The 243793-nt window shown below is 37.0% G+C and overlaps 9 protein-coding genes across 11 annotated transcripts; 6 read left to right on the plus strand and 3 right to left on the minus strand.

Annotated features, from left to right (window-relative positions):
• The first annotated feature begins 27711 nt into the window (after positions 1–27711).
• Positions 27712–28639, plus strand: LOC113061930 (CD209 antigen-like protein E). Its single transcript, XM_026231443.1, has 4 exons — positions 27712–27724; positions 27865–28022; positions 28130–28242; positions 28464–28639. The coding sequence occupies exons 1-4, from the start codon at positions 27712–27714 to the stop codon at positions 28627–28629; spliced, it is 450 nt and encodes a 149-aa protein (XP_026087228.1). The 3' UTR covers positions 28630–28639.
• A 4362-nt stretch (positions 28640–33001) lies between these two features.
• On the plus strand, positions 33002–42189 carry LOC113061978 (CD209 antigen-like protein E). Its single transcript, XM_026231478.1, has 6 exons — positions 33002–33106; positions 41144–41191; positions 41321–41392; positions 41564–41635; positions 41784–41932; positions 42041–42189. The coding sequence occupies exons 3-6, from the start codon at positions 41323–41325 to the stop codon at positions 42155–42157; spliced, it is 408 nt and encodes a 135-aa protein (XP_026087263.1). The 5' UTR covers positions 33002–33106; positions 41144–41191; positions 41321–41322; the 3' UTR covers positions 42158–42189.
• Positions 42190–46262: 4073 nt separating this feature from the next.
• LOC113061931 (C-type lectin domain family 6 member A-like) lies at positions 46263–66855 on the plus strand. Its single transcript, XM_026231444.1, has 10 exons — positions 46263–46299; positions 47002–47109; positions 49489–49617; positions 62595–62642; positions 62721–62789; positions 62943–62975; positions 63102–63256; positions 65191–65230; positions 66518–66587; positions 66651–66855. Exons 1-10 carry the CDS (start codon positions 46263–46265, stop codon positions 66823–66825), a joined length of 864 nt encoding a protein of 287 aa, XP_026087229.1. The 3' UTR covers positions 66826–66855.
• Positions 66856–67384: 529 nt separating this feature from the next.
• Positions 67385–84572, minus strand: LOC113062185 (casein kinase II subunit alpha-like). Its single transcript, XM_026231832.1, has 14 exons — positions 84465–84572; positions 78399–78469; positions 76266–76396; positions 74533–74644; positions 71201–71302; positions 71039–71089; positions 70885–70944; positions 70257–70340; positions 69894–70004; positions 69608–69709; positions 69239–69339; positions 68997–69145; positions 68170–68259; positions 67385–67762 (listed from the first exon to the last, which is right to left on the minus strand). The coding sequence occupies exons 3-14, from the start codon at positions 76364–76366 to the stop codon at positions 67644–67646; spliced, it is 1182 nt and encodes a 393-aa protein (XP_026087617.1). The 5' UTR covers positions 76367–76396; positions 78399–78469; positions 84465–84572; the 3' UTR covers positions 67385–67643.
• A 21940-nt stretch (positions 84573–106512) lies between these two features.
• On the plus strand, positions 106513–117267 carry LOC113062186 (protein starmaker-like). Of its 2 annotated transcripts, none has more exons than XM_026231833.1 (24): positions 106513–106572; positions 107273–107334; positions 107628–107645; positions 108127–108156; positions 108257–108292; positions 109058–109090; positions 109201–109236; positions 110507–110542; positions 110627–110671; positions 110981–111067; positions 111159–111197; positions 111268–111312; positions 111718–111756; positions 112071–112142; positions 112644–112706; positions 112844–113560; positions 113639–113683; positions 114184–114231; positions 114408–114449; positions 114541–114591; positions 114801–114851; positions 115145–115198; positions 115295–115366; positions 116490–117267. In XM_026231833.1, the coding sequence occupies exons 1-23, from the start codon at positions 106562–106564 to the stop codon at positions 115333–115335; spliced, it is 1701 nt and encodes a 566-aa protein (XP_026087618.1). In that variant the 5' UTR covers positions 106513–106561; the 3' UTR covers positions 115336–115366; positions 116490–117267. The 2 variants fall into 2 exon arrangements, with proteins under 2 accessions (XP_026087618.1, XP_026087619.1); XM_026231834.1 differs by having other exon boundaries at positions 112853–113560.
• Positions 117268–122643: 5376 nt separating this feature from the next.
• Positions 122644–138568, plus strand: LOC113061932 (uncharacterized PE-PGRS family protein PE_PGRS54-like). The gene is made up of 39 exons (XM_026231445.1): positions 122644–122904; positions 123565–123632; positions 123745–123813; positions 124239–124271; positions 125414–125455; positions 125773–125814; positions 125981–126019; positions 126226–126264; positions 126873–126923; positions 127007–127057; positions 128359–128413; positions 128526–128563; positions 128740–128886; positions 129446–129493; positions 129599–129637; positions 129723–129746; positions 129834–129881; positions 129989–130033; positions 130154–130198; positions 130886–130930; positions 131009–131056; positions 131132–131167; positions 131509–131568; positions 131959–132021; positions 132118–132165; positions 132281–132340; positions 132893–132937; positions 133061–133105; positions 133328–133375; positions 134249–134302; positions 134617–134661; positions 134777–134827; positions 134906–134950; positions 135041–135073; positions 135241–135285; positions 135578–135631; positions 137164–137199; positions 137449–137493; positions 138108–138568. The coding sequence occupies exons 1-39, from the start codon at positions 122795–122797 to the stop codon at positions 138140–138142; spliced, it is 1974 nt and encodes a 657-aa protein (XP_026087230.1). The 5' UTR covers positions 122644–122794; the 3' UTR covers positions 138143–138568.
• A 304-nt stretch (positions 138569–138872) lies between these two features.
• On the minus strand, positions 138873–160112 carry LOC113062187 (heat shock factor protein 1-like). Of its 2 annotated transcripts, XM_026231835.1 has the most exons (14): positions 159987–160112; positions 159390–159498; positions 158682–158818; positions 155364–155488; positions 150278–150353; positions 149429–149490; positions 149159–149246; positions 148932–149065; positions 147806–148036; positions 145509–145586; positions 144720–144825; positions 144466–144513; positions 143940–144006; positions 138873–140737 (listed from the first exon to the last, which is right to left on the minus strand). In XM_026231835.1, exons 1-14 carry the CDS (start codon positions 160110–160112, stop codon positions 140541–140543), a joined length of 1584 nt encoding a protein of 527 aa, XP_026087620.1. In that variant the 3' UTR covers positions 138873–140540. The 2 variants fall into 2 exon arrangements, with proteins under 2 accessions (XP_026087620.1, XP_026087622.1); XM_026231837.1 differs by lacking the exon at positions 145509–145586 and having other exon boundaries at positions 140541–140737.
• Positions 160113–160756: 644 nt separating this feature from the next.
• LOC113062188 (ribosome biogenesis protein bop1-like) lies at positions 160757–235852 on the plus strand. The gene is made up of 16 exons (XM_026231838.1): positions 160757–160842; positions 161439–161693; positions 173045–173194; positions 215155–215309; positions 215390–215507; positions 216475–216576; positions 216987–217199; positions 218283–218444; positions 219265–219345; positions 219800–219869; positions 228926–229058; positions 229689–229869; positions 230349–230640; positions 232044–232128; positions 232300–232407; positions 235029–235852. The coding sequence occupies exons 1-16, from the start codon at positions 160765–160767 to the stop codon at positions 235180–235182; spliced, it is 2337 nt and encodes a 778-aa protein (XP_026087623.1). The 5' UTR covers positions 160757–160764; the 3' UTR covers positions 235183–235852.
• LOC113062189 (basic helix-loop-helix transcription factor scleraxis-like) lies at positions 193509–199668 on the minus strand. Its single transcript, XM_026231839.1, has 2 exons — positions 198537–199668; positions 193509–194134 (listed from the first exon to the last, which is right to left on the minus strand). Exons 1-2 carry the CDS (start codon positions 199101–199103, stop codon positions 194096–194098), a joined length of 606 nt encoding a protein of 201 aa, XP_026087624.1. The 5' UTR covers positions 199104–199668; the 3' UTR covers positions 193509–194095.
• Positions 235853–243793: the final 7941 nt, after the last annotated feature.

Genomic DNA, 243793 nt, shown 5'->3' on the forward strand with positions numbered 1-243793 from the left:
TGAGGTGTGCTCTGATTGGCCAGCTATCCTGTGCATTGTGATTGGATAAATACATCAAGCATGTGAAAGAAATATTACACCCTTATCATACTGTGATGGTGTCTCCCAGCGCAATGAGACAAAAATAAAACCCATTACAAATGAGGTATTTGTTGCATCCAGTGGGAAGATAATTACTGATTATAATGACATATAATGTCTTTTTACGTGTTGTGTATCATGCCTCGTAAATATAAAACCATGTCTGCATTTGTGATTGGAGAAATAACAAATGTTACTCTACACTGCTCAAAACTCACATTGTTAAAAAACTAACTTACAGGCTGTGAGTCAGAAGCGCCAGACTGTCTTTGCAAAGTTGGAACTGCCCCACTTTATAGAAACATCCTTTGTGCAACCTGTCCTCCAACCAATACGCTTGTATAGGTCGTTTGTCCAAATCCCTGAAATAAGACCCAGCAGAGCGTATACTACAATTGCGCCCCTATAGGTAAAAGGTCGTTTTCATATTAATGTTTTGTACTCTTGTATTTGCCCTCTGGTTTGCGTTTCGTGTAGCTCAGTTAGTAGATTATTGGGTTATACCTTGATATGTAATCATGCTATCATGGGTTCGATCCCAGGGAACAGACGTGCGCGAAAATGTATATGCTCAAAAATCATAATTTAGCATGATTTCTGTGAGGGTTAGGTTTAGGGGTGGGGTTAGGTGTGGTCATTCAAACGAATAAGCCACCTACAGTAGTAAAATATGTAGGAAATACTGTGAGATCGGTGTAAAACGCCCACACATTGCATTTAAATAAACTTGCGTTTTGATTGGTAATGACGTTATACTTCAATTCATGACGACAGACGCAACTCGATACTGTCATTATTTTTACTCCCACTAGAGGGCGCTTAACTTTAAAACGTAAATATAGGTCGTAATAAATGCTTGCACAAACGACCTATATGGTCGTTTTTTGTTGGAGGACAGGCTGCTTTGTGTATAGACACATTGCAGGCTACTCTACAGGTACAGACTACTCTACAGAACAGTCCTCTATAAACTGTGCTGCATACATCTGAATATTTGGGTTGAACTGTTCTGGAACAGTGTTGTAAATAAAACTCAACCACTGATTTCTAGTTATGTCCTCTTTTGGAAGGTCAAACATAGTAATTCCACTTTCACAACGAAACACACAGCATCACAGATGGTGGACTTAAGTGAGGAATGGCTGGCAAATTCGCTGATCTGTGCTATGCCAATTTCCTCAGCGACTAGCACAGATCAGCACATGTTGAAGTGGATATCGTCCTCTTTTGGAAGGACAAACAAAGTAATTTAGCTTTCACAACAAAACACACAGCGGCTCCACAACATGGCAGTGACAACAATACTACTGCAAGAATAAAAGCCACACCTTCTTTCTTTTAATGAACATCTGTGTGGCGTTATGTAAATCTTGCCACATTGTGATGTAAACATGTGGGGGGCATGTTTAAACAAGGTGTTTTAGGAGGGCGTGGACAAGTCTTGACTTTAATAAAGAAAATCTCTTTGGGTTTGAGACTTTAGTTTTTGCAACTTTAGGGATCTTATCTATGCACGAACAGCTTGTAACACTCCAAAGAGAAGTAATTAAGTTAATTCTAATTAAGTAATTCTAATTAAGTGATAAATAGCAGTTGCATGTACCAAATATCTCTACTACTCATCGTTGCACCAATAAAACATAAAAAAATAGTTTTCTTAAAATTATATATAATAGGGCTGGGTATCGATTCAGATGTTCAAGATCGATTCGATTTCGATTCACAAGCTCTCAAATCGATTCGATTTCGATTCTCGATTTGATTTCGATTTTCGATTCAATTTTCTATTAGAGCTGTAATCGGGCCTTAAAAGTTAAGCCCGAGATGTCCCGAGCCCGACACGTACATTTTGATTGACAGCTTTTTAAAAGCCCGAACCCATTCACAACCCGACATTATTCAAATGACTGCAGCACACAGCTCTTTTACCTTTTGTCAGGAATGAGTCATTTATAGGCTACATGGTTTAACATAATTTATACATGACTAACGTAATAGGCCACTTGGAAATTTGAACAAAGAAATAAAATAAGTCCTCTTTAACATAGTAACATCTCAGCACTCTATAAATAGCCCGGTATAGGCTTGTTTAGCATATAAATAGGCCAACGCACCAATAAAAACAAGTCTTTCTTAAAAAATTTAATTAAGATAAATTCTAAATTAAGATGGGTATTTGGGTATTCTCGCGCTAATCGAAACACATTACATGACCGCTCATTTACCTCACAAGCCCATTTACCTCCATAGCGGGCTCACAGACGCGGAAAGTATAAGAGGCTTTAAGATGCAGTCTGTAAGATGCGAACGGGAGCATGACCTGATGCGCAACATTGCAGAAAATGTGCGTTCACAAATGTAGCCTATGTTGATCCAAATATGGAAAGCACTTTCGAATTTAATAATATGAGGTTCTCTCCAGAGATGTTTTGCCACATTTCTTTCAATTAAGGATGATTGCTGCAAAGTATATGGTGTTTCCATTTGCTTTAACTTCTTCAAGTGAGTTGCAAAAGTTTTGTGTGTGTGTGTTCAGCATATGGTGAGCCGCATTTGAATTCGTGACGGAACCACTGCTTTAAACTGAATGAATGAATGAATGACAGGTTCGTTGATATCGCACAAGGCATATAAGAGGGTGACATCTAGTGGAGAAGATTTGTAATCAGATTAACGCTAATCTTACGTTCAATGTCTGCGGAAATAAATATGGAAAAAAATCGATTCATGGCCTTTGAGAATCGATTTTGAATCGACAACATTTAAAAAAACGATTAATCGAAAAATATATTTTTTTACCCAGCCCTAATATATAATATCTAAATTGTTATATTAATATTTGACTTACATGGAAAGATTTCCATGACCTCCCTTGAGATCTCGGCAAAAAGTCTCACAATATTTTTTCCCAGAAAATTATGCATGATGGGATATTCTATACGGTGCCTGTAAGGTGACTTGTTCGGTTTAAGTAGTTTTGTCGTGGCGAAGAAATAATAACTTGTGGGAACATGATAGTATGTCGTGGCCACGAGATATTAATTTGTGGGAACATCATATTAACTCGTGGGAACGTCATATTATGTTGTGGCCTCGAGATCATTTTGTCGAGGCAAAGACATCCTTATGTCATGGCCTCGAGATGCTATGTTGAGGGAACGACATGTTTTTTTTCGTGGCCACGAGTTTAATGGGTAAACAAACCTGCGTGACCATAGCAACCCAGGATTATCAGAGATGGAATCATTAATATTTTATTTTGAATTAAGAAATTATTATATTAACCATATGCTTTGGCTACCAGGCTGTTTTACATGTGATCGTCAGTATCCAAATGAAGTTTATCATAAATAAATATTACATAAAGTGCATAATAAAATATAAAAACTTTTTTTTTATCCATCCTACAGTCTTGTAAGTCCATTAACTGATAGTCTTTCCCACGTAATATGCATTATTATAATTACATAATAATACATTATTATTATTATTAGCCTATTATTATTGGTTATATTTTTTATTTCGTTTATATTCATTTTTTTGCTTCAATTTCGATCTCTTTACTTAACATTCCGAATACTTTTGTAAATATCGAGCTTTGCGTTAGTTCAGTCAGGTCATGTTAGTCATGCTTGCATCAGCTGACAGTCAGCTGTTCCTGACGTGTACCAATCCAGTCTTGACACCTATCACCTGCGGTCTATTTAAATTCCCATTATTCAGTATCTCTCCATCGCATTGCTGCTTGCAATTAACTCCCTCCTCCAACCCCAACTCCACCAACTGAACCTGTAATCTGATCTAACTTGTTCTTTCTTTACAGTGTCTTCATTGGAACCAGTCTCTATGACATTTTGTTTACAACTCATGTAATTGTGAATTGTAATTATGTATGCTTATAATGGTTCTGTTCTGTACCCCAGGGGGGGTTGTCTTGCTGCTCTCCCCGCTCTGTCCAAGCATGGCTGCATGGACAGGCGTGTGGAGTGTTTCCCAGAACATAACCATACCGCCAACACTAACTGTATGCAATTATAATTGTCATTAAAGGGGGGGTGAAATGCTATTTCATGCATACTGAGTTTTTTACACTGTTAAAGAATTGGATTCCCATGCTAAACATGGATAAAGTTTCAAAAATTAAGTTGTACGTTTGAAGGAGTATTTTTGTTCCCAAAATACTCCTTCCGGTTTGTCACAAGTTTCGGAAAGTTTTTTTTCGAGTATGGCTCTTTGTGACGTTAGATGGAGCGGAATTTCCTTATATGGGTCCTAGGGCACTTCTGCCGGAAGAGCGCGCGCTCCCGTATAGCAGAGCACTGACTGAGAGCACAACAGACATTCACTGATCAGAGCGAGAGCGTCGCGAAAAGTCACAAAAGAAGTGTGTTTTTGGTTGCCAGGGCAAGACAACCCTGCACAGATTACCAAAAAAACAGCATTAAGGGACCAGTGGATGGAGTTTATTTTTACAGAGCATCAACGGAGTTGTGCAAGTGTTTGTGTTTGTTCCCTGCATTTCAAATATGCTTGTTTTACAAACAAGGCCCAGTTTGACGACGGATTTGCGTATCATTTATTTCTTAAGGATGATGCAATCCCAATGAAAAAGGGTCACAATCGTGTGTTGGAACCGCAGGCGGTGAGTAAAACTGCTTAAAATATCTCTGCCTCCTTGTTAGTGCATCCCCTCCCATGCTGGAGACCCGGGTTCGAGCCCCGCTCGGAGCGAGTCGTTGCTGCTGCTGCTCTCGTTCAGTTTCAGCCTCGGGATCTGATTCTGGATCATAAATAAACGGCTGAATCTGACTGTAAGCCATGGTTTGTTTTGGATGATGGTTTTTCCCTCACGGTAATGTCACAGTTTCCACATGCTCTCAACGCAAAAGCCTACTAGCGCTCGTGATTCTTTAGCTCCGCCCACACGTCACGCCTCCAGCCGGTCGTGTTTTTCCGGGAAAAATCGGTACAGACTATCTTTCTCTTATGAATATAATAAAACTAAAGACTTTTTGGAGTTATGAAGGATGCAGTACTACTCTATAGGTACTCAAGATTAACAGGATATTCAGTGAAAACGAGCATTTCACCCCCCCCCCCCCCTTTAAATATACTTGACGGAAGTGGTCCTGATTGAAAATAGCATACTGTAAATCCTCGACATTAACATAAAATGTCATAAATGCATTAAATGTAAATGCATAAATTTAATGTATAATGTAATGTATAAATAATATAATAATTTCTTAATTAAAAATAAAATATTAATGATTCCATCTCTGATAATCCTGGGTTGCTATGGTCACGCAGGTTTGTTTACGCATTAAACTCGTGGCCACGAGAAAAACATGTCGTTCCCTCAACATAGCATCTCGAGGCCACGACATAAGGATGTCGTTACCTCGACTAAAAGATCTCGTGGCCACAACATAATATGACATTCCCACAAGTTAATATGACATTCCCACAAATTAATATCAAGTGGCCACGAAATATTATCACGTTCCCACAAGTTATTATGTCGTGGCCACGACAAAGCTAAGTAAACCGAACAAGTCACCTTACAGGCACCATAATTCTAAGCCTCTGGAGCTCTCACGCTCTCAAGTGGCCAAGAACATCTGTTGCATGCTTGTCTTGCACACACACACACCCACACACACACTCACACACAGGGCCGGCGCTAGCCATTTGGGTGCCCTAAGCACCCCCCCCTCCCCTCCCCTCCCTGACTTGTATCTGTATCTGGGCTAGGTGCTGTTGCAGAGTCTGATCTTGTTGGTGGCTGGTGTTGTTGGCTACAACTGCTGGTTGATGGTTCTTCCTCCTGGCCTTGAGTTGCTCCTTGCATGTATTTTAGCATTGACCCTGCATTCAGAAATAAAAGACAAAATATTCAGGGATTCTACTGAAATGCATTTTTGATTGAACCATCAACCATCATACAAAAATATTGCACACATTAGTCTTTTATATAGGCCTCTGTGTCACTGAAACATTTAAAATTCAAAACTCTATTTTACCTTTAAAAACGGTCTGATGAGGCACAATATAATAATTCTGTACATAATTTGTAGGGCTGGGAAAAGATTAATCGCGATTAATCACATCCAAAATAACAGTTTGTCTACATGATATATGTTTGTGTACTGTGTATAATTATTTTGTATATATAATTTATATATACAAAATAATTATATTATTATAATAATTATATATAGTCACAAGTTCAGACTGAGGCAGATAGACATTGTATTGAAGCGAAGAAATTACAATAGGGAACGTTCTGCACTAATAGCTATATGCACACGTGACACATCTGTAACGTACTGGGAAAATTAGCTTTATTTGTCAATTCAAACGATTGGCCTTCCTTTCCTTCTCAAACAAACTGCATCTTTAACAGCCCAAGTTTCACAATTTCCCCGGACCCCGTTAAAATAAAAGACTCAACATGCAGGGCTAAAAGCCCCGGATCTTTTGCACTACTAGCGACGCGGACGCGCCGACGCTCCTGGACATGCATACTACACGCAAGGGCTACAAAACTAACATTTTTATTTAAAACATTGTCTTACCTGCAAGCGACGCGCGAGCATCATCCCGCTGTCTCTTCTTTTTTCCGCCTCTTGGTGCCTTTTCGAGGCCATGTCTGAGGTCGGTGTCTGCCAAATTTGATTGAGGCATAATCGAACAGACCACTGGGAGGTGGGGAAGGGGGGGCACCAGAGGGAGACTGGCACAGAGATTCACCTTTTTCTCGACTAATTTGGTCTAGGCCTATATTACTTTTGTATTGCTTTTGTATATTAACATGCTTTTAGAATTTTTTTATTTGTTATTTATACTAGTAGCCTATTGTGTGGATTTTTTCACGACCCAGATTTTTTGGTGCCCTACGCGCAGTGCGTGATGTGCGTGTGCGGAGCGCCGGCCCTGCTCACACACACACACATCAAATACTGAAGATTTCCTTTTATCTCTCAGCTCATCGAAAACAAAAGCATACTGAAGCAAACTGAGACAGTCTAAAGAACACTTTAGTAAAGAGAAGAAAATAATACAGAAAATAAAATAAAACTTGTGGTTGAAGTGGCACTCAGCGGACAAAAGCTGCAAATACACTTGTCAGATGCGGCAGAGCCTAGGTTGGTAGAAAGCACACTTTGGTTGGCAACCTACTTTAGATTTCCTGTTGTTTCTCAGTTCATTGAAAACTCAAGCTACTGAAGCAGTGAGATAGTCTAAAGAATACTTTAGTACAGTGAAGCAAACAATACAGAAAATCTAATTTCCTCCACACTCTCCACTTTTTCTAATTCTTTGATAATTGTAAAGATAAAATAACATCTTACACACTTTCTGAAAATCTTATTTTCATGTATTTTACACCAGAGGTCATAAATCAGACTTAGGCTGTTTTTCATGAGACATGGTTCTCTATTGATGCTTCACTTGCCCCTTCGTCAGATAAAAACACTATGGGAAAACAAATTTTCCTTAGATGACTGAAGCCTTTTCAATAACGCATTGTAACTGCACAGGTTTGTGCTGTGAAATAAAAACGAACCAATAGCTCCGCAGCAGAGTGGGGCCATCTGATTATATAAGAGGCTATTTCGGCATATTCTAAGATTTCTTCTCCTTCAACTATGATGACGTTCTTTGCTGAACTACGAGACTCGAAGCCTTTCGCCGTAGAATCACCTTCACAATAGATTCACAGTGAATCCCTATGCTCGGTTGATTCGCTACTTCTCCGCCACCTTCAGCGTCGTAGCAACAGGATCGCCTTTCTGGGCAGTCCCCACACAGAGAATACACATTCACTGAAATGGAATGCTCTCCTGTTTCTCCTCTCTCAGTGAGCCTTGGAGAGAGAAACACTGGAGTCAGGGAACTAAGCAACTGGGTCCTTCTGAGCGATCTCAAGCCAGTACTGAGCCCACATGCTCGCTCTCCCCAATGCACTTTGATATGGCACAAAAGGGTAATGAGCTGCACGCTAATTGAGACAGAGTGGTCACTGAGAGCATGAGTCTTGCTCTTCTCCACTCATGGACCGTCTTCAATGAAGCAGCCCAGCTCAATCAAATATGTCAGTTTGCAGGTTGTATTGTAATCTCACAATTCTAAAGAGTTCTGACAAACATGGGTTGTCCTTCCCTTTACCCGTATACAATTAAATCATTACGTATACAATCAAATTATTATTTTTCCTCTTTTCTCTCTCTCTCTCTCTTTCTGCCTCAGATTTAATTGGATTGAACATGCTCCCAATCTTGGTAGTTCGATAAACACATAATTTTTCACATAATTTACATTATTACAATACTTTTCTCGTAAAAACGAAATGTGTTGTGATTGGTTAGTATGGAATTACATTTGCTTCAATACAAATGAATGAAACTTTATAAAACTGAATGTAACTTTTTCAGAAACTATCAAAAATATGGCATTACAAAAGAAGAAAAACACTGAAAATATAAAAAAATTAACTCATTCGCACAAATTTAACAGTCTCTTCAAATATGTTTCATTCTTTGTTAATGTTTTTCAAAGATTCATTTTCGCTAATCGTGGATTCTGAATGCATTGCCATAGATTTCGCTTATGCTTTGCAGTTTTTCGTTTGGTGTTTTGCAAACTTCTCGTGGGGGCGGGCTTAGCAGTGATCTAAGCTTTTGATGGACAGGTGCTCTCCAACCAGGGAAGTACAGGGAAGTGATTTGTATTACTAAATATGTAAATAATATTTGACCTTTAATTGTCTCAGTCTGTAAAGATGAGCTTATCTTTACAGACTGAGACAATCGAAGGTCAAATATTATTGACCTATTTAGTAATACAAAGCTTTTTTCTTTTTCTTTTTTTATTAATGCAGAGAACAAAAACATAAAAAAGTATAAACATACATCACATAATATCAACCACACACACACACACACACACAAAAACAATAAATAATAAAATAGACCTTAACTCTTTTTGTCAAAAAAATAAAATAAAATAATAATAATAATAATTCATTGTGTGGTCACATTCATTGGTTTAAACGGAACTTTGTGATATCATGATGAATGAGTGACAGTTTTTAATAAATTTAAAGGGAGGACTCTTTCCATGCTGTATACAATAATATATCAATTTAAATGTGATTCTGCAACACAGCCTGATCCAAACGCAGAATGTAGGTAAGGAAATGGTTATTAATTATTTGTATTGGCTGCCTTGACAAGTTATGCATCTGCTTGCTTTTCTGTGTAAGTGTTTTTGTGAATGTATATGCTTCAATAACAAATAATTGTAACATTTTACAATAAGAGCCATTAGTTATTGTTAGTTAATGTATTAAAGTGCTAATTATTGTAAAGTATTACCCAAATAATGTATTTTGAAAGTTCACTTGAAACTAAGCACAAACCCCGGATTGCCAGCCAGTGGTAGCACTCAAAGGTACCGTGTTGTTGTCTATGGCCTCTGTTTATTTTCTGCCACTTCTAGCCTTTTGATGAATCCTGCCATGACAGGTTCTCTTAGTTTTTAGGAAAAGTCTTAAGTGAAAATTTCACCTTTTCCTGCATCAATCTGTCTCCATGACGACTCATGAGCAGAGAAAGCACATCAGCCACTTCCTCTTTGTCTGCAGTCATGTCTCTGGTTTCTCTCACCCTTGAGCAGACTACAGTCAGTTTGCTTTCGTTTTGGCTGGTTAGTCACATCTAAAACGTGAACACTCAGAAACTGCAAAAATCAAATTGAAACTTTGTTTCTGATGACAAAGGTGGGTGAGCATTCAGCTCTTCATCCAAAATCCAATTCTTAACCTTCTCTACAATTTATAAGTCTCATCTGAACAGCAGTTTCTCACTCTGTATTAATGATTTAACAAGCAGTTTCTTAGTAGAAAAAAAGCAAGCAATTGCTTCTTTGCAAAAATTCAGAAAACAGCAGTAAACTCACTAATTACTTTATATAGAATAATGTATATCGTGTAATAGTAAACAATTATTGGCCTTTCCTGTTTACTCGAAATATTACTGTGCAATGTCTGTTATATGTTTGACTTGGTCACCAGGTTTTGTTCTCATTCAGCACAATGTACAAGCACCATTTTAGTTAACATAAACCAAAATCATATAATCTCTGCAATGGATACATTTTTAATGCTGTATCCAAGGGATATGGGATGTAAATTATAGAAATTTTCAAATACACAGTATATTTAAACACATGCACTTAATATCTTGACAATATTTTTGACAATTTTGGCATCTCTTTATTTATCCATTAAAAAAATAATAAGTTAAAAAAATCTCAGGATAATCAATATTGAGCTATTGATCTTATAAAATTCTTCTAACATTTCTCAATCTTTAGTTGCAAACATGTTTATAATTTATTACCTTAAATACAAGTTCCTATGATTCAAATTTCAAATAATACTTTGAATTATTATTGACCCGGAGACTCAACTATTTTCTGCAATTCTCCAGCTGTGACCCTTGGAGAGTCTTTAGCCACTCAAACTGACCTCCTCACCATGCATTAGGACGATATAGACACACGTCCTCTTCCAGGCAGTTTCATAACATTTTCTGTTGGTTGGAAATTCTTAATTATTGCCCTGATGGTGGAAATGGGAATTCTCACTGCTCTAGCTCTTTTCTCAAAGCCACTTCACTAATTTGTGAAGCTCAATTATCTTTTGCTGCACATCATAAAAATATTCTTTGTTTTTTCTCATTGTGATGGATGATTAAGGGCATTTGGGCTTTGTTTTCCCCCCTATTGTGAAACAGGAGCCATTGGCTGGAAAATTTTACCCTGGAGTACTCAAAATGGTGAATATGAATGGGAATATACTTCAGAGTTATTTTACTCATAAGAATGTATAGGGGTGTCCTTAATTGTGACCAATGTTAATTAGAGAAAACATTTATTTCATAATGATAGTTTCACCCATTTTAAATTCTTATTATCCAGTGAAAGGTTAGATTTTTGTGAATTTTTTTAAAATAAAAGATCAAAAGGATTAACAATGCAGATTAATTTTCACAGCCTTCTTTGATCATATTTTCCAAGGGTGTCCATATTTTTGAGCACGACTGTATGGCAGAAATTGGGCAAATATAATTTCAGGAAAAGTTCTGCACAGAAACAGTACACTGATTCAAAGGTTCAGAAATTATTTTCTTTATATAATCAAATTTATAACCACAGGTAACTTCACTGAAGAGCAAGAAAGTGAGAGAGAAGTTTATCTCCCTAAACGGACTAAAGCTCTTCTGACTGTTTTTGCTGTCTTTCTGGTTTTTGCTCTTGGAGGTCTCTGTATTCTGGGGATACTGTGTGAGTATAACTGATATATTCATATTAAGATAGATACACAGTACCAAGAAAACGTATGTTAACCCATTGGAATTGGATGGGATTTATGTATTAATTGGTCATGAATTGTTATCTGATCTTCACCAAAGTCACTATAGACAAACAAAATATTCTTAAAGCTTCAACATAACACGACACATAAAAAAAAAAAAATAATAATAATAATAATAATAATAATAATGGTTATATAATATATATGTAATCTTTCATGTCTTTATTCCATGTCTTTACTTTATATATGTGTGCGTGTGTTGTTATCTTAAGCACATTGTGTTTGTCTATACTTTGTTGAAGATCAGTTTTTGACCCATTAAGACAGAAAACAACCATTTGGGTTCACATATTTTTCTTGACACTGTAGAAATATCAATGACATCACTGCTACTGTTATTGTCTTTAATCAGATGCCAATGTTTCAATGCAACTGTCTGCCCAGACAACTAACAACACAAGTGAGTATAATATTTTTATGCATCCAAGAAACATGTTTCATTTAGTGTGCAAAGAGAAAGGACTACAAGAGTGAATTTGTCTGCTTGCTTTTGTTTTCCATTTTCTTCATAACTTTTTCTGTACCAGTAATGTCAAGACAGATTGAGGAAATTACAGCCAATTACACCAGAGTTAGAGAACATCAACACATCAACAATAGTGAGTTATGTTAGGTTTGGACTAGGGATGCATGATATATCGTCCAGCGATATGAATGAACTAAAAATAGGAAAGTATGCTTTTAGTTTACTTTTTATGTACTCCTCATAAATATACTTAAAATGACATTTAAGTATACTAGACTTATACTTATAAAAATTCTAAATATATTTGAGCTTTTCCTATAATTAGTGTTTTCATTATTATATGGTAGAGGGCGCTAGTACACATCTCCTGCACAGAATTTCCAAAAAAAACACAGAAAGAAAAAAGAAATACCAGATACTAGGCGTTTCTCATTGTCTAGGATACTTCCTTGGCAGGACTGATCCTTCCAAGTCACTTCCTTCAGAGGCTAGGCAAGACTCCTCTTTCGCATTCGGAGAACATGTAAATGGAACAGGGTAGCAAGTGCACGTAATTTCGTCATTACGTCAGTGAAAAGGTCCGTTTGAATAACGCTGTGAATGGTATCATTAAATTACTTTGGACAACTTAACTAGTTATTTATAAAATAAATGCCGATGGCCCAATTGTTAAATGACAGGTCCGGTTCAGTTAACCATTTGTATTTGTATAATTTTCAATATCAATACGGTAGTAATTTGTACTGTCATTTAAACGTCAAACTTTACTTATATTTACTACAGTTATAACAAATGTTTGGTAACGTGAATAAAAACCGTTAACGCTCCGACTACGCTAACATTCAACATTTTTGAATTTTTGAACTAGATAGCAAAGCTTCGCGCATAGGATTGTGGGTGATTTGAGAGCGCGAAGAGCGCGAAGGATACACATATGCATACTTTCCTGTGTATGGGATATTCTTCGAACGAAGGACTCAATCATTGGTTGAAATTCCGAGGATCCTCGACATTGGAACAGTCCTTCGACAGATGTCGATGACGTAGCATCCTCGAAATACTGGCTTCCGAGGATCCTTCCTTGACATTGAGAAACACCTGATGGCTGCATTTGAAAACTTAGGCAAGTGACTTGCTGCCTCACTACCGTATCAGGCAATGACTTTGCAAGCAGCGTTTTTGCACGAAGCCACCTAATGACACTGATTTCGGACAGACTTCTGAGGCTGGTGAGAGCTTTGGTGATAACTAAGTGGATATTTAATTACTGCAATATTAATTTCTCGCTAGAAATGACATCAAAAGTGGAAAACTTTTATCAATAACAAACATTTTTACACAAACTGACCACTGCCCGCAACTTTCAGATGCCATATTTATTTTTTGGCTTAACTGTCATGGAATGGAATGCACAGGATTGTGGGATATCAAAGGCAGTGAAGGATACATCTATGCTGCCTTCAAAAATCGGCCAGATGAAGGCATCTCAAGAGACAGGAACTGAAGCTAACATTGAATTCTGACGTGCCTTGATGCCTTCCTATCTTGGAATGCGTCTTTAGAAGGCAGCATTTTTAAGTTTTCGGATGCAGCCACTAGCACATGTAATATGATCATCTGACATGAAACAGCATCAAAACTGTAACGTTATGGAATAAAATGTTGACCGATTGACATAGGTAATAATCGAATAAGTAATAATAACAGTCAAGCTTTGGGGTGTTGATGGTTTTTGTTGTTTTTGTTTACAAGCAGATACCCTGTTCTTTCTTTGGATGTTTTGTATGATCAGATATTCATACAACAAAATATATACTAATAAAAACCTAAATAGGGACATAGTAGTATACTTAAAGTATGATGTAAAGTTCATTTAAAGAAAACTTATTAGTATACTTGCAGTATAAAACTGCTAAACTAGTAGTTTAGTGAGACTATAAAGTGTACAAAGTATTTAATTGGTAAACTATCAGTAAACCTATAAGTTAATTTTTTTGTATAGTTGCAGTACAAACTACAAACATTGAGGTAAACTAGTTGTGTACTCAAAGTTGGCTACTGTTATTTTTATAGTATACTTAAAAATATACTTTTATATACTAGAAAGTGGGCCAATTTAGAAACAGTACACTTACAAGTATACTACTAGAACACTGATATTTTTATAATTGCTACATAAAGTATACTTAAAAATATACTTGAACTTTACAGAAGTATACTTAATAAAATAAACTTGTATACTACTTTTTGGTAAGGGTCGTGTTGAACAGGTTATTTTTGAAAGTTGGTGCATATAATTGATAAAGTGTTACTGAAGTGTTACAATTTTATTTAGGCTATAGGCTAAAACACTTTTAAAACATTTTCATTGAGGAGTAGCTAAGCTAATAGCCTTTTTAATTTTCCTAACAGTAACAGCGTTTCAGTTATGCGGTGATGTGCTATGTGTCACGTTAATGAACCTTCCTCCTTGTTTGGGTTAATTGATTATTCCCCACCTGTCTCCAGTTCTCTCATTACCTTCTGTGTGTTTAAATACCCGGTCTGTTCAGCTCTCCCTGGTCCGTGATTGTATTAACACTTCTGTCTATGTTAATGCTGTTATTTGTATTGTAGCCTAACCTATTGTTAGTAAACTCCTCTTTTGATCCCGATTCTCCTTGCAAATATTAATAATGACAGTACTGAATGATTTTGACAATATCTCTGTCTATAGTCCTTACATGCTGGACCTCTTTCAACACACGCCATTTTTTACATGCAAGTAATTTTGTCCAGTAATATGTTTTCATTATTTGTGCATTATTTTATTTATTCGTAAGGCTGCTTTATGTTTGATTTATGTTTAAGTGTTTAATGCCTTTTAATGATGAGACTTTTTTTTTGGTAATCAGGCTCTCAAAAATTATGGATTTACATTTGGATTAAATGTGGACTTAGATTTATTGCCCAACATATTGGTTATCGGCTTTCATATTTAAAGAATTATCGGTTATCAGTATTGGCCAAAATTTTCATATCGGTGCATCCCTAGTTCGGACTCATGCACCTACTAGGTTGAAGTGTACCAATTCTGAACCAGCTTTGATTCAGCTGATTTATTTTACACAAATACAAGTCAGTCTTTTGAACACATTTCTCCAACCACTTGTTTTCTTTTTCTTAATAACATTTCTGAACCAGTCATGGTGAGAAATACTGAGGAACTTACAGCCAACTACACCAGAGTTAGAGAACGACTGTCCATTTATGAAGGTGAGCTGTCTGCACTTCAGACCCATGAAAGATAAGGCAAAGAGTGAAACTAAATTTTCGGTGCATCCCTCATGCACCTACTAAGTTAAAGTACTAATTCTGAACCGTCTTTGATTAAGCTGATTTCTTTTACGCAAATACAAGTCTTTTGAACACATTTCTCCAACCACTTGTTTTCTTTTTCTTAATAACATTTCTGAACCAGTCAAAGTTAGAAATATTGAGGAACTTACAGCCAACTACACCAGAGTTAGAGAACAACTGTCCTTTTATGAAGGTGAGCTGTCTGCACTTCAGACCCATGAAAGATTAGGCAAAGAGTGAAACTTCTTTTTTTTACTAATTTCAAAAACATTATTTACTAATCAAATGATGCTCTTTATATGCTCTTTATTTCAGCATCAACAGCTGAGTTTTTGAACTGTGACGTGAGCTGGACAGCTTACAATGGAAAGTTGTACTTCTTCAGCTCTAATTATCTGGACTGGTCAAGCAGTCGTGCTTTCTGTGTTTCAAAAGGAGCTGATCTGGTCACCATAACCAGCCAAACAGAACAGGTGAGAAAATTTCAAATTGGATGTAAGTTAAATCAAAAAATTATATGTTTGTTCTGTTTAAATCACAGTATTCAGGAACAGCATTGCATGTGATGTTTTCTCCATTAGGTGTTTCTGGCTTCTAAAATTAAAGCATGGTACTGGATTGGTCTCAATGATCTGGAAACTGAAGGACACTGGGTTTGGGTGAATAACCAAAGTCTCAATGAAACTGGAGTACAGTAAGAACTCAGACTACAATTACTTCAGTTCATCAATGTAACAAAAAAAAAAACCTTTATTATTATCCACACATTCATCATTATTATACAACTGGAACATTTAAATCTTTGCATAATGGCATGTTTTTAACCAAAGATTATTTGTTTTTACCTTGGTCGCCTGTTTCTGATTTTTAAGGTTTTGGCACAAGAGAAAATCTGGAAAAAGTGAACCTGATAACTGGAACGTGGGGCTTACTGGAGAGGACTGTGCAATTGTGAAAAATGATACCAACTATTTAGACAGTTGGTTTGATGTTTCTTGCCATTCTGTGATGAAGTTTATCTGTGAAAAGAAATGTTAATTTACCTTCTTCAGTGGTGCTTATATTGATGAGATCTATTTTGTTTATGCACAGAAAAAAGGGCTTTTTTATTTGCTTACTCATTTCAGGATAAGAAATGTTGTTAACATTAAAACTAATTGGATTTAGTGATACTAAATATAAAAATAATAGTGTATTTCAAGTTTATACTATTACAGAAAGTATTAATATTAATGTATGATTGGCAATGTATACCATTCAGTTTGATTAGGTGTAATTATTTGAATGTGTTGAGCAGACAAACTTTAAGGATAGTATAAAGACATTTGTGTTTTATCCAAATGAATAACTGAACTGAATATATATTAACAATAATGTTTTTTTTTCCCAATATTTGCATTTTGCACTTCTTTTTTATTTTTATTTTTTGCCTGTTCAGTTACTTTGTAATTCTCTCTTTTCTACACAAGGGGTCACTAATGCAGTGTCGTCTACAGCTTTAATAATGATAAATTGACTGTACTCCGTAAGTCTCTTTAATGATAAATAAATGACTAAATGTAATTTAGTAATGTTATTATTATATAAGTCTGATATTGGTTTGATTGGGTGACACATCTGAAAGGGCTGAAAACAGGAAAAGCCTTGTAGAAGCAAACGTCTCAGTTGCATATGTAATGTCTAGGTTACGAATGTAACCCTCGTTTCCTGACCTCCTAGAGGCCAACAACCTGAAAACAACGAAGTACACAATTTTTGTATTGAAACTAATACTTTTGACTATTGGAGATTGAATAACCCTACAATTTTGGAATATACATGGATTAGTGCTTCAAACGGGAACAAACGGTCAATGTTAGATTACTGGCTAATCTCACATTCAATAAGTAATAATGTTCAGAAATGTGAGATTACTGCATCTCTGCTCACCGGCCACTGTTTAATAAGCTTATCCTTGTTAGTAACCAAACAACCACGCTCTTCTGGTAATATAACGGAAACTAAATAATAGACTTTTATCAAATATTTTTTTTGCAAATGACACTGTCTTCTTCCTTAGGGATAAATCTATGGTTAGCAATGCATTGCAAATAATTTCATTTTTTTTTTTTCAAAGCTTCAGGTCTTCGTTTAAATATAAAAAAGTGTGAACTACTTGCGTTATATGACTGTATAGATACAGAGTTAATGTCAATCCCTGTTAAAAAAAGAAGTTAAATATCTTGGAGTTAAGATGGTTAAAGATGAAAAACAAAGAGAGGAAATTAATATGAAAGAAAAACTTGATCAAATACAAGTATCCTGAAACCACTGGCTTAGTAGAGATCTTTCTATTTTTGGGCGTAACTTATTGTCCAAAGCTGAGGGTATATCCAAACTGATTTATCCATGTCAACTCTTTACTTTGCTCCAAAGAACGTGAGGAAAATTAACTCGATTATATATACATTTATTTAAGATTTAAAAAACAAATTTAATAATATTCAATGTTCTCTTAAAGAATATAAGAAAATCTGTAAATCTATCCCGGTGAATTTGACACAGCTGATAAAAAACACAATTCGTTTTTCTAATGTCCAAATCAAACTTCCAAATTTAATGATTGGAGAATTAAACATTACGGACAAAAAATGTGACAACAAATATTTAAATAAAGCTTTCAAAGGATATATATATATCATGATTATGATAGGAAGACAAAACTTAAAATATTAGATAATACAACAATTGCAGAAAAACATTGGAAATTTATAAAATGGCCAATTGCACCCAAAGTAAAAGAAATGCAATTTAAAATTCTTAATAACTACTATCCATCTGTGGAGACACAGAGGGGTAGATTTGTTTTTGAAGTTGACCCTTGCGAGTTTTGTCATGAAAACCCAGAACGAACTGAGCATTTATTCTTCCTTTGCTCAGTTAGTAGGAAGTTTTGGCAGGATGTCCAAAGATGGTTAAAAAATAAAATTAGCGAACTTGAACAATTTACAATAGAAGATATTCTTATTTATAATTCTAAACTGACAAGGGATCTTTCACTTTTGATTAACCTTATCATCATTATGGGTAAATACCACATTCACAAAAGTAAATGGAAAAAACAATTACCAAATTTAAACTGTTTTAAAAATGAATTTAGTATGTTATTATCCTCCTTGAACCTTGTAAAAAATTCTAAACAAACTAGAAAGCTGTAGAAGCTATTTGTTATCTGTGGGAGCCAGTATTCAAATACTTATTTCACTCAAAAATGCAAATCAATTTCTAACCGTTATATAATGTGTTTTTTCTGAATTTTTTTGGTCGATATTCTTTCTCTATCCGTTAAAATAAACCTATCATAAAAAACAGACCCTTCACTTCTTTGCAAGTGGGCAAATTTACAACATCAGCAGGGAATCAAATCAAATATTTCCCACTGCATATATACAGTATAATCCATCTGCCACCCTGCTCTCTAAGGTATCAACATCGGCTGTCAAAAATCAATGTGGGTCAACCACTACTGGTAATGATATTGATCAGCATTTGTGCAACCAGTTGACACAAAATAAGTATGATTACAAATTTTTTTTTCAAACAATCTGCAATGAAACCACAAGTGCTTGAATCTCAAGAAGAATAAACCAAATGAAACCACTCAGTGTTTCCTGCACTGTTGCTGCAGAAATTAATCGTTAACACGATTTGTGAAGTGCTTCCGGCTTGAGTTTGGCATGTAAACTGTATTTAATGAGATAAAAGATGTGTGAAATAATTTTCCCTTTAGGATGTCCTGATCTCTAAAATAAAACAGACACACTGGATTGGCCTTGGTGATTTGGACAATGAGGGACATTGGGTTTGGGTAAATAACCAAACTGGGGTACAGTAAGAAAAAAATAAACACCGTAGTTTTATTAACAGATGATTGTGAATGTATTAGCTGAAATTCAAAAAGAAAATAATTTAATGACTTTTAATGTGATGATTTAGCATTTTCACAACATGTAATGCAGCATGCTCTACAGCTTTACTGATTTCTTACTGATAGTATGATAAGTTGCTTGGATAAAAGAGTGGACTAAGGGATTTGATGTAAATGTTATTTTACAACCGTCTGATTTATTGGGCGACGTCTGAAGGGATGAAAACAGGAAAAATGAGTAAAGAGCAATGCAGCTGAAATAGATCTGTGCACAGATTCATGTTAGGTTATGCTATGCTAAAAATACATATATAAAATTCTACTTATTTTATCTTTTAGTTGAAAGCTGCATGTTACAAATAATAATAATAATATAATAATAAAATGAAAAAAAAATACACAAATCTGCTAAATGGTTTTAAATTATTTTGAATCTTTTGACCTTAAAAAAAAATCTATTTCACACCTTTAAAAAAAAACTAATTTGATGCTGAAGAAACATTGACTATACCATAATGATTTTTTGATTATTATTACAACTGCAAAATAATAATAATACATTTTAGGAGGTGGCATTAACTGCTTCAGCAAAATCTAAAATCTATATTTTATTATACATTCTTTACAAAGACTATCACATACCCAAACATGTAGTTTGCGATTCAGACTCATAACTTCCTGTCTGTATTAATAAGGGTGACACTTTATGTGACTTCCTTATTCTCAGCAATCTCAACCAGCACTAGTCTCATAGGGCACGTCTTTTGTCTGATTAGATAGTAGTTCTGTGCATGTCTCATGAAATGGATTCAATGTATGAAAATGCTTCAGGTGAAAAATACTCTCGATACAAAGGTAAGGATTAAATATTAGCACTATGCATTCATTTCTATTATAATGATTTAGGACTGGTTTTCTTACATTCATTCAACAAATACACATTTATTATACACTTTTGTCCAAAGCGACTTACATTGTATTCAAGTAATAGATTTGATATGTTCACACATTCCCTCAAACACTGTCAACACTGTCATTTAAATAAAAAAAGACAATAAGCATGTTGGGACCTGTTTTTATACAGTCTATGGTTGGGACATGTATATATATATTTATATGTACGAAATTAGGCAAATATAAATTCAGGAAAAGATCTGGACAAAAATAATACATTGATTCAAAGGCTCAGAAATTATTTCCTTTAAAGAGCCACACAGATGGGAAATAAAAAATTACCTGTTTTACAGTGTATGATGTAGCTGTCCATCAGTGTAAACAATGTGCAAAGTAATTAAACCAAAAAGTACACGATTTATAAAGTTATTGGCTTCTAAAGTAAGGAGTCGACTCTGAATCGCTGAAACGAGTCATTATAGATTTCAAATCCTTTGCCCATCTCTATGTACGTCACTAGGAACACTTTGCATAATAATCTCTGCCTACCGTGTTGGGAGAAACGGAACTCTGACCTGCCCCACCCCCCCACACAGACGCTCTGGTTGGTGTGATAGCATCATGTCGAGGAGACAGTGTGTTTTTAATTGTAAAGGCAAGTTTATTTTATTTTCACTGCCAAAGAATGAAGATCAGAAGAACCAATGGCTAAAATTCATTTTTACCACAATACCAGAGCAGTACAACAAATCCCTTTTGTTGTGTTCACAACATTTCACTGATGACTGCTTTTCTAATCTCGGTGAGTTCAAGGCGGGATTTTCAAAGCGTTAGGCCATAAAAGAGGGTTCATTACCAAGTTTACTTGGACCAACATGCATCTCCGAATCACAACCTGTAAGTATGATTATATAGTTATGTGTTTGTTTTTTCCCGAGCGTCTTATCAGTATGTGTGCTGTCTGCAGCCTTGTCTGCGCTGATCTTCATTTACAAACACGTCATTAAAATGAAGTGTAACTCCGTGAATACTCAACGAAGAGACATGAGAGAGATATCTATAGAAAGCTTGACATGTCTACTTTAAAACTAAACAAGTGCTGCCGAAAATATTCTGTGATAAAGTAATCCATATGAAAACAACGCGATGTCCGTTTTTCACGTCTCCCTTCATTATATCTAATGTGACCACGTCCGCGCGCTGAACGCGCTATTCAGATTCAAACTGAAGCACACGGCTTGAATACACCCACACAGAAGAAAAAGCAGCGAGTCTGTTCAAGTTTTTTATTTTACTGTTTGCTTCGCGATGAGAGGAATAAGACATAATTCACCCCAAAAAGATGCTAACGCATTGTTTACCGTGAAGTTGTGTGCGGAACAACCAATCAAAACTGACTATGTCAGTTGACCAATCAGAACACAGTATGCTATCGAAAGGTGGGGTTTAAGGAAATCGCACGACGGTAATTTTAAAATGATATTTTGACAAAATGACAATGTTTTTTAACCTTGGATGGATTTAAACCTGTTGTACAGGACTTATAAACAGTGATAGGAAGCTTAGAATTTTCATCTTACTGGCTCTTTAATCAAATTTATAACCACAGGTAACTTCACTGAAGAACAAAAAAGTGAGAGAGAAGTTTATCACCCTAAACGGACTAAAGTTCTTCTGACTGTTTTTGCTGTCAGTCTGGTTTTTGCTCTTGGAGGTCTCTGTATTCTGGGGATACTGTGTGAGTATAACTAATATATATATATATATATATATATATATCAATATAGATACAGATACAGATACACAGTACCGAGAAAGCCAACCATTTGGGTTCACATATTTTTCTTGACACTGTAGATATATCAGTGAAATTACTGCATCTGTTTTGCCTTTAATCAGATGCCAATGTTTCAATAAAACTGTCTGCCCAGAAAACTAACAACACAAGTGAATATAACATTTTTATGTATCCAAGAAACATGTTCCCTTTCAGTCGGTCACTCTCGACGCCACGTCGGTGACCGACGAATATGGGATATCGCTTCGATAGACCAATCTACTTCGAGTGTAAACTAAACGAGCCAATGCACATTGGCATGCAATTATTGCATCCAGCTGCCGCTGATCACTGCGTGAGTATAAGAGGCCAGCAGGTGCAATGCATACCCGCTTTTCGCTTCGGAGCCGAGCGTTAGTATCGCTCTGCTTAACTGTGTCTGCTCTGAACTACGAGTTCAGCGCGCTCTCGGAAGCTTCGTGTGTTGGCGAGACGGGGCTTCAGCGGCGGTCGTTCCTGTGTCGAGTGGATTGCACACTTCAGGCTGCACTACCCCTGTCGTGTTGCAAGCGGCCAATTCCCCTGTGCGCCTCAGCACTAAAAGAGCATTTCCTAAAGAGCAAATTTCTCTAAAAGAGCTTCACAGGTGCCTCTTTGTAAAGACGACGGATCGTCCTTATAAGGATGCCGTTTCACCCGTGTGTTTCTGGGTGCGGTCGTTACCTGGCAACGGGTGATGGTCACGATCATTGCCTCACATGTCTGGGCATCGAGCACGCTGAGGTGGCTTTCGTGGATGAGTCATGTTCTCACTGCGGGAATATTACCATCTCGGAGCTGCAAACCAGGCTCCGCTACCTTCAGGGGGGCGGAGTCCCGTGGCCGCGATCCACTTCGTGGATGGCATGCATGACGAGCTCACCAAGTCGTGGATGGCACCTTTTACTGCCAGAAACCAGCCACTGGGCTCCTCCTCCCTCACCACCCTCGAGGGCGGTGCAGCGAAGGGGTATTCAGGAGTTTGCTGGGTCGTACGATGTCCACATTAGTGGTCCAGGAGCGCCATCTGTGGCTGGGTCTGGCAGACATGAGGGACACCGACAAGGTCCGGTTTCTCAATGCCCCTGTGTCCCAGACCGACCTCTTCGGAGACGCAGTCGAGATTTTGGCCCAGCAAGTCTCGGCAGCCCAGAAGCAGACTGAGGCTATCCGACACATCCTGCCCCGGTGGGCAGCTGCTGCTATCTCTGCCCACCTGCCGGCTGTAGTGCCCCAGCCTGCTCGTCGCCGAGGGCAGCCCCCTGCATCCACCCCTGCATCCGCCCCTGCATCCGCCCCTGCTCACGCTTCGCATCTGCAGCAGCCTCCAAGTGGTGCCTTGGAGCTGGGCGCAGGCAGGCTGCCCCTCCCGTCCTAGCCCCCTTCAAACTTGCCGGTGAGCAGAAGAGAAAGAGGCCCTGGGACAGGTGACCCAGAGAGAGGTAGCTGCTATCTGGGGGATGGTGAAGGCACCTCTCCCTCCCCTGGTGGAGGGCCAGGTGGAGAATTTGGAAAGCGTCCGATGCCCCTGTCTTGCGGAAAGAGATCGCAGTCCTACTGGCGATGGCCCGCGATAGAGCCGGTCCCTCCAGCCGATATGAGGACGGGGCTTAACAGCCCGTAATTCATTGTACCCAAGAAAGGCGGTGGGTTACGACTGATCTTGGATCTGCGAGTTTTGAATCGGGCCCTCCATCGGCTCCATTTCAAAATGTTGACACAGAAACGCATTTTCAGGTGCGTCCGTCGCCAAGATTGGTTCGCATCAATCGACCTGAAGGATGTGTACTTTCATGTGTCCATACTTCCACGCCACAGACCTTTTCTGTGGTTTGCGTTTCGAAGGACTTCCATATCAGTACAAGGTCCTGCCCTTCCGGCTGTCCCGGTCTCCACGTGTCTTCATGGAAGTCACGGAGGCAGCTCTCATTCCTCTCAGAGAGCAGAGTGTTCGCATTGTCGACTACTTAGATGATTGGCTGATACTAGCACAGTCTTGAGATCAGTTGTGCGAGCAGAGGGATGTGGTGCTCCAGTACCTGAGCCTGTTGGGCTTTCAGGTCAGCTGGGAAAAGAGCAAACTCTCGCCGTTGCAGAGGATCTCTTTTCTCGGTATGGAGTTGGATTTGGTCGAACAGGCAGCACGCCTCACAGAGGAACGTGCGCGGTCGGTACTAGCCTGCTTGAATACGTTCAAGAGCAGGACAGCGGTCCCACTGAAACTCTTTCAGAGGCTCCTGGGGCATATGGCGGCCCCGGCGGCACTTACACCGAGGTCGGCGTGGAAGCGCGGCACTCACCGGGTCCAAGTTACACCGGCCTGTCGCCAAACCCTCACTCTGTGGTCATATCTTGCATTTCTCTTGGCAGGGGTGCCCCTAGAGCAGATCTCCAGGCATGCTGTGGTTTACACGGATGCCTCCACCACCGCCTGGGAGGCCACGTACAACGGGCATGCAGTCTCAGGGGTTTGGACGGGCCCGCAGCTGCAGTGGCACATCAATTGCCTAGAGTTGTTAGCAACACACCTTGCCTTGAACCGTCTCAAAGGTCTCTTATGAGGCAAGCCTGTGCTGGTCCGATTGGACAACACTGCGACTGTTGCGTACATCAACCACCAAGGTGGTCTGCGCTCTCGTCGCATCTCGCAACTCGCCCGCCACCTCCTCCTTTGGAGTCAGAAGGTTCTGAGGTCACTTTCGTGCCGTTCACATTCCAGGCCTGCTCAGTCGTACAGCCGACGAGCTGTCTCAAAAAACGCTCCCGGGAGAATGGCGACTCCATCCCCTGACGGTCCAGCTGATTTGGAGGCGGTTCAGAGCCGCTTAGGTAGACCTGTTTGCTGCTCCAGAGACCTCTCACTGCCAGGTTTTCTACTCCCTGACCGAGGGAACTCTCGGCACGGACGCACTGGCACACAGCTGGCCGCGGGACCTACGCAAGTATGCGTTTCCCCCAGTGAGCCTTCTCGCACAGACATTGTGCAAAGTCCGGGAGGACGAGGAGCAAGTCTTGCTAGTAGCGCCATATTGGCCTACTCGGACCTGGTTCCCCGAACTAGTGCTCCTCTCGACAGCCCCTCCTTGGCCGGTTCCTATGAGGAGGGATTTACTGACTCAGAGACGGGGCACCATTTGGCACCTGCGTCCAGACCTTTGGAAACTCCATGTTTGGTCCCTGGATGGGACGCGGAGGTTCTAGGTGACCTACCCCAAGAGGCAGTGAACACCATCACTTCGGCAAGAGCACCGTCTACGAGACACGCCTATGCCTTGAAGTGGAACCTGTTCATTGAGTGGTGTTCTTCTCGCCGAGAAGACCCCCGAAGATGCCCGATTGCGGTCGTGCTATCCTTTCTGCAGCAAGGGTTGGAGCGAAGGCTGTCTCCCTCCACCCTCAAAGTCCAGGTTGCCGCTATTGCTGCGTACCATGACCCCATGAATGGGAAGTCTTTGGGTAAGCATGACCTCATCATCAGGTTCCTTAGAGGGACCTGTCTCTAGTGCTTAAATCACTACAGCAGGGCTCATTCGTGCCTTTGCATTCAGTTGAGCTAAAGTTTCTTTCATTGAAAACTCTTCTCCTGCTTGCACTGGCCTCCATCAAGAGGTTAGGGGACCTGCATGCATTTTCGGTCGACGATTCGTGCCTAGAGTTCGGGCTGGCTGACTCCCAGGTAATCCTGAGGCCCCGGCCTGGCTACGTGCCCAAGGTTCCCACTACACCCTTCAAAGACCAAGTGGTGAACCTGCAAGCGCTGCCCCTGTAGGAGGCAGACCCAGCCCTGGCTTTGCTTTGTCCCGTCCGAGCATTAAGGTGCAACGTGGACCGGACGCAAAGCTTCAGGACCTCAGACCAGCTCTTTGTCTGTTACGGAGGCCGGCAGAAGGGGAATGCCGTCTCTAAGCAGAGGATGGCCCACTGGATTGTGGATGCCATAACCCTGGCTTATCAGGCTCAGGATGTGCCCTGCCCGTTCAGGTTGTGAGCTCACTCAACTAGAAGTGTTTCATCCTCCTGGGCGCTGACTCGTGGCGCCTCGCTGACAGATATTTGTAGAGCTGCGGGCTGGGCGACCCCTAACACGTTTGCTAGGTTCTATAGCCTTCGTGTAGAGCCGGTATCCTCCTGTGTTCTCACCTCTAATGGGTAGTGGCACTGAGAGGCCCCAGTTAGTGTCGGCTTGCGAAAACTGCTCCAGAGTGTCCGTACTGTAGAGCCTGTTGAGATCCTCCATCACCCCTAGGCAGCTGGACGGGCCGGAACGTCCGGCGCCAGGCCTTCATGATGAATCCGTGAGAACCATGGAAGGCTGGGTTCCATATTGAGGCCTAAGCGGTACTCGTATGTGTATAGTCCACGGTATAGCCTTAGAGCCCGTGTTTTCCTGGCAGACTTCTGCCTTCCCAAGAGGGTTTTAATCACCTCAAATTTCTCCTTATACTCCTAAACGGATGCTATATGTGTATTTGCCTCCGAGACCTCCTTTGGGAAGGATGGGGCTTCCGCAGCGTCCCGGCTCCAAGAGGACCGGGTACGTTTTCCCAGTGTTATCCAATCTCACCCAGTGAGGTAGTGCTTTGACAACGGTGAGTGGAGCTACTTGTTCTGAGCCCCGGCCTACACCTAATAGGGGCGCAGGCGGCTCGTACAGGGCACTGGAAGGGGCAGCACCCATGGCGCTTTGATAGGGATCCCATATTCATCGGTCACCGACGTGGCGTCGAGAGTGACTGACTGAAAGGGAACGTCTCGGTTACGTTTGGTAACCCTCGTTCCCTGAAGGAGGGAACGGAGACGCCACGTCCCGTCGCCATGGTTGCTGTACCGCCGCTGAGCTGCCGGGTTCCCGGCTCGGCTCCTCAGCGAAAAACTGGTATGCATTGAACTTGCTGCCCTCTTATACTCATGCAGTGATCAGCTGCAGCTGGATGCAATAATTGCATGCCAATGTGCATTGGCTCGTTTAGTTTACACTCTAAGTAGATTGGTCTATCGAAGCGATATCCCATATTCGTCGGTCACCGACGTGGCGTCTCCGTTCCGTCCTTCAGGGAACGAGGGTTACCATACGTAACTGAGACGTTTCATTTACAGTGTGTAAGGAGAAAGGAGTAAAAGAGTGGATTTGTCTGCTTGCTTTTGTTTTACATTTTCTTCATAACTGTTTCTATACCAGTAATGTCAAGACGGATTGAGGAAATTACAGCCAATTACACCAGAGTTAAAGAACATCTCCACATCAACAATAGTGAGTTATGTTAGGTTCAGACTCATGCACCTACTACTAGGAAAAAGTGTACCAACTCTTAACCAGCCTTGATTCAGCTAATTTCTTTTTGTTTAGCAAATACAAGTCAGTCTTTTGAACACATTTCTCTAACCACTTGTTTTCTTTTTCTTAATAACTTTCTCTGAACCAGTCATGGTGAGAAATATTGAGGAACTTACAGCCAACTACACCAGAGTTAGAGAACAACTGTCCATTTATGAAGGTGAGCTGTCTTCACTTCAGACCCATGAAAGATAAGGCAAAGAGTGAAACTTCATATCGGTGCATCCCTCATGCACCTACTAGGTTAAAGTACTAATTCTGAACCGGCTTTTATTCAGCTGATTTATTTTACGCAAATACAAGTCTTTTGAACACATTTCTCCAACCACTTGTTTTCTTTTTCTTAATAACATTTCTGAACCAGTCATAGTGAGAAATATTGAGGAACTTACAGCCAACTACACCAGAGTTAGAGAACGACTGTCCTTTTATGAAGGTGAGCTGTCTGCACTTCAGACCCATGAAATATTAGGCAAAGTATTTAAAATATTCTGCATATTAAACCAGTTATTTCCTTTTTTTTTTCATTTCCAACGCATCACAAACTAAACAAAGGATCATTTTTCTCTGCTTTTTATTTCAGCATCAACAGCTGAGTTTTTGAACTGTGACGTGAGCTGGACAGCTTACAATGGAAAGTTGTACTTCTTCAGCTCTAATTATATGGACTGGTCAAGGAGCCGTGCTTTCTGTGTTTCAAAAGGAGCTGATCTGGTCACCATAACCAGCCAAACAGAACAGGTGAGAAAATTACAAGTTTAATTAATGTATGTTAAATCAAATAATTATATGTGTGTCCTGATTAAATCACAGTATTCAGGAACAGCATGTGATGTTTTCTCCATTAGGAGTTTCTGGCTTCTAAAATTAAAGCATGGTACTGGATTGGTCTCAGTGATCTGGAAACTGAAGGACACTGGGTTTGGGTGAATAACCAAACTCTCAGTGAAACTGAAGTACAGTAAGAACTCAGACTACAATTACTTCAGTTCACCAATGTTAGAAATACATAAAAATCATGTCATTATTGTTCATCATTCATATTACTGGAACATTCAAATCTTTGCATAATGGCATTTTAAATAATGGCAGTTTTTTAAATAAGCTACATCATGTTTTTTTTTTGTTTTTTTTACTAAATATTATTGTTTTTACCCTAATCACCTGTTTCTGCTTTTGAAGGTTTTGGTACAAGAGAGAATCTGGAAAAAGTGAACCTGATAACTGGAAAGAAGAGGATCCTACTGGAGAAAACTGTGCAATTGTGAAAAATGATTTCAGCTATTTAGAAAATTGGTTTGATGTTTCTTGCAATTATGAAATTATGTTTATCTGTGAGAAGAAATAATAATTTACCTCCATCAGTAATGCTCAGAAAACAAGGCTTTTTTTTATTTATTTGCCAGCTTGATCTCACTGTAATTCATACATATTTTATGAGATGGCTAATTTGTACTAAATCATATATATTTTACGAGTTGCACAATTCGTATGAATTTGTACAAATGACCTATACCTAACCCTGCCCCTAAACCTACCCTTCACTGGGGTCTAGACAAATCATACAAAATCATACGAGTGAGGTAGCATGAATTCGTACGAATTAGCCACCTCATAAAATAGGTACGAAATTGGTCATGAGATAGCGTTGGATTTGCTTACTCATGTCAGAATAAAAATACATTCTTTTCTCCAGTGATTATTATTATCTATATTATGTAATTAGTATGAATTATTATACAGTTACAGACTGTAAATGCCAATACAAAAACATTTTATTTTGATGCCTCACACATCACTCATTTTACAGTCATCTGAAGTGCTTTAGTATCATATATAAAACTGCTGTGCACTCAAAGTATATGTTGGCCTAAATGTAAATGTATATATTTTTTAATTTCACATGTAAATTTGGATTACACAGTTTTACTAAACATTATGCATATTTGTCTGTCATACATAAATGAGACTTTCTTCACTCAATCATGACATAGTTTATTATCAAAGACTTGCATGTATTTGATTTTAATTAAATAATACTTTTCAAAACATATTCAAATAGCAAATCTGTTCATTGTGAATAAAATAAATAAATAAATAATTCATTCAGTTATAAAGTATGAACATGTTTAAAATATGGCTAGCTGTGAAACACGCAATGAAACAAATTGGATTTAGTGATAATAAAAATAAACATTATATTGTATTTAAAGTTTAATTTAATTAATAAATTAAATGATCTCTCTGTTCACTAAATGTCACTATGGCAGTTTAGTTTAACGTCTCTGCCATCCAGCTGTGGTATAATGAGTAAGTGAGCTGTGGCCTGGATCATTACAAAACAAATTTAGTGAGGTTTTGAGGTTTCAAGAACCAACAATTGAGCAAAATAGACTAATCAGATTATTAGCTTTGTTGACCAGTTCTACAGTTTCATAAAAAAGATCCAATTCAGAAGAATGAGTTGTTCAATACTGACAGTATGTCCAAAACACCTTTGAGTAGACGAAAAATCCTGGTCAATATTAAACTTGCTTATATTATATGATATATTGTCCCCCTATTTCTGAAGATATTTTTTGAAGAACAAGCTTTGAACAAAGAGAATATCTTTCATAACTGTAGTTCCCTTTCTGAGCTCTGAGTTTGAGGTTTTATAACTTCCTGCATGTTTCTACAGTATCTATTAGTACGGCTACAGATGCACACAAGTGCAGGGCTGCTAAATAGTGACAACAGCATCACACACGTCTGCATCAGTATGTATGTGCAATTAATCATACATAGCCTATTTTCATAAAGAAAAATTATATTTGTATAAATGTTGAAGGACATAAGTGTTTTTGAGTTGCTTATTGACAGTTAAATACTTATTAAAATGTTAACATTGTGCTTGTAAATACTGAGATTTAATCATCACATCTGATCTCTAAACACTATCAAGTTTAATCTGTTCCTCTGCTTCACATTTTTTACCCTGCTTGTTTATTAAATGTTTGTTACAATTGACTCTTATTACTGTACTAATATGTTTGCGGATTCTGTGCTTCATGTAAACACTCCAACCAACAATCAGGGTCGTGAAATGAATTCAAACTATGAAAATGTGGATTACTTGCCTTCAGCAACAGCTTCAGGCTGCAAATGCTCTCGGTACAGAGGTAAGATATTACTGACATGTTACAGAATGTTCTTTTGTTTTGTTTGCTTGTTTAAATGATACAGAGTTCAGAAAGATAAAGAACTGAACACTTTTCTGAGAGAAGAACAGATATCAAGATCATACTAGAAAGATTACTCCAGCAGAAAGACCTTTGTAAATTGTTTAATTCATTAAACCACAGTGCTATAATTTAAAGGACATAACATCAAATTAGTATTTCTTTCAATAAACACTCTAACTCTTTATCACATGACCAATATCAAGAATCCTTATTTTGTTTTTTTGTTTTAATTCTCCACAAATGCTGTGAGGTCTTTTAAAGAACACAAAGAACAACGGCTATAAATAAATTGTAAAATTTAAGAGAGAAGTTATGCAAAACTTATTTGAGGTATAACTGTGTATTGATAGGGACAGAGAGGTTGTATTGATGCAACAAATTAAAAAATAATTATATAAATATTTAAGACTAATATTTTGATAAACATTTTGAAGATATTTTGATGCTTTCATGTTAGCTACATTTTGTTTGACTGTTATAAAAACTTTGTTCAGTTTTAACAAACTTATTTTTCTGCATTTTTCTTTTCCAACGACTCGAGCACCTAATTTTGTTGTATATATCATAATAGTGATACTATTATCCATTTCTAGAAAATTTCAAAGAGTTCAATTAAATATTAATGTTTTATTTTGGTTGCATTTGTGAATTCGTTACTGATTCCAAATTACATGATAAATAATCACTTTTTGATTACTTTTCGATTAGTTTTGACCTACATAACTAGTTTATCTTCTAAAAAAAATATATATAAATATTGAGAAAATCGCCTTTAAATTTGTTTAACTGAAGGTCTTAGCAATGCGTATTGTTAATCAAAGATTAAGTGAAAAATCTATAAATTTGACCAATACGGTGTTTTTTATTTTATTATATATATATATATATATATATATATATATATATATATATATATATATATATATATATATATATATATATATGTATATATATATATATGTATATGTATATGTATATATATATATATATTTTTTTTTTTTTTTTTTTTTTTTTTTGACTATCACTAAAAATATACCCAAGCAACTTAAGACTGGTTAGTTGACACATATTAGGTAAAACAGATCCGGCTGATAAAAATAAATAAATAAATAACCTTTGGAATCCCTGCATTACATGTAAATAAGAAATAACATGTATTTTTGCGTTTTATTGTGACATAGTAATGAGTGATAATTAAAATCAATATTTATGTGTTCATCAATAGTTGTTACACTGTTGAAATGTTGAGAAAACACTTACATTAAAAAGATGTTTGTAAATCTAGTGATCAAATGCTGTGTTGCATCTGTGAGGTCTCCAGATGAGTGACTGGTCTTTGTGTGAATGTACACAAAACTGGAAAACTTTGTGAATGCATATAAGCTATTTTATATAGGCTATTTTAGAAAGGAATATTTAAAAGATGAAAAGGGGAATTAGAGAGAATCAATAAATTATGAATAACTTATTTCTATTGTGTGAATAATATGTAATCATGCAATCAATAAAAAAGGTAACTGTAGTCTGATTACGAGTATTATAAAATATAATTTAACTAAAAGTACTTCATTTTTGGAATCTGATTACGTAATCCAGTTTACATCTAATCAGTTACTACCCAGATCTGTATATATATATATATATATATATATATATACACACACACACACACACACACACACACCCCACACACACACACACACACCCAAACACACACACACGCGCGCGCACACACACACACACACACACCCAAACATACACACACACACACCCAAGCACACACACACACGCCCAAACACACACACACACACACACACACACCTGCAGGTAAGTCATAGAATAAATACCTAAATCTCTTTAACTAAGATTCTACTTTGTCTTATTCAATTATTCAACTAAACTGATAAAACCATTTTAAATAGATTAGTTGATTTAGTATTTTGTGTTAATGTCCCTTTACATGAGAGATTATTGCCTACTTAATCATTTTACATTTTGAGTTGTATCGATTTAACTGTTTATTTCAGTGAACTCAATGCTTGATGCATCCACATCCTTCACGTGCTAAACTTATATTTAAAATGATATTTATACGTAAAGGTATATAGTTCTTATATTGTTTTGAAGAAACATGCTTGCAAAAAGCATAATAAACCAAAATTAGCATTTGATTTCCTGTACAGTAGGCCTGAAGTGTTCATGTTCTCATGATGCTTTGATCAACAGATATGTTTCTCATGATGAGAAGTTGTCCCGCAGGTGCAGCTGTCAAAAGATCTTTATCTAAGTTGCTATTTGAGGTTTTTAGTCCGAAATCCAGTTATATAAATGCTAGCATTTTTGTTTTTAGATATTTTAAAAACACAATTTAGGCTGTATATATATATATATATATATATATATATATATATATACACACACACACACACACACATTTTTGATTTCCTTCATCTCATCAAATTTCTACCGCAGGTAACTCAAAGGAAGAGAAAGAAAGAGAGAGAGAGGTTTGTCCACCTAAACGGACTAAAGTTCTTCTGATTGTTTTTGCTGTCTGTCTGTTTTTTGCTCTTGGATGTCTCTGTATTCTGGGGATACTGTGTGAGTATAACTAATATTTATATCAATATAGATACAGATACACAGTACCGAGAAAGCCAAATCATTTGGGTTCACATATTTTTCTTGACACTGTAGAGTGGTTCCCAACCTTTTTCAGCTCGCGGCCCACACAACCAAACACATATGTTTGCGAGGCCCACTTCAAAAAAATTAACTGACCCCGCTATTGTTGGGTTAATAACTTAGTACTCAGAAGCTAGATTGTTAACTGTATTTATTGAATGAACTAGGGCTGTGCGATATGGACCAAAAAAAAAAAAAAACTATCGCGATTTCTTTGATCAATTTTGCGATTGTGACACACACCAATATGCTTTTACAGCCATAAATGCATTCAGGATTAATTCGAAACATATTTCCAAAAGAAAACCAATTAGAGCTTTATCAAAAAGTTGTAACGTCTCTAGAACAGACATAAGTCAAGATTATCACTATAGTAAAGATGTAACAAAATGTGGCAAAAAAAAAATGCGGTAGGGCTATACAGGGACTTTTTTTCCTTTTTTGCCATGCATTGTTTATAGAGCTCATTAATTGTAGCGGTGCCTCAGGTGTTTGCAGTATGTGTATGCGGTCAGCAGCGAGAGCCCATAAATACTGTATAACGCGAAAGCACATTAAAATAATGCACGAGCGCGAATCTCTCTGTTCGCACGCAGATTTCCTTTGCGCTGTCACAAAACCAGACGTACTTTCTCATATACACGCTGCTCTGTGCGGAGAGAGTGTGCGCACTTACAGTTTTTGCCCGTTGCTGGAACACTATAGACCCATGCTTAGACTAAAGTAACACAACTTGAAGCTTTTGTTACCATACCTCAAACACATGTACCCATACTTTAAACAAAAGCGCTGCTTTGCACTCTAGTTGCAATTCTGCAACACACTTACTCCTTTATGCAACACACTTGGTCCTACATACTACACTCTATTTCATACATAAGACACTTCGTTCAACTTCGCTTTTCGACATGCAAGGGGATATTTTCCCCGGTGCCTAGCGGGAGAAGACATTGCTTGCGATGTCGATGAGGCCAACAGACGGCGGGATCCATGAGCCCACGAATGCACAATTGCCATGATTTTCTGTGTTTACAGTATAGTGTTTTTTATATTACAGTTTTTGCCCGTTGCTTGAACACATTTTGCAAAACTTCGCTCATTGTGCCAAAACTCTACACACAAGTAAACATGACACAACACTGGGAAATATACCATTCACATCTGTGTCAAACTGAAACTCTCCTATCAAAACCTAAACTCTGCTATCAAAACATCTCTAGGTTACGTATGTAACCCTAGTTCCTCGAGGGAACGAGACGCTGCGTCAATGCGCTTTGGGGAATGCGCCCAGCGTGCGCGACTCTGAATATCGTGTGAAATCAGACCAATGGAAGAGCGTGACGTCACCGGCGGAGTGACGTAAGCGACCAGGAAGCTATAAAAGCAAGTGCAACGCAGCTGGCGTCAGCTTCTAGTACCAGCAAGCTCCGGCAGGGGTGCCGGGGGTATGGCTCCGAGACGCAGCGTCTCGTTCCCTCGAGGAACTAGGGTTACATACGTAACCTAGACACGTTCCTCTTCAGGAACTCGAGCTGCGTCAATGTGCTTTGGGGAACGAGTACCAAAGCCGCCAGACTACCAAACCCCTGCCTAGTGTGTATCCGAAGAGCACAGCTTAGGACAGGAGGACGGAAGCGCCTGGAGTGATTGGCATGTCTAGGCCATAGAATTTAACAAACGTAGAGGGCATGGACCACCCCGCAGCATTGCAGATGTCCAGCATGGATACACCTGCTAAGAAGGCCTTGGAGGCCGCCATACCTCGAGTAGAGTGAGCCTTGGCTCCCGACAGCGGGGGACGACCAGAGGACTCATAGGAAGCGTTGATAGCCTCGACTATCCAACGACTAATAGTCTGCTTAGAAGCAGGAGAACCCCTCTTGGGGGACCGTAGCATACAAGCAATTGGTCGGTCTTTCTCCACAGGGCAGCTGTGTGGACGTATGCGTCCAGCGCTCGAACTGGACACATACAATTTAGCTTCGCCTGGTCGGGCTCCCGAAAGGGAGGAAGACAGAAGGCCTGCAGCACTACAGGTTGTGGTGTAACAGAGGGAACCTTAGGAACATATCCCGCTCGAGGGTATATGAACGCTTTAGTCATGCCTGGTGCAAACTCAAGATAAATAGGGGCCAAAGAGAGGGCCTGAAGGTCTCCTACTCTCCGCAGGGAGGTGATAGCCAACAGAAAGGAGGTTTTAAGTGTGAGATGTCTGTCTGAGATATCTTGAATAGGTTCAAATGGGTGTTTGCACATTGCCTCTAACACCACAACCAAGTCCCACGGGGGAATACGGGACCGTACTGGAGGTTTCAGCCTCAGCGCACCGCGGAGGAAACGTGTAACTAGGGGGTGTCTTCCCAAAGACTGGCCATCGAGAAGGGCGTGGTAGGCCGCAATAGCTGCCACGTAGACCTTCAACGTGGAGTGGGTCAACCCTGCAGAGAGCCTAGCCTGTAGAAACTAGAGCCCTGCACGGGCCTCAAATCTAGGCCCGAGCCCGGCCCTGGCCCGAGACGCTCAGGCCCTAGCCCGACCCGTGTCCGACAGCTCATCAGAATTATCAGCCCGAGTCCGGCCCGAGCCCGTGTTTTTTATTTATTTATTTTATTACACAGCGGAAGCCTGCCCTATTTGCAGCAATTAAAAAAGGGGTAAGTTTTGTGTTATGTTTCTTTTCATTTCTTTATCAAGTTAGTTTAGAAAAATGTTTGAAGCATTTAAAAAATGACGATTAACGTTAAACAGCCGAGTTGAAAGCAAGTAGCCTAAAACATATTTAATCAATTAAGCCTCTCAAATTAACGCTAATACTTTACTTGGCTACAATAAAATCCATAGATATAAAGCATATCACACATACAGTTAGTTTAATAAATGTTTATTTATTAAACCACAGTGAGTAAAATAAAATAAAAAAATTTAAATACTGAGGCAGGCTCGCAACAGCGCTCGCAAACGAAATGAGAAAAAAGCCTACAATCTAAACATATTAAATTAATTAAAAACAAACTTGCAGGTTATCTTACCTCAAAAATGCACCACAGAACATGTCCATTCTTTTTTCCATTAGTTTCCAACAGTTAAACGAAAATAAAGTCCAGTCAAATGAAAAGTTAGAACAGTCTCTTACAGAGCATCGTGGAGAAAAAGAATAGGCTCCAGAGTGGAAGGTTTTAACCCGTCCTCCTTTCCTCTGTCACTCTTCCCGCTGCGCTGAAGCTGCTGGCGGGACACTAAACACAGAGCGAGCCAGTCTTGACAGTCGCGGTAGCAGGGTCTCGTGCTGTTTACACCATAGCAGCACATCTCGTCCATCACCTTCCATGTTGTGATTGAGGCGCATATATTGCTGTACATCATCGTCGTCATCCTCGTCCTGCTCCACAATGTTTTCAAACTCGGCCAGCGCTCTCTTCTTTGCTGCGTGGCCCACAGCAACAGGTGCAGTCGCAGAAATGCATGCTCGCCGCTACATGAATCATCATTTTATAATTATTAGTTGGCCAACTAGGCTATTATTAATACATTAATTTAGAGGCATGTAATAGCTACTACTACAATATAAGTGAAGTATAATCGTGGGTCGCGCTGACGGAAAAGCGTGCGTGCGTGAGACTGTCATGTCAGTATGTCAGTTTAATTATAACGGGTTGAATTATCAGATTATGAAAGTTATGAGGTTATGAAATGTCTTTATTTGTTTTTCTATCGTCGACGTCAACTTCTATTTTTTTATTTTTATTAATGTCTAAAAATATAAATAGAAGGATAACCCAAAAAGGCCCGAGGCCCGGTCCGCATGTGAGCTATAACGTGAAAATTGGCCCGAAGCCCGGCCCGAGGGGCATAAATAAGTCGGGGCCCGTCGAGCTCGGGCTGAAATGCAGGGCTTTAGTAGAAACTCCAGAACTGTACCAACCAGGCAGTTTGCTGGGTCTGGATTGGAGAAGGGTCTCAACAACCTCGGTTGAGAGACCGGCTGCTAACAGTTGTGCCCCCTCAGGGGCCACACCCACAGCTTCCACAACTCCGGGCGAGGGTGAATTATCGTACCCTGCGCCTGCGAGAGTAGGTCTGTCCTGATCTGTATCTCCCACGGAGAGCTGTCGCGAAGCGAGACTAGATCTGAGAACCATACTCGGCCCGGCCAGAACGGGGCTACTAACAACAGATGGACCCCGTCCCGGCGCAATCTCGCCAGAACTCCCGGGAGCAGAGCGATGGGGGAAATGCGTACAGACGAAGCCTCGGCCAGGTCTGTACCATAACGTCCAGTCCCAGAGGAGCTGGATGAACTAGAGAGAACCAAAGGGGGCATTGTGACGTCTCTTGAGATGCAAATAGGTCTACTTGAGCCCTGCCAAATACTCTCCATATCTGCTTCACTACTTCTGGGTGAAGTCTCCATTCCCCGGGCCTCGGCCCCTGCCTCAACAGTATGTCTGCTCCCATATTTTGTTTCCCAGGAATATATACTGCTCTTAATGAGAGGAGTTTGCTCTGGGACCACACCAGGATCTGGTGCGCCAGCTTGTACAAAGGGCGCGAACGCAGACCTCCCTGGTGGTTGATATAAGAGACCACCGATGTGTTGTCGGTGCACACCAACACATGGTGACCCCTTAGGTCTGGGAGGAAGTGCTTCAGTGCACGATAAACTGCTAGCATTTCTAGACAATTGATATGCCATGTTAGATGGCGATCACTCCACAAACCACGGGCAGGGTGGCCACTCATGACTGCACCCCAGCCGGTGAGGGATGCATCCGTCGCTAGTGTCACACGGCGACAAGGAGCTCCCAACACCGGGCCCTGTTTCAAGAACCAAGGTTTCTTCCATATGTCTAAGGCACGGAGGCAGCGCCGCATGACCTTGATAGTGCGAAGTAGATTGCCCCTCGGAGAAAATCCCTTGGTCTCGAGCCACCACTGTAGGGGTCTCATGTACAGCAGGCCAAGAGGTATCACGTTGGATGCAGCTGCCATCAGACCCAACAATCTCTGAAATTGTTTGACAGTAACTGACTGGCCTTCTTTGACTCTCTCGACTGAGATGCGAATCGACTTGATACGAGCAGGGGACAATCATACCTGCATTACGGTCAAATCCCATACTACGCCTAGGTAGGTGGTTCTCTGAACCGGAGAAAGCACACTCTTCTTGGCGTTCAGTCTCAAACCCAGCTCCCCCATATGTGCGAGGACGACATCTCGATGCCGAACTGCAACCTGCTCTGACTGAGCTAAGATCCACCAATCGTCGATATAGTTGAGAATGCGGATGCCCTGCATGCGCAGGGGGACCAGAGCCGCGTCTACACATTTTGTGAACGTGCGGGGTGAGAGTGCAAGGCCGAAGGGAAGTACTCGATATTGGTAAGCTTCGCCCCCGAAAGCAAACCTCAGAAACTTCCTGTGTTGTGGAAGGATGGATATGTGGAAATATGCATCTTTGAGATCTATTGTGACAAACCAGTCCTCGGAGCTACAACATGCTTGATTGTGAGCATTCTGAATTTTAGTCTCATAACTGAACGATTTAAGACCCTCAAGTCTATAATCGGACGCAACCCCCCATCCTTCTTTGGAACTATGAAATACCGGCTGTAAAATCCGGACTCCCTGTCTTGAAGAGGGACCACATAACCAGACCCTGCCTGAGGCCAACTATCGTCTGAACGACCCCGTTACTGGCTGCACGGAGCCGAACTGAATACGGTAGCCTTTTTCTACTGTGTGCAGGACCCATCGAGATACATTTGGCAGTAGTTTCCACGCTGCTAAATAATCTACTAAGGGAATCAGTCTCTCGAGACTGATCTCTGGTGTAAGAGGCCCCCGCAGGGACGGCGAGCATCTCAGCCCCGCTACGGGACCTGCTGCGCCCTGGAACACTTGCAGGGTTGGCAGACCGGCCCCCAGAGGGCGCTGAGGTGAGACGGGCACCGTGTACTGCGGTGTGTACCGCTCTACCCCAGCAGAGGCTGCCCTCTGAAACCCTGGGCTCTTGGCGTCAGGGTTTCTTGTCCGAGGACTTCTTAGCTTCGATAACTGCCCTGAGATCTTGTTTGGGCTTGGAAGTCCTCGGCCGAGAGCGTCGTCGAGACTCTCGTTCCCGACGCAGAGGAGCACGAGACGCGACGCTCTGTTTCTGGGCCTCGCGGTACGAGGAGCTAGGGTGCAGCTGGGGCATCTCCCGCCCAGATGCCCCAAGGGAGCGACGAGGGAGGAACTTATGGAACGCCGCCGCTTGTTTGCGGGCCTCGTGAAACCTGTCGACGACAGAATTGACTGCGTCGCCGAATAGGCCAGTCTCCTTTGTGGCGCGGAGGGAGAGATCAGCGGTCCTTCTTAGCTCTGATATATTGTGGGACTTGATCTCCTCTCCCTCATCTAGCTCCTTCAGCAGGTCGGCTTGGTACGCCTGTAACACCGCCATGGTGTGCAGACACACACCTGCCTGACCTGCAGCCGCATACCCTTTGCCCACCAAAGCAGATGTTGCTCTGAGTGGCTTTGAGGGCAATGCCGGGGCCTTTAGAGACGACGCCGCGCCAGGGGACAGATAGCTTGCGAGCGTCTGTTCCACCCGGGGCATCGCTCTATAACCGTGCTCTCCCATCCCCACTACGTTCCTATAGTAGTCTGACGAGGGGATGTAGAGGCGGGCCGAAAATGGACGTTTACACGAACTGGCGATCTCTTCGTGCAGGTCGGGAAAAAATGGCAGGCCCCAACTGGGAGGTGGCTGACTCGCGCGCAGGAAGCGTTCATCAAGCTTGCTTCTCTGCGGTTCAGTTGTTTTCTCGACGGGCCAATCGATGCTTAACTTGGCCACCACGCGAGTAACCACCTCCAAGAGCTCCTAATACTGCGGCGAGTGGGGTGGCGAATCCCTGTTGATCGACTCCACGTCAACCTCCTCGGAGGAAGAGAGGCGACCCCTCTCCCTGAGTGGAAGGAACCGCTGAGCATGCTTCCGACTCTAGGGATTGGGTGCCAGATCTGGCAGAAGTGGAAGGAGATAGGGACTGGCCCGTCTCCATTCCCTCCACCAGATCCACTTGCGAACCCCACGAGTGCAGCCACCGTTCTGCCTCAGCACAAGCGGGACCATCATTTGCTCTTTTGGTTGTTTGAAAATGTGCCTCCTGAAAATATGCCTTCTGAATAAACAGTGAAAATTAAAGACTACAGTGCTTTATATAAAGAAGACTAGTGTGTTCCCCCTGACCTGTATGAAGTGTATGCATATGATGCAAGTATGTGTCATTTTTTCATCAGTTACATTTTGACAAAGGAATGGTTTTGAAATTAGAGTTTAGGTTTTGATAGTAGAGCTTCAACTTGACACAGATGTGAATGGTATATTTCCCAGTGTTGTGTCATGTTTACTTGTGTGTAGAGTTTTGGCACAATGAGCGAAGTTTTGCAAAATGTGTTCAAGCAACGGGCAAAAACTGTAAAACGTGTCTCCTCTCACTTAAACTGCGTCCTGTGCACTCACAACTCTCTCTATGCTCATGTGTTAGATATTAACTATTTTCGCACGTTTTTATTTCTAGCCTTTTACCGCGTGCTCTGAACGCTCTGATCCGTCAACATGGGCTCGGAAAAAAGGCGCATAACATACAGTGTGTGAACCTGGAGTTAGGCATATGCCCAGTCTCTGTTCTGTTCTCGCGCTAGGAGCGCTGCATTCTGATTAGATCGGATGGCATACTGCGGGTGGTCAGGGCCGCGGAAAATCGTGCTATAAAGCGATTTAGAAATCGCGCACCCTCAAATCGTGATTTTATGACGATTTCTTTTAATCGCACAGCCCTAGAATGGACTGGAAATGAACAGAAAATAATTGGCGGGCCACCTGCAATACACAGGACCACAGGTTGAAAACCACTGCTGTAGATATATCAGTGGAATTACTGCTACTGTTTTGTCTTTTATCAGATGCCAATGTTTCAATAAAACTGTCTTCCCAGAAAACTAACAACACAAGTGAGTATAATATTTTTATGCATCGAAGAAACATGTTTCATTAACAGTGTGTAAAGAGAAAGGACTACAAGAGTGAATTTGTCTGTTTGCTTTTGTTTTCCATTTTCTTCACAACTGTTTCTGTACCAGTCATGTCAAGACGGATTGAGGAACTTACAGCCAATTACACCAGAGTTAAAGAACGTCTCCACATCAACAATAGTGAGTTATGTTAGGTTCAGACTCATGCATCTACTACTAGGACAAAGTGCACCAACTCCGAACCAGCCTTGATTCAACTAATTTCTTTTTGTTTAGCAAATACAAGTCAGTCTTTTGAACACATTTCTCTAACCACTTGTTTCCTTTTTCTTAATAACATTTCGGAACCAGTCATAGTGAGAAATACTGAGGAACTTACAGCCAACTACACCAGAGTTAGAGAACGACTGTGCATTTATGAAGGTGAGCTGTCTGCACTTCAGACCCATGAAAGATTAGGCAAAGTGTTTAAAATTTTCTGCATATTAAACCAGTTATTTCCCTTTTTTTCATTTCCAATGCATCACAAACTAAACAAAGGATCATTTTTATCTGCGTTTTATTTCAACAGCCGAGTCTTTGAACTGTGACATGAGCTGGAAAGCTTTCAATGGAAAGTTGTACTTCTTCAGCTCTACTAAAATGGACTGGTCAAGGAGCCGTGCTTTCTGTGTTTCAAAAGGAGCTGATCTGGTCACCATAACCAGCCAAACAGAACAGGTGAGAAAATTACAAGTTGGATGAACGTTAAATCAAATAATTATATGTTTGTCCTGTTTAAATCACAGTATTCAGGAACATAATTGCATGTGATGTTTTCTCCATTAGGAGTTTCTGGCTTCTAAAATTAAAGCATGGTACTGGATTGGTCTCAATGATCTGGAAACTGAAGGACACTGGGTTTGGGTGAATAACCAAACTCTCAGTGAAACTGGAGTACAGTAAGAACTCAGACTACAATTACTTCAGTTCATCAATGTTAGAAATACATAAAAAATCATGTCATTATTATCGTTCATCATTCATATACTGGAACATTCAAATCTTTGCATAATGGCATTATGGCAAGTTTTTTTTTAAATAAGCTACATCATGGTTTTTTACTAAATATTATTGTTTTTACTCTGATCGCCTGTTTCTGCTTTTGAAGGTTTTGGTACAAGAGAGAATCTGAGAAAAGTGAACCTGATAACTGGAAAGCAGAGGATCCTACTGGAGAAAACTGTGGAATTGTGAAACATTTTTTCACATATTTAGAAAATTGGTTTGATGTTTCTTGTAATTATGAGATAAGGTTTATCTGTGCGAAGAAATAATAATTTCCCTCCATCAGTGGTACTCAGAAAACAAGGCTTTTTTTTAATTTGCCAGCCTGATCTCACTGTAATTCATACATATTTTATGAGATGGCTAATTTGTGCTAAATCATATATATTTTACGAGGTGCACAGTTTCATATGAATTTGTACGAATGGCCTACACCTAACCCTGCCCCTAAACCTACCCTTCACTGGGGTCTAGACAAATCATACAAAATCATACGAGTGAGGTAGCATGAATTCGTACGAACTAGCCACCTCACAAAATACGTACGAAATTGGTCATGAGATAGCGTTGGATTTGCTTACTCATGTCAGAATAAAAATACATTCTTTTCTCCAGTGATTATTATTATCTATATTATGTAATTATTAATAATTATTATACATGCCTATACAAATGTATTTTATTTTGATGCCTCACACATCACTCATTTTACAGTCAACTGAAGTGCTTTAGTATCATATATAAAACTGCTGTGCACTCAAAATATATGTTGGCCTAAATGTAAATGTATATATTTTTTAATTTCACATGTCCATCCATTTGGATTACAGAGTTTTACTAAACATTATGCATATTTGTCAGTCATATATTATATTGTTACAGAAGGTACTAATATTTATTTATGTTTGATTGACGATGCATCCAATTCAGTGTGTTTATAAGTGTAATCTTTTGAATGTGTTGAGCAAATAAACTTTATGAATAGTAAAAAGACTTGTGTACTTTTATCTAAATGAATAACTGAACTGAAGATAATCTACAAATTTTGCATTAATATGTTTTTGTTGTTTGTTTTTATTTTACACTTTTTTCTCTGCATGTTCAGTTATTTTATAATTCTCTCGTTTTCTTCACAAGGGGTCACTAATGCAGTGTCCTCTACAGCTTCATTGATGATAACTTGATTGTGAAATTCCTAATCTGTAAGGCTCTTTACTGATAAATAAATGACTAAATGTAATCTAGTAATGTTATTTTATAACTCTCTGATATTTGTTTGATTGGGTGACACACCTGAGGGGGTGAAAACAGGAAAAGCCTTAAAGAAGAAAACTGAGACAAGTAAAGAACAATGTTGCAGAAATAGTTCTCTGTAGTTTTATATGTCATTATGTTACATTATGTCACAATTTATAGTTTTAAATCATAATTTATAGGTTTTAATGAAACAAAATTAGCAAATAAATCAACACATTTAAGCAAAATAAGCCAAATTAAATTATCTCGGTTCACTAAATGTCACTATGGCAGTTTAGTTTAACGTCTCTGCCATCCAGCTGTGGTATAATGAGTAAGTGAGCTGTGGCCTGGATCATTACAAAACAAATTCAGTGAGGTTTTGAGGTTTCAAGAACCAACAATTGAGCAAAATAGACTAATCAGATTATTAGCTTTGTTGACCAGTTCTACAGTTTCATAAAAAAGATCCAATTCAGAAGAATGAGTTGTTCAATACTGACAGTATGTCCAAAACACCTTTGAGTGGAGTGAATGTATGTATGGTTTCGGGGTCTTCCAGGTTTTCATCAGGGGTGTAACCCCGTGACAAGACATCAGCTTTGACGTTCTTGACCCCTGGTCAGTATAAAATGGAGAAATTGAAACAAGTGAAGAATAGAGCCCAACGGGCCTGTCTGGGGTTTAACCTCTTGGCCAAGCACAGGTATTCCAGGTTTTTTTATAATCCATTAGAACCAGGAAAGCGTGTTTGGCTCCCTCCAACCAATGCCTCCACTCCTCCAGCACTAGCTTGATAGCTAAAAGCTCCTGGTTGCCGATGTTGTAGTTGATCTCCGCTGGGTTGAGCTTGCGGGAAAAGAAGGCACATGGATGGAGGCGGCTGGGATTCCCCTGGTGCTGGGAAAGGACCGCTCCTACTCCGGTGGTAGAAGCGTCTACTTCCACAATGAAGGGTCTATCGGGATATGGATGGACTAGGCGAGGAGCGGTGGTAAAGGCCTCCTTTAAAGTGTGGAATGCCTCCGTGGCGGCTGGGATCCAGGACAGAGACTTGGATTTTTTGAGATGAAGACTGGTGAGTGGGTTGGTTATGGAGCTGTAACCTTGGATGAATCGATGGTAGAAGTTGGCAAAGTCGAGGAATCGCTGAAGTTCTTTGACTGTGGTTGGAGTGGGCCAGTTCTTGATGGTGTCCACCTTCCTCTTGTCCATCCGGATGCCACTGCTATCGATGTTGTATCCAAGGAACTGCACTGAGGGCTGATGGAAGGAGCACTTATGCTTTGAGGTATAGTTGGAAAGCCCTCAGGCATTGCAGGACCTCCGCAAAGTGGCGACGATGTTCCGCTAGGCTCCGGGAATAGATGAGGATATCATCAATGTAGAAGAGGACGAATTTGTGGAGGAACTCCCGGAGCACCTCATGGATGAAGTCCTGGAATATGGAGAAGGCGTTGACTAGACCATACAGCATGACAAGGTATTCATAATGGCTAGTAGGGGTGATAATGCTGTCTTCCACTCGTCCCCCTCATGTATCCGGATGAGGTTGTGTGTACTGCGGAGGTCCAACTTGGTGAAGACAGTGGCACCACTGAGATGTTCCAGGGCAGCAGGGACAAGAAGAAGGGGATAGAAGAACTTGACAGTGATATTGTTCAGTGAGTGGTAATCTATGAGAATCGAGGAGGGCGTAAACTGGAAGAGAGATGTCAGCGGCAGTAAGTGTCACTATAGTGGTGAGTGGTTTCATTTGATACTTTGAAGATGGAGATGATAGATGGGAACCACAATAGAGGCAGAGATTCTGGGTCAGCAGTCTTTGCCGTTCAGCAGCAGATAGTCTGTTTGAGTCGATGAGCATGGGTTCGCTGGCTGGTTCTGGGGACGTGCCAATCTCTGGACGGCAGAGGGGTGAGTTGGTGTACGACTGGCCCTGGTGCTCTTCGAGGCACGACTGCATACGAGTGGCAAAGCGGATGGATAGTTGAGTGAGGCATTCGAGCCCGATGGTGTCCTCGTATGCAGCGAGATGCAACCACACTCGAGGATCCAATCCCTGATGGTAAGTGGTCAGCAAGGCTTGTTCATTCCTTCCGCTAGTGGCTGCAAGAGTCCTGAACTTAAGAGCATACTCATTGACAGACATTTTTCCTTGTTTCAAATTATAAAGTTTCTCACCAATGGATGAATCCCAGGCGGGTCTGCCAAAAACTTCTCGGAAATGGTCAACGAAGCTAGAATAAGACTTGATGACAGAGTTATTTTGTGTCCAAATGGAATCGGCCAACTGAAGCACTTTACCTTGAAGTTGTGAAATCAGGAAGGCCACTTTTGATCGCTCTGTGGGGTACAAGTGCGGTTGCATCTCCAGGACCAGCGAGCATTGGAGTAAGAATCCGCTGCAATCCTCCGCCAAACCAGAGAAGGGCGCTGGCTTGGCCATGGGGCTGGTGTGCACGGCGGGTGAAGGAGTGGCAGTGTTATTACCGAAAGTGCTCGCAGGTGATGGGGATGCCTGAAGAGTAGTGAGGGTGAGGTCTGTGAGGCTCATGCTTGTGCCAGTCGGTCTTGGTCCGGTCTTCTGTTACGGTACACAGGGACAGGAGACTGTAATAACAGGAGAACACGGTTTATTTAGGCACAAGCAAAGGAGCAGGTAGTGAATGTGAGGATATGGTGCTGGATGCTGGTGAGTGGAGGGGATCCGAAGGTGAAGAACACAAGACGCTGGAGGTAGAGGACACACACGCACATGCACACGATGGAGACTGGAAGACGCTGGAGATCGCTGGAGAGTGGTAAGCAGAGTACAGGTTAGTCCTTAGAGTAAGCAGGTAGGTATTGACCTAATTGCGAACGAGGCAGGAAGGTATTGAGTGCGTGTGCGTGGTATTTATGGGAGTGGCTTGATTGCAGGTGGATGAGGAGCAGGTGGGAGTAATTAGAATTCCGGAGAGGGTGTGGGCTGTGATAGGTTGGTGTTGGAGCCTGGTGTGTCTGTTACACCTACATTTCTGAAGATATTTTCTGAAGAACAAACTTTAAACAAACAGAATATCTTTCATAACTGTAGTTCACTTTCTGAGCTCTGGGTTTGAGGTTTTATAACTTCCTGCATGTTTCTACAGTATTTATTAGTACTGCTACAGATGCACACAAGTGCAGGGCTGCTAAATAGTGACAACAGCATCACACACGTCTGCATCAGTATGTATGTGTAATTAATCATACATAGCCTATTTTCATAAAGAAAAATTATATTTGTATAAATGTTATAGGACATGAGTGTTTTCGAGTTGCATATTGCCTGTTAAATATTTATTAAAATGTTAACATTGAACTTGTAAATACTGAGATTTAATCATCACATTTTACTTCTAAACACTATCAAGTTTAATCTGTTCCTCTGCTTCACATTTTTATCCTGCTTGTTTATTAAATGTTTGTTACAATTGACTCTTATTACTGTACTAATATGTTTGCGGATTCTGTGCTTCTAGAAAACACTCCAACCAACAATCAGGGTCGTGAAATTAATTCATACTATGAAAATGTGGATTACTTGCCTTCAGCAACAGCTTCAGGCTGCAAATGCTCTCGGTACAGAGGTAAGATATTACTGACATGTTACAGAATGTTCTTTTGTTTTGTTTGCTTGTTTAAATGATACAGAGTTCAGAAAGATAAAGAACTGAACACTTTTCTGAGAGAAAAACAGATATCAAGATCATACTAGAAAGATTATTCCAGCAGAAAGACCTTTGTAAATTGTTTAATTCATTAAACCACAGTGCTATAATTTAAAGGACATAACATCAAATTAGTATTTCTTTCAATAAACACTATATAAACACAATAAACACTTCATTACTTGACCAATATCAAGAATCCTCATTTTGTTTTGTTTTTTAATTCTCCACAAATGCTTTGAGGTCTTTTAAAGAACACAAAGAACAATGGCTATAAATAAAATTTTAAAATTTAAGAGAGAAGTTATGCAAAACTTGTATAACTTGTATTGAGGTATAACTGTGTGTTGATAGGGACAGATAGGTTGTATTGATGCAACAAATAAAAAAATAATTATAGAAATATTTAAGACTGATATTTTGATACACATTTTGAAGATATTTTGATGCTTTCGTGTTAGCTACATTTTGTTTGACCGTTATAAAAATTTGTTCATCTTTAACGAACTTATTTTTCTGCATTTTTCTTTTTCGACGACTCGAGCACCTAATTTTGGATATATCATAAAAGGGATACTTATCCATTTCTAGAAATTTTCAAAGAGTTCAGTTAAATGTTAATGCTTGATTTTGGTTGCATTTGTGAATTCATTACTGATTCCAAATTACATGATATATAATCACTTTTCGATTACTTTTCCATTAGTTTTGACCTACATAACTAGTGTATCTTCTATCTTGTAAAAAATAAAAATGCAAAGAAACAGAAAATGGATTACATTTCTTGTTTTATTACATTATGTCAAGAGGCCCATGAAGGAACTGCAGGGTGTTCACAAGTTTAATGAAAAGCTAATAATCACATTATAAAAAATTTAAATAAATGTTTTAAAAAATAATAACAATATCAAATTAAAACACTTAATAAAAAAATAATACTGATAATGTGTTTACTCACATGTTGTGTGACCATTTACCAATGTCAGAGAAACATGAATATGCAAATGTGTTACTTATTTATTAACTTCTTATCATAAAATCTCAGGGGGGAATTCAAATAAATATATGGAACCATGAACCACAAAACCAATAAATAAGCTTCTCATTTATGCATGATTTGTTAGGATTAGACAATATTTGTCTGAGATACAACTATTTAAACATCTGGAATCTGAGAGTGCAAAAATTTTATCTAAATATTGAGAAAATCGCCTTTAAATTTGTCCAAATTCTTAGCAATGTATATTGCTAATCAAAAATTAAGTTTTGATATATTTACAGTAATATATATTTACTTAATATCCTAATGATTTTTAGCATAAAAATAAAAATCTATAATTTTGACCAATACAGTGTTTTTGTTTAGTTTTTTTTACTATCGCTAAAAATACCCAAGCAATTTAAGATTGGTTAGGTGACACAGACACATATTAGGTGAAAGAGATCCGGCTGATAAAAAAAAAAAAAAAAAACTTCGAATGCCTGCATTACATGCAAATAAAAATAACGTGAATATTTTATATTTTAATTACAAGTACTTCATTTTTGGAATCTGATTACATAATCCAGTTTACATCTACTCAGTTACTACCCAGCTCTCTCTATATGTGTGTGTGTGTGTGTGTGTTTATGTACACACACCCAAACACACACCTGCAGGTAAGTCATAGAATAAATAACTAAATCTCTTTAACTAGGATTCTACTTTGTCTTATTCAGTTATTAAACTAAACTGATAAAACCATTTTAAATAGAAAAGTTGATTTAGTATTTTGTGTTAATGTCCCTTAAAACATACACGAGAGAAGATGGCCTCCTTAATCATTTTACATTTTGAGCTGTATCCATTTAACGGTTTATTTCACTGAACTCAATGCCTGATGCATCCACATCCTTCACATGTTAAACTTATATTTAAAATTATATCCATACGTAAAAGTATATAGTTCTTATATTGTTTTGAAGAAACATACTTGCAAAAAGCATAATAAACCAAAATTAGCATTTGATTTCCTGTACAGTAGGCCTGAAGTGTTCATGTTCTCATGATGCTTTGATCAACAGATATGTTTCTCATGATGAGAAGTTGTCCCGCAGGTGCAGCTGTCAAAAGATCTTTATCTAAGTTGCTATTTGAGGTTTTCAGTCAGATATCCAGTTATATAAATGCTAGTTTTTGTCCTAGCATTTTAGGTTTTAGTTGTTTTATTTTAAAAAATACAATTTAGGCTGTATACATACACACACACACACACACATATATTTGATTTCCTTCATCTCATCAAATTTCTACCACAGCTAACTCCACTGAAGAGCAAGAAAGAGAGAGAGAGGTTTGTCCACCTAAACGGACTAAAGTTCTTCTGATTGTTTTTGCTGTCTGTCTGGTTTTTGCTCTTGGAGGTCTCTGTATTCTGGGGATACTGTGTGAGTATAACTCAGATTATATAATATATAGTGTGACATTATAGGACGCCCTTTGTAAAGCGGCTCACACTGAAAATAACAGCAACATTTTGTCACATTTAGCTTCAAACAATGTTTAAAAAACAGATTTTTTGACCGTCACTTTTTAGCACATTTACAACAATATTTGTCAACTTAGAGATATTTAAAATAGTTAAATATAAATATTAAATATTAAACCTAAATTTTAAATGTTAAATCTAAATGCTAAATCTAAATGTTAAATCTAAATCTAAATGTTAAATCTAAATGTTAAATCTAAATCTAAATGTTCAATCTAAATGTTAAATCTAAATCTAAATCTAAATGTTCAATCTAAATGTTTTGGTTGAAACTAAATATTTAGCTAATATGCAAAATTCAAAATTGACTGGACATGGATTATCGTGATAATGACTACCTAAAATAATAAACACGTTTGGAGAAACTGTATTTGAAGAGTAGGTGTGTCACTGTTATGAAAAGGTTTGCATGCTTAAATGCCAGCAAGAGCCTATGCTCTCGGCTAACGCCCATTGGTTGGACATTTTGAACGACAGTTGCGTCAATAGTTACCGTACCTGGTCAGGAACAGGCAGGGAAATAGGCTCTTGCGGCCGTTTAAGCATGCGAACATGACAGAGAGTGATGACATGATGAGTGATACAGTCTATGGTGAGGACATAACATTCAGTCAAAGTGAGACCCCTCGTGGCTGGCTATTATGGCTACAGGTCATCATAAGCCCCACACTTTTCATAAAAGTGACACTAGCCTACTCTTCAAATACAGTTTCTCCAAACATGTTTATTATTTTAGGTACCGTATTTTTCGGACTATAAGTCGCACCTGAGTATAAGTCGCATCAGTTCAAAAATACGTCATGATGAGGAAAAAAACATATATAAGTCGCATTTATTTAGACCCAACAACCAAGAGAAAACATTACCGTCTACAGCCGCGAGAGGGCGCTCTATGCTGCTTAGTTTGTAACTTGTTAAGTTGTCGAAATCTCAAAGAAAAAAGCGAGATGTCAAAACGATAAGTTGTTGGCAATAGAGCATCACAGTCCCGCCCACAGCTGGTGCCGGAAGTAAAAATTCAATGCAATTTCTGCATTGACATTTGGGGTATAAGCCATAAAAACCTAACCATATGGTAGACTTAAAACCAGCTACGGCTGTACTAAGCGATAGTATATGCTCATATAAACGCAAAAGGATCATGGGGCACTAACCTTGTTTTGATATAAATGCGATGTCTTGGCTAAGTACTTCATTACCCACAATCCTGAACAATCCCACAATCCCACAGTGATGCATCTGATTGGTGGAGCTCGTGTAACCATCTGGTTAAACCCCACGAAGGTCCGTGGAGACTGAAGATCGTTAATAAAAAATAAAATAAAATAAAATAAAAACCTGTGTTGCGTTTTTGCACGGTAGACTTATCAGTGCATTCATGATCTCCATGGCTGCCATGAGAGTATTGCAGGGAGGTTGGTAACGTTAGTAAGCATTATCGTCCACTTTAGCTAGGCTACTGTAGCCTTCATATGGTGTGAGCAGGGGCGTAGCACCAAATTTTGGGCCCTGGGTACAAACCATCTTGCTGGGCCCCCTTACCAAATACCATAGTGATACTAATGGGTGGGATATTTTGAAGGAAGTCGGTAACCAAACGACTGATGGACCCCATTGACTTCCATAGTAGGAAAAAAAATACTATGGAAGTCAATGAGGACCAGCAACTGTTTAATTGCCAACCTTCTTTAAATTATCTTCTTTTGTGTTTAGCAGGAGAAAGGAAACCATACATGTTTGGAACAACTTGAGGGAGAGTAAATGATGACAGAATTTTCATTTTTGGGTGAACTGCCCCTTTAAAGTTTAAATGTGTACAATAACAATGTACCCATTTTGCTTATTTCCTCTTAACGCTTAATTACTAATTACTAAGTGTTAAAACAGGCAATTCCGCTAAAAGCTCACCTTGTCTCACTGTCACATCCACCTCACTGTCACTGCTTTCACCTGGCCATGATGAGGGGCCTGCTGCTGCAGGGTCTGGAACTGAAATATATGGCTTCAAATGGTTGCTAAAATATCCTTTATTGTCATAATACCTTTTTTAAAGTGTAGGCTAAGTACAAGTTAATTGCTGATTAATTGTCGGTTTAAAATAAATGCAGACTATAGAATCACAGGGTACACTAACCACCAAACTAGACATTCAGTCTTTACGTTTTAAAATAAGTAATTTTCAATCATTAAGATGTGCATTAAACTGATAACAATCATGAGCGTGCGCGAGCTAATTTGCATAACAATGCGCTAAAATAGGCGCTAACGATCTGTGTTTTCGCGGGTGTAAGATTTTGACAATGGAGGGAAATATACAGTGTTTTCATGTAAACTTCTGACTCTGGGGAGAACTCCTCCAAGAGTAGATATTTATGTTAAAACAATGTCAATGCTCGATTATGCATTTGGAGCTCACCTTTCTTTTTTAAAAAAACTGAGTGAGCAACTGCTTGCCCTCATTTGCCTTTCTCTCTTTAATCTTCGTTTCTTTTCGTTTTTGAGCCCCTGATTTTCCTTTCTTAAGGAAAGACATGACTCTTCCCCTGTCTTCTTAGATCATATCACGGCTAACTCCGAATCCTGTTTTATTTTACTGTCTATGCTCCTGTCTCATTAACTGATTCACCGCTGGTCCGCAGCTGAAGCACCTGAACTGCGGGTCGTACCATTTACATTGATTCGAGAGGGGTGGTGGGGCCCTGCACAGAATGAAAATGACTTTGTTATACCAAACCAGTGCCTAACTACAAGTTTAGTTTTGCACAGGAGCTTTTTTATTTGTACATAAATGCTATACAAATGTTAGTGCATGTATATGTATGTATAGAAAACTGACTTTTAAGGGCCCCCCCCCTGCCTCGGGCCCTGGGTACTCGGTACCCTTTACCCCCCCAGTCCGACGCCCCTGGGTGTGAGTCATATCAAGCATTTTATAATGCCACTGTCAAAACAATATTTAGCTTAGGCATACCTTCTTGTGCATTTACTGAACATTTGTGTAATGGCAACGACATGTGTTGATGACTGAGCGGTGATTGCAGTCGGGGACAAAGCACTGCACCATGTTGCTGAAGTTATTGTTAACCACTTTCACACACGCACACAATATAAAATACATGATGATAAATATAAAAATCAATACACAATACCTATATAAAAACTGTTTATTTACACGATTAATACTGAAAGAACTGCTATTACTGCACATTTACTATATAAAATAAAATTCACTGGAGGAAAAAGTTCATGCGAGCGGCCGTCATCAGATTTGGAAGTCGCTCAAAAAGCTCGTTCGCTGTTGTGGCTCCAGTCGAATTCAATGAGGCGCGGTGGTTTATGGGATGAGTAGTTCCTTGCGCTAGAAATGAAAATATGTACACAGTCTTGTACCTTTGACTTTTTTGGGGATTTCTCTTATTTTTTTCACTCAAAATGATATGTTATATGCTTATGAGTTCAGCCGTAGCTGGTTATCCTCACACATGCTCTGAAACTCTTTAGATACGGATTTTTACGAAAGTCAATGGGAGAAATGAATGGGAAATTTACTTCCGGCACCAGAGCTCTCTCGGGCTGTGGGCGGGACTGTGATGCTCTATATCAGGGGTTCTCAACCTTTTGGAAGCTGGGCCCCCCCAAAGCTGGATCATTGCAGTTGCCTATTATCATTACTAGGCTGTTGATATATAATTATTACATGCTTTACTGTTGTTATTATTATTATTATCATCAGTAGGCCTGTTATCATTACTAGGCTTTTGCTATATAATTATATGAGGTTACATGCTTTATTGTTATTATTATTATTATTATTATTATTATTATTATCATCAGTAGGCCTATTATCATAACTAGGCTATTGCTATAATTGGGAATTGCTCCAGACCTCTGATATTATGCTTTATTATAATTATTACTAGGCCTAATAGTAGGCATCATCTGCATTTTTTACAGAAGCTTGCAGGTAGGTGATGTTAATGTGAGACCTGAGCCTGCTTTGCCTTGCAAAGATCCTCAATTATTGGCTCAATGTTTGATAAACATAGCCTCAAATCAACCTCAATTTGTGCACGATTGCGGTATTTCGTTTTGAGTGCAGTCATTTTTGAGAATCCTGCCTCACACAAATATGTCGACGCGAAAGGAAGGAGAATCTTCAAGGCAACGTCACAGAGTTGAGGGTATTCCTGCATCATTGCTGCCCAGAATGACGAAAGAGGGCAGGAGCTAAAGAGTTCCTTCAGTCTACTGTCACTCTTCAGCTCAATAAGCTGTTCCTGCATATCGATTGATAGCTCGTTTGCTGTGCACACAAACGGATCTCGAACCCACGCAAAAGAGCGATAATCCTCTTTAAAGTATGTCGCAAATTGTTTTCTCATTGCTGACAAGTGCAAGTAGCCCAGAGTGCAGTCTGGACGATGGGGCGGGGCGACACGTTGGGGCGGAGCGACACGTGTCGCCCCGCCCACCTCAGCGGTTATTGGTTTATGATTAAGATGAGCTTATTGGTGTACAGATGACTGACGATTTTACAGCTTATTGGTATAGATAATTATGACGCTGTTAGCAGGATTGGAATGCGGAAGTAGACACTCAGATGAATAAACTGTTAATATAAATTAAAAAGTGAATATAAATGTTGTGTTTTTGCATTTATTGTTGCATTTCCACAACATCCCGTATAAATACAAAGAGTTTTGGATTACAACTAACAGAATAGAAATAAATGGTCTACTCCCTCAGTGGCTGTAGACGCTACCTCGGCATTACTCGCTGGTTTGAAAATGACACGGCAATATAATGCGAAGTATGGTTATGTAGATAGTCATGGAGTACCTTGATTTATATATTCAAATTATATACACACACACACACACATTATATATATATATATATATATATATATATATATATATATATATATATATATATATATATATATACTGTATATATATATACTGTATATATATATACTGTATATGTATATATATATATGTATATATATACTGTATATATGTAACAAATTGTCACCAGTCTCTGAACGTCACCAATAATATTCTGAACATTCCCTTAGCCCCTACGAAAATTTACCATGGTTCTGCTACAATAACTATAGTTAAACTATGGTGTTTTTATAAATGCAGCACATGGTAATTAATATGCCAACAAATATTTTTACTACAATAAATCCATGGTTACTTTTTGCAAGGAAGGAACTATACAGGTTCTAAAGAACTTGCCCAAAAAACACTTGTTACTTTCTGTTATTTGTTTTCTGAACTGCAATACCGAAACCTCATTAATCCTCACAATCCTGTCACAACTAATTTAAGAATTCATTATGAGCAATGCATAGCAAATGATGTTACCATCAAATATGAGAAACCTTAAAGAACGATAGACTGATGTAAATGACTGAAACCTGTTGTCATGCACGTGTTTGCCATAGCTTTTTTATTAAAACATTATACACTGCAAAGTTTAACTTTAAATGACATCAATTAATACAAAACAACCAGCTGATCTCAGTTCATTCTCTATTTCCCTTCAATGAACTTAACACACAAATGTGTTTCAGTCCTTGGAACAAAATCCTGTGTAAAAAAAAGCCCAGAAGATCACCACGCCGGCCTCTTCCCTGTACCCTGGTGGGTTAAACTTGAAAAGGGCTCTGCACTGCAAGCTTTCCCTGATGCCGTACATCCGTCTGAACTCGTTCCGGTAGACAGGAGGACAATTCTTCCAGTTGGCCACAACTTAAAGTGTAAAGACAAAATACAGGAAAGATAATAATAATAAAAAAATAAAGTTTAACAGCCTTGTACTACAAAATTCAATTGGAGAATGAGCATTAAATGGGGAAATCTTACTGTCTAGCCAGGCAAAGTGTGCCGCATTCCGAAAAACTTTCCGGAGCACATCCCTAAACCATCTGCAAACCAGAGAAAGTGTCAAATATGCAGAGTCACCCACTGACAAAATAACTTCCCTGAGGATTTCCAGTGGAAGCTGTTGAATCAAAAACATACATAGGTTTATTTATACATGTATATAGAAGTTATTAAACATTATATAAACACTGAATACAGACAACCTTGCTTTAAAACTCTCATTAAAAACTCTATAGATTGTTGTCACAACTGCATACTCATTCTTTTATAATAACACTAATAAAATGTTAATATATACAGTACTGTGCAGAAGTATTAGGCCATGTTAGTATTTTCACTGAAAAAAATAGTTTTAAGCCAATTATTTATATCTTTTGCTGTAGTGTGTCAGTAGGATATATTATTTTACATTTCCACACATTCATTTTGCCATTAATTGTACTAATCCAGTGAGATATTTGTATATATTTGTATGCATGATCCACATGAAGATCTTTTACATTGAATATAAATATTTCTGTCTTATATGGAGAACAAAATCCACATTAGATCGCAAACAGAAGTTATTTAAAACACTCGCTGCTGTCTGAAAATGAATTAAGCTGAAATGTTTTTAAATGTCTTTGATGCTGATGTTAACTGATAGCTATATATGAAATAATCCACGGTGCTGACCAATATAGTACTTGTACATAATCCCAATTTCATATCTGAACAACTATGTAGCTGTAATAACTAAAATACCTCTGCATGTACACACATGTAATTATTAGTTCTTAATGAATGTATGTGCACAAATAACCTGCTTTGCTGGACTCTGCCTGAAGACAATGTCTTTTGAATGGTGAAGTTCCTCCCCTCAGTGGTTGAGCTCTAAAAGAACAAATGTCAAGAGGTAGGTATATTGCTAGATATAGTACAGAGTAATGTTTCATGTAGCAACATTCAAACAGCTACATACATTTGCGGAGTGAAGCTTTCCAGGAGAACAGAACACCACCACCTCCTGATCATGTCATCCTGAAAAATAATAATAATAATAATATACACACAATAATCATGCATGTCTGTTCAAATAACTTGACAAATGTAATCGCATACCTCTGTAAAATCAAACCTTAGAACTAAAGCCATGTACAAAGTGTACTGTTACAATCCACAAAGAACAATAAAATGAGCAATTTATTACAATTATTAATAATAATTATTCAAATTGAACTTACCATGGATAAATAAATGATCGAACATCGCATTTCATATTATATTTACACAACCACTTTTACTCACCTCATACAATCAACGTGGAATAGCGTTATTACTCTGCTGCTGCAGTTGCCACCATTCTGTTTCTTTCAACGCAAACTGCCCCCTGCTGGCTCGGAGCAAAATGTCAAAGGCGGGAAAAAAACAAATATGGGCGGGGCGACACGTGTCGCTCCGCCTCGAAGTGTCGCCCCGCCCCATCGTCCAGACTGCACTCTGGGGTTACTCGACAAGTGCTCAGATCTGATTGAAATAGGGAGGAGAAATCGTGTGACGTCGTGTGCAAGGAGCAAAATATGAGTTTCGCGGCCTTGCAAAGACAGGTGGAGGCCATTCAAGCGGTCAAATATATCGACCAAATAGGACAGAGACGCAAGCCACATAGTGTCATCCAGATGCTTCGCCAGATCTGATTTGATTTCTGTCAAAAACCACTTCACCTCCTCTCGCAGCTCATACAACCGCTGTAACACCGACCCCTGGAGAGCCAGCGAACTTCAGTGTGCAGAAATAGCTGTTCGTGCCCTGACCCCATCTCCTGGCAGAGGACGCCAAACAAGCGAGAGTTTAGCGGCCGTGATTTGATGAGATTTATCATTTTCACGGACTGGTTCAGCACGGAGTCAAAGAGAACTGGCAGTTTATTCGTTCATATATGAACGAATAAACTGTATAAACAAACGTATAAAACGTGAGGTCATATTTAGTTATATATATATATACGTTTTATACGTTTGCAGCCTCTGAAACCTCCGTCCGTCATAAAAATTAATTCAGATGTTTCGATTCTCTGCATTTTCCGCATCCGTAGCAAATATTTTGAGGGGTGTTTTTGACCATTGAGAGCCACCAAATGACGAATATGAAAAAACGAATACGACATTTTCGGACTCAGTCAGGGTGCAAGGACCTTAAACTTTTGAGGCTTGCGCAGCTTCTCGAGGAGAAATCAAACAAATGAGCGCAGTCTATGAGCGCAGCACACACAAGTAAACTAAATTGACATACTGCAGTTAAATTTCAAAATGTGGTGTTTTTATATTTCTAACATTTGAATACAGTTCAGCAACATACATCACACGACCTGACGACCAAGAGAGCTGACAATTGACCATCACTTAATTTACCATCACCTCGCGATTGAAAATGTGACACTGATATGACAGTTTAACAAACAAGTTAATAATATTAAGTCACTTACATTTTAGACGAAATATTGACTGTTTTGGTCTATTTTAGCAGCGAAAATAGATCCGATGAATCCAAACAAAGATCACAACATAGCGCATCTCACAGAAACATTCTCAATCATGTTTTGAACAAATCGTTTGAGTCAAAGATTCAATGACCCATTGACAAACATCTGTCTCATTCTGGATGAATCGGCCGTTTGAACGAATCGTTTAAAATGAACGACTCAATGACTCGCTTAATAAAACCGCATCACCTGCATTTGCGCTCACTATCGACAAACCAATCAAATTTGTTCAAAACTTTTTTTTTTAAATCAGTCCAAACACATTTTAATTTTTATTCAGGAGTTATGTATATACGAAACTATACATTTTATGACAGTAGTTTAGTGATAAAAAAAATCTTTTTTTTCCCCCCTCCTATCCTGTAGCCTACTCGCGCCCCCCCTGGAGAGTGTTGCGCCCCACCGGTTGAGAACCAGTGCTCTATATGACCACTTTCACAGAGGGCACAGAGTAGAATATTGATTTGTTTTTTTAAGGGAAGCAGGGATTTTAGGCAGGATTTGATGCATAAGGTGTGTGTAGATATTAATGTTAGGGAACAATGTTAGTGATGTGTACATTTAGTAGGAAAACATATTATCTGATCCACGCTCTGGAACAGAAAAGGGTGGTATTGCACCAATAAGCTGGATGCCAACCGCCGTTAAAGTGGAAAGAAGATGAATATGACAGCTTGCTGTGAGTTACAATGGTGAGAATATATTTTTTCACGAAATAATTATTTAAATTTAAGAGTACAAGTTATTTTCATACAGTGGTTTTGGAGTTAATAATCTGTAAGTCTAAGGTGTAAAGTCAGCAACATATAAGCATAAGGTGTAAAGACGCTATCCTCCGGTTTCACAGACAAGACTAATTGAGCCATGGCCTGATCCAGGCTTAATCTAAACCCTGTTTGTTACTTACATAATATAGCATATTTGTGATTGTGCTGTAAAAACACGTTTTATAATGAATAACTAACAGGGGAGCTACATTAAGTATACGACTCAAAAGTGGATTTACATAAACCATATATACATCTTAAAGACTATTACTAAATGTCTACCATCTGACAGGATAGTCTTTGATAAGTATTGCAGGTGAGCACATTTAACAGACATGAAACAGGCATCTGAGTTCACTCGTTGTCAACACTGCTTTAGATGAATGTAATCAAACAAATCTACATACAGTAACTAAACACAGGTTATCTATTTTATTTGTCCATTTGCAATATTGTTAATTTTAGGAACATTTGTGTTGGATAAAAAGCGAGTTACATCATTTACTACCTCAACATGCAGATGCAGTATATCACAGATAAATCAAAGAGGAGACTGACTCTTGTCTGGATGTTACAGGAACAGATTATGTTTATCTGCTGTAGAGTGACCAGAGTGACTAATGAAGGAATGCTGCCATCAAAGGATTTGTGTAAGTACGCTACAAAAATAAATGAAACATTTTAATTAGTGTATTTTCAAAGAGTTATAACAGCACTTTTCTTATTGTTGAATTCTGTGCATTTGCTGCAGATCTTTTGTGGTGGAGCAGGACCTGCAAGGAAAGGGGAAAAAAAGGAAATACCTGAAACAAAAGAATAAAATAATGATTTTTTTGTATACTGGGTGTGTGTATTTGTGTAGGTTATGAAAATGTCTCCAGACTGGTGTGTGCACTGAGGATGGAGAAGTCCACTGCAGCATCCGGAAATGGTCCAGAGATATGGATGAGATGCTCCATCACTCCAGCTCTCACCAGCTCTCACCAGGACCAGATGCTGCTATGCTCTCTTCCTCATCAGTGGCCCCAGAGCAGCGAGAGCATCTAGAGAAAGACCAAAAGACACTGAGGATTTGATTTTGGTAAAGTTTTTTTCTGCTGGTTTCTGTTTATACAATGAAGGCTGACTTTGAGAAGCTTCAAAAGCATCAACAAAAATTTGATGGAGCTTTTATCTGAAGTCATTGACAGTGCTCTTATTACAGGGGCCTACAATCCTCTGATCCACCTGGAGAAAAGAGCCGTGCTCACAGACATACTGGTGGTTTTGAAACAGTTCAGTGGTTTAGCCCACTACAAAAATAATAAATTAATGCATGTACTTGTAAACTCTGAGTAACCCTGACATCCCCGTTGAGAAGAGTGAGATTATGAAGCACAGCGCAGCAGCAGAATTGGCACAGCTGTGTTGAGATGATAGTAAGATGTGGTTCACCATCTGTAAATACATGATTGTTAGAACAGTAAGTTTGAATGAAGCTTTGTTTCATGTGTTGTTGACTTGTACATGTATGCATTTATTGTGATGCTAACATTTATACATTCTTTTAATCATTTAAACATGTTTCTTGTTGTCAGTAAATAAAATATAAATATTTTATCTATTTGTGTATTAATTGCTTGACTGAAAACTGATGCATTCACATCAACTGCATTAGTGTATATTCATGTATAGCTATGTCATAACAGAAAATACATTTTGTTCTTTTACTAAAATGTAATTTTAAGGAAAAAAAATGTATATAATTTTTGGTTGGCATTTATCATTATTATTTCATGTAAGTGTTGGGGTGGGCAAAGGATGCAATTCATTATGTGGTAATCTTCATTTTTGAGTAGTAATACTTACATTTTTAGAGTATAAAATCATCAGTCTTCTCCAAAGATGAGATCTCCGAGCAGCTAGCTGTTCAACATGTGCAGACATTGCAGAGTCGCTGAGAGAAACTGTACTGGACTGTTAAGTTAGTGATGCTGTGAAGTGGTAGTGCACCTGTACCTCTTTTTTTATTATTATTGCCAAACTTGTAACATAAAAGATCAGGGTAAGACGGTTGTATTTAACAATAACAATCATAACGCCACGAAACAGTAAATAAAAATTTAACGTGTTCATCATATGAGATCCTATACAATAAAAATATTCTAGAGATAACGATTTGGGGTTTTCTAATTCTATAAAAAAAAATCACATTAGTGTAATTAAAAATATAAAAACTTAAATTAACAGTATTGGCTATACTACAATCTTCATTATCAAAATACTTACAAATACACTCATTAAACCTGTGACTCATATCTTTTACGTTTTTACGCTCGTTTTAACTTTGTAGATTACATGATCAACATAGCGGATGATGATATCCAAATCGCATTAATGCTTCATACACAAATAAGCATTCAGGCTGTAGAGTATGTATTATTTTATCGCTCGTTAAATTAGTTCGTATTGAAATTAAGTGCCTAATTAAAGGCAATGCGGTTTCGAACGCAGCCCGACAAAATCTCGTTTTGACATCTCGTGTGGTTCTGTGTGATTTGGACAACTTCAAGTTACACCTCTTTCGTCAAGTTCCGCCCACTTCAAGTAAGGCCCCTGTCTTGCAGTCTGCAGACAGCAGGGGGGCAAGGTTTCATATTTTTTTTAAGCACCCCTGGGCGCTGCCATTGGCTAGCGGACCCCCACCTGCTGTTAGCATTCCATTGACTCCCATTCATTTTTGACTCAAAGACTCAATTTGTCCATTAATTATTTATAAAGAAACACGAAAATGTATAAAAGGCTCCATTACCTTGTATCTTATGTTATGGCCCACTAGAAGCAGTTTTTGTAAAAATAGGCTAACGATTGCGTCATAACCAGCGATTCTCTGTTGCACAGTAGAGAAATTACCGTATGGCTCGCAGGCAATCTTTTACTGTCTATGAGGCAATCGGGGGGACGTGGAGGCATAAAGTCAAGGGAGATAATTAATCAGAGTACTTACCAAAACTTGCACCTGTTCACGCTTGCCTTCTCTGCAATATTCAGTGGGTGATTCAGATTTCTCTTGGCACAGCGATTAGAAGACTTAAAATTGTCAGACAGGTTGCTAACGTGACATCTACGTCATCAAGCTCAGTTTGAGTCTGCGCAGTACGCTCGACCCCCAGGAAGTGTGTTCTTCTAATTGACTCTGTTGAATCCAATGGGGTCGCTGTGTCCATTTCTTTTACTGTCTAGGCTACAGGAGCATTGATTGATTGAATTTAGATTTAACATTTAGATTTAACATTTAGATTTATATTTAATATTTATATTTAACATTTAGATTTATATTTATATTTAACATTTAGATTTGACATTTAGATTTATATTTAACATTTATATTTGACATTTATATTTATATTTGACATTTAGATTTTATATTTATATTTATATTTAACATTTCGATTTATATTTAACATTTAGGTTTAACATTTAATATTTATATTTAACATTTAGATTTAACATTTAATATTTATATTTAACTATTTAAAATATCTCTAAGTTGACAAATATTGTTGTAAATGTGTCAAAAAATTCATACCGTTTTTTTTAACACTTTTTGAAGCTAAATGTGACAAAATGTTGCTGTTATTTTCAGCGTGAGCCTCTTTACAAACGGCGCCCCATATGACATCACTGTTACTGCTTATGTTCTGTTTTCAATCAGATGTCAGAGTTTCAGTGCAACAATCTGCCAAGAATACTAATGGCACAAGTGAGTAAAATATATTTGATGATTACTGAGTTACTTTGTCTTGTTGTTTTTTTTTTTTTTTCTTTGTTTCTGTACCAGTCATGGCAAGAGAGCTTGATAAACTTGCAGTCTATTACACCAGAGTTAGAGAACATCTCCATATTAATGATTGTGAGTTAAATTAGTTTAGATTTAGAGCACCGTGGTCTGAAGAATGGATCAATGGATTATCTCATCTTGATTGCGTTTCTTTTCTTCTTCTTTTTTGGCCTTGTCATGCAGATTACAAAGAAGAGTTCGATGCACTTCGCAACCAGCATAAGAAGACACTTGAAAAGCTGAACAGATTAAACCGTATGTTTTATGATCTGAGCCTTGTGCAATGTATAAAAGACCTATCCCACACAAGCAAAATCTCAGAAATAAAGACGTAGTGTGAAATTATGAATAATTAAATCATCCCTACCTCTTTTACAAAAGACAGTACAGGTTGTGCACTTTGTGCCGTCCACTGGATTCATTCTGGAGGAAAGTGTTACTACTTCTCTACAGTCAAGATGAACTGGACACAGAGTCGAGATCACTGTGTGACTCTAGGAGGACACCTGGTGATCATAAACAGCAAAACAGAGCAGGTGTGTTTACTAGTTAAACACTTGTTAAAGATCCCGTTTTACGCACTTTTTGAAGCTTTGATTGTGTTTACAGTGTGCAATATAACATGTGTTCATGTTTCGCGTGTAAAAAAAAAACACAGTATTTTTCACACAATTCACCTATCTGTATACCGCTGTTTTCACTATCATAAAAACAGGCTGATGTCTTCCTTGTTCTATGAAGTCCCTCCTTCAGAAATACGTAACGAGTTCTGATTGGGCCAGTGGTTCCTGTGTTGTGATTCGACAGCAGCTGAGCACGCGCTGCCCTCCTGGAAACGCGATTGGACTAGTTTTGGGGTAGTTTTGAGAAGCAAGTGGGCAGGAGCATGTGCTGGAGATGTACTTATAATCACAGGAGCGTTTTTACTGACGAGATGCGCATGAAACTTTTGCACAGCCCTAACATCTAGTTAACAAAGCTAAACAGCGTTGCCCTTTGTGTAATAAGTTACAGAAACTGTTAAACGCACCAACTTAAATAATAAAATACACTTACCGGTTGTGGTCCATAAACAACGCCTTCTCCAGACAAAGAGGGAACTGCTCCATCTTTCAAGAATAATCTTTGTGTGAATCCGGCATTAAACTGATTGAGACTGAGCAAGCTGTCCTCAGCAAAATGTGCTGAACATAGTTTTACATGTGGATTATAATTTTCTGGAACCGAGTTAAACATAAATTGTAACCATTAATCTCCAAGTACAGCATCCCTGGGAAGCCCAGACAGACACAAACGCAGCTCTTCCTTCTTCTCCGTCGGAGTGCAACAAGGCCACGCCCCCCTTTTTGTGAATTCATGTGGGTGGAGGTTGGTCAAAAAACTGTTTTAGTGACATCATTACTGCAGGAAGGTAAATTCTGTAGGTGAATTCTGTTAAATCAAATATCTCGCTTGGCATTGAACTTTGAGCTTTAGAATTTTACAGATATTATTTATACTCTAACAACAACATTACACACTAACTAAAGTTTAAAACATGGGATCATGAAGAAGGGGACCTTTAAGGCCTTCGGAGATCAGATTTCATATTCTGCAGTTAAATTTAGCTCACATTGAAACAAATCAAAATCATATTTTCTCAAAATTAAGCCATTTTAAAGTCCACTGATAACATCTGAGCAATCAAAGTGTTAAGTGTTTGATGGTCTCGGCCGATTGGGTAAAGGTTAGCATCTAATTCGACAACAAGCACAGCTTGATCACAGAGTAAATGGCAGGAGGGGAACAAATGCATCAAAAGTACTAAATTAGATGCATGATATCACCTTTAAAAAGTAATTTCAGCAGTTACATTTGAATGAAATTGTTCCCTAATGCAGTGGTTTTCGACCTGTGGGCCGATGGTATTACAGGTAGGCCGCCAATTACTATTAAAAGAAATAATGTTGTTCATATATGCAAAAATGTCTAAGTCATAACATAATGATATTTTATTTATAATAAATGATAAAAAATAAATATTAAACTGTAACTATGCTTTCACTATTCGAGCTCACTGATTGGTTTAAGAATAAACCACCTTATATCTTAGATATTTTTGCTGCATATGCTACAGAACAAACAGCAGTTGTGTCAAGCGGTGCCACCCCAAGTTATTTTCTGTTCCTTGCCAGTTCATTCAATAAAGACAATATAGCTTCTGAGTACGAAGTTATTAACCCAAAAACAGCAGGATCAGTTAATTTTTTTTCAGTGGGCCGCGTAAACATGTGTTTGGTTGTGTGGGCCGTGAGTTTAAAAAGGTTGGGAACCACTGGCCTTATGTTTACTAAGAAAAATAATAATTATTTAGAATAACATTCCTTGAAGAATCATTCTAAAATCAACAAATAGTCAAAAAAATTAGGTTGTGCATTGCTGTGCTGTTAGCCTTATGTGCATTATATCAGGATTTTTTTTTCTCCATCAGGATTTTGTCACCTCAAATGTTGAAGAGACTCACTGGATTGGTCTCAATTAGGGCTGTAGCTATCGAATATTTTAGTAATCGAGTATTCTACCCAGAATTCCATCGATTAATCGAGTAATCGGATAAAATGTGTTTTTGCTTAAAGTGCAATATTAATTATGCAGGAGAAAATGAGACTCCTGGGTCTCTTAAAATTAACAACTAACTATTTTTTAAATGCATAGAATGCAATGCATACATCAAAAATAAACATTTAACTATTACCCATTGTTTCTCTGTCTGTACTTGTACTGTGAACAATGACAATAAAGTTAACAGATTAATTAAGTGCTTTTAAGTGCCAATCGGTTGGGGTTTTAAATAAAGCAGTTTCTGAGACGCACATTAAACACAAAACATTAATTTAATTTATCTTTTAATTATTAAAAATTAAGCAAACTTAACTTTTTTGGTAAACAAAGGGGATTTATTATTAAAAATAAAACATGGAAGAAATGTGTGATTAAACCTTAAAAAAATAATGTTGGATTTTTTTATTTTTTGTAGTAGGCTATGTACATTGTGCTGAACAATAGTTTTTAACCGGACTTTTATTTTGACGGGTTGGCGTACCTTTACAGTTCTGTGTATCTGATGTGACGCTAGTTTTACTCTAATCAAACGGTCAAATGCTCATGAAGTGACTGTCAGAGCAGTTCTGGAGATGTTGTTCATGTGTCCACGTCCTTATTTAGTGAGACGCTGAAATCACCGGAGCGTCACGCTCGCTTCAGTGTGTTTAATGAATGAAGACGCGCTTCTGCTCCAATGAGACACGCAGAACATGCAGGATTCATATTTAAATAGACTGTTCCGGCTTAATATTTACAGATATAAGTCCATATCGTGATTTGATGTAAGTGCAATGACCTATTTTGATTAATTCATTAAAATTTGGCAAATTCCGCGCCAATCCGCGTTAAACTGTAAATTCCGTTTTTATGACTGGATTCCGCGATTCCCTCCGCGTTTTCGGCATCGCGGAATCATAGGGCCCTAGTTGTTGTATGCCAGCTCTATCTTGAAATGAACACACGCCACTACGTTCTCTTTACGTTTGCCCGCGCACTCAAATCAAAACACTGCTGACTCCTTGCAGTATGCGATTTTGGACGCAGCGCTCGTCTTCTTCCACTTTGTGGGTGACGTAAACGCGTTGTGTCACATTAAAAAATCATTGCGAAAGAACCTGAGAGATTTAAAATAAATTAAAACAGGCTTCGAGGCAGAGGAATTTGCCTCGATAATTTTTTGCAATCGAGTTACTCGAGGAATCGTTTTAGCCCTAGTCTCAATGATTTGGAAACTGAGGGTCACTGGGTTTGGGTGAATAACAAGCCAGTTAACAATTCAGTAAAGTAAGATCTTTTTATTGACAACAAATAATTTGCATTAAAATAAATGAAGGTTTTTTTCTGCAGATTCTGGATGAAACGTAAGAATGATATCAGTGAGTCGGATAACTGGACTAAAGTTCATCCAGACGGTGAAGATTGTGCTTGTCTGGGACATATAAATGGAGAGACAGATTTCTGGATGGATACTTACTGTTTTGAAGAGAAAAGATTTGTGTGTGAAGCTGCTGCAGCTGTTTAATTCATCACTCTTCAATAGATCTTTCTCGCATTAAAAAATATCTAATTTGCTCACGATTATTCAAAACCAACTTCATTAGAGCTTGAAGATACATTTTGAAGAATTAACTGTACTTAATACTTTTCCCCCCAATTTTCCTCATGTAACTGGATTACTATACAAGATAATCTTGGCTAAGTTCAGCAAATGCTTTGTATTAAATGTAAGACTTACTATTTTACATTATGATTTAAATTGCAAAAATGTGCAAAAACAAGTGTCCGCTTTTAACACTTGTTTTTTTTTTACATCCAGAGTATCCAAGTTGGGGGCATCTGCATTTTTGGTACATTTATTGAAATTAAATGTTTTTGTTGTTGCTAATTTACAATAAAATTACTTTGGAATCTAGTAATTTTTTAAAATTTACTTATTAGTATCTGCTAAATGCATGTAAATATGGTTCTTGTATCTTGATATTTGTCTATGAATTATAGCTGCAATACATTTTAAATTAAAATTGATTTCCCCAAACCTCTAAAATATCAACAACTGTTCAATTAACAAACGGAAGCCAATGTAGGGACATATAAAATAAATTTTATTATCCATTTTTCTGAATTTCTACACTGTAGTGGCTTCTATATAGACACCATCATCAGGAAAGACTGCTGGACACTGACGCAACATAACATCTGTCTGCTGTGTGTCCGAGCTTCAATATATAATTATTGTATGAAAAAAAGAAAAAAAAAGAAACTTAGTTTAGTCTCTCTTTCGTTCGTTTACACTCAACATAAAAATGTGGCCCATGGCAGAGAGAGCGTGAGGGAGTCTGTTCAGGGCTGGGCACCGGTGGCTGCAGGAACCTGTGTGGCTAGAGCACTGGGAGAGGAGATGACAGGAGAACCTGCCATGTTGGCCATCGGCTGGGACGAGGACATGGATGTGATGCCTCCTACAGGAAAACAGACACAATGGTTTGTCAGAATTAGTGAACTCAACTACCGTATTTTCCGGACTATAAGTCGCACTTTTTTCATAGTTTGGCTGGTCCTGCGACTTATAGTCAGGTGCGACTTATTTATCAAATTTAATTTGACACACACCAAGAGAAAAACATTACCTACAGCCGCGAGAGGACTGCTCAGTGTTCCTGTAGCATACACTTGATATCATAGAGCGCCCTCTCGCGGCTGTAGACGGTAATGTTTTCTCTTGGTTCTTGGTTCTAAATAAATGCGACTCATATGTTTTTTTCCTCGTCATGACGTATTTTTGGACTGATGCGACTTATACTCAGGTGCGACTTATAGTCTGAAAAATACGGTACATGAGAGTTCACTCAGAAAGCACATAACTGACCTGTGATCATACTGGACGTGCTGACTGGAGTGGAGCCAGTGGACAGTCCTGAAGTGGAGCCCATCCTCGCCTGCTCCTTCACAATGGGATCTGATACATGACGAAAAATTATGAAATTAATTATGTACAGTCATGAAGACTGAAAGATGGTGCACAACTAGGGCCTTATGAATTCTGCAAAATAGAAAATGCGAATCACGGATTAATAATTTATTTTTATTTTTTTAATTATTTTTTTTTACGAGCATTTCACTGTTTCATTTGATAAAAAATACCATCATATCATATAAACACAGAAACTTGAGTCTCAACAGAAACCTTTCAATATAAATTTCGGCCTACCTTACAGAAATTGTGACAAAAATGTAGTAATATATGTATTTTATGATAACAAATTTATTAAAACATGGAGATGTACAACAACTTCTTTGTTCTGCAGCACTTTATTTGCAAAATAATAAAAATAACTATATATTTTTTTATCTGATAAAAGATTCAGTTGTTAATGATTTTTGTTTTTTTTAATTTATAGAAAATTACAATTAAAGTTTAAAGTTCAATTATCATATTTAAGTTTCATGAAGTCACCTGATTAGACATTTTTTATTATTAAAAATTAATTCAAACATTTAAAAAAAAATGAATTTGGGAACAGATAAAGACAAACTATTTCATCAACTGTTGTGAAATTGTGCAAGTTTCCGGATTACAATTAATTCCACATGATTTTTAATTTAAAAAATGAAATTAAAATTAAAAAAACGGAATCTTGAAAAATTACAACAGGAAATTTGGAAAATATAAAATGCCAGAGAGCAGACACTCACAGAAATACGGGTGCTCCATGGCCTCACGCGCGGTGAGACGAGCTTGGTGATCGTAGCGCAACAGTTTGTCCAGGAAGTCCAGAGCTTCGGTACTGACCAGGTGCTGGTTCTCACTGTGCACAAACCGTTCCCACCTTTTCCGGGAATGTCTGGAGAAAGAAGAGGCCGAATGAAAGAGATAAAAATCGAATTGCAGTTAAAAAGTATTACATGCATACAAACAATTCCAAATCTCAGTGTACCTTCCCAAAATGTCATTGAACCGTGGGTCGAGCTCAATGTTGTACTTGTCGATGTAGTCGTACAGGTCCTCTGTGCCCAGAACTTTAGCAATCCGTACAAGCTGGAAAGAGGCAGAACTGGTTAAAAACAGCAGAGGGCAGCAGCCACCACTCGATAAAGATCAAACCAGCTGAACAGAGCACTGGAGTCATGATGGATTTTTGTAGGCCAACCCAGAAATTAGCATCATCCTGGTTCCCTCCACAAAAGCCCAATAAGAGACCAACAGATTCTGATCTTACACTCTGTGATTCAGCCACAAAATCGGTCACTATAAAACAGCATGGCCACAGTAAATATTTGAAAAGCCTAAAAGCAGCAGGTCTCACCTGATCATAGTTGTCATGTCCATGGAAAAAAGGCTCTTTCCGGAAGATCATACTCGCCAACATGCAGCCTAAGCTCCACATGTCTAAACTGTAGTCATACATCTGTGGGACAAAAGCAACGTGAGCTTCAAAAGAGCAGCAAACTTGCCAAAAACTAAACGTTTTAATGCTTCTGTATGTGCATTTTTATTCAACAGATGCTTGAGCAGATGCTTTTGATGCTCAAGCAACAAACCAAGCAAAAACTGTTTGTATCCCTGCAGCTAGTTTCCTGTGTCATTCTCACCTGATAGTCCACAAGCAGTTCAGGTCCTTTGAAATATCGAGACGCCACCCTGACGTTGTACTCCTGACTAGGGTGATAAAACTCTGCTAAGCCCCAGTCTATCAGACGCAGCTAAAACACAAACAGACAAGATTCAATGTCAATGTCAATTCAGTCAAGGGGGAAAAGTGATTTGTGTGATCAACATCAGTGCTGACGCAGAGAACATGCAATTTGTTGACTTTTAAATTTGATCTTAAATTTGATCTTGACGTCACAACATCAAACAATGCTTCTCTTTTACCACAGCAAACTCAGATTCTTGATTGGTGCATGGAAGCGAGCTCATCAATATTCATCATTACTCAAATGAATGGGCAGTACCTTTCTGTGTTCATGGTCGATCATTACGTTGTGTGGCTTCACATCTCTGTGCATAATTCCCATACTGTGGCAGTAATCCAGAGCCTGAGAGTGACGGAGAGAGACACTTAGAACTGGACAACATTGCAAATACCTGACTCAAATCTTAAATGTAAATAAAAAAATTATGTAGCCGATTAAATATTTCAATATTAAAACCATTTAGAATATTTTCTAGCACAGCAAGAAAAATTTATTTTCTACAGAATTCAATGGATCCATTTAAGAATGCATATTAAAATATTTGAGATTATTAATAGAATCTTTTAATATTATCTTGTAAATTACCCAAAAAGAACATGGTACGCTTATAAGTATACTGACTATAACAAATCAGAATTTCATGAACAATATAGCTGTTGAGTATTTGAAGCTGACTTATAGGTGAAGTGTGCAACATATGGGCAACTATTAGCACCAAAGAAAAACTCAGAAAGTGTGCCACTAAATAAGTTTGAGATTCCCTGTTGTTGGCTGATGAGAGGAGAGCTTGAAACGCATTTGAAAAATACAGGTAAAAATGGTATAAACAAACAAAAAAATAGGTACAGACTTGTGATACTTTAAGACGATATCAGAAGGAACTTACCTTTAGGATCTCATACATGTAGAACCGAATGTCGTAGTCTGATAGCGTTTGATACAATTGCTGCATGACAGAAGAGAGTGCTTGAGTTTTTTCTTGCGTGTTAGATTTAGTTGAGGTGGCAGAAATGATTTGGCAGGTCTGAGAAGTGATTTACCTTGAAATCTGTGTTGTTCACATGTTCAAAAACCAGAGCTGGGGTTCGAGACTTCAGGGAGAAACACAACAGACTTCAGTTAGAGACACATTTGAAACATACTCTACAAGTACATGCATGTAATGCCACATGCCAACATCATCTTCAAGAAAGCCAACTGACCACTGGATCCTTGACAATATCTAGAAGTGAGATGATGTTGGGGCCGCCTCTCAAATTTTCCAAAATTTTTATTTCCCGCTTGATTTTCTTCTTCTTTACTGGCTACATATGGATAAAAAGACAAAAACACAACACAAGACAACATATAACAGCATTTGCAACTTTAACTTGCAATCATTTGTTTAAATAAAGGTTTTCTATATTCTTTAGAATTTAACTTAATTTTAAAATATAGATTATAAATGTAAGAAATCTATGAAATTAAAATAAGACAATATTAAGAGAATATCTGAAATTATTCTATACATGCAAACATGCATACAGACCCGCAACACGTCATATAATTGATATGCCATACTGAAATAAACGGTCTTAAAAACACTGTTACAAAGCATTTGAAGTCATTGCTGGTTCTTTAAAATATATGAAGGATAAATGTGCGCAAGCCTAAATTGCTAGTTGATTCCTCTTTCACATCCCCTTAAAATTATGTCAAAAACCCCATCTTGACAATCATTCTGATAAATGGTCTTAACTGAATGAAAAACAGCTGAGAAAGAAACCAGATGTGTACCATTGTAATGGATCTGTGCATCGGGTCTCAAAGAGACAACCAGCCTATAAAAACCTGCAGCTGTCTGTATCATTGATACTAATTAAACAACAAAACACAGCTCTGACAAAGATTAATCTAGATTTAATTTATACAGTGAACACGATGCATTGTTATTTTACACTTTATTATATTTCTGTACCTGAATACTATTAGACATTATTTTGTTTGCATCTTTGTTATATTGTATTTATCTATGCTTGTAATTTAAAAAAATGTAGGTGAATATACAGTCTTTCTTTCTGTGGCAGTTTAAACCTTTGACAGAGAAGGTTGGTTGTTTGAATTTTTCAAATTCCTCAGAAAAGCGGCCTGTGTGTGCGCCCTTAAGTGGGGAAGATGAAAAAGTTGGAAAAAGCTGAAAAAAAGGGTAGAAGAAACACTGTACATTCACATAGGGCTGCATGATTAATTTAATACAATTGTCATGCGCATTTTGTTAGAAAAGCCGGTTCTGTGATCAGCAGTTAATCATCATCACATGCTTTCAGAGGGAGCAGCATTTACTACACAGAGTTAGGGCTGTCACTTTTAGTTCGAAAATCGATTGCACAATCGATCGGACCAACCAGAAAAAGTTTCGAAAATGAAAATAGGGAATCGATTTTAGACAAATATGTACGATATTAATTTTAAAAGAATTAAACAATTAAAAAATATAGATGTGACAAAACTCACAAACAAGCAGAAAAAGAAAATAAAGAATTCCGAAAGTGCAGTATGCGTTGCGAAAGCTAGACGGGCAATACCAGCAATTTTACGCCTATAAGACCCAGTGACGTCGAAAGCGACCTCTTATGCTGCGTTCACACCAAACGCGAATAGAGCATCTGGCTCGAATGATTTCAATGATAAGTCAATGTAAAGACGCGTTTACGCGAGTCTGGAGGTCTCGCGGCGCAGTAGAGGCGAATTCGCCTCAATCTCCTGCAACTAGATGCGCAAATGAGTTATGAAAAGGACCATTGCAAGCTGACAGCTTTTGTGATGGGAAATTAGCAGTAATACCCCCACCTTGCGCAGCTGTACCTGAGTGTCCCTGGGACATCAGTGCGGTCGAAGCACGTCTTCTCAACAGCTGGACATAGTGTCAATAAAAAAACGCTCTGTTCTGGACCCCGAAAATTTTGATTGACTTTTTTTCCTGTCCAATAAATTTGTAATGGCTGCCTAGTGCCGCCTAGCCTAAGTGTCGGTTACGTTCAATAAAAAAAAAAAAAAAACACACATTGCCTGTTTCTCAAGTCCATTTAAAGTTACATTTTTTGTACAGTTGTTTGAAATGGATTGAATCATTATTTAAAATAATCTTGGAGATTTTATTAATCGCCTAAATAATAAATGCAGCCGGGTTGAAGCCTGCAGTGATGTTTTTCTTCTGTTAAGGCAGCCGTCCCCTCTGCATATATATTTTTTTGAGAATGTTGCACTCCTGTTGCTGTTTGTTATTCTGCACGAAACTTCATGCCAATAAATAAGGAATATTGCTGACTTGTGCGTTTCCAGCGCTCTCTTTACGTTCCTCCGTTATTTGATGTTGAAAAAGGAAACGTCTTTTTTTTTTTGACATGGAAAATCGATTTTACAATCGATTCAATGAACACTTATGTCTTAAAAATTGAAAATGATTTTTTCACAAAAGTGACAGCCCTACACAGAGCCGTAGTTCACTGACAAGTTATGCTAAAAAAAAGGCTATTTTATTGTGCTATTGCGAAAGTGAACTACGGCTCTGTGTAGTAAATTCATTTGAAAGCATGTGAAAATACCACATTTAATAACATTTTTTACTCCAAACATCAGTCGAGTTTGAAATAAATCTTTCTATTAAATGATGTGGCTTCAAACACAAAATAAGGCATGCAACATATTCCATAGTATTAAGTACTAAGCAGTGAAAAAGGAATTGGATTATAAATATTCTTTATTTTAATGAAAATAATAATGATATTAACTCAGGTGAACCATATATTGTCACAATGGTGTGTTTTATTAGTCCCTCTGAATCAATAAAAGCAGCATTTTGGGGCTGTCATGAAAAGTGGGTTATGGGATTATACGTTTAGTTTTACACAAATAACCACTGATTGCATCAGCAAAAAAAGTTATCTTTTACGATAATGGGTTTGAAAAAGAACAGCTGTGAGAAATGACAAGCCAGACTTGAACTTGTCACAACTACTTCATCGCTCCATTCAGAGATATTAATGTAAACAAGCTCAATTTTGATTTTACGTTGTCTTGCAGTACAGATGAATTTGACGAGAAGACATCCAATCTGACTGCGTCTAGACTCAATCTTCCTTCAGTCTCCAGGCAGGGGAAGTTCATTGCACACAACTGGCTACCTTACAGGACAACGCTGCTAATCTTCAAAACTATTTATCACTTAGCTTTTAAAGAAGCTCTCAGCTCACAGGGTGTTATCGCTAGAATCTAGAGCTTTCTCTGGTTAACAGGAGGAGGGGGTGAGGAAAGAATTCGCCAGGCGCCCGTTCATCTGAACGCCAGCCAGCAGCTTCTGGTTTCGATCCCATCCGCTGCCTACCATAACATAAACAGGCTTATCTCGGCAGACGTTTTCGTCAATTTCTCTGAAAATGAGAAGCTGGAGAGGATTGTGGATTCCAAGGGTTTCCACCGTTCCACTGAACCCAATCTGACTTGACCAAGGGCTGGGCAATACACTGTTAAAGTCTGGAACAACAATGTTCCTCACCTTGAGTATTTTGACGACTACTTTCTCATTGTTTGTGATGTTGATGGCTTCAAACACCTCGCTGTACTTTCCTCGGCCTAGTTTCCGCACCAGCTGGTAGTCATCTTGATTCCTGTTGACAAGTCCGACAGCTGTTATTACAAGTGCAAATGAAACGCCAGTCCAGACAAATACAGACATCAGCACTGTAGCTCTGCAGAGAAGTATTTCACACTATGCTCTGTGATGCCTGCAAATAATCCTGGGACTCTAAATGAAAACTAACAAGATACCTAATATTTCATCATTAAAATAAAGCTTTCAAACTTAATGAATCAAATGCCATTAGTTTGCTATTACAGTTGTTTTTCTGAACAATAAGGCCCTCACGGCCCCTGTGATCTGTTCAATTCTGTCTAAGGATGCACCGATCGAGATTGGCCGATTGCTAATGCGCATCTCGTCAGTAAAGCCGGTTCTCTAATCAGCGGTAAATTCCATCAGGTGCGTGATTTCACAAAGAGCAGCTGTTACTACACGGAGCCATTGTTAACTGAGAAGATGCGCAAATAAACGCTGAAAATGAAGTGGATCTTGATCGGTGCACCCCTAATTCTGCCGCACTGAATTAAGATTGAAACTGGCCTAAACCTAATCGAGAACAGGCAATTCCAGGTTTTAGTTTCAATAGCCCATAGAAAAAGCTCTAAGAAATGATGGTCTCAGGGATATGTTATTTAGATGACCTACTGCTGAACATGATATGAATGTGTGTACATTAATAAATAAAAGTACTGATACAAGGCTCTGGACAATATTGTAAGGTATTGAGAGATATATTGTAATACTGGCACAATCATACCCCTTTTTGATCCTGCAATTTGTGAACCTGTTACACTGACTTATTCAACAGACTAAAAAGAACAAATCATTTACAAATCAGACATCAATATGGCTTGTGAGCAAACCTTAAAAAAGACATGAGCCTAACTAGAAAAATGCATACTTATGTTAAAAAATGCATACTTGTTAAAAAAGGCTGAGATTTTTTTAACGTCTATTTTAAGTCTCTTATGCTTAATTAAGACTACATTCATTTGATTGCAAATACAGTTAAAAAAAAGGAATATTGTGAAATAATATTACAATTTAAAATAAGTGTTTTCTCTTTGAAAATATTTTAAAATGAAATTTATTCCGGTGAGGCAAAGTTGAATTTTCAGCATCATTACTCCAGTCTTCAAACAATCATTCAGAAATCATTCTAATATGCAGATTTGCAGCTCAAGAAACATTTCTAATTATTATCATCATCATCATCACCAATTTTGAAATTTGCTTAATATTTTTGTGGATACATTTTCCTTCAGAACTCTCAGATGAATAGAAAGTTAAAGAGAACAGCATTTATTTGAAATAGAAATCTTTTGTAAGATTCTAAATGTCTTTACTGTCACTTCTAATCAGTTCAAAGCATTCCTGCAGAATAAAAGTAATAATCTCTTTAAAAACAAGTCCTGACCCCAAACTTCTGAAAAACAGCGTATATTCATCATAGAATGTTCCGGACTTCCTCAGTCCTGAAAACACATTTTAAATGTACACAGATATTTCCAGATTTTCTATGACTGTTAACCCTGTAATTTTTGCAACCATCCAGTCAACATTTATTTTTACATAAAAAAATAAAATAAAATACAAATCATAGCCTGCTGTCGTCATCAAATGCTGAAACAATTCATGTAATCCCTCACCCCCACTCTACGACGTGAGATTCATAGTCCCAGTACTCCCGCGGCCTCTGTGTGTTGACGTCTGGATAAACACGGGATCGACTCGTGGCTGGTCCGGACATGATCTGGACGTGTGGCTGCTCCTGTCAGGGCTGTGAACACACACAAAAAACAATCAATACAGGGACAGCACAATCAGGCCAATGTGCTTCCATAAAATTGACTGCAATAAAAGACTTGGGGCCTGTAATCGGTGGCCTCATTTGCACATAGACTTACTAAAGAATAAAAAAATTAAAAAAAATCTACCACTGGGATGTTTGGCTTTAAAGGTCCCCAGCCACGACACGGACCCCTGACTGTCTGAGAAATAGGATTAAAGTTTCTTAATCTTTGCCCAGATAGAGGAAAGTTTTCATCTAGATGCAAGCAGACCGAGGAAGACTTGACAATTGCAGTCCAAAAGGTATCAGCACTTTCTCCCACGGCTGAAAACACACAAGATGGCTTAAGGACACAATAGTGTTTTTCTTTGTGGCTTTTATATATATTTTAATTTGCTTAAGAGTTCTATACTCTACAGACAACATAGAATGCTAAACATAACTGGAAACGAGCTCCGGGTGGTTACTAGACCCATAACCCGTCTTGCTTTCAAAGTTGAATAATCCAATCAGAGTTATTTCCCACCCAACCCTGCTTCTTTTACACCAGCTGACCTACCTGATACAGAGTTTGTCAATGTATAGCAAAAATCACCAAGAAGACACCAGGGCTCTGCAAAAATGGTATGCGAGCTCTGAATTCATCTTATAACATTTGAAAACAGGAACCTCCTGATTTAATGAACCATTATGATACAGTACTGCAATCAGTGATGTAAAGGAGAATGGTCTGCAGTACCCAAGTGTGATTAGATTTCATCTATATCTGTTTGACTCTAATTTACTTTAACTGGTTGAAATTGAAATTAAGTCATCCTTATTCCGCCCAAATTCCATTGTGTTTGAGACCATTTAGACCAGAATCTGCTTAAAAACATTCGGTTCCCTCACATAAAAGTTGTGTTTTTTAAATTCATCCCCTTAAAAGCGTCAGCCTCTGCTGCTTCAATATGTGAGTATATGAACATAACCTCTAGCAGTCACTTCAACAGCATTTTACTGATTCTTTTGAGAAAAACTATCATCATATCATATGCAAATATAAACTTAAAGGTCTTCACAGAAACAAGTCAAAATAAAAGTTTGGTTTAACTTGAAGTAACTGTGCCAGAAATATATGATTTAATGTAATGATAGCTCTTCTTTTACTATTATTATTATTAAAATTATTAAAAGGAATATTTACCAGAAAAAAAAATTACCAAAATGTCTTTAGCAAAATAATGTAAATACACAGTAATTCTGAAAAACATTAAATATTAATGGATAAAAATAAAACATTTCATATGGCCCCAGCTTCACAACTACAGACTCAGAAGGACATCTCTGACAACTGCATCACTTTTCTTACTGTATTTTTTTTAAAGGTGCCACAAGAGTTGTTTTTAAGATCACACATTAAGGTAAAAATAATCAAACTTAAAAATGAAATGTCACGTTCCATCCATCTGATTTTTAGCATGTCTTATGTAAATCCTGCTCAAGTAATTCATCAGATAAAGGTCACATAAAACAATGAAATTATCAAATGAAGCCATCCTAATTATCCATGGTTTCTCCAGGACCAATTAATTAACTCACCAACTCGTCAGTTTTAAACATATGTAGTTTGGCACATCCCTTTGATGAATGCTCAAGTACTCACGCAGGGATGCTGGTACACAAATACAATGATGCTAAATGGATTTCATGGTAGTCTACCATCAGAAACAACGGATAATTTTGTTTTTCCAGATGGGATTTTGGTTTGATCACCATTCCAAAGATTCCTTCCTGCCTCTCCCAACAGCCACCTCAGAAGAACACTGAACCTGATATCACATGATTCACAAAGACTGTATTCACTAGCAGCCATTACTCGCATCTCAGACCAAAAATGACATGATCTAATCTACAGCTGGATGAGGTCCAAATATGTAGATGCATTTGAACTCCTCAATGTGTCAAATGAGGTTTCAAAGAATACAGTGGACATTTAACCCTGACTTACCTTAAATCGTACTTGTGGGCAGCCTTTGGAAATCTTGTGAAGATTTTACACAAGGGTGATGCTCCAAACACCTGGAAGGCATAGCAAAACAAATAACATTAAGGAGCGCCACTGACGTCAGTATCTGAGTTACACAAATGTTCATCTGTTGTGTGCAGCCAAACCTGGCCACTGGCAAACTCAAAGCAACATTTATGAACACACCAAGTGATGATGCAGTCAAAAACACAATCATAAACATTCATTAAGAAACATGCTTCCATTCTTAGCCTGTCAGATCCGTGTCAATCTTTATCACTAGTGCATAGACAAAATGTATACAAATGATCTCACCAGGACGTAACATGGTCATATCCAAAACTTTAAAATCAAATTTAAGACATTTTAAGACCTGCACAAATCAAATTAATACTGTATGTCCATATAGAACCCTTGCTGGATTTGATTTATGCACCAATTTATCAAAACACACAAATTAGAGGTCAACTGATAATGTTTCTTCACTAGAGCATTTAGCTTTACATCACTTGCTCACCATTTGATGCTCTGCAGTGAATGGGTGCCGTCAGAATAAGAGTCCAAAAAGCTAATCACACTAATCCACAAGTATTCCACACAACTCCAGTCTATCAATTAATATCTTATGAAATGAAAATCTCTGTGTTTATAATAAACAAATCCATCAAAACATTTTTAACATCAAACTGTCCCTTCAACCCTCTACACGCACCTAGGCAATATAATCGGCATTGGCTAGTAATTTTTTTAGTTTACTCGCCAGTCTAATATATAAAGATGTTCCGATACCCTTTTTCTCTTCCTGATACCGATTCCAATACCTGGGCTCAGGGTATCGGCCGACACCGAGTACCGATCCGATACCTGGGTGTGTATCTGTATATACAGCTGTATATACTACTAGCCCTGTGTAAATTGCTAGAATGCATGGTGAACTACTGTATTCATTACAGTATTTTTATTATCTGAGAATTTGACAGTATTATTTATTTTCTTCATCGAGAAAGAACTTCAAATGCAGCCAAAAATCTAACACTGCAAACTAAAAGGTATTTTAGTTTTACAATGTAACTGTATAAAAAACTGCAACAAATAAGTCTAAGAATATAAAAAATGATATATTAATCAGATAATCTCTTTACAACAAAAGTAAAAAACAAGCAACCGTCTAGGCATAATTATTATTATTAATAGAGACGTATTATTATTACTAGGTAGACACATAGCTAAATCTACTGTAGGCTCCAACAGTAGCTTAATATATTGTCAATTTACTCATGTTAAATCAAACATTTATTTTAATGGGCTGCCATGAAGATCTTTGAGTGTCTGTGTTTATGATATGACAGTTTTCTCAAATGAAACGGTAATTTCTCATGAAGTGACGTTTATGCGTTTGTGTCCTCATATAGTGACACACAGCAGAGACTACAAAACAGTGAGCTCCCACGCATCTGCGCCCGTCACCCACAGAGGTGACATACTCGGGAGTCGGTAACTACCTGGTACTACAGAGACATACTGCTAACCACTGATCAATAATATAGAAGCGGCTTCACTGTCTGTTGACAGTTTAGAACACGATGAGCGATCCAGTCATATATAGATCAGTGTTGCTAACGCTTCTTCATTTCTTCTTCACTGCTCTAAACATGGGTTGCTTGTGGCAACACAGCACAACTTCCTGTGTTTGCAATGCATTCTGAGCAGCGAAGAAGAACCATGCAGCGGTTAGGCAAAGCTAGCGGTCATAACTAGGTCTTGTTTAAGAAAATGGTATCAGATCGGTATATGGGTTCATGTACTCGCCGATGCCAGAACTTGTTGTGGTATCAGAGATATTTCTGATACTAGTATCGGAATTAGGGATGGGCGTTTTCCGCAAATATCACATTCTAATATTTGAGCTCACAAAAAACGAATATTCGAATATTCATTTATTTAAATTAAGTTTAATGAGACAGACGTTGTTTTTCAGCAACATTTATTGTTTCCGTCATTTTTAACAAGCTTACACACAATAAGCTTGAACATTACACATCGTGTTTTGTAGCTGAAAACCTTTAACAATGCGTGCAAACAAACAAAAGTACAGATTAAAAGCAACAACAAAAAAAGTGAACAAAGAAAAAAACGTAAAGCAGCCTGCAGCAATTAGCCTATTCTAGAACGTAGCCTACACTTAACTTTGAAACTTTTAAACTGTCAGCAAATCTTTTTTGCTTTTTTTTCTCTAGTGTTTTACATGTTCTTGTTAATAAATACGGGCATGTAAACATGATCGGGGGAAAGTCGGCTCCTTAGTCTGTTAACAATATCCGGCCGACTCACAAATAACGGTGTGCTAAGAGACTAAGTTTGTGAAGCGCTTCGTGTTTTTGTTTCACCACTGAATGGGATCCTCATCTGGTGGAATACATGGCTCCAGAAAGAACTGTTCCCACTCGTCTCGGCTGGACTCTCTGTAATCATCGCTGAAGAACTGGCTCAGTCTTTTCCAACGAGTGGGCATTGCATCTTCGTCGTTGGTGATGCACCACTCGCATCAAGGAAAATGTTCTGATAATGTTCAAAAGTGTTTTTTTTTCTTACTTCTCTCATGTTATCATCAAGAAACCTGAGATGTTTGTGCCGAGGGTCTAGGGCAGACGCGAGAAGAGGAGTTTTCACTGCATTCTCCAAGTTAGCGGTGTTTAGCCGTTGCTTGAGAGATGCCGCAACAATGTTCTTGAATTCGGTCACTTACTGTGATTCTCCACGGCATATTTGATGTACTGTAGAAAACTGCAGTCTTCTGCGTGCTCAAGTTCGTTATTTCCAATGTAGCGGTCAGCGCGCTCATAATGGAAGCGCCGCAGTCGCAATGCGCACGCGGTGCGACGCGCCCGTTTTTTTCCAGGCGCATTCCGCACCGCATCGAGTTAAAAACAACTCAACTTTTCAGGATGCCGCAAGCGCACCGCGGGTCATGTGACAAGAACTAAACATTCAGCTTCACCCTTTCCCGTAACAATGTTGAAAGCTCAGCCAAGATGAAGGAACAGCTGATCATAGCTGTATATGGATTGCCATTTTGAAATTAATTTAATAGCAGAGCTACTGAAAGCGATTTTTTGTGCTGCAAATCCATTTATCCTTTGCTGAAATTTCCCCATCTACATGAAGAGAGCGCGTCATTGTTGCTTAGCAATGGCAGACGCCTCAGGTGCGCTTATGCCCGAGCGCTTTGGAAAGAAGGAGAAAGCGGCACGACTAGCGTTTTTTTTTACGCGTTTTAGGCACGATATGTGAATGGCCCCTTATTCATTCATTAGTTCTTTTTGCTTGCATACATCTTCAAATATGCCGTGGAGAATCACAGAAAGTGACCAAATTAGGTTTTATTGTGAATTTTTTTTTCGAAATTCGAATATCATTTTTATTTATCGAATAATTAGAGCAGAACAAATATTCGAATGTTCGACTATCCGTGCACACCCCTAATCGGAATCGGAACAACTCTACTAATATATTATTTCACACACACACACTCCAATCAGCTTATCTTTGTAAAATGGCACAGCTTCTTAAATCTTAACTTCTTAGTCAATCAAGAATTATATAATGGTTTTAGGATAATTAAGCACAATTTAATGATATAACTTTAATGATTAGAACTAAAACTTGGTAACCATGTATGAATGCATATTTGTCATTTGACTGATGGTGATTCTTAAAATACTGTAAGACCATCTGGGTTTTTGTGTTCCTGAAAAAAAAAAAAATAGTAACATAATTATTATTAAGAGATAATAATACTAGTAGAAATTCTACTACCATACTAACAATATACAATGCACTATGGATTGTTAAGCTGCTGGGTTCATGAATATTAATCGTGTTGCCTGCATTTGGTCGAACTGATTTGCTAAAAATCAAAGCAGGGATGGTAATAGATCAGCGCCAGCCAATGAAATTGCCATTTGCGCATTAGCTCCGCCCACTACCGGAGAAACCGGCATATCTTCTGCTTGTTCTAAAAAGCTGAATAATTCCAAATGAACTCCATTATTGTGACAGGAGAATACAACAAAGAATATAGTTTACATGTAGCGCAGTGATTCACTTGCTCTCTATGCATGTGTGAGAATCAGCGTTATCTGCAAAGCGACGGCGAGTCATGTGGCTTCACACAGAGTTTACAGTGCGTCAAATACAGGTGTGCTGGGCGTCCATTGAGATGAATTGAAACAGTACAGATCGCTTGATGGAGAGCGAAACTCTGAAGCACTCAGTCAGTGTTCAGTGAGTGAAAAAATATATATGTGCAAAACATATAATATATAATATTATATAATATATATAATATAAGAGTTTATTAGCCAATGGCTAACAATAGACATAATTTAGTCGCATATGCGAGTGATTTACTCGCAATGTAGAAGCCCTTCTGTTCAAAACACGAGCCCATAAACCATAACAACGTTTCTTTGGTTCTCCTGTTGTCGTCTCACATCTAAATCCACAAACATGTTTGAATAGAACATTTCGGACTATTTTCGCTTGTAAACAGTACTTGATCTGTGTATATTTCTCTCCTGATTCGGATGAGAGGACTTCTTTGCCTTGAAGTAACTGTTTAAAGATAAAACATCTTGGCATTTGTTACTAACTACTTATTTTGGTTCACAACACATTAATTGATGGACAAGAGTTGCGTGGATTATTGGGATATTTTTAGCAGCTGTTTGGACTCCCTTTTTGACAGCACCCATTTACTGCTGAGGATCCATTGGTGAGCAAGTGATGTAAAGGCCAGGACACACCAATCTGAAGGTCGGCTGTTGGCCAGCATTGTGCCGTCTGCAAGCATCTGTAGGGCTAGTTTTTTTTTTTTTTTTTAAGCGCTCCACATGTTGGTGGAAGTTTGCCCAATTCAACAGGTTCACAAACATTTTGGGTGTCTGGTACACCTTTTGACCAATTATTTTCCATGCCAAGGACATTTTAGACAAGACTGCTTTCACAAAGACCAATTTCTAGCCTATGAAATATTTTAGAGCTGAAAAGAATTAGAAACACATACACTATTGAAACCTCAATGACTTTTTCATACCCTTAAATCACAATTTAGATTTTTCCAAGTATTCCATCACTGTTGGAAATGTCAGTGAATTTTCCTAATAACACAAGACAGTCTGAGTACCAAGAACACTTATTCTGCCAGGAAAAAGCCTCCCATTGACTACGGTCTATATTTTTGCCCACCGCAGACATGTTTCAAATGTGTCTACGATGCCTAATAACGCTGGTTAGATAGTTAGCTCACTAGGTTTTATAAATTATGTTTTAGGGTCAGAGCCTCCATTGATTAACCCATCAAACCAGTTCACCACCATCCAGAATTACACTACTGATATATAGATATATATATATATATATATATATATATATATATTTAAAAGGTTTTCCCACAATTAAACCTTTAACCTCATATACAGTAAATTAAAATAATTTTAAAATCCTACTATATTCATCATTGAGCTGAACACATCAATTGCAGCCTCTTCAAAATACACACAATATCCAAACAGCGTGTTAAATATTTTAAGCCTTTATGGAGGTTTCTGCGGATTTAGAATGGAATAAGAATATAGAAATAAGGACCAAACTCAGACATGGAGCTCAAACCTCCATTCAGATTAGGATGTTGTAGAGCATCAGTGAAGAGCTAAACTAACACCCGGTCTAAATTGTACACATTCGTAATCACTCAGCTAGTTTATTTTCTACACTTAAGCACATTCACGGCAACATCTGACCGTTAAACAAATAAAACACCATCAAATCATCGAGTTTATCTTACATATCATTAGCATATCATCACGTTAGCCACAGCAATGCTAATGTTCCATCATCTACAATAAACACATTTTCAAAGACACACGAGGGCATAACTCACAATAGCATACCCCCTTGCCTCCCTTAAAATGATTTAAGGATCATGTATATGTTAAAAGTTGGTGTTGAAAGACACAAAGTGTTAATATAAAGGGCGGTTTGTATTACCTCTCAGCTCTGTGTTAATATGGCGGCGGCGAAGTTAGCGCGAGGAGACGCGACGCTCTTCCAGGCCTGCAGGGGGCGCGCATTAGCGGCGCGCTCACAGACACTGGCTTCCGGTCAAAACGTTAGACGCTACGCCTCATTGGCCGCTTTGAACCGTTGCCGCGATACGTCAACGCGTCCGCCATGTTAGTGAGGGCAAGACTGCCTTAAAACAAATGAAAGTAAACGGGGGAGCTGCGGTTTTTACTGAATAAAAACACGATAACGTTCACATTTATCAACCGATTTCAGAGGTTTGTGATCTACGTGCAGTTAAAAAAAAACTTTGCCTCCAGTTATTTAGTTAGGTTTGGAAAATTATTAATTGAAAGCTCACATTTGTCTCACTTGTTGATTCCGTTGATTTTTTCGGTTTACAAATCTGTTAATTTAGTATAACTGTAACATATTCATGTAATGTAATTTGAATGTACCTTGGAGATTGAAAATGTTTCTTTTTTGAGACCCAGAACAATAAAACCCACACAAGAGGTGGGAGTTCAAAAGAGGAATCTTTATATTACCAAACTGCAGGGAGAGGAAGAGTAGATATAAGTCATGATCTGCAAGATTAACCACAATCTGAGGCATCGGAGCGAGTTCGCAAAACATTTGATTCAGATCGGGACTCCGAATCGCGTTTCACGAATCATTTGATCTGGGCTTCGGAGCGAGTTCGCAAAACATTTGATTCAGATCGGGACTCCTAAGCGCGTTTCGCGAATCATTTGATCTGGGCTTCGGAGCGAGTTCGCAAAACATTTGATTCAGATCGGGACTCCAAGCCATAGACAGTAAAAGAAATGGACACAGCGACCCCATTGGAACTCAATTGAGACAAGTGAAGCCCATTTTTAGCGTTTTTTAGCACTTCCGTTTCTGACGCGCAGACTCAAACGAAGCTTGACGACGTCAGCAACCTGTCTGACAGATGTACATCTTCTAGTAGCTGTGCGTGCAAACTGCCATCGTTAATCTTGCAGAGACGGCGAGCTTGAGCGGGGAGTTCTTTGTTGTGAGTGAGCAGGAGTAAGTATTCTGATTAATTATTTTGTATAGTATTTTAAAATGTAACGCCAGTAAGCCATATTAAGTTAATTGCCTGCGAGCTTCTCCTCCTGTCTGTACGGTAATGCGACAGAGAGCCGAGTGGTTATGACGCAATCGTTAGCCTATTTTTTACAAAAACTGTTTATACGGGGCCATAATGTAACATAGAAGGTAATGGAGCCCTTTATACATTGTGGTGTATCTTTAGAAATAAATAATGGACAAACAGAGTCTTTAAACGCCTCAGATGTAAAGTTATTCGCTGTCAAAGTGACGCCAAAATGAATGGGAGTCAATGGGAATGCTAACGCAAGTGAAGTTCTGCTACAAGATGGCAGCCCCCACCCGACTTCAACTTCCGGTCGAGTTCCTTGCCCCTTGCTCCAAGCGCCTTTCGCGAATCATTTGATCGGGGCTTCGGAGCCAGTTCGCAAAACATTTGATTCAGATCGGGACTCCGAATCTCGTTTCGCGAATCATTTGATCGGGGCTTCGGAGCGAGTTCGCAAAACATTTGATTCAGATCGGGACTCTGAAGCGCATTTCGCGAATCATTTGATCGGGGCTTCGGATGATTTTCAATTTTTGTTTTATTTTTGTAGCAATGGTCATCTTAACCTCTGTGCACTGTTCAGGGTATTTCAGGACCCCAAATTAAATTCTAATTCTAATACTGCATCATACAAGTGTTTATTTGAGTTGAATATTTCGATATTCATGTAAGGAAACAAAGCCATAATTTGAGTTTTTTTTTTACATTTATTCATTTAGCAAACGCTTTTATCCAAAGCGTCTTAAATGAGGATAAAAAGCCACACAACAAAAACAACAAAAAGAGCAACAAAAAGTTTATAAGCGAGAATAAACAAGATGCATGCAAAATGAAGGCAGATATTATCTGATATGTTAAGAAATAATATAAAATAAAAATGCTAAAAAAATTGCCAAAATATTTGACTCAAAAAGTCCAGATGATTCAAGCTGTTCGTGACTGTGAGTGTAACAGCAGCAGCATAGATTATTAACCGTAAATGAAAACATTTAAAACTCTGATTCCTCGATTTAAAAAAATAAATAAAAATGTAGCAAAACATTACATTCAGATGATATGTGAGTTCAGACTGTGTGTGTTGTTTTTTCTGGGGCTCGTGGGGCAGGCGTACTCTGGCTGTGACATCATCATCCTGGGGAGGGACTTTAAGAGGAGTCAGATCATCCCAGGAGCCAAACCCGGGAACATCCAGGTGGACACACACACACACACACACACACACACACACACACACACACACACACACACGGTTCTGGCGTCCAAACAACATCAAGGTCTTTATAAACTGTTACAGCACTTACTCAGAGTGACACATAAAAAAAAAAAGTTTAACTGTGTGCGTTTATTTTCCATATTTATTTTTTAAAATAAAATGTAAAAATTATATATTTTTTGTACGAGTTTCTGTCTTCTGCTGAATGCTATAAAGATGATGCTTTAAACACCAAACGGTTGATGGTACCCATTCACTTCCATAGTATTTCTTCCTCTATTATAGAAGTCAATGGGTGCCGTCAACTGTTCACACTCAAAAACCCATCTTCTTTAGTGTTCAGCAGAAAAAAAAAAAAACACTTGTTCAGGCTGAGGAAGAGTAAGCGATCGCAGGATTTGATTGTTTGATTCCTCTCACACAGACAATACAGTTATATGAGTGTTAATCTAAACTGTGTTTGAATATGAAGCACTTTTTGTGTGTGAAGACATTTGTGAATCAACCAATCAGCTGTCACTCGATTTCAGAGCGGCTAACTAGAATAAGATCACAGCTACTTTTATTTTCAGTATAAATATGGAGTTGAACACAAGGCTTGATGAAATACTACTGTGATAAAGATAAAGCATATTTATAATCATCGAGGCTCCTGCAGACGTATGTTTTAGGAAGATTGTCCAGGGTTTATTTTTTACTCTTTTCTTTTATCCGCCACCGTTCGACTCGGACACTAACACGAGAGATTTTAATTTGATGAAGGTCATGGTGTTCTTCTTCACCGCAGAGAATGATGCTCTACCTCTTGTTTTCCAAATATCTGAACATCCTTAAATCGAGAAGCATTTACTGAAATATAAAGGAGTTCATGTTTAAAACAAGAACAAATATCTGTCAGCGGCTAAGAAAAACAATAGTTTTCACCTTTGGCAGAATTTTTTTTCCCTGTTTTAAGAATTAACCAATAAAAATCTAAAAATGAATATATTGAGTAGATAATACAAATTTATATCTGAGGTTATTATGCATTTCCTGCAAATGTCTTGGTTTCACAAAGTTCATATATTAGCACTGGAATACAGAGTGTAATAATTTTTTCTTCCCCAGATTATTGATGATGTGAGGAAGCAGTGAGGAATCCGCTGTATAGTGATCATGCTCTCTGCCCTTTAACCTCTCAAATCTGAATATATACACCAATGAATCTAATTTTATATCCAGAATGAAGAGATCTGTAATATACTTGACTGTATGTAATGAGAAAATAAATTACTTAATGCAACATCCATTATTTCTTTGCTGGGTTTTAAGTTTTTTTTTATGAATGATTATGTCATCTTTTATTATAAACATGAGTGCAGTATTAGCATGTGAATCAACATTATTAGAAATGTCTGAATGAATCAGAATCAAACGATTAAGTGATTAATGCAGAGATTTTCTTCCTTAGTATTTCTGTCTTGTTTTCTGGTATAAATTAATGCTTTCAAACGATTAATCGCTTTAGATTATGAGCTGGGTCATTCTGTCGATTCATTCAGGGCTGCTCTGGGTTTAGTAAAAACACAACATTAGTCTAGGGAGGTATAGTCTTGTCTCTTGGAAATGCAGAGAACAGCTTTCCTCAGCTTTCCTTAAGGCTGTCCTTGTCCTGTTTGCAAATGGCTAAAAGGGAAGAAAAAAAGAATACATAGAATAAGTTTACAGTTTGTTCATTGTTTGTTCATGTTCGTTAATGAATTAACTAACATTAACTAAAGGACTAGTATTCTTAAGTGTTACCACTTAATCTTTGTAAATAAGTAACGGTAGTGAAATTAAAGAGAGAAGCTTTAGCTCCATGATTAATCTAGACAGTCAAAGTGCTCACTCTGTATATTGTGCTCATAACATCATTTAGTTTATTATATAGATGCAATATAAGTTAAAACGTAATAAGAAATCATTTAAACTTTGAATTCTTATAAAGTCTCAGCTTTCACTGCTAACTACGTTAGCGATATCGCTATCTATTTATTAATATTCTGACACTGGTGGTTAATTAAAATGTCAACATAATGTTAAAAATGACCAAAAAACATCGAGAAATAACAGCTGAGTCTTACCTGTGAAAGATAACACCCCGAGATCTGTTTTTTATTATCGTGTGACGGTTTGTAGGTGTCCATTCTGTCGATGAGTCAGGTACGTTTTCTTCTGTCCTCAGAGTTATGAGAGTTGCCCGCTCCAATATGGCGGCGACGTTGACATGCGGTCGAGTGGCCAATGAGGCGTCTATGTATTTATATGTCTATGACTGTGTCAGCCGTCAGCTCTGTGTATTTTTTTATTTCACGACAATACTACTACTACTAATAATATTATATATATAGCCTATATATAATTTTATTTCTAGTATATATTTCTATACCTATACTTCTATACTTTTATCTTTTATTTATTTATTTTTTTTCTTCTTGATTTCTATTTGCATTTGGAAAAAAAGTGCAGATAGGTCTATAATGCTAAAGTTTATTAAATTAATATTAATGGATTAATTCTCTGCACAGACCATACTTGATAATGTGCTCAGAATCAAATGCAAATTATAGCGAAGCTACTCGGTTCTGTGGTTGTTGATGATTTTCATAACTTTTCTTTCTTTTTCTAATTAAGAACGAACATACATTCATAGAGAGTATTACAGTACATGACACAGAAAGCCCCTGAAGCTTTGAAGCTAGGAAACTAACTTTTATGGTCAGTCCTTAAAGTTCAAAGTTATAAAACCTTTCAAACATTTTGGTCTCACCTGAGAATTTAGAGTAGCCTTTTATTGTGACCAGCCTAAGGCACACCTGTGCAATAATCATGCTGTCTAATCATTATCTTGATATGTCACACTTGTGAGGTCGATAGTTTATCTCGGCAAAGGAGAAGTGCTCACTAACACAGATTTAGACAGGTTCGTGAACAATATTTGAGAGAAATAGGCCTTTTGTGTACATAGATAAAGTCTTCGATCTCTGAGTTCAGCTCATGAAAAATGAGGGCAAAAACAAAAGTGTTGCGTTCATAATTTTGTTCAGTATATATATATATATATATATATATATATATATATATAGATATATATAGATATATATACAGTATATAGATAGATAGATAGATAGATAGATAGATAGATAGATATAATACAATCTGATTGATAATTTATATTAATAACCCCATTGACAGGAATGCTAGTTATATCAGATTGGCATGTTGCTTCAGCCAATCATAAATTTCATTAAGCATCATGCGACTTAATCAGGAATGTATGGTATTCAAAGAAGATCTTTTCTCTCTTTAAATTGTCTTTGTTGGCATCATCCTCTCCAGCTTTAATTAAAATGAATTGGGACAGAGCAGAACATTGGCAATATTAGCAGGCTACGAATGCCTCCCTGACAACTTAATGGATAACTGATGGGCTAATTCACCTGATGACAGCTAAATCATTTGCACATATTTAACAATTTGTAATCTGAGGTAATGGACACTTGGACTCAACAGGCAAGTGATGGAGAAATCTTAATTTATTCTTAACCAGTATTTGACTTCACCTGGATGAAAAAACATCAGCTCTTTAAATATGACAGCATGTCATAGTGTGCTTTCACAGTGTTATTCACTGTTTATTCATCATTCATCTCGTTTAGTCTATTATAACCTTAAAGCAAACTCAACATGTTGTTGCTTTAAATTTCACTGTTATATGATTTGATTTAGAAAATTGCTGAAATATTAATTAGGAAATCTCTGTAGTATAATAAATGAGAAGTGAAACGAGCTAAAATGCTGAGTAATTATCCACAGATTATTCTTCCCACTTCAAGCACATCAGACAGGTCTCATGTGATACTCTGTCTATATTAAAAAGCTATTCAATCTCATCAGCCTCTGAATAAATCCTGTCTGGTATGTGCTGGTTGAAGAGTGTCATTTTTCATGATGATGAAAAGCAATGGAAACTGCTTTGAAATTATGACAGTTCTTTACCAAGCTGGCAGAGAGTAAGAGCAGGGGAGACTGCTTACCAACCAAATACACAAACCCTGGGTTTAGCTTTCACGTTTTGATGATATAAAGATGCAAATGGTGATTCTAACAAGGTCACAATTTCAAATCATGTTTATGATGTTATATGTTCATAGGCTGTTAAAGATAAATGGCAACTTGTGTTGACATATTTCCATCTGAAACAGGAAGCAGGGGTGGGGAAATCTAAGTTTAATAGCCAATAGATTTATGTCAGAGCATCGGTGCCATTAGCAAGTACATAAAATGCAAAATAATATTACAATTTATTGAACAAGAAATACTAAATTTAAAACAAAGCAAAGATGAAGTGCATAGCTTTCTTTTTTAACGAAATATGTAATGTACATATGTATTAATTCAGTCATATATTTCTTTAAAGAGGAGATTTCTTGGTTCCAAACCATATTAATCTCTAAATGATGCACAGTTAGTTTCAATATGTAATACAATTTGTATATAATCTGATTGGTAGATAGTAACATAATAAATTTTTTGTATATTTGTGTATTTTTCTCAATTGCTGACTATAATGACATATACGGTCTTTTTACGTGTTGTGTTGTGTATCGTGTCGTGTAAACATAACACCATGTCTGCATTTGTGACTGGAGGAACGACAAACAACAAGTGTTACTCTACACTGCTCAAAACTTGCGTTTAAATCATTAGTATCAAATTATTAAAATATGAAAACATACTTACAGGCTTTGAGTCAGAAGTGCCAGACTGTCCTTCCAAAGTTGGAAATGCCCCACTTTATAGAAACAGACACAGGAATTCTAGACTCACAGGAAACAGTCCTCGTCCTCCACAAAATGTGCAGCACACATCTGAATATTTGGGTTGGACTGTTCTGGAACAGTGTTGGAACCACTGACTTCTAGTCGTGTCCTCTTTTGAAAGACCAAACAAAGTAGTTTCACTTTCACAACGAAACACACAGCGACTCCACGACATGGCAGCAGCGACAACAGAGAGAATAAAAGTTCCGCCTTTTTTCTTTGCATGAAAGTTTGGGGGCCTTTATCTTCCCACATCGTGACGCAGAGATGTGGGGTGTGTTAAAACGAGATGTTTTAGAGGGGAGTGGTTGACTCTTAACTTTGATAAAGAATATCTCTTTGGATTTGAGACTTTAGTCTTTGCAACTTTACAGATCTTCTTTATGCACCAAGAGCTTGTAACACTCCAAAGAAAAAGGAAACATTTTAATCGCATCATATGACCCCTTTAAGTTTTAATTAAAATGTTGAGTTTGTTGAAGGCTTTTCTCTGTAAATCATGACTCGTACCACAACAAACAGAGGTTTCTAAGCTCAAGCTGGTCCTGATAGTCTTGTAACCCGAGCTTGCTTGTGCTCCCTAATGTAAAGTTCTGTGGAGCGTTTCTTTCTTTCCGTCAAGCATGAGAGTACGTTCTGTATCCTACGATGCTAGCAATTTCCTTTCAGCCTCCATGTTTAAAAGGAAAATCCAGGGTCCTGTGCGCCCTTGGGCCTTTTTCACATACACATGTAAATCTGACCTTACCAGCTTTCAAAGACTTCCCTCACGAGTGTGTTTCTTGAAAAGACAGCTAAGCGGCCATAATGTGGCCTAGTGAGGGATCCTCAACGGTTAATTATCCATTTACGCTTTTAAAGAGAAAAATCCTTTTAGTGTGCACACAGAGGACTTCTTTGATAGTAGGCAATGCTGCTCCTAAATACCAGAGTGGAGGACATGTCAGATGTAACTCTATTACACAGGACCACTTTCTCCCATTATCAAAACTCTAACCCCTGTTCTGCTCCACAGCGGCCCGTTCCATTTTACCACAGGCACCCATAGAAATCCAGGAAAGGTAAAACCCAGATGGGTAGACTTCCTGTCTTGTGTCTCTAGCGATGGCCCATTCATTTCCATTGGCAGTAGTTCGGTCTGATAAAAGGAAAAAATAGCCAACAGATCGAATGAACACGGACGGATGAGTCTGTGATTGGGTCGTACAAGGGATTTAGTCTCAGCTGCGAGAGCTGGTGAAATCAGCCTTCCCCTCATTTTAAGGCTGGAGTACACAACTTTTGAACAGATTTGCCCCTGATTTGCTAGTTGACAGTCGAAGTTGATTGATTTAGCAGAGAACCATGTTGTGTATGATGCATTTGCATACGATTTTCGCATTTCATCCCCTAGTGAAAGTCACACAGAATGTCACATAATTTCTGATGTGACATGGAATAAAAGTATCTTTTCCATGTTAATCAGAGATTTGCATCCTAACCATCCAGAGATATTTGTGGAGGCCCGTTTATGCATGAGGATAAAAAACAAAAAATGTTAATTGCGACTTTTTTAATCATACAATTATCAGAAAAAAAGTCATTTCATTGTGACTTTCCATAAGACAACTGTAATTTTCTTTCTCACAATTCTGATATTTTTTCTCAGAATTGAATGTTTATATCAAGTGTTAGGGAGTAACTAGTAAAATGTAAATAAATGAAATAAAAGTAACTGTAATCTATAATTACTGAGAAAAATGGAAAAATACTTATGAAAAATGGAAAAATACTTATGAAAATGTTAATGATTGCAAAGGGGGTTACATCTGAATATTTATTGTATTAACATTTACTAATTCTTATTATAATTTTAAATCGAATCAAAGTGAAAAGAGGTACTAAATTCTGATTTTGAGGTGGTTGTACTTTAAAATAAATGTTATTAATATAATCTTAATTCAAGAGATGAAGGGTTTTGAAAGTCGGACAGTAATCGGTATTTAGTACTAGTGTAATGTTCACCCTGCCTGATAGAAATGTTAACAGTTGAAAACATTTGTTAGAAAATTAGAAAAGTAATCAAAAGTAATCAGTTAAATTACTTTCATTAATAAAGTAATAGTTACACTACTTATTATATTTTAAATAGGGTAATTTGTAATATGTAACCTATTACATTTCCAAAGTAACCTTCCCAGCACTGTTTATATATCACAATTATGACTTCTTTTCTAAGATTTGCAAGAAAAAAGTCTGAATTAAGATAAAAACGCAGAACTGTGAGATATAAAGTCAGAATTCTGAGAGATAAAGTCTGAATTCCAAGACATATACTAAATGCTGTGAAAAAAAAGAATTTTGAGATAAAGTGTGGCAATTATCTTTTTAATAAGCTTAAGATGCCTAGTGTTTTAAAAAAAAAATTCCATTTTTAAAAGTCATTTAAAGTATTCCAGCTTTAATAACATGTTATTGTTGCTATGCAATATTATTCAGTAATTATAATAGTTTTGGAAATTATCTCAAACTGACCCAAAAAAGTGGTGCCTTTGTTACATCATAGCTACATCTTGAATCTCAGCTTTTTCTATGTAACAGTTTAAAAAGTTAGCATGAATGCAATGCATATAATGTTTTAAAATCTGTTCCGATGTTAAAAGTCGTGTATGCCAGCTATAATAATGTGTGATCATTGCTATGAAATATCGTACAGTAACTAGAATAGTTTTGGAAACTGGAAATGATCCAAAAAAGCAGTTTTTGTCATCACGGAGTCCCTTTGTTACATCATACGCCTCCAATCCCGACTCTTTTTCCGAGTCTACACCTGACCTTGGCGTACATTTCCAACCTTTCACGGTAAATTCCCGACCTTTTGGTAACATTTCTGTAACTCACTGTATGACAGGTCATGCGTTTGGCCGGGGATGTTACCCGACACTGTCTTTCTCTCTCAGAATTGATCTTGAGGAAAGCTAGAGGGGGAAAAAAAGTGGAATTTCCTGAACACAGATCCCAGAGTCTTTCCCGCAGCAGTGAGCACTAATACCTCCATCAGCAGCAACCTTATCGCTGGCATCTTGACATCAAGAGGCCAAAAAAACAAGCGCCATTTCCCCAACACCAACCTTTTAAAGAGGAAAAATTCTATTTATGTCCTGCCAGCTCACTATTGATTTACAGAGCAATTAGGTTTGCATTTCTCTCCAAATACTGGCCTCAGTGACCCAGGGAATCCCCACCATTGAGCGCCTTTCACCACGACACGCTCGTTCGATCGCCAGGTCACGCCGGGCAATTATGATGACCTTGCTTCTGTGCTTTACCTGAAACCTCCACTTACACACCCTTTTAGTTTGTCTTGTTTTGGAGGAGAGGAACCTTTAAATTTTGCAGCAGATTTTCCCTTATGGAGAATCTTTTGGTGGGAATGTACACGGGGAGGAGACAAATGAATCCTTACATTAAGCCATGCAATTAATGTAATCCAAGATGAAGCTGTTTTTTCCATGTCCCCTCTTTCACAATAAGAGACCCTCCCCTCACACATTCTCAATAGCCTTTGAGGAGGTATAAAAGCCTTGGCGGCTGCTGTCCACACAGGACCAGTTCAAGTGCATTACTACATTGTGTACTGTACACCGCCGGACCCTGTCTCTGACCTCCAGCCATGCTGACCAGGTAAATCTCATAATGCAAACACATCCAGATCAGTTATTATATTTTCACAGCATTTGTTACCATTTTAATAATACTATAACGCAATGTGAAGGATAATTGTTTATGTACAGTACGTCAACACTGGAAAGACATGAAGCTTTAAAATGATACCACCAAATTGATTTAAATAATTAGTCATATTTATATAATTATAAATAATATTATATTTGAATATTTAAACTAATAATTGACTTTATTTTTATGACGAATAAATGAATTTTATATTTAATTAATAAAAAAAAACATCTTAGAGCTTTTTGTAATCACTACTGTACAGTTTATTTAATATTACTATATAGTAATATTATTAATATTGTTTTTTTTATATATATATATAAAAAAAGCATAACTCCAGAGATATTGATCATCATGATATTCTGTCAGTGGTTTTTAATGCTGTCATCTCTGGTCACTGCATTCTTGACTTCATTTTGCATGGATCATTAGACTTTTAAATCAAAATCTTTCACTATAAATATGATTGATGCGAAACTGTTCCTTGCCTGCTTGTTTATGAGGCAGATTTATTATGATTTGATTTTGTCACAGGAATATTCTCATCCTCTGCTCATTGGCACTGGTTCTGGTTAAAGCGGACCTTGAAGCAGGTAAATATTCTTATCCTGTAATATAAGAGAGTTAAGAAGTCACAAATATGATCTAAAATCTAACGTTATCATAACAGAGAATAATTACTTTAATTCAGAGTTTGTGTGTGAGTGTGGAGAGAGAGAGTGTGTTTTACGGTTTGTTATATGTGTGATAAATGAATTATTTACAAAACAAAAATGTAAAATGTAAAATGCATTTGACGGAACATTTCCTGGTTGCTTCCTTTCGTAGCTGAAGGAGGGTCCCAAGCCATGTTTGCTACAGGTAAATCTAAAATCAATAAAATTAAAACATGATGCAGAATGCAAATCAACCTTCAACTAAGAATCCTTCCAATAATCCACAGATCCGGATTCAACCTCAGATGAAGCTCCAACTGGTGAGATTTCCTTCTCTTTCTCTGTTTTGGAGTAAGAGTCTGTAGGATGTCAGCCGGACAGACTCTCACTGAAGTGTTTTGTGTTTTGATTGACAGAAAGCATGAACCTGCTCTCCCCCGACCTGCCCAATGGTGAGTGATCACTGCTTCTGACGAGAGATGCTTTCTTCTCAACTTTGTGCATGGAAGGATTTGATAGCTGACGTTCCTGATAAACAACAGAATGATTGCTAGTTTAAGAATAAACAATATGTGATGGGTTAAAACACATTTGACAAGTTGCCCTTAGGGATAAACTGAAGGTTGTCTAATAGAGCTTTTGATGCTTGACTCAAGATACAAGATCTTCAGAGCTCATTCAACTCTTTTCATGATAAACATCTTATTCTATGGTTCTTTAGGAGCCCATCTGTGCTTTAATGGACCCAGGAAAATCTATAATGAAACACCTAGATCTTGTTTAATATCCAAACATAACAAGTCATATATCAAGCAAGCTGCTGGATTTTCTAAAGCAATTCAAGTTAGACTTTACAAGTCTGCCATCTAGTGGAGTCTAAACCCACATACACATTTAAAATACGACCTTTTTTCTATTCAGATTTACCCAGAGGAAATTTACTCTCTGTTTAATCTCTGTACTGTCAAAATGAAATGAATAGATATTAAATGTATCTTTCTTATGACTACAGATGAGCTTGTGTATTACAACGGAGCAACCGCAGGTATAAAAAATAACTATTTACATTTAAAAAAAGTACTGATTCATCTTAACAATCAAAAATAATCATGAGCCTGTCAAATTGTCTAACAGATGCAAGCAGCAGCAGTGCTGAGGCAGGACATAGTGGTGAGTATCAGATCTATTCATAGAAAATATAGAAGATATTTATAGAATATATTTATAGGTCATATCATAGCTCAATAATTTAGACTAAAAAATTGATGTTTAATTTCTTTTCAGCACTTCAAGTAAATGATGTGCCCAAAACCGGTAGGTCATTTTTTTTTTTTTTTTTTTTACTTACAAAAAAAAAAACTTAAACATGAGATTCGTTCAATGACTCCTAAAATCCAAAAGTTTTCATGCATGTGTTCTTTTTCTTCTGTAGATGCTGCTAAATCCAGTATGGAAGAGCCTGATGGTATTTCTCATCATAAACACACACATGCAACCACTGAATGTAATCTTGTGATTTAAGAGTCTAAAGTTTCTGTCTCAATTGTTTCTCTGTGTTCAGAAGATGAAGCTCCAGACTCAGAGGAGGCGGCGGTGGCTGTGAAACCCACCCCGGTCCCGGTCCCTGTCCCAGTCCAGCGCGCAAACAAATCCCACAATGCATCAGCACGCAAGCGGAGCAAGCCCATCTCTGCCTCAAAAAAGAGATCAAGAAACCTCCGTCCCTGAGACGTGAACTGTGGAGAGAGAAACAGGGCAAAGGAGTAAAAAAAATGATATAGATGCTGTTTTCAGTGAACTTTTTTGTTTGTTTGTGTTTGTTTTGAGAATCTTGAACTAGATTTTATCCTCTGTGATGTACTGATCGGTTTGTTTGTGTTGCTGTGAATGATTATGACCTCTGTTAAAGGTCTGTTAATGTGAGCTACACGATGTGCTTGCCAAATATTCTTCCAAACTTTAGCCAGAGGCAATGCTGACGTGGACACTTTATAGGGTTGATTTTTTTTTTTTTTTTTAGATCAGACTAGAAATTAAACTTATTGTTATAAGATGAGATGAAAATTTATAGACTGGTCGTTTTTTGTTTTTTTTTCTAATTACTGAATAAATTTGAATCTATAATTGTCAGACTTGATGACAAACTGGTGCTGGCAACCTGATGACGTGCTCAGATGTGCCATTACTTTAGCGACTAGCAGACACAAAAGCCTTTGCTCTCCTCACAATGTCAGTGTTTGAATCAAAAGTGTTTCTCTCATTGTTTTCAGAAACTTTTTTATACATAAATATTTAACACTGTTGAATTTACAAATATAATAATCATTAACATGTTATCCTGACACATTTCTTTCTTTTTATTGTACCCCTAAATAAAGCTCTAAGCAATGAATATGCTAAATAGAAACATGTGTTTCTGTCATTATGCTATTGCGTTTGGTTAACACACACACACACACACACACACACACACACACACACACACACACACACACACACACATATATATATATATATATATATATATACAGTACAGACCAAAAGTTTGGACACACCTTCTCATTCAAAGAGTTCTTTATTTTCATGACTATGAAAATTGTAGATTCACACTGAAGGCATCAAAACTATGAATTAACACACGTGGAATTATATATGGAATTATATACATAACAAAAAAGTGTGAAACAACTGAAAATATGTCATATTGTAGGTTCTTCAAAGTAGCCACCTTTTGCTTTGATTACTGCTTTGCACACTCTTGGCATTCTCTTGATGAACTTCAAGAGGTAGTCACCTGAAATGATCTTCCAACAGTCTTGAAGGAGTTCCCCGAGAGATGCTTGGCACTTGTTGGCCCTTTTGCCTTCTGTCTGCGGTCCAGCTCACCCCTAAACCATCTGGATTGGGTTCAGGTCCGGTGACTGTGGAGGCCAGGTCATCTGGCGCAGCACCCCATCACTCTCCTTCTTGCTCAAACAGCCCTTGATGCCTTCAGTGTGACTCTACAATTTTCATAGTCATGAAAATAAAGAAAACTTTTGGTCTGTACTGTATGTGTGTGTGTGTGTGTGTATATATATATATATATATATATATATATATATATATATATATATATATATATATATATATATATATATATATATATATATATAATAGTGAATTAAATTAAATTAAAAACATTTTTTTAAATAATTAAAATTAGTAGAATAAAAATGTAAATATACATATGGAATGAATGAAAATTGAAAAAATGCATAATTCAACCAATTTTTAAAAGAGTCTAAAAAGTGTACTTAATTAACCTAATGAAAACAATAACATTTCAAAGTAAATGCATAAATGTAACCATAAAAAAGTTCTAAATTAAATAACTAAAATTAATATTATAAAAATAAAATAAAACTTTTTTAAGCAATTAAAATGAATTATTTTTAGAGGGAAAGTGGTGGAAAAATGATATGTTGTGTTACAGATCCTTTTATAAAACTTCCTTCATAATGATTTCTTTTGCTAAGAATGATGTATTTATAAGATGCTTTACGCAGCGTCATGTCCTGAAATCAACTTGAGGAGCTCAGTGAAAGCTGTAAAGGGACAATCAAGAGCTTTCCTATAAGCGTCTATAGGTTCCCTCTCAAACTCTATACCTTACGGTGTATGAATCCACTCTCTCTGCGGGACTCTTAAAGGTCGGGCCGTTCTCTCCCGCTGAAGCTGATACCTGTGTGGGCTTCTGGGCTTCTCCTGTGACGTCCACAGCGCCACACAGCTCTGTTCTCACATCTATACACAACCTTTCGCCTGTAAAAGGTCAAAAGGTTGTGACTGTAAGGGTTTTTGTAATCTCACACGTCACAGCAACAGGATACCTTCTAGAATATCAACACAAGCGCTCTCGTACACAGCACTGAAGACAGATTCCTCTTCTGGAAACTCTTGTGACTCCCATACAATTCTGTGTTGAGCTGTAGGTCAGGGACAAAAACTACACAATGATAGTCATACAGGCTTGGAATATTTGTACAACTAAGGTTATTTATCTTTGTTCATTTTTGAGTTTCATATAAATGTTATTTCATTTATTAAACATTATTATTTGTATCTATGCATTTGTGGCTATATTTTGTTTTATTCTTACTTTGTTAATTTATATAAAATGATTGATAATAAAATAATTAAAATTAATTAATAAAATAATTACATTTCATTTATTAAATATTGTCATTATATATATATATGTATTTATTTATTTCTGGATGGATGGATGGTGGGTATATTTTGTTATTTACTTATTATGTTCATTTCATTTATTAAAAATTAAAGAATAAATAACTCAAACTTCATATCACCTATATAACCAATTATTTAGAATTAACTGAAGTCATCTGTGATTATTTATAGTTTTTGTTAATATTTTGAATTTGATTTTTATTTTGATTTCACTTTAACTTTAGTTAAATGGTTTTACTTTTTTGTCATTTTTATTAGCTTTTTTAATGTCTATATTGTTTTTATTTGTTTTTAATTATTAATGTTAATCTATTTAATTTTAGTTATTTTAGTAGCAATTTCAAGTTAAACTTAATGAAAACTATATATTTTGCCTTGTAACTAGCCTTTTGTAACTAACTTTTTCAGTTAATGTTATTAGCTTTAGTTTTATTATAAATAATAACCCTGACCAACACATTAATCAACCAGTCTGCTATTTCTAATCAAACTTTAAATGATCCACTTTCAAAAGCTTGTTTCAAGTGCTGCTATTAGTTACTATCACAAAAACATCACTTGAACTCAGTGAACATGAAAAACAAGCTGTTAAGTGTTTTGGAGGGGACATTATCTCAGACATGCAGGAGGTTCATTTGGTGGCCGCAAACAAAGGCCTTCTGTTCAGCAGCGCCGTGAATCAGGTCTCCTCTGGTATCAGCTTCTGAGCTTTACTGGAACCACGAGCCGACTGGTACAAGCTATGAAAATACTTCAGCCTCTCTTTAGACGACTGACTTGAAATTGTGAGGAACGTGTCAGACTTGCTAAGTTCTTCATTTGGATGGAGAGCACGTTCACTACAGACTGCATCAGGTCAGATCGGTTCTCAAACTCACCGCTGCCTCCGTATGGCTATCTGAGGTACTACAGCAAAACAAAAACCCGGGAAAAAATCATGATGTAAAAAAAAAAAAAAAAATCATGTTGTGTTAAATTACATGTAAATTACTCAAATAAATGATGTGTTCCGACAAATTGCAAATATTTAAACCCTATTCATTTTTTATTTTAACTTTTTTTCTTTCTATTAATTAATTTTAATTTATTTGTATTTTGAGTAACTCATGACTAATTCATGAAAAAAGCATGATTCTGAATTTTTTAATGGGAAAAATAAGAATCCTAATGAGATCCTACTGAATAAATTTTACAGGATTTATTATTTCCTGATTCTTAGAGTCCTATTAAATTCACATAATATTGATACTGTGTAAAACTTGACACAATACATTTACATTTAGTCATTTAGCAGATGGTTTTATCCAAAGAGGACATTGGAAGCAATCAAAATCAACAAAAGAGCAATGATATACAAGTGCTATAACAAGTCTCAGTTAGCTTAAACACAGTACACGTAGCAAGGGCTTTTAAATAAAATAATAAATAAAAAGAAAGAAAACAGATAAAACAGAAAAAGAATAGAGCAAGCTAGTGATAGAGGTATTTTTTTACAAAATACAAAATATATATATAAAAAAATGAATACATCACAATATATTTAAATAAAAATAACAGCATAGTGTGCTTTAAATTGTTTGTAATGAATTATATTGGGAATCATAATAGTTCTTTTGACAGTTATATGTTCTAAAAGATCTTGTCTTTGATTTATGATGATAGAATTCTATAATTCCCACGCATAATTCCAAAATCTGGTAATAATTCCACTGGGACTCCTGGATTTTGAGTAGGGCAAACTGTTCTAAACATGGCTTATTTTACAGAAGCGTCTTGGATAACTTCTCCATCATGGGATAGAGACTGTGCCGTCGGCTCAATGGACGTCAGGGAGAGATGGATTTGTCTGAGAACTTTAGCACAAACAGCCTTTTTACTGAACAGAGCTGAGAGACATTCTTACATTTCAGATGCTGTTACCATTGACTCCCTCTCAAACGGATGAGTGGCTCGGGAAGACCTGAAAATCAGACACTGTACATATCTGAACATAACAGAAACCTTAAACCAACTCTGAATCAGAGAAAGAAATAAAACGTGCGTGAAGAGCTGTGCTGTTGTTTTATTAAGTGGTCTGACTCCGCATTTTCACCTGCTGGACAACAAAACAGGTGAAAAGAATGCAATAGACACACAATGAAGGAAGGCCTCGAGTTATACATGAACCAATACAGGACAAAAGCACCTAGCAACTATCAAAAAGACCTTAGCAACACCTTAGAATACTACAATATTCGATATAGGAAGCTCAATCATGAGCAATTATACAATTAACAAGTGTGATGTCAAACGTGATGTTCATGCATGATTATATAATATACCAATTATTATTTCAAAACAACAATATGTAATACAAGTATGCAAAAATTAAAAGATAAAAAAAACTATTATATTATTTTTTTTTAGTTTTTTGTATCATGTGTGTGTGTGTGTGTGTTATGTATATGACTAGTGTAAAACAAATAATTTAAAGCATTACTTTTGTGATTATTCAAATGCATTTATTTATTTGTTCATTTTTATTTTGCTTTATATTATTACTATTTGTATAATAATAATAATAAACAATTATTATTTATGTATGTATTTTTCAGTAGTTCTGTAAGGTTTTGGCAACAGTATATAGTTTGTGTTGTGTTATTTAATATATATTTAATATATATATTCTTAAATAATATGCATGAAATGTTGCTTTATAAATCAAATGTATGTGTTGATCTCAAATGTTTCTTAAGGAAATACTTCTTCAAAATGTGAAGGAATGTCTACAAACTAAGCAAGTAGCATCAGCTTCTAGTCGTCCTTGTCTTTGTTTGCGGAGTAAAAACAGCAGTGTTTAAAAGCTAGTGGTTGGATTTAGGTGACTGACACAGAATTTCAATGATCACCGGCCGCTGTCCACAGAAATGTCATCTAAATTTAAAGCTCACACAATGCCGTAGGATGTTACTGAGCCCTGCATGTTTAACTGACCTTCTGTACCCTGTGTTTTAAAAAAAACTGTGTTTCTTAGTGGAAGCTTCTGGAAAAAGTGACATAACTAAAACTGCTACGCCACCACTATACGATAAAGTCTCTCTTTATTATTCTCTCTTGTTAAACAAAAAGCACCAAACAAAAGACATCCTCAATATTCTTTAAATGAAAAAAAAAAAAAACAATGGCATTTATATATATATTTAATGCAAAAGTGGGGAACAGAAGTGGCAGGCAGGCACAGTCAGAGATGGTCACAATAGGCTCATTTGAGTTTTACAGGACCCTGTGAGAGAGTTTAACAGGTCAGCGGGTCATTTGCTTAGACGTGCTGATCTCACATTCGTCCTGGATCACTGGTCATGAGATCTTAACAAGATGGAGAGAGAGAGAGAGAGAGAGAGAGCAGATGGAAATGAGGACGAATGCAGGTCAATGATAGGAAAATCATGTTTAAATAAATAAAATTGTTAGATTATTTAATGCTTTTATCGAAATTGCCAGGGACTATCCACTGGAAGCAGCCTGAGTTAAAGTGCCTTAATCAAAGACATAATGGTTCAGAACTCCTCAGGTTTGAACCTACAACCTTTCAGTTCCCTGCGCAGATCAACAGAGAGGCCACAGCACCTGCATCACTAATACACCAACAGGATGGATGGATGGATGGAAGAGGGAAAGGAAGGAAGGGAGGAAGTATGGGCAGCAGATGAGGGAAGGATGGAAGGAATCCATTAAAAAGTGATGGAGAGTGAAAGGAAAGATAAATGAAAAAGAATGGAAATGGAAGGAAGAAAAATGAAAGGGGGAAGAAGGGAGGGGAACGAAATGAAGAAAGAACTATTAAGAAAGGAAGGGAAGGAGGACAGAAGACAGAGAAGAAAACATTAATGGAATAGGGAAGGGAGGAAGGAAAAAGAAAGAAAGGAGCAAAACAGAAGGAAGAAAAATTAAGAAAGGAAGGAAGAATGGAGAGAAACAGAAAGAAGAAAAAATAAGAAAGTACAACAAATGAAGGGATGAGGAAAGGAAGAGGGAGGAATGAAGGAAAATTAAAGAAGAAATGAAGGAAGGAAAAATAAAAAAGGTAAAATGGAAGGAAGAAAAATGAAGGATGGAAGGAAGGGGGGAAAACAGAAAAATTAAACTACACCAACTATTTTTAGTGAAAAGAAAAGTCAAGAAATGGCACACACGTGACGTGATTCTCACTACATGTTTCAGGGGAATGTCATCTTGAGATCTGATGGATTATCAGTTTCCCATGATACCTCAGGACTTTTTGTTGACTACATGGGTAAAAGTGCTCAAGTGTACACTTCAAATGGCTTTTTTTTTTTTTTACAAAGATACAAGTTTCCCAATTTAGCAAGTACTGATGTCATAACTACCCATCTGAAAGCTGTCCCGCTCTCACACTTTCTGAAGAATCTAAGCTTATCTCAAAAGAGCAGCAGGGAAACCCCAGGATCCTTTAGAAAGGCCACGAACATACAGAGGGACATTTAGCACCTGTGCAGCTCACTCATTTCCTCAACAAAACCCCATTTACATCCAGTACTAAAACTGAACTGATTATCCCGATCGTTTGCATATAAAAACATACCTAAAGCTGCTTTGATGCGTCAGTGGCTTGTTGAATGTGAATGGATGTGTGAAGAAAAAGACGAATGATTAACCTTTAACGGGAATATGTGCTTTACTTCTCAACAAGGATGTTTTTTAAGCTCAATAAATTTCTCAATGGAGAAACAAAGAGGCTTTGTGCGCAGAACAGTGGCTCTCGGCACAGCGGCCATCGTGGAGAAACTCAAGCTTTTCCAGGCCAAACCGAGCCACAAGTTTACTGACCGTTGTCTTTTTCTCAGGTTATTTCTGTTTCCAAAACCACATTAAGCCAGTTTACATTTTCATGACTATTCACCTCAATGGTTAAAGTATAAACTAAAAAGTAAATCAATTAAAAAAGGAATTCACATACATATATACAGTATATATATATATATATATATATATATATATATATATATATATGAATGAATGAAGAAATATAAAATACCACAAAAATAAGACTGCCTTACAGAATTGGCAAACAAATAAATAAAATGTATTGTAATTAAACATAACTGTAATTAAGATTACCTTACAGACTATGTAAGTAAATAAATAAATACACTGCATAGTAAATATATATTTTTTAATAATAGTTTCAATTAAGATTACCTTACTATGTAAATAAATAAATACACAAACTGCATAGTAAATTTAAAAAAAAAAACTATTCTTTATTAATAATTTAAATTAAGACTACCTTGCAGACTAAGCAATTAAGAAAAATAAAAAATAAAAAAATATATATGTAATTTAAATTAACATTACCTTACAGACTATACAAATAAATATATATATATATACAAATAAAAAAAAAAAATATATATATATATATATATATATATATATATATATATCACTAAATAATAATAATAATAATAATAGTAAACTGCACAATAAATGCATTTTTTTATAATTTAAGATTACTTTACAGACTATGTAATCAAACATAAAAATGCTTAGTACACAAATAGCACAGTTCACTAAATGAACAAATATATCACTAAACAAACAAATACTGAAATAACAACAACAACAAGAACCAATTAACCAAACAGGAACACAAGCCACATGGCTATGATTGTGTGTTGTTTATACGTTTTGTAACTCGCTAAATATTTTCACTAATTTAGTAACCAAGATGGGCTCTAGAAACCCCACTGCACACCCCGGCAGCTTCACAACAGCCCATCCTACCCTAAACATCCCTGACGTAACACCAGCAATCATTGTTCAAACACTAAGACATGCATTAAAGAAATCCAAATGTAATCGGATGCACCTCTTTTCCACTGTTTGCCTAACAGAACTGATCTTTCTGTGCCATATATAATAAATAAAGACACAAAAACCATGAGCGTGTCCTGCCCAGCAACCCTTTCCCAGAAGAACACCTCAGATCGACTAAATCAAACGTCCGGAGAGAATCACAAAGGAGCAGCGGGACCCATTGAGACAGAGACACAGATCTACTCTATTAAACAAAGACTGTTTGAAAACACAAATAATAGTAGGACGGCCTGACTTCATAACCCTCTTCTAATGAGAGGAAATTTGGAGGTTCTCATGTAACGCCTCTGTCTTTGGCTCCGCCCCCTCAGAGGCCAGGAAGCACAGAGGGTATAAAAGATCTGAGAGCGGCTCCACTCAGGCTTCAGACCTGCATCACCTGCACCAATCTCTCACTGCGTTTCAGTCCTATTGCAATGCTGTCCCGGTGAGTACAAGTCTCTCCTTTACTTTCATTCATCTGGCCTGCTTTAATCTTCTTGTGGTGCAATGTTTTACATTAATAAAACATGCATATGCTATATGAAGGAATCACAAGGAAATATGCAAACATGATGGATAATAACTGATATTGATGAAGGCTAACTCTGGAAAAAGTTAACCACTTTACATTTGTGCAATGTCTGTATCTAAATGAAAGTTTACCAGCTATTCGATGTGTGAAAAAAAGTTCTGAATAAATTAAAAGGACTGATTTTATCTATGATTTGAAATGACAGAAGATGTTTAATTGTGTGATAAAAAATGATGGCGTTACCCAACAGGAAACAGGAAATATTTGTGCATCAAGGATGGTCGTCATTTCTTATAATCAACTTTTTTTTTTCTTGCTATAAATATTTATAAAAATGTTGAATTATTTACTAATTTGTTTATAAAAATTGGAAATCCTTACAATAATTATATATATATAATATATATATATATATATATATAATAAATAATATATTATATATTTTATAATATATTAGTTTAAATGACAAATCAATAAGTAATAAACATTCCATAAAATTTACATATACATATATATATATAATAATTTTCAATATTTTTATATCATTATAAATTTAGAGATTTTTGTGTCTTTTTTTGTGAATTTTTTTTTTTTTTTTTTTGTCTCGTTATAGGACGCTGGTTGCTCCGTTGATCTTTGCATTAGTGGGTGTCTCGATTTCTGCACCAATAAAGGGTAAAGAAACTTACTCTGTATATCTGACTTCATTACATTTCACACATATAGCTTACATAAATACCAGATCACCCCGGATCCCTAAATTATCATCAGTGAAATGCACCAGCTCTCCTTTCTAAGTAACACGAAGCATTTAGTGCCTCACTATAATGAGACTGTAATCAGAGCCCTTCACCGAACACAAAAGAGTTCTGTTCACCTGTGCTGGGCCTCTATAGGAGATATAGGACTCTTACAGCTCAGTGCTCTCACACCACTAACTGACTGTCTTGTCTTTTGTTTTGATACAGATGGAACGGATAATGATGGTAAGAATGTGTCTTTTATACACATTAATATTAATAATGCAAACTATTACTTACTTATTGCCTCTGAATGCATGAGCTGTGTAAGAAGAATGAACTGCATTGCACGACTACAATTGTTCAAGAAAGTCATTATAGACAGAAAAATCCCTTTTAATCTCTTAAACAGAAAGGGGATGAAATTAGACTTACATTTCCTTAGAAAAAGGCCCCAGTAATCTCATATGTGTCTCCTTGAGAGTTTCAGAAGAGATTTCAGCAATGCCTGCAATTAAACATCAGAGATCTCAATATGAAGTCATTTCTCAACAGATTCTTTCAAATGATTGCTTTGCACATTGATTTTATAGCTCTATAAGCTCTATACATTCTCTGGGCAGGCAGAATAGTTATAAAGAGGACAAAAAGTATCTGGTTCTCAATGAATATTATCTGGTTTATGTGACTGATTGTGTTTTGTTCTGACTTCATGTTATAATCTCAGAGGCGGCTGCTGCCCTAAGGATACTCAGTGGTAAGGTGCAATGAATTTGAGCTATATTTCTGCCTAAATTAATTCACCATAGAAGGGTTTCCAGTTCATTTAAAAAACATGTTTTTCTCTCTTTTTTCAGCTCCTCCAACTTCTCTCCCTGGAAATGGAGACTCAGGTTGGTCTGGTTGATACAGGTCACATCTCACTGTAAAATGAGTTATTTAAACCGTGGAAAAAACTAATATAAGATAGACGTTAACTTGAATTTTAACATTAAGATCCAGACAAACAGCAGTGTTTGTTAATGTAAAGCAAAAAAAAAAAGAAACATTATAAAATCATTAAAAGAAATAAAGCAGATATAAAAAAAATACATTTTTTTTTTCAATTAAAAAAAAAACATTATATATTGGAAATAATAGAATAAAGTGCTAAAATGACTAAAACTGCAATAAAATCAAAGATAAACAAACAAAAAATATTTATAAGTAAAATAAAATGGATATGAACTTAATTTGAATGTCAAAATTTAGACAGATAATGTTGTCAGTGTTAATAAAAACTAATAAATATTATAATTAAATATTATTAAAAACTATGACAACTTTTTCATTAATTGTAATAAAGCTGAAAGAATATAAAATAACAGATATTAGATAAAAAAAACTAAAAATATTTTAATTAGACATTACCTTGGACACTAACTGAAATAGAATTTGAATTAGTGAAATTACTAAAACTGAAATAAATATAAGTATTAAAAACACTAATAAAAATTATAAAGGTGCATGAAAAGTGACTAAAAAGTATTAACTTAATTAAAACCTAAATGAAAACTTTAATTAGAAATGTTGCTATTTTTAAAGTTTTACTTTAAAGTTCAAAACAAAATGGCTAAAACTAAAATTAAAGTAACTTTGGAAAAATGTTTTTTAAACAGGAACTACAGAAGACTCAGCAGAGAAACAAGGAGGTAAGAAACACTTTCTAGATCCTCCAAAGGCAGTCTGAGCTGAACCCAAAACAGATAACGAACACAAAGTGACGTTATCACACTGTGCTAATAATTCTCTTTGATTTCAGTTCCCAGTGACTCATCTGACACCACTGAAAAACCAGGTCAGTTGGCATCAAGAGTCTAGATATACAGGACATAAAAGAAAGAAAGAAAGAAAGAAACCATGACCTGACCGCTGAAGCACAGCTTTGTGCCAACAGAAAGCACTGACTTCAAGATTACATATGAATGAGTGTGATGATAACACACTGATTAATGTTTAACTGCTGTGTGTTCAGCATCAGTGAACTAGAAGAACTGGCATTAGATTACAAATCAGGAGACAGTGAGTCAACAGGAAAAAAAAGATGAGTGGAAACAGGCTTTTGTTTAATCGTAATGATTAAACACAACTATTTCAAGTTAATGCTTAAAATTAAGTGAATTTACATTTAAAAGCTTGGTCACTCTGCTTTTTAAAGAATAAACTAAATTTGATAAATTCTTCATAAAATAAGACTTAATACCTCAAGTCATTTTATTCCAAGCATGAATGTTGAGGAATGTGTAAATATTTGTTCTGAAAACAGGGCAAAATAATGAGTTAGAATATAAATTTTTTGCAGCTCAAAGCTGTCTATAAGTGTCTATCTTTCCTGAATAATGTCATGATAACAAGACAGAAAGCACCAAATATTCATGAATGAATGAATGAATGAATGAATGATAATCAGTTAATTTATAAAAAGGATGGTGATCTTTGGTCTTTGTTGATATTGTAAACTAAGTGTACTAATACCATAACATTTTTGTGTTTAGTTATTATATGTAGCGACTTTTTATCTCACAATTCTTACTTTTTCACAATTGAGAGTTTATATCTCCCAATTCTAACTTTTTTTTTCTCAGAATTGTGTTTATTTCTTGCAATTGCAAATTATAATTTTTTTATATAATTAAAAATAAAAAGAATAAAGAATAAGTAAGGTAATTGCAATTTTTTATTTCACAATTGTGATTTCTTTCAATTACAAGTTTACATTTCGCAATTGACAACTCTGTTCTCAGGCTTCTGTTTTTTAACATTAAAATAAATAAATCAAACATGAATTAAAAATGAGGTAATTGCGACTTTTTAATTCACAATTAAGTCTTTTCTTTTAGCATTGCAAGTTTATCTGATATAAACTCAAAACAGCGAGAAAAAAAGTCATAATAGTGAAATAAGAAGTTGTGGAAAAGTTTCCATAGCTTAAACTTAAATGCTTACACATTAGCATGCATGTTAAGGAATGAAACTCATTTTATGATGACAACAATGACATAGACATGAAGAAATTAACTCTTCACTTGCATAATTTTCTTTACTACAAATGTTGTTTCTTTTTAAAGAGGTTGATGGTGCTCCTGACATATCCGACACAAACAGTAAGACTCATCTCATGGCTTTCACTTTTGTTTGAGATGTTTTAAGTGAAGTATTGCCCAAATTAACAGCTCAACCCATTTCAGGTGACAAAACACTGGATGAAGCCACCAGCGGCCCAGATTCGATAGGTACAACCTGTGCATCAGTTTCCTTAACACACAACAACAATGCAACAAGTTGTTTCATACAATTGTGAAAATGCATCCATCAATTATTTTAAAAAAGGCCTTAAACATGTTACTCTCCATGTGTGATTTCCCTATAACAACCAATATACTGACATGTATTTTTTGTAAAGACTACCTGATTAAAATAATAAAAACTATAAAAGACATGCATCCCATTCAAATATATAATTTCCTAAAAATAGCGGGAGTCAACTGCAAAAACATATATTTGTTATGCACTTATATTTTTGATTTTAATTTCTTTATCAGACACAACAGATACTGATAGTGACACTGAAAAAGACACAGACACTAATACAGACACAGACGCATCGCAGCAGAAGACAGGCGATTCAGGTGGGTGAAGGCCAAATATCTTTTTTCATAAGATACAGAATGCACGTGTGCAAAATATTTATAGTGAAGGACGTTCCTTTATCTACTGCAGATGAGAACAATGAGAAACCATCAGCAGAGGACAGCAAAGGTATGAGAGATCACATGTCAAATCAGATTGCCTCATTAAGTCAATTTAAATATGTCATATAATATTTCAGATGCAGATGATGTTGATACACATTCAAAAGAAGAGGAATCTACAGGTAAACAAACACACTTACTGAAAAAAGACACATTTGTGTGTGAATAGTAAAACGATTTTGTCATTATTTACCAGTGGTCTAAAAGTTAACTAAAATGACCAATTTTTATTGTTTTCTAAAAATATATGTTTAAATATTCTTGATAATTGAAATGAAGTTAAATAAAATATAAATAAATATTAGATGAAAATTTTAAATAAACATAAAACTGAAAAAAAAAAGCACATCACAAAGTAAATAAAGGCAGAAAAATAATTTCAGGGTCAACGCGTTCAATTAAAAAACAAGAATTTCTAAATTGAAACTCCCTCTTATATTCCCAAGTTTGTGTGTGTGAGTGTATGTGTGTGTGTGTGTGTGATACATTATGATGTACTGTCTCACTATTAAACCTCTGCTTCACAGACACGGATGAAAAGGCAGACACTGATTCAGATGGCTCAGGTAGAGATTTCTCATGCTTCAAAAGCAGAACATGTTCCTGTAGCAACATCCTAGTTGATTACTGAACAACAGTCATAACAACCAATCAGATTTGAGGGTTAATGTTCGGCTTGAGCGTGGGCCTTCAATCATTCTTATCAAGCCAGCGTTCCCCTCTGGTGGTAGTTAATGGTTAGGGTGAGGAGCAGGAACTCTGTTAACATTGTGGAACAGAAACATTGTTACAGCAACACGTCCTTCTTGGCACAGTCCTTTCTCACTGCAAAATGATATATTCTTCTGAAACAATGCTGGCATATGAATGTTTTTTTCAGATGGGGATTCTGCTAGTGTGGAAAAGAAAGATTCTGATGATGCACCTGATGATGCAAATAAATCCTCTAAAGGTATTTAAAATCACTGCAGAAAATATTTGAAATCAAACGGTGCCAAATCAGTATTGATTTAGCATTATTCATATACTTTTATAGTATTTAGTCATATGTTGAATTAGTTTTTATTTGTAGATTTTCTGCTTTTTTTATCAGAATTTTAGTAATTGTTATGGTTTTTAGAATTTATAATATATACACACACACACACACATATATATAAATATACATTTATATATATATATATATATATATATATATATATATATATATATATATATATATATATATATTTTTTTTTTTTTTTTTCTAGTATTTTACCTTAAACTTTTCTTAAAAAAAAAAAATAATAATAATTATATATATATATATATATATATATATATATATATATATATATATATATATATTTAAAAATATACATATTTTCTTTGAAATAATGATCCTGTCTGATTTAGCCTGTAGTTAGAGGTTAGTTTCGTTACTAATAACACTTGTGGTTTTGCTCTGATGAAGAAGACACAGATGATTCCTCTGACAAGGATTCTTCAGACACAGATGAGCAGCAAGACTCTGATGGTGAGCCTAAATTCTGTCTAATTTTTGCTCATAAAAAAAACATATCGCTTAGTCCTTTTTTGTCATTCTTTTATTAGTATTTATTTTGCTTGTAATTATAACGATTTATGTCAGTTAATGATATATAATAATGAAAGCTTCAGCAGATTCTGACAAAGACAAAACAGATGGCAACTTAGATGAAAAGAGTGGCGAGAAAGAGGAGAAAGATACCAGCGATGACTCCAGTAAAGACTCAGAAGACGAGGGTCGAGAAACCTCTGAGAAGCCAGACAAAAGCGACACAGACAGCGACTCAGACACTGATGAGGTGAAAGTTTCTGACGACTCCAAAGAACAGGATTCAGAATCGAAAGACACCGACAGCACGGAGAAGAAAGAGAAAGACCAGGACACCAGCAGCGATCAAGACACAGCAGATTCCCCCGATGCAGCAGACGCCAAGGACAGCGCTGAGGACAAAGACAAGGACAGCAGCGACACTAAAGACACTGAAGACGATGGAGACAGTGAGAAGGATGCCAAAGAGAAGGAGGACACCAATGAGACGGACAGCGATAGCGATGAGGGAAAAGATAAAGAGGACGAATCCAAACCTGACCAACAGGACAAGGAAGACACCACCTCAAAAGAAGATGCCACAGCCAGTCAGTCTGACGAAAGTCCCCTGGAGGAAATGACAGAAGACAAACAGGAAGACAAACCTGAGTCTGACAGCTCCAGTCTGGACTCAAAATCAGACTCGGACACTGACAGCAAAGATAAAGAGCAGGACAAAGAGAAGAACAGCACAGAGTCCACAGACACTGAAAGCTCTGACAGCAACACAGACAGCTCAGAAACAGGAGGGGAAGGTAAACATTCAAGCCTTCACGTTTTACATTAATTAAACCACAATATCTATCAACTGATTAATGTTTTTATGCCTCCAGAAACTGATGAAGACAATGAATCCAGCGTGGAAAAGGAGAAACAAGGTATTTACTGATAAATATGGAAGACCATAGACCTTCACATTTTGATGAAGTAATACTATGAGATATTAAGTTATTATTGCAGATATATATGGTATAGGGAACACATATTCAGCATTAACTAATAGTTTTCCCTGTACAAACACCAAAATTGCTGTTTATTAATGGTTAATAAGGTAGTTTTTAAGTTTAGGTATGGGGAAGAATTAAGAGAACTAAAATATGGCCATGCACAATAAGGCATTAATAAGTGCTTTATAAATATTAATCAACAGCCAACATGCTAGTAATGCTAATAAGCAACTAGTTAATAGTTGGTCCTTAAAATAAAGTGTTACTGTCATAATTACAAGACATGAAGTCATAAATGAAGATATAAAGTCACTGTGAATTAGAAAAATAAATAAACAAAGGGGGCTTCGGTAGATATAAATTCACAGGCAGTCTGCACTGTTATAGAAAAAAGCTGGGAATTTCTAATTTATGATTGTCTAAACCTACAGAGTCTCCTGACGGTGCATCAGTAGAGACAAATGAATCTGACTCCAGCGGTAAGACAAACCACATCATTTATATATTTTCATTTTATATATTGCCATATAAAATCATATTGTGAGATATAAAGTCAAAGTTTCAGATATAAAGTCCCAATTGTGAGATATAGTGTCACTAAAACGTGTTAAGACCAGATGAAATTGATGCAGTATTTTTCTTTATCTTCTTCTAGACGACCATGACAATCACTCAACAGATGTTACAACATCAAACGGTAAATATGAGCTCAGTTAAGTAAGAATGAAGACTTTGTCATGTAAAAAAAAGAGTAAATGCATCTTCTTTCAATTTCTTTCCGTCTCTAGAGGAACACACTGATGAAAACACTGATGCAGACAGCCATGACGCTGCAGACGGTACATTCATAGCACTTCATCTCGAGTTAACATCAGCTTTACTACTGCTTTTGAACACACCCTAAGTGTTTTATTTTTGGGACACAACTCACACCATTTGTGCTAAAGACATGAATGATTGTAAAAGTAGTTTGTTACCTGTTACTCTCTGATTGGAAATTGTGAATTGTAAGCTGCCACAATTCTTTCACATGCCTCTTTCTATCTAGATGACGACACTGATGCCCATGATGATGAAGTCAGGGTTGAAGACGGCACAGGTACGTCACTCACTCATTTGCCTCCTCACATCATATTGGTCTCAGATTTTTCTTCCAGAATTCCTTATGAGACACAAACTGAACAGATACAGTGATACAGTAAGAGTGTAGATCTGGCACTAGCAATGCGTGTCTGCCAAGTACAGACATGTACATCATTTTGTTTCAAATACATTTTATTTGATTTCACACTTAAAACTCTGACTTCTGATTTAAAAAAATAAATAAATGAACAATGATTACACTTGTCACATCCTATTTTTTTTATAATTGTTTTTTTTTTTTTTTAACAGAAGCTGCTTCTAAAACCCCTGATGAACCAGATCATCTTGATGACACAACACAAGGTAATAAATGATTGTGCTTAAAATACTTACTTTTCAGGAAATGGGAGGTCAGAGGAGAATTTTATACATTCTAATATCTGTTCCTCACTTCTTCAGGATCAGATGATGGCAGCAAAACCCCTATGCCAAGCTCCTAGCGGCCAGGACTCTACAAAAACACTGTAACAGGTATCACATAATCACATATTAGAAGCTTTACATAGGCCTTCATTTATGTTTATAAAGACAACACATTTCACATTTCTATTCTTACAGTTGTCATAAAAGTGTCTGTCTCTTACCCTGTTGTCTCTGATTACTTAATCTGATGTCTTGAGTGACACTGTGAAAAGTAATCATACCTAGAACTTTGTTTTTTTTTGTATATTAATATATAGAAGGTGCACAGTGTCATTCACTTTAGTCAAACACTAAACACCATCATGTTAACACACATGAAACTGGAATAATACAATAAACAGTAATTTAACACTATTTTATGCAAGATAAAACTCTAATGTACACAACTGATAAGACAAAACTAAGAAGAAACAGTTATTTCAATGAAAAAAACCCCATAAAATATGAAGTTTCATGCAGGGAATTATTGGAATGACAATTTACAGTTTTTCCACTGTAAATTGTACAATTACTTTTTTTTTCACTTAAAAATATGTATAACTTTTTTACTGTAAAATTACATTAAATATAATTACAGTTATTCACCATATATAGTATGGAAACTTACTGATAACCAATTAACAGGTTTTTACTGTTGTATTTTACTGTTAAAATCACAATAATCTTTTACAGTGACCTATTTCTGTCTTAAAATGAGCAAAGTCTTTTTCAATGCCTCTTTATATTTGTGGATAAAGAAATTTAGATGCGAGTCATTTATACACATCAAACATTGTGCTCCATTATATTGCAAACTGGCTTAGTTCTGTGTTCCAAAATAAGGTGGATGACATACCCAACACAGACATTTGAAGTCACCTGTATCGCCCTCTGGAGTCTCGCGGTGTTACTGCCCCAATAACAACAACCTTCATGACGTCACTGATGTCCTAGCATAAAGTAGCCTATATTTAAAATTTGACTCAAGCATGTATGGTGCATTGGAAGTTCACCTATGATGCCTTAAAATGCCGTCTAGGTAGGCAGCACACTTGGTTTTGGAACAGAGCTATTGTTCAACAAAGAAAACAACAAAAGACAAAAAAAAACAAAAAAAAACTTTTAAGACATAATAACTGATATAACTGAATAACTGTTATATTCACTATATGATTTTTGTGTCTCACTGCAGATTTTTCCTGGAGAAACGTAAAAAGAACCACCCGAGACAGTCAAGATAACCAGAGTTTCACATCCCATTAAAACACATTGACATGTTCCTCTCGTCCTTTCTCTCTCTCTCTCATATGGTGAAGGTTCCTTTCTAAGGGTTCTGGGATGCAGATTAAATTATTTGGCTGTTCGCTGTACATTCCATTTGATAACTTTGTCCTAATTCTAGAACTTTTGTATCGTTTGATATATTAATTTTAATAGATGGAAATGCATGATGAACAGTGAGCTTCTTGAATTGTGTATCTCATGCACTTGTCTGTTTGCGTAGGGCCTAAATATATTTTGTTTTCGAGTGACACATTGAACTTAGAGAGTAGAACTAACAGAAGGAATTCTGAGAAAGCTACACGATTCGGGTCTGGAGAAAATGTTGATCCATCAAACCTGCAATGGTTCCATTGGTTTGTCCACATGATGTCCCCATCCTTGACACTGAAAGACTGCAGCTGCTGCAAGGAGAACCTTCCCTCTTGCTCTCAGATAAACGCCGGCCTGAAATGTCACAGAATTAGATATTTTCTGCCCACCCGATGATTTGAGACTGTACAGACAATTTTTGATAGAATCTCTGATGTCTATGTCTCTGTGGAGGAATACTAATAAACTAGCAATGTAAGAGCACAGATTGCTCTGAAAACTGTCAAAAAAATAATTTTGTATAGATTTACAAGAAGTCATTTTAATATGTACACAGGGAGCAAATCTAATAAAGACTGGGTTGTCAGAAAATTAAATGACCATGGAGTATTTTATTTATTTATTTTTATTTGTGTGTGTGTAAACTAAACTGCATCTAATTCTGGCTTTTTTTAATTCAATTACAACAATGTTCAACAACATAGTCACGAGATGATAATAATAAAAACAAAAAATAAAATAAAATAAGAGAACAAATAATTAAAATAAATAAAACTCAATCCCCTAAGGCCTAAGCAATCCAAATATACAAATTAACACACACACAAAAAAAACTAAATATTTTAGATATTTGTATCTTTATCTTAGTAATACATATTATTTTTATTTAATTTATTTTCAAAAATACTTTTCAAATACTTCTGTGTCAGTTTATTGTGCTGTTTAGTCCAGCTCTTTTTGGTTTATTTCAACTAAAAATAAACATAATTATATTTTTTTTTAATCATTAGCGAAAAAGAATGATTTATTAATTCATACAGATGGACCAGAACGACTTCATTGTAAAATATGAATGCGTTTCATCTGGCTAACTGGATAAATTTGTTTGAACTACCTTTAATATTTAGGTTTAGGTCACTAGGTTTTGTCTAGTTTGTATACATAAAGAATAAGTCTATATTATATTAATAAAGTTGCTCTCCTAGTATATAAAATATACATTAAAGTCTATATGTAAGTCTACATACAAGGCAGAAAGTGAAATAAATATAGTTTGTATAAAGTTTATATATGTAAAGAGTAAAATAAGATAATATTATAATATATTTTTTATTTATTGATTGATTTTGGATTTGATTAATAATAAATGTTTTATAAACTCAAATAAATATACAAATAAATGTGTGTATGCACGTATGTATAATATAAAATAATGTGTGGTTTTATTTGTAGGCCCTATATGTGTATACATTTCGTATTATCAAGCAATTCAGATAATTAAACAGGTAGGCCTAGTTTAGGCGGCTGCACACAGTTAAACATTATCAGATGCCCTTATGAATGGATCATTTTTCAGCGATTTTAGTCAGAGAAAGAAATCTTATCTAAGCTCTTATGTCTTAACTTTAAAAAAAATTTAACAACAGACTTCCTTGACCCTTACCCAGTGAAAGAGTTAAGTTTCCACGTGTGTCTCCACAGGGTCTTTGGAGCACAACACAATCTCGCATTACTCCTCGGTGGTCTAAACCTGGCCCTGGGGTGAACAAACGAGAGGATGAGGAGGAAGAGGAAGGTGTACCGTGGACAAAAGCCACTAAACAGCTCCGAACAAAGCGCTCACGGTCCGCCTGTCCAAGCGTGACTTACAGGTCTCTGTGTGCAAATGTTCCCGTCACCCCAAACTTACGGGAGGCCGATGAAACCAAAAGCTGGGTTTCAGATTGGAGACGGCAAGTGAAGCTTGACCCTCACAGTGCATTAGCTTCCCCCGCGGCCCACTTTCCCAACAGGCCGGAAGGGCGCGAGAAGAAATAAGAAATATTATACTTTAATTTAAAGCGTAAGAGGGTTTAAACAACAACTCGATCTAGAGGCTGATATCTGTGAGAAAAGACCTACCTTTCACTGACAAACAGCGACACACTCAGGTTTACACGTAATTTAAGACGCAGACGAATTACTGTTTGTTTAATATCCACAATTAACAACGAGATAAAACCCCTTCAAACTTCAAAACGACACATTCATAAGAGTGTCTGTTATCTGAAAACTCATTTATCAGCATCCATTGAGTGCCAATAAAGATTTCAACACTTTGTTTGGCTTTAGTGTGCGATAAGCTCTGTCCACACTTGCTTTTCTTTATTCAATTCATTTCTCTGTCAGTCATTCAAATAGTTTTGAGTTCTCAAAAGTTCTTAAAGGAACAGTTCACCAAAATTCTGTTATTGTTTATGGAACATGAAGATTTTTAAGTTGTTCCTTTGTGAACACCTGTTTGAGATTTTCCTTCCATAACATGTCTTCTTTCAGACAGGAGAAAGAAAGCATCCCAAATACACATTTAAGTGTTTATTACACTTTATCTGTGTCGGTAAGTTTCAATTAATTCACATCTTTCAAGAGTGCTTTAAAAACATCAAAAAAAGTTTCTCTCTCTCTCTCTTGCATTGAGCCAGAACTCTGAACGTTTGCAGTTTGTTTGTTCATATGGCATTTTGGCTGTGGACATTATTTTCTGATTTATGGAGTGATAAAAAAAAAAGATATCCAAAGGCGTATCCAAAAAACCTTTAACTCAACAAAATGGAGAATTTAAATCTGGATTTTATACAATTTCAGTTCTGGAAATTTATGCATATTTTAATTAGATGATGCCTCATTTGATTATACGTACATAACATTTTAGAAAATGTGTAATACAAAACAATAGTCTTAATACTGTGAGGCTTTCGCCTTAGAATTGTATGCAAGTACTGACAAATAGTAACATCAACTAGAAAAGTATATGAAATCATATCACTTTTTGCAAAGCAGTGATCATTCTGTGGTTGTTTAATATCGGTGGCGAACATTAATTTGAGACCGCAGGCAGGAAATGAGAACTAGTCTGACCCTCTGATCAAGTTTAATGTCCACCTGTCCACACTGTTCCTCTGTCCTGCTATACGACATATTAGATTTGGCCCACGGTGATTAATTACGGAATGGTTCAGGGACCCAAAACTCCAGAGCCACATAGTAATTTCAGACAGATTGGGTTTCTAAACAGAATGGCTCCTTCAGGATGATCAGAGGTGGCTCGTGACCACTGAGACAAAAACTCCTAACAGAGCTCTGGATGAAGCTGAAATCTGAGAATAGGACAGGAATCTGTATGAGAAAACGTGCAGTGTGTGTGTGTGTGTGTGTGTGTGTGTGTGTGCTGGACCACAATAGAACTCACCTCTTGCTTCCTACATGCTCTCCTGTGGGCCACTGTAGTCTCTGAGGATTTTTGTGTTTACTCATAGTTGTTACTGTTTTTTTGTTTGTTTGTTTGCTTGTTTGTTTGTTTTAATACTGAAATGTATTTTTTTAATATTTAATATTTTAAAACATGGAAAAAATTGCCAAAAATATGTATTTGTAAAATATTTAATATATTTGAAATATACTTGAAATATATATATTTTTTCTGCTTATTCTACATGCGCACACCCACACCCACACACACACACACACACACATTATAATTTAAAATCAAAATATAAAATAATAAAAATATAAAGTTTTGACAATATAATAATATTAAAAAAATATTACTTTTTTAAAAAAGTATTATACAATTTATATTTTATAATTAAACAATCATTTTTGTTTTGAAATATTATATAAATATAATATTAAATATTAAATAAAATAATAAATAACAAAATGACCATACATTGCCACAATATTTACACAATTTATTTAAAATAATTGTAAAATACATCAGTGTATATGACATGCATAACACTGACACAAATTTTCTTGCCTCTAAAGTATCTTTTGTCATTTTAAACAGAATATATTGTCATTTTGGGAAAATCGATTTCTGCCATATAGGATACTACTGTGGTGGTCTGTCCTTTTCCATATGGTCCGAGCGCAGTCTCCGTGCACGGCAGCCGCCCGCTGTACCGCCTGACCCCACCGGCCGAGCTGAACAGATCCAGGCCTGCCACTTCTAATCTCGTCACCCAAGGTTGGATCCAAGAGCGCTACGGTTTCAAGCACCTAACAGAGAGCTTTTGTTTGAGATCAGGCAGGCCTGCAGGAATGAGGGAAGCCACAGGACAAGAAACTGGCCAGCAGAAATATGACCACGTCTGCCAATAAGACCAGTTAATGTGTAATAATACAGCTTTTCAATATGTCTTGTCATTCCACACTGCTACTATACTGTGATAGACACTGTACCAGCAGGTGGACATTACTACACTCCTCTAGTGCTCAAGTACATGCAAAGCATTTTTGTGAACCACTGATTTAAGATATCTTTTAACAGTACATGAACCTAATATTTATCCATTAGCAGGAAAACAAAAGCTAACCATATAGTCACACCTTATATAAGCTAACATATTTTACATGTAGTGGATTCAGGGTTTAATAATAAAACACACAGCATCATTGTAACATAATAGTACATATCAATCAAAACACACACACATAGTTCACATTGCAACAAAGAAAGCTTGTTGAGCTCGAGAGCTCTTTATAGCTTTGCTATGACAAATGTCCAATTAGCTCATCATTCTGTGAGAGGTTTATCACAGAAATGCATTTCAAGGCCTGCTGGTGTTTGTTACGTTGTAAAATAGGCTTGATGGGAACTGGCACACGCTACAGGAATGCAATCTACTTGCGAGATTCAAGCTGTTCAGTTTCTTCTATGAGACAGAAGCATTAGCTTTTGCAACACATACAGATACCATAGCACTTGAATAGACCATGCTACTCCAATTTAAACAGGACATGTAATTCCTAATGTTGTTGGCTTTCTTTCCTGAAAGACCCGGCAACATTTATGGTCCTCATTTAATCAATATTAAAATGCATAAATAAATAAACGGGAAAAAAATAGTTTTTACTTACTTTATTTATTTATTTTTTATACATTTTGTACATTTTTGTATACCTATTTTTGCTATAGTCATGGTTTGGGAATATTGTACTTTAAGGTCCTTTTAGATTATATTTTAATATAAATTTAAAAATCTAAAAACAGTAAAAAAAAAAAACTATATATATATATATATATATTTTTTTTTTTACTAAATATATTAAAAAACGATCAAAACTTAAATTAAAAAAATTATTACTTTATACACTATCATGAATAAAGAATAAATAAATATTAATATAAATCCATTTTTTTATTTTAATAAAAAATATGATTATACATGTCCCAATATTTATACAAACTATATAAGGAAATAAATAAATTAATTAATTAATTAATGAAAAGGAAAAGAAAGAAAAAACCCAAACCAGACTGTACAAACTGTAGCATTTTAGGGGCAATTTATGAATTTTATCCTATTAATTCTGTTTAAGAAATTGAAATACATTTTGAAAATATGATTTATAAAGACAATCAAAGCAAGTACTTAATAAACTGCACCATTATTTGTTTTTGATAAGAGTCACAAAATAAGCTTGAAAGCCAGGTCATCTTGACCAGCCAGGTCATCATGTTTCCAAGGGTGATAAATGAGAAAACCTGTAACTTCCTGCATGTGTTCCTCTGGCTCGGGTCTCTGTGTGATGTTGTGCAGGCTGGCTGTGCCCTCCACTGGTTGAGCTGCCTTACTGATTCCACCGCCGCCTGCTGGGCCAAAGGGATGATGGGGCAAACCATGAATAAAGATGCTTTTCATCCCAATTTCTGGTATAACAGTGAATGTGTAGAAGATATTTATTGTCATTTGTGCATTCTGATGCTTGAAGACACTGCAGATCCGATCTGAATATAAATTATGAATCATAATTGTGTCAGTACTCACCTGTGGTTTGATTGGTGGGAGTCGTTTGAATGGCAGGGGCTGGGGTTAGAAGTCCTGCCCCTAACCAGTATGGGGGCTGGAAGGGTATAAAATGTATTTTGGTGGCCAGTCAAGCATAAGGAAGTCAAAAGCACGTTTGCTGGTCACTTTATGTCTGCTGCACAGTTTCCCACATAGACCTGTGCTAAAGATGCTGTCACGGTAAGTCAATGACGATTGATTTATAACAACCAATATCTGACATCAGGGGATCAACTTATAGCTAACTGATCAATAATTGATTAAGATATGTCAAGAAGGAGCAGTGATATTAAGGGGAGTTTTACGTTTATGCATATAGCCAAAAGCAGCTTGCACTGAATTCAAAGTATATGCATTCAATCTCGCATTCCTTGGGAATCAAACCCATGACTTTGGTGTTTCCTGTGTTTTTTAATAGATTTGATGCATATGACTTATATCTTGTTATAGTTTAAAGTCTGTGTTACTCTAATCATTTGATGCTGGGAATCTCGTTGATGAATGTGATATCATGGCCAATAACCGAATACTTTAAAACATACTCAAAGCGAAGTATTACTTTTATCCATTGCTTGAGTTTTTCAAAAGCCCAATTGATGAATTTACTTTGTATGAAAGCGATAACTACATGAAAAATAATATTAAAAGCATGCATTCCTGAAGAGAATTGTTGGGTTTAATGCACATTTTAAGCTGCTTTTGAGAAAATGCATGATCAATTGCTAATTTCTTGTCTAGTGGTAAGTGTGACATAACATTACACAGCATCTTATTGTGTTTTCTGTGTCGAATTTGCTTCGCATGTGCTTATTCTGGACTCTTATCATGTCGCTTTCACAGAAATCTTGTAATTGCTTCAGTGGCTGTTGTGCTTCTGGCGTCCACCCTATCAACGGCTCCTGTTGAAGGTACGAGCTCTTTTCCCAGAGGGATTATTTAATGACACACTCTTATGTTCAACATAAAGCGCCCACGCGTCTTTACCCACTCATTAAACTGCTGGATTATGTCTCGGGACAGATAAGGAGCCTGAGGAAAATGACTTTGAGGCTGAAGAGGGTGAAGAAGAACTGTCTGAGGAGGAAGAGGGTAGGGGATGAAGTTCTTTTAGACGTTACCTCCTGATGAGAGCCGATCGTACCATATCAAGAAGCTCATATTGTGTGCAGGTTGACATTAGATGTGATCCTGCAAAAGGACAATATGAGAAGTTAACACTATAATGTTCAGGTTAAACAGTTTTAAAGTAAATCTCTTTTAAACCTTTTTTAAAGTCCGTTTAGCTTCATAAACTCATTTTTTACCACTATAAATGCATTAATGTGAGTAAAAAAAAAAAAAGCAAACAAAAGAGCATTTCACGTAAAACATATCAGTGAATCGTAAACTCTTTGGGCTCATATTATTCTGATAACAGTCAGCAGATCTGCGAGGGATTCGGGACAGAAAGAGGAGAAGGGCTAAACAAAGGAGCGGTTGTTATAAACTGTATCGATTTTCCCTTTTCTTTACAGATGATGATGACTCCAAAGGTCAGCATATGAAGGGTGGGTGACAAGTTCACAACTTACCACCATTGTGCAAAACCTCAGTCATCTTTAACAATCACATAATAAATCATAATTTACTTCAAAAGTCAGTCTTTCTTCATGAGGCTGAGCTATTCAAAACATTTGGGGTTCTGCCATAATCAGAAATTACACTTACAAAACGTACTGTGGTATTAGTTTTTGTATACTGTGTTTTTTGGACATGGGACCATTGGTAATAGTTCGTTTTTTTAAGCTTTTATATTATGATTTTAAAGTATGGTAACTATTAAGTATCATAGTATTTTTGGACATGACACCATGGTAAAACCATGTTTTTTGGACAATATATTCTTTTAAGTACTTTGGAGTATCACATTAATACCATGATATCACTAACATAATATAATATAGAACTTCAATATACCATGGTATTGAAATTCATGTACCATAATATTTCATATTGATATAGTATTTTTAAAGTTCGTACAAGAGTCCATGGATTTCAGTCCTATAGTATATTTTTCAAAATACCACAGTATTGCTATCTGATACAACCATGGTACCACAGTACTTTTTTGTATGGTAATTATGATTTGCTAGCATTAAAAAATTTGGGGTCTGTCTCTTATGCTCACCAGAAATACAGTAAAAACTAGAAAAGGTATTACCAATTAAAAGTCACATGACTTCTTCATTACACTGAAGAAACATTTCTAATTTGAATACATTTTGAAAACAATGCTTAATATTTTTACTGCCACTTTTGATCAGTTTAATGCATAATTTCTGTCAAAAACAAAATTGAATGACCCCAAATTGTTCAGCAGAGTTAATCGATAAATTACGGTGTTAAAATCTAAAGACTGATGTTACTCTATATTTAACATGTAGCAAAGATAAACATTTAGTTCTAATGTGGCAGCGACATTGCAAAAACTAAACTAAAATCAGATCTAAAATGCACATAAAAGACAATAAAATCAGCTTAAAATGTATACAAATGCTTTATACAAGATGCAAAACCCCTTAAGCACATGTAAAAAGAGTGTTAGTCCTTCCAGAAGCCACCTGACTGGAAGAGATTGATTGACCTGTGAGAAAAGATCTCTGGGAATCTTAAGAATATGGTTTTTGTTCCTCTCCCTTTTTTCCCAAAGGGGCCGGATCGCAGCAGGCCACCGCAGCACCCAAAGGCTCGGGTAAGGTGAAGCTAATCCTCTTTAGAGCTGGAGTCAGAGAACACTGAACCTCTCAGCACTGGAAAATAGTTCACTGGGTGCACCCTACTCAGTGAGCGAAGTCAATCAGTAATTAATCTGGTTAGGGATCAGGTATGTGGGGATTTTAGCCAAAGTGGCCTGAACGGCATTGCTCGATTTATTAATAATTGTGGAAAGACAAAACATCAGGTGCACACATCCGTGTAAAACACAGGCCTGTAGCGCAGTGAGATTGCATGTTTGTTGGGCCAATGTTTCAGGACCTTGTTTAGACTGAAGGGCTATTTTTCTCAAAGGTATGACTCCTGGCAGCGCCATTGCGGGCGAATCCCCAAACGGTAAGGAAAGTCTACTCGATAACGCAAAAACAAGTTCTGTACGGAGTGCATTAGCTTCTCATGGCCTCTGGTGAAAGGTGAATTTGTTGAAAGCTCAATGGCCACTTTTCAGGCCTTTCTGAAGTCCAATACATCTTTTGACAAAACCTTTGCTCTTGTTTCCCAGGTCAGAAACTTAATGGCGGCACTCAAACTGGCCAAGTCTGTAAGTGTGAACCTGATCTATCAGGGGCAAAACTTTCACACAAATCGTACTTTAGAAAAGCAACACTGACTGACCTTGGGCAGGAAATGCACTACAGAGCAACAATTTACGCACATGGCCATAGCCGAACATCAGAAGGGCAAATCTAGATATATCTGCTCTTTCATGGCCAATCAAGAACTAAACTAGTGTTTTTGTCATTACAGCATCAGGCAGCACATCAACAGCTTCAAACGGAGCAAATGGTGACCAGCATTTCAATCAGAATTTATTCAAACAGCCCTGCATCTAACTAAATAATATGTTCAAAATAAGCTAATAAATAAATGTTTTTTTTTGTTTTTTTCTGTTGCTGCTTTTGTGTAACAAATCATCCACAGATCTGGGTCAATGTTTAACTCTTACCGTGTAATTAGACATAAAATAATGTCAAACATTTGAAAGTTGGCTGAGAATATAACAAATAGTACAACTATTATCAGCCTGGCTCAGAGAAAGACAGAAATCAAATCTTTGTGGCAGCTGATAACGCAGTAATACTAAATTTCCCAACCTTATGGTTGTATAATGCAAAAATGCTACACAGTGCACATCATATTTTGTGATAAAGTGACATGCTAGGGCAAAATAGGCACTATCTTTGGAATCAGCAACCTAAAATTAGTAAGAAACAAGAGTTGGATTTCATTCAGAAAGTATGATGCAAGGTGGTGAGTAATTAATAAAATGTTGTTATTTAATTAAACTACTAACTGCATGCTATTGGATTACTGGAGCATTTTTAAGATTGACAGCAACGTTTCATCATCGTACGAAGAATTTTCTCTCAGTAAAGTTTCTGTGTGGGTTACAGGAAGTAACGGTAGAGACGGGTTCTCTCAGCCATCTGGCTCAAGTTCTCATGGTACTCTACCTGTTCATCTGCTGTAAATATGCTCTTCTTTTAACAAGTTTACTGCCTAATCACTGAAATTATTTCACTTACAGATGCAAGTTATGGTGGACAAGATGGGTCCAAATCAGAGATAGTTCCTCCAGGTACCTGATCACTGAATCTGGAATAGAATAGAATGGAATAGAATAGAATAGAATAGAAAAAGGTACACATGTATATGGCGTGGCATAAATACTATATACGCTAAAAATACTACTAGGTTTATTATGTAGTACATGCAATACTAAAATTAAATAAAATAATTAAATGTTATATTAAATAATAATATAATATAATAATTTACATAAACAGCAAATCAAAAATTTGAGGTCAGTAATTATTTGAAAAAAGTCTGTTGTGAATACAAAGGCTGCATTTAATAAAAAAATACTGTAAAAACAGTATTACTGATATATATATATATATATATATATATATATATATATATATATATATATATATATATATATATAGTTGCAATTAACATTTTTCTATTTGAATGTAATTCATTACTGTGATGCTAAGTTTTCTATGTCACCATTCATTCTGCATTCATATCTTGGTGGAAAGTACGGTGGCCGAGAGAGCTCAACACGCTGCAACTTAAGAAAACACATGCAAACTGAAAAAACACCAGCAGATGAAGAAAACATCTGCATTAGTAACATGTGCATATAACAAAACGCGCTGCAAATCATCACAGAACATGCACATTAAGAAACAATTAATGAATCATTGCAAATTTATTTTCCTCAACCTTTTAAATTATATTTAGCTGAGGATATCAAAGTTAACCATCTTAAGAAACGTTTTACATTTAATCATGTAATTATTCAGCTTATTTAGGCTAATAATATCCAAAATATAAAGGAATCATGCAATCAGGGTGTAAAAAAAAAAAAAAAAAAATTCACCTTTCAGTTCACCAACAACCCCACTGACCAGTAGCCACTGCACAATAAGCAAATCCCAGCCTGGTCCGACATTTTTTGGGGTCTCCTTGAAACATTTCCTTTGTGGTCAGTGCTATTTGCAGCAGGATTTGCAGCGTTTCTTAATTTGCATGTGTTGTAATGATTTGCAACACTAGTGTTGTCAAATTGATGAAGATGTTTTTTTTTTTTATTTGCTGATGTTTTTTTCAAATTGCATGTTTTCTTAAGTTGCAGCGCATTGAGCTCTCTCGGCCACCGTAGGGAAGAGTTATAGATTTTTTTTCAGGATTTTCTGATGAATAGAAAGTACAGCATTTAGTTGGAACAGAGATCATTTGTAACCTTACAAATGTCTTTACTGCTACTTGCATCCTTGCTGCATGAAAGTATTAATTTCGTAAATAATAATAATAATAAACTGTTAAACAGTAGTGCATAAAATGAAGAATGCTAATGAAAATTGTTCTCAGGTGTAGGAGCTGGAGGAGCAGCTGCTACTGGAGGTTCAGGATCTAAAGTCCCTGGTAATGACATTTAGAAACACGATTGAAATATTGTCCGAAATATGATACTAAATATAAAATAAATAAAAAACTTGCAGCTCTAGAGAAACCCAATATGTTTAATGTGTTTCATCCACAGATGGGGGCGTCCATTCAGTGTCCATTTCTTTAGGTAAGAGTTGTTCTGTTTATGTTAAGGCAATCGCAGCTTATAATATGTGTCATGCACATAAAGTCTAAATATAGCCAAAGGCCTATTAATACTGTAATATTCTAATCTTGGTCATGCAAATATGGTGGTTCATCTTTTATTTACTTCACAAAGAGATATTTTCTTCAATCTCACAGTGCCATCGGGTCAAGGGCCATCAGACCATATAGCAGCAGGTCATGGGTCAACAATGTTATCCAGCCACACTTTTGACCGACCTGCAGCAGGACAGACATCGGAAAGTGTGGGTGTAGTTTCCTCTGAGGTGCAATCCCAGCCTACAGGTATTTCATTCAAAAACAGGGGAAATTTACTGAAAATGTACTGACCCTCAGGCCATCCAAGTTGTAAATGAGCTTCTTCATGAGAGAAAAGAAATTTACCATCAATTTCTCACCAATGGAACCTCGGGTGCCGACAGAGAGTCTTAACAATAAACATAAACATAAAAATAATTCACATGACTCTAGGCCATTATTGTAAAATTACATGTTTGTAAAAAAAAAAAAAACTAATCCATTGTTAACCAGTTTTTAACTTCAAATTAGACTGGAGTTGTGTGGATTATTGTGATGTTTTTATCATCTGTTTGGACTCTCATTCTGACGGCACCCATTCACTGCAGATGATCCACTGGTGAGCAAGTGATGTGATCTTATACATTTCTCCATTATTTTGATGAATGAACAAACTAATCTACATCTTGGATGTCCCAGTGGTGAGTAAATTCACAGCAAATGTTCATTTTTGGGTCAACTATTCCTTTAAAAATAAATGTACATGAATTAATTATATATAAAGGCTTCAAGTAAAAGTTGTACAATTATAATCCTCTTTGCATAGGATCAGAGGGATACGCTCCACATACAGATGGCTCACAGTATGAAAATGGTATGTGTATAACAGATCTCACTATTGCATCTCATGGGGCTGATTTCTTACTTCTTAAATGCTGTACACACTTATACATAAACAGATCTTATATTCTTTCATTAGGGGAAACCACTTACGATGGATCTCAAATCGAGTCTCCAGGTGATAAACATCAAAGCTTACCAAATGTTTTCTGTTAAATGATAATTGATGTCATAATTATGTATGTTTTATCTTGTACATTTAGAAATTCCCGAGATAGAATCTAATGGTGAGTCTTAATGCACAGCAAACAATACTGTGCATCATATTAATCAGAATGAGCGATTTAGTCATTTTAATCGGGTTCTTCTCACAGGTAATGGACACAAACAACTACTGAACGGAGGAGAAACAGGATTTACAGGTGATGAAACACTGAATACTTTGTTTTTAATTAACTGGCATTTCATACAGCATGAAAAAAGATTTTTTTTTTAAATCTCTGATTTTAACCTGATGTTTTTGATGCAGGCGTGGATCATTTCATGGAAGGCACATCTCAGATTCAAGAAGCAGGTGGAAAAACATGATTTAAAATCCGACCACGGAAGAACCATTCATTTCTGAGATAAAAATATACTTACATTGTTTTCAGTTCAGAAATTCTCGTCGTTGTTTGTTTCATGTGCGTTGCAGGTGGTTTTGATTCATTTGGCACAAGCTCTCACCTGGAAACGACAGGTAAACATCAGCTGAACTCTGAACGCCCTACAAAAGCAAAATACATTTAGTCAAGATTGAGTTATTGAGTCCAAAAACCAAAACTGTAATCAAAAGCACCAACACTACTGCTGAAAACTTTGGGGACCAGTAATATATAAATATTAACAACACCTTAAATTGATACCAGAAGCGACAGACATTTTTAATTTTACATTTCAAATAAAAAAAATTATTTTGATCATTCTATTTGTCACTGAATCCTTAAAAATGCATTAACTGTTTTCAATGTTTAAATGTTTCTTGAGCAGCAAATTAGTATATTAGAATGATCTCTGAAGGATCATGTGACACTGAAGACTGGAGAAATGATGCAAAAAAAAAAAAAAAAAATATATATATATATATATATATATATATATATATATATACAACTTTGCCATAATAGGAATATATTATATTCTAAAATTATTAAAATGAAAAAAAGTAATTCTAAATTGTAATCATATTTGAAAATATTATAGTTTTTACAGTATTTTCGATTTTTCAAAAACATTAAAACTATTTCAATCACCCCAACTTTAAAACCAAAGTGTAGAAATTCAACACCAAAGACATCTATACATGTTCTCTAAACAATAATGTGAGCGTCAGAACATACTGTGTATATTAGGAACTCAAACATATCACTGCAAAATGTAATTGCAGGCGTGATAGATCAGTCAAGCCATGACTTCCTTGTTGACTTAATGGGTGAGCATTTCTTCATTCTCATTAATTAATGGAAGGAATACAGAATGTAGAATGGACACAGACTGTCTCCCTCTACAGGTGGAATAGGAGAGAGCTTTGGTCCAGACACTCAAACAGACGGGCTAGGTACGCTTTTAGACCTCTTAGACACTCCTCCAGACGTTCCACCCACATGCCTAGTAACTGACGCTGTCTCAACAGATCACATGGGACTCGCATTTCAGGTGGATTCGGCAGGTGAGCGTCCAATTCAAGTCATCCATTTTTTTTTTACTTAAACAGAAAGGCTTGATGTTTATGGCTTTTGAGCTGCAGACACCAGAATTGCTTTCTGCTGATCTCATTGGCGTTGTAACAGACAGGAAAGCCCACACTAGTTAAGTTGACTTGATTTACTTTAATGCCCATGCTGTGAAATGGCTCCTTCCCTCATTCTGTCACACTCTAATTATGAGCCGCGCTGACTGAATAAACTGAATAAACCAGCCAGATTCTGTTCTCTGCCTAATAATTTATAGAAAGATGACTGGTGTGAATCAAAGCTGTCTTTTTTCTCTCTCACCGGTTCTTCTTTTCAGCTGCTGGCCTGAGTCCAGGGCACCCATCCAGTGGCGGTCCGGTTCTAGACGCTCCTCCAGGTAACGGCTGCTGGCTGCCTCTCTGTGCTCCTTTAGGTCCTGTAAATTTAGAGTGCTTTTACCTCAGTAGCCGTGGGATTATTCCAGCACACGTCTTACAAACCCTGTCAGACTTTCAGTCGTGACATTTGCTCCAAAGTTAGCAAAATGACAACTTTCAGAGACATTTTCAGTGTCACGAGAGGTCACTGGGGTTTCATGCATCTGTATGAACTACACAGATTGATCACTGAAGTCAAAACTCAACTCACTGAATGAGTGTAGAAGCTTTTAGATGGATAGATAGAGCAACTGATTGAATAAAAGAACGACATAACTATAGATAGATATTTCAATATGTCTAGAAACCAATCAATTTCATTGCTAATCGTCTCTTGTTCTGTATACCAGACTCTCCCGGACTGGATTACCTGTTTGTTGACAATGGGAACGGTGATTATACCCATTCAGTCAGTAAGTTAAGTATTAATCTGTTTCCTCGCATTAAATTAGGAATAGTATATTATGTTAATAGAGTCTTTCTAATAATATATTTTATAATATCTCCAGGCATTTCTGATAATGGAGCCCAATCAAAATCACCAGCTGATACAACAGGTAAACTGATGTTAAACAAAATGCTCACCAAAAGTCCCTCGTGGTTTGGTGGAAAGAGACTTGAAGCGCTGGAACTGAAAGTGTGTCAAATCTTAATTGGGACTGATATTTACAGATTCATCTGTGGTCTTTGACACAATGTCACATCCGGATCATTTCTTCACAGACTATTCAGGTAAGACAACTATTCTAGTAAAACTCTGCAATAAGAAATATTTCACACCCAACACCTACTGTATTCATAATGCTAAATTGTCTCCAAATCTGTTTACATTTTCAGCAAAAGTTTCTTTTTAGCGAACTGTTCCTTTAACTTTAGTTAATACAATAGCTAACTAACTAACTAACTAACTAACTAACAATAGGTAGTATATTTCTTACAGCATTTATTCATCTATTTAAATGTTAGTTAATAAAAATGCTATTGCTGGTTGTTTATTCAAAGTGCATTAACCTTGATTTTGAAAATGTTTAAGTGGATGACGAAAACAAAAATGTACAATATTTCTACAGCATTTATGTTAACGTTAGCTATAGTGTTAAAAAAAATTCATCAACTAACAACGAACAATACTTCTACAACATTATTAATAATTTAATTTTAATTTAACTAATGTTAACAAACGGTGCTTAATGGTAAAGTATCACCGCTTTTTTCAATTAAAAATTAATACCAAAACAAAACAACTGGAAGCATGATATTTCTCCATTGTGTTGTTGTTCTCAGATGGTTGGGTGGATAATAATGGTGCAGATTTACCCGAAACAAACGGTAAGCTCCAGTAAATAATAATTACCTTACTCTGCTGGAAAATCCAAATTAATCCAGCTGAAGGATATCTTTGCAGGGATTTCATCATACAGTATTGACACATAATTCATTACTGCATTACAGGAAATGGAAACGGTCGGCACAAACCTGTGGTAGACATACAGAAAGGTATGTTGAAATATAAAAACATATGAAACCTATAAACGAGAGCAAACTGCAGTGTGTGTCTGGATTTGTTCACAGGTGACCCTCAAGGCGTTCATCTCGACATCAGTATGTATTTAGCAATAAAACACACACAACTAATCAACACACTATCACAACGTTATATTACTGACAGACTACTATCCTGGAATCGATGTGAATATTCCCAAATGTCTTTCCAAACAGGCGGAACAGGCCATCAGGACGCTGCAACGGCGATGCATCACACAGCTGGTACTATATCACCCGCTTCTATGACATCACTGAAAGTCAATTGATTTGTTAGCCATAATTCAATTTTTATGCGTCTTCTCTTGGCTAGTCGGTCTCTAAAGGTGGGGTTGTGTGGGTTTACCAAATGCTTGTGCTCAATACGGAAAATATTTCTCATGGCAGGTTTAAAGCCATGAAATCAAATATCAGTTTTTTTTGGCTTTTAGTTCACATCACATCATTATGCTAGCGTGCTCCTGAAAGTTAACACAATTCACAAATATGCACATTTGATATGTCAAATTTTATTTAAATAGTTATAAATAATACTTATTGGCTATTAAAAAGGGGCGTGCTCTCTAATATGATCATACAAATGTCTCGATTCAACAGGAAATACATCAGATTACAAAATTGCTTGCCAGGTGACTCTATGGGGTCTATAACAGCCAATACTTTATAACAAACTAAATCCATAGACAAATGATTGCAATTATTAATTTGCTAATGAACAAAATAACACTTGACACCATAAACATTCATTTAGTGCTATTTCGCTTCAGACTATTAACATGCAAAAAACATTTAAGAGTTTATTATTCTTTATTTGCATTTCAAAACAAATTGTTAAAAGCCATTTTCTCATGCATTTATTAATTCAACTGGGATTTATGGTGATATCTATTCATCTAAAATCTAAGGTATCGGAGAAGACAAGCCCAGAATGCCTTGAGATGAGCACAACAAATAAACCTATCCAAAATGACTTGAAAGATACATAGGCCTACCTTTCCTTTGTTTCCATAAATACTGAAATGTATTTATAAAATGAAATTAATGCTTGTGCTTAAATATTAATCTATTTAACTCTATTTAACTTGCTGTTTTTTGCAGTTGGTGCACTTGATCTAAACGACCACACTCTCAGTCCCTACACAGACACCACTGGTAAGCAACCGTCTGGAACCCTGTTTCCGTCATGGATTTAAAAAAATAAATAAATAATGTTGTTAACTGTGGCTTTTTATCTCAGTTCACACTTTCTCACAATTCTGAGGGGAAAAGAGGTCCGAATTGCAAGATATAAACACAGAAATCTGATATCTTCTCAATTCTGAGTTTACATCTCACCATTCTGACATTTTTCTCCCAATTCTAAATTTAGATGTCGATTATTTTTTAACTATTTGTATGTAGAGCACTTTGAAATACCATTGTGTTTGAAATATGCTGTATGAATAAACTCGCTTGCCTTCTCAAAGGATTTGACGGTGTCATTGGTGCAGGAGCGCAGACAGATATGGCAGGTATTATCTTTGATGTTTACTAAACATATTTTATAAAATACACCGTGAATGAGAGTGAAAGCAGCATTGGTCTGTGTGCATGTACCTGTAATAACGGAGCTGATGTTGTGATCAGGTGCAGGAGGTGATCCAGCGACTGACGGACAGACTTTAACAGACATGACAGGTGAGTGCACCACATTATGCAAAGGAGTAATTCAAATAAATATGAAATATTTATTATATGCTGTTTCCTGTTATTCAGGGCAGGGACATTTAGCTGTGACAGATGGCATGCCAAATTACACGGGTAACCACATCTGCTCAGCACATGCAGACATGTGTCAGTCAATCACTCATGCGAGGGTTTTAATGTGAAGTGTGTGTTTCTGAAAAGCAGATTCTGTGCGTGCGACTGGGACTGGATTTACAGGTGAGTGACCTTTAGATTGTATTAATAAATCAGAATGAGCAAGGCACAGATAATATAAAGGTACTGTGTGTTAAGTAAATATGGGTATAAGTATGCAATAATGATCTGAACTAACAAACGGTATGATTTTTATTTTGCCATTTCAAATGTTCTTGTCAAACTTTCAGATGCCTCAGACACACATAGTAGCATGGTTCAGACAGACCTACCAGGTAAATTACGTTTGAAAACATCTGCCTCATCAGGTGGACTAACCATCCAGGTAAGCTGCCCTTATAAAAATGTACCATGGTAAACGTAGTTTCTGCAGAAAGAATGACAAAGATACTGAAAGTCTGTTTGAAGAAAATGTATATCATTTCACAGTACAATAACAGGGTATTTTGGTGGAAACTATGATTATCAAGGTCAATTTTTGCAAGGGTTTGCTTACAAAGCAGAAATTGTGTTAAACGTTTATTAAAAGTTACAAATGAAACAAACCTTTCTATAACTCAACTTCAGTCACAGGGGATCCATTCACAGGGGTTTCCTCACAGACAGATGCCATGGGCACAGGTGGGTGACACACACATGCATGGTTTGCACACACTATAAGGAAAAGATATATTCTCAAATTTGTACATTTTTATTTTTAACCCCTTAACTGTCATTCACATTTTTCAACATTGACTTTGTAGTGCACGATCCAAACTTAGATTTTTATAATTCATGAATGAAAATATTCTGTAACATGATATTGATGTACCATGTACATGGTAATGCAATGTCTGATTTTAAAATGGGTTTTAAAGGATGAATTTTGAGATTTTAAGTTTTCAGTCGATATTTAATTTCTGATGATTTCTAAAATGTGATAGAGAAAAAGGCAACAAAGAAGTCTTTCTTTTTAAACAAAAGGTCAAAACTCCAGTTATAATTTAGATTTTTGAGGGTGCACTCTTGTCATAAATTAATCGATTACTTTTCCTACCTAATTTTTTACAAACAAACATTGGTAAAGTATATATTTGGGAGTCTTAGACCTTTCCAACGATATATAGTTTGTCAAGAATAGATTAGATTTAATATATATATATATATATATATATATATAAAATTTGCAGATGTGTTAAATATATATATACATACACACACACACCAAGTTCTGAAACTCTAGTTGGTGTAGGTTGATGGTTGGTTCTAGTTGGTTCCGTAACTTAACTGATGATATTCTTAGCATTAAATGACTTGTCACAAGCTAATTGGTTCATGTTGCATACACAGCCAATGAGCTTGCTGCTTTCCATTTAAATAGCTGATTAACATTCACTTGAGCATTGCAGCACACTTTCAGAGTTCCTCTGAAACCCTCCACCTTCCCCAGCTCCACCTGTATAGATCTTCTTCAGGGTATTTTATATGATAATTGTGCAACAGCAGTACCTCTTAAATACTCACAGCACCATATTGGCTTATGTATAGGCAGTAACAAGTTCCTGTGCTTGCTTGCAACATTCAGCAGCAATAATCTACAAATACACTACAGTAATAACCAACAGCATTTCAGCAGCAGCAGCATAGCAGATCTTTTCCACCAAAACCTATTACATTAACATTGTAATAACCATTACCATGCTAAAATTTTCTGAGAGTTCTCATGATAGAAGTAAATATATATATTATGCTAAATGCATATACATATATATATATATACACACACACACACACACACACACACACACACATATATATATATATATATATATATATATATATATATATATATATATATACATATACATATATATATACATATACATATACATATACATATACATATATATATATATATATATATATATATATATATATATACACACACACATATATATATATATATATATATATATATATATATATACATATATATACATATACATATATATATATATGTGTGTGTGTGTGTGTGTGGTTGTGTGTATGTGTATGAAATGAATGAATTACACTTCATCTCTAAACCTGCTTTATCTGCAAAACTGTTCATCAAAGTAATGAACAGGTCAAATTCATCAAATCAGTTGTTAACCTGGTTTGTTTTCTTGTAACAGGCCAACCTGGTGCTACAGAACAAACACAGACAGCTGGTAAGCTTCATGAGAGTTCAGTCACATGATTTATGATTCATTCTGAGGATCTGTATCTTGCTTTCACCTCAAAGTTATGTCAAACCTGTCAAGCAAACGTATCGTTCATAAAACTGAATGAAAAAAAAAATCTAAAGTAGAAATTAAATAGTGAATACCTTGCGAAAAAATGTATGTCTATGTCTCCTGTGCTGATGAACAGATGCTCAACAGCTCTTCTCTTTTCTCTGTTTTGCTTGTTCTGTCCAGTATCAGCAGGTGAACAGTACCACACATCTGGTCAGGGTTTTGAAGGTGGGTCTGAAATTCTCCATGGAGACTATTCATGTTGAAAATTCTGTCAAATTCATATATTCAGCAGAAGCATCACAAAACAAATGGCCCAAATCATCTTGAAAATGTTAAGTTGTACCCACTCATCTTTAATAGAAACATATTATGTATCTTATTTTAAGACACACTAACCTTTAAAAGTTTCGGGACTGACACCAATGTTGGTAGCACTTTATTTTACAGTCCTTTTCCTCATGTACATACTATGCACTTATTATAGTAATTACAATAACTATGTAATAACTAGGTACTAACCCTGAACCTACCCCTAAACCTAACCCTAGCCCATGTAGTTACCTTGTGTTACCAGAACTTTCTCAGATAAATACACTGTAATTACACTATAAGTACATGTTAGTACACGTACTGTAAAATAAAGTGCAACCCCAATGTTTTAAAGAGTAGTGTATGTAAGGGCAGAAAGCACATAATATGAATACATTTCGGTTTCATGTTTCTCGAAAAATGCTTAGAGTTTGGCACCAGATTGAAAGCTTAAATCAAAACTTTGCTGCTAGCAAACGTCTGTCCTGCTAGTTTGGCCTCAATTATCTGATCTCTGCGCTTTTTGAAAGGTGCAGAAAATGTGGAACTGGAAGATACCTGCTGACTTCCACATGAAGCCGCGAGTGAGGTTTCTGCGTTACAGATTTCAGTGTACGGACCCGTACGCCTGGCAGAGGAACCGTGAACCCGCCCGCTAGACTTTAGCTCTCCTTTGTGTGCGTGTCCGTTTGTTTTATTTTTGACTATTTAAACATTCAGAGAATACTGTAACTTAATGTTTTATTGCGCCTGTTAATAAAAGTGCCCTGTAAGTATTTTATTCATTGGTACAACAAAAGAAAAGTCAAAGGAGTCAAATGGAGAGAAAAAAAAAATGGCTTTGTAAATTCAATGTTCGTTTTCCCCTATAAATGTAGCCACTGTATTTTCTAGCCTAGATGTTTAAGAAATATTCTTTACAAAAGTCACAATTTGTATATTGCTGAATGTATGTCATACGAAGATAATCTTTACATTAAATTGAACATCTATTTTGAACATCAAATTCAAATACTTGTCATTTTACCCGAGAAAGCGCATAACTTTGTGGAACCAGTTCAGGTATTTGGAAAAAGGCAAGTGGTCCAAGGTGTTTAAAGGACAAGTTCGCCGATTTTCAACCAATTTTGTATTGTCACAATGTAAACAATGCATATTCTTTTTTTAATGTCACCTAAAAAGACATCCCCCATCTACCGGCCTTGTGTGAAAACTACTATGAAAACCCGAATGGAAGCAAAAGCTTGGTTCAGCAGGTTAAAGCAAGGGAAATAAAAAGCCAAACTACTTCCAAATACTTTTAAAAACATTTTATTTGAAACATATCAATACACAAAGTGTTGTTCACATGCGTAATAAAATAATTTATGCCTAATATTAGTCTCTCTGGCTAGGAGTCATCCAATGACTAAAATGTGACTGAAAATGACTAGAACCATCAAATGGTGACATTCCTCCCCAAGTTCCTCTACTGCGCTGACCATCCAAAAATAAACATGCATTGAACGATAGAAGTCTATAGGGCAAAGCATGTGTAGAAGTTGCACCAAAAATCTTTATTTTATTTTTTTTTTGGTATCCAATTTACATGTGAATCTCACAAAAAGGTCCAGGTCGCATTTTACCCAAATCATGAGAAAAATATATATTTTAATTGTATATTATTTTACATTTTGCTAAAGGATAATGAAGCCGATTTTTAGGACCCTGGAAGTGTGAGGGAATCATCCACAAGTGGCCAAAAATGTGGCTTTTTGTTCTCTTTAAAAAAAAAATTTTTCCCCTAGATTTTGAGGTTAAATATGCCAACACTGTCTTAATAAGATTCACCTATTATATTTTCTAGTTCCTTTTGCTAAACAAAAAAAACAAGGGGAAAAAATGAACCAATGTGTTGCTGTCAAAGTTGGTTAAGAGTTGAATTATTGCACAAATTTTTCAATCAGATCATCCGATACACCTATTATCAATGCATAAATGACCTGCCTTATATTACACCTATTGTGTAATTCATCCCTGTTGAATGTGTTTTCAAAGTCTGAAATTAATTTGTTTCATCAAAACAAATGCACAGACTCTCTACTTATATATTCGAACATAAATCCTATATACAGCATCATTGGCTGTCCTGCTTGTTAGAACTTTAAACGGCAAAAGATTATTAATATTTGTACAAAAGATTTCATTAAAATCTCTAAATATGCACCTTTAACCCATACCCATACTCATCATAACTAACCAAAATCAGACATTATATGATGAGTAACAGCTACGGTTTTGAAGACAGTTAGTGGGATGCTGGACAGATTTACACAACATTGATTTTTGATGCTTGTTTCATGTCTGTCAGATTAAACCAACTGCATTTTCTGGCTATCGATATTTAACCACTGTACCATATACTGCAAAGAAAATCTTCTGGAAGATGACTACGTGGCATACTTATGAGACCTGGGTGTCGAATACAACAACCTGGTGGTTTTTATACATAATATAAACATAATTAGATACATGACAACCAAAAGAGCCGGAAAATGCATGAGGTTTTGCAGTGGTGACAGACTCCAAGACAATCAATTAGCATAGATCTAAAAGTATTGGTGCAAATCCAATCAAGCTAAATAAATGATAAGCACACAAAGCGTGGACGATAAATTTAGGATTCCATCTGTAGCATTACACTCTTAGTTTAAGGTTTTATAACTGCCACAACAAGGAAACTACTGAGCCAAGAAATAAAAGTTAATTTTGATGTTTCAACTCCATAATAGAGGGTTTTGAAGGAATACTGAATTCTTTGTACTGATTTTTTAGAGATTTTTCCCAGGTTCATTGTGAAGGGAATTACCAGAGTAAAAATCGAATGGCTAGCCCTGATGTCTTAAATGACCAAAAATAAAAAGCAGAGAATAACATTTTTAAAAACCCACACAGATATAAATCCCTTTAGAAAGCTGCTCTCTCTATGATAGTTTGGGGTCTTCAGGGACGGGGGACTGGAAGTTAAGAAGGGAGATGGTCGGGTCTTCAGCTGGTTCTGACCCGAAATACGAGTCGCCCTCGAGTTCCAGAAGGATGGGCAGGTCGCTGGAACTGGTTTCAGTGCTGACGGGATCCGGAAGAATCACGGGCTGAGACATGTACTGAACCAGCTGCTTGCCTGAAAACACCATTTGGTCAGATTAGTTGCATAAAAACTACACACCTTTAACACCCAAAAAATATCAAAAGACTGCAACTGCAAAAACGTTTATATTTTGTATTTTTTTACTTTTAACAGTAAAAGACTGTGAAAAATGGTTAGTAAAAAAAACTGTTCATTTGTTAACAGCATGTTTCCTTACTATATATGTTGAAAAACTTTAAAATACTGTCAGAGATTTTGGAATGAAAAATGACCTTCTTAATTACATCTTATGCTTCTTGTGGCAAACTAGTTAATCATGTGTCTCTTTTACTACCTGTATTATTATGGTGGTTAATATATTGTGCAGCTAAAAAAATAAAAGTTATACATTTTGATGGAATATAAATACTACTATTTTTTTTTTACAGTAAATTTAATTTCAATGTGTAAAACCTAAAGATGGCTGGCTGTTTTTGTTTGCTTGTTATGTGTTTAGTCTCCTTCTTCTATAAGTTTTACCAGAGACAAACTCCTTAACAATAACCAATACATCCCAAAAAATATTTTGCCTTTGATTATTCAGACGTGTTGGACATTCTATTCCGAGGTGCAGCGTTGCCGTTTAAGCTCTGAACCGTGCTCCCAAGCGTTCATCTTGCGAATGTCCATTCCCTTCTTAACAAAACGAATGGTTTTTAAAGCTGCAGCCACCAATATGGATGAGCTTCATATACCAGTGAGGATATGGGCATTGCTACCAGGTCATTCCTATCACTCAATGATAAACCAGAGTTAACTGGGGAAAAAAAATAACTACTTCATTGTGCCAAAGAGGATGCTTATAGAAGTGGGGACAAAGTCTTGTACAACAAGGCCAGAAACATACTAAAAAAGGAAATGAAGAGTGGCTAAAAAAGCTATACATGATTACCTAAAAACACAGTTTTCAACCAACGACCCAGTGTCAGTATGGCCTGGTCTGAGGAACAAGTACAAGACACCAGCCCCACAGTCTACAGAGAGTCAACAACTGGCTGATGATCTGAATGTATTCTACTGCTGGTTTGAAAAGCACAGTCTCACCCCCCCACCCACCCGCTCTGATCTGCACTTCACACATAAACCAACACCTTCTGCATCCCCCCTCCTCCCCTCTCTTGCTATTCAACCTGCATTTACGGTCTGTGTGGAAGAAAATAACAGAAGACTAGAGCCCCTTTCACACTGCGATTCCGGAAAATACACGGGTGATGTGTCCCGCCAAAAGTTGCCGGGTCGCCTAGATTTTACACGTGCGTTCACACACAACCCGTAAAGGGCCCGTAAAGACACGTGACATCAGGGTGTGACGTGCAATGTACGAGTCGAAAACGCTAGGCACGTTAACTGCCTAGCGTTTGATGAACATTCATATGTATGTTTCAAATGTAGCATGCAACTAATTTTACAGCTACATTATTGTTCCAGCCGCAAATAATCACAACAATGTATATACAATTACATATAAATCATCAGTTTGTTGTTTAACACACATGCACAAAGATATTTTTTCGTACAAGATGCAAGAAACATATGGCAAGAAATCTGTAGACTCGTCCATAACAACAAAAGACAATACTTTATTGAACCTTTTCTAATAAGTGTGCGCTGCAAACACAAGCATTTTTTGATGATCGTTTCTGTCCAGTCCACTCATTTTATCAGGTTTAACCACAGCTCTCATTGTTTTTTTTTTTTGTTTTTTTTTGCCTGACAGTGGCAGCAGATATGCGATCACATTTCTAATTTGAGGCTGTATTACGTCGATTCTGGCATCCAACATCACAACAAGATGATATTTTAAGCTCCTTACGTAGCCGAATCTGTGCTGGTTTGAATGGGCCATCTCCAGTTTCCCCTTTGTTTTGCTGCCTCCAGCTAGTGCTGTGATGGCGGCTGACCCTAGTTACCTGTGGTTGGCCTGGCCATGCATCACTCAGGAAACAACAGGCCAATCAGGAGAGAGGCTCATGAATATTAATCAGACCGGTCAAAATCGACCTGCTCTTAGCAGACCTCCTGAGAAATGAGCTGTACAAATATACTGATATGGTTTTTGGTACTTATATCGCAAATATATATATTCTTAAGGACATCAAAACCTACAATAAAATTCCAGAAAGGTGTACAATATGTGACCTTTAAAGAGCTGGCTGACTGGTGCAGTTATAATAACCTGGAGCTCAACACGCATTAAACAGTGGAGATGATAGTGGACTTCAGGAGAAACCCCCCTGCACTCCCCCCACTCACCATCTTGAACAGCACTGTGGCTGCAGTAGAGAAACTCTCCTGGGCACCATCATCTCTCCGGACCTGAATTGGGACACTCACATAGACTCCATTGAAATAAAGGCCCAGCAGAGGCTGTACTTCCTTCCCTAAATGAGGAAATACAACCTGCCACAGGATCTGCTGATAAAGTTCAAATCAGCCATCACTGAGTCCATCCTGCGTTCATCCATATTGGTCTAAATTTGCTCAGCTATCAAATCAGGCATCAAGAGACTACAACGGACAGTCAGGACTCCTTCGAAAAATACTGGTTTCCCACTGCCTAAACTCCAAAATCTTTACACATCCAGCGTGATAAAAAAAAAAGTGACCCCACACATCCAGCCCACCTTCTCTTTCAACTGTTGCCCTATGGTCAGCGCTACAGAGCATCAACCCCTAGAACAGCCAGGCACAAGAACAGTTTTCCTTCCTGCAGACTATATTCAGCATGAACAATTAAAACTTTTATCACTTTATACTGCCCATTATAACTGACACATTAATTACATAGAATCAGAAAATTGTACACTTGTAAATAACATATCACTACAATTATTAAAACAATTGTTTTTTTCTCTATATTTCTGTATTATATTGCATTATTAAATTTTCGGCTTTTCTTATATTAGTGTTTTATTTTATCCTTATGTGTAATTGCTATGGATGCCTGCACTATCATGTGTGTTTGCACTTTGTCTGCATTTTCTTCTGCACTGATAGGACAAATGCATTTTCTGTGTGTGTAAACATACTTGTCAATAAAGTCCTGACTTCTGAAATATTGCTGCCATATTTTTACAGTAAATTGGTGGCAACCATGTGTAGTTTCTTTCTATACATTTTTGGGTTTATTTATTTATTAACAGTGTATGTCTTTGCATTTTAAATCAAAATTTGTATTTTCAAGCACCCTAAATACCTGAATCTTCAGTGTCTGCATCCGATTCAGTTTCTTTCACAGGTTCAGGTGACAGAAGGTCCTGGATCTGTAAAGAGACCACAGATGTATGATGAACTAAGACTCAGATTTATGGAGTGCTTGCCACGACTGAAAAAAATGAAGATGTTAACCTTACTTCCCACACAACTGATGCTTTTACGCAAAGAGAAAGTAAACTACATGAACAGGTATTAACCCTAAAGCAATCTGCAGTTCAACCACCTTTACTTCTAGCGATCTGATAAACATCTCTCATTTGAAACTATGTCAAATATTTTCTGATATAAACAGATCAGACAGGTTTGAAGTCTTTGCATACTGTTCATTCTGTGAGCCGTGGATCTCATGAAGCCATTTAGACACTGAAATCACACTAGCAGTCTGCTTTCTTAGTGTTATCTCTGCGTTTTATATATTCTATATACAGAATTATAGCTGAAATAACTATATAAATAATTGTATAAATTACAAAAGAAAAAATCATTAATAAATGAATTAAACTTACACTAGCCAGGCTGTCCAGATCCACATCTACAGAAGACGATGTGAAAATCTGTGAATCACAACCATACATTATTCAACAGTACATTTTTTAAATGTTTAACTTTACAGCATTTATACATTCATGCATGCATGAAGTGCACACAAAAAATACAATTATTGACAACAATAAAATATAAATTTTAGTTTTTATTTAAAAAATAAAACAAATTTCACTTAGTTCTTGTATATGGTGTTGAAGACTGAAACAGTATTTACATCAAAGAAAGGCGAGGCGTCGAAGTTAATGGACTGAGCATTGAGGATCTGCTGAAGGTTGTCTAATCCAGAGTCAATGGTCTCTAGATGATCACTTAGTTCAGCCCTGTTTTAGAAAGAGAAAGCAAAGAAAATCCCCTCTCAAACACCACACACAAACCAGCCAGTTCCACTCTCCAAAAACCACTCTAATTTAATGATTACTTCTACAAAAGCAGCCAATAAAAATCTGCAATTTCACTTCAGCAATAACAGGAAGCATTTCCTATAAAACGGGAGAGAGGCCGGTCCCCAGAAAGATCAAAACTGTGATGATGTCACAGAGGCAGGCGGAGCTGCTGACCTCATCACATCAATATCCAATCAGAGGTAGGAGGGGAACAGGGGTCAAAGGGGGATTGGGTAAATGGAGGTTTCAATGAGAGCACAAAACAAGCGCTTAGTTTAAATGCTGTGCCACACTCCATACTTTCTTCCCGCTAGACATAATAAATTGTGCGATAATGGGGTTGCACTTGTCAAATTAAGCTCAAGAGCTCCCAAACACGCTATTTTCACTTTCTACAACCTCGAGCACACCTGAGTCCACCGATGACCAATAAGCATTCAGCGTTTCTCAGGTATACTGCGGCAGAAATTACTGAATGAGACTGGTCAACTACTGTTGTTTTTAAACGTGCTCTAGAAATAAATTTAACTTGACAAGACAAGCTAAGCGTGGTTAACGTCTATGTGATTAAGCACAGCGTCAGGCGTTCTGGGGACGGATCGGCCGACTGAAATGCTAACCCGGAATGAGGCCTGAGGTGTAGAGACGAGGTGGAGAAGCTGGAGAAAAGGCGAGAGATCTCACACATCTGAGGATAACTGAAAAGAAAGAAGCACAACATGGCACTGGAGACAGCAGGGGGTGCTACACACATCAACAGGCCTCTGCCACAGTCAAAAATCTTTCTGTTTTGGGTGGAACGGAAACTAGAGAAAATGTATAGATCATTCTGAATTGGGTTTTTATTGAAGTCCAGGTGTTTTGAAGCCACCAGACATTGCTGAATGGTTATAAAAGTTGGTGTTCTTGGACAAACCTCAATATATTTTCTTAAATATTTTTAAACAGTTTAATGTTAACGTACCAATCCGTAAAAATGAGCCACATACTACATATTAGTCCAATTAACAGTGTGATTTTGTGTATTCACGTCATAGGTTTCATTCATGTATGAAACAACAATCAAGTACACATTATCTTAAAGTTAAATTACTAAAAAAATAAAAGAGCCCCAAATGTAGCACCATAGGGGCCATGAGATGACTTGAATATGAAATAATGCATTGGCTCACATGAGTATCTGGAAAAGTATCAGTATTACTCACTATGCCAGTCTGCCAGTCTAAACAGAGCATCCAAATAGCACAATAAGTGCAGCTGAAAAATTAGTTCATACCATTGATTCTCCTGGGACATTTAATAAAAAAAAAAAAAGGACCTGCTCATTAGTTTTTAAACTTTTCTGGTTGATGTGGAAATGGATAGTTCACCTAGAAATGAAAATCCTGTCATTAAAAACTTACCCACATCATTTAGTACACATAATTGTTTTGTACAAAATTCAAAAAGAGCAGACAATGCTCTTTTCCACACAACTAAAGTGGATGGTGACCATAGCTTTCAAGCTTTAAAGGGGGTCATATGATGCGATTTCAATTTTTCCTTTCTCTTTGGAGTGTTACAAACTCTTGGGTGCATAAAGAAAATCTGTAAAGTTGTAGAGACTAAAGTCTCAAATCCAAAGAGGTATTCTTTATCAAAGTTAAGACTTTGACACGCCCCCCCTAAAACGGCTCATTCAAACACGCCCCCACGTCTATGTCACTATGTGGAAATATTTGTGTAATTCTTCCCAAATGTTCATGCAAACAAAAAAAGGCTTGGTTTCAGTAACACAGTTAGCATTGAAGCAGCCATGTCAGGGAGATGCTGTGTGTATCTAGGTGAAAGCAAAGCACTTTATTTGGCCTTCCGCTTGTCGGAAGGAGGGACTTTGCAGAAACTAATGTGTTTGAAGGAGGTGGGGCATAGAGGACCTACAATAATATAAAGTATTTGAAAAATAATGTGTTTTTTGAACATTAAAGCATTTCAAATCATTCTGTTACACCAAATACACAAATAATGTTCTTTAAAAAAAGCATCATATGAACCCAGACAACAGACAAAACGGTTATTTTAGAATCATTGATATTCTTGCATAGTTTTTAATCAATATTTTGAATCCGGTATTATTTTTATATTTTGTTTTCACATTAGTTTAGTAATTTTATTGTATTTATTGTATTTTATAAGATTTTATTTTATATATTTTTAGTACTTAAAGTTAACTTAAATGAGAAATGTTGCCTTGGCAACTAGCTGAATTTAAAAATTATATTTAATATTTTTTTATATTTAGTTTTAGTTAGTGAAAACATCTCTCAGACTAAACAAAAAAGCACCATACGGTGTCATAAGTAGTGTATTAAGTTCATTCTTTAGAAACCATATGATCATTTTGTGTGAGAACAGACCAAAGTTTAAAAAAATAATTTAGAAGAATGACAGAGAAACATCAGTATTATAGCTCAGCCCATGGCACGCCTCCAGGAGCTCGGCTTTTTCCAGAGAGAATCGGAAAGCAGTTTTTTCCTTTTATAAATATGATAAAACTAAAGACATTTTGGATATATGAAGGATGCAGTACTACTCTATAGGTATTCAAGATTAACACGCAATTAGGTGAAACTGTGTATGTTATGTAACCTTTAAATAAAAATTCTCACATGCATAATGAATGTGCCAATAAAAGCAGTCACCATCCACTTTCATTGTACTGAAATGAGCAGGATCGGTTTTGTGCTGTACAGAAAACAAATCAGTTAGCTAACGGTGACAGAACTTTTATTTTTGGATGAACCATTAGAGGATCACAGAAAGAAAGGGAACTATAGGAATAGTGTTACTCGTTAAGGGAAGACTTTGAACGTAAATGGAGCACAGAGCAGTAGGTTTGTTTGTCCTAAACGGATGTATATTTGTTGGTAAAACTCACTTGTCCAAGCAGGCCAAGCTCAGACACTTCTGGTCGTTGGGAGGCGGGGTCGGGGCGGTGACGGGCTCGCTCTCCTGGAGGATGGAGTTGATGAAGGTTATAGGGGAAAGGGGCGTGTCCACAGGTACACCTGATCCCACTTCCACTTCCACAGGACACACCTCCTCCTCCTCCTCAGGACTGTGGGCAGGGCTAGAGGGCTCCTCCTTCACGTGGACCAATGGACTTGTTCTGTGATAAAAAAAAAGAGGTGTCAAGACAGCTTCAAGACTTATAAACGTGTTAAATTATCTAAACCAACAACATATATTTTAGACACTAATACATCTAAGGTCCTAAAAGAAGTGCTTCAAGAAGTCATAGATCCCCTTCTGACTAAGTATGTGCCGGTATTCAGTAATGCAATAGATCAGGGTAATGAATATGCACGATATTGTTATTGTGGGCACTTGTAAATACTGTGAATAATTATATATTACAAATTATTCCGAATTTGGACTGCATTTTAAGAATACTATTCCCATCAACTGGTCAAAATACACAACTCTGCTGTATGCTGCTTGAAAGACGCGCTCTGATGTAAACAATCATGCATGAGAAGCACATGGGGGAACCTGTTTTTATACAGACTATGGGGGGAACACATGAGGTGCTGAATGAAAAAAAACAAAAAACATTCACTCTCTGACAGCAGATGGCGCTAAACTGCAGCCGTCACTCTGGAAACCCAATAAATAAAGCAGCTGTGCTACTTTCTAAAATATATTTAAACAGCCATCCAGATTTGTGTATTCACTATGGTGTTCATCATGGCGCAAATCTCTCTCTCTCTCTCTCTCTCTCTATATATATATATATATTACACATACAAACACGTGTATATATATATATATATATATATATATATATATATATATATATATATATATATATATATATATATATATATACACATACATATACACATACATACATACATATATACATATATACACACACACATTTAAATACACACACCCTGGAGATTTCAGGACTTTTAACTTTTGTTTTTATGACAAATCAGCACATTTCTCAAATACATTCTTTTGATTTGGTGGTGAAATGTGCCCCATTTTCTGAAACTTGCCTGTCTTCAATCCACTCCTCTGTGGCAACAGGGTTGGACTGCGCCAGTTCAGTGATATCAGAGATGATTGGCCCCGTCTTGACAAGCGATTCAGAATTGAAGACACCCGTTCCTGTGAAAGCTGTAGAGGAGGGCTACACACAGGAAAACATACTTTACACTTAACAAATCTGGAAATCACTGGAAAATTCAGCTCAGAATTTGAGATATAATCGTGCAGTACTCACAGAGAGAGCAGGAGATGACTCGAGCGAGTACTGCCGAGAGTATTTGGGCAGGGAGTGTGTGGAGCTGCCGTCATTCAACATCAGAGGCCTGTGAACAAACACAGAGAAAGAAAGAAAGAAAGAGAAAAAAATCCCCCATAAAATAAAGGGCACAACAGAAGAAGTAAAACGTTATAACGGACAACAATCACAGCTAACAACTTTTCACATACTGTACCACACTACAGTTAAATAGCAAGCTATCAATGTGGATAGATGAGATTGACTTGCATCTTTCGTTTCACTCCCAGGACTCTGTTGGATCGTGCCAGTGTGATCAAGAACTGAATGAGCTGTGGAAACAAAAGGTAAAATCAGTCAAGACAATCGAAGAATAACATCTTCTATTTACATTAAAAACTAACTAAAATATTGATGTAGGTTAGTATCTTTCTTCACAGAACAGATTTGGTGAAACTTAGCATTATGAGTGGATCCTCTGCAGTGAATGGGTGCCATCAGAATGAGAGTCCAAACAGCTGATAAAAACATCACAATAATCTACAAGTTATCCGCACCACTCCAGTCCTTTGTGAAGTGAAAAGCTTTGTGTTTATAAGAAACAAATTCTAAAAAAGCATTTTACCTTCAAACCATCACTGGCAAAAATCTATAACGATGCTTTCTGTAGTGAAAAAGTCAATCTCTTGTTGCCCTTTCACATCAAAATCCACCTACATATTTGTTCAGAACTGTTTTAAGCAGTTTTCTTTGTGCATATATCTCTCCTGATTCAGATGAGAAAACTTTTTCAATGATTTTATGGATAAAGGACTGTTACATGACTGGAGTGGTTCGGATTATTGAAATGTTTTTATCAGCTGTTTGGACTCTCATTCTGACGGCACCCATTCACTCCAGAGAATCCACTGGTGAAACAAAATGAACCAATTCACATCTGTCATGTTTTGGAAGTAAAATATGATGCTTCTGCCAGTTCATGTAGAATTGAAACTGATAAGGCTGTCTGTGAGGCTGGAATGGATGAACTTTCAACTGCAAAGTCTTTGTTGCAACACTTTTTTTTACCAACAAATGTATGCGTCACTCTGAAAGCAGGAGAAAGTTTACTGATTTCACCTTATTGACGACTTTCTGCTGTTGAACATGTTTCTGTCTCAAAGTGGCAACTTCCCTCCAGAGAGCCTCATTCTCACTGCGGAAGAGAGACAGAAAGATGAAAAATAAAGTTTCAGACAACGAGTTCTGTTAGAAAGTATCAGGACTGAACTCTGGGGCGGTTGTTTTATTCAGGGTGACTCAGTAAGGCCTGCTTCTCTTAAACTCTGCTCCCTTGACACTGATAAAAAGGGAAAAACCGCAAGAAAAAAAAAACAGAACATCACTGTTAGGGCTGCAACTACAGATTATTCTGAAAATCGATTAGTTGGCCGATTATTTTTCGATTAATCGGATTTAAACCCCTATGTTTTCCTCTGACTCGAAGCCTCTTTTAATTTATTTTAAATCTCACGTCAGGTTCTTTCGCAATGATTTTTTAATGTGACACAACGCGTTTACGTCACCCACAAAGCGGAAGACGACGAGCGCTGCGTCCAAAATCGCATACTGCAAGGAGTCAGCAGTGTTTTGATTTGAGGGTGCGGGCAAACGTAAAGAGAACGTAGTGGTGTGTGTCCATTGCAAGATAGAGCTGGCATACCACAACTAGGGCCCTATGATTTCCATGATGCAGAAAACGCGTGGAATCGTGGAATCCAGTCATAAAAACGGAATTTACAGTTTAACGCGGAATGGCACGGAAATTTGCCAAATTATGAATTAATTAATCAAAAATAGGTCATTGCACTTACAACAAATCCCAATATGGATGAATATCTGTAAATATTAAGCCGGAACAGTCTATTTAAATATAAATCCTGCATGTTCTGCGTGTCTCTATTAATGAATGGAGCAGAAGCGCGCCTCCGTTTATTAACACACACTGAAGTGCGCGTGATGCTTGTGGTGATTTCAGTGTCTGCTGTCTCACTAAATAAGGACGTGAACACATGAACAACATCTCCAGAACTACTCTGACAGTCACTTCATGAGCATTTGACCGTTTGATTGGAGTAAAACTAGCGTCACATCACATACACAGAACTGTAAAGGTACGTCAACCCGTCAAAGTCCGGTTTAGTTTAAAGACAAGTATTTGCCAGATATGTATTACTATTGTTCAGCAGAATGTACATAGCCTACTACAAAAAAAGGTTTAGGTTTTCCTGCAGGAAAAGTATGTCATAATCACTAAAATAATTATATTATAGCATTCGAAATAGCTTACTACTGTTACTAAAAAGCTTAAACATTGGAGGTCTAACCAATACAGAAAGCTTAAAAATTATTTTGGTAATTACCAATACTGTTAGTTAAGAGCAGCAGTGACACAAACCTTACAAAATTGGTTAAAAACATTTAATACATTTGTTAATCACTGTAGTCTATATAATGAATATAGTTTAAATCTCTAGATCAAAAATAAAACAATAGGGTAGTAAAGACGAATAAAATCACAGTAATGCTCTGCAGAAAAAAGCTCATTCTGTTTCTTTCAATATTTGTAGATGCATTTTGTCCATAGAAATGCGTTATTCAGTTCTGTAATTTGATGCGACCGGCTGCAGTTGTATGTACACTGTGGGCAGACAGACTAATCGATAATGAGAATCACTGTCGATGATTTTCATTATCGATAATAATCGATTTTATCAATTAGTTGTTGCAGTACAGGTTAAAGAACATTTGAAATCATGGACAAGAGTCCAAAAATGTTAAAAGTACTACACAAACAACTGCATGGTGCTTTCATAAGCACAGCTGCGTTGCCTGAAAGATCTGCTTAGGAAGCACAAAATATAGGAAACTTTAGTTTGGGGACCAATTCTCATGATTAAATGACTATTAGCTACAAATTTTGACTCTGTAATCTCCTAATTAGTTGCTCATTAATAATCAGTAGTTGTTAAAGGGGTCATGAAATGCATTTTTTTATTATTTGATAATGCTTCCATAGGTGCACTAATAATGTTAGTATGATCAACGACCAATTCGTATGTATTTTATGAGGTGGCTTATTTGTACGAATTCATATGACCTCACTCGTACGATTTTGTACTATTTGTCTAGACCCCAGTGACGGGGTAAGTTTAGGGCTGAGTTTAGGTGTAGGTCATTTCTACAAATTCATACAAATCGTGCAACTCATAAAATACACATGATTTAGCACAAATTGAGGTCGAACAAATCATATGAATAAGCCAACTCATAAAATATGTACGAATTGCCATGAGTTCGAACTGGACTTTTTCATCAAATGTGGTCATGAATGCAGTGATCAACTTGAGTTCTGTACACAAGAAGTAAAGAAGAAATTAAGAGTGAATAAGAGATTCATTGTGCCATGTAAGGTTGGGCCGATAAACATCACGATGTTGCGCCGGCATATTTGATTTCTCAGTTCATGACCCATTTAAGTTAAAAAAAAAAAAAAAAAAAAAAGTACATAATTATAAATAAATGAAAAACTAATTAAAAAAAAAATAATCTTTTCATTAGAGACCTATTTATTATCACCATCAGTCCATCAAAATATAACTTTATATGTAATAAGAATAATATGTAAGTTTTTTCTTAAAAAAAATAATGATATAATATAAATTAAACAATGCGTTGACCTCATTAAGTAAATGATCATTATTTTATATAAAAATGTAGATATAAAATCTACATGAACACACTATAAAAAGCAATTTTTTCATGTTTAACACTGTAAAACACTTTTTTTTTTAAACCCATAACTTAATAAAAAAAAAGAAAAAAAGAAAATGTACAAGCAATTTCGATGTCAAAATTATTTCCAAGTAACTCTAGGGTTTTTTTTTTCAGTGAAAAGTATCAGGAATACTTGACTTGAGTGACATCATGTGTGTCTAACATTCATCTCTCTGACTCCCTGTAGATCAAGTATAAGAGACAGAGATTATGAGAGGACTGCATTATAACCCAGCATTGCTCATCTGTAAAAGAGCAAAGTGCAGGAAGAAGCTTTTTAAGAGTCCCCTCCTCCGATCAAGTGCCCTTCCCCTGCTCACCCCTCAGCAGATGAGACGGGGGTTTATGGGACAGATGTGGATTCCTGTAAGCAGGGTGATCAGACCTCTCCCAAATCTCCATTCAGACTCAGAGATTCAAATCTATTTCAAAATCTCCTTCACACGCCAAAACAGACTTTCAAAAAACTAACTAAATTCTGAAATCAGTGAATTTGGTGTGAAAGGCAAGAAAATAATTTTTACAAACAAAATAGAATCACCAACAGTATATTTTACTGTCTGATGCTATTCCACACTGAACTTTAATTATAACTTGATTGATCAATAAATTAGCCATTATGAATTAGCATTATTCTATCATTTTTCTATATGTTGGCTGCATATCTATTAAAAATACACACCTTTGCTAATGTATTAAATGTGTTAAATACAAGACGGGGAAAACACAGAAATAAAATACAGATTTATTTTAAATAATAGAAAATATTATTTAATAAATAATAAGTAATTTCAATTGTATTTATAATTTAAATGTTATTTTAATATTTGGAAAATTATCTTAATTTCACATGTTAATACATTAACTACAGCACCCATTCTGAAAACACATTACATTCACGGACTTGAATTCAAACTTAAAACACACCTTAGGTGTCAGAATAATAGACTGACTGGTGTTAAATTATTTAAAAAAAGATATTTTTGGGGGGTGATTTCAGAAATCGGTCACATATTCAGAGGACTAAAAAAGTTATTGCAGGGGTGACACGTCCAAGCAGACATCTTTCATAATATTCTGCCGGTGTGTACCAAAGGACCACTGTTCGTTTTTTTTTGTGTGTGTGTGTGTTTATATTTTGGGGACAAATTTCTACCAAAAATTTTGCAAAACCTGACAAAATTGGAAAGTATAAAAATAAAGTTTTTTTGAAAATCTAAAGACGCAGAACGTTTTCTCTGAGGAGTAGGGTTGGGCTTGGGCTAAAAAATGTATAATTATCTGTATATAAAAACAATAGAAGTCTATGTAATGTCCTAAATTATATAGCTAGGTAAACATGTGTATGTGTGTGTGTGTGTCACAAACACATGACGAACCCTACAGACCCATCCAGCTGTGAGAGCGACAAGCTGAGAGCAGCTGCCGAACCACATCACACTGGTGAGAGGACAGCCGTCCGTTTTAGAGCCATGACTAGCAGGGGGTCACAAAGAGATTAACCCACATTCATGTCTTCAGCATTACACTGTAAACTGCTATTGATATCATATAAAAACAGATTTTTTTTAATATATATATATATATATATATATATATATATATATATATATATATATATATATATATAAAAAATAACTCACTGATGCTGAGACAACAATGATCTGAATTTGCACCTCAGTGTGTATAATTAAATAAATTAATAAAGGTGACTTGATAAATAAATAAATAAGATGCACTGACAGTTCTGAACTTACTATGGACGTCTATTGGACATAAGTACACAAATACAATGCAAAAAATATTATTTTATGTATTAAATACTCACACTTTTCCCAGTAGGTTTAGAGACTACACGAAAGCCAGTTTAGACACCAAACAGAAACTTTAGACTAAAACTAAAATTAAAATGTAAATAATTTTTAAAAAATTAACCGTTAATAGAAACTATTATAGTATTTCAATATTAAAATGACACAGATTTGAATTTGTAACCCATTTTGTAAAACAAATAATAATAAATAACATCCACTCACAGTTCTTACTACATACTTTGGAAGCCTATTGGCTAAACATACACAGATACAATGCAGAAAACACTTTTTTTATATATATATATATATATATATATATATATATATATATATATATATATATATATATATATATATATATATATATATATATAATTTTAACACATAAAACTGTTTTAATTCCATAAATAAGGACTAAATTCTTGGCAGGCAACAGGCCAACTATTACATCAGCTAAACTTTTCCCAGTAGGTTCAGTAACTATATGAAAGCCGGTTTAGACTAAATTAATCCAGAACCAGGAGATGAAATGGTAGACAAATGTTTTGGCCAAAACTAAATGAATTGTGACTTACTGTTTGAGGGTGCTGATTTTGGAGTCCATCGACTCCTGCTTGCCCTTCATGAACTGGACATCTGTGATCATTTTAGACATTTCTTCAGTGCTCAGCTTTAAGTCTTCGTGTTTAATATTTGACACCTGCAGATGGACACAATGAAAAAGTCAAGGATACGAACTGAGAAGTGTGTGTGATCGCATGATTGGGTGAGTCGAGTCTGTCGTGACCCATTTCTGAACCGCACGTAGTGGAAAGCACATGCTAACGGTTCGATTTCCACCCCGAGCTGGACATTTGGACAGAGCAGGAGAGGAAAGACTATAAATTGGAGGGTTGGAAAGTTCCATCAATGGAGCATCAGAGTGACGCCAGATTAAGTGCCCCACAACATCGGCCTCTAATCCACATGTCTCCAGCTGGCTTCCTCTCAGACCTGCTGATCATCACAATCTGGCACTGAGCCAACGTGAATAAGAGGGACACCGGGAATCAAAGTGGCCTGAGGAAACCTAGCAGAGCACATGGAAACCATCACAAACTCAAAAAAAACTTGATCTGGTTACCCATCACCAGAATGTGTGCACTGAGAAATCTGCACAATTTCTGAATGGAAATACATAATCATTAATTTATTACTAGAATTAATTTATATGCACAAAGACATTTATGCTCTACATTATGGCATGTTACATTATGCATTTACATATTATTTGCAGATTTCCATTTTATTTCTGACTGTTACACATTAGGGGTGTCGGTCGAATAAAATACACTGATTTATAATTAATCCAATGATTTCTGACCATTATTTAAATTATAATTTAAAAATTTAATTTATGCATTTAGCAGACGCTTTTATCCAGAGCGACTTAGTGCATTCAGGCTATACATTTTTACATATCATGTGTTCCCGGGGAATCGAACCCCCAACCTTGTGCTGGATAACGCAATGCTCTACCACTTGAGCTACAGGAACACTATTTAGACATAGTGTTGTCACGATACCAAAATTATTGTTTCGATACCGATACCTAGTCAAGAATTGCGATTTCGATACTTTTTCGATACTTTTCCTGAAAAGGGAAAATACACTCTCAAATATCATTGCTGTGCTTTATTTTAAAACCGGGACAACATTCTAATCATATAACACACTAATAAATGAACATATGAACAGCAGATATATTAAACATTTGAACAAAATATGAAATATAAAAATATAAAAATAAATTAGAGCAATGACATTCAAGGTAAAGAAAGAATAAATTTAGCAGAATTATCTCAGTTATCATAAGAAACATTAGAGTAATAAATTTATCTTGTCTCTGAACTTTGAATAAAAATATGAACAGCGATTATATTAAACAATGTTTCTGAACTCAGAAGATTAAATGTAAAAAGATAAATAATATCAATTTAAGCAATTTAATTCAAGGTTTTAAAAAAAGCAAATAAAATTTAGCAGCAATATCTCAGAAATTGCAACTTATTCTGTCAGTTGTGCAACCTTTTCTTTCAGAGGAGAAAACTCAGCCAGTGAGCTTTAATGAGCATCATCTTTATTGAGCATCATCTTTTTCTACCAGTCTTGGACCGACGGCCACAGTATCACTTGTGCTCGCACATGCAGCCTAGTGATGCGCGGGTCGGGTTTTTTTCCAACCCGCGGGTCCAGCTTTTATGAAATTATTTGGCCCGCCCCAGCCCGCAAATAAAGTAACATTTATTTTCTCATTTCTCGTTCACTGAAGTTCCTCCCTCCACAGCAGCGCGCAAGCTCGGCACTATTAGCAGTGCATGTGCAGCTCGTGAACAGCTCTGTGAACGGTTTCATCCTGTCAAAGAGTTACTCAAGATGTGACGGAGCATGTGCTTTGTTGAACGAGATCGAGAGATTTTCTCATTCGTGAACGAGTCGAATGAACTGATACATCTCGTTTATGAACGTAATGAATGAGTCTACAGGGTCTGTGAGCCAAGCATGTAAATCTCGATCAGCAATCAGCAGATACAAAGCGCAGTTATAGGTGCTGTGCAGATATGCTCGTTTTCATATTTAGCATACAGAACATAACTCCACGTTTAACCCCCGATTAATGTGAATATTATATATGAACTGTCTGACTAAACAATTAAAATGTTAATTATACAAGAAAACCTTTGTTCATCTGAACAACTTATTTAACCTATTTAATGCAATTATGCACACATTTTAGTAAAGCCAAATCAGTTTAGTAAAGCCACTAATGCAGCCATCTCGCTGTAGTGCTTTTTTGCTGCGTGTATAAGGAGAAAAACATCCATAGGGAGGTCCATAAGGAGGCACTGGAAGCGTGCGTTGCACACACCAACATGAAACGTGTCTTACAAATCTGGAACGCAGTCATTCTTTGAAGTATCGATACTAATAAATTTAGGAATCGTGAAGTTTTTTCATTTCCGAGAATCGCGATACCTTTGAAGTATCGTTGCACCGTGCAACACTATTTAGACAGCAGAATGAGACACAACAGCAAATGTAGTAAATGTTAAAAGAAAATATGTTGTAGGGCTGGGCGATATATCTAATGATATGATCATGCGCATCAAGTCAGTAAATCTGGTTCCGTGATTACCGCTACATAACCTGCTTTCAAATGGAGCGCCATTTAATAGACAGAGCTGTGGATCACTGACAAGCTATGCAATATCGCGTTCATTATCGCCTTTGATGAATACCCAATATGAACGCGATATCACGTAGCTTGTCAGTGATCTACGGCTCTGTCTATTAAATGCCGCTCCATTTGAAAGCAGGTGATGGCGATTTAGCGGTAATCCCCGAACCAGATCTACTGACTAGATGCACATGATCATATCAAAAATGCTAACAATATATCAGTAAAATCCTTCAAGTGTACATAAACAAAACAAAACAATATAAAGCCTTTCCTGCTAGTTACACCCCTACATTAGAAGCTACACATAATGCTGGAAAGCCTCTGCTTATTATGTTTTTCCCTGTGGGAGAATGTAACTCTGGCAAATGTTCATTTATAAGTGAAACACTGCAGGTTTCACAGCCAAACATGAATAGCAGGGTATCCCCAAAAACCCAGAACAATTCAGTCCACATTAGTGGTCTGACATCACGACTATGTCCTAAATGAACTTCAGCTTGACTGTATAGCTGCTCTGAATCGAAAAGCCTCTCTGAAACACCAACTAACTATAAAAACCTGGACCTCATTCAAACTCAAGGTCACTGCTGCAGATATCTCATAAACACTCAGTTCATATATTCTCAGATGTTCCAGCAAAGGCAGGCCATCAGGAAGATGAGTTTCTACCTACCGTTGTGACTTTCCTCTTGATATTCTCCAGCAGATTCTCCTGTCCGCGGATGAAATATGGATGCTGGAATTCTGTATCGTCTTTCTCTGGTTTTACCAGCCCACCCTGCTCAATGTGGACAACTTTCCGGAAGCCATCTAAGAGAAATATATTAACGTGTTATATATTCGGCTTCAAAGTTTTTTATACAGATAAAGAATAAAGCATCTAAAATAGGCACCTTAAATGAAGCTCTATAAATAAAATGTTCTATTATCATCAATTATAGACAATTTTAGATGAACATAATAAAATACTGCTTTTGAAGCTATAGAAATAATTAATGATTTTCATTCACATTTTTGCATTTTCCAACAAAAGACAAATCGAAATATTTTATAACCTAAACATTTATTCTAAACATACATGACATAAAAATAATTAATACGCATAACATCATAAATATTGCGCATAATCGATTCAAAATTTATTTACAAATGCACTTTAAGATACCATGGAGTGTAGTACACTTAAAAATATATATATATATACATTTACGATTAAAAAATACAGTTAAACATAAAATAGAAAAACTATTATATTAGAGAAAGAGAATAAATGATCTTAGCAAAGTGCTCAGAAAAAAACTAAATTGAGATTGATTGTAAACATCTTGTTGGGTGATCAATTAGGTTTATTACATAGCTGATAGAATTTTCTTATACTTACACATATTAAGCTGGCGAACAAAACTGGCCATGTTGTTGTGCTTAAAATATTTCGGCAGAACCTCTTTGGAAAACCTGCCCTGGTCAAACACATGGAAGCTGTTCCCGCTCTGCAAACACATCAGAAGTGATGAAAACAGGAGGTTTAGTGGACAAACACATCCACAACAGACAAGATGCCAAAAGATTCAAATCGGCTTCAGTTCATTCTGAAATTCGAACAGAGATTTAGCTTTTCCTGATGGTAAGATAAAATTAAAACCCAAGCACCAGCCAAACTCCTGATTTAGACAAGTGACGGATACTATTAATTCAATACTTCAGGTTACACTTTCTTATCAGTTTATTTTGTGCCACTGGTTCAAGTCTAATCTGATTTATGACGACTGAATCTAATAAGGCAAATCTGTTCAGGCCCCTTTATCCCAAATATCAACAGGCCCATTTCTAACACAAGGTAAAAACTACAGTAAATTCAGGTTTATGTGCAAATCAGAGGTTATTTTAGGACGTGCTGGTTCAGGCCTAGGCTAGAGCTGATCACAGATGAATCTAACTCTAATCCAGCTCTGAACCCTCGATCAGACTCTAAACTCACGGGACTCCAGCAGATCAGCGGGTCTGTGTCCGGATCCTCCACCAGCGTCCACAGTTTGGTCAGAAACGCAGGTACATTATTGCCCGAGACCACCATACCTCCGGGCCCCACGCTTTGATACTCCATCACGGATAGTTTAGTGATTGTTTCTGACGATATTTACACCTCTGTGATAAAGAGCAGAGGTAACGTTACACTCTCAAAGTGTAGCTGAACGAAAACAGAAACTAATCTGATTATCTTTCCCCCTCGGACTGTCCGGATCCCATTTAGAAAGCGATATATAATATGGAATGAATTTGAATAAGTGTTTTCGATAAATCAGAATTAGAGGAAATTTCCATTAAACCCGCACAGCGTAGAAACTGCGTAGAAACAAACAGCGCTTAGAAGAGTCGCGACCTGATGACGCCACCGCGACGCGTGTTTAAAGACATCCACTTTTTTAAGGAGCTTACACACTAAACACACAAATAAAAACACATACAATGTCAATCTTGTTTGTTTAAATGTGTTTAAAATAATTATTTTGAACACATAAAAGGTTTAAACGTGCACTCGGTTCAACGTTGAACTTTAACCTTTTGCCTCATACGCAGTTTTATTAAAACGCACTCAATTCGAAATTATAATATTTTTAGAAACGACATATTGTAAATAAATGGAGTTTTAATGATATTTGTAAAGAGTTTATATAAAAATAAATAAAACAATCAGAACGCGTCGCAGTTTGACCTTTGACGTCATCGATTCGAACCCACATGGTCGCAGTTTCAGCATGCGTCCATTGCACACCGGCACCATGAGTAAAGTAAAGAATAAGAAAAGAAATTTAGAGGAGAATGAAGAGGAACAGGTATGTTTTGATACTTTACTGATATAACGCTGTTTCGAAGCAGTTTATATATAACGCGTTATATAATAACACGCGTGTTTATGTAGCGCGAGGTTGACTTGAGGTGTTCTCACATGATGAGATTGAGATTAATAATACAAATGGATGTGTTTACATATATATTATTTATTGAATGAGTGTTAATAGACTGTCAGTAGACACTTTCACTTAACCTGGTTATTTGTCTACGATATTATTAGTCAAATGTTTGGAAACACATGGCCAGGTATATACTTTTATGTCATAAAAAACATGTAGGGGTCTCCAAACAAACCTAACTCTAACTCCAACCTCAATCAAACACACATGAACCAGCTTATCAAGGTCATACTAGGTATACTTCAAACTTCCAGGCAGGTGTGTTGAGGCAAGTAAAACTAAACTCTGCAGAACAGTGGCCCTCCAGGACTGAGTTTGGTGACCCCCGTAGTAGATATATATGAATTGTGTATGCAAAGCATTATGAAAGCAGAGTTTAAAGAATGTGTTTGTTTATCATGCAGTGATAAGTGTGTTGTGTTTGTTTTGATGTATTTGTGATGGTCTTTCTTTCTCAGCTGCCCATCTTTGATAAGGATGAGGGTAAAGATGGTCATCTAGATGATGGTGATGAAGATCAGGCTGATCTGTCAGACAGCGAAGAGAGCGTCTTCTCTGGGCTCGAAGAATCAGGCAGTGACAGTGATGACGAGGAGGAAGAAGATGATGAGGAGGAGGACGGTTCTGAAGAAAAGAGCTCAGATGTAGAGGAAGATAAAGCCGACAGTGATGGAGACGATCAGCCGTCAACCAAAAAAGTCATCGAACCTCAGGTGCTATGAACCTGCATGTTGACACTCTTTGGTCGAAATTTATACTGTAGAATTTAAAGATGCCTTTTAAAGAGCCAGTAAGATGAAAATTCTAAGCTTCCTATCACTGTTTATAAGTCCTGTACAACAGGTTTAAATCCATCCAAGGTTAAAAAAACATTGTCATTTTGTCAAAATATCATTTTAAAATTACCTCAATTCTCAGAGATCCCCAAATGGTTAGCGCGAAGCTGTTCAAAAGATTCAGTTTCCTCAAACTCCACCTTTGTTCCGCACACAACTTCATGGTAAACAATGTGTTAGCATCTTTTTTGGGGTGAATTATGTCTTATTCCTCTCATCGCGAAGAAAACAGTAAAATAAAAAACTTGAACAGTCTCGCTGCTTTTTTTTCTGTTGTAGGTGTATTCAAGCCGCGCGCTTCAGTTTGAATAGCGCGTTCAGCGCAGGGGCGTGGTCACATTAGATATAATGAAGGGAGACATGAAAAACGGACATCGCGTTGTTTTCATATGGATTACTTTATCACAGAATATCTGTTTTCGGCATTAAACCTATCAGGCTTTCTATAGATATATCGCTCATGTCTCTTCGTTGAGTATTCACGGAGTTACACTTCATTTTAATGACGTGTTTGTAAATGAAGATCAGCGCAGACAGCACACATACTGATAAGACGCTCGGGAGAAAACAAACACATAACTATATAATCATACTTAGAAGTTGTGATTCGGAGATGCTTGTTGGTCCAAATAAAGTTGGTAGTGAACCCTCTTTTATGGCCAAACGCTTTGAAAATCCCGCCTTGAACTCACCGAGATTAGAAAAGCAGTCATCAGTGAAATGGTGTGAACACAACAAATGGGATTTGTTGTACTGCTCTGGTATTGTGGTAAAAATGAATTTTAGCCTTTGGTTCTTCTGATCTTCATTCTTTGGCAGTGAAAATAAAACAAACTTGCCTTTACAATTAAAAACACACTGTCTCCTCGACATGATGCTATCACACCAACCAGAGCGTCTGTGTAGGAGGTGGGGCAGGTCAGAGCTTTGTTTCTCCCAAGACGGTAGGCGGAGATTATTATGCAAAGTGTTCCTAGTGACGTACATAGAGATTCAGAGTCGACTCTTTACTTCAGAAGCCAATAACTTTATAAATCGTGTACTTTTTGGTTTAATTACTTTGCACATTGTTTACACTGATGGACAGCTACATCATACACTGTAATACAAATTTTTTATTTCCCATCTGTATGGCTCTATAAGTGGTGAAATTTATATTGTTCAAGAGTGATGGGATAGATTTGTCACACAACTACGAGGCACATTTTGTAACTAAAGCAAAGTCTGAGGTGTGGAAAAGTTTTGACCATGTGCATAATGAGAATAATGAGCCAGTGGGTTATGTGAAATGCAAAAAAACATTGCGTTGATGCCGGATTGTGGAGAGAAGTTACGAAGCAAATTCCGCAGAGCCTTTATCTCAGTTTCGTTATTGCCAAATACCCATCTTAATTTAGAATTTATCTTAATTTAATTGGTTTAGAAAGACTCATTTTTATTGGCGTGTTGGCCTATTTATTGACTAAGTGTTTGCCTATGCCTATTTAGAGTGCTGAGATGTTATGATGTTACAGAGGATTTATTTTATTTCTTTGTTCCAACTTCCAAGTGGCCTATAGTCTACGTTAGTCATGAATAAATTATATAATTTTTTTTTAATAAATTACTCATTCTTGACAAAAGGCAAAAGAGCTGTGTGCGTGCGCACATTTGAATAATGTTGGGCTGTAAACGGGTTCGGGCTTTTAAAAAGCTGTCAATCAAAAGCCACGTTTCCACCGCAGGAACTTTACCCAGGAATTAGGGACTTTGGGCCGGTACTCTGTGTGTTTCCACCACAGGAACCTATGCCGCGTTTCCACCGAAATTACCCGGAACATTTTTACCAGGAACTTTTTTTCCCAGGAACTTTTTCCCCCCAGACCTGTTGCTTTCTGAATTCCACCGCGGTGTAAAGTACCGGGAAGATTAGGCAAATAGACTGGTGACGTAGGTCTGCGCGCGTCTCTCAATACAAAGTACCGCTGATTTTGGACGTGCATCCTCGGTAGTTAGTTCAGACTTTGTGCATTTGTCTCGGGATTGTGATGTCCGCGACGACGCAAGTCCGGTAAATCTATAAACAGCAGCATACTTGATAACTTCAGTCAGCTCGTCTTGGCTACTGAAATTTTCCTTACTGTATATTTACAATAAAACGAAATAGGATATCAAATACCACTGCCTCCTTTGGTTTTCATTTAAGCATAATAACAGCTGCAGAAATGTACTTAGTTCAGGGATATGTGTATATGCAGCCATTACAATGAAACGAAATATTATATAAATTTGCCTTTTTTTATTTTCATTTTAACATATAGATAAATTGAATAAAGACTAAAGAAAACCTGCTAGATTTACCCTGCAGCTGAATTATATTTTATGTTTAACCACTAAAGACACATCAGAGCCAGCGGCACATATCAGAAGGTCTAGCCGAAGTGAGGCTGCTCTCTGCGGATACATGAGGACTGAGCTCCCGCTGATCGAGTGGAGCTCACCGTCTGCGAGATCGGCGAAACACATTTTTAAACAGGCACTGTCTTTATAAATAGACCATAGATTTGAGTTTTAAACAACTACATTCTCGCCTGAAATACTTTTTAAAATTACATTTCATGACACAATAACAGTAATATTTGAAAATGATCCGAATAAGGGTGTTTGAACTCAACCAATACTGCGTGAACTCAGATCGCTTTGGCTATTGCAATTTTCCCCTCAGTATATTTACAATAAAACGAAATAGGATATAAAATACCACTGCCTCCTTTCGTTTTCATTTAAACATAATAACAGCTGCAGAAATTTACTTAGTTCAGGGATATGTGTAATGTCATATACAGCCATTGCAATGAAACGAAATATTATATAGACTTGCCTTTTTATTTTCATTTTAACATATAGATAAATTGAATACAGACCAAAGAAAACCTGTTAGATTTACCCCGCAGCTGAATTATATTTTATATTTAACCCATTAAGAGACATCAGAGCCAGCAGCACATATCAGAAGGTCTAGCCGAGGTGAGTCTGCTTCTGGTCAGATACATGAGGACTGAGCTCTCGCTGATCGAGTGGAGCTCACCGTCTCCGAGATCGGCAAAACACATTTTTAAATAGGCGCTGTCTTTATAAATAAACCACAGATTTGAGTTTTAAACAACTACATTCTCGCCTGAAATACTTTAAAAATTACATTTCATGACACAATAACAGTAATATTTTGAAAATGATCCGAATAAATGGTGGTAAAAATCACAATGCTGCGTGAACTCAACCAATCAGCATGTTTAGCGCCAAAGTCCCGCCCCCGAAAGTTCCTGAACTTTGAAAAAGTACCACCTCGCCAACAGGGACTTTCTGAGGGGCATTTTTTTACCCGGAACTTTATTTAGTTCCTGGTTCCTGCGGTGTAAACACACCAAGTACCAGGCCAAAGTCCCTAGTTCCTGGGTAAAGTTCCTGTGGTGGAAACGCGGCACTAGTAGTACTTTTTCAAAGTTCTGGAACTTTCGGGGGTGGGACTTGGGCAGCTAAACATGCTGATTGGTTGAGTTCACGCAGCATTGTGATTTCTACCACCATTTATTCGGATCATTTTCAAAATATTACTGTTATTGTGTCATGAAATGTAATTAAAAAAATTATTTCAGGCGAGAATGTAGTTGTTTAAATCTCAAATCTGTGGTTTATTTATAAACACAGTGCCTATTTAAAAATGTGTTTAGCTTATTTCGGAGACGATCAGCTCCACGCGATCAGCGGGGGATCAGTAATCATGTATCCGCTGAGAGCAGCCTCACCTCGGCTAGACCTTCTGGTATGTGCCGCTGGCTTTGATGTCTCTTTAGTGGTTAAACATAAAATATAATTCCTTTTGGGTAAATCTAACAGGTCATGTTTGGTCTGTATTCAATTTATCTATATGTTAAAATGAAAATAAAAAAGGCAAATTGATAAAATATTTCATTTCATTGTAATGGCTGTATATATACACATATCCCCGAACTAAGTACATTTCTGTAGCTGTTATTATGTTTAAATGAAAACGAAAGGAGGCAGTGGTATTTGGTATCATAATTAGTTTTATTGTAAATGTACAGTGAGGAAAATTACAGTAGCCAAGGCGAGCTGATTGATGTTATCAAGTACGCTGCTGTTTGCAGCGTACTTGATGCATTGTCGCGTACATCACACTCCCGAGTCGAATGCACAATTTAATGTTAATTTTAAAAGAATTAAACAATTAAAAAATATAGGTGTAACAAAACTCAAAAACAAGCAGAAAAAGAAAATAAAGAATTCCGAAAGTGCAGTATGCATTGCGAAAGCCAGACAGAAAATACCAGCAATTTTACGCACCTATAAGTCCCAGTGACCTCTTATTTTGCATTCACACCAAACGTGAATAGAGCATCTGGCGCAAATGATTTCAATGTTAATTCAATGTAAAGACGCGTTTACGCACCTCTGGAGGTCTCGCGGTACGGTACACACGAATTCGCCTGATTTGCGCATCTAGTTACAGGAGATTCTGAGTTATGAAAAAGGACCATTGCAAGCTGACAGCGACCGGCTGCCCCACCTTGCGCAGCTGTACCTGAGTGTCCCTGGGACATCAGTGCGGTCGGAGCACGTCTTCTCAACAGCTGGACATACAGTGAATAAAAAAAGCTCAGCTCTGGAAACCCGAAAATGTTGATCGACTTGTTTTCCTGTCCAATAAATTTGTAATGGCCATAGCCTTTTTGCGCATTTCATTATGCCTTCCTAGTGCCGCCTAGCCTAAGTGTTGGTTACGTTCAATAAAAAAAACACACATGGCCTGTTCTCAAGTACATTTAAAGTTTCATTTTTTGAACAGTTGTTTGAAATGGATTGAATCATTATTTAAGATAATCTTGGAGATTTTTGAATCGCCTAAATCATAAATGCAGCTGGGTTGAAGCCTGCAGTGATGTTTTTCTTCTGTTAAGGCAGCCGTCCCCTCTGCATATATATTTTTTTGAGAATGTTGCACTCCTGTTGCTGTTTGTTATTCTGCACGAAGCTTCATGCCAATAAATAAGAAATATTTCTCACTTGTGCGTTTCCAGCGCTCCCTTTACATTCATCCGTTATTTGACTTTGAAAAAGGAAACGTCTTTTTTTTTTTTTGACATAGAAAATCGATTTTACAATCGATTCAATGAACACTTATATCTTAAAAATCGAAAATGATTTTTTCACAAAAGTCCCTAGCGTACTTTGTAATGTGAAACCACGAAGACCTTCATCACCAGTCTATTTGCCTAATCTTCCCAGTACTTTAGACTGCGGTGGAAACGCGGAAAGCAACAGGTCTGGGGGGAAAAAAGTTCCTGGTACAAATGTTCTGGGTAATTTCGTTGGAAACGCGGCAAAAATGTACTTGTCGGGCTCGGGCCGAAATCTGTTAGGCTCTTTTAACTTTTAAGGCCCGATTACAGCTCTAGTTCAGAATAATCTGGTACATATAATTCACACATGAGACTTATAGACTATAAACATCTGTCTTATATGTATTCTTTAGCACATAGCTATACATTGATGCCATTAGAAAATTGATCACAGTTGGTGATATGCATGAAAGTTTGAGAGCCTCTGGTTTTCAGTGTTATATACTGTGCTTGTAGCTCATTGGCCTGTACAAATGTGATTTCCATTTGAACTCCATTTGTTATTGCCAAATGTATTGCATTTAGCTGACTCTGTCATATTGAGTGTCACATTTCCAGGCAGTGTTTTGGAATATACTGATTCCAAAGAGAATTTGGAAACTTCAGCCAGACGAATGTCTGCATGTCATCCCATTTTGTAACATCAAAGCAGCTTGCTTTTACTTAAAAGAACAACACTAGTATTTGCATTTATTATTTTAACAGATGATTTTATCTGGATATCTAAAGCAATTAATTGTAATGAGGCATTAGCATGAGAAGTGATACAAATATAACATTTCTGACATTTTCTGGGACAGGGATTCTCACCCTTTTTGACCCCATTGTCCAAGAAAACCACAATTAATTATTTGCAAATTGCATTTTCTGCACCGTGAAATATTTAAAAGAGTGATGAACAAATGAAGAATATTCATTATAAACATTTCAATTACTTTTCAAGGTTTGAAAATCACACTTTTAAAATTCACTCAAAGACATAAGCATAAACTAAACAAAAGAAAATTAAATAGATTATTTAGATTATTTTATTAATTTAGATTATTCAAAAGTTGATTTGTGAACATAATAAACTTACTGTAGTATGTGTATATATAGTTTAATTTATACTAAATATTTATTTCATATTAACTATTATTTATTACTTGTATATACATTTTTTATTTTATAGGATTATACAAATGTAAAAAAAAATTTTTTTATACTGTTTTATGAAACTTATTTTCAATCATTTATGCCATTTTGGCCCCCTTGAAAATAGTGTAAGCATAGAGAATAAAATATACATGTATATTTGAGAGAGAAAATTTAGGGAGTTTCAATACCATTCAAGTACTGAAGTGCTAATAGAAAAGACTTCTAAAATGTTTCTAAAAACATATTAAAAATATTGAACAAAAAACTGTTTGTTGGTTTGAAATGACGAAACAGTAGATATATGCCTCTGAAAATGAAGACCAAAAAATGTGGTGTAATTTTGTAAATGTCAAATGTTAGTAGACCTTGTGGGGAAAAAAGTGAAGACAGCTTTAAGAAAAGATCCTGTTGCATTTGAGCAGAGATGCTGACACTCGATTGATGTTTTATTATCTAATGCAGTGACATTCAGATGTTTTTAGTTGTGACCTAATTGTCCAAATACTTTTTGGCTACTACATCATTTCATTTCCACTTCAGTGCCATGAGTGAGAAAAGATGCTGTCTCTGGACTTCTCTCTAGCGTCCCCCAAAGGCAGATCACTGATAATGTGAGTGCCACTGGCTGCATCTCACCTTATCTGCTCCACCTGCTGCTGCTTCTGTATTAATGGATGTCTGAGGGAAGGAAGTCGATGGTCAAACCGTCATTCTGTGTGAGTCGATTTGTACTCGTATACAGAGAAACCAGTGATCTTTGTAAATGGCAGACATCACTGCAGTCAAATATTGCCTCACTCTCCTATAGAACAGAAACACATGAGTTTCACATTGTTTAATTGTATAAATAACACATTTTGCAGCTATGTATGCCTCAGTGTCAACATATTGCAACATAAGTTTTGTAAATTATTTTTACAGTTGCAGAGTTAAAAATCTCAGAATCTACAAAGTTATAAAATATTTCGAAATCTACCAACAGTCTTGTCAACAGCATTTTCTTTTCCTTTTTTTATTCATGTTTTGGTGAATTGGTAAATGTTAAGTGGGCTGCTGATAAGAACTGGCCTGATTTGTGTGCTAGTGTAGCATTAGGCGCTTTACATCAGAGCAGAATCGTATGAGCAGCACCTTCAGAGTGAGGCTCAGTCCGGGCCAAAGTGTTGCGCTCCCGCGGATGTGTCTGACTCACCGCGGGACACGATCAAATTCACAGATTTGAAATCTCTGTCTGGCCCTTACAGCGGAGACCGTGGGACGTATTGTTCCCGTCTCAACTTTATAATCCGCCCCCCTTAATTTCCCCCCTGTGCTCTTTTGTTGCGGGTCTTCTGAAAGCGACTGAGTGATGCACACCAGGCAGAAGTTAACGCGGCTGCTAGAGACGTTATGATTCCCAGGAGAAGTCCCGCCGCCCCTGCAGCAGTGCGTTTGATCCAGCGGCAGCCGCGCTCGCGCCGTGGTGAGTGGGTGGGAGATGACATCGGGACGGGGGCAGAAGAGACCGGAGGGGCTCGTCTTACCTTGAAACTTTCTCTCTCGCTATAACGCACGCCTACGCGTGACGCGCGCTCCAGACACGGCTGGTCCGCTTCCATCTCTACATGTGACTTGCTCCTCTGAGGTCTTGCGAGGGCCAGATGGAGGGTTGCGGATCCTGAGGTTTTTAATTGAGAGGCCATGGTCTTAATCAAGTATTAGCGTGAATGTTGATGAGTGGCGTCGGATTGCTCCATCCGCAGCTCACTCAATAACTCAACCGCAGTTCAGAGGAAACAAGCGGAATAATGAGCGACTTGAGGCTTTCGGAGCGGAACCGGGACGGTCCGCCAACAGACATTAAAAACACGTTATTGTGCAAACATACGTGGAGTGTGTGTGCGATTTAAAAAGTCGTGCTCCAAAAGCCTGTCAGTGCTTTCATTTCTTCTTCTAATTCGCATCTTGGAGACTCGAAAGCTCGTCGACGCGTTTGTTTGCAGCATCTTCAGTCCATGGCCAGACCTCGTGAAGAGCTCGTTTTTAATGTGAATCCACACCGCGTGAGCTCTTCTGTTCTGTCTGGTCAAATCATCTGTCAAATGACCATTTCTCTGCCCCCACATACTTCTTTTATAACCGGACTTTAACGAGTGTGTTCGGATCCTTGACTGTCTGGTTAGCTGTGAGATCGCATCCGAGAGCATTGGCAGATTAGACCTGGGTTATATAGCTAAATCATTTTCTAATTTGATCACTTCTTTTATCTCTTCTTGTAATAGTTCTGACATTTTATTTGTAGTTTATACTTGTTGTAAGATTCAGAATCTATTTTTATCACAGTTTAATTAAATCAAGACATGTAAGTGTTTTATATATATTTTTAATGTATATGCACCAACTCAGTACAAAAACATTTAGTTTAAGCATTGTAAATACCCTACTACACCTTTGTGAGAGCTTTTTTGTTTTTGTTCTCACCAGGCTGCATTTATTTGATCAAAAATACAATAAAAACTATAATATTGTGAAATTTTAAATAATTGTTTTCATTTTGAATATATTTAAAAATAATTTATTCCTGTGATGTTAAAGCTGAATTATCAGTAACCATTACTCACTTCAGTCAGTGTCATTTTAATACGCTCCATTGATGATCAAGAAACATTTATTATGATTATTAATTATAAACCATTATTTTTAGGGTTCTTTGAGAAGTTCATAACAGCATTTATTTGAAATAGAAATATATGTCTTTATTGTCGCCTTTGACCAATGTAATCCACACTTGCTTAATAAAAGTATGAATTTCATTCAAAAAACTTGCTAATGATAGTGGTTTATATATGCAATATAACAAAGTGATAAATGATAATAGTCTATATATTCTTACTATAACAGCCATATATGTATTAAAAAAAAATACCATAAACTGTTTTTGAGTTTTGCAAATTAATAATCAAATTGGATTCATAGATCAACAGACAGTTTGAATTGATTCACTTTTGTTTGTTAGAATTAGAGACACTTCACATATCTGTTTTAATGTTTATATACTTACAAATTACAAAGCAAGGAAGAATCATCTAGAATAATGAGAGAAACGTGACGAAGGTCCTCGTGATACTCACAATTTTGTATTTGGAAGCAAATGCTTTGTGAATGGATTTGATATGGCTGCTCATCCTAACAGGTCACGTCCTGATTTGGCCTGCGGTTTAATGACTCAGAGCAACCGGTGTCATACCCCCAACCCTTCTTTTCCAAAACTCTGTTTCAGCTTGTTTTTAGATCTTCAGCACTAGCGGAAAAATTGGCCGTCCCTCGGGCTGCACGAGGCACTCCGGAACACGGGGCTCGAGCGTCTTGATGTGGATTTAACTGGGCTTGAGGGAGGAAGTGTTTCACTTAGCTCTGCAGTCCAAGAGATAGCGGGACGTTAAGGAGCTGTAAATCAGTGCAGGTTGCTCACCTGCCCCATCTCGGGCTCGTGGGAGACGCGGCGGCTCAAAGCTGTTCTTCCTCTCGACCCTGTTAGGAGGTTTTCAGTCTGTTTGGCCTTGTCGTGACTGATGGGCTGTGGTAAATAACAGGCGGTACTGTGAGCTTTCATCCCCACTGTCCTGGCGTCTCGGGCAGGATGTGAGGTTCTGGTGACTGCTTCTCAACGGCACACGTGTAAATCACGCTGAAGAAGTCTGTGCGCGAACTGAGATAAACTGTATACCTGAAACATGTAGACTCTCATGCTGCCATAAAAAGACGGGGTCTGGAAAACTCTGTACTGAAGTATGTTTTTCTACAACAACATTAAAAACTGGGTGCATGTACTTGCGTGCTGAAAAATTGATTGAAAACGCAAATTGAAAACTGTTCACATTTAATTTTAGTTAATTTTGCAGGAATAAACTTTGATAAGACTTTATGCAAACGTTTTGCAGAGTTCAATTTTTTTTGAGTATGACTGTTATTATTATTATTAAGATAGTTTTAGTTCTTTGTGTACATTTTAGTCAAACTACATAAAAAAAGACAAATGTTGCTTTGGCAACTTGCTGAAATAAGCTTGTTTTTTCACATTTATTTCCGTTAGCATTTATTTTACTTCATGTAACAGATTTTTTTAAATGGTTTTAGTTAGCTATAATAAACCTGGTACATACTAGTTGCATACCATTACTATGCTAATAACAAGTACTTGTTAGATTACAATATGACTTTCATTAGTTTCATACAGTTATGCAAGGTATATACTAGTCACAGAACAATGTAAATAATGCAAATTGTAATTATTATGGTGTACTGCAAACTTTTTGTTTTTAATAATTCAAATTTTAAGTTTGTTTTTAATTCAAGTTTTTCTTGCGTAATTTTTGTTGTTAATATGTTAATGTAAATTAATGTAATTTGTATTTTATTAATCTGCATAAAGTACAACAAATACACCAATTTATAGATTAATTTTTAGATTTGAAACTGAGAACTGTTTTTCACATAAATGTGATTTTAATTGGTATTGAAAAAGCAAGCACAGTGACAAAAAAAAGCCTTGGTTGGACAAAATATTAAAATATATATATTTTTTGCGGTCATTTGTAATCTAAATTTGCATAATAACATTTTTATTGTGTTCAAATCTGCATGAAGTACAACAAATACTATTATTTAGTGTATAAATGCATGAATTTAGACAATTAACACTAATAAATAAGTATTTTTTTCACATTACAAATGTGAGTTTAACTGGTATGGGAAACAATTTAAGAAATATAAAAAAATTGGATTGGATTGAATATGGGATTCACTCAAAAAATCTTTTGAGGCTATATTTTTCTTAGAATGCATTTAATACAGTTTATAGAAAATATTTGTCCATGTTTGAATACATAATCTAAGATTTCGATCACAGCTAATGTTGTTTTTTTTCTACAGACCGATGGGCAACATTCAAAGGAAAAGAAGAAAAAGAAGAAACCTGCAGGAAAGGAGGGAGGAGAGGAAAGTGTTGCGTCTGACAGAGACAGCGGCCTCCAGATTTCCTCTCAGGTGGACGAGTATGAGCACGACACGTCTGATGAGGAGGTAAGAATCTGTTCATCATCCAGACCAGGACAAGCTCAACATCTCATAACTCGGAGTCCGATTTTGTTTGAAAGCTGTTTGTCCATGGATGGGAGGGATTTAAAGACAATACTGCCTTTTAAAATGTACTTTGGTAAATGTAGTTTTCCTCAAAATATCATAGTTACAATGCTACAGAAACTACAAAACTGTGCTTATGTGATATTGGCCACCACTGCCATAACACAGTTTCTTCCGTTGTTTGAAGGAGCAGGAAGAAAGTGTGACACCCTTTTGAAACAATTTTATCTATTTCTTTTTGACAAAGATTTTTGGATTTTAAAAATGGAATATTTAAGATTCTGCACTTTAAGTAAAAATGATTTCAAATTGTGCTGAAAAACATAATCATTATGTTTTGTTGATGTCTGCTCCAGTGGTGCTGTAATTAAATGTCAATGCAGGTGTTTCACTCAAATTTTCATGCAACTTCTAACATCACTTCAGTTTGATCACAAATCAGTTTGAAAAGAATAGTTCACTACTGGTCTCAGACTGTTGGATGTTCGACGTGTCTCTTCATTTCAGGTCACTGAAATATCCATGGAAATATTTTTTTGTGCTCAACTCTTATTTCCATTCAATTCCAGTTTCCAGTTGAGCGAGCCTGAATATCACCATTGTGTCCAGGTGTTGGCGCACCTGCATCTGTTACGATATGTCCTTTGCATGCCGTCCTCCTATCATTTGTTTCCAGATGGCCATTTGACTTTCAACTCTTTTGACTTTTATTTGGATGCATAACAAACGCATAATTTGACTACTTAAGGGAATTTTGGGCTCTTTATGAACAAACTGTGTGAAATACCATCTTCATTTCACAAAAAACTAAAATGGCAGGAATGCATAGTTTCACATTTAGTGCACTTTCTTAGTTTGAGTCAGTTTTATTCAGGTTGCTTAGGCTACGTTCACACTGCAGGCAAATGTGACCCAAATCAGATTTTTTTTGCTCACATGTGACTCAGATCCTTTTTTGTCATGACAGTATGAACAGCACAAACTGCATGGAATCTGATCTTTTCCATTCTGATTTGTGCCACTTCAATATGTGGCACCAAATCTGATCCATGTCAGATGTTTTGCGATTTGACCACAGTGTGAACGGTCATTTCGGATTTCATGCGGCTTTTACGTCACTGTAGTCTAGATCGACATTCGTCATAATTCTGAGCTGACGGGAGACACTTCAAAGATTTTACATATCCAAAGTTATCAAGACAGTAGCGAAAGGTAATCAGTGGAAGTATGATGTGTCAGAACTTGTGTGTACTACAGTGACAACTCTACAAACAAATCATGAGGGATCTGCAAACCCTGTTTGTATCGTTCTTTTGTACATCCTGGTCAGTTCAGAACCATGATCTCTTCACACTGGAAATATGATATTGGCCACAACAGCAATGTGAAAAGCTATAAAAAAGAATTGGAATTGAGCACTAAGGCTTGCAGTGTGAACGTAGCTTTAGTCTAGGTAATGACAGCTGAGGCTAAAGTCAGACTTTAGTGTACCTTTAGAGCAGTGGTTCCCAACCATGTTCCTGGAGGTCCCCCAATACTGCACATTTTGCATCTCTCCTTTGTCAGACACACCCAATTCAGATCTTGGAGTCTCTACTAATGAGCTGATAATCTGAATCAGGTGTATTTCATTAAGGGGACATGGAAAACGTGCAGTGTTGGGGGGCCTCCAGGAACATGGTTGGGAACCACTGCTTTAGAGGAATGGTTCACCCAAAAAGGACAAATTGTAAAAAATTTAGCCTTAGGCAATCCAAGATGTAGATTAGTTTGTTTCTTCATCAGAACAGATTTGGAAAAATTTAGCATTGCATCGCTTGATCATCAGTGGATCCTCTGCAGTGAATGGGTGCCGTCAGAATGAGTCCAAACAGCTGATAAAAACATCACACCCATTCACTGCAGATGATCCACTGATGATCAAGCGATGCAATGCTACATTTCTCCAAATCTGTTCTGATGAAGAAACAAACTAATCTACGTCTTGGATTGCTTTAGGGTGAGTCAATTTTTAACAGATTTTCATTTTTGGGTCAACTATTCCTTTCAAGGAGTAATAATGGAAATCCATTATTGATGTTTGTTGAATGACATGACACTTAATAACTTCTGAATGACAAGTAGACTAAAGATGATTTAAGTGAATCTTAATATAGCGGTGGCTTTTTCTGCTTCGTTTGCACAGACATGATTACTTCATTGTTCCGTAGAGGGTAATATGGTTAGTTGTGTAATGTTTCATGTAAAGGAAAAAGATTCTTGTCCTGTTCCTCAGGCTGGAAGTGTCTGAACCGCAGTACTTGATACTGTTCCCTTACCCCTGACAGACGTTACCACATTTCTGTAATGTCTCTGTTGGCTTTTTCGAGGGGAGGCCGTGATGCACTTCTGCAGTAAGGAGCTCTGTAACATCTCATATTTACTTGTAGGACCATTAAAGAATTCCTCCTCAGCTCTTTAATTTACATGCTCCATTGAACGCCGCTGAACCCTGGCACAATGCGGTCTGGATAATTTGCCAGGCCATGCAACCTAAACACAGCAGCCATCCAAAACTGTTCTTGGCAATCTGCTACCGACCAGGAATGTTTTGCAGAAGTGTTATTGTTCTTGGGTAGCTCCCCGATTTCAGAGTGACTTTTTAATACCCTTCGTAGTCATTCAGAACACATCAGGAACACTGACTACCATCATTTCGTTGGTAAAAAGGGTTATCGTAAAAGAGCAAGAAAAGGTGGATTGCTCATAGGAGTCGATTTCAGCAGTGATTTTCTATTGAACTCAATGAATTTGTTACAAAAGTGTGTTTGTTTTTTTTTAAATGAATTTAGAGATGTAACTTCTTGGAGAGAGTTTTGCTATGCTGTAATGTAGTTTTTACAGTTTTAAGTTTTCATATTTTAATGAAAGAGTCAAAATTTTGACATGCAATATTCATTTATTTTAGTCCAATTTATTCCATTAAGTTTAATTCACAATAATGTTCAAAATGACAAATGCAGTAATGTTAATTATGGTTTTATAGTTTTCATATTTTGATGTAAATGTCTTTAAAATTTAGTCAGTATTTTATGTTATGTATTCATTTTACTTATGTATTCATCTATTTTATTGCCTTAGACATTGAAAATAACAGTTCAGTATCAGCATATTTTGATGTAAATGTCCATTAAATTGTCAGTATTTTGTTCATTTTAGTCTTAACACATATTTTCTCTTGACTTTTTGTGATCAACAAAAATAGCATTTGCAAGATTACAAAATGTATGAAATAAAAAAAAAACATTATCACACTCTAACATTCTGTACGTTTAACCAAATATTTTAATGTTTTTTTATATAAAAACATTTAACAATAATTAAATATTAATTTATCTTTTTTTTTCTTGATTTGAAATTATACACTTTATACACATTCTAGCTAAAATAAATTGAATATTGCAGTGTTGCTCTATCATGATGTGCCAAAAAGTTTTTATTTTATTCACTCGCGTTGTATAAATTCCCATTGGATTATTAGCACACTAAAACATAAACATGCTGTTTGCACTGTAAAATATACTGTATAATGTGTGTGTGTGTGTGTGTGTGTGTGTGTGTGTGTGTGTGTGTGTGTGTGTGTGTGTGTGTGTGTGTGTGTGTGTGTGTGTGTGTGTGTGTGTGTGTGTGTGTATATATATATATATATATATATATATATATATATATATATATATATATATATATATATATATATATATATATATATATATATATATATAAATTTAAAGCTGGATGAATCAAACTAGTCAACCATATGAAACAATAGAAACTAGTCTTCAGTCTTCAACAGCCGATTAGACAACTATTCTAGCATCCTGGACCTTTTCCTTATCCCACTGGAATAGATAAAGTCCCACCTTACATTCACTATTGAATGTTAAATGCATTGCTAATAGTGTTTCCGGTCATCTACAGGTGGCTCCTCTCTTATAATCTGCTGTCGTTCAGTTGTCTCATAGGGAGATGAGAAGGTGTGAATCTCATTAGCTTGTCAGTCTTGTCTTTTACTTCTCGTGCCGTAGGCCTGATCTCTGCGGTGTTGTCAGACGTCTCTGCGTGCGCCGTGCAGATCTGCGGTGGTCTCGTGGACATTTGGCGTGTGCTAAATTAGCCCCCCTTGTCGGGAGACGGCAGATTGGGTTGCCTCTCTGTCCCTTCGCAGCTCTCAGCACAAGCGGTCTACAAATAAAACTCCAGACTTCTAAATCCCCTGTTTTTCATCCTCATGTCCCCCTTTGTAATAAAGGGCTATTTCCTGTTAGCCGAGTGAAGAGGGAATACACAAGAGTGCAGCGTCTGTCCGAGACAGAGCCGGCAGGAAGGGGCTTTTCCCCCGCAATGGCTTTTCCATGTGCTCTTCAAGATGAATGAAGACACATTGTGGAATTAAGGGGGAAAGGGGCTCTGGCTCCCGGCCGCAACTTCAGCTTCCTGCCGCCAAGCAGCTACTGCTCTCGAAGACTGAGACCTGCACAGTAGCCTCCAAAGATGTGTGTGTTTTTAGTGTTCAACAGGAGGTAAAGCGGGTACTTTTCTAAGAAATTTGTGATAAAACCAGATAGACCTACGTGGTGATGTCATTTAACCTAATGACATTTTATTTTTGGTGCTCATGGATGGACAAGAAGTGATATCGACACATGACCAGATTGATTCCAGTAGTATTTAGAAGCTTTAAGATTAGAGCTCAAACTTTATCGATCTATCTATCTATCATTCTGTCATTCTATCTATCTATCGTTCTATCTATCATTCTATGCGTCTAATAGTAAACCAAAATTAGTTATGTGAATATCCTTGAGTTTTGGTTCTTAAGTTTAATTTCAAGTTGCAGTTCTTCGCCCAGTTTTCCACTTTTTGAATTAGAAATTAAACCATTCTCAGTTCAATTCTGAATGATACGCAGTCCTGGTTTTAATGTTTTCATAGTGTTATTTTTACTTTTCAGAAAGTCATTTTGCTATCTGTCCATAGGGGGTGCAGTTTCTGCTATCTGCTTGGCAGTCACACGGCTAAAATCTTATTTCCAGTGTGCCGTTAAGCCATGGATGGGTGATTCTCTTTTGAGGTTTTTCAGAAGAGCTCTCTCTCTGGGCTCTAACGTAAAGCTCTAGTGACAGGTAGTGGATCGAGGTCAGGTCTGTTAATCACATCGACTGACTGATTCCAGATTCCGGTCCAGTGACCCACTGAGGAGCTGTCATAAGTGGAGGAAACTTAACATCCTTTGCAGACTTCGTAGAATCAGGCACGTTCCAAAACTTTTGCTGACCTCAGTGGTTGCATAGCAACTGACTGAGGTTTAAATTGGGAGGTTTTATTTAGAGCCAGATATTTGCATATGTGGTTGGGTTTATAATGCAAGAGTCTGGCTATAGCTAAAGGACATGGGTGAGCATTCGATGGATCTAGTTAGCGATTTCCTCCAGTCCCAAATGATGTCAGAGTAATTAAACTTTGAGGAGGTTTTGCAGTGTAGAGAGTTTCTTCAGGTGGTCAAATCTCACTCAGGAAGGTAAGGGCTGGCTTTGTCATTTCCGCCCAGAGATTTAAGAAAGATTTCGGCCCACGCCGTCTGAAGAAAAGAGCCCTGTTTGCTTTCCCATACAAAATAAAACAAACACAACCTGTAATACCGACTGGTCAGGTGTCCAGATTGCTCCAGAGTTAAGAGGTAACCCAGCCTTCCCCTCCGGGGATCTGTGCCACCCACTCCTTGGAAATATGAAATCTGTCAAAACCAAGCATATGTCTCGGGGTGATTTTATTTGTGTTGCTCTCTAAATTTTGGTAATCCCAAAGTTTAATTTCATGATTGGGCCATTTCCAAATGCCGGACTGATGAGTTCCAGATGGGATCTCAAATGATTGCGGTCAGTCTTACGGCAAGGAAAAAAGGCTTGAATTTTAGCAGTTCTGGCCTTTTAAAGGCTAATTTGGGGAAGGGACCCTAAAGCTGTGATATGTAACTGTTTTTTTGGGGGGGGGGTTTGACTCCAGGTTTACTGTGCTTATGTGTATTGGGGTGTACAATTTGGCCAAAATGATGCAATATGATGCATTTCCAAGTGCACATTAAGTTGACCCAAACTCAGGGAGGATGCAGAGATGGAGTTTGTGTGGAGCAACAAACCGAGACACCAAAAACACTGGTGCATCTTAAGCTGCTCATGTGTAAATGAACACAGTGCCATTCTTCACTCTGAAACACATAGTGCGTACATTTAATTAAAATGCAGCCTTTGTGATTTGAAAATCACACTGAAACACATTGCGATTTCAGTTTTATTTCAGTTAATCATGCAGACCTAGAAGAAACCCCATTTACCTCCCCCTTCATGACTAGGATTGGCAGCCTTTCTATGTCGCTACATGTAAAAGTTGCTGCAAAGCATTGATATGACCTAGTGTTCCTTAGCTGTCCACTTTTACCAGTGTTATTTTCTTTTCCTTTGTCTGTCCATTGGAAGCTCCCATTTTGATAGGCATTGAAAGGTTTCAAGACTCTCGGTGGAGGAGGAGATTTTTATTACCAGCCATCAATAGCACTTTCCCTTTGTCTCTGAATATCTGTTCCACTCAGCTTGAAAGTACATTTGGAGAGCAGTGACCATCTACAAAGCACCAAGATTGAAATGGTTGAAAAGGTCCTGGATACGCAAAGCTAATCAAAGCAGTCAACGTGCTTTTCCTGGACAACGTTTCTTTTAAAAAATTCAGCATCCCAAGCGGACGTCTGGGATGGTCCTGGCTCTCTGTTCAAGCAGCAAATTCACATCAATTTATGAAACGGGAACCGGGGGGTCGTATCCATTCACCCTTGGCAGCCCAGCACCAGTTGAGACCTGAACTCACCTCCACCTTTGACCCTAAGGGTTCTGCAGAGCGTTCAGCACCTCTCACTGCTCCTAAGTCACAGTCTGCTTGCCAAGTGAAATGATATCCCTGCTTGGTCAATATTCCATCATTCACTTTCTTTGCATTGTTACTAAACCAGCTTAAAAAAAATGAACCTGCATTGCAAAAAGACTACTTAACACTGAAATCCCTGGAAAAAAATGTTTCCATATGTTTTTGTTCAGTGTCATTTGAAACATCAGGCTTTTATGACTCATATAGCATGAATAGAATATGAAGAAGCATGGTATGAAGCTCATATTCTATTTGAATAGCTCTGTAGTTTCAAAACCTAATACAATGCAATGGTGATTGAGAGCGAAACAAATGAATGTTCCTCAAAAGCCTGATGTATGATACTAGATACTAGATGTAGATACTAGGGCTGCCCCTTTCTGAAAGATTTCTCTCATACACTCTGAACATCAGTCAGTCAAGCATTATAATATGATATTATGATAGTCAAGCATTATTTAATGGTAGAACTTTATTCATTAGAAATAAAACTTGGTAACCGTGTATGAATGCATATTTGTCATTTTAACTGAACTTTGGACTGGTGCTGGTGTTTAAGATAATTTGAGTCATTCAGTGTTTCTGTTAAAAAAAAAGGGAAATAACTACCATAATACTGATTAAATAATAATACTTAGACTAATAACAATATAAAACACGCTAAGGATTAATGAGCTGCTGGGTTCATGAATATTAATCACATTGCCTGCATTCACTGGAACTGATTTGCTGAAATCAAAAAAGGGACTTAATAGATGAGCGACAGCCAATGAGATTGCCTTTCGTGCATTAGTTCCACCTACTACCGGAGAAACCGTCATATCTTATGTTTGTTCTTAAAAGCTGGAGAGTTCTTAGCCTCCAACTCACACACCGGCTAGTAATAATCAATTAAGCCATTAGTCGACTAATTGTACATTTTATATTGTTATTATCAGCCGTTAACGAACCGTTAGTTACAGACACAGACCATTTTTCTTTCTGTAACTAAATGATTATTTATGACCATAAAAACATTTTAGTCTACTAAGCCTCTTCTCATCGATTAACATTTAGTCAACTATTAAGGGAGCAGCCCTATTAGACACTCACAATTTAACAAGATGTTTCTAAGAAATGGTATATGGATAATCAAGTAAATTTGTTGATTCTGTCCAGGAAGTGCTAGTATTGAAATATTTCAAACAATAAAACCATTATTGTTATGTTTACTTAGTAAAAACCAGTAAAGATCTCTCAGCAAAAAAAAACAAAAACAAGACACTTTCTTGATAAAAATAAAAGTATAAACTATCAATCAGACAAGGTGTGTAGTAGATTACTGAAAAACCTGTTGTGCTCAAAGTTTTGGTTATGTAGAGTTCCTTAAAAAATGTGTGTATCAAATATGATCCAGTAGGCTTTATACAGTTAAAATTAAATCCTAGAGGTTTCTAGCCACCATTTCCACCAAAACCGTAGACCTTTGACCCCTTCCAGTAACTGTACCTTGTTGGCCCGAGGTGTTTTCTTGCACCATAGTTGTATTGTGTTCTCGAGTTCTTGTTAAAAGCACCATCTACGCCTGTTCTTCATGTATTTTCTATGCTTCTCTTTGTCTTTCCCCCCAGCACGCCATTCGCTTGAGCGTTTCAGGGAAGAGAATGATTAATATGTTTTTTGCTTCGGCAGACACGGGCATGGATTTTTACGAAAGCGTCTGTGCTATTAAAACACAAAGAGCGGTTTTGTTCTCCCGGATCTGTTGGATCGAGCCGCTCTTTAGATTTATCAAATTAGACTCAAGTGAATGTGGGTGGTGTTCTGTTGCACATGCAGCAAGGTAAGGGGGGGGGGGAGGGGGGGGGGGTTTAAGGGCTGTATCCCATTGGGAGCCATTGGTCCCCACACAGACCTCACACCCACGCCGTACCTTCCAGATCAGAGTCAGGCCAATAATTCCTCCCTCTGGCAGGAGTCAAGCAAACGTGTAAGCTATTTGGAGCCGTAAACTGAACGAATGTATTCCTGTGTGTTTTTCAGAGGGGAGACGCGGCTAGAGCAGAGGATTGTGCAATATCTTAGGTTTTATCCTAGATATCCAATTCCCAATTTTCAAAAAATTTCATTAAGTTTCTTAAAAAAAAAAAAAAAAGACACAAAAATGTAAACCGAACTCATCAAATGAATGCTCGCAATTTAAAATGTTTAATTAAATCAATACATTTTTAACTGCATTTATTTGTTGTAATGCGTACCTGAATATTTTTTATATAGAACAGGAAGTGATAGGAATATTAAATAGAGCTAAATAAGTTTGTATACATGTGCTTATTACATGTTGTGATTAACTTTGTGTTTTTTCTTGAAGCTGCTAGTTTAATGTTATGTTTTTATCTTAGCAATAAAAAGCTAAACTTCAAGAAAATGAAGTTGTAAATAAGAGATCTTTTTTCAAAATTGACTTCAGAATTTACTTGCTGTTTCTGTAATTGTATGTGCAAATTTACTGACAGTTTATGAATGAAAAAACTACACCAAATTTAAGTCTAAAAAGCTGTTTTTATCAAAATGTTTGAGAAATTTTAGGCCCAAATCATGGCAGAGCAATAGTGCTGCAACGACGCATCAACGTCATCGATTACGTTGACTATAAAAATACGTCGACGTGCGTGAAATGCGTCGACGCATCACACTGTTTGTTTACATCTCGCGTAATGGAATACTGGGAATGGAGAAAGTTGCATTCTATCACAAAAACAGGGACCACTGTTATCAAAAGTATGGGAATACTTTAAACAGAGGACAAATAAAATGTTCCCTTTGCAAAACCGATATGGTGTACCACGGCAGCACAACTGCGATGCGCAAGCACCTCAGAGGAAAAAATCTTGGCGCTCTCCGGTGTTACGGTTTAACTGGTTACCGTGTGATCTGGTCACCAACTTCCTGGTTCAGGTCTGATATTCTTGCGCTTGCGGCATTCTGAAAAGTTGAGATGTTTTTAACTCGACGCATCCGTGTGCGCGTCGCGACCGCGTCGCTTCCATTATGACCGCGCTTATCGCGCGCCTACATTGGAAAGAACGAACTTGAGCGCTCAAAAGATGTGATATGTGAACGGCCCCTTAAAAGACAGCGCGCCGCAAGACAACAGTCACAAACCACCGAGCTACCCCGAATCAGCTCCAGATCTCTGGAAACCATACTAAACCATAGCAGAACCCTGACTACATTTTGTGGTTTGTGATGCTAAAGAACATTTCATGACGTCTCAGACAACTGTAAATTTATGGCTACTGTGGTTTAATTATAAACGCTATCATAAACTCATATTTACCATAGTAAAATAATTTTCTTTGCCTCTTTATTATTTTATACTGTAAAAACTTCAACCACATTGGTTGAAAATGAATAAAGGTTGAAATATTATATTAGAAGTTATCCAAAGGATTCATTAGCTAATTAAAAAAAGAACATTGGATTCATTATTTATTGTAATAAAAATAATCATTATATTAGTCGACTAATCGAAAAAATTATCGTTAGATTAGTCGACAGAAAAAATAATCATTAGTTGCAGCTCTACAGAGCAACCATTTGAGGAGAATTCATTGATACCAGTTAAATTAAATCTGTTCATCATATATCAAGTCTCTTCAGGAAATTTGAACTAAACTGCTCAATTCATCTGGATTTCATGAAAAATTATTTTAATTTGTGTTCTGAAGATGAACAAAAGTCTTGCAGGTTTAGAATGGCGTGAGGGTGAGGAAATGATGGCAATTTTCATCTTTGGGTGAACTATCCCTTTAAGGGCACAGTCTTATACATTGTACATTGTACACGTCTTTGTCATTTACTCAGTTTTTAACAGATTTTTTTTTTACTGCCACAGTGACACGAGAATGCCAGTTAAGTATTTGCAGATGCACCATTTGCGTAGAGTACACTACAGTGTTGTGAATTGTCAGAGAATAGACGAAAATGATATTGATCAGCAAACACTCAGCACTCATCCAGGCTTTTGTCCAGAGACCCTGGGATGGATTGAAAAGTCTTGGTTGTCGTCTAAGGATGAAGTGATTTTCAAACTCTTCCTGTCTGAGAACACAAAGGTCTTCTTTCAGCCCAGCGCACTCCGCTGAAATCAATAGGCTGATAAAATTGACAGATCGCCGGTAAATTATGCGGAATCTTGGCTTGACACACCATTGTCAGCAGGAAATCTCTTTTTAATAGTCTATTTAAGGAGAAGCGGGGATGTGTTTTTCTTAGTCAGGGGGGAATGTTGATCCAGAGGGCCGGGGGTGGGGGGACAGACGGGGAGGAGGTACTCTGGTAAATTGCGTGCTGGTCAGACAGAGCAAACGGGACCCCAGGCTGCGGTCCGTTGGACTCTTGCAGGTGTGTGGAGGTGGGGGGGGTAGGCGTTTTTTTTTTTTCATCGAGAGCAGCCAAAGAAGCCACCTGTCGTTCCACAGTTTTTAGGACTTCCTTTTCATCCGGTCTTCAGCACAACTCCCAGTTGGGCCAGCATGCATCCTGCCAGAAGGCCTGATTGAAACCAACTGCCAGCAGGGGCTGCCTCAGGAACACAAGGCGAGGACATGAGTGGAGATATGGAGAACGGCGTGCACTGGCTGTTTACCTCAAATACAGGAAGGAGATGATCCTCAAAATCCCACAACTCCCCCATCCTAAAACCTAGTTAGCTCCCTATTGTGTACTTCCTACACCCGGACAGCATCCTAAACGAAACATCGTAAGTGATTGATTTGGAGTGCTCAACGTAGGCAGAACCTTCTGTTACATACAAATAGTGATTCACACAAAAGAAATTGAATCAAAATATTTCTTTCTAAAGTTACTTTTCAGCCAGAATTCATGTGCAATGATTTAGCGATTAATCAATCAGCATTTCATGTAATTAAAACAAATTTAAAATAGCTTTACAGCCCTATATTTTATGTTCAGTTTGTGGAAAAAAGTTCAGTTAGAAGGTAACACCCAGCTTCATTTAGACGTTAGAAGCTCAGATATAGTTATAAGGCCTGAATTATATGGTTCATATGGAATCATACAGGAGAGAAGCCAATCAGTTTAGTTTGTGGCAAAACCTTTTACAGTGCTTAAATATGGTTTTGCCTTTTACTGCATATGGTAATTCATACAGGGTAGAACTGAAAAGAGTTTAATTACAAGATGAATCATTAAAATATTTCAAAATGCACCTGCATTGTTTTTGCATTTTGTGACTTCCAGTTGAAGAAAGTTTTCCAGTCATATATTTTGTGATCAAAGTTTTTGTTTACATAATATATGTATGTGTGCTGTGTATATAGTGTATATATAAATACATGCATGTATATATTTCATAAAAATAGGTTGTTTATATATAAAATATATTTATAAATACACACACATACATGCAAATGTTTCATAAAAAAAGGTTGTTTATATATTAAATACACTCACCTAAAGGATTATTAGGAACACCACACCAGTGGTGGACAGTAACGGAGTAGCTTTACTACGTTAATGTACTTAAGTACATTTTTCAAGTATCTGTACTTTACTGGAGTAGTTTTATTTTGGTTAACTTTTACTTCACTACATTCCAAAGCATAAGATCGTACTTTTAACTTCACTACATTTCATAAAACATATCGTTACTCCCTATAATATATCACATGCTCCGACACGCAGAAGCGGTCGCTGATTCATCATGAACGAACTGAGTCTTTTCAAAATAAACTTTTAAATTGGATCGCAAATCGCACCTAAAGATTCGTTTACGAACTAGAATTATCTGATTGCAGCTGTTCTGGAGATGACCACTCACTGATTCAAATGAACCGTTTAGTGCGAGTCTACAGAAGTAAGAACCGGGAGATCCTGTGAGCGCGCATGAGTCTGATGTTGCTAAAAGTAAGTTATTAATGTCGAAATTTAGGATTAATTATTGTAACTGAAAATCATATTTAGGTCAAAATTGTCAGTTGTTTGGGAACTAAATCTGCTGTAAAGAGTGATCTATTTAAGCCCACTGAAATGCTCAAGTGCAGATGATGCAGACACATCAATCAGCGTCTCTGTGTTTTAGGTAAATAATATATAAAATTGCAAACATCTATCTTTCAGTACTTTTTTACTTAAGTACATAAAAAATTGAGTACTTTTGTGCTTTCACTTAAGTAAAATTGAAAAAGGAGTACTTTTACTGGAGTAATATTTTACTATACGTATCTGTACTTTTACTCAAGTACTTGATTTGTGTACTTCGTCCACCACTGCACCACACTAATACGGTGTTTGAACCCCTTTCACTTTCAGAAATGCCTTAATTCTACGTGGCATTGATTCAACAAGGTGCTGAAAGTATTATTTAGAAATGTTGGCCCATATTGATAGGATACCATCTTGCAGTTGATTGAGATTGGTGGGAAGCACATCCAGGACACGAAGCTCCCGTTCCACCACATCCCAAAGATGCTCTATTGGGTTGAGATCTGGTGACTGTGGGGGCCATTTTAATACAGTGAAATCATTGTCATGTTCAAGAAACCAATTTGAAATGATTTGAGCTTTGTGACATGGTGCATTATCCTGCTGGAAGTAGCCATCAGAGGATGGTACATGGTGGTCATAAAGGAATGGACATGGTCAGAAACAATACTCAGGTAGGCCGTGGCATTTAAACGATGCCCAATTGGCACTAAGGGGCCTAAAGTGTGCCAAGAAAACATCCCCCACACCATTACACCACCACCTCCAGCATGCACAGTGGTAACAAGGCATGATGGATCCAGGTTCTCATTCGATTTACGCCAAATTCTGACTCTACCATCTGAATGTCTCAACAGAAATCGAGACTCATCAGACCAGGCAACATTTTTCCAGTCTTCAACTGTCCTATTTTGGTGAGCTTGTGCAAATTGTAGCCTCTTTTTCCTATTTGTAGTGGAGATGAGTGGTACCCGGTGGGGTATTCCGCTGTTGTAGCCCATCCACCTCAAGGTTGTGCGTGTTGTGGCTTCACAAATGCTTTGCTGCATACCTCGGTTGTAACCAGTGGTTATTTCAGTCAAAGTTGCTCTTCTATCAGCTTGAATCAGTTGGCCCATTTTCCTCTGACCTCTAGCATCAACAAGGCATTTTCGCCCACAGGGCTGCCGCATACTGGATGTTTTTCCCTTTTCACACCATTCTTTGTAAACCCTAGAAATGGTTGTGCGTGAAAACCCCAGTAACTGAGCAGATTGTGAAATACTCAGACCGGCCCGTCTGGCACCAACAACCATGCCACGCTCAAAATTGCTTAAATCACCTTTCTTTCCCATTCTGACATTCAGTTTGGAGTTCAGGAGATTGTCTCGACCAGGACCACACCCCAAAATGCATGGAAGAAACTGCCATGTGATTGGTTGATTAGATAATTGCATTAATGAGAAATTGAACAGGTGTTACTAATAATCCTTTAGGTGAATGTATATCTTTAATATAGTTTACATTTGTATAAATACAGATGTACATGTAAATATTTAACAATTATGTATATGTATACTTAATAAATATACACAGAACACATACGTATGCAAAAAAAAAAATATTTTGGTTGTGATTAATCACGATGAATCATTTGACAGCACTATTAGGGGCCGTTCACATATCACGTCTTTTGCGTGTGCAAGTTGGTTTTCAGTGTCACATCATCCTTCAGAAATCATTCTAAATCATTGTAAAACATTTGTAGTCATAATGTTTCCAAACTTTTGACAGTGTGTATTTTATTCATATCGATATGTGTAATCATAACTTTTAAAGCAAAAAAATCTTTTTTTTTTTCAGAAATTACAATTATATTTTTCCTTTGCAGATGAAAGTCACAGGTTTAAAATGACATGAGGTTTAGTAAATGATGTTTATTGATATGTTAAGAATGTTTAGAACGAACTGTCCCTTTAAATGGTGCTTAAAATGCTCCGTGTAGCACACTAGGCTTTGGAACAGAGCTTTTATCTCTTGTTTTAGCAGAAACATTTTTTCCACATTGTGTTAAAGGTGCTTGATGCATGTTTTTACACAATGAAGGAGGAAAACAACTTAAGGGAAAAAAGAAATATGGCCCATTACCACCTTGGCATTTAGCGTCTCTCTCAAATTTTAAAATGAAAATATGCTACTGCAACCATATAGGCAAATGGCTTTTCGTGACTTGTTGGACAGCAGAAGGAAAAAAATGCTCCCTGGGATGTTTTGGTTAATGATATAAAGGAAAAAGTCAAGCACTTTGCTCTCATGGACTTGATTCGATGGCTTTCTCTTCTGTTATACGACTAGACTCGTCATATAGAAAAGCTTCAGGGCCTCATTAGATATTTAATTTTCAATAAATAATGACTTTCTCTGAATGATGTACCGGATGCTCTGAGGCCAGGTGGGAAACCCATTTGAAATCTACGTTGCCAGAATGCAAACTTTCCACGTGTGTTCTCCAAGGTTAAAGCCCCATGTGTGAAGATCTGCAGATTATTTATCAGGGTGGTGTGGTGTTTTTTTTGCCATAGGTAATGAGCGCTTGACCTTTAGACAACCTTTTGTGGTTTTGCTGTTTTAGAAATGATAATGGGATTTATTTTTATGCCCTTTGGTTCTGTATAAGAAGTCGGAAATAAAAAATAGGGTCTAAACTACAGGTCTGTCAGGTGAGGCGATCTGTTCGTTCCAGCCAACTGCATGGCACTGTCTTCATTGGGTTAGGAGGATGGGATGGGACGGGACAGCAGTGCTCTGATGCTGAACAGATGAGAATCGGGACTGTGCAGCTGTCATCTGTTAGCCATCCTCCAGACGGTCCCGCGGGACCCGGGGGAGGATGGATTTTTACCCCCACGTCCAGCCTTCATGGAAAGAACTGCGTATGCTCTGGTCATTGGCCTGCTCTGTTTTGAAACCATTTAGGCCAGTAATGAGGGGGACAATGTGTTTTCAGGATTCGTTTGCGGTTGCTTCCAATTCGTAACTTGACATTGGTGAGTGTGGTGTAGAGTAGATATCTATGCTTATTTGAAGTGAATAGCATTATGAGTTTAACATCTCTTGTTTACTGTATAAAAGTGGCCCATTTCATAGTATTAAACTTGCAGTAATTAAATATCAGCATGATTAAAAGATAAAAATTACTAATATATATAGATGTATGAAATTATGCTTTTGTTTTATGGTTATAGGAAAAAAATCAATTTCAAGATTCTTTGGATACGGGGTTGTGCAGATGATTCAGACACTTCTTAGCAGATTAATCAACTGATATCTAATCATTTTAAGATTATTGTATTGGCTCATAATGGTGTCCATTCGGGAACAGAGTTGATTGTTCCCCTTGTGTCCTTTCCAAAATATACAGACTGTCTCGCCAATGAATAAACAGTTTTGGTTTTCAAGTTTTTTCCTCTGAATTGAGTAAATGTTGTAGAATGCTTTTTTTCTTTCTGCTTCACACTGTAATTCACATTTACTGCCATGTATATAACATTATTGATTATAACATTGATTTATGACATGTATTAATTTAATTGATCACATTTCATTTCTATTATATATATATATATATATATATATATATATATATATAATTGTTCAGGTTTTATATCTTTTCCATTTAGTCGTCCGTAGTGTTTTATTCTACAGTCTATGACATTTGGAGCTCTAGTAATAGAATTTTTTAAGTGCACCTTTATGGTTGGTTTTCTTTTTTCCTAGATCAGACATTATATTTGAATGCGTTGTCATTCCTGGATCTTCCTTTGTTATTGTTATTCTTCTGTATGAGTGTTGATGTCTGTAGTAGCTGGATGTGAGGTAACTGGGTTCATGTGTGTCGATATGGAGCTGTTCTGTGAGATATGAGGAGATGACAGAATGACAGACCGGGGTGAACAGGGGGGTAAGACTCAGCGGGATGCTGCCCTAATGCTTTGCTTTTTGTCTTGCGTACCTCCACAGCCCCATCAGTAAGGATCATGTACCGCTTCATTGACACCAGACTAGTTTGATTTACTTATAAACTAAAAGCAATCAATAATATAGTTGAAAACAATATGCTCTCAGCTCCCCAGTTAATGACAAACCAGAGTTTCTATGTCTTATTGCGACTTTTTGCCATTCTTGCATCATACATGGAGGTTAATTACATTTTTATTAATGAAATCCAGATGGGGCATTTAACAAAAGTAAAATAATTAGCTGTTTTTGCAGTGGTCGAATTGAAATATCACTGAAGCTCTTCTGTGTATATGCATTTTACTTTCTTAAGAAGCAGTTAAATGTTTGAGACATTAACTACGAGATTAATTGCAATTATTATGATATTAAGCTCATGTCAAAAGATTCAAATAAAGCTTTCTCTCTTGTTTTTTTGTTTTTTTTATTAGTTTAACAGAGTCTTGGTGTAGTTACCTGAGAGGAGAGATGAAGTGACTTTAGTTTGGCGAGCAGGTGTGGAGGTTGTTGAGGGTGATATGTGAGACGAGACGCAAAAGACCAAGACAAAATTTGTCCGAGCTGTCAGGGGTGGACACTTCCAGGACCGCTGCCAAAGGCTTTACCTGTGAATCCCATCTGTGGCACCACACGGAACAGCTGTCTGTCTGACAGGCCTCACTTCCTGTGTCGTCCACCTCCGTTCAGTCATCTGTTTCAGCTCTCACTTCCTCCTGTCCTCTGACTTGAGCAGCCATTGTAACAAGCATTGAAACTTCTTTGCTCTTTTTGTAAGTTAATGTTTAATGAAGGTAATGACTAGGATTTTACATATTTAAAGAGAGAGAGCTGAATGTATGTAGGTAGATTTAAAATAAGGCAAAACGATAAAAAATCCTAAATATTCCTTAGGTCAATTCACACCCTCAACCAGGATTCTCACTGTCTTTGTAAAATCTTATAATTCCATGGGCATTTTTATTATGAATATATATACAGTACAGACCAAAAGTTTGGAAACATTACTATTTTTTATGTTTTTTGAAAGAAGTTCCTTCTGCATCAAGCCTGCATTTATTTGATCAAAAATACAGAAAAAAAATTAATATTGTGATATGTTATTACAATTTAAAATAATTGTTTTTAAATGTATTCTACTTTAAATTATCATTTATTTCTGCGATGCAAAGCTGAATTTTTAGGATCATTATCAAATGATACTTTAGAAATTATTCTAATATGATGATTCATTATCAAACTTGGAAACAGTTCTGCTGCTTAATATTTTTTCAGAACATGTGATACTTTTTTAGGATACTTTGATGAATAAAAGAAAAAGAAAAAAAAAAAAAAAAAAGAAGCTATGTTTTTAAAATATAAATATTTTGTAATAACAATATACACTACTGGTCAGTAATTTGGGGTCAGTAATTTTCTTTTCTTTTTCTTTTTTTTTATAAAATCAATACTTTTATTCAGCAAGGATGTTAAATTGATAAAAAGTGATAGTAAAGAAAATATATTATTAGAATATATTTTTATTTTCAATAAATGCAGTTCTTTTTAACCTTTTATTCATCAAATATATTAGACAGCAGAACTGTTTCCAACACTCATAATAAATCAGAATATTATTATGATTCCTAAATGATCGTGTGATAGACTGGATGTTACATGTGACACTGAAGGCTGGAGTAATGATACTTGAGCTTTGCATTACAGGAATAAATTATTTTTTTTAAGTATATTCAAATAGAAATCTATTATTTTAAGTTGTAATAATATTTCACAATATTACTGTTTTTTCTGTATTTTTGATCAAATAAATGCAGGCTTGATGAGCAGAAGAAACTTCTTTCAAAAACTTCTTTCAAAAACATAAAAAATAGTAATGTTTCCAAACTTTTGGTCTGTCTATATGTATGTGTGTATGTATATATATATATATATATATATATATATATATATATATATATATATATATATATATATATATATATATATATATATATATATAAGCTCTAAAATCTTTTATATGGAGAAATTGTGAGCATTAGGCTGTCATCGTTAACGCATGTGATTAATTCTATGGTCCTTAACGCATTAAAATAATTTAACGCAATTAAAGTTTTGGCAGATATAGACTGCGGTCAAGTTAAGACAATTGCGGTGGCATATAGCATACAGTAAGCACGCTTGAGTCGGATATAATAACGCATGTATGAGTGTTAATCGCACATTGTATTTATGCACATGAACAGAAATTCCCATACATTTCCATTGTTTCCACTCACTTTCACAATTATGTTTTGATTTGTCATGTTTGTAACTGTGTTTAGTTATACGGAATGGATCCTTGTACTATAGTAGATATACTGTATGCAGTCAGCAGGCAGTTGGTTGAGTTATTTTTTTCCATCTCCATGCGGTCCTGTTCGGTATCGCAACTTGGCTTCTCTAAAATGTAAAAAAGCCATTTGCTGTTGCACTGTACACATACTAAAAAGTTCTGATAATATTTTTCTTTCATATGTGCTTATATGGGCTCCTTATATAATTTGGTCCTTTGGTGTCCTTTTGGAGTTTCTAAGTGTCCTTTTTTGTAAAGACATCTAAATTTATCTTGGAAAAAAAGCTTGCAGAAAATTTTTATATTTGAGAATCACCCTTCAGTCTTTTGGTTTGCTTTGCTTGATATAGCAAATGATGACAAAAAAACATTTGAAAAAGGTAAATGGTCTTAGCTTAATTTCATGAAGTGTGTGATTTATCGTGATTAATTAGAGGAAAAGGTTGTGATTAAAAAATTGACTCGATTGACAGCCCTATATATATATATATATATATATATATATATATATATATATATATATATATAATATACTTATCCAGTTCATCTAGAGTCCGAAATTTTTAGAATCAGTGCAATAGATCATAAACAGCTGTTCTTGCCAGTTTTAGTCGATAACATTGAATAAACCTGAAGTGTCTGAGTTTGGGAAATATAAGACTATGTAAGTGTCTCTAGATGTGTTTGCGTTTCTTAACCTAATTAAACACAGAAAGAGAATGTGAAATTAAATATTTAGGCTTCAAAAACTCGTGATGAGAGATGATCTACTGAGATGATAAAATGAAAGCATTGATCTTTATCTGGAGGGACTGTTTTTGTAGCTGTTTTGAGGTTTTGGCCAAATTACAGTAGAGCTGGATAACAAATATATCCAAATGTCTTTGTGACATGATATTGAGTCATACTAGAAATAAAATAAAAATAGGTTTTCACTCTTTGTTCAGTATTTTTTTCTTTTTAATTTAAAACAATGAAGAATATAAGTAATTTGCCATTTTATACACATACAGTGTACTGCATTTATTGAATTTATTGCATTTTCATAGTCAGGCTAAGTGTCTTTTGTGTTTTTATAAGAAAGAACATGCCACATGTCAGTTTGCATCTATTCATGTCTTCAGTGAGCACTGTCCCATGGTCCTCATTGATTTTGAAAATAGGAAGATGTTCCATCATTGTTTTGATTTGTAAAGCTGGGCTCCGTACGCTGTGTCTACTGGAGAAGTTATGTGATCATTTCCAGCCTTGTAAATGCAGTCCTCTTATTGAGATTCTTTGGCGAGAATAGCATTACCTAAACTCCCTGTGGTCGATGATAAGCATTTGGTTTAGCTTGGTGTAGTCTGTGGCGGGATGTTCAGCTCTTGAGTAATCAAGTCGCTGCAGTCTGGTCTTTTTCCAGTCATATGTGGTTTTTTTTTCCTCCAACAAAATGCTCCAGTCCAATGGCAATTTACAAATAATTAAATATGAATTGATATTTGCATATATACACCACAACATTGCATTTTGCAGTCATCAGCTTTTGTACATTGGTTGATGATATTTTGTAAATCCATTCTCGTCGTGGCTTAACTCCTCAAGGCTGATTTTCTCTCTCTGTCTTTGCTCTGAAATGAAAGAAAATAATTGGTTAGTTATGAATAATTTTTTAATAATTTTTTCAGTTTTTTTTGTTGTTCTTTTTAATATTTTTTTTTCTTTTTATTTATTTATTTACATTAATATATTATATTTATTCATGTTTAAAATTGTTTAATATCCATTTATTTTCACATAAATGCATTAAAATGTAGTTACATTTTTACATTGAAGTCTATTTGTTTAGGTAATTTTTACAAGTTTATTGATTTTCAGTTTTGAAGGAGTTTTTGACTCTTGATGATTCATGTTGCTGTTTGGCATTAATGCGCCTGCTGTTTTTCTCCTATCACCTTTCCATTTGCGGTAGCACACACACACCTGGCTGACATTTCCCAGTTTGCTTTGCTTAGAACAGGAGCAGATGGAATGCCATCGTTCCTGCGGCCCCCGTCTGATGTAGGAGGAGTTCCTAGTCAAAACACTCAACCTTGATGAAGTCAGACAGAATCCCATTTGAAAATAACCCTGACCCTCAACGTTTTCCTTTCTTCCCTTTTTTTTTTTTTTTCCCTCACTCCTATTTTTTTCTCCAGCCCCTCCTCTAAGTTCAGTGCCACTTTAAAGTCAGCAGCGCTCTTACTCCAGGGAACACTTATGGGCAAACTAATAGGATTTTGCCTACATTTGCTTTTCATATCCTGTCTAACTCACCGTAGAGAAATTATTATTGCTGGAGCTTACGTCCAAATGCCCAGATTGATCGTACGCTCCCCTTGGTCTGAAGTCCTTTTATAAACACATTATATCCAAGTACTTTGAGACAGGAAACAAATCACAGCAAATTCTCAAATATCTTTATATCAATAAATTAATGATCACCTCCTTTTCTTCCCCTTTCAAGCAGCTACGGTTCTCTTAACACAAATATTTGGCTTCACCTCAGGTTGACGTTTAACGTTGACAGCTTTCTAAAGATCACAACGAGACGATGTGTGTGCATGCATGGGTTTAGACGTGTAACTTTAGCCTCTGGTGGTGACAGGATGGGTAGATTATTAAAACCAGTCTTGTGTTTGAGCTAATCCCAATATATGAGTTTTGCACCCTTTTAATGCACCACATACACTCTTTTGATTGTTTTCATAGTGTTCAGGAGTATTTGCACAGACCATTTCGCCGCTGCCTTCAAGCGTAAATGCTAGTTTTCCTTCGTTTATGGTTATGAAGCGTACCGCCCCACCTGTGGTAAAGGATGACCCAATTCCAGCCCAACTTGAATTCATGTGGCTTCGCTTTCCAGAAGGTATGGAAGTATTCACATTTGGCGGTTTTATAAGATCCCACTTTTGGCCAAATCTTTCAGGACGAATTCGAATGAAATGGCAGTTTACGGAGGGAAAAATGTTGGCTCTTTAATGCGCGGTGCTAACACTTCAAATAATTTCATATTGTGTCAAATGTTCGGGCTCCCGTTAGAGAAAGTCTCTAAACTCTTCCATATGCTTGTAATGAGAGAAGTCTCGATAATTATGCAGAAAATATGACCTACGTTACATTTTATTCAGTTACCATCTGAGCAGATGCCATAAATGAAAGGAAGACATCGCATTTGCCTCAAATACTTTTTCTGAGTAATCCAGTCTGGTTATGCAATCTATCCAAACCTATGCCCTCACCTGCAAGAAACCAAACGTCCGCCACTAATGAATAGTGTGGTTTAGCCAGATGGACAGAGGAAGATGGTGTCAAAACACAAAAATAGGGGTAATTTCTCGCTCTGTCATTTGTGGTACATCCATGTGGATATAGTGATGTAGAAAATAGTAGTTACCGAGTGAGTGTGAGTGTGAATGTACAAACATCAAGAAGCAGTCCAAGATAAAAAAAAAATAATAATACATATAAACCCGCCAGATGCATCAGAAGCTGGAAAATGTTTAGGGTAAAATCAATCATTTTTATATAGACACAAATCTGTTTGAGTCTTGAATGTCTTAACAGGCAAAAGTAGCAGTTTTGTGCCGCTCGACTGTCTGCGTTTGATTTAAATGTCCATTTCGCTCTTTCGCTGGAGAATCTCGAAGCAGCTGTCTGTTTTGTGTCAGATTACAGACGCTTTGGCAAAAACCCGAACATTTGAATTCAGTTATACCTCCATGTCTTTCCCCCTGGTTTGTGTGTTCTTTATTTCGTCGTTCTCTTTCTTTAGAAACAATAAAGCTGCGCGTCTTGGCTGAGTGATATTTTCACGGCGTAATGAGCACTAAGTAGGGGTAAAAGAGAGGAGTGTGGTTTTGGAGCGCACAGACCCACTTCTGAAAGCGCTCTACAAAGGCTAGGCATGGTCTGTTTCAAATCTCTGCCTGCCACTGGAATCCCGAAGACATGGGCGTATTTCTCGATTGGGCTTATAAAGATCTATCATTTCGTTTAGTACGGATTAAGGTTACGGCCTGAAATGGGAGTGTTAGCCTTTGGCCTGTTGTTGTTTCTAGCTTTGTGGTTTCTGGGTTGTTTCTATGTGATTTTCAACAACAAACAGTTTAGCAAATAAAACCTTTAAGTTGCCAGTTATAAATTTGCATTATAAGGAGCTCTTGTTTATTGTACATTTGTTTCAGTCTTTTTGGTTTGTACAGTATTGAACATCTAGGAATTAGATTTAAATACTTAAAGATGCTTAATCAGTTGTTAATTTGTGCTTGACTGATATCTACAGAACAATAGTGGATGATGTCAAATTTATTAATATTTTGCCAATTTACCTGTCTGTGTACATGAATTGGACACACAGACTTGTTGACATTTCATTAAAGCAGTTATTTTGATGTAGAAAATGATTAAATAGCAGCCAATTAGATCTGTCTGGATTTTTAAACGTTTAATTAGTTTTTGGGATTTACAAGAAACTATGTTTTTGTATTTAGTGTTTTTCTTGCAAGATAAATCCATAAAAATCTTAATTTAATGGTCTTAATGCCCTCATCTTAAAGTGCAAAGACAGCTGTGTTACTTTCAGAAATCTCTGCAAATCGTGCTCTGAAAGATTTATGAAGGTCCGAGCAAGTTGCATGTCATGCTTGACAAGGATACTAATTGGGCAATGAGGAAGCGACTAAGAACAACACAGGATGTGAGAGTGAAACGCTGAGGTTGGTGCATAGCTACTTGGGGGAAAATACCCAACAGCAGATGTTCCCTAGATTCTCGTGGTCTGATATATAGATCATGGACCATTAGCATTTGCTTGTTTATGCCTCCTATTTGCTCATTTGTTATAAATGGCCCAAACTAGGTTAGTTGTAATTCACCCGTTTGGTGCAGAGTATACACGGCGGAATCAGATGCCATCTTTTATTGTTTATTTCCTTCGTTACAGACTTTAAAAGATCCAGAAAAAGAAAATGTAGCTCAACGGCTTCTGGAAGCACTTCAGGTTTTTGAGGATTAAACACACATTGCGGTTGTGAGATACCCTGACTAAAAATGCTCTTGTGTCATGGCGAAGTGTAATTGTCTTGAGTGTGTGTTATATTTCAACCTCAGACAGTTCTTCGCCACGCAAGTTTAAATTACAGTTTTCCCCTGTTTTTGGTTTGGTGTCATTGTATTCCTCACAGCCAAAGCGTGATTTATGGTTTTATTTTTAATGTGCTGCGGAGTTGGCTCCACGGGCCAAGGTCAGCACAGTCACGCTCGCCGGGGGAAGAGATGGATGATGTGTTTGTATATTACCTGACAGTCTCTTTGTTGATTGGATATTTTCCGTTGGGCTACATTTAATCCGATCTTTCACTGCATCTGTCTATGAGGTCATGGTAGCAGCGCACTCTGTAACAGAGATATCGCTCTTGATGGAAAAGGACATGTGGATGAAGTCATAATCTCGTGGAGGCTGAGAATTACGACGCAGATTCACTAAAAGGTGTAGTTGGCCGGTGTAGAAGACTGAATGAACACTGTCTGAAATCACTAGTTGATAGTTACTTAGAAAGCATGTACTAAATTATGCCTTATCAGCTTTCAGTTATCTCAAAAGTTTTGGCTGTGTCAGTTCTAGAAGTTAGGAATATGGTTTGTGTATATCAACTGCTTTGTTGTGGCTCGTATTACAGAAATGCTTTGTAGAAAGGAACAAACCTTTAAACTACTTGTTTGAACGGTACTCTACAAATAAACAAAGTTACTCTACAAGTTTACTTTGATAGAATTTAATGCAACCCAACTGTTTCCTGACTAACTTTGCCTCAAGTCATTGCCCTCAGTGACCTTACTAGCAGAGAATGATTCAGCCCTGCTTTTATCCCTCCCCGAGGTTCAGCCGTATTTCACACCTCTGTCTGTGTTTCTACAGCTTGTTTGTGGACTTGAACACGTCCAGATCATTGCACAATCTTAACAGAGAACACCTGCTTAAGTCTCACTCACCATTTTCCTCTGGTTGCTGAGGCAAAATGTGCAGATCTGTTTGGGCTGCGAGTTCTCCGAGTCCCGACTAGGCGAGCCATGGTGGTGGTAGTAGTTTGAGGTTGAAGGCCCTCCGCTGTGGCACGGCTGTCCATCCCCACAAGCTTCACCCACAAGGAGCACGTTTCCAAGGTGGGAGATGTAACTGGACGCCAACCGCAAGGTCTCGATCTTGGACAGCTTCCGGTCAGCAGGCTCTGTTGGGATGAGAGTCCTTAACGCGGTGAAGGCCGTGTTGACACTGTTGGTGCGATCCCGCTCCCGTGCGTTGGCTGCATTGCGTGGACGGCCCTCTGCCACTGGAGCCATTGTCCCGGTGGAGTTAGGTGATGTACTTATCAGCCGTCCTCCACCTACACCAGGTTTCCGCTTTCTTCCAACTTTAAGTTCGTATCCTGAGGCGTCCAAACGAAACGAGCGGTCATCGGAGCCCGAGCTCTCGCTGCCATTTTCGTCATCCTCTGACATCATCGAGATCTCGGAGTACAGGTATCGGCTGGGAGCCGGTCGCACCATCGCGAAAGACATCACTGAAACCTCCAAACCTCTCCACACAGATTTCAAATGTTGCTTGCAAGACTCTAGAGTTCGTAATGCATGGATCTCTGGTTCCGAAGCCAAGTCCTCCACTTGTTTGCTCTCTGGATAGTCCTCTAGTACAGTTGCACTCTGGTATTACATTGCCCTGCTACTAGGAATCATTTGAAATGAGTTTTTCCTTGAAGTCGAGAGTTGGAGAATTGATCATGAAGGGTTGAGTTTGTTGTTTGTCCTCACTCACATCACATATGAGCTGAAATCCACGTCTTGCTTCCTCAAACACACATGCACACTCCTCCTCCGGCTCTCTGTCCCTGTGCAGCGCTGGCTCTTCCCCTTGCGCAGAGACCCACGTGTGGTTTCACTGAGTGTTTCAGTATGGTTGTGCTTTATAGGTTGTGGGAGTGTCTGATATGATTCCCCCCTCCCTCTCTCACTCCCTCGCTCTCTCTCCCTCTGTCCATCCCTCTCTTTTACTGCTTATGCAAATACCCCAGCTGGCGGCTCAGGCAGGGAGCAAAGTGGTTCTATACAGCTTCAGCTTTTTAACTCCCAGTTAATAATGATCTTTCTTTTTTCTTCTTCTTCTTGCTTGTTCACTTTAGTGGTTTGAAATCATTCTTCCTTGCTTTCACACTAATCTCATTTTCCCTCTATTTGCTCACTTTTTTGCTTAAAGTTTATCTTTTCTTTCTTGATGTGAAGTAAAATCAATAAAATGTTATTGATTTTATTCTATCATTATTTGCCTGTTTTTCTTTCTTCCTTTTTATTGGTTTTAAATCGTTCTTGTTTCTAGTTCTTTTTCCTCCCTTTCTTCTGTCATTCCCTCCATCCTTCTGTTACATCCAGCTACTTTCATACTAAATTTACTTTTTCCATCTTTCATTCCTTACCTCCCTTCTTCCCTAATTTTAAGTCATTATATCTTGCTTTTTGCTCCTTTTTCTTTCTCCTTCATTCTTTCATTACTGTTTTTAAATCGGTATCAACTTTTCTTCCTTTTCTCCTCCCCTCAATTCTTATTTTACTCATTTTAAATCATTCTTTCTTAATTTTTTGCTCTTGTTCATATTCTTTTCCATCCTCCTTTTTTATCTCTTTTTCATTCATTGCTTTCTCCCATTCTTCCCTTACTTTAAAAAAAATCCTACTTTCTTACTTTCATTCTTGTCAACTTGTTAGCTTGAAATCTTTCCTTAGACACAATTTGCCCTTGTATCTTTATTTTCCTGCTCCCTCTTTTCCCATCCTTCATTTACTATTATACTGCATCCTAGAAGGACTCTCGTTTCAACTGGAGATCTGTAAAATTTGGGTAATTCTTTCACCCATTCTCCCCTCCTCCCACTGAACTCTGTAACCATCACCTCACCTCAGTGGGGGTTTTACAGAGTCCCATGTGTCAGAGTGAAACTTTCTCTGGGCCGGTCCTTTGCTGTGAGTCTGCACTCCCGTGGTTTTTCTTCCGCTCTGAGTCAGTGACTGTCCAGTAGCTTGATGAACTATGTTGTCCGTGAAGATTGTCTTACACTTTAGCGTATTGCTGTTTTGTCTGGCTGGACTGGTTTAGTCACGGGAGGGAAATAGCAACATAACATCATCCAGCAGGACCATAACTCAGATCATAGCACCTGTTCCTCTCTTAGTCATTACCACCAATCAGTTTATGATGAAATGAAGATAATCCCCCTGAGAAACAGATTTTGGTCATGTTTTGATTTTGCGAAAAGGATATATTGGATCTTTTTGAGAATAACTTTGAGGAAAGTTATATGGTCTTGTTTAGCTTAACTATGGAAGTTTGAAAAGGTTGTCTGAACTTATTATATGTTCTGTCGCGCTTTTGTAACTTTAGCCATAAGTCATTAAAAATATTGTTCCCAAAACATATCAATTTAACTTTACTATGCTTAAAGGTTTCGTTGAGAGAAAATTATACAAGAACAGCATGCTCGTTCTCCAAGTTCAGGACTTTTCTCATCCTAATATCTATCTAAAGAAAGAGGGAGAAGGTAAAAAACTAAATACGTTTCCATACGACGCAACCATTTGATGGATTATAAGTGTACTCCTTGATGTCATTATAATTTCAACGCCTATTTACCCTCTGGAAAATATGAAGATATGAATGGTGGATTGTCATTTTTCTCCCTTCATTTCCTCTAGATTCCATATTTTTGACATTAGCTCAAGACTAGTCTGGCAGCGTAACAATGTGGTTTTCGTACCATTACTTTGCGAATGATGGCTTGAGATGGAGATGATGAAAAAGACGTTTTGAGGACGTGGTAAATCCATATTAATGCCGTCTCATGTTTAGTCTCTTTGAACCGCAGCCTCATTAATAAGCGATGCGAGTTGAAGGCCAGACAGGATATCTGATTTCCGGCGTTTGCTCGAGGTCAAAACCGCAGGAGAGGAGGATCCTCTCAAACACTTACTTTGACTATTTTTTTTTTCTAATTTTTGGGACATTTTAATTTGTTATTTGTTGTTAATTGTAGTGATATTTTCACGCTAGACTATACAGTCTTTTCCTTTTTAAGGGGAATTTATTCATTAATTAGTTCCCTGAATGGTCATTTGAAACCCATCGTCTTGGAGAACAGGAACGTAACACTTAACTTCTTTTTAATTTTAAGATGAAAAACGTTCCCGGGTCTGTAGAGGCACGAAGACTTTGAGTTTTATGTTTTCATTAATGAAAATGGTTTTGTTAATGGCTGCTGCAAGTGAAGAGATTTATATTCTTTTGAGTGGGAGAGCATTCTTTAATTTTAATCTTGTAAAGGGAATTTGAACTGGTTTAACTAGCAGCAGTAAATCACTAGTTGAGTTTTTAACACCATTGTATTGAAATAATGTTTTCCGCATGTCGAAACATGTACTATTATCCTGTTCCGAATGGACTTTTCCTCCTTTTTTTCCTGGTTTTAGGGCAATTGGAATATAACCTTAAAGATGTCATTTTTCCTTCTTGAAACCGATTTTGAAGTTGAATGGCTTTACCAGTCACTAGTCAGACATATTCACTGCTCAGACTGAAAAGTATCAGTTGCACGTCTGCAAAGGTTGTCTTCATGAAGAGGTGAAAACTTCACTGTTTTGAAGTCTTTGATATTGTTGTATGCTTGCTTCTGATCCCATCATTAGATGAATCATTCTGATGAATCCTTCTTTTGAATTACTTCATTTAGTACGAACAGATTTGCATGGTATTTGTAAAGCACTTACCTAAGAAATTGGTTTTGGAGTCAAACTGTGAGGTGAGTGAAATATTGGAATTATAACACAATAAAACTATATGAAAATGTAGTGAATTGTGGCTCTTCTAAATGAATATATATGTTGGTGAGTTGAATCAGTAAGTATAATTTAAAATCAGCCTTCTAAATGAAAAGATTCACTAAAATCTTTTTTTTTTAAATTTAGATTCATATGTTGTAAAGCAGTTCCGATACATTCATATATCGATATGAGTTTTGTCTCCAAATTTTATATGAATATTTTAGATCCTTACAATATTGTTATTTATAACATTTAGGAGTCGATGGAATTGTTTTAAAATGTTTTAATAGAAGTCTCGTATGCTCACCAAGGCTGCATTTATTTGATTTGAAGCAGCAAAAACAGTAATAATGTAATATTACAAATCAAAAGAACTGTTTTCTGTTTGAGTATATTTGAAGATGCAATAGATTGCTATGATGGCAAAGCTGAATTTTCAGCATCATTAGCCGCATTTCCACTGTCGGGCCAGTGCGAGCCAGGGCTTAAAGCGGGCCGGGCGGGGCTCATAGCCCCGGGCCAGTAGCACCGAGGCCAGAATAGCGCAGGGTTTCCACAGTGGAGCTTGAAGCTCAGCTGCACGTCACTAAAACACGCCCTTTACACGCCTCTCAGAACAACGTCATGCAACCTCAAAATTTCACCAACAAAGAGAAGTTATCAGAAAACTAAGAAATAAGTCACTGGAACATGTGCGATCACAAAAACAAACTGATAAAAGCAGCCGTTTGTTTGCATGCTTTGTTATATATTCAAATTCAAAAGCATCTATGTTTTAACTATAGAATACATGATACATTGATCATATTGATTTAATTTATCAGGACTCAAAATTATTCACACATAAATACACTTATATCTATTTTATTTATTTATTTTTAACGCTCATGAAAATAGCCAGCTTGTTCATTCAAGTCTGTTTCTGTTTATTAGCCACAGTAGCCGTCACATTTAGAATGAATGATAATATCTCTATTTTTGTAAGCTCCCGAACAAAAAACATTATTATGCTATATTCTTTTATGATAGGCAACGTGAGAAAAACTCTCGAGACGAGGCTTGTGACAGAAAATATAAGTTACTTAATAAATACACGACTGTGATAGAGAATAAGGAGCTGACCTCTGATTTCTTCAAGTGGTCATATTTTACCATGTTTACTATGGTAACATGTTTAGCGTGCATATCTTTTTCATCGCTTATAAATATTTCTGCCTTGTTTAGTGTTTATAATCCACAGATCAAGTTATTTCAAACACTCGCTGCTGACTGAAAGAGAGTTTTGAGCTCGACTTATTTAAAAAAGTGTTTAATGCTGGTGTTAAAGCTATTATCTTTCTGAAATGATCCTCAGCGCAGACTCTCTATTTTTATAAAAGCTCCCGAACAAAAATCATTATTATATTTTGATGATATGCAACGTGGAGCTAAACTCTTGAAACCATACCACAGAAAAAATGTTACTTAATAAATACACAATTGTGATAGAGAATAAGAAGCTGACGTCTGATTTATCCAAGCGGTCATATTTACCATGTTTATATGGTAACGTTAATGTTTAGCGTGCATAGTCTTTTACATCGCTTATAAATATTTCTGCCTTGTTTAGTGATTATAATCCACATCGGATCAAGTTATTTCAAACACTTGCTGCTTACTAAGAGTGAGTTTTAAGCTCAACTTATTTTAAAACATCTTTAATGCTGGTGTTAAAGCTGTTATCTTTCTGAAATGATCCGCGCTGACGCTCTCTAGACACGGAGAAACTCCGCCTTTGTTCGTAACCCCTCCTCTAGCCCCAGCTGGCCCGCTTTGGCCCAAGGATTTCGTCGGGCCGAAAAACCCTGGCCGTTGGCCCCGAGGAAGCCCCGGCGAGGCACGATCAAGCCCCGGAAGTGACAGTGGAAACGCGACTGGCCCTGGCACGCACTAGCACGCCCGGTCCTAGCTCGATAGTGGAAACACGGCTATTGCTCCAGTCTTCAGTGTCACACGATCCTTCAGAAATCATTCTAATGTGCTGATTTCCTTCTCTAGAAAATTTTCTTCATAAAATGAAGCATGAAAACTGTTGACCTGAAAAATATGAAAACAATTGAGCTGCTCATTATTATTATTATTACTATTTTATGTAGAGATTTAAAATTTTTAAGATACTTTGATGCTTCGACACATCCTCGCTAAATGATTTATTTGAAAAAAAGCATAATGACCCTAAACTTTTGAGTGGTTGTGCATTTATATTTAACTATTCAGATTATTTAAGAAAAACAAAGCAAATCATATATATTTATTTTTTTGTTGTTGTTGTTTTTTTTAATACATTGTTTGGTGATGGTGAGGAAATTTTCCCACCCGTTAATCGATGTGTGACAACACCGATAATACCGGTATCACTGTGGGGGCGAGGGCATTCCCTCTTTTCCTTGCTTTCCTTCATTTTTAAATAGTTTGTAAAAGCATTGTGCGCATTTTAATTTTACTTTCGAATTAGTGGCAATTCGGTGTCAGTTGCTTTAATGCAACAACAGAATACAATGTCAAACTCACTTTAGCTCTAAAATTCTCTTTATTTAAACAGGAGATAAATACAAATAACACATTTCGGCCGAATCATCTGTTATTTGCATTTATCTAAATAAAGATAATTTATTAGAGTGCAGACCTTGAGTAACATTTAAAATCCAAAATATTGCCAAACAGGAGATTTTGCATTTAGTTTGAAAACTAAATCATCTGCCATCGTTTTGTCTGTGTCACCTCACTCTTCTTGTCAGTCAGCTCGACTCACTCTCCTCACTGGAGAAATGAAATCAAAGCCTAATGCATTGCGAAATATTGAATCATGACTTGTATTATATCATGAGGTTGTTTTGCAATACCTTCATTGCCTGTTTTTATTAAGTTAAAGTTGTGAAGTTGTGTACAAAAATAATGAGATGTTCTTTTTTTGTTATATTAGTAGATTTAGGGATTTGTTTTTTAAAAGGCACATTTGTGCTCAGCACCTGTTGGCAAGGTGTTTAGGCCTATATTTAGTAGAGAAGGAAGTGCATTTGTCGTTGTTGGCAATAAAGAAAGATGCTCTTTCAGTGAAGCATTTATGTCTCTTAGTGTCACAGTCATGACCACAATGACACAGTAATATTACTTTCCAGACCCCAGCTTTGACCTTTCAGTCATTAAAGCAAAAGCTCACTGCAGCAGTCCGTATATCCCGGGATGAGTCATTACAGGAACTGGGTCACAAGGTGACGACATTCATTAGGGTTGAGCGAGACCACAGCAGAGAAGGAATGTCTCGCAACCTCATAAAGATCGACCTCTGCGGTAACGAATGACAGCGCTTGTTATCTCACCATCGGACTGCTTAAAGCGGAGAAAAGGCATCCCATCTGACTACCATTAGCTCCCACTGACCTCCTCTGGGGCTCTGTGACACATAAACCAGCAGAAAATGCTTTCTGGCCTCCAATTCTCTCAGGCAGCAGGGTTTTGGATGTTTGGTTGAACACCTGAGGTGCATCGTACTGCGATCGGCCGCTCTGATCCTCTAAGCTTGTGGGTGGATTTGTCTGGATGGGTCCAAAAGATCCCCTGCATCGTTTTCAGATGAGCACAGACAGCTTAATCTCAGCCACATTTGTTCCAGCTCACACACATGCATGCAGGACTTGCTGAGATCACCGTGGTAATGACTTCAGTTAATTTATTCAAAGGAGAAGGCGGAGTCATATGAAGGGAACAAATAAAACCAATTAGACTGGCCGAGGTCTTTGTTCTCATTGCTCTTACTGTGACTTTTCCATTGTTAAAGTGCTCCTGTTTTTTTTATTTTTATTATGTGTTTTCTCTCGGGTACATTTACAGTGGTTAAAGCATATAAACTGGCTGAAACTACAGAGACTCTGAGTTGGTTTCTTCCATTGTAATATGAAGGCCAAATTTTTATTTGTTTGTTTATTTTTTTGTCATTTTATTTTGAGAGGTTTGGGTTATGAGGTTACTGTAGAAAAGCTTCTTCTGTCATGTTGATTGATTAGGGATTGTACCTAATTATTATTATTATTTTATTTATTTTTTTATTACGAATGACTGCATGTACTTAATCACTTTTCTGTCTTTATTTTCTCAGGTGTTTGCTTTTATTGACATTGTAATGTTTTTTTACAACTCAAAATGAAGTGAGCAGCAAATGTGAAAAGTGCTGCGTTTTGGAGAGCACTTTGGTTCCCGCTCAGTTTCTTATATTCCTTACCCTAGATGCTTGGGTTTGGGTATTATTCCATGATCATTTTCCAATTTAGATTTTTCCAGCAAGCTGTTAGCGGTGGATGTTAGCGGCATCCTAATGGCCTGCGCGCAGCTGCCACTCACCCACATTCGCGCGCACAGGGATGCGGTGCTGCAGATGCATGGCCCTGTTTGGATGGACCTCATGGAAAGTGTAGATTGTGGCAGCGTTCCACTGCGGAGTTTGAGTTTACTGGGATTATAAATGATCCCATTAGAGGGAAATGCAAACCTGCATTTGTGGGGAGGAGACGCAGGCTGCTCCGTCTGCAAATGGCTTGTCGCTCAGTGGCCCGTGCCGAGTGGGTAAGCCGTGGAACCGCTTCCATAAATCCCATCTTAAGCAGTTCTCCTGCCCGGTGCCCATCGAGAACCAGCGTCTCATCGTGTTAAACGCCTTCTTTCAAATCAGCACTGCTGCTGGAAAATATTCCGTGCCAGCATGAACTCATAAATCAAGTTACTTAATGCACCTTAGCACATTATTGAATTTGAAATGGCCACATTTTTAATTTCAAGATAGATTTTAGAAATTGCCCCTGGAGTACAGATTAATCAATGTTTTAAATTCAGTAGTTTTGAGAAGCTGAGTGATCGCTTCTTAAAGCAAACAGCAGAAATGTTCAGGTGTTTCACCACCGAGGCCCTGCTGATTCACAAATGAGAGCCAGATCTGTACATAATAACCATAAAATGCCTTTTGCAACATTTTTGTATTATTTAACCATGATTCAAATCTGAGTCTCCCACATGCTTATAAAAAGGGAACATCCCAGTGCCACCCATTAAGATGCACACTTTCCTTTCAGTAACAAAATAAACACACAGCCAAAATGTCAGTAGTGAGAAAACAGCAGTTAAGAAAACATCTGATCATAGCATTTAAGTTTTTAGCAATAAGTTTGCACATTTCACACTCAAGTTACATCAGGTCTTTATTCTACGTTTTAGATATTAAATATTTTGAGAACAAATCAAAATTATGAGAAAAAAGTTGTAGAATTAGAAAGCACCACTGCACTTTCCAGATACTATTAATAACTTAGTACTGATCCAGATAATCATGCAGTTTCTTCTGAAGTTTGTATGTGGCACTAAAATGTGGTATGTTGTGTGATGTGTTATGTTTGCTGTCAGGATACTTGGCCTAAACTCAGTTTCCTAATTCACCATGTATTTTCTATACAAATAATAACACTGATAATACAGAGTGCTACAATACTGATCCGGATAGTCATGCCTTTTCTTGTAATATTGGGATTCCCCTGCTCAAAGATTTTTACTTTCAGAGATTATTGAGCTTTTAATATCATTTTTTTTTTACATGGCACTAAAATGCTGTTGTGCAAGTCGTTTTGTTTGTTGTTGTTTTTTATACTTTTATTTTATCCATCTAACTGGTAACTTCCCAGACCCGCACAAAAGCCTCCGTTTTTTGGGATTGTGTCCGTCAGCGTTGGTGGTCAGTTAACTCTTAGTAAAAACAAGGGGCTCGTCGTCCCTCAGGACTTTCACTGCCATCCATCTGACAGACGTACAGGTGCTGTATCGCCCACCCATGCTCCCAATGCAGAGATCGACCTGGTCAACCAGACACATCCATAAACGTCTGAAGTATCAAACACACTTTCCTAATAGACTCTCTCTGCTTGTACAGGGACCAGGGACTCCGACCACAAGCCCTGCAGTCGATACACCACATCCGTAACCCTTCCTTCAGCTGTTTAAGGCATTATCAGAGCTTGGGTCTTATATCTCTGCTTTTAATAACCACCCCTTTTAAGGTGGCTGTTTGCTTTCACTAACTTTCATGGGAAAATTGGCCGCCACTCTGTCAGTTATTTCGAAGTCATTACTGTGCTGACAATGTGCTGTTTGTTTGGTATCTGTGGACAGGAACATCTTTGGATGTCGACATCACGATTAGACGCTCAGCGTGTCGGCCCGTATAAGCATCGCTTTAGATAAGTTGTATGAAAGCGAAGAAGTGGTTTGCAAAATACAGCAGATGGACTTTTTTTGATCTGTCTGCTCGTGGGCGGCAAAGTGTGCTGCTACAGACGGTCGTCCAGCGGGGTCTGACCGGAGCGCAATCGTTCTTACAAAACCTGCTGTGGAGGACACTCATGGTGTGCAAACGGAGCAAGACTGGCTGTACATGATCCGATCTTTACTTACTCGTGTATCGATTGATTTTTTTTTTTCTTCTATTCAGTCAGTTCATTTGTTTACTTATATTCTTCAATGTATTGTTTTATTCATTTGACTTCTTTTTCATTATTCATTTACTTTATTCATTAGTCCATTCATTTGATTAGTTTTATTTATTCACTCATATATTGTCATTTCTATTACTCTTTAATGCTATGAGTTTTATTTTTTATTTTCTTATACGTTTATTCATGCACTTTATTATTTAATCCATTTATGTATTTATTTTACCTATTCTTTTATTCATTATGTATTTTTATAATTTGCTTTTTAATTTATTTCATTCTTTTTTTATTCATTTATATTCTTTATTAATTTATTGGATTTTTTTTCATCTTATCAGCCGAGCCAAGTGTCTTATGTGTCTTATCAAATGAAAGAGTAAACCTTTAAGTGCAAGGGTTCAGAACCTCACACCTAAAAAGCTCACTGGTTCCCAATCACTGCTGTATATGACCTGGTACAGAACAAAAAATAGGGGGTGATAACTTGCAGTTTTCTGCCAGCCAGACTGGCCCCAAATAGTTGCGTGAAAGATGAGTCGCAGATGTTTCAGGGCAAATAGTGTGACAGTATTGCGATTGAAAGCAGACTCTTCTTTTTAACTCTTTTCTAGAATACGTGTATATATTTTTTCCCCTACGCTTCCAGGATTCGCTGCCTGAGCGGGAATGCTTCACTTCCAGGCATGCAGTTCCCTCTCCAAAAACAACTTCCATTCAGTACTCCCAAGTGACCGCACGCTGGTGGGATGCTTTGCACTCTGGCTTTGAGCACCAGAGCCAAACGAGAAAGCGGGAAGAAGAGTAGAGGAGAAGAAAAATGAATGAGTTGCTGAAGCTGCAGTAAGGCAATGATTCTGCACCTTCATCAAGCGGCTCTGTCTTCTGCCACAATGGATTACGGCTCATCCTGACTCACACACGCAAGCCCGACCTGAATCACTTTTACTGACACTGGGAGGATGCAGCTTTCTCTCATGAGCCCATTCTGCTCAACTTCAAACACCAATCGGCGTGTAGGCCTGACTCACTTTGGCAGCGTGGCCAACTAGTGACGTCACATTCTCAGCAAGGATATAATTTCCATTCTGTGGAAAGACACCCTGTCCTGTGTCATTATTACTGTGTGTTTTGCTCCTGTTAGAGGCTCCTGGCGATTTCTGTTTTGTGTCAGGAGGCAATTCTCTGCGGCTTGGAGCCAGCCGCTGGAAATGGGCATTTGAACGCTTTGATGAATTTGGTAGCATTAAGGCCGTCTGCTCTTTCCTTCTGTCTAGACGGCTTCAGGTTGTTGTCAGCATTTAAGAAAGTGACAGTGTCATTTTTTTTAGTTTGGGCACAAGTAGTGGTGCTTTCCCTCATGATGTAATGCCCTGTCTGACAGACATATAATGGGTTATTTTGGGAACCTGGTCAGATTGTAGCAGTAAAATTTAAAAGACATTCATATTTAGAAAGAAAAGTGTTTATTTGTGTTTTTTTTTCCTGTCCGTAATCTCCTGCTCATTTCCATTAATCCACTGCACATTTATGCACTGTCACACCTTCTACGACCACACGGATCTGTTTTGCCAAGTCTTGGAAAATATACCATCACTTGAAACCCATATCTGCTCTGGTTTACCCCACATTCTCTTTTATTCAAACAAACAGTACTTGCTGAATCATTTTGAATAGTGTTTGTTTTGCCATATTATTTTGATCTTGACCTCATTACGAAAGATGAAGTCACGACTTTCACAAATTCCATGCTGCAATTCCAAGGATTTTCCCGTAGCCAAGGAATTCCGCCACCATGAGGCAGAGGTCAACGGTGTCGAGGAGCGGAAAATGTGAGCCGTTCTCTTGAAAGACAGACCTGCAGATTTTCCTTCAGCTCTTCTGACAGCACCACCGACTTTATTTTTACCCACAGCTCTTATGGACATCACGGTGAGAACGGCCTCTTTTACTCTGTTATTACTGGGGTTTTTAAAGACTCCTGACCTGATTTGATGGATTAACCTGTCACGTATCTGCCACCGCGCATATTGATGGGCCAGTGCCACTTTGGCCTGTGAACCCGTGGAACCCAGCAGAGAGCCGCGTCCTTTCCAAAACGGGACCACCTGCCTGAGTCATCCGTTTAATGATCAGATGCATTCAATCATTCACTGCTGGAGCTCTCAGAATCCTGTTTCTGCATGCTGACTGACACCAAACTCACTGCTGCTCTGCCTTCTTAAAGGAATAGCTTGTGAAAATGTGCTGTCTCTTTAAACAGAACAAGAAAAAGCACTATAAATGTAACCCATATCACTCATGCAATATTTCAAGTCTTCTGCAGTGTTATCATAATAAACTAAAACAATCTGAATCTGATTACCGTATGTATATACTGAATATAATCTAAAACTGTAAAATATATATATATATATATATATATATATAGAGAGAGAGAGAGAGAGAGATAGATAGATAGACAGAGACAGACAGACAGACAGACAGACAGATAATAGTACCTTAAAGATATTACCATAATACTGGTCTTCAGCAAAAGTAGCAAAGCAATCAGTATGTTTTTCTTGGGAATCAACCCTAAGATCTGTTGCCAGCATTAGGCTGTAGTAGCAGAGCTGTTTCATTCAGTCAAACTTCAGTGTTCAGGTTTGCATCGTTTCTTTACAAAACATTGGTGCATTTCCACATTTTTAGTGATCTCTGGTTCCCAGCGAGATTGGTGGCTCTCAGTGTGGCCGAATTCTCCCCTTTACGAGTGTCCCTCATGAACATCTGGGGGGTCATGTTCACTCTGTGGTCTGTGAAATGTGTGAAAGCATGGGGCACCTTTTGTGAGATAGGGCCCGCTCTGTTTGATGTTGTCCTGTAAAGAATCCGTTTCATGGGTGAGGCATCCTACCAGAGACCTTGTAAAGCATAAAATATTACGTCATTACAATCTGCACTTCCTTTTTTTTTTTTTTTTTTTTTTTATAAGACCCTCCTTCTTGTATGCCATGTATGTATATAATGTGTATATATATAATATGCTAATATATACTACTTTTAATCAGCAAGTGTGTGTGTGTGTGTATATATGTGTGTATTTATTTATATATATATATATATATGAAGAGAGTTGTATATTTAGTATACTATAAAAAAAAAAGCATGCTTTTGAAATATTATTAGCCACACCTACTTGGGTAAATAAAAGGTGCAGTAAATGGCCCAAAATCCAAGGCTGGATTTAGTGTATGAATGCTAAAAGTGAAGTGTAAATGGAGTTTGAGGTGATGAATTAGGTTCGATGCATACTCTAAAGTATGTACTTCCCATCAGCAGTGAAGTATGTACTTTCAGTGCTTAGTTGAAGTATGTGAATTGAGATTCAGCCAGGTTTTTTTGTAAAGCTGATAAATGTCACGAAGATCGTCCTCTAAAGCTCTGCGCATATATTTCTGGATTGACAGTCAGATTTCTCAGGTGGTTTGTGAGGAGGGAATTTTTTCCACTTGTCTCCTGGAGTTTAATGATGTGGTGTGGAAATATCAGGCGTAGAGGTGTAGGCTGCCAGCAGCGAGGTTTCTGACCATCTTTCCTCGAAGCTTCTGTCAAAAACGCACACACGATCAGCAGTCAGTCTCCCATCTCGCCGTCCCCACCGCAGTCTGAACAGGAAGTTGATAAGAGCGTGCGGTAAGGGGCAGATCAACTGCATTCAGCGTTCTGGACTGACAGACACTTAATAAAAGCAGTGTTCAGCAGCTCAATTGAAAGCAGGTGAGCTATGCGTGTGATGTCCTACTGAGAAGAGCCGAGTTTGAGTGTGACCCTGTTGACCTTTCTAGCACCCTTTCTTCTGATCTTGCAATCTGTAGTATTCAAGACAACACTTTTATTGTGCACAATTCATATATCTAACCGAATGATTTGCAGCAAAAAAGCACCCATTATTTCCGGCATCGTGAGCGACAGCAACTGTTGCTCATTTGCATAAAGCTGAGCTCTTGAAGTTCAATGCAAATGACCAGTGATGTGATCGAGACGGTGTGAACGAGGTTTAGAGAAAATATTTTTCATCATGTTTAAACATTATGTCCATCAGAACTAAGACAATCTTGGCAGGGAAATTAATAATTTAATGATAAAAATGTATAAATTATTTTATCAATAATTATATCCCAGCCTAATATGTTGCAGTAAAATCAAGTCCCAATCTACATTTGTGATTTATATCTCTTTTATATTAATATACATTATTTTCTGCCAAATATTCTAATATGAAGATTAATTCCTGTTATATTTTATGCAAGCTGCCTTTCAAAAAATATTTTTTGACCAGTAGTGTTAAATACGATGTATTTTATAATATAACATTTTATGAAATTTGATTTAATATATTATGCTGCTTCTATGATATTAACATGATTTACATGATATTTTGTCACTAAAAAATGTATATTTTACTTTAGTTGAAAAATTAAATAGTCATCTGGTTGTGCAGTAGTTGGTTTCACCCTGTTTAAATGACCAAAATACTAGCACTTTTCTGAAAACTGTGTGAAGATCCAGTGATAATCTGTTACGCCTCCACACAGGAAGTATCAGATTTGCAAGACTTACTTTCCTTCTGTCGTGCTTTCGCCATCTTGAAACTGATTCCTTCAAGTTGGCATGGATGCCAGTCGCACCAGACAACACAAGCACTTCAGTCGGCCAGACATTACTGTTAATATGTCTCATAGACATTTAGATTACATTACAGTCAGATGTCTGTGAGGTGGTCGGCATCAGCCAATCAGACGTGAGCCTTTGAAGATGAGTGGCGTGTGGGCGTGGCCTCTGCAGCTGCTGTCGGCTGTGTGTGAAAGCGTGACAGCGCTGCCCACTCGGACCTAATTGGATATGGTAGGGGTGTTTTTATAGAAATCACTCACAGGTGTAGGTCCTGCTTTTAAAGTGGTGCTTGCAACCTCTGAGAACTTTCAGCTGTCTGCCGTTACCCGTGTGTGTTTGTGCGAGCGAGAGCGTGTGTGTGCATCTTTCCCAGACAAAGAAATCTCTATTTTCAGACCCAAGCTCTGTTTGGTTTATTAGCAGTCCTAACTGTTTAATGTTCTTGTGGCATACTGTAAAGTGGGCAGGTTAGTGAGCTTAAATAAAAGGCGTATGGTTCTCTACACCTGCAGAACTGAGGCCTTCCTGACGCACAGCTGTAACCTGACCGTGACTGCTAGTAAAAGAAGGTCGAGGGAATGACAACTGTTCAGTTTAGTAGGGCTGCGAATCAACTGATGGTACAATGGTTTATTGATAATGTGGTCGCAATATAATAAAGTAGTGGTTCTTATGTATGTTGTTATTCAAAACTGTTGTGTTATGATCTTCACACACTCACTTCTCATTCACCTGTATTAAACTTCACTGCTTTGCACAATGATTTTCAGAGCTTGTTCGGAGTTTTTCTGAGATTTTTACTAGTATTAAAGGTCAAAGTACGATATATAGGTCACTAATCATAACTGTATTTAACTATATTTTCCATTTTCTTTTATATAATACAAATTTATATATGACATTTAGTATTTTTTATACATGAAGTATTTGAAATATTATGTAATGTATTGAATATTATATTAGACGTGTGTGAGTGTGTGTGTTTGTGTGTAAATAAGCTATGTATTATGTTTAATATTTTATGTATCGTTTACAGTTCTGCACATTTTAGGTCACTGATATATGTCTTTACTTTTTTCAACCTCATACAATGTATATTTTATTAATACATTTTTCCAAATATTTTTATACATATTTGTGTGTGTGTATATATACAGTATATTATGTTATATAATTAATATAATGTTTTAGAATACATTTATAATGTTATATTTGATGTAATATTTAAATGATTTATTTGCTTGCATACGATTCTGCACTATTTCTAGGTCACTAATCATAAATATTTGTTCTGTATTTCAACTATTTTCCTAGTTTTAAAAGAAAAAAGGATTTTCAGTATGATCCTGTCAAATACTTTTAGTCTTGATGTTAAACTACCATTTGAATGTAAGAAGCTTGACAAAAAAATGTATCCATATGGGTATGACCAAGATCAACGCAAATTTAGCTTTCTTTTATACAAACCAGTCTTACTCTGCAGGTACTAGAGAAACTCAAAATATTCTGTGGTATTGAGCTGCTAAATCTACACTTGATGAGATTCCCTGTTAATCTTTATCACGTTCTCTGTCCGTTCACAGGATATCCGTAACACCGTCGGCAACATCCCTATGGAGTGGTACAAGGATTATCCCCACATCGGATATGATCTGGAGGGCAAGAAGATATTTAAACCAATCAGGAACAAAGATGAGCTGGATGAGTTTCTCGACAAGATGGAGAATCCCGATTACTGGTGAGGAGCATCTGGAACGTCCATTTAAACTCATTCAACCTCTGTAATTGTTTAGCACTCATCCTGTCTGTCATTACTAGGCGTACCGTCCAAGACAAGATGACGGGGGCTGATATCCGTCTGTCGGATGAGCAGGTGGACCTCGTGCACCGTCTGCAGCAGGGCAAGTTCGGTGACGTCAACTTCAACGAATACGAGGTATGCCGATCTGGTTTTCAGCTCTGTTGGTGTTGGATTCGACACAGATCCGACAGTAACAGAATTTGTCACCTCAACATCTGCAGTCTGGTCTGTGAAAACCTCTTTAAATAGACTTCTAGATAATAACCCCAGCGCACGATGAGGAAAAAATGAAGCTCGTCAAATTACTCCTCTCGTTTACGAAGCCGCACAAAGCCCAGCCTGAGTCGCGCTCGCCGCCGACTGATGAAGTAACGAAACATTAACATGAGCGCAATTAGCCATCTTAAGAAAAACACATCAGCATCGGCTGACCTACGCAGGAGGTAATGAGTCTGGATGGTGTCATCGCCACCGTTTAGCTGTTTCGATTTTGCAAGCAGCAGTGCTAATTGTCTCTCTTGGCAAAAACAGGAAGTGAGTAAGGCCACAGCTGGTCTGTCTGTGATCAGTTAGTCGACCTCAGACAGGCTTTAAAGTGAGTGAGTGTGAAAAAGCCACCTGTCATCTGACTGCGACTCATTGCATAAACGTTTAGGTTCTATATAATAGAAAATTACTGCACATACATGCATGCATGCATGCATATATATATGTATAGAAGAATACACAGCAATTTTATATCATAGAAACAAATGATAAATCTCTTTATAATAGAAAATTGCTCTGGGCATCTTTTATATGAATGTCAAAATAAAGGCTAAAATATTAAAGCAAACTTAAGACAATTATAATTTAATAATTATATGCGTTTATATATAAAAAATTATAATGTGTGTGTGTATATATAAGCATGCAAAACGTTACAGCTCATATAGGTTTAAACATTTCTCAAAAGTGCTATTCATTTACTAAGGTCTTTAAAGTGTAAAAAGTTCTTACCTCACCTTTAATAGTGTGTACAGTAATAACGAGATGTCATTGATTAAACTCTTACTCTGCATTTATGTTTTATTGTGTCTCTCTGTTTTACTTGTGTTTCTAGCCTGCGATCGACTTCTTCTCCAGTGAAGTGATGATTCACCCCGTCACCAACAGGCCTCAGGATAAACGCAGCTTTATTCCTTCACTTATCGAGAAAGAGAAGGCAAGTTTTTTGTGACACCTTACAATTTCTGTTTATGTTGAAAGCATATATTTACCGTGAATCAGGAAACGGCATGAGAATAGTCATGTTTCGTCTTCTAACTGCTCCCAGCTGGGCTGCGTTACAAATAATGATTCCCACATAGTTTTTCAAGTGGAAAGAGGTCTAAAACGGCGGCTTGATGGGCATCTGAAATTGGACGCTGAAAGGAATCAGACCTGCAAACGTTTTGGTAAAAAATAAGACATTCCAGCTGATTCCGGTCACTATATGCAATCCGGTTGATGCAGTGAACCAGTGACGTGTGCAGCGAGTTTTGAGTAATGATCGTACACATGTGCTCTCAATCATGACAATGATGTGTTACTGTGTGTGTTTGTACCCTCTCTGCATCTATCTCTGTCTGTTAGGTCGGGAAGTTGGTCCATGCCATAAAAATGGGTTGGATCAAGCCGCGCAGACCCAAGGAAACCACCCCACAGTACTATGACCTGTGGGCAAAGGAGGACCCCAACAGCATCCTGGGACGCCACAAAATGCACGTCCCAGCACCCAAGATGAAGCTTCCTGGTCACGAAGAGTCATACAACCCTCCTCCAGAATACCTGATGTCAGAGGAAGAGGTGCGTTTTTAAGGAAACGTTCATCTACATTTGTCAAATGTCATTATTTACTCACCCTTATGTCACACGTGATATCACTGCTTTAAAATAACAAAACAAAAAAACACCATTAAAGTCATCCAGTGCCATTAAGCCTGGTGCAACATGTCTAAAAGTGACAAAGTTTCAACTTTAAAAAAATATGCATTTTTATAATCAATAAATCTGATAATTATATCTTCAGTTAAATTAATTAAAAACATTAACAAGTGACTCAAATTAATATTATATATTCGGGTAACATAAGAAACTTATTTATATCCCTTATAGCATAGTATTTACATTTTATATACATATATATATATATATATATATATATAGTATAAAATACATATTTATATTTTAGAATTAATAATTATCGTTATCATTAATATTTATTAGTGTATTAAAATATTACATCTACACTGCCTTTCTATTTTGCTGTCTATAATCTGTTTGCTAAACATACACTTGCTTTATAAAGTCAAACAATTAACAGAGAATCACTCGCTTTCAGAGTCTTTATGCAAAACGGAAATGCATTAATTTATGCTGTTTGCATATTAAAAAAATATAACCGTCAAATGTAAATTATACACTGCAGAAAAACATCTTTGATGCACATTTAACAGCACACAAATAAAGATTATCGGTGAATACTGACTTAATATTTTGAATACGTCATGTGTACCGCTTTGTTGAGATTTGGTCACTATGATCTGGAAAAGAACAGCATGTGTGCTGAACTCATTGATGAGTTCTTGGCAACAGAACAGTAAATAAAGGCAGATTCATTTTGAGTGAACTCTTCCTTTCAAATGTCACTCACATCATTTCACACCTGTGCCTCCAGCTCCATTAGGCCTCTACAATTTGCCTATAAGTCATTTGCGTGTGCTTTACATGCCATAGTTAACTCTGTGGAAACACGTGCATCCCCTCTGCAAGTTAATCTTTATATGCAACCAAATTTTGACCCCAATTTTGCCTGCACCTGTTCTTTAGTCTGGCTTTGTCAGAGTTCTCATAACGTTTGCTCTTTGTTGTGTGTGTGTGTTTGTTCAGAGACTGGCATGGGAGCAGCAGGACCCCGAGGACAGGAAGTTGAGTTTCCTGCCACAGAAGTTCGCCTGCCTGCGGGCCGTTCCTGCGTACTCGCGCTTCATTCACGAAAGGTTCGAGCGATGCCTCGACCTGTACCTGTGTCCCCGGCAGCGCAAGATGAGGGTGAGATGCATATCCATCTGGTTCTGTACAAACAAACAGTACAGGCAGTACTCAGAAGATGAAGATGACTTTACTGTCACCAAACAGAATAACGAATTACAGAATGACCAAGAAAAGTCACAATTGTATATCTTCAGTGTGTGTGTGTGTGTGTGTGTGTGTGTGTATGTATGCATGTATGCGTGTGTGTGTGTGTGTGTGTGTGTGTGTATGCTTGTATGTGTCTGGATTTAGTTGTAGATATTCAGCAGTTCAGCAATTTATCGACAGCAACACAGCAGTGTGATGACAAATTACATTAGATAATATAGATAAATGTTATAAAATAATAAATGACATGGATATTATTTTTCATCTACATACAAAGATACTTAAAATATTAAAAATGTTTTATATATGTGTTTTTACATTATTAACAATTATTTCCTATATATAAAGGAAATTAATAAAAAATGTACCTTATTTACTGTTATAATGAATACATTACCGAGCATAATTCATTATATAAAAATGAAATGTACATATTTGAGCAAAAATTTAAAATATTTATTAAATTAACAGTATGAAATAAGTCAAGTAGCTAGAAAGTAGATACATTTTGATATATATATATATATAATTTTTATTTTATTTTTTTTACTTTTAAATATGTTGTTATGCTTATAGTAATATACATTTCTTATATTTTAAAATGGATGCAAACAATTATATAACCAAGCCTTCCTCCAATAGCATATCATATTACTGAAGCATTGCAAAAGCTCTCATCTGTAAATTTGTTTTAACAGGAATATTGTCCTTTGTTATTCTTATTATTCAGGTGAATGTAAACCCAGAAGACCTGATTCCTAAACTTCCCAAACCCAAAGACCTGCAGCCCTTCCCAACCACACAGTCTCTGGTACGTCATCTTCAACGGGTCTGGGATCATGTTAACAGCCTGGTTGGGATGATGACAGTCAGAGGAGCAGCTTGTAGATCAGCTACTCGTCATATTTCTAGCCTAGACTTTATAATGGCAGGACCGTGAGCTCTGATTTTATTGAGACAGGAAACCATATTGCTTACTGTACCGCATGGGTGAAAAAGATCAGAAGGCGAATATTTTTGTTGTTGAAATTGTAGACTGTGGCTGTAAAACTGCAGACATGTAACAGGGTTTGTCTGTCATTATTTTGGACTGGGTTAAAGAAGAACAAAAAAGTTAATAAATCAACTAAATAAGTTTAGTGGTAATGTACTAATGTGAAATAATAGAGTCCTGAGCGTGTCCTTGAATGATCTCTCACTGTCTGCTTTTCCTCTCTGCTGTTTCTGTATGTTATGTTGATGTTGCTGGTGTTTGTGTATGGCAGGTGTACCGCGGACACTCTAGTCTGGTCCGAAGCATCAGCGTTTCTCCCAGCGGACAGTGGCTTGTGTCCGGTGAGTCCCATCTTTCCCTGTTCATAATTCACCCTGATTTTCGACAGATATTCCCACTGAAACATCCCAGACAGATAGCAGTGACAATAATGGTTAGGAACCGAGAACCAGTTCTTATTCAGAACCGGTTCTGTTTTTTAAAAAGAACCGGAACCGTGAGCAATTTCTAAGTTTTTGGTTCTGAAAACGGTTCTGCGACACGTGACCAAACGCTGTGAGCAGCCTTGTTCCGGTGTTTGGACGATTCGCTATTTCCCGTAACCAAATAACAGAAACGCTGCCCTGCCTCTTTAATTACGGAGCACATTGTTTCCAATGAGACGGGCCGCGTCGGGCTGCTGAACACATCATTTCTCACGACTGTACACGCACTCGGGCTTTTGATAACTGTGTACGTCGTTACATTTATATCTGTACCATTTTGTCATTAATATACATACTTCCACTTGGACTCCTAAATAAATAGATTGATATTGTTATGCAAGTATGAGGATTAGATTATTTAGTGTACAGGTCATTTCAAGAGTAATAAACAAAGTGATAGAAATATTTGTTTTCATGCATTTTAAATGTTTAAAAATGTTGAAACCACTCATTGCATCACACCATCTCCTGACTGCATTATTATTTGTAAATTAGGGGCTTTATGATGTGTGTATATACATGGTTATAAGTATAACAGTTTATAGTTCATTAATTTAGGGAAATGAACAAGTGTCTTAAACCTCAAGGGACTATTTGGCCAACCAGCTTATTCATATCGGCAAAACCGGTCAGGCTCTAATATAAATAAATAAATATATATATATTTGAATATATATATAAATAAATATTTATATATAACTGTTTTTAAAGCATTTAATGTTTTAAAACCGTTATTTTAATGATGTGTGAATAAAGCAGGATGGAGTCTAGAATTTATTTTTCTGTTCTTTTAAATGTGGCCCCTGCTCTGTAAGTCTGTCTGAGCGCTCTTACCTCATTGGTAGCTAACAAGCTGCTGAAATCATTCCTCACTCACCCGCGATGATGTCATAGCTCTTGGCGGAGGGAGACGGGTCTGTGTGCTGACGGGACGAGCAACCAGTTCGGAGATGAGAGAGATGAGACGAGAGCCAGGATGAGCACAGATGCGCCTGAAATGTCCATATTCACTGGCGCTCCAAAACACTGATAAATCAGTCACGATCCACTCATGATAGGTCTCCTTTGCCTCCATTCTAGATGGATTTCGGTTTTATTTTTATAGGTTTTGGCAGCACGTCCCTATTGTTAGCCACTTCATGAAGTGACTTCATTGTTGACAGGTCTGTTTTGAGTTATTTGTCTTTTTGAATGCAGGACAAACACTTTCGTAGTCGTTTTAATCTTGATTCTTTTTTTATTTTTATGTCTCTCTATTATTTTTTTTTTAAATGCAATGTTAGGACATTATTTTAAAAGTGGCCTTATTTACTGTTGTAATCATGGTCTTGTTGTCCATGATTATTAATGCAAATAATAAATGTTTTCATAACCTTTCATCAAAATGGAATAACTTTCTACAAGTTTTTTGATGACAAATTTTTAATACTGAGCATTATTATTTTTTATAAAGATTTTGAATTATTTTAATAATTTTTTTAAAGAAAACAAACAAAAAATGTTTTTAAGACTGTTATTCCTATCTTTTGCTGTAGTGTGTCAGTAGGAAATGTCAGTTTACATTTCCAAACATTTCTTTTGCCATTTTTTTTTTTTTGCACAAGGAGTCTGACAACAGCCAGTGCTCCACAGAGATCTGAGCTCACCATCGTCCAGTCTGTCTGGAATAACATGAAGAAACAGAACAAACTGAGACAGACTCAATTCTGAAAAAGCTACTTGAAAAACTATGTGCAAGTTTATCAAGAACAAAAGTAAAAAATTTTAAACAAAATGGGTGATCGCACCAAATGTTGGTTTGGTTTAGTTAATTGATAAATTAAATCTATTTATGACAATCTTTTTGAAAGCGTCCTCACTTTTGCAGCATTTTTACACAAGTTTCTAAAACTTTTCACAGTACTGGAGCTTTGCAGGTAGGTCTCTTGAAGCATCTTGGAGTCATTGCCACAGGTTTTCTAGATTTAGTCTTTCTCAGTTTCTGTTTCGTCATCTAATCCCAGACAGACTGCATGATGGTGAGATCAGATCTCTGTGTGGAGCACTGGGTGTTGTCAGAATCTTTGTGAAAAAAAAATTTGAAGATAGAAATAACTGTCTTAAAATTATTGAAAATACTAATGGCCTAAGACTTTTGCTGTACTGTATATTTTTTAATCATAACATTATTTTAAAGGATAAAAAAAATCGAACACTTTTTAAATCTCTGTTTTCCCCCATTATAAAGAGAAAATGTGATTCCAGTTCTGGGAGGATTATATATTTAGGTCTAAAAAGATTTCATACATAATGGAGGAAAGGCCTCTCTTGAGTGCAGTCTGTTGATCATTATCCGTATTTTAGGTTCGTGGTCCTTTAGATACATAAATGCACGCTATAACCCATCGTATTCCCTCAGTAGGGCCGGCGTCTGATTGCTATTAACTTGAGGGGGATATAAATTACTCGAACGAAGCAAGTAGAAAGCATTATTTTAATAACACATGCAGTCCATTTCACTCAGCGTTAGCGATGGGAGCGGCGCAGCCAAATCCACAGAAACCAAATGATATTCGTACTGTATGAAAATGCGGTTGAATTTGCCCGTCTGATTTGAATGTGGTGATCCAGGTAACAATACAGGCCTTTCAGCTGCACAATGGAAATGGTTTCCCAGAATGCTTTGCAGTTGGGGTTCAAATAAGGCAGATAAGCAGGAGGAAAGAGTAGAAAGAGGCTGGTTGCATTTTTAGAGGCAATATCTGCTCAGCCTTCCATAACAAAGAACTTCATGAAGTGCATATGCAAAACCACTACAGTGAGGGGTTGCTCTTTTGTCTAGCTATAAAATATATTAAAGCAGTAATAAAATGCTCTTTCCCACAGTAAAAATTGGCAGTTGACAACCTCCCAGGCATCACAACCCTTCTCGCCCTGAGCCTGCCCTACTTTCCTTGGGTTAATTTGGGGTGTGATCATTTCTTCCATATCAAAGCATTGAGACTTTGTTCAGTCTCTGCATCCTGGGTTTTTCCAATTTTGTGTTTGCTGATTTGGGAGTTGCAAGTCAGGAAGTTTTTTTGAGGAGGTTGTGCAGCCAGTGGTTGTAAAACTGGGCAAATTTATTATGAATGCCAGCATATGTCGGGAAACGCCAACGATTCATTTTTCAGTTTTGTTTTTATTCTTGTTAGTGGTGTTTTTTCAAAAAAATTCAAAAACATTATTGAAGTTTTTACTTTTGATCGCTTTATGTGTCCTTGCTGAATAAAAGTATTCATTTACTCCCCCCCCCCCAAAAAAGTACTGACCCCAGACTTCAATTTAACAGTAATTTAATTATCAAACTTTGTCAACAGACATTGATAGATGATAAAACAGTGGGGGGAAAATCCCACATGGAAGATAACTTTTTCAGAAGATAAAAAAAAAAAAAAAAAAAATTCTGGAGACTTCCAAAATGCAGCAATGATGAGAATCTTCCAAGAATTAGTTTTTACAGACTTTCAAATGAAAACGCTGCAATTACAGCACGTGTAACCTACAGTTACAGTTTTTGTGCTGTAGTCAGATTGCAGTCCATGACATGAGAGAATGCGGTGAAGAAGGGCTGAGGTTACACGACTGTGTACATATTTACTTTTACAGAGCTCGATCATGTCCTGAGAGCCTCAAACGGCATTCCCCACTAATGATGTGGCAATACGAATACGAGCAGAGACATTATAAACTCCAGCATGACACTGTCACTCAGGACACGTGAACTCACTGCGATCCACATTCTGTTTGAATCATTTCTGAAGACTTGTTTATTTCGGATATGGCTGTTTTGAATGGACTTAAAGTGTGAGGTTGAGACTTGTTTACGATTTAGATTTTTAAAAAATATTGTTTTTGACTATATACTATATATTTGTCTATATACTGTATATAGACAAACTGAAACCATCTGTTTTTAATCGTCCCATTTAACACTAAGAATTAATAGAATTGTAAATGTGAGAAAAATGCTAGATCAATAGATAGAGAAACTCCATGAGAATTGAATCTTGGCGTGAACATTGGGTGCATTTGTAAAGTTGGAGTAAAAAAAAAAGCAAACTCTTGGGTGCCGCCTGAAAACACAACTACAAATTAACAGAGCGGCTAAAAGAGATCAGAGTGGTTGTCGGGGAGCCCTGCTCAGCCACAGGAAGTGCTTATACCTCAGATCCATACACTCCCAAAAACACGCTACACAACACACTCAAGACCCTGTGTAAGAAACCCTGGATATTTCAGGGTATAAACTGTTAGAAATACAGGTTTTAAGGAGTTTCATCACATAACATTTTAAGTTTGTGGGTGTTTTTATGAGTAGTCATACAATTGTACAAAAATTTAGGCTTTTTACATTAATAATACATTTCCTGGAGATTGATTTTGAACATCTGTGAACAATTGAAGCAAACTTTTAATTAGGTCTGCTCCATTTGTCCTTTACATACATTTGTCCTTTACATACATGAGCTATTCCCAATAAATTAGAATATCCTGCTATTAGAATATCCTATTTTACTTGTTTCAGTTGTAAAATGGGTTGCTAATGTTGTTTCCTGTTGACTTTAACAGCTAATTTATGTCATCCTTTGGAACACATTACTATACTTTTTCCACTTTCTCAAAGTGCCATTACTGTCCTATAAAATGGACTTTTAATATTTTTGCAGCTTTTTCCCATCCATAAAGGCAAATATTAGTCATTCCTATCTTATTTATGGTCTCCATCCATGTTTGAGCATCTACAGGAAAGTCTTGGTGTCCCCTGCATCACACTCCCTCTCTGACCGCCAGCGGGTGACCGCTGCAGAGTCCGTCCCTCCTGCTATATCTGTCGCCATACAGCTCAATACTTAAAAAGTGATTATGGGTTTTGGAGTTATTACACTCCACCCACCAGGCCCGGCCCGTTTTCCCCAGTGTTGTTTTCACTGCATTTATGAAGCATGCAGGTATAAAAGTTAAAATGAGATTTTACGGCAGCTTATGATGTTGTGTGGCTGATACGTCTGGAGCTGTTAAATGAAACAGAGCAGTCACCTCTTAGAAAAGTTTTTTTTTTAAGTGATTTTAAAGAGAAATTATGCATTGTGTTAAATCATATTATGCCATCATGAAAAAAAATATATTTTTATATGTTATAATTACATGCCTTGATAATATGGATAGGGATAGAATCATGCTTTACAGGGATCATATGATGTTGCTAAAAATAACATTATTTGGTGTATGCAATGCAATGTAATGCAATGCGGTTTAAGGTTAAAAATATATATTTTCTATATAATACACATTATTGTTTCTCCTCTATAGCCCGCCTTCTGAAATGTGGCGATTTTTACAAAGCTCATCATCCTGCAAAAGCAAGATGTGCTCTGATTGGCCAGCTATCCAGCACTTTGTGATTGGGTTAAGTGACTTGCTCAGGGGCACCGAAGTCTTCCCAAAACTCAAACCCACAACCCTAGGGTTAAGAGTCAAACTCTTTAACCACTAGGCGATGACCTCCCCCATAACTTAAGTAGTTTGTGGATTAGTGCGTACTGGAGATGCGAACCGTTTCAAACGATTCAGTTCAATTTGGTGAACTGTTTCGACCAGTTCACTAAGAAGATCCAGTTAAATAGAAAGATTCGTTAGCGATCTGGACATCACTAGATGAGACAAAACCAATAAAACCCATTACAAATGAGGCATTTGTTGCATCCATTTGGGACATAATTGTCTTTTTACGCGTTGTATATCGCGCTGTATAAACAAAATCATGCATTTGTGATCTGAGAAACAACTAATAAGCCTACTCTACACTGCTCAAAACTCATGTCAAAAGCAACAGACTGTCCTTGCAACGTTTAAACTGCCCCACTTTATAGAAACAGCCGTTGTGCCACAGACGCATTGCAGGCTACTGGTTCAGGAAACAGTCCTCATCCTCCATAAAATGTGCAACACACATCTGAATATTTGGGTTGGACTGTTCTGGAACAGTGTTGAAATACAACTTAACCACTGAGTTCTAGTCGTGTCCTCTCTGGAAGTTCAAACAAGTAGTTTCGCTTTCACAACGAAACACACAGCGACTCCACGACATGGCAGCAGCGGCATCAGAGAGACTAAAAGTTACGCCTTCCTTCTTTGCGTGAACATTAGGGTGGCGTTATGCAAATCTTCCCATGGTGATGTAGAGATGTGGGGGTGTGTTAGAATGAGCCGTTTTAGGGTGGAGTGGTCGACTCTTAACTTTTAGAAAGAATATCTCTTTGGATTTGAGACTTTAGTCTTTGCAACTTTACAGATCTACAGAGCTTGTAACACTCCAAAGAGAAAGGAAAATTTTAATTCGCATCAAATGACCCCTTTAACCTGTTAACTGTCACTCACGTTTTTGAAGATAGACATGAATGTGCAAGATACAAACATAAATTTCTATAATTCTTGACTGAAAACATTTTGTAACATGATTTTGATGTACCATTTACATGGTAATGCAATGTCTGATTTTAAAATGGGTTTTGAAGGATGAATTTTGAGATTTTATGTTTTCAAGTGATATATAACTTCTGATGATTTCTAAAATGTGATAGAGAAAAAGGCAACGAGGAAGTATTTTTTTTAAACAAAGGTCAAAGCTCCTTTTGTAATGTAGATTTCTGAGGGTGTACTCTTGTCATAAATTCATTTATTACTTTTCCTACATAATTTGTAACAAAAAATATTGGTAAAATATATATTTGGGAGTCTTAGACCTTTCCAACGATATATAGTTTGTCAAGATTAGATTAGATTTGATTGTAATATAGTATAGTCAACGTAGGCGTCCCGTATACGGGACGGGGTGACATTTAACAGGTTAAGAATGGTAACAGTATACAGTATACAGTTTTACAAGCTTTGCTTTGTTTTTGGGAAAACACTTTAATATTGATTTTGCTGCAAATTTGCTACATTTCAATTATCAGTTGTTTAAAGTCATACTAACCCTTGTTAGTGTAGTGTAACTGATAGTTTAAAAATTTACAGCAAAATAAATGTTAAATAATTTTTCCAAAAAGCATCATGTCATTTTACAAAGCTTATCACATTAAACTGTATACCATTACCATCCTTAAAGCATTTTTTTTTTCCTATACTTGGAAACATTAGAGTGACAAAAAAAAATAATGTTGATGATGGAAAAATTACATTTTGACTTAATAAAATTGCAGAAAGGTATTCTGTTATAGTTTAGTTTAGCTTAAGGTTGTGAATCCTTCAAAGTACTTTATAGAAAATTTTAAGTTGATATTTAAGTTATTTACTGAACAAAATTATGTTAACAGTGTTGACATTTTAAGACATTTTAAAATTATAAAAACTATAATTTATAAATTATAACTTGTTTACCTTGGATTTCACTTCTTGAAATGTTTATATATATATATATATATATATATATATATATATATATATATATATATATATATATATATATATATATATATATATATTTACTTTTAAAAGAGGGAATAGAAATTAAACGCTAAATTTATTTGTTTAGAAAAAGAAATATTCTAACATATGGTAAGCTTGAGATCAGCTGTTCATTTTTATTCATATTGTATGTATATTAGAGGAAATAAAAGTCTCTTGTTTTGAATAATGACTGTCTAACAGCAGTAGCACACAAACTTTAAACACACGGCTTCTCTTTGTCTGTCACCTTTCATAATCTAGTATTATTATAGTGCACTCGTGCCAAAGTGCTACAGTGTGTGTCACAGTGGTTGTGTAGCGCGAGGATGAGTAATCCTCCATGTGTGCTGCTGAGAGAGGAAGTGCCGTAGAGCTGACAGAACGCTTTAGTTGTGCCAGAGACACGAACGTCTGTGTACTCTCAGCTGTTCAGACGATGAGACACACAAACCTGCGCACATTTGCAGAACCATATTAAACACGCATTTAAACGTAATCCATGTCATTTAAAGAATTAGTTTACTTTCAAATGAACATTTCCTGATAATTCACTCACCCCCATGTCATCCAAGATGTTTACGTCTTTCTTCAGTCGTAAAGAAATTAAGGTTTTTGATGAAAACATTCCAGGATTATTCTCCTTATAGTGGACTTCAGAGGCTACTAAACAGTTGAAGGACAAGTCACAGTTTCAGTGAAGCTTCAAAGGGCTCTATACGATACCAACCGAGGAATAAGGGTCTTATCTAGCAAAACATTAAAAAAAAGAAAAAAAGTATATGCTTTAGAAACAGACATGCTCGCCATGACTTCATGTAATACTTAATCATGTTGAAAAGGTCACGTGTGATGTAGGCGGAAGTACCGACCCAGTTTACAAATGTGGAAAAGGAGGATTGTTCAAAAGTTGCTGTATGTTCAATTAAACGTATTAAATTTTTTTGACTTGGTCTTTTCACATTTGTTTTGTAAAAAAGTCTACGTCACGCGTGACATTTTCAACATTGATAACGTATTGAGTGAAGTCGAGGACGCACATTGCAGAGCAGTGCAAGGCTAACATTTTTGTTTATAAAGCATATACCATGATGACTGATTGTTTTGCTAGATATAAGACCCTTATTCTTCGGCTGGTATTGTGTAGAGCCTTTTGAAGCTTCACTGAAACTGTAATTCTGTCCTTCAACTGTTTGGTAGCCTTTGAAGTCCACTATAAGGAGAATAATCCTGGAATGTTTTCATCCAAAACCTTAATTTCTTTTTGAATGAAGAAAGATGTAAACATCTTGGATGATATGTGAGTAAATTATCAGGAAATTTTCATTTGAAAGTGAACCAAACCTTTTAAGTTATTCTATAACACAGAATGCTTTATAGTTTATGTAAATTCTCTTGTGAATACTTTTTAAGTAAAGGTTTTTGTTTTGACCCTTTGACCTCAGGCTCTGATGACTGTACGGTACGTTTCTGGGAGGTCAGTACGGCGCGCTGCCTGAAGACAGTAGAGGTGGGCGGAGCCGTGAAGGGTGTGGCCTGGAATCCCAATCCATCAATCTGTCTGGTCGCCGTCAGCTAGTAAGACCCGCCTCATTTTCTCTCATAACCTGCATATGAATATTAATTTAATGTTCATCTGTATGTTTTGTAACATTCAGTATGTAATGTATATTATTTGACAGCACATGATTTACAGGATTTCATTTTAATAGCTGTAGAGCCTGATTAATTAGTTAGTGTTCGTTTAGGAAGCCTCAGAAAAGACTGAGTATAAGAATGTCAAATGTTCCTTAAACATTCTTATGTTAGTTATTATTTGATTAATAGTTATTAAGATGGGTGAATAGGTAGGATGCATGGATGCTTAGAAACTCTGAGATTGGTTAAACGTTAAATAATTTGCTAGGTTGGTTGGCTAGATAGTCAGGTCAGTTGGATGGGTGGGTGATGGATGCATAGAAAAAAAGGTTTTTGGTCAGATAGACAGACAGACAGACAGATGGATGTCTGCATAGATGATGGATGGATGGACAGATGGATGGAAGCATAGACAAAGGATTTTTGGTCAGACAGATGGATGGATGTATGGTTAAATATGGGTAAATAGGTAGATAGGTTAAATACATGGACATAGATGGTTCGATAAATAGCTTGTTTTATCAGATGAATGGAGAGATAGCTGAGACTGAACATGATGTTTGTGTGCAGTGATGACACTGTTGTCCTGTTGAACCCTGGTCTGGGTGACCGGCTGGTTTACACTGCTACGGATCAGCTGATCTCTTCCTATGAGGAGCCAGAGGAAGTAAAGGATCAGTCTGTTCAGTGGGCCGTGGCAGAGGGCGAAGGTCACGAGCAGGGTCACCGCCTCATCCTCAAACACCCCAAGGTAATCAAAGCACATACAAACACACCACCACGGTCTGTTTATATATTCATGAGAATGACGTCTTCACGATAACCATTAGCAGGTCACATTTATCCTCTGTTCAAGTCGGTATTTTCCAGTTAACAATAGAAATGAAAGTCATTTTTCCTTCTCTTGTCCCCTCTGAGAGCGTCCGTGTGTCTCTCACGTGAGCCGCAGCCAGAGGCTTTTAACTATTGGCAGAAGCAGCAAGCCTGTGGTCGTCTTTTTCCTGAAATGGAAAGAAATTTAAGACGCCTCTAGTGTCCAATTAAAACTACTGGAAAAAGCAAAGCAGCGACTCGCGTTTGCAGACTGGCAGAGGCCAAGCCGGCGTTAATAACGGCAGTAAATTTAGTCCCAGTGTGTCTTTGAGGTTATAATTGGATTAATCGTCTGTGGATGTACCGCAGAATGACTTTGACCTCTGACCTCTAGCTTCCCGCTTTCTCTCTCTGAAGGCTGTGAGACAGGTGACGTGGCACGGGAAAGGTGACTACCTGGCATGCGTCATGCCGGACAATGGCAGCAGCCTCCAGGTGGTCATCCACCAGGTGAGCAAACGCAGGACGCAGAACCCCTTCCGCAAGAACAAGGGTCTGGTGCAGTGTGTGTCCTTCCACCCCATCAGGCCTTATTTCTTCGTGGCCACGCAGCGCTACGTGCGAGTGTATAACCTCATCAAACAGGAGCTCACCAAGAAGCTGATGGCCAACTGCAAATGGATTTCAAGCATGGCTATCCACCCGGGAGGTGAGTAACTGGACTGTTTCTGAAAGGGTCACCATCATTTCATTCTAAACCTGACTGACTTTCTTTCAAAGAAGGAAGAAGAGAATCACCTATGAATTTCCAATGCAATGAAAGCAATGCAGAGTAAAAGTCCAGTGAAATTTTAATTGTCTTTCATCTGTCTTTCATCGTTTTTTGATTGTCCTGTCTTCTGAAGCCATGTTATAGTTTGTTTTAAGGAACAAATTGAAATTCAGGCCGTAGCTCTCCAATCTCATTTGTTTGCTTGAATTAAACTTTAAAATGTGCCAGGTTTGTTATTGTTGATAGCTGCTTCCATCCAAAGTGTGAATTTAATTTATATAAAAATTTTAATATTGCAAAAATAATTTGTAAATAAAGTTTACATCCTGCAAGTTTAAAAGAAGAAAATCATGAAAATCAAAATTGGCACCCGTATTATTTATGTATTATTAAGTATTATATACATATTAATATACTATTTATTTATATACTTAAATAAGTACTTAAACTTATTTGATTTCGGTTAAATGATTTTTAATCATTTAATTTAACAATGAACCACCCTGATTGGCGCACACATGGAAAAAAGTTATAGTCACTCTTTTATTATATCTAATTTATGGTGAACATCATGTTTGCTAGCAATTAGTAGCAGATGCCATATTTCTTGCAACATTACTTTTTTGATGTGCATCTAAGAATTTATCCTGTATATGTTATCTTAGTTTTTGCTCAAGCTTGCATTGTGAACATTTTCTTTGAATTTTGATGCTTCCATCCAGCATTTTTAGGCTCAAAATGTACATAAACATATGCTGATAAAAACTTGATGTCAAATACCATTGGTGTCCCTCATAACCAAATGTGATGAACAAAGTTAGTATTATGTCCAAATCAGATTTGAGCGCTACAGCAGAGAAGATGATTTTGAGTGAATGGTGATTTAAATGTTGGTCTGTCGTATGACTTCAGATGGCTCAGGTCGTATGGATTACTTTAATGGTGCTCTTTTGTCCTTTTGGGAGCGTTAGAGGTCCAGAATAGGCTTTGAATGAATGGAAAATATCAGCTTGGAGATTTTTAAAAATACTTTGCATGAAGAAATTAAGTCATTGGTTTGGAATGAGATGAAAAAATGAGAGGAAAATCATTTTTTGGGTAAACGACTATGAACATTAACCTCTTTCGGTGACCTTTGAAATGAAATCTGGCGGCTTTCTTCAGCCTGTTACGGTATGTTATATAAAAGTGAGTCTCTGGAGGTGACCAGAGGAAAGTTATTCCGGCTTAATATTAGTCTTGGTTTCTCAAAAATGTCCCTAAAGTGACATGTGAAATCAGTGAGCACTCTCTGGATATCAGATGTCATTCGTTTGCCCTCTTTTACCCATTTTCCACAGGCGACAACGTGATATGCGGTAGCTATGACTGCCGTCTGGCCTGGTTTGATCTGGACCTGTCCACGAAACCGTACAAAGTTCTCCGGTGAGTCAGCACAAGCAGGTTTTTATAATTTGGCCAGTCTTGGGCAGGCTCGAGGGAAATTGTTGGTAATGCTGGCCTGTCAAATGAATGAATGTCTCCTTTTGGGACCTGGAGAGGTTCTGTGTAGCGTCCCTCTGCTGACGGGTCTGTCTTGTGTCTCTGTCCTCGCAGACATCATAAGAAGGCTCTGAGGAGCGTGGCCTACCACAGGCACTACCCGCTGTTCGCATCCGGCTCTGATGACGGCAGTGTCATCGTCTGTCACGGGATGGTCTACAAGTGAGTCTGATCATCTTCCTGTCCGGGTTATGTTTCACTTTTTCCCAGTGTCAATTTGGACTGCTGGGTTCTCTTTTTTTTATTTTCTAATCCCTCTCCGATTTTTGGCTGTTTTTTTTAAAAGCATACTAGCTGAAAATAAAATGAGTACTGTGCATAATGTATGCCGTAAGCTAATTTTCTCAGTTTATTATACCAGGGTGAGTATGTGCAGTATACATCTATTATACATCTATTTCAAAGAATGCTGTATTCCACAATGCTATGTGCTTAACTTTCCATTTCCAGTGTAAAAAATAAACTAGAAGTAATATTATAAGTAATTTCTAACATCTTTCTGAAGTCTGTTTCGGTGGACTGGTCATGTGACAGGGAAGCATACTACTGTTTAAAAGATTTATTGCGTAATTATGCAGACCGTTTCACTCATTTTTTAAATCACAGGCAGTATACAGGATATACTGTGCTATGTTTAGTAAGCTAGTATTTCATTTTGAACTGCTGTGTCCATGTGTACTGCTGACTACTTTAATCATATTTATAGTAATTAAACATCATAAATGAATGTAATATCATTTTTTGCAGTGATAAAAAATTAAAAACATAATGTGTTTGTGTAATGCTGGCTAGTTTCTAATTAAATATAAATCACATGTTACTGTTTTTGCAGTATGTAGTGATGTAATGTTTCTGTCTAATGCTGGATAGTTTAAATGTATAAATATTCATTAGTTCATATAAATAAATATATGCAATAATAAATATTTCATTTGTGGTTACTGCCAACCACTTTAAATAGATCCGTTTGAATAAATATATAATAGAATATAAAACTTTTAAGGATTTATATATTTCCACTTGAGTTGCATCCAGTCATAATTTGTTTAATTAAAGGTATGATTTATTTTGATGATTGTATTTTGAAGAATGTTGATAATCAAGATGTTGCTGTGAGCCATTGACTTCCATTGTAATTTTTTTTTTTTTCTATACTATGGAAGTCAACGACTACGAGCAACTAATTTAATTTGCTACAAGTAAAGTCAAGTGCATTGCATTGTGGGAAACTATAGACTGTGGAGTGTAATCTGGTTTTGTACTGCACATTTTAGTGCATATAGAAACCTTGCATATTTATACAGAGTGCAAATACTGCATAAATAGTGTGAGTAGTATGGTGATCTGCTGTTCTGAACACGGTCTGTCTCTTTTAACATGGTGTAGTTCTCGTGTGTCTGTCTTCTCATTCTGTCTGTCTGTTTCTCTCGGGCACATGTCCAGTGTATCTGCAGGGGTAGACTATCATTCCTGCAGTTTGGTCAGGAGCGCTCTTTGAGCAGAGCTAATGATCCGTGTACGGTGGAGGGCAAGCGAGATCTGGGTGAAAAGGCTTCATCAGCTGGCCTTAATAGATCTCTTTATACTCAAACTGAGGATGTCATGTTGTTTTTCCACTTCTTACTTTCCCCAGTCAAACTGTTGATGCATATACAGCAAACCATATTTCCAGAATTCACTGTTTTATGGCCCTCAGATAGTTGGAAGGAATGGCCGCAGTTTTAACCATAAAATTTGGATTGAGAAAAGGAAACTGTTTTCATTGGGATGGGACAGGATGGTTGACTAAGCTAAAAATAAGAGTAGCAATAGTAAGGTAAATTAGATTAGTGAGGTCTGCTAGCAGTTTAAAAATATATATATTGTATTTGAGCTTTAATATTTAAGAGTTAATGTTGAAATTAAAAACTAACTTGCTGAATGGTTTTGTTTTATTTTACCATCTTTCCAGTTGAAATACATCTTTGATAAGCAAGCATACTAACTTTTGATACATTTTTGTTAGAAACAATTTGTGAATTTTGTTTAAATGGTTACATTTGTGGTCAAAATGACACATTTTTATAAACCATTTTGACAAAAAAATTTTTTTTACTCTATATGAATTATTACAGTGGTCAGAATGTAATAATTTAATAAATGTATTTAAAAAATGTAATACATTTAGTGATTCAATAATTAAAAAAATCTTCTGTACATGAGACATTTATAAAGTTTTCAGTATTAAAATTATACATGTAATAATTAAAAAATTATATATATTTTTTAATTGCACAATAGTATTTAAATGTAATTTAAAATGTACAGATTTGGGTTTTATTAGTTGTATTACATTAATACTGAAAACAGATTTTTTTCATTTTTTCAGAATTGAATAATTAGTAATTGTTTAAAAAAATATAAATAATGAAAACAATATGCACATAGGATTTTTTTTTTTTAAATGTAGTAAAAAAATTATTTAATATTTCAAAATTGAAAACCATAAAATCTGTACGTAAAATACATTTTAAAGGAAGCTGAAATAAATGAAGGCATGGTCAAATGTTTCAAAGATGGTTTTTAATGTGAACTTCATACAACAACAAAAAAGTTTGAATCTGTTATGTTTAATAAAAATCAACTTGTGGTTCATAAAATCGCCTGTAGTTGAAGAAACATCCATTGACAGAAAAGAATTCAGAAATTTAAGAACTGTTATTGAAGCCAGACTTTATGAAAATCATTATTCCGAGCCAGTTGTGAATAACACTAACCATTCTAATGTCTGTGTTAATCCACAGTGACTTGCTGCAGAATCCTCTGATTGTTCCAGTGAAGGTTCTGAAGGGTCACACCATCACTCATGACCTCGGGGTCCTCGATGTGACCTTCCACCCAACCCAACCCTGGGTGTTTTCCTCAGGGGCCGACGGAACAGTCCGTCTTTTCACCTAGAGAACAAAACGAAAACAGTCCTCCATCAGGAGCCACGACCTCGAGTTTTCGAAACCAGAAATTACACGCCAGTTACGAGCCGATGAGGTTTTTTAGATTCGCTGCTCTCCGAAGGACATTGACATGTTGCTGGCAGGAATCAAGCGCCTGATCTGATATTGAACATGTCATTATAATATGTGTTTTGAGCTATGTTTTGCCTTTTTTATGTTAGAAGAAAATACATCCAGACGCTCACAGATTCCCACAGGACTCCAGTGCAGTGTGAAAAGGGAGACAGGTTTGGTTTCAAACCCAGAACCGTGTCCGCTCAGAAAGAGCCGTTTCCGTACCAGGCTGTCAGTGCCCCACAGCAAATCAAACACAACCGCTAATCCTTGGACAAGGAAGCTGAATTTGAAATGAAACAAATGTCCGATGTTGGGCCTTGCCAAAGGAAACAAGACATGAATCAAAGTTGCAGACGTCTGTCCTTCACTTACACCTCCTGATGTTTTCTTAAACCACCTTCTGAAGCGTTTCATCCAAAAATGGCGCTACCATCAACTTCTACCAGCCTCAACGTGTCACTTCTTATTTTTTTTACCTCTACCTGTTCAGTTTTGAAATCTTTAACAGTTGTAATCCAGAGACGAGTTACATTTTTTAATTAAACATCGTGTTTCTTGAAGAGTGTTTTGAGTTTATTTTCTCTTTCCCTTCTGGTTTCACGCCGCAGGTCAGCGAGGGTGATTTTCAAGACTCCTGAATTATATGCAGCGTGAGTCTGGGAATTGGGTTTTTTTCCTCCGCGAGAGGCCCAGACGCCGCTGATCAGACGGCATTGTGTGTTATAGATCATATTTCATGGAGGCCATCCACCTGCGGGTCCTTCTCTCTACCCCAGACGTCGGTCTCAAGGCTGTGAGCCTCTCCGTGTGAAGATTGCAGTCCTTTGTTAATTTGCCAGTATCTCCAGGGATGAAGTGTTTGTAGACCAGTGTAGATCAAATAATATTATCTCAGATTACAACACAAAATTGCTTGCCAAGCATGAAAAGTACTGTAATATTTTATGAGGTATTTACATTGAAATACCTCCATTCTCCAGTAATAGGAGTGTTACTTTGTAGTTTCTATATTGCAGTAATGGTTTGTTTCATAGTATCATTTTCAGAGTTATTTTTTCTAGAAATTTAGCATAAAGTAGTTTATTTTGTTGTTGTTGTTGTAGTTGTTTTTTAATTCAGATATTTAAATGGCTTACAAACCAAAAAAAAAAAGAAAATGACTGCTGAAAACTAAGATGGTCTTGGCAAGTTTAAGCTGGTCTCCAAGTTTGACAAGATGCCCAAACCCACTCTAAAACCAGCCAACAGAGAATAGTTTAGGCAGTTTTTAGGGAATTCTTAAGAAAAGAATTGGTGCAAGGGTGATTTGAAAAGAAAACTAAGAATAGTTTCAACTCAGTTCAAATCAGTTTCAAAAATACTAAATAAATGAGCCGCATTTTAAGAAAAAAAAAATTGCTAAATGGTTGAAGCCAGTGAGCTGAAACTAGTGAATTCCAGCACGAAATGGGAAATGTTTCACCCTTTCCTCATTTCCTTTGACACGTGATGTTCCGTTCTCTTTTCTTATTACTCATATTTCTTTGTCACTCTCAAATTTAAATGACCTAAAACCTGCAAACAGCCTCTTGGATATGCATCTACCAAAGTATCAGATCATTTTACCACCTCGAATCTTGAACGATTCATCTTGTTAAAGGGGTCATATGACTTTGCTCAACCAAAAAAAAGGCTAAAAAAAAAAAAGAACATTATGTGTATTTGGTGTAATGAAATGTGGTTATGACGTTTAAGGTACAAAAAACACTGTACATTATTTTTGCTCCTCTATGCCTCCGGGGAGCAGTTGGGGGTTCAGTGCCTTGCTCAAGGTCACCTCAGTTGTGGTATTGCCGGCCCAAGACTCAAACCCACAACCTTAGGGTTAGGAGTCAAACTCTTAACCATTAGACCATGACTTCCCCAACATGTTCTGTTGTGTATTGCACTGTGTTAACATAAAACCATGTCTGCATTTGTGATCGTAGAAACAACAAACAATAAGTGCTACTCTACATCGCTTAAAACTCACTTTTTAATCATCAAACAAATTCTTTAAATATAAAAAAACGTACTCACAGTCTGTGAGTGAGCATTATTTGAAATTAAAGGCTACTCTCACAGAAAACGGTCCGCGTCCTCTGTAAAATGTGTTAAACACGTTTGAACTGTTCTGGAATAGTGTTGTAAATGAAGCTTAACCACTGATTTCTAGTCATGTCCTCTTTTGGAAGGCCAAACAAAGTTTTTCCGCTTTCACAAACAAAACACACAGTGTCTTCACGACTTGGTGGCGGCGGCAGCAACAGTGACGTAGAGATGTTGGGGGTGTGTTTGAATGAGTGTTTGAGAGTGTGGATGAGCCCTATCTTTTATAAAGAATATCTCTCTTGGTTTGAGACTAGTCTTTGCAACTTTAGGGATCTTATCTATTCACAAACAGCTTGTAACACTCCAAAGAGAAAGGAAAACTTGAAATCGCATCATATGACCCCTTAAAGCTAAAGTGTTTTATTTTCAAAGATGATCCCTGTTTACGTCCACATAAATTTTGCACATATTACAAATTCTTGCAGAAAAAAATATTATAATACAAGATACATAAAGGCACAAATAATTGGTTTGATTCCCCAGTCACTTGATCATGTCACATGACAGACGCAATGAACGGCTGTGGTATTTTATCATACCACACATTCTTATCCAGAAAAGCGCTCATACTTCCGCGCTGATTCAGCATTTATTTTATGGTCACTGACAGATTGCCAACCAGATGACCAGTCAGTGCTGAGTTTTTCAGTCAATCAGTTCAGCCAGAGTTGAGGTCGTTCACCGTGCCAAGCCAGGGGAGGGCAGCGCGTGCGTCTTGTCCTGGAAGGCGGCCCATTTGTCTGGATATTATTCTGTTATTTATATGATTAGGTTCCAGTACGCCAGGCACATTCTGATTTGGGGATGTCAGTTATCTAAAAATAACTTAAGAAATAGTCATTGTCAGCACTCCAGTGGTTTTCCTCAACTCTACAAAAACATGAATGCGGTAGCAGTAATTCAGTGGAACATTTTCCTGTGCTCATGGAAAGAGACAAGTCTGATACACGAGAAATATGCCTATCTTGGCGATTATATTTAATGTTGCTAAACAGGAAGCATGGCTGACTTTTTGTGAATTGTGGAAAACTGGCTGATGAATTTAATAGAGAAGAAAGTCTTTTGTGAGAATACCTGCTGCTTCACAACTGTCAGTGCAGAAAGATGCCTTTTGCCCTAAGATGGTGTAGTTAGGACATCTACCAGCTGGGCGTAACTGAAGCAGTCCAACAAGCCAAAACTTGACTGATCCACAGAATGGTTTAAAATGTTTACATGCAGCTAAATTTCAGCCGGAAAATGCAATAATAATTTGTCTTTTTAAAATGTCATATAAAAGGCCCATTCACATAAATAATAATCATGTTTCTGTCAAAACCAGTTCTTTAAACACTGCAGCACTCGCTTTAATGGGATAGTTAACCCAAAAGTAATAATTCTGCATCATTTACTAACTCTCAAGCCATTCCAAACCAGTATGAGCTTCTTTCTTCTGTTGAGCATAAAACAAGATATTTTGAAGAATGTTGGTAACCAAGCAGTTGAAGGTATGGAAAAAGCACGTCCTGATTTTGCCAAGTTCGATGTGTTCCTAGGTCAACATATTTTGTTGACCCTGGAACAACATTTTACTCCAAAAATATGTTCTTAACCATATCCCTACACCTAAACCTAACCTTAACCATGAGTAATCCCTAAAATCAGAGGAAATGATAGATGAATGACACTGATGTACAAGCACCAAACACTGATTTTAAGCGTAAACTTCACAAAATCTAAAAAACTGGTTCTTCAAATCTGATTGGTTAATCACAATGTTGTTCCAGGGTCAACAACGATGTTGTCCCAGGAACATGTCTCACTTGGTAAAATCAGGTTCTGCATGGAAAAAGTACCAGGAAAGTCGATGGCTATGATCAGCTGTTTGGTTATCAACCTTTCTTCAAAATATATTTTTATGTTCAGCAGCAGAAGAAAAAAACATACAGGTTTGGAACAAATGGAGGGTGAGTACATACAGACATTTTCCTTTTTTGGGTGAACCATCTATTTAAAGTAGGAAGAGTTTTGATTGGCTGTCATTGTTGTAATACTTGGTATGGCATTTCACACCAAGAACAATAATTATATTAAAGTCCCCACCAACATGCGATAAGGTCAAGTGTGTGCTGCAATTCTCTCATATGATGCTTTAAATGCTTGAGCTCTGAGATTTTGAATGGCCGTTAATAGTTTTATTGTTCATTTGCTGGAAATAAATAAAAAAATATTTTTGAAAGTGATTCCACACTCTCAAAAATGTTTTACAAATGCTGTCACTGGGGCAGAACCCTTTTAAAAGTTACACCTTTGTACATTATTTACCACTGAGGGGTGCACGTACCTCAAAGCTACATATTAGTACCTCAAGTGTACATATTTCTACTTAAAATAGTACATACAGTATATGTACCTTTGTATTGTATTTTTATCCATACAATACAAATTAGTAGGGTTCAATGTTGTTTTGGACTCTTTGAAGCTAATAAAGTGGCAGCCACATAAGACACACTTCTCCATTGTATCTTGTTTCCACTTTTAAGTTTTCTCCTAAAATAACTCAATGGCCTGTTGGCGATACCACATTTATCAATTAACGCCGTCAGTGGTCATGGAAACATAATAATTGATTGCAGCTGTTCATGTCTGCTTTTTTTCCTGTAGGTCATTTATATCATTGTGCATGCAGAGGAAACATTAAATTAAGTTTAATAAACGCAAAGGGATTTTCAAAATTCGCAACACAACCAAGGAGGCCATAAAGCATCTTGATTGACAGACCTACATGAGGCTCAAGAATTCTGGGGTATAACGATTGAGGTAATGTCGCGCGGTGCCCCTGTTAATGCTCGTCCAGACACACGACACGCGTTCCAAACCCCAAATGGCACAAGACTCAAACCAAGGAAAAACTTCCAGTCTGCGAGATGACATCATAAGTGCTCGTGAGGACCGGGGGTGACCTCATAATGACTTCCTCCAGTCGGGCCCCTCTTAGTAGACTTGTCAGACACTCAACATAGACGAGACATCAGAGAGCGTCTGTCCCACAATAAAAAAAAATGGTATTTTACAAGCTCCACTAAACAGTGAATGGGGTTATGTTAAATTCAGGTTATGCACAGAGAGGTTTCATGAAGTGTTCCGTATATTTTGCATCCCAGCACTCCATAATTGGAGCATGACTTCAGATGGTGGCATTGAAAATGTCTGGTAGAAAACCCTTCGGAGGCTCTGGATGTCTATCGTGGTGTGTTTCATCCACAAGCCTGTGTGTGTGTGTGTGTGTACCTGTGGTTTTCCTGTCGGTGAAACCCAATAACAGTCCCATTGCATCATTTTGAATAGTTTCAGAAGAAAATGGATGCAATCTTGGCAGTCAGCGAGTGTTTCCACTGCTTTCTCTTAACCATTTTCCTCCTCTGCTTTCCCTCCCCGCAGGAAAACGGTCAAAACAAACAGCAAATAGTTTCACATTCCAGCATAATTGGAAAAAAATTAGACTCCCTGCCAGAGTGCTGCAGCTCCAGGAAGCTTAATTTGGGATAGGTACTGAGAGCTATAAGATTTTGAGCTGGCAAGTAACCATGTTGTCATCGGGTTTTCTTTGGAATGCCCCCACGTTCAGACCTGAAACCCCAGCAGCCCTCCTGAACAGCAGCTGTGCCAGTTTTCCAGATACACCTATGGGGTTTTAACTCGAGTTACCCACAAGGAAACCACTGCCTGAAGCTTTTCACTTAATGAAATTGCATCTTAAATTGTACCCCTGAGATTGTCACTTCCACAAGGCTATTACTAAAAATAAATAGGAATACATGTGTTTCTATTGTCACTCCAGTCAGATTTTTTATAAAAATTTTATTTTTATCCTTTTCATTCACTTTCATTATGACAAGCTATAACATTCTGCTAAACATATATTTGTGTGTTCCACGGCATAAACATAAAGGTGAGTAAATGAAGACAGAATTTTTAATTTTAACATGAACTGTCCCTTTTAATATTACAATTGGTAGAGCTCTGCTTCCTGGCAAGGCCACCAGACAGCGCCACCTATTGGTCATTATGTATGCAATGTTTGACCATGCTTCGGCTACATTGAAACTATTGTCTTGTGTAGCCAGAACTTTCAGACTAAAGGTCTGGAATTCATTGGAGCTTTCATTGGTCAAGGCCCACCCATGAGGCCATTTGACCGACATGTCAAACAACCAATCACAGTTTGTTTTGTTCATTGGTCAAGAGGCATGAAAATGTTGCCACAATAACACACGGGTGTGTAAAACTATCGGACATATTTTAAAGATTATATACAGCAAACTTTAAATATTTCACATACTTTTTAAAGTAGTGTTTAGTTGATCTTGATAAGTGCTCATCGTCCAAGTTGTAAACACAACGGCTTTCTTCTTTCGTGAGGTGGTTTGGGGCTATGGTGTCTTTGTTTCCAGGCGTAACGTTAAAGAACACGACACACATGTCTCGTGGTAATCCTGTAGAATTCAACCAATCCGGTGTCAACTTCCACACTCCTGAAGTGTTTCCACTTTTGTGTCCTATATGCATTAGACATTTAGCCAAAGGTCTGTGGGCGTGACCTCTGAGACTGAGACTATATTGACTATGTTAACTGATGTTGGACATTATCAATTTATTTCACCTTTACTCTAAATTTACTCTTCTGCAGAAATGGTGCTGGTTCTCTGTATACCTCTAACCAAAATTTCCACTGATTTCAGAGCCAAACGATGACACAACCTGCCCTCAAATAAACATGCCACATCACATCTTTGTTTATGAGTGTTGTGATTTTGAGAACATATTTTAACATCCAGCTGTCTAAGCTGCTTTTGATGCAACGGTCAAGTTATTAAAATGCGTAATGAATAAAAATTCACTGTAATCAATTTGCACAAAATATTTGTAAACAAAATCATGTTATATTAGACAAAGGGTGAAATAAAGTCAAGCCACTGTAAAATGTGACAGGCTTGGGAACGGTCCATCAACTGAACATGCTGCATTACCGCACTTCGTGTTTCCATTCTAGACAGTTTCATTGATTGTAATGCAAACAATCTAGTTGTGTTTAGTCTCGGTAGACTCGGTTGTTGTTGCTGAAATCTTCACTTGGCTACCAGAAAACATCTGGTTTGTGAACAGATTGGCCACCTGCACGGAAAAGAGGCCATTGGGAAAACCTGTTATTGTACTGACTACAATGCCCTCAAACTGTGTATTTACATGCTCCGAAATCATTTCAGATTAAATTGTTGATTAATGTAGTAGATTCTTGTTTCAATTGGGCTGGAAAATAAGAGAAAATAAGAGACAAAATTTTAGCTTGAAAATGTTGAGTTGAAGTACTGAGAAAGATCTAATGTATGTGCTCCAAAGAATAACACAATATGTAATCAGAAACATTGCACAAACTCTTATGGAGTGAGCATTTTGAGCTGTAGGTGCAGTGTGAATATCGAACCTAAAGACCCGGAGCCTCAGCTCACCTTTAACCCACTCCAATTATAAATGAATATCTCCCAGAGTGAGTTAGGTTTGTTACATGGAGTTTTAGCCTGAATAGAGGTAGATTCTAGAAGGATTGAGTGTACCAGCAGACTAGTCTGTCCGTTTTATTATACTGGCTGAACATTGTGACTCATGTCAAACATCTGATCCTCTGGCTTCCAAACCTAATTATTCACATTCAATGTTAGTGTAGTACTGCATGTAAATGATACCAATGCTGGATCCCAAAGCCTTAAAGTCAACATGAAATCAAAATGGAGTTGGTTTGAACACTTGCTGTGAACGATTCATCAGTGAATTGTGGTTTTAATATTGAATGAAAATGTAATAATGACTATACATTTCAGCAGTGTTGTGTTAGTTACTAAGAAATAGTAACTAGTTACAGTTAATTCAAAAAGTAACTCATTACTTTGTTTATTACTTACACCAAAAAGTAATGCATTACTGTTAAAAGTAACTTTTTAGTAACTTTTTTAAAGAACGCGCTTTTATGCGTTATGGTCTATACAAACACAAAGTAAAACAGAAAGTAATTTTTAAACACTATTTTGATTAAGTCAGACCAGCACAAACTGAATATTGTATATCACAAGGATTTCTGAAATAAATAACAAAACACCTGACTAATATATTCAGAATCAAAAAAACGAAAGTGGCTTCTTGCATCATAAAAGCTGTTGTGTTGAGCCCTTAAAAATTTTCCTTTCACAGCTTAAGTATGAAAACTAACAACAATGGACAACATAACATAAAACATTTTGAAATAAATCAATGAAAGCAATCTGAATTATTCAAAATCAATTTCGAGAAACATATATATAGCTATATATAAATGCTGTTTAAAAATTAAATCTACA

This window comes from Carassius auratus, chromosome 44 (genome assembly GCF_003368295.1).
Source record: "Carassius auratus strain Wakin chromosome 44, ASM336829v1, whole genome shotgun sequence".
NCBI lineage: Eukaryota > Metazoa > Chordata > Actinopteri > Cypriniformes > Cyprinidae > Carassius > Carassius auratus.

Excerpts from the sequence above, each read along its gene's own strand:
- LOC113062188 (XM_026231838.1), top strand. The coding sequence starts at position 160,765 with ATGCGTCCATTGCACACCGGCACCATGAGTAAAGTAAAGAATAAGAAA. Across the intron at positions 215,310-215,389 it reads ATGGAGAATCCCGATTACTG|GCGTACCGTCCAAGACAAGA; the intron begins GTGAGGAGCATC and ends TGTCATTACTAG. Across the intron at positions 216,577-216,986 it reads CACTTATCGAGAAAGAGAAG|GTCGGGAAGTTGGTCCATGC; the intron begins GCAAGTTTTTTG and ends TCTGTCTGTTAG.
- LOC113062189 (XM_026231839.1), bottom strand. The coding sequence starts at position 199,103 with ATGTCTTTCGCGATGGTGCGACCGGCTCCCAGCCGATACCTGTACTCC. Across the intron at positions 194,135-198,536 it reads TCAGCAACCAGAGGAAAATG|AGCAAAGACAGAGAGAGAAA; the intron begins GTGAGTGAGACT and ends CTTTCATTTCAG.
- LOC113061930 (XM_026231443.1), top strand. Across the intron at positions 28,023-28,129 it reads TAACCAGCCAAACAGAACAG|GAGTTTCTGGCTTCTAAAAT; the intron begins GTGAGAAAATTA and ends TTTCTCCATTAG. Across the intron at positions 28,243-28,463 it reads CTCAGTGAAACTGAAGTACA|GTTTTGGTACAAGAGAGAAT; the intron begins GTAAGAACTCAG and ends CTGCTTTTGAAG.
- LOC113062185 (XM_026231832.1), bottom strand. The coding sequence starts at position 76,366 with ATGTCCGGACCAGCCACGAGTCGATCCCGTGTTTATCCAGACGTCAAC. Across the intron at positions 70,341-70,884 it reads ACATGTATGAGATCCTAAAG|GCTCTGGATTACTGCCACAG; the intron begins GTAAGTTCCTTC and ends CGTCACTCTCAG. Across the intron at positions 69,146-69,238 it reads TTCAATGACATTTTGGGAAG|ACATTCCCGGAAAAGGTGGG; the intron begins GTACACTGAGAT and ends TTCTTTCTCCAG.
- LOC113062186 (XM_026231833.1), top strand. Across the intron at positions 110,672-110,980 it reads CAGCGGCCCAGATTCGATAG|ACACAACAGATACTGATAGT; the intron begins GTACAACCTGTG and ends TTTCTTTATCAG. Across the intron at positions 114,450-114,540 it reads AGATGTTACAACATCAAACG|AGGAACACACTGATGAAAAC; the intron begins GTAAATATGAGC and ends TTCCGTCTCTAG.
- LOC113061931 (XM_026231444.1), top strand. The coding sequence starts at position 46,263 with ATGGAGACTGGAAGACGCTGGAGATCGCTGGAGAGTG. Across the intron at positions 46,300-47,001 it reads CTGGAGATCGCTGGAGAGTG|AAAACACTCCAACCAACAAT; the intron begins GTAAGCAGAGTA and ends CTGTGCTTCTAG. Across the intron at positions 62,976-63,101 it reads AAAGCTGAACAGATTAAACC|ACAGTACAGGTTGTGCACTT; the intron begins GTATGTTTTATG and ends CTTTTACAAAAG.
- LOC113062187 (XM_026231835.1), bottom strand. The coding sequence starts at position 160,112 with ATGGAGTATCAAAGCGTGGGGCCCGGAGGTATGGTGGTCTCGGGCAAT. Across the intron at positions 145,587-147,805 it reads AGCTTGGCCTGCTTGGACAA|TTATCCTCAGATGTGTGAGA; the intron begins GTGAGTTTTACC and ends CTTTCTTTTCAG. Across the intron at positions 144,826-145,508 it reads CACCTCAGGCCTCATTCCGG|GGCTGAACTAAGTGATCATC; the intron begins GTTAGCATTTCA and ends TTTCTAAAACAG.
- LOC113061978 (XM_026231478.1), top strand. The coding sequence starts at position 41,323 with ATGTCAAGACGGATTGAGGAACTTACAGCCAATTACACCAGAGTTAAA. Across the intron at positions 41,393-41,563 it reads ACGTCTCCACATCAACAATA|TCATAGTGAGAAATACTGAG; the intron begins GTGAGTTATGTT and ends TTTCGGAACCAG. Across the intron at positions 41,636-41,783 it reads ACGACTGTGCATTTATGAAG|CCGAGTCTTTGAACTGTGAC; the intron begins GTGAGCTGTCTG and ends TTATTTCAACAG.
- LOC113061932 (XM_026231445.1), top strand. The coding sequence starts at position 122,795 with ATGTATTTTGGTGGCCAGTCAAGCATAAGGAAGTCAAAAGCACGTTTG. Across the intron at positions 128,887-129,445 it reads GGTGCAATCCCAGCCTACAG|GATCAGAGGGATACGCTCCA; the intron begins GTATTTCATTCA and ends CTCTTTGCATAG. Across the intron at positions 130,931-131,008 it reads CTTCCTTGTTGACTTAATGG|GTGGAATAGGAGAGAGCTTT; the intron begins GTGAGCATTTCT and ends CTCCCTCTACAG.